This window comes from Uloborus diversus, chromosome 5, assembly GCF_026930045.1.
Source record: "Uloborus diversus isolate 005 chromosome 5, Udiv.v.3.1, whole genome shotgun sequence".
Taxonomy (NCBI): domain Eukaryota; kingdom Metazoa; phylum Arthropoda; class Arachnida; order Araneae; family Uloboridae; genus Uloborus; species Uloborus diversus.
Window position 1 is genome coordinate 110399872 of NC_072735.1, and position 232211 is coordinate 110632082.

Sequence of the window (232211 nt, forward strand, 5' to 3'; positions counted from 1 at the left end):
AACTTTTAGTTTATCAAATACTTCTTCTACTAGTATAATTAAATGCTTGAACACTTATTTTTCATCTTACGGAGTTCCTAGGGTAATTTTGACTGATAATGGTCCTAATTTAATTTCTGATGAGATTGAACAATTTTTTAAGGGATTAAACATTGAGCATAGAAAATCTTCAATATACTATCCTCGTGGGAACTCAACAATTGAAAGAACCCATCGAATTTTAAAAGAATCCGTCGCATCCTTATCTGAGAATACATGTGAATGGTCTCAGAAACTTCAAATTTTTAAACTTCATTATAACGCCAGTAAACATGGTGTTACTGGTTTTTCTCCTGCTGAACTATTTTTGGGTAGAAGCATCAATGTTCCAATGCAAATTTTTTCTGATATTGATTTAGTGTCTCATTATGATGCATATGCTAAGGAAATGGCTAAATGTGCTGATGAAAATAAAAAAGCCGTGGCACAGAACGAAGACAAATATTTTAAACAACACGAAAATCAACTCAAGGGTAGAAAAATACACAAATTCCAAATTAATGATAAAGTATTCATTAAAATTTTAAACAAGCCTGGTGCCTTGATGCCTAAATATAAAGGGCCATTTACCATTGAAAGAATTTTTAGAAATGACAATTATTTATTAAAGCCGCAGGATACAAATGATAAAAGCATTAAATTGCATTGTAGTAAAATTTTTCCTGCAACTTAAATGATTTTTTTTGTTTCGACATTTATATATTGTAGTATGCATTTGTATTGTTTCGTCATAAGATCTATGTAATCACTTTAATGATTAATATCAGATTAGCTACCTGATATATGATTGCAATAATGGTTGATCATTGTCTAAAATTAGCTACTTTGGAGAATGTTGTAACTAACACTGCAATATTTATTGTGAATTATCATGGAAATTTTCAGGAAATGTACAATTGTTGCAATTTGAATGTTGAACAGTTTTCAGTTTCAATATGTTTTCATATGCATTAGGAACCACAAAAAATTTTTTTTCCCTTGATAACTCTTTCATGCTAATCCAGAGTTGTTTTCAATTCCATTGAAACCATTGTGAACTTACCATTTCAAAATTTTTTTTGAAACTATTTCATTGTGATATCATATGTTTTTTTTTCCTTTGGGGGGGAGTAATGTTAAAGAATCAGACTTTAACATTTTTATTTTTTGGGATTTTTACAATATTGGTATTTTGTACTGATAGAGGGCAGCACCAACACGAGCCAAAATTGTTCACCTAAATTTGAAAAAATAAGGGTGGAGTCTTATGCTGTCATTTTTTAAATGCAACAATGTGATTGGATATTGAGACACAGCGTCCTTGTGCCATTTCGTTTTTGTGATTCTGATTTATCTTCAAAAAAGTCCAGTGCAGTACTCCTGGTAAAGCAGCATCATGCGGGTCCGAAATCTGTGTGTATTGTTCCAGCCGCAGAAAAGGAAAAAATACAAGTTTCTTCGATATCTGAAAACATGAGTAAGATATGGACTATAAGTATTTTAATGAATGTTCAAGTATACTAATTAAGAAACTGTGTATTTAGAAGTAAAATTTTTTGATCTTCGTCGCAAATCAACAAGTCAATACCCACTTGATGTTGCTGCAGAAATTATGGAACCTGCCAATTTTTTAATAGTCCAAGGAATTTATTAATTGCAAAACATCTTCAAGTTTTTTTCAAGACGCCAATTACTACTTATAGTCGCAAAAATTAACAAGTTCAATATCACTTGATGTTGTTCCAGAAATAACGAACTTGCCGATTCATCAACATTCCCAGAAATTTATCGAACACTCAACCAAATAGCCTATAAGGGCTTCGACTTAATCCTGTCTTCATCTTCAGTGGATCAACAATAGTTTCTCCAAGCATGTGATCTTCAAAGGTCTCAATAGTGATAAAGCAATACATAGCCAATTCATTCGATAAAAAAAAAAAAACAAAGGAAATAGCCGTTAAATATTGAATGCATTCAAATGAGCAGAGAAATCGTCGCATTTCGATGCTATCCAAAATATCAACTAAGTACATAGTGAATTATCCAATTTTAAGTATGGTTTAAGCATTGATCAAATTGAATATATATATATATATACATATAATATTATTTGATGTGGTTTTTTCATTGTTGGTGATTTGGTTTAATAATTTTGATAAAAACATGATATCAAATTAAAATAAAAAGAATGATGGTAAGTTTTCACAAAAATTGAATTGTTGTTTTTTTTATGAATTTATTGTTGATTTATAATTTTCCACTATACGTAAATATATGGGATTTTTGCATTTATTCTTACACAACGCTTTAAAATATTAGTTTCATCATTAATATAAAAAAAAATGATCCTTTATATTCAGTCTACTATGATCATTTTTATAACCAATTTAACAGTATGTTTATTGTGAAACCCATAAAAATCATATACAGGAACTCGGAAATTAGTTTAAAAAACTGCAAACAGGTGGTGCTGCACAATATAATTGCAATAGAAGTCTCCATAAAGAGTGCTGTGAAGAGGTTTGTTGTTTCAGCAGTAGTTTAGTCTCTCAGATATGCTTACATATACGCTAGAAATTACCGTCCAACCTCTTCGCAGCACTATTCATGGAGACTTTTATTGCAATTACAGCGTGCAGCGCCACCTGTTGGAACTTTTTAAAACTAATTTACAAGTTCCTGTATATGATTTTTTATGGGTTTCACAATAAACATACAGGTTATTTTATTCCAATATCGTCCTTTGTTTTCGCGATATTTAATTTTGAAACCAGGGAGCCCTTTGCTGGACACCCTGTACAAAAACTTAGAAGGCACTTTACTGCACAAAAAATGTATTAATAGACCACCGAATAGTAATAACCGACCTACAAAATATTTAGAACGTAAATAACTCTAACAGAGATACCAAGGCATGTTTAAAACATATTTTAAAACTAGCTGCGTTGCCCGGCGTTGCGAGGTCTACCTCGAAAATATAAGTTGTGTTAAATCATGTGTGTTTAACAACTAGTGTTAAATGAAGGAAAATAAATAATGAAATGTTGCAATAAGTGGAAATAATGGCAACAGTTCCTAAAAATCGCCGTTAATGTTTTAACTTTAGTCTCTAAAAATTCCCATTTGAATGAGATAACTTTGTAAATAAAGTTTGCACTCATCTAAAAATCAAAATAACCGAATGAATAAAGAGAAATATAGATAAAATGATCATTAGAATAAAGGCAACAGTCCCATAATAGCGTCAACAGACCCTTTGAATCCTTATTAGTATTAGGGCAATCGTCCTCCAAAATTCCCAGTACATTCTCGACATTAGTCCCTAAAAATCCTTTATTAACTGGGTACAGTAGTCCTTACAAATCTCTATCAGAGTAAGGACAACAGCCCCTAAAGCTCCCAATTATTCCCCCCAAACTCTCCATCAGAAAAAGGAAAACAATCTTTAAAATTTCCTGTTATAATAAGGCATCTATTTCTAAAAATCCGTGTCAGAATAAGGGTACTAGTTTTCAAATAACGTGAACAGTCTCATTAAAAATATTCGGAAAAAGATCAAATAGTTTAGAAACCCCTTTTTAGAATGAGAAAAAAAAATCAAAATAACATCAACATTCTCTTTTTTAATCACCATTAGAAATGGAAAAATAACTTCAAAAAATTTCCCCTTTGCCGAAGTTCTCTAAAAGTCTTCATTAGAATAACGAGTCAAGTCTCGATTATAACAACGAAAAAAGTAAAATTTTCCATTTTTAATGCTATTGAAATTTTTGATTATCCTCTCCGGCAGTACAAAAAAAATTAAGAAACCCCTGAAGAATAAACCAAAAAGGGAAAGCCTCAAAGCAAAAGTAAGAATTTAATTTGAGAAAAAAATAGCTACAGATTTTTGTTGTCAATGATTTTATTCTCGCTAATTAAAACCGAGCTCGCATCGATTCCGTGACCAGATATCGCAGACCAGCGATTCTCAACCGGTGGTCCGGCACTGGTCCAGGGAAAAATTTTGGCAGTCCTCATAGGTTTTTGGTGGTTTACGTCAAAAAAAAATTTCCTTATGAAAGAACCATAATAATAATAAGAATATCTTACGCGACATTTTTATTTTGTAAGGGAATTTCGTGATTTGTTTTCGTAATTTTCTTATTTTCCACTAACATTTATTTGCTTATTTATAATTACTAGTGTTTGCCCAGCGGTCGAAATTCGACCATATTCATTACTGATTATTTGAGAAAATTTATATCAACTTCCCCTGTTTCTCACATTTTAATTTTTACTCTTATACATTCGTTTAGTGTGCATCTGGAAACATATAATTTTTGCATGCATACTCACAATACCAAACAGTAATAACTTATTCCAATTTTTCTTTCTGTATGTCGCGCAACATAGCCTATTAACAACGCTTTTGCACCAAAAAAAAATTAGAACCAAAACTTTTTGCATGTTAATCTCAAGATAAATGAAGGAAAGGGGATATTTCGATTATTGGTCGTCAAAATTTTGGCGTGAATAATTTCATTTTGGATACCATGTTCCCTTGTGTTCCTATGCAAAAATATATTTCTCTACTCTTTGTTTACATATGCAAAGTGAAAACATTTCTTGTGCTGGCATTGGTGCCAAAACATTGAAACCAATGGATAAAGATCGCCAATTTCCCTATTATACAAATCTTCCCAAACGGAATGATACCGCAGAACTCAGTTAATACGTCTGTATAAAAAAACTTCTTATAAAAAGTCGATTATCATTGATTAAGTTACCTTGATCTTTGGCATTTGAGGTATAAAATTTTTAACGGTGAAATGAACCAACCCTACTTGCTGCATTAAAAAATGTCCATTCGAAAACATTGAACGTCGCAATAATAGTACAATTTAAAAAAGTTTGTCTTTGATTTTGTTTATGGTTAAGGGATGTGCATAGCTGATGTCACACTTTTTTTCCGACACATTTGACCTCCTTCCCCCTTTGTCACAAAGTTTCACACTTCACCACTGTATGTCGTTTCTTTCCTCTCCCTTGTTACAAACTCTTGCAATTTCATGAATCTCACCTTAAAGCGTGATATCATTCTTGGTCCTTGTACAAATACGAGTAGATATTTCCCTACTATTTGTTTACGTATGCAAAGGAAACACAACTGTTGCGCTGGCATTGCTGCCAAAAATTTGACGCCAATCTCCCAGAAAAATCGAAATCTTACTGAATGAAATGATACCGCAAAACTCAGATGATACGTAAAAACTCTGCATAAACAAATTTCATTTCTTAACACTCAAGCGAGAAATGGCAATGTTCCTTTTACTATTAGTTTCCGATCATAAAATTTGCACATCAGTCCGACCAAATGCAGTTAAAATTTTTGGGATTTTGCTTTTGTCCTTATAATTTTGGCCACCACTGTAATTTGGGAGACACATTCATACTCTTATTAATTTGGAGTATTTTCATTGATACTGGTTTGAAGAAATCCATTGGCGGTGATTTCTATAAGATTTCATGCTTGCTAGCAAAAGGAAAAAAAAAAGAGAAGTATGATGATGATGATGATGATAGGAGCGTCATAAGAAGAGCGCGTGGGCCAACACAGACTTTGATGCCTAAAACTTGACAGAAAGTCTTACACAAGATTTCTCAAACGCTTCACTTTTGAAAAGATAAACCGAAACACTTCTTTTGTCGAAATATTTTAAATAAAGATTCATCATTGCACTTCAAAGCAGGCGTGAAGTCAATTACGAAGGAATGTAACTGATTACGATTATGATTACGAGCACGAAAAAAATGGGATTACAATTACGATTGTAATTCCATGAAAAAACGCTCTTACGATTACAGCAACGATTCGATTGTGTAGAAAATGTAATAGATTACGATTATAATATGCCGATTATGATTTTGATTACTTTTACGGGCTCATAATATAATGTTTATATATCACTCATTTGCATCAACAGCGTGATAGTTGAAATTTTTGATTTAATATTAAAGAGATAATTGCAACTACCGTGTAGTATTAACTTAAAGATTATTTATTTATTTTGAATTATTGCATTGTGGCAGGAAAGGAGCAACATAAGGAAGGTAAAAAACATCTAGATAATTTAAACTGCGTACATTACACAACGCCACAACGACTGTACATTGTATACAGGTATAGGCAAACTCCTATTCAAATGTATACACAGTGCATATTGTTTATGACTCAGCTGTTTATTATTATTTTGCCGTTGCTGTAGTTCTACCTTAGCCATCTGGCTTAATGGCGATAGCTTATGCTTAACTGCCCAACGTTTTAGAGCTTATAATTTCTGAAAATTTTGTGATGTATTTCAGCATTGTATTCTCAACTCGTTTGTATAACATCAGTTAATTTAACTCGCTGTTACTTAAAAAAAAAGAACCTCGTATGATTCTTTATGCAGAAATACTACAACGTAGTAAAATATGCAGAAAGTGTAAATAAAAGATACGGAATTTAACAGTTGAAAATAAAAAAAAAGGAATAAAATGCATTTAAGTGTAATTAATACTTCAAAAATGTCTGTTTTGTTTCTCATTCTTTGAGAAGTGAAAAAATTTCCAGCAATGCTAAACAATCGCTGAACTGGAGCAGATGACGCATAAATTGAAAAAAACTTCGGTGCTAATAAGCACGAAACTGCAGTCCTCGACTGGAAATGACTGAGCTGGCGGTGTATTTCATGAATTATAAAATCTATCAATGCAACCTTTTTTTCTTTCATGTACTTATTAACTGGAGATAATATCAGTTGTAAACATATAAAACATACATTTAAGATGAAACTATGTTGATGAAACACAATGATAAATTATTTTTAAAACATACAAAAAAAAATATTCACCAGGGTTTAGATTAGATGTCATGTAGTAAAAAATAAAGTCAATACATACGTTAGACATTAGAGTGTTTAAAGAATCACTGAAACACAAATTCTAATTGGGTTTTCTTTTGACAAAATCTTTTCAGTCATTCACCACTTTCGCTTGAAAGTCTAAAAAAACCAAAAGCTTTTTGCTGCGCGAAACTTAGTTGTACTTTTGATATCATTGTACTTTTTCTGCTAAAATACAATTTTGAGGCGGCAGTGTGCTTCGCTTGTTTGCCTAACATTGACAGATGAAAAGGGAAATTGATGATTGACCAGTTGTCAGGATTTGGGAAGACGTTCCCGAGTATCCCTGAGACATTCCTGTCAAACAAAGGCGCCCACAGGATACTAATTGTACTAAACACTTAAGATAGGTCTCCATTTATGACTCTCATTTATAATCAGGGATAAGCACTGAATAGCTTGAAGTCGCGTTTTCATGTTACTATTGAACTACGTTACCTTTCCATACAATAGTACAAGGGCGGCTTAAATTTTTTCATTTTCAGAAAGTCAAGATTACACGATTACAAGGCTAAATTACGATTTATTTTACTAAGATTACAGATACAGTTATGCATGAAAAGCCCTATTATGATTTCGATTACGATTATGGGAGTATCCCAACGGCAGATTACGATTATGATTGCACAAAAACGTAATTGATTATTCAGATTACGATTACGTAATCGGCGATTACTCCAAGCCAAAGTTTTCCAGAATCAAAGTGTATTACAAGAATGAATTCTAAATTTAAGGGGAAAAATCCCCAAAAGGATAAGCAGTGTAAAACGTCTTAAATCTCCAAGATATTAAGCACTGCAATAAAAAATTAATTACTTTGTTTCTCTTTTTATCCTGTTTACTTTTTTTCTGCCTTGTTTTCTTTTTTCTTCTTGCGTTTTGCTTCTTTATTCCATTTTTATCTTCGTGTATGCATAAAGAAACATGTTTCACAACATTTTAATTCAGAGAATGTTTTGAATGAGTTGTTTTTGTGATAAAAAATTCTACAAAGAACATTTAGGAAAATATTTTTTATTTTAAAACAAATATCTTAAAATATTTACAATACAGCTAATACTATGCGTTTCTAAATTATGTATACATATATATATTGAGGAATTCTTGGATGATAATATCAACGGAACCTTCCGTATCAAAAAGTTTGGATCTAAAATAAGTTAGTTGCTTTTCGAAGTTTTTATGTTACTCCTCTTCACTTGTTCATCAATTTTCAAAAACGGAGTTTTATCTCGCTCTGATGCCGTCTTTCCTGATTTCCATCTGAACAGAAACGTTCTTAGGCTGTAGAAGCTGCTGTCCAACATAAAACTCCAGAGGTACCTAAAGGAAAAGAAGAGTTTCCTTAATTGCTTCACCCTCAAAACGTTTTTAGACACAAATTGCAGTTAGTCCTTAAATATAGTGCTTTAAAGTATTTTTGAGCTATTTGGATTGTACCATTTTACACTTTATTAATTTGTTTTAAAAAAAAAACAGTGTAAGGCCCAATGCTTAGCTCTGTCAGCAAAGATATTAGTTTTATACTTTTGAATTCACCAAAAGAGTTAACAACACTGTGAACAGCTAATTGTATGATCATTAATTCTTTAGTTAACGTTTAAAATTTTCTCTTGACAATGCTGATTTAAAGTACAGTGAAACCTCCGAATAGCGGACAGTCAAGGGACTAGAAGTTTTGTCCGTTATTGGGAGGTGTCCGCTATTAGGAGGAACTACTTAGTTTACCTTTTTCAAAATGGGCTGTTGTTCCCTTTGTAGAACACAATCGAAACAATTGCGAAAGGTTTACTACATTTTACGTGAAGCGTAATTAATCTGTTTTTTCCTTATAAAGGTATACTGACAGCACACACTTGTCTTAAAAAGCATTTAATCAATTAATCAATTAAAACAGTTTGACATCTCTTTTTTGCATTACCAACGGCGGCGATTCGGCGGAGCAACCCCCTCCCCCCCACTTTTTATGGTTAATTTATTTATTTTATCTCGAGTATCACTATTGCATGATTGACAGTTGGCAATATGACCTTGAATATGGGCAAATCTTTTTCATGTCTAAAAATTAAACAACCCAACGACCACGGCGCCATAAAGCCGACTGCTACCGGCGCCGGTCTGCTCAATTGCATCTCCCGAGAGCCCCATTTAGAAAAAGCGCCCAGTTTCCTCTTTTTTATCTTAACTTTTGAATAGTTATTGTGTACAAAATTCATTAAAATCTTAAGAAAAACGTGCGTCAATTGTTAGACTGACATCAGTTTTCACTTATCTGCTTCAATACTCTAAAAACTAGCTGTTACAAAATTATGACTTTTATTTTCTTTTTCATTTTTTGCTGCCCGTAAAAAAGTACCATGCCTTTTAGTTCTTTTTTTTTTCTGCCCCCAACTTTTAAGCCCCAATCGCTGCCTCTGCCCATTACCACCCTTTTAATTCCAAGAAACAGTGATAAGGAAATGACGGCGGGGGGGGGGGGGGGGGGTGGAATATCAGTTGTGGAGGATGAAAAGCTTTGTAAGGCAAGCAGTTACTGAGATATTCTGTGAAAAGAAAAAAAAAAACCGGAAGTGCTACGATCGCAAGGGAAGTTTTTTGTGAAATAACTGTCCGTTATTCGGAGTGTCCGTTATTCAGAGTGAATTACATGAAATGGCCTATATTGAGGGACTGGGACTTGCAAAAATGTCCGTTAATTAGAGGTGTCCGTTATTCGGGAGTGTCCGTTAAGGGAGGTTTCACTGTAGTTGTAATCTTTCGTCATACAGTTTCTTATTCCATAAAAAATAACAAACTATAGAAATTTTCTGCTGATATTTAAAGTAAAAATGGTAAATTTTTAAACAGTTAGAAATTTTAGTTTTCTGCTTCAAAGTTGAACTGCTTTATTAAAATAATTTACCTTACATCAGGTGTCTCACATGGTTCAAAGCTACTCTGAGTGGAAAGATATATTTGAACCAGCTTAAGCATTCCTTTTAAATGGTTTTAGCACAATAATTTCCTCATTTTTTATTCATATGCGATACCTTGGGTGACTTCAATGTTTTATGTGAGAAGATATAAAACACATTTTTGTCATCCAAGGATGCAAAATTATTTATTTTGTCGTATTGTCAGAAATTTTTTTTTCGAATGAGGAATTTTTTGGAAGGTCACAGTGACCTAATGTAACCTCCCATCAGGGCGCCTTTAACGATGGCGGTTTTGTTTCTCCAGAATGTGATACAGAGATAAACTTCGCATATGCAATTTGTCCCTGTGTAGCTTGCAAGACCTCTATTTTCGCAACCGTTAGTCCTAGATACATACTCCAGTTGCAAAAATGGTCAAAATAAGGTGCAGAGTTACTATTTGAAAAGTTTGAAGCAATCTAACTTTTTACATGGTCCCCAAGTTCCCCCACATTGCATTTGGGGAAAATCGCAAGCATGAAAAAAAGTTAGAACACAAAAAATTGACATTAGTACGACAACTATTCACCGAAACATGAAACGCAGCGCGCGCGCGTTTTGTGACTTATTCAATTACACATTTTGGGAGAATAAATATAGCGACTAACAAGTGTTTAAACTTTTATGTGTACATAGAGTGTTTTTTTTTTTAAAAACTATACGAGCTTCTTTAGTGTGTTTTTAAGTAACATAGCATAGCATTTGCATTTATTTCTCAATAGCAATGAAAAATGTAAATATTTAGTTTTCTTACTTCGGCAACATGTCATTGTCTGGAAAGGTGGTATGCTTCTAACTCATCGCCGTCAAGGTTACTAATTACTTTGAAATCAAATGTCTCCTTGAATTTTGGTCACAAATGCTTCAAATTGTTTGTGTTGGTATTGTTTTTTAATGAATATTATTTTCCTAAATGTAACTTTAAGGATCTAGCTACCATACAAAAAATGAAATTTCTTACTTTTTTAACTAATTTTGCTTTCCAGCTTTAAACTTTCTATATCTTAACTCTGCATTTATTTTGACCACTTTTGCAATTGGAAGAACGCATCTACGACTAACGGTTCTGAAAATAGAGGTCTTGCACGTTAAAAAGGAACACGCTGTATACCATAGGTTTAGTGATCGGTTATGGCATTTTTTGAATGTTTACAAGAAGTTCATAAAGAACTTAACAAGTCTAATGTTTTCACATACGAAATACAGCTATCCGGATAATTCAGCATTTTGTAAACTCCTAATCCTTTAGGTTTACGTTTCTCGGAGTTTGTGGACCATTGCTCAACAAAATATCTCCGAGGAACGTCAAAGATTCCCAAAATGTTCCTTATTTCGTTTTACTGAAATCGGATAAAATATTTTTATGAAGAACTGGGCACTCTATGTAAAAGTGCTTTTGAGTTCTTAATAAAGTGAAGGACAGCACATGTATTACGAAACTTCGTCTTACCTGAGTTTGGGGACATTTCTTTATTCTGAAGTTGCTGAGGATATACGCGAGGCACACCTTGATTTCCATGAGGGCGAATCGCATGCCGATGCAGTTTCTGGGTCCGGATCCAAAAGGCATGTATGTATACTGGTCTCTCTTGGCTCTTTCCTCAGCACTAAATCTATAAAATATATGTAAAAATACTATTGATTAGTTTTGTAAAACAGATTTTTAGTGAGAGATTCTTAAATGGGCTCAACTCCAACAAGAGTTATGGACAACAAAAACCAACTTGTTTCAACCCAATTTTAACAAATGGAGTTCTTTGAGTTTCCGTCTATCGAAAGTTAATTTATCAGATCTACTTTATACTTACATTGCAGAAAACTTTCTGCACAAAATGTCAAAGCATTGTCTTTTCTTGCATAGAACAAGTGTGGGACATAAACAACTAGTTTCGTTTCTTTTTTGAAAAGTTCCTAGCACCGGTATTAATTCCGATACTCTGGTTAAACATTTAAATAAACGCCAACTACCGTTAGTGTATTTTTTATCCGGTAATGAAATCACTTGTAAGGAATAGCGGACTTATGTGTACAACTTGAATAATTTTGTCAATTTCAATGAAAATTTCTGCGAAACTTATTGTAGATATGCAGTTTTGAAATACACTTTTATGTGCGGTTATCAAGGGACGAGGTAGCGTCTCAACCCTCCAAAAAAGTAAATATTACAATATTACTTTTCACTGCTCGATATTAATTTATATAATTAGGCTTTTTTGTGAAAGAGTGTGTTCATTATATAAGTTTAATTACTAAATTATGCTACTTTAACTTACTACCTGCATTTTGCTTTAAGATTTTTTTTTGTATCATCAAAGCAAAATTGGGACAAAATTATCCGTCCAAAACTTGCAAATTGTACATTTATGTTCAACTTGTAAAAATGAATCGACTGTTAACATTTAGGACTGCAATTCCACAGGACACGGAACATGAGACAACTATAAGAATAATATCATACCAAACACATATTACAGTACAAAACATTTTCCTCGGAACGAGGTACTACACATTCAACAATGAAAACTGCAAAAGCAATTTTCAAATCAAAAATTTTCTAAAATTGTTCAAAAATTTACCTATCAGGATCAAATTTCTCTGGATTAGGAAAAAACTCCGGATCCATGTGCATGGCAGAAATAGGAATGGTGACTATCATATCTTTCGGTATGGTTATTCCTGTATCTCCAAGAACGTAGTCTTGTTCTGCAATTCTTTCCAATCTGAAAAAGACATTTTTTGTAAATTTTCAGATGCTTAAAAAATATTTCTGTTCTCTTCGCCTAGGCTTATTTTTAGTGAAAAAATTACTTTTTATTGCTGAAAATATTCACTTAATATTTGCTTTGTATAAAGTATTGATCAATGTTTCTTTTGTTCTTTTTAACACAAGCCTATTTTATTCATTGGTAATTTACTCAAGGAGTGTAAAGTTCTTAGCCAGTTAGCAGCTTGTCGATTATCGGGTGAGTGCAAATAAATCTTAAGTCTTAATCGTGAGGTCTTTTTACTTCCTTTTACAAAAAAGGAAGTATTGTATTCGCGAAAAAATTTTCACTCAAAAATCGCCCTTAATTTCCATTTTGCTCACCCCCAAATGAATGTTGAGTTTTTTTTTCGATTCGACCACATGCGGAAAAGTGCCTAAGAATGTATAGACACGCGAAATATCCATTTTGACCATCACCGAGGTAATTACAACGACTTTTCTCGTGACGTCTGTATGTATGTGCGTATGTGTGTATGTGCGTATGTGCGTATGTGCGTATGTATCTCGCATAACTCAAAAATGGTATGTCCTAGAAAGTTGAAATTTGGTACATAGACTCGTAGTGGGGTCTAGTTGTGCACCTCCTATTTTGGTTGCATTCGGGTGTTTCTAAAGGGGTCTTTTGCACCTTTTTGGGGGGAAATCATTGTTAATTTCGATGCAAACTGAAGTGGTGTTATAATTTGGCGGTCACTTGGCGATATATCGCCAGTCTTTTGGTTGCCAAGTTTTGTCGCCAACTTGGCGAAAAATTTGGCGATTTTTTTTTCTTTTTAAATCTGGTTTCAATGTGGCCATTGCTAGTGATATTTAAAGAGTTAGAGAGAGAATCCCATTAAAATTGCAATAATAGGGAAATAGCATTAAATTGGTGTAAAAGGAAGTCATGTGATGCACACATCAGCTCGTTTTTTTTTGTACCCCAACGAGCCGTAGGCAGTATATTCAAAAAAATAGGTTTTAGAGGTATTTAAAGAAAAAAAAAAGATTTTGATTTCCCTATCAATAAAACATTAAAATGGGAAGCTAGATCAATGGTTGAAACAAAGGCTTTTCTTTCAACCGAAACCACATGTGTCATTCTCCGGAAAGTGTAACCTTTGAACAAAAATATTTTTCCATTTCGAAACCTTTTGTTTCCTTTTTTTTCATTCTTACTTGAAAGTGCTATCTACTAGAAGTAACCATAAACAATGAGCTGGCTAAATTCCAATTACTGTGCTCATAAATTTAACAAAAATTAAAAAATACCTTGTTCACGGAAATAATAATAATAATAAAAAAACTTTTAGTGTTTGAAAATCGAGACCAATTTAATATCAAAGTAGTAATTTTGTTAATTGGTGCAAACATTGAGCTATTTTAATGATTAGTGTGAATTGAATATTAAGCTCTCTTAATTGAAGTACCGCTTAATTTTTAGATATCCTTTTAGTTCAAATGTGTATTAAAAATAGTATAATATTAATATATTTCCCAAATTAGTAAATTTGAGAATATACTGGCAATTTATGATTTTGGTAGACTGCCTAAAATTAATGTATTTCCCCTCCATCGTTAATTTTCACCTCAGAAATAATGACATTGATAAGGTCTTTCACGGAGGTGAGGAATTTTCAATTAATGTATGCCTAATGGATACATTTTTCAGAGAAATAGTTTTTTTCTTCGTTCCTAAAATTTGCAAAATGTTAAGCATATGAAAACATGTGCACTTTTTTTTTTACATCAATTTACATCCCTGAAATTCGAGTTCACGGAGGTGAGAATTCACAATAACCATACTTTGTTTTTAAAGCAAAATCTCTCTTCTTGTTTTTCAACAAGAATCTCACAACTTCTTTAAGGCTGAAAATGAACAAGGGATTCTATTAAAACAAACTAAAACACAATAGTAAAAAAAAATAAATATACTTAAACAATTAGTATCTGAAACACTTGTGAAAGGAATAATAAATAAATACATGCTTTTCACTAAACAAGTTATTTAGCAACATAAACAGTCACACCAGGTGTGTGACATGCCACAAAGGTAAGAATTCACATGTTGTGAACCAAAAAAATATTAAAATAAAAATTATTATTCAAAAATGGTTGACAGGTTTAAATAGATATATTTTTGATGAAATTAAAAGCATTGTTAAATGAATTGTTCTTTAAAGTTTTTACTGTAAAAGGTGTGTGACAGAAAAGTTACACTTTTTGAAGAATTGCCCATATAAGTTTGTTTGTAAAACAAAGACAAAACAAGATGCATATCGAAAATGCATTTAAAAAAATTTAAAAAAAAGAGAAAAACGAGAATGTCGTAGATATTGTCATTTATGCTCTTAGCGCCATATGACGGTCTAGTTTAACGTTTCACAAAACTACCATCTTGAAACGTCTTTGCAAGCAGTCTGTATATTCAATTTGTAATTAGTTTTAGCAAAGGAAACTAATTTCGCATGGAAAATTTAAGTTAATTTGAAGGCTAAAATGGAAAAACTCCTGGATCCATTGCAGTTGCTGCGTTTCATTTGGAAACTGGACACAATTGTCTTGCTAAGCAACTGAATCGCCATTGCGATATATGATAGTCCCAACTGCACTTTTTGCAACGAAAATATAGAGATAGACAAAGAACATCTGCTCATATGTTTTTCGTTGGACTAAGCAGGGGCGGATTGGGTCCCGCAAAAGGGCCAACCTTGACTTCTTGAGGGCGCAAAAAAAAAAAAAAAGAAGAAAAAAAAAAACAAAAACAAAGGTGTTGAAAGAAAGAAAGAAAGAATGAAAGGAAAAAAAAAACGATGGTAAACAGGTTTACGAGTTTAAAGAAAAGAAAAAAAAAGCGAAGTGAAGCCGCACACAGGTTTGTGAGCGGAAAATAAATAAATAAATAAATAAAATTAATGCATAAATAAGGAAGTGTTGCACTGAAAAAGGTTAAATTAAAAAAAAAAAAAAATAGAAAAGGTGTTCAGGCTTAACCCGGGAGAACTCGCGGTACTTTTCGTCACACGAACGCTCGCGGGGGGCTCCGTAGGCCCGGAGTGGTCATTTCAGTAAATTAAGTTTGCAAAACAGAAAAAAAATGTGTTTTCAACACTGAATTATAAATAGATAAACAGCCTCTAAAATATGTTTTAAAAAGTAAGGTTTAAGAAAGTTTTATGATACATGAAACTAAATCTTCTTCTAAGCATTACTGATGATCGCTTTACTGTTCTGTGTCAACTTCTTCTTCATCGTCTTCATTAAGGGAGTTCTCATCAGTTGAAACCTTAACCAACAAGGTCTGCAACCTCTTCATTTCATCTTTGTAGCTTAAATAGCGATGCATTTCACAACCTCTTCCTTTACATTCACAATCTGAAATGAAAAGCGTGAGCGCTCGCTCCGGTCCTCTGAGGCCCGAACCGGAAATTTCTGGGGGAAAAGGGGTAATGTACATTCCTGAAAAGCATATGGTCAGTATGTAGGTCACCTCGAACGCAGCTACCGTGGACCTCATTCAATTCCGTTGAATGGGTGATTTTGGCTGTGTAATTTTGTAATGACCGGGCCTGAGAGGCCCGATGCGAGTTCTCTCGGATTAAAGGCCAATTCACATGGAGATCGAACCGTCCGTCCGTTCCGATATTTTTGCTGCCAAACTGGTTTTCGGAATCCGTTGCCATGACAGCACGCCGAATTTCTCGGCTCCCGTCACGTTCTGGCGATGCTGGATTTTGACGGCCGTCCGATTCGGGGAGAGAATGTGATAGCCAATCAAAGGAGAGACGCCGTTTTTACTTTTGCGGGAATATTTCTCGTTTTGTTTACTGCTAGTTTCGTACAAAATTTGTGGTTATTTTTCAAAAGACAGTTGATGTTTTTCAAAATGAGAATGCCTAGAAGTTATATGAGGGTTATTGCTCAATTATCTTTATTTTGCGTGGAATGCTTAATTAGATATAATTACGTGAAAATTTAGTTTTGCAATTTGTTTTTTCGTTAAAAAATAATTCCACAGCTCATAGTAACTTGCAAAACCAGCTTCTAACGCTAAACATTGGCAGTGGGACCATTAACGAAACCCATTATTATTATTATTATTTTTAAATTAATCAGTAGAAGTTTTTGAATCTTTGTGAATAGTCATTGTTTCGAAATGTGATGAAGCAAATCATATTTTAACCAAGAAAAAAAATCATACAAGTTAAATCTTTTATGGTTACGTGTTAAAATGTTGTCAGATCCTAATGATATTAAACTGTCTTAAACATTTGCTGGACTTTTCAAACTTTTGAAGAAATAGGCTTTGCCACGAACTTATTCATGAATATAATATGTGCTATTTTGTCAGAAATATCCTCACATTTTCAAAAATTGTCACTTTTTTGGATTTCTGGATAAATATAATAGTCGAATTCTTTTGTAGCTTTTGTCATTTTAAGAGTATGCTTTAGCTCACTTCCCAGGAAAAATTTAGTTACGCAACATATTTAAGAATCCAACAACAAATTGAAGAAGTCAAAGTTTTTTATCGATCATCCTGAATCGTAAAAAGAGGAAATTTGTACCCAAATTTATCTCAATATAAATATTTTAAGAACACTGTTTGTAAATTTAAGAAATAAATAGTAATTCAAGTGAAAATCCATGTTAAAATATAGAGAAAACTCCTTTATTTAAAGAACAATGTTTATATATTTAAGGGGTTTTTTTTGCTATTTTTAACAACATTTTTTCAGTTCTTAAGAGCATTTTTATAGATTTTTTAGGCCATCAAAGTCCGGACCTAATCATATAACGCTCAGTTATTACTAAATGGTTGAAATATTAGACCAAAATTTTTTTTAAATGTTTAAAGAGACGAAGAGTGCTCTAGCTTGAAATTATATGAAATATCAACCCCTATTGTAGTAGCATTGAATCGAAGTTTCATCTGTTGCATGCCTAGATTAATTTCAAACTAAATAGATTTTTTTATGTATAGTTGTCATTAAATTTTTACTTTTTTGCGAAAACTTCAACCAGCAAGTTTTTTCAAAATATTTGAACATTTAATCTTTTTCTCATATATTCTATTGAAGATCAGGGGGGGGAGGAGGGAGGAGTGGAATGTAGTACAGATGCTTTTTTTATGTACAATTCTCATTCAATTTTTACTTTTTTGCTAAAACTTCAACCAACAAGTTTTTCAGAAAAAAGAAGTATAATAATAATAATAATAATAATAATATTTCTCTCTTAAATTCTATTAAATATAAGAGGGTGGGGGAGGTGTGTAGACACGTTTTTGACAGAGATGTTGTAGACAGAAATTTGATAAATTTTCTGTTACACTACTTGCTTACCCTTATCATTCGGCCATTTTAATTTCTACTGCCCCAAATTCTTTTAAACGTTCAGAGTGATCCTACTAACTGCTTGCTTGACGTTCGTGACAAACAATAATGTATTTTTAAAAGGCTTATTGCAATCACAGCAACATCGCTTATAACTTCTTGTTAATTTTATTTTGATTAGGAGAGCGACAAAAGAACGGCATTAGATCCGCGCTCTTCACCCCTAGCGGGTGAACACCTTCACGTGGCTATCGGACGGAGCTTGTATGAATGTCGCAATATTTTCACACCTATCCGTCACGTCCGATAAATCGGAACGGGCGGACGGATCGGTCGCCATGTGAATCGGCCTTAAGGGCGCATAGGCGGGAGGGCGCATCAGCCGGCGGGCCGATGGGCCAGTTCACCCCTGGGACGAAGAAAATCTGTGACTGATATTGACGTGCCATAGAGATGATGATGCTGACATTTAGTGACTGCGTTCTTTTGTATTTCATGTATTTATACGTGATTTTACTCCTTTAAATCTTTGTACATATTTTTATCACATATTTTTATCGTTCTGTTGGTGATAATATTACTGTCTTATGCATTTTTAAATTTGTTATCATAGTTTTCAAATTCAGTTTTTAGCTCCAATCTAATGTATCTGAGATACATGAAAGCCTATGATGTAAAAATATCAAGGACTTTTACAATGAAAAACAACCAAAATGGAAATCTGCAAAATATTCTGCCTTACCTCACAGCTGGTGAATATAGTCTCAAAGTTTCTGAAATCACGTTGTCCAAACATTTCATTTCTTGAATAGATTCATAAGTAATTTCTCCCTAAAATTAAAGTAAACAAATGCACTACAGTATTAAAAAACATATTTTAAATAAACTGCAAGATTTTCCCCCAGGACTAAATTAACCTTTTTTCCTAAGAAGAAAGGTTGATTTAGTCCACCGAGTTTTTAAGATCAGCTATGATTCCGTCAACTGAATTCGCCACAAAGAATTTTTAAAGATATCTTTTAGCAGTTAATCTACCGAGAGTCTGTTTTATTCGAAACAAAAACTATTAGTTAGTGAATAAATGATATCAAATGTATTCTCTTGATCTGTACAACATCATGCTTCGGTAAATTACAATTATTATTAGTTTTATTTAAAAAGATTGTTTTCAATTTTCAACATTTAAGCGTACGATTGTTGGAGAAAAATTACAGAACAGACTTAAAGCAAAAAAAAAAAAAAAAAAAAAAAAAAAATCCGATTGTAGAATTTTAAAATTCTAGAGACAAAAAAAATGACTTGTGCGTATGATTATATTTTTATACACTACTTTAAAGATACACTTGTTTTTAAATAAATAGTATAGAAATTACAAATTTTACTGATTAAGTAAACTACTAGCTGCGTGCCCGGCGTTGCACGGGCTACCTAAAAAATGTAAGAGCAGTCCAGTTGATGCTTTTGTAGTACACTGACACTAGTTTCTAACGCGTTAAGGAATAAATAAATGCGCGTAAAGCAAGGTTTGCAAAACACCAGTAAAACATATTTTTGCCAAAACACCTCATCAACGTTAATAATCGTTATCAATGATACAAGTTATGAGTACATTTTCAGTCAGCACAAAAGGGGAAAATATATGCATTATCAACTATAATCTTTACTCACGTTAAACTGAATTACATCTGATAGACTATATCGGAAATATTTATGCACAATAACAATCCGCTTTTTACATAAAATAGTCTACTACCCGGCGTTGCCCGGGTGTTTATTAATGCAACATACCACTCAGATAAATATTTGGATGGATTCTATCCACATGGTCGTACAAGAATTACATCAATCCGTTTTCCAGGTACAAACCCTCAAAGAACTCAAATAACTTGTAAATCACTCATTTACTTTACGACGTGCACGGTCCTCCTCGAAAATGAAAGTTATGTCATGTGACGCGTATTTAACAATCAGGCTTGAACCAAAAAAAATAAAAAAAGTCACTGAAATTTTTGGGGCAGATTGCGGAAAACCCCAAAAAGTAAACATTTTAAATCCCCTGATTACAGGAAAAGCCTCAAAATAAAAACAAGAATTTTACCTGTTCATATTCGAGAAAAAAAATGGCAACAGATCTTCCGTCTCAATGATTTTCTTCACCCGCTATACATTTTAATAAAAGCATTGTTATGGAAAGTTGAGATGAAGCACTGAATAATAATTTGAATGGAGGAAAGCCTTCGAAAAATAGGGATTTGATTTTGAAATCTAAGAGTCATAATTAATAGTTTTTAATTGATATCTCCGCTAATTATTATCGGAGGATTATGTTAAATAGCCAAACATGAAGACGGGAAGATGACGAATCCATCGATACCTGGTTCGATGGTCAGTTCACTGTCGTTCGGGAGAAGAAGCTTGGACATAGATAGATAGATAGATAGATAGATACTCAGATTTTATATGTATAAGATTGTAACGGATTCGGTGCGACTTCCACTTTCTTGAAATGAAAACACAGTTCTTGATAAAAACACAGGAAATTTATTTACACTATGTACAGGAAAGATCTTCAACAACTGCTAAATTATTCATCAGCAATTAAGCAATTCTCACACAACACCGTAAACTCAACGTTTACACACGTATTTACTTCCAAATACGAAAACAACACAGCGAACTGCCTCGCAATAAACAGAGCAAAAATGCACTCAGTTCGAAATCTCCATCGAAACTAAACTGTTTATCCATCGCTAACGGCTTTTATACACCGAAAAGAATTTTCCACAACATTCTTACCTCTTCGCGAAATGCGTAGACCGTTATCAACGAAAAGAAAGAAAATAGGGGTCGTATACTTTAGCCGAATGAAAAAGGGGTTGTATATTCATTACGGGAAACTATTTACAGGTTACGTTCCTACAATAATTACTATTTACAGAATTTGTAACATTGCCCCCTTCCTAAGGACTGCACGTCCCGGGCAGTACAATCCCCAGAAAGGGTGCCAAACTTCTATCACAAGTTTACAAATATACACATTAATTAATAACTAACAGATACAGAAAACACGATAATAACAAGAAATATTACTAAACATTAAAAGCAAAAATTATCTACAACTTTTATGTTATCAACCATGGTTGCTTACGTAATACTCATGAACTATGGCCATAGTATGGGGCTAACCGATCATAATGTACAACCCTAGGTTTTGCATTAGGTGATTTTTGGATCCTCACTACGACGTCATTCAGTCGGTTAAGGACTTTGTAGGGTCCATCCCAATGCGACTGCAACTTGGGTGAAAGACCTTTCCGTCGGATGGGATTCCATAACCAAACCTTGTCGCCTTCGTTGAATTCATGTCCAGTAGACCTTGTGTCGTATCGGGTCTTCATCTTCTCCGCCGCGATGTTGATTCGCTCTCGTGCGAAGTTATGAACGTCTTCCAACCGGGCCTGGAGATCCTGGATGTACTCCTCAGGCGATGAAGGCGCATCCGGAGGACGACCGAAGACGAGATCACAAGGTAGCCGAAGCTCTCGTCCGAAGAGCATCTGAGATGGGGCATATCCGGTAGTCTCGTGGACAGCACTGCGGTAGGCCAGCAGGAACAAAGGTAGCTTCTTGTCCCAATCCTGTTGATTTCTGGATACCATAAGCGAGAGATTATTTAGGATCGTGCGGTTAAATCTCTCCACCATGCCGTCCGATTGTGGGTGTAGTGGTGTTGTCCTAGTTTTCTCAATTCCGAAAATTTGACATAGGCCCTTAAACACAGCAGAGATGAAATTCCTCCCTTGATCGGAATGAATCTGCAAAGGTGTTCCATATCTCGAGATCCAGTGTTGGACCAGAGTCTCTGCTACGGTGGTAGCCTCTTGATCTGGAATGGGATATGCTTCCGGCCATTTGGTGAAGTAGTCGATGGAAACAAGAATGTATTTGTTCCCATCAGCAGTTCTTGGTAGAGGACCCAGGATGTCAATCCCAATTCGTTCGAAAGGAGCTCCAACGTTGTACAGATGTAGCTTCCCTCTGCTTCTCTTCTTCGGTCCTTTACGAGCAGCACAGGCGTCACAAGAATGGCACCACTTCTCCACGTCATCCTTCGCCTTGCTCCAGAAGAAGCGCTCCCGAACTTTATTGAGGGTTTTCAAGACACCAAAATGTCCTCCAGTCGCACTACTATGTATTTCTTTCAGAACATCTGAAATCCTTGATCGGGGAAGTAGTAACTGCCACCTAGATGTTTTGCCGTCGTCAGATTCCCATTTCCGGTACAGTACGCCGTTCCGTAAATGGAGCGAGTTCCATAAAGCCCAGTATCTTTTTGTTGCATGACTGAAGATGGAAACGTCCTGCCAGCTAGGGCGCCGACTGTCACTTTCCATGAACTCCAAAATTGGTTTTATGTCGGGGTCTTCAAGCTGATCTTTTCGAACTTGGTCGTCACTCCATGGATCAGGTTCTGATGATATTGGAGTCACTGTCACCTGATAGGCGGTAGGGCTAGTCGTTCCATACTGTTTCTCGATTCGGGAACAATAATTGCAGTTCTCAGGACAGGGTCTCCTTGATAAAGCGTCAGCATTACCGTGAGATAACCCTTTTCGATGCTTGATCTCCATGTCATATTCCTGGAGCCGCTGTATCCATCTGGCTATCTGGCCTTCCGGATTTTTGAAGTTCAAAAGTTAATGAGGCATGATCTGTCCGAAGCAGAAATTTTCGGCCGTAGAGGTAATGATGGAAGTGTTCTACAGCTTTCACTATGGCCAGTAACTCCTTTCTGGTGACGCAGTAATTTCGCTCCGACTTTGATAAGCATTTGCTCCAGTAAGCGATGACATGTTCATTTCCGTCAATTTCTTGGGATAAAACAGCTCCGATGCCCTCGTTGCTAGCATCAGTGTCCAGGATGAAGGATTTTTCAGGCTGAGGATAGGCGAGGATAGGCGTTGATGTTAAAGCCTCCTTCAGTCGTAGAAATGCATCTTCGCATTCTTTGGACCATTCGAACTTTTGCTTGCTCTCCGTCAGCTTATGCAAAGGTCGTGCAATGTTGGAAAAACCCTTTACAAACTTCCTGTAGTAGGTGCAGAGCCCCAGGAAAGTTCGCAGCTGATGGATGTTTTCGGGACGACTCCAACTCCTGACCGCAGATACCTTCTCTGGATCGGTTTGTACACCCTCAGAAGAGATGATGTGACCAAGGTAGTTCACTTCCCGGCGGAACAAGTTACATTTGGACGGGCTTAACTTCAGATTGGCTTCCTTAAGCTTTTGCAGCACCTTCCTAAGATTTGCCAGATGTTCTTCGAAGCTGCGTCCCACGATGATGATATCGTCTAAGTAGACCAGACAGGATTCGTAGGAAAGTCCTCTTAACACTGTCTCCATAAGACGTTCGAACGTAGCTGGTGCATTGCAGAGGCCGAAGGGCATCACTTTAAACTGCCATAAGCCTTGTCCAGTTGTAAACGCTGTCTTCTCTCGGTCATCAGGGTGTATCTCAACCTGCCAGTAGCCGCTCTTCAAGTCCAGGGTCGAAAACCACTTGTGTCCGGAAAGAGTGTCTAAGGTGTCGTCTATCCGTGGAAGAGGGTAACTGTCTTTCTTGGTGATTTCATTCAGTCGTCGGTAATCGACACAAAATCTGGTGGAGCCATCTTTCTTTCGGACCAAGACGATGGGAGAGGCCCAAGGACTGGATGACGGTTCGATTACATCATTCTCCTTCATCTCTTTCAGGAGGGTCTCAACCTCTTCCTTCTTGGCGAACGGTAGTCGTCTTGGATGCTGTTTAATAGGGGGGTGTTCTCCAGTGTAGATCCTATGCTGCGTTAAATTCGTCCGGCCCACATCCTCCGATGTAGATGAAAACAGATGCTTGAAGTCGTCCACCAATTGTTCCGCAGCAGTTCTTTGATCCTTCGATAAGGGTGCACTCCCAATTAACTTCGATGTCAAGGACTCAGAAGACACAGTCTCGGGGGAATTGATTCTTCTAATGATGCAGTTTACGGGAGTACAAGTTGCTAACACTTCGCCTTTCCGGATATTCCTTGGCCTTTCACTCATGTTGGCGACTCTCACAGGAATTACATCCTTGGAAAGGTCCACAAGCGTAGATGCCACCAGCACTCCTTTTGGGTTATTGCTTAAGTTGGGGTATTCAATGAGTCCAAATCTAAAACTATTGCTTTCTTCAATGGAGCCGGGTATTAATGATTCTGACCTTGAGGGAATTGATAAATCTGTTTGGGCAATTATTTGATGAGCGGATTTTACATCACTTTCTGCGGGAAAGACTGCTATGTCTTCTCTCGTCGAGTGCAGCTCGTTAGTCTTGAAGTCGAGGTTGAAGTCATACTTCTTTAAAAAGTCCAATCCGAGAATGAAGGGGTCTATGATAGCAGCAACGAATGCGGTATGATGGTAAATGGCATTTCCAAACACAATTTCTAAGTTCACTTTACCTTCAATCTCGATCTTGTCACCTGTCACAGTTTGGAGGGTAACGCAGGGCGGCGTCCACAGAATGTTGAGTCCAAATTGACGAGCCACATCTGTTCTAATGATCGTAACATTGGCTCCAGTGTCAATAATCAGTTCGCAGGGAAACCCGTTTACATATGCGTAAACAAACAGTCCATTACTGCCGCCACTCGTCGATGAAATCTGGAAAACTTTAAGATGGGGCTCATTCCAATTTGGCGACCTCCGCCCCGCGAGATTGCCATGGCTTAGTTTTCCTGGACCTGCGAGGGAGAGGTGCTCTTCCCTCTGGTTTCTTGACGAGCTTCACAGTTTCTTCGTAAGTGACCCTCGCCACCACATTTCCAGCACTTAAGTGATTGTCCATTATGGTCCTTGGGAGCCGAATTCCTTTTGAGGATTCCTGCAATTTCTTTTATTTGCTTTTCCAGATCAGCAAAACGTGACGAAACCGGATCAGGCTCATCAGTTTTCACGCCGCGGATTGAATGGCGATCCTTGCGGGTTGCTTGCTGGGCGGCCTCCAACTTCATTGCATACACAACAGCAGAACTCAGGTCTTTGACATCCGCCATCCGTAGAGCTTTCTGGATTTCCGGATCTCGAACCCCGTCGATGTAGTAGTTGAGTGCCAGGTTGTCTCGAACATCCGCAGGACAGTCACAAAAAGCAAGATGAGACAATCTCTCGACGTCCGCCGCTAGCTCTTGCAGGGTTTCCCCGGTTTTCTGGAAACGGGAATTCAACTGGAGTCGGCTGAAATCTTTCTGGCACTTCTCACCGAAGCGAAGCTCCAACGCAGATGTGAGGGCGGCGAAATCCAGGCGCTGGCTGTCCGGAAGGGTCTGGAGAATGTCCGCTGCGTCACCTCTCAGGGATGCTGCAAGATGACAGGCCTTGGTAGCAGAGTCCCATCCGTTCGCTTCCGCCACTATCATGAATTGAGTTTTGTAAACCTGCCACGAAGTTTTCCCATCAAATGTGGCAAGTTTAATGGACGGTCGAGCAACCGATGTGGGAGCGCCAAACTGTACAGAGCTGCTTTCCGCGGTCGCCAATCTCCTTTCCACGTCCTTAAAGATCTCTTCTTTAAGTAGATGAAATCTTCTATCTTCATCTTCAAATTTATTTTCTACAGCATTGAATCGGCTTTCAACGGTATCAAATTTTTCTTCAATTGCATCAACTCGATGCTCTATGTCATTAAATTTATTTTCCATCACAGTCTTTACCGAAATAAGGTCATTTTTAATTTCTTCTTGGTTAGACGCTAAGTCCTTTTTCAGCACCGTTAAGTCCTTTTTCAGCACCGTTAAATCGCTTTTTTACTGGTCTTGATTTGCCAACATACTTGCAGTCAGATCACTTTTTAATTGTTCTTGATTAGCCGCCATATCATTTTTTAATTGTTCTTGATTTGCAGTAAAACTTGCAGTCAAATCACTTTTTAATTGGTCTTGATTAGCCGCCAATTCATTTTTTAATTGTTCTTGATTAGCTGCCATATCATTTTTTAATTGTTCTTGATTAGCTGTAAAACTTGCAGTCAAGTCACTTTTTAATTGTTCTTGATTAGCCGCCATATCACTCTTCACAGAGTTGATTGCATCAAGCAGTTGTTTTAATTGTTCATCCATTGCGCGAGTAATCACCATACAAATAAAGTCCAAATTTAAAAAGTCTTTATGAAAAAATGTCCAAAGTCACACTTACTGCAAGAAAGTCCTGAAGTAGCCCCACGTTGGGCGCCAAATTGTAACGGATTCGGTGCGACTTCCACTTTCTTGAAATGAAAACACAGTTCTTGATAAAAACACAGGAAATTTATTTACACTATGTACAGGAAAGATCTTCAACAACTGCTAAATTATTCATCAGCAATTAAGCAATTCTCACACAACACCGTAAACTCAACGTTTACACACGTATTTACTTCCAAATACGAAAACAACACAGCGAACTGCCTCGCAATAAACAGAGCAAAAATGCACTCAGTTCGAAATCTCCATCGAAACTAAACTGTTTATCCATCGCTAACGGCTTTTATACACCGAAAAGAATTTTCCACAACATTCTTACCTCTTCGCGAAATGCGTAGACCGTTATCAACGAAAAGAAAGAAAATAGGGGTCGTATACTTTAGCCGAATGAAAAAGGGGTTGTATATTCATTACGGGAAACTATTTACAGGTTACGTTCCTACAATAATTACTATTTACAGAATTTGTAACACTATGTTACTCAATAACCGTTGTTCAAAACAAAAAGAATAATGATGAAATGAAAATTTCTGATTAGTGATGAAAGTAAAACATTCTTTTTTTAGCAATAATTTAAGTCAAAAATCTAACCATTTGCTATTATTTGTTTTATGAAACTTTAAATTTAAAGAATTAATCTCATGAATTAGTTAATGCTAAATGAACAGAGAAATGCAAGTCGGGTTTTTTTCTTAAGACAATTATGATGCATACGTCGCCGTTGCACAAAGTTAAACTTTAACCAAGCGTAACAAATTAGTTAGTATAGCCAGTTAGTATTATTATTTTTTTTACTGCTATTATTTTGAAATGCTTATCTTAAACTACAATATGTTTAACAGTACAATTCTTTTTTCAAATACCCAAAAATTAGCATCTGTTTGGAAAGAAAACTCAAAAATCTGATTTTATACATCTATCCCACCAAAAAGAGATGTGTATATTTCCTTTCTAACTGCATTGCATCAAGTATTCATGCAGATAAAATGATAAAACAATGCGATACAGAACATAAATTTTTAAGCAATTTTATTTATACTCAGGTATTATGGTTCGTACGTACAAGTTAAATTAGATGGTTTATTAAATACTATCGGTACTCGCACGGCGATGCCTGTGCTAAGAATATAAAGGAAGTCCGTTGAATAAAAAAAATCTCCCCCCCCCCCCCTCTTCTGATTTGAAATGATCATTTTTCTTCAACTGAAATGCATACACCTTTTCAAAAAACCTATTAAAGTCTTTCTGCAATTTAAAACTGTTCGTCAAAACACATAAGAAGATTAACAGTAGCTTTAAAACTCAAAATAATCCTTCAACTGTATAGTTCATCGCTTAACGCGCGAAGAAAAAACGCTACCGTTACCCTGCCCTTTACTGAGTGAAGCGGTTTTTTTTTTCTGCAATTTAAAGTGTTTCGCCAAATAAACAATACTATATAAAAACGTTATCAAGTACAATTGCAATTGAATAATACGACAAATCAAATTGTTTAACTTAGATAAGTAACTGTCTTCAACTATAAGAGCAAAAACAAACGTTGAAGAAATAAGGAAAACAAAACCCAATAGAAAAATCTGACACAATCAAATTATGTACCTAAATATCGAAAATAAACGCATTCAAAAATCAGTTCGCTGACCACAACAGCCCCACAATAGCGTAGCCGACCACGCGTCTGACCCGCGCAGCATGGTTTTTCGCAGCTATCGACACTGTTGGCCAGCACTCTCTCGATGAGTTAACTTACCCCGCCATCTATTAGGAATTAACTAAATAATTAATTAAACATTTAATTTGCAATTACAGATATTTCGGCCAATCTGATTTTAAAAAAATAGCCTATAACCTTCCGCAATAAATGGACTATTCAACTCAAAAACATTTTTTTTTTTTCAATTCGAACTAGAAGTTCCTGAGATGGCGCATTCGAGCAAACAAACAAACTCTTCAGATTTATATTATTAGTATAGATAATAGACAAAACCCATTTTTTTTTTTTTAATTTGTATTGCACCTATCCCGAGGTAATTTTTTGGGGGATAACTGCGTCACTTTTGTCAGAAACTTAGTCTTTAGAAACAGTATCAAACTACTTACATTAGAGGCTTTTAATACTTCGTCTATTTCAGCAATTAACCTTTCTTGGGCGTCTGGGTTGATAGCCAGTAAGTAGCTGGCGAAAGACAAAGTAGAGGCCGTGGTGTCATATCCAGCAAGGAAGAAAACTACGCAGTTTGCTATGAGTTCGTCGTAAGAAAGAGCTGCAAATACGCGACAAAAGTTTTATCAGTTTCTGAAGAAAGTATGATTGAAACATGCAATAACTTTCAACAATAATTTAATTTATAACTCTCATTATAAACAATCAATCACTTTATGTTTATTTCAACTTAAAAAATGGATCCCTATATTGCGTTCCAGATTTAAGTCTGTAAGAAAAAGGGTCAAACGTATAATTATTCCTTTTTTTTAACTTTAAATTTCTTATTCATTTTCAATAAATAGTGATTTCAAAATTTTTCCACATTTTAAAGATCACAAAAAAACTTTTCATATTAAATTAAATAAAACACTCTCGAAAATTAATCATATTTTACCTTTTCTGTTAGTATTTGGAGTTTGACAAAATCTCGAATTAGAACTCGAGATCAATTATGACACCAACCTCAAATAAATCATTAGTAGATGAATTTCCTTACGATTTCCATAACTAAAACATCATGGTATGGTTAAAATCAAAATATTTTCACTTGGTAAATGATTGTTTTGTAATCATTTTGTTAAATACATTGTGTGATGTATTTATTAGACACTAACTTCTTTATTTAATTTAATTGTGTGACTTACACTTCTTGGTGACACTCTTAAAAATCTGATGTTGGGTATCATCTTTTCCATAATTTTCTGTCAAATCCTCTTTCTCAACTTCCTGTTTATCTTGTTCCTGTACTTCATCTGCAGTGTCCATCAACAGTTGTAGAAAATCATTCCTTTTCTGCAAAATAAACATAAACCTTTATTTCTGTTACTAACCTTAACTTTTCTGTTATTAAATGTAAATTGCAAAATTTGTAATAATATACTTCTTAAATTTTCTCGAAAGCGCAATTTTCTGTGCTTCAAATTTTAGTCATGGTTTTCGCAAACGTTCATAATTCTTACGCATTTTCGCAATTGCTGAACATATGAAAACTGAAACCTCAAATGAGAGTATCAATTCATTCTCAGAAAAATTTACTCCACTTTTATTGTGTTCTTTCATAAATTGTAAATCCATCGTTCGTCATATGGAGCACAGAGTTTTTCTTGCACTTCTTTCAGAAATGCGAAGAAGATGATTCAAACTTCAAAAGATACCTACTCGTGAAAATATTCGTTTTGTGAGCGGTAAAAGTCGGAAAACTTTCCAAGAAAAATCTTTGCGGAGTTGGAAATCTTATGGGATTTTGCCCTCAATCTCGCGGGATTAATGATATTATATTATATTATTATATTATTAATATTGTGCGGGATTTGGGATTTCAGGATTGGAAACCCTAGTTCATACATCGCTGACTGCAGAGTGGGAGGGAAAATAACAGACTCCGACTCTAGGAATTTTAAAACCTGAGACACTGACTCAATTTCGCCAAAATCAGTTCAACTCCAGTCCTGCTTGTCCTTACATATTCGTCCTCTTTTCCATAACCGTTCTTCAAGTTATGATACGAAGAGAAAATTAGTCTAAACTCCTGTTGCATTCTAAATGCTGCAATCTTGACTTGTAATGAACATATTAAAGTTATTAAGAAGGTAATTTTTTTTATCGCCATTGTGCTAATCAACATCGCAAACGGTGGCCCTGTTTCCCATGATACTCTTCGCAGGATGCTTCCTTTAGGGTCTAATGTCGCATGGTGAAGAACGTCTCCTCCTTTTCCCTCTGTTTATGTAGACTTCTGTTTGAAAAATTGTTCTGGTTAATTATTCATCTTGTGTTTAGTTACGCAAGGCAAGAGTTTCAACGGTCTGTATTGAGTGAAACTTAATTGTTATTTAAGACGTAAAGGTAGGTACTTAAGGCCGTCTCAAGTGAAGTCGTCCAAAGTCAAGTGTCTTGTTATCATAGCCATACTGTAGCCGTAATGCGCTTTAACAATGAAAACGAGACCAAATATGAGGTCTGAAGCACAAATCAACCAAAATGGAGGAACTGCAGTGACAGAAATGTCGGTTTCTAGAACAGTAGGTGTATAAATAATCAAGTTAAAAAATGATATAGGCATCGTAGAAGAATTGTTTAAATGTCCTTCACTTTGGGAGTATTCTTGCATTATATCTTAAGTTAAACATGGAATTTAATGAATAAATGTACACAAAAAGATACCTTTCCAGTTCTCTTCCTCTCCTCTATGATTTGGAGTGTGACATCCTGGAAAAAACGCATTCCTTTGGGTGAGAAAATACTGATACCAAGCCATTTCATCAATTGAGGGAACAAAACTGTAAAGAAACATGTGTGTAAACTAATAATAAATCACTGTACATGGAAATCGCAATTTCCGCACAAAAAGGAGTGAAAGACTTCACATCTATATATATATATAAACTAGCAAAAATACCCGGCGTTGCCTGGGTCAGTAATAATTATTAGAAAAAATCGTTACTTGCTTTTGTTTTCTGTTTTAAGTGAAAGAATTTAAAACACATCTTTTTGACGTGATTAAAAATCGAGTTTCTTCCTTACCCATAAAACTAAAATAGCAATAAGTATAAAGAACAAAGTAGTATTGATTTAGAAACGAAAGCACTATATTTAAGCATATACAAATTTAAAAAACATGAAATTAATCTTCTCATGTTTAAAAAGATTAATCTGTTGATACTTTTTTTTAACATGGAGTCTAAAACCTTCTCTGTATGGCTAATGAAGTACGAAGTGATTAAAAAAAAGTAGCTGCGCTCGTAATCCCCTTATACTTGCTTTAGTTATTTCGGAAAATTTTAATCATTGTGGCTCTTGGTGCGATTTTACCGAATTTGCGAAAGTCGTTTCGGGGTACCTTCGATGATGCTCCCCCATTCTTTCCTTACTTTGTAAAACGATATGATATTAATTTTCGTTACAGAGAGATCGTCGCCAGATGCTGAGATATTTTTGGTCACCATAAAATGGCGCTAAACAGTTTCATCCGAAATGTTACCAAAATAAGTAATAAAATTTGGTGATTGTTTGAAATTGTGCAGAAAGGAAAATTAATGGAAGTTTTTGTGCTGTTTATGGATTTGCCTAATTTAGTTGCTGGATTATTTAACACAGTAAAAAAAGTCTTTTGAAAATTCTTTGATTGGCGATATTTTGTTTACATGGTGAAAGCTGAGAAACATTATGACGTAGTCTTCGGCTTCAAAAACAGCAACGTTGAAAAAACTGCCAAATGCATCAGCTACGGAAATCTTTCTGCAAAAATTTTGGCGATCTGCTGGTTGTTTGGATAATGAGTAAGTGTTCAATCAGCATAAATAATAATAAAAACCATTAATTACATTAAAGTTCCGTTTAAATGGAAAATCATCAGCCAAATCATGTATTAATTGCCAATCTTGTGCAAAAATCTTACTTCAAGATTTGACTTGAGAAAAGCCTTGAACAATCACGAAAAGCAAAGAAAATCAACAATACAACAATTGTCGCTATCGACAGGGAGTTGAGATGATACACTAAATACTGTATTGAGTTGAGGAAAGCCTTCGAACATGGATCTAAAAAGCTCATAACTCGTTTTTTATTCTTCTTAGAAATTTCGAACAGGTGCCATCTTCAGCAGAAAAATCAGAGCTTTCGATGGACATATAATGTAAATATGTGCAAGTATTTTTTCATCCCAATATTAGAGAATTTATACAAAAATTGTGTTTTATTGACCCCTAAGGGGGTTTTGCCCCCCATAACGGGACGAAAACTACCCTATGTGTTATTCTGATGCATAAGCTATATTATTGTAAAGTTTCATCAAAATCCGTTCAGTAGTTTTTGCGTGAAAGAGTAACAAACATCCATACATCCATACATCCATACAGACAAACTTTCGCATATATAATATTAGTAAGATGAATGTTTGTCTGTATGTCATCCATGAACTCAAAAACTACCCGGCAGATTTGGCTGAAACTTTCACCGTTTGTTATTTTTGGTACTGGGAATGTTTATAGACCAGTTCGAAAAAAATCCGATCGATAGTTCCTTTTTTATTCCAATTTAAGTCACAATCCATTGGATAAATACGAATAAAATTATCGGCTGCAGAAATTAATTCGCGTGAAAGATCTCATTGATAAGAAGTTAGCCGTTGCCATTTTTCTTGAGTTTGAACAAATAAATTCTTTCTTTATTGTTTTTTGGCTTTTCATGCAACGGGGGGATTTAAAACTTTTTCTATTTGATATTTTTAGCGATTGATTGATCTTGCAAACTGCGTGAGTACAAAATTTGAGTATAGTCACGGCTTCACTTGATACCTGGACCGATTATTATGAAAATTGCTATATATATGTATTTTTCCACGGAGAAGGTGCATAATATGCTCATTGAAGCCACTCGCCACCAGGTGGCACTGCAGAGTAGCAATTTCTGCCCCGTTCAACCGATTGTCATGAAAATCAGTATAATGATGTTTTTTTTTTTTTTTTTTTTTGTTGGCGTAGCAACGCGGGTCGGGTACAGCTAGTTGTTAGATAAAATGAAATGGTGCCCCAGGAAGTTAAATGAATTTCAGTTGCTTCTTTTATTCACGAGGCACCAAAGGCAATAAAAAAATACCAATATTATTTAGAGCAGCAAATTTGCGCAAACTTATGTATTCATATTCTACGAACCATTTGGGGAGAAATTATAGAATTGAATTTAACTAAAAATGTAAGATTAAAAAAAAAAATCCTATTTTTCTTCCAGTCATTCCTTCCAAATAGAATAATCACGACGCCACTCGTGTTAGCTTGCAACTCCCGTTATTGGTCAATTTTCTTTCGTGCTTTATTTCTTCTTATTTATTTTGTATCAATCGTTTTATTTTTATTCACATAGAGCACTTTAGTAAATTCAAAATATGTAGGTTTTTTATTTCGGGATTTAAAATGTTATAGATAAAAACGAATAAACGAATATATGTTTCATATCCAAGTTAAATGACTGGATTCAGTAGAAGCCACAAAATAAATAAATCTAAATACAGCGCCGTGTCCCCGTTTAATCTGCAAGACCTTTTTTTTTTTTTTTTTGCAACCGTTAGCCCTTAATACATACCGTAAAATGTTCCAACTATGGGCCACTTTTCGATGTTTTCAATGAAAATTCGGTGTATATCTTTGATTTAGAAATTTGAGAACTTTAGCAATGGTAGCTATACATCTCGTCTCTCGAATGAAATGTTTTAAAAAATCTAAGCTGGAAAAAAGAGGAAGAGGAATTTTTCCCCCGTGGCTCATAGTTGTACCCCTTCTGGGTACAACTATGGGCCACCTCATTTTAATCTAGAAAACACCAAAGTGAAAACTTGATCTGGCCTATTGTTGTCTGAGACTACATGTTGTCCTCTTCTTGAAACTGTATAAAGAATTTTTTTATTCCTTTATTTACCTTTTTTTTTTTTTCATTTTTTTTTAGACTTCATCATCACTTGTCGTTTTGAGTGATAAATAAAGTTCAGCATGGTAAACGTAGATAACGTTCATTATTACCTGCCTAGGTTTTGACATAGAAACATTTGAAAACTAGACAAGTCTCACCAACTAAAGGCTAGGTACTTACCTATACATAAGTCTCAGAAAACACGTAGTTCTGACAAATTTCAAATGAGATCAAAAAAGAAAAAAAAAAAAGGAAACTAAAATGCGAAATCACATTTCTTATTTCAAATCTCATCAAAATAAATAATTTTTAAAATTATCTCAGTTTGTATTTGGTCCAGTGTTCAGTCAGCACCTTCTTCAAAAACTCCTAGTACGGACTCATGAGTACGGGCGATAGGGCGACCCCCAAGCCTTCTTCTTTCTTTTCTTGCCATTTAATGGCAAGAAAAATGCCATTTAATGGCGTCATATTTTGTGTTATTTATTGTAAATAATCGGATTATTTACAATAAATAACACAAAATATGACGAAAGCATCCCTGCAGAGGATAAAATGAAGCTCTAAGCCACTAAAAACCGTGAAAAATAGGTGGCCCATTGTTATACCCCAACATTCCCATTTTCGATAAATGTTGAGAGCTTGTGAAAACTAACAAGCGTCTTAATTCATAACTGACAAATTAGTAAAGCAAATCTGAACTCACCAGATCTTGGAAAACAGTTTTAGTGATCTGCCCAAAGGAGACTTCTGGCTCTTCCACGAGTGAGTCGAATCACGCACTAAGAATGACTAAATTATCTGAGGCTTACAAAAACAATGGCAATCTCTGATGAAGCGTCTTTAACTACCTTAATGGTTACACTACCTGGTGATTTTTTTTTTTTTTTTTTTGGAGCTCGTTAGATCGGAAAATAGGCCACTAGAGAGCGAAATCAAAAGCTGTACCGTTTTACGGTACTTCAAACTGAAAAGTGGTCAAAATAAGACGCAGAGTAAAAATATTAAAAGTTTGAAACGAAAAGAGAGAGAGAAGACGAAATCTATTTTTTTATATGGCCCCCAGATGCCTAAAGTTACATGTACAAAAATATCACAAGCATAAAAAAATTTAAAAAAAAAATTACAATAAAACAAAATAGAAACATTTACGACAAAAATTCAAAGCGATATTCGAGTTCAAAGTTCAAAGGGACCGTGCTGAAAATGAGATGGCAATACACATATCGCTTTACCAGAAAACACGGCTTATTGTAAATATTGGAGTAATCATTTAAATTTTGATGTCTTGAATTCAAATTATGTTTTTCGCAATTACGGATTGCGATAGGACCCCACTCGTTGAGTTCCTTGTTTCTACAAAAGGACTGGAATGGAAATGGAGAAGTGATTCGCGCCCGTCATATTATGGCTTGTGAATTTTCTAGATTAGGTAATGCGAGGCATATTCATAAAACGAGAAATGGTCATTAGGACGTTATAATAAAAATCTGGTTATAATGGCAAATGTTCTCTCGTCTACTCATCAAAAATTGAAATTTACAGTGTTTATTTTCATGGTATTTTTATTTCTGATCAATCTTAAATGATATTGTGTGTGTAGTAACCTAGAAATCTTGTATTTAGATGAAATTTAGCGTTTTAAGTTCATCTTTATTGATGTTTTTCCTGAAAAAAAAAAAAAGTTATAAAATCCCTTTTAAAAGTGAGCCTGCTGAAGTCAAGCCTAGAATGAACGCAAATGTGTCCTCATTATAAATATTAAAACAACTCGCTTGTCTTATGCTCTTGTCGTCATGGTAATGTAAAATCAGAAAAACATCACCTTTGATCAAGTGAGGCAATAATAATAATGTAACGGATTCGGTGCGACTTCCACTTTCTTGAAATGAAGACACAGTTCTTGATAAAAGCACAGGAAATTTATTTACACTATGTACAGGAAAGATCGTCAACAACTGCTAAATTATTCATCAGCAATTAAGCAATTATCACACAACACCGTAAACTCAACGTTTACACACGTATTTACTTCCAAATACGAAAACAACCCAGCGAAATGCCTCGCTATAAACAGAGCAAATACACACTCTCAGTTCGAAATCCTCAATCGAAACTAACTGTTTATCCATCGCTAACGGCTTAAATACACCGAAAGAAATCTCTCAAATATTCCACACGCTTCTGGAAAAACATAGACCGTTATCAAATTTTATCAATGAACAAAAAGGAAATAAGGGGGTCATATACTTTAGCCATATGAAAAGGGGGTAGTATATTCATTACGGGAAACTATTTACAGGTTACGTTACTACAATAATTACTATTTACAGGATTTTGTAACAATAATTTATAATAAGCAATCCTGATTACTAGAAAAAAAGTGTATAATTTTATTCATTTCATTGCAATTCTTTTTAAAAATGCAAATGTTGTACTGTCTGCATCGTGAAAACACTACAAAAGCTATTTTAGAGAGAGAGAAAAAAAAAAACATTTAGCTGCTATATGGCCACTGAAAACCAGAAATGTTAAGTTGTATTAAGTCACAGATCGCAGCGTTTCGTATCTCGGTGAATATTAGTCTTATCAATATCGTTTTTTTTTTTTATTATTTTTTTAAATGCTTGTAATTTTCCTAAACAAAATCATGTGGATCCGGGGGCCGTATAAAAAGTTAGATTCCATTTTTTAAAACTTTTTTTAAAAATCACTTCAAACTTTCAATATCTTAACTCTGCATCGCATTTTGATCACGTTTGCAATTGGATGTATGCATCTAGGACTAACGGTTAAGAAAACACAGGTGTTGTGGCTTGGGGACTCGCTGTATGTATAAATGGATACTTATTTATGTGTATGTGTGTGTATATATATGTATGTTCTTCATACAAATCCACACTTTAGGTCGGATCCACGGCAAATTTGGTACATTGGTCATTTGATGCTCAAGAATTCAAACTTGGTTTGTCTTACACAAATTCAGTTTAAGTCGGATTTTTTCCAAATTTGGCCCAGATGTCCTTTTATGCTCAGGAATCACTTGGGGGGGGGGGGGGGAGGGTTCGCCAGAAAATTCGCGAAATGGGATGTTTACGCCTATTGATGATTATGATTGAAGTTTTCGAACTAGAAAAAAAGTCAAAGAGATCAAAATTTAAATTTTTAGCCATAAAATTGCTATTTTCTACACGCAGACGAGAAATTTTACACTTTTTTTTTTAAATTTAAGTCTGGTTGTTGAACATGCATCACTTGGCATAACACACAAAGAAATTAAAAACAATAGCAAAATAAAATTAAAAACTAAAAGAAACCCCGACTGAGTAGCAAATGTAGAATCATGAAGGAAAACTAAAGCCTTTTAAAAGTCTTTTGCTATTAAAAATCAATTACCCTTTTTCATTTTTTAACAAATAGAAACTGGCAACAATGAATTCGGTTACCAATCGCGTGAATAAAGGCTTAGCCGTATTTAAAACCTGCTTTAAAAAAACGTTATAATTCGAATTCTATATGTAACGTGGAAGTTCCAAACGTGTCCTATCAGACGCAGAAAAACAATACTATTTATTTTGGTTCTAAAGTTTTAAATTTTAAAATATTTTTTCCACCTCAAAAATTGCGAAAAACCTTTTAGAGGATTTTAATTAATATCTTCGTCAATTAATGTCATCCGAAGATGCAACCTAGCTAAGAACACTCAAGATCAACTCTTCTTTCGGACAACTTTCTTTTTCAAAATCGGTTCATCCGTATAGGCAGTAGAGTGTCAAACACAGACAGATACACAGACACGTCTAACTTGTAACCTCCTTCCTTTGTGTGTCGGGAGTTTTATAACAACTTACAGAAAAGAACGATTCTCCAGCTAAGGTTCCTAGTAAAAACGTCTCTCGCAGCTTTCACGAATTTGTTTTCCGGATCATTATGGGAATCGAGCTTAGTGGAAAAAGCAGAGCTTGCAATGATGTCCATTGTAAAAGCACCATAAATCCTATAAAAAAGAAAATCTGATGTAGTCGATAATCATTGACTATACGAGTAAATTGCGGAAAATGTAACTTGGGGATGGTTGGGGGTCGTAACGCTGCAATACAGATCTGCGCATCCTTTACAATGCTGCCAGGTTAGGCTTGCCTCAACTACAGTTTTCGTCATATTTTGTAAGTTCATTGTTTGTTTTTTTTTTTTTTTTTTCATAGTTCAAGTCACTGTGCTCAGAAGTAACTTAAACTGACCAAAATATTTAGCGTGCATTTTAATTTTTAGAAAAGTTAAACAATAATTAAAGCAAGTAAAATTTCTCCTCATATGTTTGTGCAGTTTACTCAGTCATCAAGATCAGTGTGGCAATTTGCAGCCCGGTATTTCATTAGAAACTATTGGAACGTTTTCCCTTTTTTTTTAAAAAATGTTTTTAAAAAATGTTGAGACTTATCGACTGCTCTTGAAATTTGAGGTATGTCACGCAACACATTAGACGAACTTAAAGTTCATGAAAGGATTTTTCGAGATTCGATATAATATAGAAAGCGAAAGACTTTCGCAATGAACCACGTACTGTTCGCCTCTGAGAAGTTGAGCTATGCCTTTGAGCAAGTCTATTTCTTTCAAAGGAGAGCTGTCAGTAAGAAGAGGAATTCTTGGCGCAGAGTTGGGCTACCACTGCAACCCTTTCGTTGGCGAGAAAATTCTGTACCGCTTGCTACTTCTTACCTGAATAGTAATATTGTTTGCCAAATGGACAATAACACTACAAACTAAATCCTCAAGTTCTTAAGCCGTTTTCCTCACTCCTATTTCAACTAATGGAATTGTTTAATCGGTCGTGCAGCGGAGCTCAACTTGCCAGAGGTGGACAGTAATCACTCTGTGTCACAACAAACGAAAAGGAAATTTGCATTTAGATACGGGTCGCGCATTGCCTGTTACTCAGTGTTCTCAATTTCCTTACTTGCGCATCCCGAATGATCAGTATTGCCTTTTTCATACAGACGGTGACGGCAACAAATCCTTTGTCACAAATTTTCAGCAAACGTCAGTGGTTTGACGTAATTGCATTAACAATTCTTCGTACCATTTTCTCTCTCATTATTGAGCAATCATGATTGCTTATTGTTCTCACTTGACTATTTTTGACGTTCCTTTGATTTTTCCCATCGCCACCCTCCGCACCATCACCGTCGACGGGCTCCTCACGATGCTGCACCTCTAGCGAAAGCCGTCTCCAGGTTGCTTTCATATCCTACACACACGTGCATACATACACAACTACACACACACACATACATACACCTACACACACGTACACAAACACATACACACACGCATACATACAGACACCCACACATACACACACAAAAACATACACACACACATACTCACAACTACCCACACATTCATGCCTGCACACAGACACAAACGCATATGCCTACACACATACACATACCCCCCCTCCCCACAGACACAAACACACTTGCCTACACACACATACACATAACCCGTACACACAAACACATACCCCCACACACAAACACACACGCCTACATACACACACTCGTGATTGCGAGAAACATAATTTGAATTCAAGATGTCAAATTCAAATTAATTTTTATTTTTTTTCACTCAGAAAGCTATTATTTGTTGCTTAAACTGTGAAGTCTATTTTAACTGACGAATTTTCCTGCCGTCGTAATAATGACAAAACCAGAAAATAACTTTTACAGATGCTAGTAGAGCTATTGTAGAGATCAGGCTTACCTTTCTTACAATTGGAATCCAAAAGACAGCTTTGAATCTACTATTTTTAAAGCATTAGCATTTCAAAATGAGTGATTGCAGTTCTTGTGGTTATAATGTAAAAATAATTAGTATGAAATTGAGTAAGTCTTTTTTTTTTATGGGTAATTTAACAAAATAGTTGCGCTTCCTAACAATACAATACAAAAAAAAAAATAAATAAATAAATAAATAAAACAGCACAGTCTTACTTTTTTAAGTCAACGGGTTTTCCTTGTTCCGCATAAACTTTGTGGTTATTAACACACGTTTGGGCGCATTCCTTGAAAATTTTCACCATCTGAAAATGCATACAGAAAAAAATATAAGAGAACAGCTGAACCAATAAGATTCTGGAATAATTTCTAACCGTAAACTCGATGAAATATAATTAAAAACTGTAAGCCTTATTTTCCGTGATGAAACATTATATTCTCAAATATGGCAACTAGTGCTCCTAACCAAAACTTCACATTTTTGTCAGAACTGATTTCCGTAAGGAAGGGATGGAGTTGAAACATCTCAGCTCCTTTGTTAGTTCTTTCGTTGGTTCTATTGAATTTTTGGGAGCAAGAATCTTAGTAGGCTATACTGCACCAAACGATTGTTAAAAGGTGGAAGAAGATGCCAAAAAGTTCAAATTGTCGCAGGAGTTAAGGACATAAAACTTATAGTATATTGAAAGGTTATGACGAAAATAACTCGTAAACGAAGGTTTAAATTTTGAACAGCAAGCGAAACCCTTTGTTAGAATTATTTCAAAAAAAAAATAAATAAATAAATAATTTTAAAACGAGCTGATGTGTGCATCACATGACTTCCTTTTACTCCAATTTAATGTCATTTCCCCATTATTCGCTATTTTAATGTGATTCAATATTTATTCTCTAAATATCACCAACAATGGCCAAATTGAAACCAAAAAAAAAAAACTCCGCCAAATTTGTCGCCAAGTTGGCGACAAAACTTGGCGACCAAAAGACTGGCGATATATCGCCAAGTGTCCGACAAATTATAACGCCACTTGAGTTTACATCGAAATTAACAATGATTTCCCCCCAAAAAGGTGCAAAAGACCCCCTTAGGAACATCCGAAAGCAACCAAAAGGGGAGGTGCACAACTAGACCCCACTACGAGTCTATGTACCAAATTTCAACTTTCTAGGACATACCATTTTTGAGTTATGCGAGATACATACGCACATACGCACATACATACAGACGTCACGAGAAAAGTCGTTGTAATTACCTCGGTGATGGTCAAAATGGATATTTCGCGTGTCTATACATTCTTAGGCACTTTTCCGCATGTGGTCGAATCGAAAAAAAAACTCAACATTCATTTGGGGGTGAGCAAAATGGAAATTAAGGGCGATTTTTGAGTGAAAATTTTTTCGCGAATACAATACTTCCTTTTTTGTAAAAGGAAGTAAAAATATAAATAAAACACAACTTTATTTATGTCACTTTATTATGTTACTAGTGGCACCCGCACGTTTTTGCCCGTAGTAGAAAATTAAAAGGTCTTTTGGTTTGTCTATTTACAAATAATGTATGATGAATTTCTCGCCAAATGGCTTGCCCACGTTACGGTTCCACTATATGATAACTTGGTAATTTACTCGCCCATCTTATGATAATTTTGCTCGGGAAGATGTTCTTAAAATTGGAATAGAAAAAGAACAAAATCGAATTTTCGAAAAATCACTTCGAGGTGCACACCCCCATGCTACAAACTAATTCTGTGCCGAGTTTCATGAAAATCGGCCGAACGGTCTAAGCGCTATGCTCGCCACAGAGATCCTGACAGACAGAGATCCGGACAGAGAGAGATCCTGACAGACAGAGAGAGATCCGGACAGAGACTTTCAGCTTTATTATTAGTTAAGATTAATGCAGTCATAAACACATAAGATCGTAGTCGTTAATTGCATTTCGTTTAACTCTTCCACTCAAGGCATAAATTGATAAATTAATAATGGTACTTTAATTTTTTTTTTTTTGAAAGTCAAAAGTTTTAAGCTCATAATATATGCAGTTATACTAAAAATACTCTGTTACCCTTTTTATTTTTCCTGTTGTGAATGTAGGAGTAATAACTGTGCGAACTCTTTTCCAATCTTCTCCTTTGAGTATAGAAACCATGCTGTCGAAAAGTTTATCTCCCACCAGGAATCTCTAAAGGAAAGAAAGCGTCTGTTACTTTATTTTTTAAATTGCAAATGAAGGAATAGAAACACACATAAGCACAGCCTAACTTACACAAGGGCACACAGGGAAGCTTCGCAGGTCTTCGCAAAAAGGGGGCCAATGAAGATGTACTTTCAGTATCAGAAATGCCATCAGAATAAATTTTAAAATACACACCCCAACGCAGTATTATATTGATACTAGCATTCCCGTACCCGGCATTGCTTGGGTAATGGAATTAGTAGGGGTTAACAGTGCTTGGTGCACCTAGTTTCGAAAATCCCCTATAATAATTACTTATTACCTATAACTTTTTCTAATTTGGGGAGGATCCCGGGGCCCCTGGACTCCTTACATTATATGCCCTTGTCCTTAACCGATCTTTAACTGTTATTAACCATCCTTTTAAAGTATTGATTATCTTTGCAAATACAGGCCATCCACATTTTATTGATATACCTATGTTTAAGCAATAACTTCTTTGTATACAACATTTTTAGTTTTTTTTTGGTGCTAAAATTATTAAGCTGCTTGATGAACTAACTGACTTTGGAGCAAGCTACATAACATTGGCCGTGTGAAAAAAAGTCTTCTCTTAAATCGGTCCCTGCTACTTTTAATGTCTGTCCTTGTGACTTATTAATGGTTATTGCAAAGCAAACTTTAACAGGAAACTGCACTCTTCTAAATTCAAAAGGATAGTCCGCCTGTGATGATGTTCTTAAAAACTTCGTTTCTAGTTTTGAAAAAATGAAAGCAATAGACACAGCGGCGTACGCAGACAAATCAGTTCGGGGGGGGGGGGGGGGCTGAGCTCGAAAGTCTTTGAGCTGGGGGGGGGGATACTTATGAACTGGTAGCTAAGAAAAGTTCATGTATCGCTTTTCTGATATCAATACGAATGTAAGATTTCAAAAATACATCATAAAAAAAAACTTGTTCTTTATTATAATTTTTATAATTAATTTTGAAAATTTCGGGGGGGGGGCTGTAGCCCTATCAGCCCACCCCCTGGGTACGCCACTGAATAGATAGACAGAAACATTATGATTTGACTTGAGAAAAGCCTCGAAGAACCACGTGAGAAACAAAAACAATATCAAATTTATAGTTCGCTATCGACCAAAAGTTGAGATGAAGTACTGAATAATGATTTGAATGGAGGAAAGCCTTCGAAAATAAGGGATTTGAATTCAATGACAGGTTTTAATTTCGCAGAAATTAAGAGGTTTTAATTAATTTCTCCTGAACTAATTGAGATTTCGAAAAATCCTTTCTTAGTGGTTACTTTCGTAATCATGCGGACATGCCTGCCAAATTTCAAGTCTGAAGCTTCAGCGGTTTCGGCTGTGCGTTGATATATATATATATATATTTATATATATATATATGTTATCTCAGGACATTGATTTTTATATATAAGATTTTAGTAGAGAACAAATGCTTATTTGAATATATTTTGACTTGGGGTTTTTTAACCATTAACCCCTTCAGACCTGGTGTCCGGTATACCGGACATACACTTTAAACAGCTCCTAATCATTTAATAATTGATTTAATTAGTTGATTTTTTTTGTAGTTGACTCTTTACATTCTACTTATTATAATCTGTGAAATAATTTTTCGTTTTGGGATTGACAACACTGACATATAAAGATTGAGAGATAGAGAGTTGCTCATTTTTCCAAACATGGATTTTCATCTGAAAAGCGAGGTTTTTTTCCTGATTTTTTAAAAAGTATATAATCTTTATTTAATTGTTTCAAACGCTTATATTATGATTTATAATTGTTTGTAGAACATTTTATAATGAAGTTTGTTCGGTATTTTATCGTTTTTGTATATGAAATATTGATTTCAAATATATAAGTCCGGAATATTGAACGTGCCATAACTCTTTTAATTTTTCTCCTACAAACTCAAAATTTTGTCTATAAGATACCCTTTTCCATAGTACACTGTGTACCAAATATCAACATTTTTGGTCCAATATTTCATAATTCCGACTGAAGGGGTTAAATGACTAAATTTAGCATCAGTTATATTGCGATAAGACCTGGACTTACTGGAAATAGTCACTGATAAAAATTTTGAAAGTTTTACACACATTGTTTCTTAAGTAAAAAGTTATGAAATGGTTACTTATCAGTCATCTCCTTCTCGCTTCCAAAACGTGTGAAGGAGTACTCCTCTCAAACTTTTCTTTATTTTTAAAGAATAATGTATTAATAGTTTTCTGTGGAATGTGAACTTGAACCTTTCAAACTCCACCATCTCCTCATCTGAACGTCCGTGGTTTGACCTCGATTTCAACAGATCGGATATCTAATATTACGATTTTGTAACTCGTTGTTGTTTTCACGCTATCATGTTGCTAATTTTTGGTAATATTTGTAAACTTGGCGTTTTCCCCGTTCATTTTCAGTTACAACCCCTTCAGTTTTGAAACTTTGCTATGGGAACAGTGTTTTTGAATTACTTTTGTCCACAACATGAGCATGGATCAAATCATAGACCTTTGGGAAAAGAATTTCTATTTCCTTCTCAGTTTTGCAAGTGACCGATAAGTGCTAGATCACGTGACAAGATCGTTTTAGTTTCTAACAATCAGCAAGGAAAAAACACTAAAGATACCAGAGCAATTCCCACTATTTTGAACAACTCAATACAAATGTTGGTTTTTGAAATCTTGCTCTCGTGAGTTATTAGTGCGCTATCGAATCCGCCAGCCTATGGTATCTAGTCCTTTCAGGACTATGGATTAAATAGATACTTACTCTTCGTTGTGAAAACGATGCGAAGTCTTTAACCATTATGTTCCTCAGCAAGGCCGGATCTGCAACTGATATAACAGGTCGAGATCCTTCGAAATGCCTAAGTAAAGGAAACAAATATTTAAAGATATTTTTTTTAAATCACACGTCTTCATCATCATATTGATAGATCCTATACATAGCGAAACGAAAGTTGAAGTAGGAAATAAAAAATATTGCTCTTATTGAAGTTAAAGTTAAAATCCATAAAACATCTGATATTTTGATGAATATTTCCCTAATGTGCAATGACGAGCTCTATGGAGGTGAGGAAACTGGGAAAGTGGTGCTCAAATTGCGTTGTACGAAATATATATAGGGTTGGTTGGGGGAAGTGGGTCACTGGGTTAAGTGGGTCTTTCCCCTAAAACTGAAAAAAAAAGTATTGTTTTACTACTTTTTTACACTGATCGTGTCACATTTCATCAAAGTGATTGGTTTTGCATGTTTTTTGGGTTTCATGAAATTTTTTTCAAGGTCGTAGAATTTAGTCCAAAAAAAAAAAAAAAAATCTGAAAAATATTTTTTTTTCTTTTTTTTTTGAGTTCAAAAACATTTTTTAAAGAAGTGTTTCCAGGTTAGTTTTTATTATTTTTTATGATCATTATACTTTCATGTACAGTTTAACTTAAATTGTATAATGCAAAAAGAATTTTTGTTTAAAATACTATTAATAAGTGTTTAAGAGGAGGGGTCCCACTTACCCCGTACAATTTTGCTGTAAGTGGTATGTGTATCCCCTTTCTATGGTGTAACTGGGTCCCTCTATAATAGGGACAATTTTAAATTCAAGGCAACTCTGATGAAAAAATTTTATTAATGAAATACGAGATAACTACAAACACCTGGTAGGACTCAATAGTTGAACTGCAAAAACTGCTAAAGCTGGTGGTTATGTATTTATGGTTTTCTTTGATGCAAGTTTCATGAAGTATTATGTAGCTCTAATGTTGGAAGTTGGTGATGCAAAAGAAAAACATTTGTTGAATTTGCAAGAACGAATAGTATTATTGACATTTTTTACTGTCCTGATGCAGAGGATGTTGAAATTATTACTGAGAATGAAGTGACAATTGTTCTCCCTTCGCCAACTCTAAGTAGAAGCTCCCATTCAGTGCTTCCGATATCGTTTCAAGCTTATAATTTTGGCAAATTTACCAAAATTGATCTGAATAATCTGTATTACGTTTATTTAACACACTTTATTTCTAAAAGTAAAATATATGCCTACTGAGTTTCAATTAATTTCACAGATGTAATTATTATGCTTTTTGTTTTATAATTACTAGTCATACAGATTTAAACGACAGTAAATATGTCTTAAATTGATGCATTTACAAAAGCTATTTAATACTAAAAATTTACATACTTTATCAAGTAAGACCCTCTTAACCCTTTTTAAGATATGCTTGATTTTCAAACAAAAAGGGAGTGACCCACTTACCCCATCCTATTGAGTAAGTGGGACACACATCTGGTTTTTTAAAAATATATAATCGTTAAGAATATTTAAAGCATTGTTTTAGAAAATAATGATAAACTTTTGCTTATTAATAATGACTAAGATAAAATAAGTCAATAAGTTTTAATTTTTTGTCTCAAAATTTTTGTATAAGGTTTCAAAAACGAACTGTTCTCAAAAGGGGTACCACTTACCCCAACAAATCCTATATTACATATATAAAGAATACTCATATGTATATATAAAGAAGATATCTGAAATGCAACTGTACAATCAGTAAGGTTATAATCCGATAATTTGTTCAGAAAAAACCCGGTATACACTAAGTACCAAAAATTATGAAATGTTAGGCGATACTTATTAGAGCATGATAAAACACTATTTTGTTTCAACCTAATGGTTGTTTCAGTATAACTTTTTGTAATTTTCGTTTTTAAAAGTTCCGATAAAATTAAAAAAAAAAAAACATATTATCGTTCGAATCGAGACGAAATATATATCGAGACGAAAATTAGAAAGTTATTGCGTTCACGTGTTTCGGGGTTACAAAAAACTCCTTTTGTTAATGCAGAAACCTTATGAGCGTCCAACTCTAAGCAACAGTTACCAAAGAAGGTCAACTGAATGCTTCAGTTTTAAACACGACCGTTTCTGTTATGCGTTTATTTATTTTGAAAATCATGCATCTTCTTAAATGACACTAATAACAACCTATTTGAACTCAACTGTGTTTTTAAATAAATAAATTAAAAATTAATAATAACTCTTCGTAATCGTTTTGGTGATATTTAAAATTAAATGTAATATCCATTTAACATATTTTTAAATGTAAAAGGCTTTAACTTATCTACCAAATAAATTAAAGCCTCCATTCGAAAACATTACTGCCACAGTTAGTTAACTCACCCATATATTCTTCCATGTTTCTTATATCTTTCAATTTCAACATCTTGGGCTTGCTGGAAAAAAAAAGTCACGATTGAAAATTTAGTTTTACCTTTGACAAATCTCTCGGCATGCCTTAGTTACATGCCTAAGTGCTGTAGTCGATGGGGAACGCCGTTTTCCGAAATATTTGTCTTATTATAGTAAAAAGGACGCAAATTTGATGTAAATTGAAAAAGCATTTCTTAAAAAAAAAATCTGTTTTTTAAATTGAGGCAGATATAAATATTCCAAGCTGTTTTTTTTTTGTGTGTAATAAAGATCTGTCAACTATGGCATCTACCTTAAAAAAAAAATTTGCGTACGCCATTTTTTTTTCTTCAAGCTGCAGCACTGCTTGTGACGTTTGATGAAGTATTAAGAAAGTTATGACATACTAAAAAAAGAAAAAGAAAAATGACCCTAATCCTCGAGAAAAAACAAACATGATTGCAAGAGTGTGTAGCTATGTAAGTTATATCCACAGAACTCAAGTCCACCTGTAGCACAAGAATTTCCGAGAGGGCCGCGATGACGTCCACGACGAACAGCGCGTCGGACGTCCATCCACCAGTCACAGTCACACGGACCCAAAGGTGCAAAAAGTGCGTGATGTGTTGAACACTGACCGTTTTCTGAGCCTCCGAGCAATCGCAGAAGAGGTCGGGATCGATAAGATGATGGTTCACGGCATTGTTAAGCACAATCTGGGGATGAGGAAGATCTATGCAAAGCTGGTGCCAAAACACCCGACGGACGAGCAAAATGAGCGTCGTGTGCCAGATACGGCACCACCGGACTTCTTCCTATTCCCCAAGGTCAAGAGAGTACTAAAGGGGACGCGGATCGGGATTCTGGAAGGGTTGCCGACTTCCAGGGGGCATTCAGGGACTGGAAAATCCGGTACCAAAGGGTTATCGACTTCCATGGGGACTACTTCGAAAATTTCTAGAGAAAAAGTGTAGAAATTTTGCCAATAAATACATTTTCTAAGCTCAGTCCCGTTACTTTTTATACAAACCCTGTATAGTGGCAAAGTGGAGACCACAGTCAGATTTCTTAAAAGACATCGTTCGAGAAATTAAACACAAAAGCTTCATAACTTATTTTTAAAAATGCAATATAGCTTCAAAAAGAAATAATAATATTAATACACAGTCGTAAGAAATAGAATCTATGCTCCAATATCAGTTAAATAAAGGAAAATCGCGAAAAATGTATTTCTATTGATTCACTATAATGTAAAGTATAAATAAAGAAACAAAATAAGATGGAAAAAAAAAAAAAAAAGAGGAAACGCTTCCTAATAGTGTTCACACAACGCAAAATGAACGAAAACAAATGGGTCTAATTGCGTTATCAAAGGGAAAAAAATGATTGATAATGGTTTAAAATTTCGACATGATGAAATTCTTTTACCTTGGTCCGTATGCTAGTTTCCTTCCCATTGTTTCAGAGCGCACAAATTGGGAAAAGCTTTTACCTCGATACTTTGCAAATGTATAATTGATTAGAAACAAGAAAAGATACTTTCTTTTTTGCTATTTGAATTTCTCGGTCGGTAAATGCATATGTGTTTGATACGCGCGTGCAAGATTGGCAAATACTAAGATTTGTCTCTCCTTCCCACCTAAGTCATTTAAGCTGATGAATATTCAGAGAGAGTCAAGGCAATCTTAGCGAGCTGCTGAACATATGAACTAAAAATTAGGAGTTATTCACGATTAAGCGCATACAACATTTTTGATGTAATAATAACTCTCATAGAAACAAAGATCTCTCTACAACAACTCCCAGATCGCCAAATGAGATGAAATAAGTTTTTATTATTTTTTAACCCCCGACACACTAAGGAAGGGGGTTATAATTTGACGTGTCTGTGTATCTGTGTGTCTGTCTTGGCACTTGAGCGCCTAAACGGAAGGACCGATTTAAAATTAAAAAAAATTGCAAGGAGAATTGATCGAGAGTGTTCTTAGTTAGGTTGCGTCTTTGGATGACATTAATTAACGAAGATATTAATTAAAAACCTCTAAAAGGTTTTTCGTTATTTTTGCAGTAAAAACATATTTAAAAAATTTAAAATTTAATGCCAAAATAAAGAGATTTTTTTTCCGCGACTGATAGAATGTGTTTGGAACTTCCATGTTACATAGAATTCGAATTATAACGATTTTTTAAGCAGATTTTAATAACGGCTAAGCCTTTATTCACACAATTGATCACCGATGTCATTGTTGGCCGACAAGGAAATTAAACGCAAGATTTAAAATTTTTATCTGTTGCCAGTTTCTATTTGTTAGCAAATAAAATAATTGAAATTGATTTTTTGTGAACGACCATAAATTTCATGGCAAGAAAGAGCGAATGCAGAATGGCAATACATCTTCACATTTGGAAAAAGTTGTTTGTATTTATTACGTTTTGACGCGAAACACTTACAATTTTATAGATTTGTTTCCTCGTTTTGAAGTTATAAAATAAATCTTTTAAAAACATATCGATTTGCGTTCAATATCGAAGTATGTGTTTCATAATATTCAGAATTTCAAGTAATTATAACGCACAAAACATGAGGGCAATTCCACAGTCAAGTGCAGGACACTAAGACGCTTAAATTTCATTAGCATTTTGTCATACCTCTTAATATTTTAATTAAACAGGGGTAAGCACACTCCTGACACAATTATATTTCTAATAAACAATTTTGTTGCTTAAAATTTAATTTATTTGTATGCGTGCGGGACATCCAAAGTCAACCTCTTGTAACTTGTTTATGAACTAGTTAATATTTTTGCTCCATTGATATATTAATGTTAAAATGAATTGTAGATTTTGAGAGCAAAAGTTCTAATTTAAAGGAAACATATATCATTTGTCGAGAAACGATAGTTTAAAATTTGAAAAAACGTATGTATTGGACCATTCTACGAAAAAATAGTCAGTTTTCCCGCACGTGACGGTTCATATTATATTTCATTAGAAAGTAATTACGGTCAAGCCCGCTTATTGGAATATCGGTTTAAAGAATGTCCCGCTTAATGTAATACATTTTGAATGTACCAAACCGTTGATGTCTATTATTTTAATCCCGTTTACTGTAATATTCCGCTTATTAGAATACTTTTTCGTGGAAAATTGTCTATTCCATTAAGCGAGCTCAACTGTATTTAAACGAGCTGATGTGTGCGTCACATGACTTCCTTTTACTCCAATTTAATGTAATTTCTCCATTATTGGCATTTTTAATGTGATTCAATTCTCTCGAAATATCACCACCAATGGCCAAATTGAAACCAAATAAAAAAAAAAAAAAAGAAAAAGAAACCGCCAAATTTGTCTCCAAGTTGGTGACAAAACTCCCCCAAATTATAACACCACTTGAGTTTACATAGAAATTAACAATGACTTCCCCTCAAAAAGGGGCAAAAGACCCCTTTAGAAACACCCGACTGCAAACAAAAGGGGAGGTGCACAACTAGGCCCCACTAGGAGTCTACGTACCAAATTTCACCTTTCTAGGACATAACGTTCTTGAGTTATGTGAGATGCATACGCACATACATACGTACATACAGACGTCGTGAGAAAACTCGTTGTAATTAACTCGGGAATTGTCAAAATGAATATTTCGCGTGTCTATACTTTCTTAGGTATTTATACACGTGTGGTCGAGTCGAAAAAAAAAAAAAAAATTCAACATTCATTCTGCGGTGAGTAAAATAAAAATTAAGGTCGATTTTTGAGTGAAAATTTTTTCGCAAATACAATACTTCCTTTTTTGTAAAAGGAAGTAAAAAGCATCGAAGAAATCTTTTGCTCAAGGAATCACACATTCGTTTGTAATTTGTTAAAAAATAAAATTTTGTCTTTACCCCTTTAAATTGTTATTTTTATGAAATATATGAAACGTCACGTGCGGGATAAAATTGCCGTTTTCCGTGGAATAGGCGCGTTGAACCTTCATTTTTATTAAAAATAGTAGTATTTTTCTCTGAAATTTAGTACCATTCTCAACTATAGTTAGTAATTTGACATTTGGTTTTCTAAACTAAAATCCGATGTGCAGTTGATAAAAAGTCAAGACAATTCAAGAGACTGGATATGCCAATTAAACTCCACAGTTAGGTGATTTCTACTATTCATTACGCAAATGTGGCACCTTTTTGAATTTTCTCAGAAAGGCAGTTTTTCACCGAAAAAATGACGAAGTAAACTTTGTTGCGTTTATTATTTAGTCCGGCTCATTTCATAGTCTGACTTTCTAACCACTGAGACTTGACCTGAACATAAACTTGTTCATGGTCAAGCATCAAGTTACTTGAACCACACTATATCCTCTCGTTTTTTTGAGCCATTTAGCACATACAAAGAGCACGTCAGCTCTGGCTTCATCCAAACGATATTCGCTTGGGAAAACCATTGGCTTATTGCCTACCGCTAATATTTGCAAGAAAAGTTTTTCTGGTACCGGGAGAAATTCAAAAAAAAAAAAAAATCAAAAACGGCAGATACCAATGAATACACACAGACATTGATTTGGGTTCTACGAAAAGTCCAAATATGTACACACGAGAACTTTGTGGATCTTATCACATTACTCACCGTGTGTACATATCTTTGCATTTCGCTAACAGCTGTACATTACCAACAAACATGCGTTTTTTTGAAAGAGAAGGTGATTAATCGAATAGTAAATAGAACACAACTTTTTTTTAGTCATTAAATATCTGTTTAATGCTTTATGGGTATGATATCAACACTGAAAAAAAATGTTAGCTTAACATTAACAAATTTAGTTTTTTTTATTTACTAGTTGAGCATTCATAAACAACTGATGGTCAGTCGAGCCCGCTTATTGGAATATCGGATAAAAGAATATCCCGCATAATATAATAAAATTTCAATGTACTACACCGTTGATGCATGTTATTTTTATCCCGGATAATGGAATATCCCGCTTAATAGAATAATTTTTTGTGGCAAATTGCCTGTTCCATTAAGCGGGCTCGACTGTATTTAGTTTTCTCATTTACTGATTGAGTAGTCATAAATAGCTGTTGTATAAGAGTGCAAGTACCTTTGTAAACCCTCGCCAGAGAGATCCAAAGAAAGGGAGAGGCTCATCGTAGACGACTCCTCTTTCTTTCCAATAATTGTGTCTCCTCGTAGTTAGCCTGCAAGGAAAAGTAAAACGTACAATTGACAAAATGGAGAACAGAATTTGTTGACCCCTGATTACGAGACAACACAGAAACACCCATTAAGGTTGAAGAATGATGATTCTTGCAACAAATGTTTGGAAACAACGCAGATCTCTCGGATCGTCCTCTCCATATTAACTAGACTTACTTCCTTCACAAACAGTTTAGCTTCAAAAAGTACCGCAAGTGTGATAATGGAGTTTGGTTTCCAAGGACAACCCGAACTTAAATTTTCGGGGGAGGGGGGCAGAAATTCCCAATTTTTTCCGAATGGAACTCCAAATTTTGCCAAACGATGTTAATTTTGCAGAATCGTCAGACGAAATTTGCCAAATCAGGGTTTTTTTAGGAGGTCACAGTGACCTCCCGTGACCTCCCATCGGGTCGCTCTTGCTGGTTTCATATACTGTACACTTTCGATTATCCGCGGAATTGAGTGACACGGGTACCGCGGATAATGAAAATCGCGGATAACCCGAAAAAGACTTAAAACGTGGTGCAATTAAGAAAAAAATGGTCTTTGCTTGGAAGCTATTGTTTGGTACTTAAAATGTGATACAACGTACAAAAAGTGGAAATGTTTGCAGTACGTTCATTAAAAATTAATTGCATTTATGTACCGCAGCATATAAAAGCAGTAATGAAAGGGAAAGATAACACACAGGTAAGATAATTTATTCGCGAACTATAGGGTCTGGTTAGGTCATAAAATGGTAGGTTTTCAGCTTAGGTGGATAATCAATACAATAAATTCTTTAAACACTTCAACTTTTTTTTTGTAGTTATTTTACATTGCATCATTAAAGAACACGGTACATTGAATTTCAGGGAAAAAAATATTGATTTAAGTAGTTTTATAATTCTTTCATTTCATCTTCCTTTTGTATTTATGACCGCTTTACCCCATGAGGTGGGAGAAAAGTGGTCATGGCGTCGGGTAAAGTGACCATAGTCAAAAATAGCTGCAAAACTGTTACAAATAACCCTAATATTTGTATATTTCGGTTATTTTTATATTTATACGAGTATATGGGGGTATATACGTGTCGTGTAAGCATGAGTAAACACGTTCATATATGAATAGATACATGTATACATTAGATACATGCATGCACTTGCCTACTCAAGTATATACATGCATACACGAGTATATAAGCATAACGTGATTACCTACAGCAGTGTATATGTGTATAAACGAACAACATATGCGTGTTTGCACTTGTATCTCGAGTATATACGTGCATACCTCAGTATATACGTGTATAGTCGACGCATATACGCATATATAAATGTACATACATACATATACGGGTATACACGAGTTAATTCGTGGATATATCCAGTGCGTGTTTGGGGGTACGTGTCCATTCACGTATATAAATATGGAAGCACGAGTATATACATATTTTTCCGTATAAACACGATTACATATTTGTTAGAAGTATATACGTACATTTACGTGCACACCTGTACATGTATCCATGTATATCCCCACGAGTATATCCGCTAATATACATGCATGCTTATGGAGTGAATCCAAGATCTTGGGCCGAATCTAAGTGGTGTGAAAGGGGAGGATAAGAAGCAAAGAATCATAAGGAACTTATGGTCGCTGACGCGCTACATGCACACAAATACAGAAACTGATGGATGCAAAACAATGGATGCAAAAATTTGTTACACAAAGATTATTTTACCCAATATTTTAGCTTTTAAGAAATATTTAGAGCAGTTGTTAAAAGTTACGACCTGTAGTAGCTCTAATACACGCATCGCAACAAAGGCGCAGCGACTGATGAAAGTTTTTCAAATGTCTCGTGATTGCAACAGAGTGATTGCAACGCATGTATTACAGCAGCCGGCCGTAAATTTCACCAATCACTTTAAATCTTTCTTAAGACTTAAAATGTTGTGTGAAATTGTCTTTGTGTAATTAATTTTTTTTACCTGTTTTGCATCCGTCAGTTTCTGGATTTGCGTGCATGTAGCTCGTCAGCGTTGAGTTTGTGACCATATGTATCTTATGATTCTTGCTTCTTACCCGGGTCTAACGCCTTTTAATAATATGCTCAAGAGTTCAGACTCACCCTGTAAACATGTATATCATATGCTTGTACCTAAGTGTCTACTCGAAAACGTACCCGTGCATACGTGTCTACCTGAGTATATAATGTTCGTATATATACGAGCATAAGCGGGTATATACGTGTATACTCGAATGTATATCTGTATAGATAAAAAATACTTGCAGATACCCATATACGTGTTTATTGGTGCATTTATGTGAATACGTAAATATACGTGCCTACACGAGTATATGCGTATGCATACGCATATACTCGTATATTTAACCCTGTTTACTGTAAAAACAGTACATATTAAGTGAAATTAATATTTAACTTATATCTGCTTTGTACTTAAAGATTAAGTGACTTTAGAAGAACAATATTCGTTAAGCCTAATATTATGACCACTTTACCCCATCTTACTTAAATTGTTCTAAAAAAATATTCAAAATAGATTCAACTAACTGCTAATGAGTTAGAGTTCTTGAGACATGTAGGAAGCTTCCTGCGCAGTCAATCTGTTCATAATTCTGACAAACAAAATTTCCCAAGAAAGTTAAAAGAGGTGTTTAGATTTTTAAAAATTTTCATATTTACACAAAATATTTTTTTTACCAAATAAAATTTGGCCAGTTGTAAAATTTTGTATTCAAAATGTATTTTCTAACAGCACTACCCTAAAATAAAATTTTCACATTCATTCGAACATTAATTTTCAAGCTATAGCCATTTATTTGAATTATGACCACTTTACCCCATTGACCACTTTCCCCCACCAGACTCTACCTCACTAGTCTGAAGGACATGAGCAAAAGCAACAAACGTGAAAACTTACGATTTTTTTGAAAAAATCCGCCATTCATTTTATTTTTTTACAGTCGCGGATAGTCGGAAGTTTACTGTACCCCATCTTCCTTATACCTCAACTGACCCTACCTTTCTTATACAGAGCGTCATTAAAAATACGTGCGATTGTACGAAAATTAACGTCATACATATTAAATAGTACACCCATTTAACTAATCAAGCTCTAATTACAAGACATTTATTTCATATATTCCAAGGGTTCTCAAGCGTTTCCGACACGCGGCACCCTTTAAAGAATTGCAATTTTTCACGGCACCCTAGTCTATCCCCATTATATATATATATATATATATATATATATATATATATATATATATATATCGAAACTCTCTCCGGTTTTTCGAAGCCTTATTGTAACATATATTACATTACAGCAAAAATGCCAAATTTGCTAGAGATAGAAACTGTTCAAGTTTCGTTTTCGAAATGTTCAAAATATGGACCTTTCGTATTGCGGCAGATATCAGTCTAAAGTCTAATTCTTATTTCACTCGCTGTAACATGACACAATCAATCTATAAAAAAAGCGATTGTGATATTTTGGTTCAAATCTTGAAAATCACGTGGCCCATGGTGGCAAGAACTCAATATTTTTGATGTAACACCATAAAAAAATCGCTTGGAGATAGATCCGGAGAGCTCGGTGGTCACGGCAGAAAGTGATTGCCGCCAGCAGAATCTCGTCAAATCCAACGACTATGAAGCTGGTTATCGAGGAACGTCTGTCAGATACTGGAGGGGGGGGGGGGGCTCTAGTCGGAAAATTAACGACCATTGATTGTGACATGTTACAGGGAGTGTCACGAAAGGTTCATATATCGATCATAAACAATGTCATTGCAATTTCTTTCTCTATTTAAGTCAGCGGTGCTGCTGTATTGCTAATATATTTCTTTATGAAGTCATAAAACCCGGACACTTCGCGGCACCCGTCGCCCTCTCGTGCGGCATCCAGTTTGAGAGCCCCTGATATATTCAAATATACATACAGTGATCTCTCACTTATACGCGACCAAACGGGACAACGAAATTTTCGCGCATAAGTGAAATTCGCGTATAAGTGAAAACCCCAAAAATTAGCTTAAGGGGGTCCGGGACACATTTTGAAAATTTTTTTATTATGTACTTTAGAGTTTTGAAATTTTTTGAACTGATTCATCATTTATTTAATAAGCAAAATCATAACAATAAAATATGAAAAAAAAATTATTTTTTTATTTAAATTTAATTAGTTTTTTTCAAAAAATGGGGTTGCTTTAAATTGCTATAACTCAAAATATTGTTGGTCAATTTTCAATTTTTTTTCAAAAAAGTATGCACAAATATCTAAGCTTTAATTTTTATTCGGCGATTTTAAAAATATTGATTCAATAAAAAATAAAAAATATTTGAAGAAAAATTTCGAAAAATTCGAAGATACTTTTTTTTTAAAAAATCATAATTTTTGAAGTAAACATTTTTTTCAAATTCGCCGAATAAAAATTAAAGTAAATTGCTTGAAAAAGATATGCTCCAAGTTTCATTACTTTATCTCTATCGGTTCCTGACTTATAAGAGTTTGAATGCAAGAAATCGGGAAAAATTGCATCATGGAGAAAAACGCGTTTAAAGTTTTAAAGTTATGTACACATTCGTTAGATGCATGCAACAAAAATAACTATAACTTTCGTTCTATTTAAGGTAGAAACAAGATTCAAACGTCCTCTTAAGCAGAAAAAAACGGAGCAATTTTTCAAATTATAAAAAAAAATTGCAAAATTTGAGGCTTTTTGTGTCCCGGACCCCCTTAAATGCAATAGGTTAACATCAGTTATAGTAATACTAATAGTATACTACTAAATACTAATGAATAAATTCGCACATAACTTCCATTTATACATTGTGATTTAATAAAAAAGCCAAATTTGAAGTTGTACGATTTGTCGTTTTTACGCACTGTACAGTACGTAAGCGAATTCCCCAAAACCTAAAAAAATGTCGCGTGATCAGTGCTATAGTCTACGAGGATGCAAAAGATTTTCGATAGGCTATGTCAACGCGTTCCGCTTGAGCACGATTTTTTAGTGACGTCAACCTTTTTGTATGTAAACTGTTCTCCCCTCTCGAAGTCAATCACAAGACTAATTCCACCCCCTATTGCACACTTGTGCAAAAAGAAAAAAAAAAAAACACGTTTTTTGAAGAATCCGAACAATGGAATAACGTCGTGTGAATGTATTTCAAGAGAAAAAACAAGAAGGGTACAAATCCTCCGAAAAGCAAAGCGTGAATTAGGCGATTTAACTAAAATTGAAAAAAAATTATCGCGCATAAGTGAAAAGTGCATTTTAGGTTTCGCGTATAAATGAACAAGAGTTAACATTGTTTTCCAATATCGCTGGCCGGGCCCGTGAGAAAAACGCGTATAACAGAGGTCGCGTATAAGCGAGAGATCACTGTACTTCATAGTTGCGACACATAGTGGTTATATCTAGAACCGTGTTGTCAGAGAAATGTGTTTATCCAACTTCAAGCTCAATCGAACGTGAAATATTGAAGAGTTCTTTATGTTGAAGATGTTTTGTTCAGTTTTATAGGAGTTTTTTAAAACTTAGAGGAACTTCTTACTTAAAATCGGGTGTTTGCAGTCCCACGTTATAGCATATTTTAGTGTTTAGTAATCACCAATAACTTTTTTTACCCCAGATACAGATAAATATTTATTTCACACGCACTTTTGGTATGATTAAATATTTAGACATATTTTAAAGGAAGCATGTTTGTTACTGAAAGGAAAAAAGAAAGAAAAGAGATTAAATAAATCTTGAGAAAGAAAGATAGAAAAGAAAACGACTTTTAGAGCTGGATTGAATAGGAATATATCTAAAATAGAGTATTTAAAACAGCAAAAAAAAAAAATAAGTTTTAATGATCAACAAAATAACAAGTATTTAATTTAAAAAATAAACAAAACATTTTCTCACAGATGTTCCTTCTCAGTCATGCACCTATCAGGCTGTTTCATAATACTTTTAATGAAAAAAGAAATATAAAAAAAAAAGTTGAAACATGAAAAGAAAAATAATTATAACTCTAGCTTACCAATAGAGCAAAAATATTGTAGTTAATCCTAAAATAAATGGGGCGAGGATTGGCCCGAGCAAAAGTTGAGTTACTTCCATGTTTCTGACGGCACCAATCCGTTTACTAAGCAAGGAAGAGACGATTAGAAAGCTTTTTAAACAAGTAAAAGTATTTCAAGGGAATATTGACATTTAGGAGAGTTGCTCTTATCATTTGAAAAGATAAACTGCAGCTCAAATTTACAATATTATCTGCAATATCTTTTTTAATAGAGCTTTTAACTGTGTTCGGAGGGGTTAGATAAATATCTCATCTACGCGATAAAAGTGTAAATTGTTTCACAACCTTTTTCAACTGCTGCTTTTAATAACCTGCTTTTTTTTTTTTTTTTAATCTGCGATACGAATCACAGATAAATAATTTATCAAATATTCCAAATTTTTGTTATATCATTTATAAAATTAATGAAAGGAATATTAGTAACTAGTTCGGATAAAAATGTGAGCAATTCAAAACGAAAAAATGTGCTGAAGTCCTATATGTTAGGGTTTGTCTATACAAGTTGATCAAAAAAAAAAGTGTCATCAAAATTTTCAAAGAAATGAGAGAGAACAGTAACAAGCAATAAGCATGCCAGAACCTATGGTCGTAAACGCAATGCTGACGCGCTACATGCACACGACGCGAAACAGGTAGCAAATAGTGATAAGTTATTACACAAAGGCAATTATACAAAATATTTTAGTTTTCAAGAAATATTAAAAGCAGTTGTTGAATTCTGAGCGCAGAGTTACCATCCTCAACTTTAAAGAATAGATTTAAACGTTTCTAAATGTTTCTTACAAAGTTGTATTAAAATTGTCTTTGTGCAATAAATTTGTTTGGTGACGCTAGAACAAATGAAAATAAAAATAATAAAATAAAAGAAAATTGCGTTGTTTCATTGCATCCTTAATTTTATTTATGTTATTTTTTGTACTGTAAAATCCGTGAAATTATTCCTTTGAGTACAGCTAAATTTGTTCCTCCGTGTTTTATTTTATTTTATTCTGCATAATTTGCAAACGTAAATTGTGGGAACAGCTAAAAGTAATTCTCAACTCTCCCGTTCCAACTAATTCAGTTTATGTGTTATGTTTTATTATTTACAAGTGCAGTGAGAAATGCTTCTTGAGCTTTTGTTTGTTTTTTGAGCTGATTCTGATTTATCCTGGTTGTTTAGTCTATTCAATAGATCGCTTTTTAAGACTATTTCTCAGATTATATTCTCGGTCATAATCCCTGCGTTTTGCTTCCGATTTTTAATTGTTGCCAAAAACAATTTAAAAAAATAAATAAATGCATTGTTGACAATATTAACAAAGTAATTTCTAGTCTTAACTTAAGCAAGCATATACTTGTAGGCGTTTTTAAAAGCTTTTTTTTTTTTTTTTCATTATATGTGTTCAATATTGCTTTTTAATTTCGAATCAGCATTGAAAAAAAATAAGAGTAAATATAGGCTATTCGTTTTTCTTTTATTTGCGCAATACATTATATTAAATAGGAAGTCAATGTCTTTTTTTTTATTTATTTATTTTTTATTTTTAAATAAGGGTAGGTAACAGGAAAATTTGTTCTAAATTTCAAAAAGTTTTCCCTCAAATAAATTTCAAAACGAAAAATCTTTAAAATAAAATATAAACGAGGTGATGTGTACATCACATGACTTCCTTTTACGCCAATTTGATGATAATAGTGACTTGGAGTAAGCAAAGAAACTTTAAATATTTTTACCCCAAGTTTGCAGCGAACGTTTTAAGCAAACAAAAAAAAAAAAAAAAAAAAAAAACGTTTTATACAGATTAATTTTTCCAACATAGGACATTTTAATGTGATTCAATGGTTAACTATCTAAATATCGCCAATAGTGGTCAAAATGAAACCAGAAATTTAAAAGAAAAAAAAAAAAAAAAACGCCAAATTTGTCGCCCAGTTGACGAAAAAACTTGGCGACCAAAAGCTTGGCGATATATTGCCAAGTGTTTGGTAAGGAATTGGCGATAAGTTTAAGAGATATCGATAAGTGAACATTATTTTTGGCACCAAATGTCACCAAGCATAGCGACATTTCGCTCGAACATAAACATGTAAATAGTACATATTTCAATGCTGATAATAAACGGATAACCCCTGTAATCTCTAGCACGTATTTATCGTTCTGTAGGGTAGACCAGAGCACGTTTACGCGGATTTTTTTCAATGAATTTTCTAAATTTTATGTTTTAACTTAGAAAATTTTAGATATTGCGGTTTTATGGAGCAGTTAATAAAGTAAAAATTTTTATATTCTGTTGTTGCTCAGTTTGTGTTTTTAACCGTTAAAAAAATATTTTCGAGTCCAAGTCGGTTGCGTAAACTTGCCCCGGACACGGGGCACGTTTACGCATATTTATTTTGACACCCAGCGGGGTTCTGTTGGTGTTTTGAACACAATGTCTTACCATCATTAAAATAAAGCAAATTTATTACAGACTGAATAGTGTATTAAGTAAAAGCTGAACGAGCATGAAGACAGCACTTCATGATTGTAAGCTATAAGATACGAATTTGTAATTCAATTAAAAATTAAATGGTGATTTTCAAAACTAAATGGCCTAAACATACTAAAAAATTTTGCGACAGTTCGAAGCGAAAAAAGCATCAGGGCACATTTAGAAGTAAAACAAAGTAAAAAAGGGCGTAGAGGTGCTCAGACGTCAACGCGTAAACTTGTCCCGTCGCCAAAATTGCAAAGTGCCAAAGAATTTAACAACATTTCAGTTCATACAAATACAATTCTCAAAAAAAAAGGATAAAATTCTGGGGATAAAGGATTTTATATATTTTTTCTTTCTTAACTAACGACCAAACGGCACGACCTTGAGGGTCACGGATTGGAACAAAATTCTAGATATAGGTCCATTGCCAATAGATATGAGGCAAGGTAAAGCGGTTTGACTGCATAGGCCCTAGTTTGGCTGCAATGAGGGTCCAAAGTTGCTAGTTTGGCCATACAAATGCAGTGGTGTTTCCATTGGTATTTTCTTTCGACACTATGTTCGATCTTCCTACATGTTTGCATCTTTTTTTAGTAAAATGAGTGGAAGGGAAAACACCTAGTTATTTAAGTGCGTTATTTAAGTATTAAGTTACTTGAAAAGTCGAAATGATCTTATATTTTTGTTTTTTAATGTGTCATATGCAATAAATTAGAGCTTTTCCATTTCTCCCATTTTTTGCTTATCGTTGTGGAACATGTATGATAGCCGACGATAAATATCCAGTAAATGTTTCAATTAGCAAACGATAAATACTTTTTACTAGCAGACGATTAATATAAAACGAAATAATTAGTTTTCTTTGCTTACGATAAATATCCTGTAACTACGTTATTTCGGCATTCAAAATATTGAACTTAAAAGTAGTATCCAATTTAAATTAAGGAAACACCTTTTAAAAACTAGTATTCAAAGTAATTAATTCAAAGGTAAGTGCATACAAATGGCTCATACTGCAGTAAAATAGCGGAAAAAAGTTGTAAAGATTGTAATTCTGAAGGAAACTCCATTGCATTTCTGCGCCCAAATTACCATCTTTGGACCCCCGTTGCAGCCGAACGAGGGCCTATGCAGTCAAACCGAGTTACCTGGGCTCATACATAGTGGGAATGGACATATATCTAGAATTTTGCCCGAATCCGTGACCCTCAAGTTCGTGCCGTTTGGTAGTAAGTATTATTTATTCACAATCAGCTTCAAAACGTTCAACTCAAAATTTACTTGACTTGGTGGAAAACAGATTATTCTTTCTGCGTGCTAGATGGAAACTCGACAAATGCTCAAAAACTTGTGAGGATATTTGCTAGGGAGCAGCATCAATCTGTTGTGACTGTTGGCTCTCCAGTTATAACTCGTTTTGAAAAAAGGTCACTGCGTAAATGTGCCCCGGTCTACTCTCTATTGAATGATATTTTTCTAGTTGCTATGGATATTTTAGCAATTTTTAACAACGTTATTGTGCATATTTGTCAATAAATTTCCTGGGTTTTCGCAAAATTTGTGCCATCATTTAAAGAATTTTGAAAGGTAAGTTAGACTCGAAATAATATATTTTATATTGTTTTTCGACAGATAAAAAAACCCTTTTTTTTCAATTGAACTTATTAAAAATTGATTGAGCATCAAAAGCATATATCTGTACCTCACAGCCAGAGGAACGCGAGTCACATTATGATAATTTTACAGTTTTAGAGGAACATATTTTTTCTGGCGCATGCAAAGGATGGGACGCACGCTCTTTTTACCCAGGTAAAAAATTTAAAAGGATTTTTTTTTTGAGCAATCACGATTGCTTATTTTTCTCACTTGACTGTTTTGATGTGCTATCATTTTATATTCCCGCCAGCACCCTCTGCAGCATCACCGTCGACCGGCACCTCACGATGCTGCTCCTCCAGCGAAAACCGTCTCCAGGTTGCATCCATATGCTACACACACCCGCATACATACACAACTACACACACACACACGCACACAGAAATACATACACCTACACACACATACACATACACACACAAACACATACACACACTCAAACACATACATACACACACGCATACATACAGTCATCTACACATACATACACACACCTGCACATAAACACACGCCTACACACAACTACCCACACACTCATCACATTCATGCCTACACACAACTACCCACACACTCATGCCTGCACACAGACACAAACACATATACCTACACACACATACACATTCCCCACCACACACAAACACTCATACACACAACTACCCACACACTCATACCTGCACGCAGACACAAACACACATGCCTACACGCACATACACATACCACACACAAACACACCAACCCCCCACACACGCATAAACACACATGCCTACATACACACACTCGTGATTGCGAAAAACATAATTTGAATTCAAGAGGTCAAAATTCAAATTATTATTATTTTTTTTAAATATACTTTCGCATGACTACGGGATAGGCTTCTACGTACAGTGTACTAATAAACAGAAAATCGCAATTTTTGGACTTGCGTTCTTCTGGCTCTGGGGTACAGATATTATACCTGCGTCTATTGTTTCCAGCTATATACAGAGTGACTGGAAAATGTGTGACCAAATATTTTAAAATGGGTTAGGAGGAACGATAATAATTAAGAGTCATACAGCATTGACTCATTTCACAAGCAGCTGACTCCAAATTTCCAGCCTAAAAACTTTCAAGCAACTTTTATTGCAGTTTATATTGTACTTCCAGCCAACCAGATTTTCCCAAATTCTATTTCACTTGATTGCTGTGTTTTTAAATGTTTTATGTTTTTGTTTGTATTTATGTACTTATTATATATTAGTATTAGTGGTACCCGCACGGTTTTGCCCGTAATAGAAAAATTAAAAGGTCTTTTGGTTCGCCTGTATATTTACAAATAATGTATGGTGAATTTTCTCTCCAATTGGCTTGTACCCATGTTACGGTTCCACGTTATGATAATTTCGTATCTCGCCAATTGGCTTGTGCCCATGTTACGCTTCCACGTTATGATAATTTCGTAATTTACTCGTCCATCTTATGATAATTTTGTTCTTAAAATTGGAATAGAAAAAGAACCACATCGAATTTTTGAAAAATCGCTTCGAGGTGAACCCCCCCTCCCCCATGCTACAAACTAACTTTGTGCCAAATTTCATGAAAATCGGCCGAACGGTTTAGGCGCTATGCGCGTCACAGAGATCCTGACAGACAGAGATCCGGACAGAGAGACTTTCAGCTTTATTATTAGTAAAGATAAAGAAGATGTATCAAAATTGTTCAAGAGAGTGCTTGGACGCTCGTTTTACCTGTTCTGTTCCCCTCAATCACCACATCCGGTTAAGCCCTCACCAGGGTTGGTACGGTAGTGATTGGTAGGGTTTAAATAAATAAACTAAATAAATAAAGAGTCATACAGGTACTTGTGCTGGTTAACTGCAGTATCTGCAGAAATGAGTTTTCGAGATATTTGAAAGAAAGGCGTTTTGGATTCCATACGTTGGGAGGAAACGTTGGAATTAGACGGTGTTTTTCGCACCCCTTCCCTTTTTTAGCAGAAACCAAAAAAGGAAGTTTGTACAATAAAGCTAACGTACAATAGATGACAAAAATGCATAAAAATGAAACATTTGCAGTTACTGCCTTTTACCTGCCCACGGCAGAATGGTCGTAAATGCTGAAGCGCTACATGCACACAGGAGCACCCCGGTCCTACATAATTGAGAAGATTGATTTTTTGACTTACCGAAGGAAATTCCGAATTTTACCGAATGATAAAATAGGAGCGAGAGCACTCATACCAAATCTTACCCTAAACATCAAAATCAAGAGAAAAAAGTAAACAAATGGTTCTACACTCAAAACGGATCTTGTGTGATTTTTATTTTTATTCTTATTATTATTATTATTATTATTATTTTGCGATTTTTAATGTGCGGATATTCTTTTTTTTTTTTTCTGTGTGTGGGTCATGAAAATTTTGATCGGGACTCAATTGACGAAATCTTTATCTTTACTAATAATAAAGCTGAAAGTCTCTCTGTCCGGAGGATGTCTGGATGTCTGGATCTCTGTGGCGCGCATAGCACCTAGACCGTTCGGCCGATTTTCATGAAATTTGGCACAAATTTAGTTTGTAGCATGGGGGTGTGTACCTAGAAGCTATTTTTCAAAAGTTCGATGTGGTTCTTTTTCTATTCCAATTTTAAAAACAAAATTATCATAAGATGGACGAGTAAATTACGAAATTATCATAATGTGGAATAGTAACATGGGCACAAGCCAATTGGCGAGATACGAAATTACCATAACGTGGAACCGTAACATGGGTACAAGCCAATTGGCGAGAAAATTCACCATACATTATTTGTAAATATAAAGGCGAACCAAAAGACCTTTTAATTTTTCTATTACGGGCAAAGCCGTGCGGGTACCACTAGTAATTTATAAAACGAGTACTAGGTACTGCGAGACGGAAGTGATTTTGAACCAGTTTACCACTAGATAGTTCACGTATCATCAGACTACGAAGGATAATGGTCACGTTTTGACAATAGTAACGTTTTGAAGCGTTTTGCATGTGTAAAATAAGAGCTCATGCGAATAAAATTTAAAAAATGTTCGAACGCGTACTTTATAAACTAGTTTAAAAAAGATTTGGCGAGATTCCAAGTAGCTGCGGTGTCTTGAATTCGTTTAAAGAAGCAATTCGTATAGTTATATCGTTAATTTTGTGCTATTCTCTACGCGAGACTTTAAAAAATGTTTTTTAACAGCGTTGCGAATTTTTTTTAATAGCTACTCATGAAGTTTTGAATATTTTTTTCATGCGTTTCCTATCTACCGCACAAAAACAGGCTTGAGTGTCTTGCAATGCTGCCACCTTTTGCCAAATCGTCAAACAAAGTTTGACGAATAATGAATTTTATGGGAAGGCTACAGTGACCTCTCATCGGGCTCACCTGCATTGCACACGAAGCCAGCAACTGACGGATGCGAAACAGGTCACAGATTCATTATACACAGACAATGGGGTCGTTTCCAAAATTTGAAAAGTATTTTTTTTCTGAAAGAGCATGCATAAAAACATAGGATTTGACCGTTTTAAAAATAATTTGACAAAGCTTAATGTTAAAAAAGATATATATTGAAAGCGGTGCGCAGATTCACAATTTCCTTTTTTACGCTTCTGCACATGACATCACAAGTGATGATATGCCATTCACTGATGCCATTAGCACAGAGCACAATGTTTAATTCGTTTCTTTCCTCATATGTACCGGCAAAGATAGGGTTGATAGCTAGCGTAGAGCGCAATATTTAATTCGCTTCTGAATTATCATAACCTGGAAAAGTGGTAGACAGCAAGTGCAAACATACAGCGCTTCCGTGGTGTGCGCGACAAAGTTCATTACTTGTGACGTCATAAAGACCACGCCTTATTTTAAAAATCGGACAGGTCAAAAAATTAATTAAAAATTAAACATTTTGGAAATAAAATATTTTTTTCGCTCCATGTTTTTTCTTTTTTTTTTTTTTTGCTCATTCTACCAACTTCCGTGACTAAAATTAGTACTTTTAGTACTAATAGAAACAACCATTTCGTACAACTTTTTGACTTTTAAGAACGGTTTACAGCAGCAGTTGAAATTGGTCACCTGCAGTTCTATTACACGCGCTACAAAAACAACGCAATGACGAGCCATTCTGCTAAGCTTTCACCGATCGCTGCGACTGAGCGACAGGCCGCAAGTTTAAACAATTGCTTTAAACCTTTCTTCAAAATAAAAAGGTTGGGGCCGTGGTAGCCCGATCGGTAGAGTGTCGGATTCGGGGCCGGAGTGTCCTGAGTTCGAACCTCGATGGTCGAAGACCCACCGTCGTCATTAAAGGGGACTGGGCGACGTTAAATATGCTCGTGGTCTCAATGTCCTCCAAGTGAAACTATACCTCTGGGGGTGCTAGCACCAGGTAGCTATTAGCTCCTGGTCTAGTTCTAAATTCTCATTAACTGTTCGATACGGTGATGGTGCTGCCATCTATCGGTATAAAGAATAATGCAGGCAAGGCACTTATTATGCAGTCCTCGACATAAATACAGTTGTAGTCAGTTGTGACTCGGAATCGAAAATTAAAAGGTTGTGTAAAATCACCATAGTGTAGTAAATTTTTTGAATTGTGTCACATCCTTTAGTTTCTGACCTTGCGTGCATGCAGCACGTGAGCATTGCGTTTGCGACCAGGTGTTCCTGAAAGATTCTTGAAAGTCATCGTCCTTTATATCTGCTTTCAAGATTTGGTCACCGTTTTCCATCCACCCTTATTAAGTTTTGAGTGTTAAGAATCATACCCGAAACTCAAAACGAATTTCCTTACTAAACAAATAATTCAGACAGAGCGAAACAAAAAGTTTAATCTTACTACTATTATATATGCGAAAGTTTGTCTGTATGGATGTATGGATGTATGGATGGATGTTTGTTACTCTTTCACGCAAAAACTACTGAACGGATTTTGATGAAACTTTACAATAATATAGCTTATGCATCAGAATAACACATAGGGTAGTTTTCGTCCAGTTATGGGGGTCAAAACCCCCTTAGGAGAGCAATAAAATACAATTTTCGTATAAATTCTCTAATATAGGGGTGAAAAAATACTTGCACATATTTACATTATATGTCCATCGAAAGCTCTGATTTTTCTGCTGAAGATAGCACCTATTCGAAATTTCTAAGTAGAATAAAAAACGAGTTATGAGCTTTTTAGTTCCATGTTCGAAGGCTTTCCTAAACTCAATACAGTATTTAGTGTATCATCTCAACTCCCTGTCGATAGCGACAATTGTTGTATTGTTGACTATCTTTGCTTTTCGTGACTGTTCAAGGCTTTTCTCAAGTCAAATCTTGAAGTAAGATTTTTGCACAAGATTGGCAAATAATATATGATTTGGCTGATCATTCTATTTAAACGGAACTTTAATGTAATTAATGGTTTTTATTATTATTTATGCTGATTGAACACTTACTCATTATCCAATCAACCAGCAGATCGCCAAATTTTTTGCAGAAAGATTTCCGTAGCTGATGCATTTGGCAGTTTTTTTCAACGTCGCTGTTTTTGAAGCCGAAGACTACTTCATAATGTTTCTCAGCTTTCACCATGTAAACAAAATATCGCCAATCAAAGAATCTTTAAAAAACTTTTTTTACTGTGTTAAATAATCCAGCAACTAAATTGGGCAAATCCATAAACAGCACAAAAACTTCCATTAATTTTCCGTTTTGCACAATTTCAAACAATCGCCAAATTTTACTACTTATTTTGGAAACATTTCGGATGAAACTCTTTAGCGCTATTTTATGGTGACCAAAAGTATCTCAGCACCTGGCGATAATATCTTTGTAACGAAAATTAATATCATATCGTTTTACAAAGTAAGGAAAGAAGGAGGGAGCATCATTAAAGTTATCCCAAAACGATTCCCGCAAATTCGGTAAAATCGCACCAAGAGCCCACAATGATTGAAATTTCCCAAAATAACTAAAGCAAGTATAAGGGGATTACGAGCAACTTCAATGCATGGCTTCTCGATATCAATGGAGTCAGTGAAATGAAACGTATCTGTAGATGGTTGCCACTGAATTCCTAAAACCTTAACTCTTGTGTCACAATTGATCTCTACAGAAGTATTATTTTCTCTAAACCTTTCGGGAATGCCCTCTAAAACATTTGGCACGTTTGAAAGCCATTTTCTCAGTGTAAAACCTCCCTTCAACATCATCTCAAACATTTGTTTGGCCACGAGTTTGGCTGTTTCTTCACTTTGGGCTCCTGAAAGAAGGTCATCGACGTAAAAATCACGAATAGCAACGTCAGTCGCTAAGGGAAAGTTGTCCTTTTCATCTAAAGCTAACTGTTTCATTACCCTTGTAGATAAAAATGGGGCGCTCGCAGTTCCATATGTAATCGTTACTAATCTGTAAGATTTTAAAGGTTCATTTGAATTTTCTCGCCACAAAACTCTTTGCCAGTTCCTATCTTCTGGATGCACTCTAATTTGCCGAAACATTTTTTCTACATCTGCGCAAAAGACTACTTTATACGTTCTAAAGCGAAGGAGAATAGGGAAGAGTTCTTGTTGAATTCTTGGCCCTGTCATCAAAAGATCATTCAACGAAAGGCCTGAGGTTGATTTCGCAGAAGCATCAAAAAACGACTCTTAATTTGGTAGTAGAACTCGATTCTTTTACTACACCATGATGGGGTAAATAATAGGATGGATCACTAAACACCTCGTTATTAGGGACCATTTCCATGTGTCCTAAGCTATAGTATTCACTCATAAAGTTCTTGTACTGCTCGTGCACCTCAGGCTTAGATGATAATGATTTCTCCAACGATTTAAATCTGCAAACTGCTGCTTGTCTAGACTCACCAAGCAACTCTGGAGATGAATGGAAGGGTAATTTTACCGTATAAATACCGTTTTTATCTCTCGAAAATGTAGATAAAAAATGATTCTCACAGTCTTGTTCTAGTTTAGTTAAACTAGAAATTTCAGGCACAGAGTCTAATTTCCAAAAGTTAGTTAGCATCTCTTGTGTTTCTAACTGAATATTATTCACTCGAATAGTATGATTCCCCGTCGCAGGAAAGCTAACACTACCTGAAATAATCCACCCTAAATCAGAGCGAGATGCATATGGCATATTTTCGCCTCCCTTGATGGTTTCTCCTCTGAACATTGGCATGGAAATGTCTACTCCTAATAGAATATCTATTGGTCCACTTTTGAAAAATGTTGGATCTGCTAAAGTGAGATCGCTAAATTGTTCAACAAACTCCTTACTCAAAGTTATATGTGGTAATTCTCCAATAATTTTGTTTATCACAAATACGGGAGTGGTGAATGATAACTTATTAGTGAAATGTGGGACAAATTTGATTTCTGAAATTCCATTAGTTTTAGCATCTGATGATCCAAGGCACGATATGAGAAATTTAGCTCTTTTTCTAGATAAGCCTAACCTCTGTAAACAATCCTCAGTTATGAAGCTGGCTTGGCTACCAGGGTCGAGTAACGCTCGACAAAGTTGCAACTCTCCAGAAGAATCTACTACCCTGATGATTGCAGTACACAATAATACCTGCCCATGATAGTTAAAATCAGAAACACAAGAATTTATAGGCGCAGAAATATTTTCATGCATCGATGAATCTCCGATTTTGTTTTGATCAGTGTATGATACAGCTGTTGATTGTGGAGCAAATACCTTAGCACTGGCTGATAATGTATTTGAATTACTCGCACCTTGATAATTAACTTCAGAGTTGTTCTCAGACTGATTATAATGAAGCAAGGTGTGATGATTTTTAGCACATTTTTTTCATTTATAAACACTCTTGCACTGCGATACTCTGTGATTTGAAAGTAAACAATTGAAGCACACATTATTTTTCTTCACAAAATTAACACGGTCTTGAACACTTAAATTCAAAAATTTATTACACTTAATTAAAGAATGCTTAGCCTTGCAATAAACACAAAGTGAATGTTGACACCTTTTGATGAACATTTAGCTTTTTATTGCCCTGTTGTTTACTAGTTTGCAGTGTCCTTGAATGAGATTTTAAAAATTCTAATAATTCATCCAGTTTTGGAATACTATCTCCTTCCATTAAACGTTCCCACCAACCTCTTGTATCTGGGTCTAATTTAAATTGCACGATAAACATTAATAGAGTGTCAGAAAAGCTCTCTATTTTGAACTGTAAAGTCTCGAAAGACCGAATACATTCTCTTACACTATCCACCAAACTTAAAATTTGTGAAGAATTTTCAGATTGAAATGAAGGTAAACACAACAACTTCCTTACTAAAGCACTCATAAGTTCTCTTTTATGCGAAAATCTTTGTGAAAGTAACTCCCACGCTATAGTAAAACTTGCATCAGAAATCGGAAGTGATTGCACAATTTTTAACGCTTCACCTTTTAAAGAACACTTTAAATACTGTAATTTCTGCCCGCCAGATAATTTCTCATTATTCGAAATCGCAGCGTTAAAAAGGTCACTAAATGACAACCATTCTTCAAGATTACCACCAAAACTCGGCAGAGTTAATTTTGGTAGTTTTATATCAGCTGCCTCGGAACATTTACTTTCATTTTTTACAACAACAGAACTGTTCTTAGAAATGGCTCTAGAGACTACAAGAAGTAATTCGTCAATTATATCGCATTGACCTTGTAGCTCAGTAATATAAGAGTCAAGTTCCGATTCTTCAGACAAATCAAAAATATTATTGAACACAGAAGTAATATCTTCACTAGATTTTTGAATTTTTATTTTGAAGAATTCCAATTCTGTGGAATCTGCACAATCAATACTACTGTTAATTTTCTCCCTTAATTTTGTTAAACTGGCTTTAACAGCAGTTTTTCTTTTTTTCAAGGCTTTAAGATCCATTCTCACTCACAAATAAATGGAACAAACTCACCCTCGTTGATGCATAAAATCTCCGGCTCCGTCGGACCAAAAATAAATATGATGAATACGAGTCATAAATGAAGTAAAGAATTCACACAAAAATATGACTTTGTTCAAGGTTCACAAAAATTCGATTTAATAGTGGACTGTAATGAATGAATTCAGAAGAATTCCCACAAAGAAACTCAAAACACAACTCAAGAATAGTTTCACACTCAGACAAGAAAAAGCACCACAACTCGCACACAAAACACAACACATCATTCGAAAATCAATCAAAGTCCAAGTATTTTTTAGACTGTTGCCACAACCTTATAAAGTAAATTATGTAAATTAAATTAGGGACAAAAACCATGGAGGAAAAAGTTTTAGCCCCATATAAAGAATAAATTTCACGGACTTCGCGGTAATTACATTCGGAACTCCAGCGCTCGAATACGCTACCTTGCGGTGATTTACAAAACTGCCGATGGAACTAAAACATTGCCACGTTGCGTTCCACGTGTGTCTGTTGACGTAAACACAGGCAGTTTGTTCTGAGTATTTATTAACGCAATCGATGTGTCTTAGTTTGCTTTCAGCTACAGAAATTAATTCGTCCCTTAGTAGTATTCTCGAGCTTCTCAAAATAATGTTAGTTTTCCTTATTTCTTTCAAAAAAGTATTAAATGGTGGAAGCGTAAACAAGAAAACTCTGGATTAACAAAATTGGATAACGTTATACCAGGTAAAATTTTTTATTGTTTTGTATGAATTTGTAAGAATATGAGTTTTTTTTAATCTTAAATTAATTTAACTAATCATATTTTACAGCAGCATTTAGTTGGAATGGACAGTATGCAAAATATTTTCTTGAATTTACTATCGTAGAACAAAATGAAAAATGTTTAACCGAGAAAGAATTTACTTTATTCCTTTTATTCTCAGCTGAAAGGTTTCGCCAAATTTGTTTAGGGTTGTAGTTTTAGTATTGTGCGAGCAAAGTAGCCTTGGCGAGATTTCGCGTTTTTAGTTAAACCATTTTTAATTTTTATCATGAGTGGAATAAAATGATAGTAAGATTACAGAATTCGATAAGTAAAAAGAAATAATGGTCAATCAACTGAAAAGAAAACTACCACCATATATAAACTGTGAGTACACATTTTATTTATTTTGTTCTGAGTGAATTTGAATAAATATCAGTTTTTCAATTCGATGAAAAAGAAAACGAACTTAACAACATTGACTGGGCACTTTTCCTTAACCTAATTCCACATAAATGATTTAAATAACCTTTACCCTACAGTATCCTACTGAAATAGACAGTATGCAAATAAATTTTCTCGAAAATATTTATCGCAGAATAGATTGAAAAATCCAGAAAGAACGTTTAAGAATTTGAACAATAAAAAATAAAAGTTCGCCAAAGATCTGTTTATAGGGTTATGGTTTTAAAATTGTGTGAAAAAATAATGTATCTTGACAAGATTTCGCATATCAGGTAAATCATTTCCATGACGAATGAATTAAATGCATGATTTCTTTGGATATCCAATCATATAGTAGTCATCGAAATAAATTATCTAGTGTTAAACGTTACTCTTGACAGTCTGCCACGTATGTGCACTATGTGACAAAAATGTCAACAAATGCCGGAAATGTCACGAAACTGAACTTAATATGTACTAATGTATAGAAAAAACGGTACAAAATGAAAATGCCGTTCGAAGCGAACCAAAAATTTATGAATTCCGAATTCAACATCGTGAAAATGGCTGCTTCAGAACAACTTACTGTGTGTTCTGCATTAATTGTTTACTTTCGTAATACTTTTTGGTTTCTAATCTCTTTCTATATGGGTCAGAATAACCAAAAGACTTTGAAAAATCTTTTCAAATGAATAAAGCGAAAAAATCATACATAACAACAAAAATCACAACACTTTTAGCATTTTCTTCGTTACCACATGCGTTTGTTTTAGTTTTTAAGTCGGCCATTAGACAGTGACTGCAGTGCCCCCTATAGTTCGTTGGAGTTGCGAATAGAGAAAAAATGATAATCAGCCGTGAAGCCGAACAGCGCATTTTCTTTTCCTCTTCCCTTTTTTGTTTTGTTCTCGCTGTACCAAACAAAAACATAATGCTATACATAGAGGAAAAGACTATAATTTTAAAACAAATTATTTACAAAATATCTGACAAAATAATTATTATTTTGAAGTGGGATAGAAAATTAATGTTTAAATGCGAGGACTTATTCACAGATGTTACTATCCAGTGGGCAACTTCTGTTCTGTAACCGTTTACCCGCCAATGTTCCAAAAATGGAACATCATATTTAAGTGAAAATTTTCCCAAGAAATAACGTTAAAATAAACAAGTTTTTTTTAACACAGTTTAGTCTTATTTCAAAGTATTTTTTGATTTTCTGCTTGATTGTTTATATGTTTTCAATTATTTATTGCGATTTTTCAAAGATGAGTGTTTTTTTAGCTTTTTGCAACTTTTTCTTATAAAATTTACCAAAAATTGTTTTTTTCAGAAAATGTGATGATATTTATTATAGTTGTGAAAAATACTTCAATGTATGATTTTAAAATGCTTGTAGAAATGTATAATGATATTTCCGAAAGGTGTACCCCTTCAAAATAGCATGTTCCAATTTTGGAACATTGGCGCTTTTAGGGAGTCAAATTTCCAAGAAGTAAATCGTTCGACTTCCAAGGGGAAACTTCATTTTTCGTAATATATGTTTCTTTTTTTTTCTCATTATGAATGTACTCTGATGTAGATGTTGGCAAAACCAAGTAAGTTTATATTTTGAAAGGATATGACGTTTTGTTAGCAAAGAAAATAATAACAGTCTTCTGTTTGACGGACTATATGGCTCCGAATCCACACCTGCTTGGACAGTTGCATTGTCACGTAATAATAAAAAATAATATTAGTGAGAGTTTTATTCTTCATATCTTAAATGCAGTTCAATAATTCGCTAGCTTTGTTTTCGGGCGAAGCGAAATTCTGTTTGACATATACCAACTGTTCATAAATGTTAAAAAATGTCTACAAGATTTCTTACTATAGAACAAGCTGTGGCTTATTTAGAGACATTGTCAGATTCGGATTTGTCAGATGTAGATATATGCCAACTACCCCCTGATGAACTAGGCAATATCACTGAGGAAGAATAGATGTTGACAGAGATGAAATCCTACAATTTTTTGGTTTGTTGCTATTGAGTGGGTACCATTCTGTTCCTTCTGAAGATATGTATTGGAGCAGTGCAGAAGATACATCTGTGCCAATTGTACTAACAGTTATGCCTCAAAATCGTTTTCGAAAAATAAAAAACAACTTTCATTTGATGGACAACCATGAATTAAAACAAAATGACAAACTAAGAAAAGTTTTCCTTATTTACGAAGAATTGTGTAAAAAGCCTCAACAATTTGGTGTATTTCATGAAAAATTAAGCATAGATGAATCTATGGTTCCCTACTACGGTCGGCATTCATGTAAAATGTTTATTAGATGAAAACCAATAAGATTCGGCTTCAAAATTTGGATGCTGTGCTCTTCAAGTGGATACCCACATTCCATGGAGATTTATTCAGGCAAAAAAGAAGGATCCCCTGATGTGCAATTAGGATCCAGAGTTGTAAATGATCTATTATCAGTTTTGACTGACACGTCTAAGCATGAAGTATACTTTGATAACTTTTTTACATCATATGACTTAATTTCTCAGCTATCAAAAAAAAAAAGTGTACGAGCAACAGGAACAATTCGTGAAAACCGAACTGGCCATTGTCCACGGAAATCCAAAAAAGCCCTTTCTAAAGAAGATCGCGGAAATTTTAACTATCGATCTGATGGATCAGTGTACATGTGCAGCTGGAGAGATAATGCAGTGGTTATAGTAGCATCTAATTGTTATACACATGAGCCACTTGCATCTGTAAAATGTTACTCAAATGCGCAGAAATGCAAGATAGATGTGCCACAACCTCATCTTATCAAGAGAAACAATGAAGGAATGGGGGGTGTGGACGTCTTTGATAAACTTTTATGGAGCTACAGACCTCATTTGAGGAGTAAAAAATGGTGGGGGAATCTTTTTAGTAATGCGCTGAATATTTCAGTTGTAGCTATTTGGTTACTTCATTGTGATTTACACGAAGTCAAGATGAAGCATTTAGAGTTCCGAAGAGAAATAACAACTCACCTCCTAAGAAGTACGAGTGGAAAGTCCTCTAGGGCCTCGTTGTCATTTACATAAATGGTCAAGAATGTCTGATGGACATTATATTGTATCTGCATCCCAAGGACGTTGCGCGGTGTGCAAAAAAATACGACTAAGAAATGTTTCCATTGCGACAAACGACTTCACCAGCAATGTTTCCTTTCATATGATGGGCATTAGATATTTCAGTATTGGATTTTCTGAATTCTGATACGTACACAAATGCAATTTAAAATATTATTTTTTCCACAATAAAGTATGCTAAGATAAAAACCGCATTCAAAACCTCTTAGTTTAAAAAAATTCTCTGAAAAAAAAACTTCATGCAAAACGCCAATGTTCCAAAAATGGAACACACTGAAAATCATAGTAAAAAATTTTTTTCTGGAAATTTTATTTTATTTCTGTATTTACTAGACACAAATAGACATAATTTCAAAAAATTACTCAAATTTGATCATCCGTCAATAGTTCGGCGGTTAAACGGGTAAAATTAAATGCATTTAAGTTGACTACTGCCTCAGTCATTTTCTGATTTCCATTTCAACAATAATATTCTTAGGTTGAAGAAGCTGTTGACCAATATAAAACTCCAAAGGAACCTAGAAAAGCAAGCACATATATAAGCCAGTAAATAAAGAACTTATCTGTATATAACGTGTGGGTATAGCAGGGTACCGGATAACAGGATTGTTCATTAATGTTTAGGTTGCAAGAGGAAAAACTCTTAAATTGACTTGAGGATACTAACCGTTATTGGTGCAAAGTTGTTACCCGGCTTTCCTCACAACTATTTTAACAAAAGGAATCATTTTACTCTTCGTCCGTTAGAAGACATATTATCAGGAGCAAATTGCACCAACAGTAAAATTTACAAAATCTTGTTTTTGAAAAAAAAAAAAAAATTCTTCCTGAGTATAAGAAGATACAGGGTGTCCAGCAAAGGACTCCCTGGTTTCAAAATTAAATATCTCGAAAACAAAGGACGATATTGGAATAAAATAAACTGTATGTTTATTGTGAAACCCATAAAAATCATATACAGGAATATGGAAATTAGTTTAAAAAACTGCCAACAGGTGGCGTTGAACAATATAATTGCAATAGAAGTCTGCATAAATAGTGCTGCGAAGAGATTAGTTGTTTCAGCAGTAGTTTAGTCTCTCAGATATGCTTACATATAGGAGACAAATTATCGTCCAACCTCTTCGCAGCACCATTTATGGCGACTTTTTATTGCAATTACAGCGTGCAGCGCCACCTGTTTGAACTTTTTAAAACTAATTTACAAGTTCCCGAACATGATTCTTATGGGTTTCACAATAAACATACCGTTTATTTTATTCCAATATCGTCCTTTGTTTTCGAGATATTTAATTTTGAAACCAGGGACTCCTTTGCTGGACACCCTGTACATATATATTTAGATCTATAGTCACAATTCCCTCTGGGGATGGGGGGCTTATTACAACAAACTAATTACCAATACAGCAATAACTTTGAGTTTACTAGAGAAAGATACTCGAAAAGTTTTGTTTCGCAAATGTTCAGTAAGTGAACAAATCAGAGCCGGATCTACGATTTTTCCAAACCGGGGAAAAAACTTGATACTGCAGCCCTTAACCCATATTCAAGTTTTTATCAAGTTTCAAGGGAAACAAAACAGAAATAGGATAAATTTGCCTCTCACGAAAAGCTACTGCACGGGGCAAGGGCCCGGCTTGCTCTAGATTCGGCACTTTGCTCTAAATTCAGCAGGAATTAGTAAATGGGGGGAGCAAGTCCAATCATTGGTTTAGACTCCAAGTCACGTGACTCAACAGCGGCGAATAGTTGACACGTTTTGCGTGAAATTGGAGAAAGAAACCTGATTTCTTCCAATGCTTTGCTTCAAAATCTACCACGTGACTTGAGGTCTGTGGTTCACGAAAGAAAGTCTTCACTCCCTCCAATTTATCTCTTCTCAATAATCCGGCACTGGAACAAAATCTCGCTGTATCGAACAGGATCTGGAATTTTTCACGCACCTTTTAAATATTAGAACTACACTGGTGTGCAAAAATTAAGGACGAAGTCGAAAAATTAGCATATCAGCTGAACGAAGAGGCAGAGCGGACAGAAAGACCAATCAGGAGATTAAGTAAGGTGATGTACGGTAGCACATGCGCAGATATGCAGGCAGACGTAATGGGGGAGTGTCTGAGTAGTATGAAGCATATTGTCGGTGTAAGATCAGTATTTCTGGCAAAGAGATTGCATGCCGTATAGCAGTTAAAATCACACCGAGTTGCTGCCTCGGCGAGAAATGGTGAATAATCAATCTGTTAGACAACATCTGGATGCTTTTACCCGAGGTCGAATCATTGGGAAGTTGGAGGAAGGCCGCAGTGTGACAAGTGTGGCTGCAGAGTTCGGAATTGCTCACAGCATCGTTTCACGACTTTGGAGACAATTTCAAACTACAGGAACAGCTATCCGGGGGTTCAGTAGTGGTCTTCCACGAGGAACCACACCCTCAGATGACCGGTATATTGTCTTACAGGCCAGAAGAAACAGACGAGAGAAATCGCTAGAAACACGACACAGGCGACTGGACGACCGATATCGTGTTTTACCGTGGCCAGAAGACTGCACGGTGGTGGTCCGTTTGCACGACGCCCTCTACGGTGTGTACCTCTAACGCCTGCCCATCGGAGACGGCGTTCTCTGTGGTGCCGGGAACACCGGAATTGGAGAGACAATGAATGCAGACGAGTACTCTTTACAGATGAGAGCAGATTCAGTCTGAGTAGCGATTCTCATCGCATACTCATCTGGAGAGAGCGGGGAAGCCACAATCATCCCTCGAACATCATTGAAAGGAACAGGTATGGAGGTCGCGGTGTTCTCGTTTGGGGAGGCATCATGCTTGGTAGTCGTACAGACCTTCACATCTTCGACGCAGGTTCAGTCAACGGGACCCGTTATTGTAACGAGATTCTTCTTCCATATGTGCGTCTTTTTATAGGCGCTATGGGTCCGCAGTTCCTTTTCATGGACGACAATGCACCATGTCATCGCACAGTAACTGCCGAGCAGCTCTTAGAGAGTGAGGATATTGAACGTATGGATTGGCCGGCACGATCTCTGGATCTCAATCCCATCGAGTATGTATGGGATTTTCTAGGCAGACGCTTGGCAGCTCGTACCTTACCACCAGTAACGATTCGGGAGCTTCGATTGGCGCTGCAAGACGAATGGGCAGCAATGCCTCAACAACTCATTGACACCCTCATTCTCAGCATGGGCAGTAGGGTGGAACGAAAAAAACAAAGTTTTTACTTTCGAATCGTAATAGTGCGGAAAAGTTGCGATAGGTGAAGACTTACAAAACAAAACAAAAATTTTTAAAATCGGATAATATCTTCCGATCCCGCAACGAGCCTGAATATTTGAAAAAATGGAAAATTTAGTGTTTTCTTAGTGATTTTTCAAAAATTTTGTTTTAATGTTTCTTTTTAAAGCTCTGAGACGGAAATGTTATGATTGGTAAAGCCTTCAGAAATAAAAAAACAAATTGAAATCGAATAATACCTTCTGATCCAGAAACAAGCCTGAAAAATCCGAAGAAGTTGAGAATTTCAGGTTTTTTTCCGAATTTTTAACATTTTTGGTTCAATGTACTTTTTCAGGCTACAGAACGGAGAAGTTACGTTTAGTGAAGACTTCAAAGCAAAAAAAAAAAAAAATCTTTTTGAAATAAAACAATATCTTCCGATCGCGCAACGAACCTACATATTTAAAAAATGTAAACTTTAAGCCCTTTTTCAGCTTTTTTTTTTCTTTTAGTTTAACGATCCTCATAAGTTCGGTATGAAATACTAATGAAAGAACGTTTGTTTATAAAATAAATGTGATATTTTAGTACTAGCCTGTCTTGAAATTGTCCACATGGCCCTTTAATCCCGCGTGACTCATATTTGCTTATGCCGCTCAGTACAGTGCATGCATCTAATAGGCCCCATTAGCGCCTCACGATCTTGAATTTATGAGCTTTTTCGTTGGTTTGTGTCTATAGGTATCTTACTTAAATGAATAAAGCAGTCGTGCTGGCATCAGTATTTCTCAATGTTTCTAATGCGCTTGTGATGTCTATTTGCTCTGTTTAACGTGTTTTAAACATGAATCCACCTTTGCAGAAAATAATTACGAGAAAGTCCCTTGAGTGCCCTATATTTGGCCACCCGAGAGATTTGCCAACAAATAAGCTCCTTACTTATGAAAATGTACTTCAAAGTTGCTTTCAAGAGAGATTTGAGTTACCTAGAAAAGTCAATAACACGAAAGTGAGTTTTTCCATTGTTAAGGACATAGTGGCGCAAAAAGTTAAATGTATCTTTGATAAGGCCTCGATTCCTACATTTTCCCTGAAAAGAATTGCTCAGTTTATTGATATGTTCTACAAAAAATATCTCAATTTCATGAGATCTTACAACCGAGACAAGGATAAACCAAAGTTTAAAGAAAGAATTGATGAATTTAAAAGTGAAGCAAGGAAACTCTTTGACGTCTCTGCCTGTAAGTGCGTAAAGAATGTTATTTGCACTTGTAAAAAGACCCTGACATTTGTGAATGTCCAATTTACATGAAATGTACGTGTGAAAAATCTGAAAAGATACCGATCTCTGAACAAAGATTTCTCTATCTTCAGAGGAAACATGGCATAGGAAAAATTGGAACTTTGGACCAAATGATTTGTCAAATCGTGACCCCGGCCCACTCTCACATTCCAGATGGCTCACTTGTGCAAATAGAGTTCTTAGACTGTACGTAAGTGTATCGATCCTATCAGGTGAGTTAAAACACATAGTGACTTTTTATTTTGCGATGTTACATGTCGGTCTGGTTTGAAATAAAGAACCGCAAAAATTTCACAGACGGTGCCATTCATGTTTACAGAACAATTCAAACCTGTCGATACTTACCTGACAATCTAATTAATGGCAATGGTGTTTGATGAAAGGAGGCACATAAGAGAACTAGCGTTTAAAAGTGTGTTAAAAGCCAGAGAGTTTCTTTCTAAAAGCAAAAGCATTAGAAACTTTGTCATTCCATCTCTAAATTTCGAAGCAGAAGATTACACAGAGATTATTAATTGGAACACGACAAAGCTATCTTCTCCACATTTTCTTCGAAACGGTCATAACAAAGACATTGAAAAATTTATTGTAACAGGCACTATACCCGACTGGGATATAAAACTATTCCCCTGCCATACGTAAGCTGTCAAAAGATGTGTGAAGTTAGTGACGGAGGCTTCACTCAAAGTGTGTGGATTTAAATCAAGAGATGGCTACATAAAAGCAACATTGAAGTCCAGATCAATTATGCCCGAACTTTCCAAAAAATCTGATTATAAATTAGCTTCCACAAGAAACACTTAAAACAATAAGACTTGTATACTGGATTGTAAATTTGGTAAATATTTTATAACTTTTTATTATTTGAAAATATTTCATTATTGTAAAGAATGGTAGTTTTGCATGTTTAGAAGATACCTTAAAAGTCAAGAAATAAATTAATGTTTAGGGTTTTTTAAAAGGCTTTTCCCTGTAACACCGGGGGGAAAAACAGCAAGAACAATTTTATTTTTAATCACTAAGAAAAGATGAAATTCTCCCTTTTTTTTACTTTTCATTCTTGTTCCTGGATCAGAAGGTATTATTCGATTTCAACATGTTTTTTTTTTTTTTAATTTCTGAAGGCTTCACCAATCGTAACTTTTCCGTCTTAGAGTATTAAAAAGAAACGTTGGAGCAAAATTTTTAAAAAAAATCGCTAAAAACATGAAATTTTCCATTTTTTTCAAATTTTTAGGCTCGTTGCGGGATCGGAAGATATTATCCGATTTTAAAAATTTTTGTTTTGTTTTGTAAGTCTTCACCATTCGCAACTTTTCTGCACTATTACGATTCGAAAGTAAAAACGTTGTTTTTTTCGTTCCACCCTAATGGGCAGACGCTGTGAAACCTGCCTAGCAGTCGGGGGAGATCATATCCCCTACTAAAGACCGGATGTTTCTAGCTGGACACCCATCACAGGGATGTTTCGGCCTTCAGTCGCATTGCGCTCCATGCTACTTTTTCAATAAAGCTTCTTTTTATCCCTCTGATTTCTCTTTTAGTAAGTGTTGCTTACATTACACATGTCCTTACGTATTGGGGATCTTACGGTATTAAATGTGTTGATTTGGAAAGCTTTTGTACAAAGTTATATTGAAAAAACCGTCTTGTCCTTAATTTTTGCACACCAGTGTAAATTGATACTACTTCATACATGGACACCGAATTTAATATGAGAATTGAAAATTAATACGCTATTAAAGAGGGTGATTGGCTAATGACTACTTATATTTGTCTCATAATCGTTGCAAAGTTAACTGCCGAGACTTTCACCATTGGAATAAATATTATAAGCTACAATCGCGTAGGTCTCGAAAACGGGAAAACTTTGCAAAAATTAGACCCTCACAATTAGATTCAGCTAGCTCGATATATAACCTCGTCAAACCTGGTATCCGGCAAGGACGGATCCAGAAATTGTTCATGGAGGGAGCGGTTGATTTTTTAACTTACCTCTACTACGTATCTAGTTTACACATTTTAGGGGGTGGGGAGACACACACCATTTTTATCTGACACAACTCAATTGTTTAGATTCATTCAAGGAGGTCCCCGAACCTATTCCTTTGTTTTTCCGTTGAAAAAGTTATTCTAAAATTGTGCTTTAGATCTTAAATTCCGCAATAATTCCGGGGCAATGTTTCAAAACTCCCCTCCCTCTAACATAATTGTCTAAAATTGCCCTTTTTTGGAACTTCAGTTTCAAAAAAATTCTACTGAAAAGCCACGGAACCCATTTCTTAAACTAACACTACCTGAAATGTTTACAGTCGGGATAATTAACATTTAAATTTTGCAAAAATACCCGGGGGAAGTCCTCCAAACTCGTCCTTATATCATAATCAAAGACCGTCTGGAATAGCCCTCTTAAAAAGTCAATTCTTAAAAGCTTCCGGAAGAGAGTTTCGAACCCCATTCCTTTAATAAAGGTCGTCTAAGACGACCTGCACTTGCAATTTAGTGCTTCAATTTTGAAAAATTGCCGATGCATAATCCCCCAAGGGAGAGGCGATCAACCCTCCTTTGTATCCGTCCTTGGTATCCGCTGTATCAGACTTGAGCGACATGAGCTTTAAGCAGCTGCTAATCATTTAATAATTTATTAAACTACATGTTTTTTTTTTTTTTGCAGTTGACTCTTTACATTCTGCTACTTATTATATGTGCAGGAATTTTTCGCTTCGGGACAGCACTAACGAATAAGGTGAACACACCCAGTAATGGCCAGTGCTTCCGTAGTGGCCACTTCAAGATTTAAATTTGCAAAAATAGAATTCCAGGTCTCCCAATGGATTGGGTGAGACTAAAAAAAAAGAGGATTTTAAACTTGAACTTTTCATTTCAAATTCTCTGATGCATGAATTTTTTAAAACACAATACGCAAATGTTTCATTAAATTTAAGCATATGCACAATGCACTGCACAAGTCTTCATCATTGTAAAAAGAAAATACTTTTATTTCTTTACCTGCGTTTGAGGACATTTTTTGATTCTAAAGTTGCTGAGAATGTGAGCAAGGCAAACTTTAATTTGAATGAGTGCAAATCGCATGCCTATACAATATCTAGGACCTGCTCCAAAAGGCATATAGGAATACTGACTCCGCTTTGCTCGCTCCTCAGAACTGAATCTAAAGAATGAAAGGTATTTAAAACCATGTATCATATAAGACTTTACAATGACATAAAAATATATACGGCATAAATTCTTAATCCAATATTTATTGTAAAATGAATTAAAAGTAGGATGCACCAAACATTCGATTGGGGGGTATTAGGTTTACTGCCTTTTCGGCAGGCAAACAGAGTATTCAGTTCGGCCGAGTACTTAAATGTTCAGCAACCGAATAGCAAACAAATTTAAATATTCGACAAATTATAAACTAGTAGGGGAAATGTGGGACTCTGCTTTTTGCGCCACCTTTCTAGTAATATTTTAACTATGTAGTTACTTATATAGTCTATTCCAGTCAAGAAAAAATTACCTCTGAAAACCAAAGAATATGATAATACAAGCAATTTTCAAAAATTGATACGCATGTTGAAAAATTTTGTTGTTAAGTCAAAAAGCATTTTTGGTATTATTAAATGATAAAGTTCTTTGAAATATTACTAGAGACCTACTAAGATTCGGTGAAATATTTATTTGCTTAAAATTAAGCCTATTTTTGTTGTAAATGCTTTGTACAATTTGGCATGTCCATGCGGGGCAAAGTGAAATAGTGCTTTTCATTTACTTATTCAGTCTTTTATAAAATCACTTACATATTCATTTTTTAGTTCATTTACATTCCTTCATTTAATAATTCCCTTACTTAATCATTCATTCTCAACTCACTTATTTTCTTAATAATTCATTACTTTATACATTCATTTATTTATTTTTTAGTTCATATTCTTTCATTTCCTCTTCATTTATTCATTCATTCTTTCATTTACCTATTTATTTGATAAAAAATATCTTTAATGATCGAATAGAAAACATTTCATTAGAAAAATATTATATTTTTCACTTTGCCCCATTGAAAAAAAAAAGGTGAAAAATTTAAACCTATATTTCTTGAGGTACAAACTTACTACCAAATTAAAAAATAATGTTTAAATGCAAGTTTTATTGTAAAATATATTCTTCTTTCTTTATGTATCGTAATTTTCAGACCAAATTTCCAATTTGTTCGTTTTGAAAAAAGTAAGTTACTTAATTATTTCACTTTGCCCCACACTCCCCTACATAATTTTTTATTAAACGAATGAAAGTGACAGTAGAATTGCACAAAATTCAAATTGTTACTTACTAATATCACCACATTCAAATGAATTTTGATGTAAGAGAAAACACTCAGATTTTTAATTCTGTTGCTTTTCAAGTTTTCTTTAATCTTAAGACACATTATATTAAATTTACGATTACTAACTCATTTAAAAGCAGTTACTAGAAAACTAAACCCTCCTAATATTAAGTATTCGTTAATATGTTGAGCTAATCATATGCTCCCTATCATTTAATTAAATATACAGACAAGAAAAGGAAAAAAAAAAAACAATCATCATTTCGAATATTTAAAAAGATTATTAGGACGTTTTAAAGGTAACACTTGCACCTCAAATTTTTCAGTATTTTAATAGCTGAAGTTTTGCACCATATGAAACATTAAATATTGTTAGAAACATTAATTAATTTATTCACAGTGATCAAAGTTTAGGAACAGTAAATTATAATGTTGGAACATTAAGTTGTTTGCATTTTCTCGTTGCAGCCTATTACGTTTTATTTCATAAAAATTCCCTGCTTCTAAAAATAGACGTTCACAATCTTTTTTTTTAGTTAAAATTTCTTCCAAATATTCGGAAAAATTATGTATTCAGTGCATCCAGGGTGAATACAGGGGGAGGGTCATGGGGGCAATGATATCACAAAACTGTCGTTACTATTCTCCATCCACATTGTGTTCAAACTACTTATGAATAAAATGTAAACAATTTCCGGCTTTTTTCAATTCATTAATTATTTTTGAAAGTAAATATTTGAGAGAGAAATACTAATTCTTTTCATCTTTACTAATAATAAAGCTGAAAGTCTGGATGTCTGTCTCTCTGGATCTCTGTCTGGATGTCTGTTACGCACATAGCTCCAAGACCGTTCAGCCGATTTTAATTAAACTTAACACAAAATTAGTTCGTAGGATAAAGCTGAGCAACTCGAAACGATTTTTCGAAAATTCGATTTTGTTCTTTTTCTATTCCAATTTTAATAAATTTTATCGAGCAAATAATCTTAACGTGGTCGAGTAAATTATCATAACGTGTGCGAGCAAATTACTATAACATGGTTGATGAACATAGCAAATTGGCGAGAAATTCATCATCCATTATTTGTAAATATACAGGCGAACCGAATGACCTTTTAATTTTGTACTACGGGCAAAGCCGTGCGGGTACCGCTAGTTGCTTATAAAACTAATTAATATTGTTTTTGCCCTGTAGGTGCATTATTCCTGGCCAACTTTGTGCTTTTTATTGACACCCAAGCAGTTCAAGAAATTTTTCGCACCCGAAACAGTAGGTTCTTTTGTTTTGGAGGAGAGAGAGAGAGAGAGAGTGATTTCTCAGCTTGACCACCCCCCTCCCCCTCTCCTGAAATGGTCAGCCCCTGAGTGCATATCTACGTGAAAAGTATATCTTTGTGTTTTGAATCAGTCACAACGGTTATTTTTACAACAACATCAAATGCTAATACATTTTTAATTGTTGTAAAAGTTCTATGTTCTGAAAAAAAAAAATGCTGTAAGCAGAAAAAGAGAGAGAAAATAGAAGTCACAGGAAACGAGACCATGATTTTGCTAAGGCGAGAGACGGCTTCTGCGAAATTATGCCTCAGAAAAAAGTTTTTTCTAAACATGATGTTCGAACAATTACGACTCTATTAATACCTGGTTCGATTGTCAATCCTCTCGCGTTCGGGCTACGTTAGGATGACCTAGATAAATAGATAGACACATACATAGATACACTCGGATTTAATAGTAAGAGATAATCTTCTGAATGTTTTCTAACTGAAATCATTAAACAGATTTTAAATTTTTATAGTGCCTGTGAGAAGAAAGGCATATATTGATATGCCTTAACATACGTTAAGTGGTAGTAATTATTTGCTTTTCTTCGAGTAGAGTTTGATGTGCTATGATAATGAACTTTTCAAATATTAAAGCTTTCCCTGCTTCAGACAAAAGTGTCATTACTGCTCTTTTATTCCAGTAGTTAGGAAAGCTGCTTTGTCCAAGGTTGTTGGGGAAATTCCAGAAATTGTTAGGAGAGATCAAGTAAATTGCTCAACTGATGCGTCTCTCTTATACCTTCTCCAATTTCTCACGAAGTTTCAACTCTGTCAATCAACAGGTAAGATTATATCACACCTTTTCGATTTTACTAAAAAAAAAAAAAAAAAAAGCGCCTGCAACTGTTTTTCTTCTGTACGTTGCAGTTTGTATTATTTGTTATACAGTCGGACCCTGATTTAGCGAATTCATCGGGACCGAAACCTTTATACGTTAAATCGGAGTTATTCGTAATATCGGGTTGTGAAAAAAATGCACTCATAAAAGCCCTAATAGGCAACTGCGCATAAATATCCAAAAGAAGAAAGTTTACACTTTTTGTTCAGCATTCCACGAATTATTACACACTATTAAATTTGAAATTTTAAAGTACTGAGTAACAGATGTTTGACAATTTCCTTGATACTTGGCACGAAATAGTTCTCTTTCAACTTTATGGAGAAAAGAAGATACTGTGTCATTTACAGACTGCTGCATGAAGCATGAGATATGTTTTTAGTTTCCAGGCCATGTAAGACATTTGAAAAACTAACAGCTTTAATGGGAGTTTCATTATCACTTTCTGCATCAGAATCGCTATTCATTGGTTGCCCCTCGTCCTTCAAAAATTTCAACGCCTGCGTTCTTTTTCTGCTTCGGACAATATGGATATGTCATTTGGAAAACAATCCAGCATTTCCTAACTCAAATTAACAAAAAAAAAAAAATAATAATAATAATAATAATAATTTATTAATTTGAATTTTGACATCTTGAATTCAAATTATGTTTTTCGCAATCACGAGTGTGTGTATGTGGGCATGTGTGCTTGTGTGTAGGGGGTATGTGTGTGTAGGGGTATGTGTATGTGTGTGTAGGCATGTGTGTTTGTGTCTGTGTGCGGGCATAAGTGTGTGGGTAGTTGTGTGTATGAATGTGTGTGAGGGGGGGGCGGTATGTGTATATGTGTGTAGGCATATGTGTTTGTGTCTGTGTGCAGGCATGAATGTGTGGATAGTTGTGTGTTTGTGTGTGTAGGTGTCTGTATGTATGCGTGTGTGTATGTGTTTGTGTATGTGTGTAGGTGTGTGTGTGTGTGTGTGCGTGTGTGTGTACGTGTATGTATGCGTGTATGTAAGCGTGTAAGTGTAGGATATGGATGCAACCTGGAGACTGTTTTCGCTATAAGAGCAGCATTGTGAGGAGCCGGTAGACGGTGATGGGGCGGAGGTTGTTGGTGGGAAAATAAAATGATAGCACGCCAAAAAAAGTCAAGTGAGAACAATAAGCAATCGTGATTCCTCAAAAAAAATTCGGATGTTCAAATAATTCGTTAGATCGGGGTTTATTAATCGTTCAATAGGCGTTTTTGCCTTCATTTTAGTCGGGGAAAAATAAAAATTCGCTAAATCACGAAATTCGTTTAATAGAGGTCCGTTAAATCGGGGTCGGACTGTAGTTGTAGGTATCATGTTGCCTTATGTATTGAAACTGCTGTATCTGATTTTTACTTTCTTCTACTGTTTGACCACGGATTGTATGTAATCTGGCAATCTGCCAAGTAAAGACGATTCCATCTGAATGAATCTAGCAGGGATGATGGGAAAATAGCGATGGGATATTGATGCACGCGTTTTATAATGTCACTAGTGCCTTATTTATTTATTGCATTCTCAGAAATAAAATAAGAGGAAACAAAAGTAGTTACCATGGAAACAACAAAAAGAAAAGAAAATATTTTCATTTCGTTCAGGAACGTAAAAGCAAAATGGTAAGCTCAAAACTTTGTTGTGAATAAATAAATTAATTAATTTTTCGACGTGAGAATATAGATCGAATATACTTTAGATTTAAAAAATGTTGCTGTGAGCAAATTTTCATTTTTACAAAACTAAGTTAAATAATAGAGATGCAAAAGTGCACTTCTAAAACAAACCAATTAACACCCCTATAAACTAATAGATACGTCCATTTCCACCTATAAACCGGATATTAGCCTTTCTATGTAATCGATGGTCAGACAGTATATCTAATATATAGAAGAAAGTATAGGATTCGTGCAAATTTTCGAATTTCGAATTTTGACGGATTCGAACGTTTTGTGGTGTGGTGAGTCCATTTTGACCATTTTTGGAAAATGTCTGTCTGTCTGTGTGTGTGTCCGTGTGTGTGTTTCACGTATGTGTGTGAACAGTTTTTTATGGCCGCTCTACAGCAAAAACTACCGCACGAAATCGAACGAAATTTGGTACACATATGTGTCCCTATGTGAACTAATGCCCATTGGTTTTTGGCGCGAATTCCTGCAAGGGGGGCGGAGCAATGAGACGTTTCCTGAGTTATGCGTGCTTGCTATTACCCAGGAAGTAACTGGCGGAATCAAACAAAATTAGGTCCATATGTTGCCCCTAACAAGTACAGGTGCTGATTCAATTTTGGTGTCAATAGCTCAAACGGGGGTTGAGCTATGGAACGTCTTTTGTCGGAAATTGTGACTACTGTATCTCAAGAAATAATGAACGGAATCAAACAAAAATTTATCGACAAGTAGCCCTTAGAGGGTGATTCTATTTTGGCGTCAATAGCTGAAAAGGGGGTGGCGCAATCGAACGTTCTTTGTTTTCCATTGTGAGTGCCAATCTCAAGAAGTAATGCTACGTTCTGGATAAAATTTGGAATAAATGTTAATCCATATGTAAACAGGCGTTGGTTCAATTTTGGCGCCAATCGCTCCATGGGGGGGGGGGCTGTTTCTTTTTTGGCTGAATAAAACTAGTTTTATAATTGCAACAATAAGAAAGATAAATCGTAATAAACTTTCATCTGCGTAATTCGCGTGATTTTAATCGTTGAAAAATGACAAGAAAATCGCGATGATTTAAACTTTTTAACTGTTACCATCTTGTGTTTGTTAACAAATAAATGTTTGTAATTATTTTAAACAAGGCTTTTAAAATAATTTTCAATTTTCATTCTTTGCTTTTCTTTTGAGATAAATCGGGAATTGGGTTGGTCGTTAAGTTTTGGCGTATGTAATTTTGTTTTTGGTGGGAATATAGCTTCCTCGTCAAGCATGGGGAGGGATCAGAATTATAAGAAAGATATAGAAGAAAGTTTCGTGATGGCCACAACATACTATACTAGTTAATGTCTTGAAACTGCTCTTGTCGATGTGACAAGTTTGAAAAACCGAATGGGTATTTTTTCTTTTTTTGAGGGAGGCCTTTGTTCCCAATAACACATAAGCCGGTGTACCTAACGGACGGCTAAATTTTAGTGCTCTCGGGTACATTGCCAGCAAATTGTATTTAATTTTTATTTTAAATATGGTCATGTATTTATTACTTTGTTTGTTCAATTCTAGAAGCAAATCGATTACATATTAGGAATAATCAATTATTATTATTAGGAAGCCTCTTGAACTCCGAAGCTCGTAGTCTTATTTACCTAAGCGGATTTCGTCCATGAGTCCTAATAAAACTTTTGTTGGGTTAATCTAGTCTGAGTCAGGGGATTAGCCTTTTTTGCAATGGGTAAATTTTTTTAACGGTTGCAAGTTTCAAATAAATTTTAATCATTATTTACATAGAGAGCCATACTGGTCATGTATCTAGTTTTAATTTTTTCATAAAACCTTATTAGGCTCCATTAAGAGTAATAATTGTTTTTTAAGAGTATACTGAAGTTTAAAAATAATGTTGGGGAAAAATTCGTTTTTGAAGTTCAACCCTGGTTGTATTTTTTGTTTGCAGTAAAATAAAGTACTTTCGATCTATTTTTTTAGCATGTCCTTCGGTATAAGGCCAATGTTCATGGAGTGAACAGGGTGGTGTTCCCACAGAAAAAAATGTTTTGAAAAACGATTTTTTTATATTTAAAACTTTGAAATCTTCAACTGACAAAAAATGATAAATTAGATAATAAGTTGTAATTTCTAACGGAAAAATTTCCCTACCGATTTTCCTTTCAAAAAGACCAACAAAAATGGAAAAAGTATCATTTTTTACCGCATTATTATTATTACTATTATTATTATTACAGTACCCGCCACTAATAAAATCACTGAATTATAAAATCAGCCGCTTTTTAAAATCAAATCTGGAAGAACAGAATCATTGCAATATAAAAACATGTTTAAACCATCCTTTAATCAAATCACTATCGCCGTTTTATAAAATCAAAATTTTGGACATCGTACGCAAAAAGTTGATAAAGAAGCTCCAAAAGTGAAGGAATTGGTCTCAGAAGATGAGAAAATCTCAGCGCCAAATTTTCCTCTTCAATGGAAGTGAGAAAAGCACTTGATAATATACGGATGCTCTTTAGAGCAAAGAAGAAAATACAGTGTTGTACGTTACAAAACATTTAGTAAATCCTCAAACGATATTGAATCTGTACTCTCCAATTGTGTTAACCAAACTACAATACGCCAATGTTTTAAGACCCTTGTTTAAAAAAAAAACCCTCATGTTTAGTTAAAATACAACTGTATTTTGAAATACTTAAAACAAAAACAAATGACGTAATTCATTTCGTTTTTTAAAGTATTTAAACTTCAAAACGTTTCATTTTTTTAAATGTAGGTGTGCCGGTTTATAAAATCAGCCGCTTTATAAAATCAAATGTCCTGAGAACAAATGTGATTTTAATAAGTGGTGGTCACTGTATTATTATTATTATTATTATTATTTTTATTATTAATATTATTATTTGCAATACTTATCGGTTAGTACTTAAACTGATTGAGATCATTATACTTTCATGTTAGCAATTCAATCGATACATTTCCACCGTAAAGGGGGGGGGGAATTCTTTGCATTTACATTCTATGACTTCGTGTTCTCGTTCCCGGTTTTAAGATGTTACCTTATTTTTAACATTTTTTCCTGCTGAGCTGTTACTATTGGTTTGATACTGATATATTTTTTGAATGTTGGGGCTGACTGCTTTTCCAAGCACAATCAATCAGTCTTCACTGCACTTCTTTTTCAATTTACTTTAGTAACATGAGTACATTAAAATATTTGAGGCTTTTTTATACATTAAAATAATTAATCGACAATAATGATGAGAAAGTGTTACTGAATTTTATTGTTGTAGTATGAGTAAACAACTAAACTTTATTATTCCTATTCGTAATTTTCCTGCAGAAACAGGGTTGCCAACTGCTCCGCAAAAATGGCGAAACTCCGCGGCTCCGCAAAGAAGTTATTTTGCTCTGCATTTCCCGGCCGTACGTTTTCAAGCTTATGTTTAGCTATTATCATGTCAAAAATGAAAATATAGGAACTTAAAGATACTTATACTCAATGATTGAAAAAATGTTTGAAGCTTTGAAGCTGTTTTATAAATAATTGATTTTATAATAGTGCTTAAAATGATTAATAAAGCTCTAAAACATTTTAGTTATTTTTATTGATTTTTATACAAAATACCAAACTGCTCCGCAAATTTTCAAATTGCTCCTCAAATTCACCACACATGCTCCTCAAATTGTTCCTCCAAGGTTGGCAACCCTGCAGAAATCATATGTCAAGTAAAACCAAGCAGGAGATATTGGCATTTTCAGAAAAACGGAAAATTGAGACTTAGTCTAGTTCCCAATTAGTTAAACGCCTTCTTTTTACTTCCTTTTACAAACTAGTATGTTGTGGCCATCACGAAACTTTCTTCTATATTTTTCTTTTTTTTTCTGATCCCTCCCCATGCTTGACAATATGCAATATTCCCAACAAAAACAAAATTACACATGCAAAAACTAGACGACCATCCCAATGTCTGAATTATTGCAAAAGCAAAGCAAAGAGCGAAAATTGAAAGTTATTTTAAAAGCTTTGCTTGAATTAATTATAAATATTTTATTTGTTAACAAACATAAGATGGCAACAGTTAAAAATTTTAAATCATTGATATAATATTTCCGATCATTTCCATACAATCAAAATCACGAGAAATACGCAGACGACAATCTATTACGATTTATCTTTCTTATTGTTGCATGAATAAAGCTATTTTTATTCGCAAAAAAAAAAAAAAAAAAAAAAATTTGAATTTTGACCTTTTGAATTCAAATTATGTTTTTCGCAATCACGAGTGTGAGTGCGTATGGAGGTGGTGTGTGTGGGGAGCGGGATATGTGTGTTTGTGTGTAGGGGGTATGTGTATGTGTGTGTGTAGGGGGTATGTGTATGTGTGTGTAGGCATGTGTGGGTAGTTGTGTGGGTAGTTGTGTGTGTATGTGTAGGTGTCTATACGTATGCGTGTGTGTGTATGTTTGAGTGTGTGTATGTGTTTGTGTATGTGTGTGTAGGCGTATGTATGTGTGTGTGTACGTGCGTGTATGTGTAAGTGTAGGATATTGACGCAACCTGGAGACGGTTTTCGCTATAGGAGCAGCATCGTGAGGCGGCCGGTCGACGGTGATGCTGCAGAGGGTGCTGGCGGGAAAATAAAATGATAGGACATCAAAACAGTCAAATGAAAGCAATAAGCAATCGTGATTGCTCAAAAAAAAAAAAAAAAAATTAACACCTCTTGGAGCGATTGGCGTCAAAATTGAAGCAAAGCCTGTTTACATATGGATTAACATATATTCCAAATTTCAACCAGAACGTAGTATTACTTCTTGAGATAGGGCACTCACAATGGAAAAAAAGAACGGGCCGATTGCGCTACTCCCTTTCTAGCTGTTGACACCAAAATAAAATCAGCTCTTATACCCACTAAGGGCTACTTGCCGATAAATTTTTCTTTCATTCCGTTCATTATTTCTTGAGATACAGCAGTCACAATTGACGACAAAAAACGTTCTATAGCTCAACCCCCGTTTGAGTTATTGACACCAAAATTGAATCAGCACCTGTTCCTGTTGATGGCAACATATGGACCAAATTTTGTTTAATTCCGCCTGTTACTTCCTGAGGAATAGCAAGCACGCGTAACTCAAAAAACGTCCCATTGCTCCACCCCCCTTTGAGGAATTCGTGCCAAAAACCAATGGGCACAAGTTCACATAAGGGCTCATATGTGTACCAAATTTCGTTCGATTTCATGCGGTAGTTTTTGCTGTAGAGCGGCCACAAAAAACTGGCCACACACAGACGTGACACACACATACACACAGACAGACAGACATTTTCCAAAAATAGTCGAAATGGACTCAGCACACCTCAAAAACGTTCGAATCCGTCAAAAATCGAAATTCGAAAATTTGCACGAATCCAATACTTTCTTCTATATATTAGATATAGAAGAAAGTAAAAAGGAAGTATTGTATTCGCGAAAAAAATTTCACTCAAAAACCGGCCTTAATTTCCAATTTTCTCACCCCCGAATGAATGTTGAGTTTTTTTTTCGACCCGACCACACGTGGATATATGCCTAGGAACCTACAGACATCCGAAATATCCATTTTGACGACCCCTGAGTTAATTACAACGAATTTTCTCGTGACCTCCGTATGTACGTATGTATGTGCGTATGTGTGTATGTGTGTATGTATCTCGCATAACTCAAAAACGGTATGTCCTAGAAAGTTGAAATTTGGTACGTAGACTCTTAGTGGGAACTACTTGTGCACTTTCAATTTTGGTTGCATTCGCATGTTTCTAAGGGGGTCTTTTGCCCCTTTTTGGGGAAAATCATTGTTAATTTCGAGGTAAATTCAAATGGTGTTATAATTTGTCGGACACTTGGCGATGTATCGCCAGTCTTTAGGTCGCCAAATTTTGTCGCCAACTTTGCGAAAAATTTGACCATTTTTTTAAATTATAAATTTGATTTTAATTTGGCCACTGTTGGTGATATTTAGAGAGTAAACAATTGAATCACATTAAAATTGCCAATGATGGGGAAATGACATTAAATTGGAGTAAAAGGAAGTCATGTGATGCACACATCAGCTCGTTTTGTTTTGTCTTACCTTTCGGGATCAAATTTTTCTGGATTAGGAAAAACTGCGGGATCTCTGTGCATAGCATAAATAGGAATTATTACAGTCATGTCCTTTGGAATGGTTATTCCCGTGTCTCCTAAAAGGTAATCTTCAGTTGCCAATCTTTCAAACCTAAATTAAAATGTAAATGTATGTTATTATCTGTACCTCAGAGCCAGACTAACGTAAATCCAAAAATTGCGATTTTTTGTTTATTAGTGCATGTATGCAGAATCCTATTCCGCATCGAGCCATATGAAGGTAATCCGAAAAGAAAAAAAAAAAAAAAAAACTTTTTCCCGCTCTCCTGTAAAGTAGCGATTACCTGACATACAATAGTCTGGCTCTGAGGTGCAGATATTTGCATTGAATATCCAAAGACTGTTTTGCTTCAGAAATTACAGTTAGTTGCTTTTTACTTAACACTAGGATTACGGAAGGAGTCATTTTGATTCCAAGCACACTTTTTTACTTCTTTTTACGAAAAAGGAAGTATTGTATTCGCAAAAAAATTTTCACCCAAAAATCGGCCTTAATTTCCATTTTGCTCACCCCCAAATGGATGTTGAGTTTTTTTTTTTCAACCCAACCACACGTGGATACATGCCTCGGAACGCACAGACACCCGAAATATCCATTTTGACGATCCCCGAGTTAATTACAACGCGTTTTCTCGTGACGTCTGTATGTACGTATGTATGTGCGTTTGTGTGTATGTGTGTCGCATAACTCAAGAACGAAATGGCCTAGAAAGTTGAAATTTGGTACGTAGACTTCTAGTGTGGTCTAGTTGTGCACCTTCTTTTTTGGTTGCATTCGTTATGCTCCAAATGGTGTTATAATTTGGCGGACACTTGGCGATATATCGCCAGTCTTTTGATCGCCAAGTTTTGTCGCCAACTTGGCGACAAATTTGGCGATTTAAAAAAAAAAATTAATTTGGTTTCAATTTGGCCACTGTTGGTAATATTTAAAGAGTAAACTGTTGAATCATATTAAAACTGCCAGTAATGGGGAAAATGACATTAAATTGGAGTAAAAGGAAGTCATGTGATGCACACATCAGCTCATTTTTTGCTACCTGCTCCTCGGTATATTCATAAAAAGCTTAATCCTTCCTTGACTTTTCCTAAATCACCGTGCCAAGCAACAACACAAAGGTTTCAGAAAAAAATTATTATTTTTTTTTTCTTTTCTTTTTTTTTTTTTTTTTTTTGAAATCCGAACTATAAGCGTGGGAGGTGTCATTTTTACCCTTTGGAGAAAAAAAGAAATCTAAATACATCTACAGGTGCTAAAACAGAGCAAAAACTCAAAAATGCTTCTTGGAACATATCATTGCAAGAACTAGAAGCATTCATAATGTTTTTGTACATAAAAGGGAGCATTAGCAGCTACTTTCTGAAATGCAACTGAAACAGCGTTGGTTATTTTAAGGGCATTTTAAACTATTTTTAAATACCTCAGTATACATAAATGAAATGTAAATATTCTTTGAATAAACTGTATATGTTATGATTATTATTTTAAACTAATTTTTAAAAATGTTTAACACTATTCAGGGAACTATCCAGATTTCTTCTCAGAGGGCCTAAATGACCTTCGCCGTATTTCAAAGTATACGAAGACTGTCGTAATTCTAGTGTAAACAAATATGTGATCCGAAGAAATATACATAAAAAAATATATTGCAATTTGTGTAATAACTTTATCAGCAATTTACAACTTAGTAAGAAATATTTAAAACAAAAACACAAAATAAAGTCTGGAGGGATTTAAATGCACTTATCACTCTACTGCATGCGTCATGCATGAACAACATATTTAGGGAAAGCAACACAAAACAGAATGATCAAATAATACAAGAAACAGCAATATTCCCATATCGCTCGTTTGGAAAAAGAAAGCCACAATACGAAATTTTTAATTTTCTTTTTTTTTTTTTTTTCGCTTAAGGGGGTCCGGGACACAAAATCCTCAAATTTTGCAATTTTTTTTTTATAATTTGAAAAATTGCTCCGTTTTTTTCTGCTTAAGAGGACGTTTGAATCTTGTTTCTACCTTAAATATAACGAAAGTTATAGTTATTTTTGTTGCATGCATCTAACGAATGTGTACATAAGTTTAAAACTTTAAACGCGTTTTTCTCCATGATGCAATTTTTCCCGATTTCTTGCATTCAAACTCTTATAAGTCAGGAACCGATAGAGATAAAGTAATGAAACTTGGAGCATATCTTTTTCAAGCAATTTACTTTAACTTTTATTCGGCGAATTTGAAAAAAACGTTTACTTCAAAAATTATGATTTTTTTAAAAAAAAGTATCTTCGAATTTTTCGAAATTTTTCTTCAAATATTTTTTATTTTTTATTGAATCAATATTTTTAAAATCGCCGAATAAAAATTAAAGCTTAGATATATGTGCATACTTTTTTGAAAAAAAATTGAAAATTGACTAACAATATTTTGAGTTATAGCAATTTAAAGCAACCCCATTTTTTTGAAAAAAACTAATTAAATTTAAAGAAAAAAATAATTTTTTTTCATATTTATGTTATGATTTTGTTTATTAAATAAATGATGAATCAGTTCAAAAAATTTCAAAACTCTAAAGTACATAATAAAAAAATTTTCAAAATGTGTCCCGGACCCCCTTAAAGGCCTTCAAAGGACGTTATTTTCTTTGGAAAATAATGACAGATTTTTTTGTTCTAATGTTAACCACTGGAGAGCACAGCAAATTTACTTTTCTTAATGCAAATTGCCTGAAGAGTTCAACTTCAAACGCTTCTCCTGTAAAATTTCATTTCTTCGTATTGTGGCACTCTTCCAAATGAGCGATATAATGTACAGGGTGTCCAGCAAAGGACACCCTGGTTTCAAAATTAAATATCACGGAAACAAAGGACGATATTGGAATAAAATAAACGGTATGTTTACTGTGAAACATATAAAAATCATATACAGGAACTAGGAAATTAGTTTTAAAAACTGCGAACAGGTGGCGCTGCACAATGTAATTGCAATAGGAGTGTCTATAAATAGTGCTGCGAAGAGGTTAGTTGTTTCAGCAGTTGTTTAGTCTCTCAGATATGCTTACATATACGCTAGAAATTATCGTCCAACCTCTTCGCAGCACTATTTATGGAGACTTCTATTGCAATTACAGCGTGCAGCGCCACCTGTTGGCACTTTTTTAAACTAATTTACAAGTTCCTGTATATGATTTTTATGGGTTTCACAATAAACATACCGTTTATTTATACTCCAATATCGGCCTTTGTTTTCGAGATATTTAATTTTGAAACCAGGGAGTCCTTTGCTGGACACCCTGTATATCACCCGCTTTTGTTAAATACAACAGTCCCAAAGGAAACTCTTTACCACCATTTCATTAGTAAAGTGCCATCTGTACTGGGGAATTTAATGGGCTACAAAACAGGTTTTAGTGTATCTTATACTAATTTTTGCCTCTGAAGTGCGCCCATATATCCTCAAGACGTTTCACTTGTTCGAAGATTACACACCATTTACGGCTTCCTGCTAAGTTTTTCTTTGTCTGCATAAGAATATATGTTTGAAAATGAATAGTCCTCCATTTTTTCTTTTAAGCTAATTTCTTCATAAAACGATGTACAGGGTGTCTAGCAAAGGACTCCCTGGTTTCAAAATGAAATATCTCGGAAACAAAGGACGATATTGGAATAAAATAAACGGTATGTTTATTGTGACACCCATAAAAATCATGTACTTAAACTAGGAAATTAGTTTAAAAAGTGCCAACAGGTGGCGCTGCACGCTGTAATTACAATAGAAGTCTCCATAAATAGTGCTGCGAAGAGGTTGGACGATAATTTCTAGCGTGTCTTTAAGCATATCTGAGAGACTAAGCAACTGCTGAAACAACTAACCTCTTCGCAGCACTATTTATAGACTCCTACTGCAATTACATTGTGCAGCGCCACCTGTTGGCAGTTTTTAAAACTAATTTACAAGTTCCTGTATATGATTTTTATGGGTTTCACAGTAAACATACTGTTTATTTTATTCCAATATGGTCCTTTGTTTCCGAGATATTTAATTTTGAAACCAGGGAGTCCTTTGCTTTGAAAAATGAGAAATTTGATAGTGCCTCGCTCTCTTTTATTCAACTGACTTAAAGATCCATATAAGTCCCTCCTGGTTAAGTGCGCCAGCCTGATGAAAATACAGACGTACCAATGTGCCATTCCACGTAAAACGGCACTTTTGTCCCGCACGTATCGCCTCATATATTTCATTGAAAATTGACAATTTGAAAGGGTAATGATAAACATTCCATTGCTTAACAAATTACAAACAAATGTGTGATTCCTTAAGCAAAATATTTCGTCATTACTTTTTTAAATAATTACTTTTTAATGAAATATATGAACCGTCACGTGCGGGGCAAATTGACTACTTTTTCGTGAAATGTCCTAGTACATTTTTTTTTTTCAACGGTTTAAACTATTGCTTTTCAACAAATGAGATGCATTTTCTTTACATTGGAACCTTTGTAATATTAAACTTAATCCTTATACATAAAGGTCTAATCTCTGTCCGGATGTCCGGGGTAAACTTCAAAACTACTGGACGGATTTTAACCATTTTTTCACCATAGATAGCTGCGCAATCGGGGAACAACTTAGGCTACAATTTGTTCCTTAAAAACTTAGTTTTCAAAAGTTATGGTGGAAAACAGCAAATTTCTGTAATTTCCCAATTGAATGATTAAATATAAAATCCATTGTTAGGAAAACTCGTTGCCTAACAACAGCAATATTAAAAGTAATCATAATGTAAATTTTGAATCAAGGCCTCTCTGGAGCAAGCAAGATATTTATTGCTTTCTTAGGAGTTGCATCCTTATCTTTATACATAAAGGTCTAATCTCTGTCCGGATGTCCGGGATAAACGTCAAAACTACTGGAGGGATTTTAACCATTTTTTCACCATAGATAGTTACATCACCATATGTAGAGTAAAGAAATATAAATAGAGAGGCCCCGTCTATGGTAAAAAGGAGATGAAATTGAAGCCGGAATTGTGGGGTACAGCGGTGCAATGATTAGCGGGGTTATGATAACGTGATCGCTTCGCGAGTATAGTTTCCACCAATCTCACAAAGAGACCGTATAAAGTAGCTGGCGGATTGGTTTGCATTTTGATTCATGTATTAATGCAATTTCAAAAACGTGCTCCATAAACTTGCAACAATATCTAAGTTTAAATTAACAATCAATTGAGATTCAGTAATGGAATGTTTTGAATCAAGATGTATCATAAAATACTTAGCAAGAAGCTAAGGATCTTTGGATACAGCGGTGCAACTTCCGGCTTCAATTTCTTAGTATAGCAGGGCCTCTCTATTTAATTTAGTTACTCTATGTGATTAAACATAAAAGTCATTGTTACAAAAATTTGTTGCCTAACAACAGCAATATTAAAAGTAATCATAATGAAAATTTTGAATCAAGGCTTCTCCGGAGCAAACATGATTTTAAAGTCATTTAAACATTTGGAAACTCTACTTTTCGCACCCTGAGGGTAGGAGAGCTTTAGTTCAGAGTTAAAGCTTATAGTAGAGAGCTTTTTTTTTCTTTTGTGTGCGTGTGTGTACTATTTAATTAAATGAAGCACGCGCACGGTTTTTTTAGTGATCTTTGTTTTTGTTAGTTCATATTTTGGAAATTCTTCAAAATTTTAATATGCTTAAATTCGTGCTTTCGCTTCTAAATGAATATTTGTTGGTTCTTTACACTTATTGCTATTTTACTTTTATGGGTAAGGAAGAAGCTCGATTTTTAATCACGTCAAAGCGGTGTGTTTTGAGTTCTTTCAGTTAAAACAGAAAACGAAAGAAAGTAGCGATTGTTTCTTACAGTTATTACTGACCCAGGCAACGCCGGGTACATTTGCTAGTATACTAATAAAGCAAAAGTATTAACTAATTCATAAGCAAGTTACAAAAGTACGTGAAATACACCGCCAGCTCAGTCATTTCCAGCCGAGGACAAAAGTTTCGTGCTTATTAGCACTCATCAGCCCGGCATAGGAAAGTGACTGAGCTGGAGATGGAAAACCTCTTAAAGAAGCAAAGAGTGCGAGACAAACTGGTAGCTAATATAGAATTAGCAGACCAGACGAGTGACCGAAGCAATGGTTCGGTTCAACTCGAAGATTGAACGCGAGGCAAGGTATATTCAGTAAATTACCGCCCATTAGCTAGGGCTAAAGCAAAAATACGTGAAATACATATTGAGTGCTAATAAGCACGAAACTGCAGTCCTCGGCTGGAAATGACTGAGCTGGCGGTGTATTTCACGTATTTTTGCTTTAGCCCTGGCTAATGGGCGGTAATTTACTGAAGTTACAAAAGGTTGACTTTGGATGTCCCCCGCACATGACGCATGCAAATAAGTTAAATTTCAATTTACAAAATTATTCAATAAAAATGTAGCTGTGTCTGGAGTATCTTTATATTAAATGTAAAGATTAAGAAAATTGCTTATCCCTGTTTAATTAAAATGATAAGAGATAAGAAAAAATGATAATGAAATTTAAGCATCTCTTTGTGCCGCTCGTGACGGTGGAATGGAGCCAATGGTCAAAGATGATATCCATTACTCAGATTTAAGAAGTCTATCCCAACCTTCAAACTATCTGTCAAGAAGTAGTGCTCTATCTATTTGTACGAATGGGACATTTTACTTCCTTTTACAAAAAATGAAGCATTGTATTCACGAAAAAATTTTCCCCCAAAAATCGGCCTTAATTTCCATTTTGCTCACCCCCGATTGAATGTTGAGTTTTTTTTTTTTTCAACCCGACCACACGTGGAGATGTGCCTAGGAACGTACAGACACCCGAAATATCCATTTTGACGATCCCCGAGTTAATTACAGCGAGTTTTCTCGTGACGTCGTATGTGCGTATGTGTGTATGTATGTCGCATAACTCAAGAACGGAATGTCCTAGAAAGTTGAAATTTAGTACGTAGACTTCTAGTGGGGTCTAGTTGTGCACCTTCCTTTTTGGTTGCATTCGTATGCTCCAAAAGGGGTCTTTTGCTCCTTTTTGGAGGGAAATCATTGTTAATTTTGATGTAAACTCAAGTGGTGTTATAACTTGGCGGACACTTGGCGATATATCGCCAGTTTTTTGGTCGCAAAGTTTTTTTTGCCGATTTGAGGACAAATTTGGCGATTAAAAAAAAATAAGTCTGGTTTCAATTTGGCCATTGTTGGTGATATTTAGAGAACAAAGTATTGAATCGTATTAAAACTGCCAATAATGAGAAAATGACATTAAATTGGAGTAAAAGGAAGTCATGTGATGCACACATCACCTCGTTTACTTATGTATTTTGCACTTATTTTGCACCGGAATTTTAAACTTTGACTTTCACTTTTCCCATATTTGAATGTACGAAACCTTTATGTATCCTGCCCCAAAGTACCAATTTTCTGAAGAACAAAAAGAAAAATTTTGTACTTAAAAATATTGTAGATGTGACTAGTCTCACCCACTATACGTACTAATCATAATTTTGTAAGCGCAAACTTTTATTTTGAAGTTGTTACTTCGGGCTGTGATAAGTGCTGTTTCTTTGTACTCAGATATCGAATTAAAAACCAAAGTTTATATTTCCTGGAATTAAGTTCAAATACATCCGTAACGAGCTGATGTGTGCATCACATGACTTCCTTTTACTCAAATTTAATGTCATTTAGCCATTATTGGCAATTTTAATGTGATTCAATTGTTTGCTCTCTAATTATCACCAACAGCGGCCAAATTGAAACCAAATTTAAAATTAAAAAAAAAATCGTCAAATTTGTCGCCAAGTTGGCGAAAAAACTTGGCGACCAAAAAACTGGCGATATAACGAAAAGTGTCCGACATATTATAACACCACTTGAGTTTACATCGAAATTAACAATGATTTCCCCCCCAAAAAAGGCAAAAGACCCCCTTAAGAACATCCGAATGCAACCAAAAACGAAGGTGCACAACTAGACCCCACTAGGAGTCTACGTACCAAATTTCAACTTTCTAGGACATACCGTTTTTGAGTTATGCGAGATACATACACACATACAGACATACGCATATACGCACATACATACAGACGTCAAGAGAAAGTTCGTTGTAATTAACTCGGGGGTCGTCAAAACGGATATTTTGGGTGTCTGTAGGTTCCTAGGCATATATCCAGGTGTGGTCGGGTCGAAAAAAAAAAACTCAACATTCATTCGGGGGTGAGAAAAATTGAAATTAAGGCCGATTTTTGAGTGAAATTTTTTTCGCGAATACAATACTTCCTTTTTTGTAAAAGGAAGTAAAAATGCCTCAACCGAGCAAATAGATTGACTGATTGAAAAAACTAGTTATGATAGATTCTAGCGGGTTTCAAAAAACCATTTGTTAGATTTTAGGACACTTACACTTTAGTAACCTTCTGCGTGAATTTGTGCCTTATTTGCTTTAAAATCAATGAACTGCAAGCGATGCTGTTACAAAATAAGCTACTGAGATTAATTACGCATAACATTTTGAACGAATTTGTCAGCCCAACGTGAAACTTCTACACATTCTTAGTCGTTTTACATAAATCTAATTAAAGTCTCAGGAATTAGTTGAGAATGTGTGAATTTTTTTATGAATCAGCAACCCTGCTTAAAATGTTTTTAATAAACTAATAAGCTGAAAATTTTGAATGTATTCAATCAATGGCAGCTTCGTTTCGAATCATTTTTGATTTGCCGTTATTTGCAAAAATTTGCAAAATATTCATGTGTAGTCATTTCAGAAGAGGAAAATAGTTATAAATTTTACTGAACCTTATTACTGGTGAGTACAGACGCAAGGTCTCGGAAATAACGTTGTCCAAATATCTCATATCCTGGATGGCTTCATACGTAATTTCTCCCTAAAAGGAAAAAGTCAATATTCTGATAAAAATGCGTATTTTTCTGCAGAAATAAAGTAACATAATATGAGTTCAGGCAGCGAGAAGCAAAGGGATGTAAGTAGATTTTTTAAAGGTTTGAGTAAAACGTGTTTAAAGTTCAGATCCAAAAGGTAGACTTTCGTTGAATATTTTTTTTTCTTTTTTTATCTTTGCTGGCAGCACCTACCTGAACCACTAGTGCCATCTCATGCCCCATTACAGAGAAGAGGTTCTCCTAACATTTGCACTAGAATTTTGAAATTTTTAGTTTTGGTACTTACACCCCTTTGCTTCTCACAGACTAAATTATTAGTGAATTGCATATCTTTAACGGCAGTCAAACTAATAATTGACCAAGGAACTAAATTTTACGATGAATTGTAGAGAAATTATTTTTCAGAATCTTTTTTTCCCTTTTGCAAAAGCATTATGACTCCAAGAAAACAAGAATTTCCGTCCAGAACTAAACGACCCTACTTTCCCGTATACCAATATCGACTTTTTAGTATCAATATTCTCAAAATTAGCTAAAATTGCGAATTATTTCAAACGTAATTTTCTAACATTTTAAACTGATTTTTAGAAATGAAATATGCCTCGCTTATCTAAAGAAATAGATGCGTAAAAAATTAAAATAAAAGAAAAAATAAAGTAGTAGCTCCTTTTAAATAAAGCAGCTAATATATATATTTTTTTCCATTCAAAAAATTCTTTAATCGCATTCAAAAAGGAAAAAAAGTAAAAATGATAACCTCATTAAGATAAATACAAAATAAATAAAAAAATAAAAAATGTTTCTTTTCCACCGTTGCCAAAATAAATAAGTAAACCAATCGATAAACAATGAATAAATGTCAACTTAAAGAAATTATTTTCATATCCAAAAAAAAAAAAAAAAAAAAATCGTCTGCTCATATCTTTTTGTAGAAACATAAAAAAAATTTCGAATGTCTTCGCCAAAAACTGAATACATAAATTAAAACTTTAGTGTGAAAATAAAAAAAATCTTACCAGCAATAATTACACTGGTGTGCAAAAATTAAGGACGAAGTCGAAAAATTAGCATATCAGCTGAACGAAGAGGCAGAGCGGACAGAAAGACCAATCAGGAGATTAAGTACGGTGATGTACGGTAGCACATGCGCAGATATGCAGGCAGACGTAATGGGGGAGTGTCTGAGTAGTATGAAGCATGTTGTCGGTGTAAGATCAGTATTTCTGGCAAAGAGATTGCATGCCGTATAGCAGTTAAAATCACACCGAGTTGCTGCCTCGGCGAGAAATGGTGAATAATCAATCTGTTAGACGACATCTGGATGCTTTTACCCGAGGTCGAATCATTGGGAAGTTGGAGGAAGGCCGCAGTGTGACCAGTGTGGCTGCAGAGTTCGGAATTGCTCACAGCATCGTTTCACGACTTTGGAGACAATTTCAAACTACAGGAACAGCTATCCGGGGGTTCAGTAGTGGTCGTTCGCGAGGAACCACACCCGCAGATGACCGGTATATTGTCTTACAGGCCAGAAGAAACAGGCGGCAGACAGCGGGAGAAATCGCTAGACACACCACACAGGCGACTGGACGACCGATATCGTGTTTTACCGTGGCCAGAAGACTGCACGGTGGTGGTCCGTTTGCACGACGCCCTCTACGGTGTGTACCTCTAACGCCTGCCCATCGGAGACGGCGTTCTCTGTGGTGCCGGGAACACCGGAATTGGAGAGACAATGAATGGGGACGAGTACTCTTTACAGATGAGAGCAGATTCAGTCTGAGTAGCGATTCTCATCGCATACACATCTGGAGAGAGCGGGGAAGCCGCAATCATCCCTCGAACATCATTGAAAGGGACTGGTATGGAGGTCGCGGTGTTCTCGTTTGGGGAGGCATCATGCTTGGTAGTCGTACAGACCTTCACATCTTCGACGCAGGTTCAGTCAACGGGACCCGTTATTGTAACGAGATTCTTCTTCCATATGTGCGTCTTTTTATAGGCGCTATGGGTCCGCAGTTCCTTTTCATGGACGACAATGCACCATGTCATCGCACAGTAGCTGCCGAACAGCTCTCAGAGAGTGAGGATATTGAACGTATGCATTGGCCGGCACGATCTCCGGATTTCAATCCCATCGAGCATGTATGGGATTTTCTAGGCAGACGCTTGGCAGCTTGGACCTTACCACCAGTAACGATCCGGGAACTTCGATTGGCGCTGCAAGACGAATGGGCAGCAATGCCTCAACAACTCATTGACACCCTCATTCTCAGCATGGGCAGATGCTGTGAAACCTGCCTAGCAGTCGGGGGAGATCATATCCCCTTCTAAAGACCGGATGTTTCTTGCTGGACACCCATCACAGGGATGTTTCGGCCTTCAGTCGCATTGCGCTCCATGCTACTTTTTCAATAAAGCTTCTTTCTATCCCTCTGATTTCTCTTTTAGTAAGTGTTGCTAACATTACACATGTACTTACGTATTGGGGATCTTACGGTATTAAATGTGTTGATTTGGAAAGCTTTTGTACAAAGTTATATTGAAAAAACCGTCTTGTCCTTAATTTTTGCACACCAGTGTATTTCACCGTAAAAACCATGGCTGCGGAGTCGGAGTCGAATTCAATCACATTTTAGGGTAAAAGTGTCAGAGTCGGAAGTCGAAGGTTTTTTAATTTAAATACTCGGAGTCGGAATCGGACATTTTCCCTCAATGTCCGTAACTCTGAAAATGTTTGGGGAGTCAGAGTCTACTTCTTTTGGGATAAAGGAGTCAGGGTTGTGGAGTCGATGAGTTTAAAATTCCAAGAGTCGGAGTCAGTCATTTTCCCTTCGAGTCTAAATTTTTGCCAAAGCTACGGAGTCGGAGTCGAGGAGTCAGAGTCTGATTAATTTTCGGGTACAGGAGTCGGAGTCAATTGCCTTAGAATTCTAAGGGTCAGAGTCGGGAGTTGGTCATCAAGAGCTATTTCCAACAAAGTTTGTTTAAAGTAAAGTACCTTTAAGTGCGATCTATATTGACTTTTAATTTCTCCGTAGGCACTAATGCTTAGTTTTTTTTAACTGTTCAAAATTGAGCGAAAAATTGTTCAAATCAGAAAGTAAAATATGGAAATAAAGTGTCCTCGCCGAAAACTTTCGTACAAAAAAAAAAAAAAAATGTTCGAATTGGACTATTCACTCAAAAATTATTAGAGGAGGAAGGGGGGGGGGGGCGAGGACAGACAAATAGACCGACAGAGATATTTTCCCTATCTCTATATACTTACATCCAATTTTTAAATTTTCGACACTTGTTAAATCATTTTGTTTATTTTTGTCTCTTTTTTTTGCGATATTTTAAAGATACATTAAAGGGGTGTAGTTTCAAAAAAGTGATTTTTTTCTTTTTTGTTTCATCTTGTAGTTAAACATTTCGAAAATATATTACGAAAATTTCAAGTCACTTCGAGCAAAATTCTCAAAGTTATCAAGTATTCAGTCTCCGCTCCTTCAAACTGTAGCTCCGATAACTGCCAAAGAATGCAACTGTTCTGATAGCTACGGACGCTCAGAATGTCAGTGCTGCTTGCTTGGGGTTAGTAAAATACAATATAAATAAATAATGAAAATAGAAAAGGCTGAGGAAATCGAAGCTGCTACAGGGACTGTCTTCTATGGAGCTGGAATTGATGCCTTTTAGCTTCTAAAACTTCAAACGAGTTTTTCTCAAAACCACTTTTTCAAAGTCGGTGTTCACCCCTATTTTAAAACCAATTGACCTATCCATTTCAAATTTTGTACACACATTCTGTATTACAAAAAATCTCCCCCCTACGTTGAGTTTGATTTTTTTTTTTTTTAATGCGTTTTTTACTAACAAAGTAGCGAAATGTTTCGCGAAAAAAAGCGCTTTTAACCAGGGCTTTAGAATCGATGTCGAAGTCGGACTAATTTTGAAATAAAGGAGTCGGAGTCGTTCGAAAACAAGCCGACTCCGGGCTTTTTTTTCTTTAATTTTCCCCGACTCTCCTTGCATTTTTTTTAAAAAAATGACTACTGAGTTTGATTGCGTGTATAAAGGCCTACTAATAAGAAAATAACTGTGGCAACCAGCTGGCTTGATTGTTTATTGAACATTCTGCAACAGCTACTGACGCTGTCACCAAGTTTGCTTGTTTTTTAACTTTATTTAACTGGATAATAACTGTCAGCAAATAGTTTTGCTGCCTAACCTTTTATGAGTAATCACTTTCAAATAAAAAAATATATATTATTTTTACCTCGATCTCAGTTATAAAATAGTAAAAGGAATGTATGCATTGCTTGAGCAAGTCGGGAAATTCTCTGAAGGTGCTTGGTAAATGTAAATAAGTGTTGGTACGAAAGTGCGAATCCAAAAGATCCGATAAAATATAACTGTTATTTTTCTTTTAAATCTAAAGACTGTATCTATAAGCTTGATTCTCACTAAAAAGTACAAAATAAAATCAGTATATGATTAATCGGTTACAACACTCTATAATTGCAGTTAATCTTAAAATCTTCATATATTAGGATTAATTCAAAAGCTGCTAATAAAACTAAAATTAAAAATTGAGACAAGAAATGTAGGCTTACGTAGTAAAAGCTATTCGTACAAAGCTGTATACCGTCGCATTTTGTGTAAAATTTGCTCCAGACGTACATGTACTCGACCTCTACCCTCAATATAGTGCAATATTTGCGTTGAAATTTTTTAAATGAAATTTAAGATTGAAAATTCAGGAAATGTTTTAGCATTAAAGTATTTATATTTTTATAAACTCTGAAACTTTAATTTGAGGTGTCACCCACCAGATGGTTGTCACCCGGGAGGGGAGGCGGGTAGACAGCCTCCTCTCAAGAAAAGTTTTTTGATATCAAAAAAAAAAATTTTTTCGCTCAAGTTACAGCTTTAAAAAGATTAGATCAACATCTATTTGTTAATCATTAAAGGGGAGCAAAGTCCTTTTCATTTTCTTAAAAAATGGGATTTTTTAAAAAAAATCTCACTTTTAAAATCGCAACTATTGGATAATTTGATTTTCAAATTGAATTTCTAACTTTAGGTTTACAATAAAATGCAACGCAAAAATTTTATAAAAAGGAGGGGAGGGGATTTGAAAATAAATAAATAAAAACGTCGGAGTCGGACGTTTAAAAATCCAGGAGTCGGAGTCAGAGTCGGCCATTTTTCTTCCGAATCCGCAGCCCTGCTTTTAACTTCAAATGACCACCAAAAATTCTGAAGTCAAACAAAAAAAGATCTGAGAACGTGGGGGGGGGGAGGATTAATTAATAATTCGACTAAGTTCAAATAGAATTTGATTTCAGATAAATGTCAGCTGAGATACAGTAAACGCCGCAAATCATCTTTCTCAAAATATTCTCTGGAAAAAGCTCTGTCACCGGCTTGTCTTTGGATATTTTTTGATCACAAATTTTAAAATATTCTTAAAGCCATACACAATAAGGCACAAAAGGTTTTAATAACTTAATCAAACCATTTTCTAAAAAAAATTTAAAAAAAAAAAACAACGGTTTTGAGTTAATTCAGAATTTTGCAAACGCTACAGTAATGAGTGTTTCGGTGGGATTTTCCTAAACTTGACAGCTATGAGCATTTCCAACTCAAATGTTCTGAGCATCTTGGTATTTCTATTTCCCATTTCTAATTGTAATAAAATTTTTACTTTATATGAAAGTTTTATGTTTGTATTCAAACATTAATTGTAGAAAAAAGTATGTATTATTTGATAATATTCGTTTTTCTCATTAAAAGATACCCGGAGCAAATTTTCATTTAGGTTGGATTTTGTAGTTTAATTCTTCTTCCGACTCCCTTTTTCTCTCATTTCGCACATGAACACTACACCATTCAATGATACGCGATTTTAATATTGTGTGTGATTTGAATTGAAAACTTTTATAAGTCCTGACCAAATTGGCTGGTTACTATTAACCTCGAGCTTATTTTTCACGGGTATTGTTTGTGGATACGCCATAATTTCCTTAGTATACTTCATCAAGCTTCATACATAAGTAGTCATTTTAAAGATTGTTTCACTGAAGCAAGCTGAAAATAAACAAGTCACAGTTTGTTTGCTATACAAAAAATTATGCTTAAAATTCTGTATTTTTGAATTCGCGCAGTCAAAAGCAAATGATTCGCACGGGTCAGCTGCTTATTACTTGACAGCTGTAGTATATTCAGCTGTATGGGAGATCCGTGGAATGTCTCCCCCCCCCCCAAAAAAAAACCGTGTCTGTAATTTTATTGCTCATTTGTGTGTTTCATTGCACTGGTTTTCTTTTCCTAATTCCAATTTAACACGGAAAAATTAATAGTTTTCCTTATCAATGAACTTGTTATAAAGGCCATTGAAACCTAATTTATTAAACCAAATCAGTGAGTTCCAAAGGGGAAAAATGTCAAAAGTGGCAAATGCATTTAAAATGTATTTTTAAGGGTAATTGTATCTAAGGGAAATGTATTTCTAAGGGTAAGTATAATCCGTGAAGCACAAATAATATAAATGATTTTCCATGTGATTTAGCATTTTTCTCCGCTATGTTGTTCGAGGCCGTGGTGACCTGGTCAGTAAGATGTCCGACTAGTAACCTAAGGGTCCCGGGTTCGATGCCTGCCGGTCGAAGATGCCCTGTGTTCGTTAATGGTGGCAGGAGCACGTTTAATATGTCGTGGTCACAAAGTCCTTCAAGCGAAGCAATACCTCTGTGGATACTGGACGAGGGATTTCTGGGCTTCTGATCTGGATTAAAAAACAGAGCTGTCATCAGGGCCCTATCCAACAGGTAAAACCACAAATAGGGGTACACTGTTAAAAAATGTTCCTGAAATTTAACGGTAAAAGTTACTGGCAACTATGTTGCCAGTACTTTTTGTCGTAAAATACTACTATACTGTAAGATTTTACGGTAGAAAAAACAAGAACGCTGTGGCTAGTTGTACTGAGTAAAGCCCTGGTTTCCTAGGAGCGAATCGCCCTTCTTCGGCGTCGCTCTTCGCCGAAAGGAAAACTTGATTCTTCTGCGCATGCGCGCCCGAGCTAAATCGACGTCGTGAATGGCCACGCCGGAATCACTTGGCTTTAAATTCAGTCACGCCGAGGAGCGACGCCGACGATCGGCGTGTTCGCTCCTAGGAAACCAAGGCTTAAGAAAAACGAGACGCGCGTAATCGGGTCTGAACCTACGCCCGCCGACGAACCGTGATTCGAGAGCGCTTCGCTATCCACCACACATGTTAGACGCGGAAGGTGAACGGAGATGGAGAAATATATACCTCGCACTATAAGTCACGTGGTGTACAAATTGGCGCTGCTATCGCTTGCTTTTTCCCGTAAATTCAACGATAAAACTTTTCTGTACTTCAAACACTCCGTTTTACCGTAATAGTTACTTGAAATTTTTTTTGAATTTTTACTTTCTTCTATATTTAATATATAGAAGAAAGTATTGGATTTGTGCAAATTTTCGAATTTTGACGGATTCGATCGTTTTGAGGTGTGCTGAGTCCGTTTCGACTATTTTTGGAAAATGTCTGTCTGTCTGTGTGTATGTGTGTGTGTGTGTGTGTCACGTCTGTGTGTGACCAGTTTTTTGTGGCCGCTCTACAGCAAAAACTACCGCATGAAATCGAACGAAATTTCGTACACATATGTGCCCCTATGTGAACTTGTGCCCATTGGTTTTTGGCGCGAATTCCTCCAAGGGGGGTGGAGCAGTGGGACGTTTTTTGAGTTACGCGTGCTTGCTATTCCTCAGGAAGTAACTGGCGGAATCAACCAAAATTTGATCCATATGTTGCTATTAACAGGAACGGGTGCTGATTCAATTTTGGTGTCATTAACTCAAACAGGGGTTGAGCTATAGAACGTTTTTTGTCGTCAATTGTGACTGCTGTATCTCAAGAAATAATGAACGGAATCAAAGAAAAATTTATCGACAAGTAGCCCCTAGAGGGTATAAGTGCTGACTCTATTTTGGTGTCAATAGCTGAAAAGGGGGTGGCGCAATCGAACGTTCTTTTTTTTTTTCTGATTGTGAGTTCCGTATCTCAAGAAGTAATGCTACCTTCTGGATGAAATTTGGAATAAATGTGAATCCATATATAAACAGGCGTTGGTTCAATTTTGGCGCCAATTGCTCCATGGGGGGCTTTTTTTTTTGTGTGAATAAAAATAGCTTTATAAATGCAACAATAAGAAAGATAAATTGTAATAGACTGTCGTCTGCGTATTTCGCGTGATTTTAACTGTTGGAAAATAACCAGAAAATCGCGATGATTTAAAATTTTTAACTGTTGCCATCTTGCGTTTCTTAACGAATAAAATATTTGTAATTAATTCAAGCAAGGCTTTTAAAATAACTTTCAATTTTCGCTCTTTGCTTTGCTTTTGTAATAATTCAGACATTGGGATGGTCGTCAAGTTTTTGCATGTGTAATTTTGTTTTTGTTGGGAATAATTCTTCCTCGTCAAGCATGGGGAGGGATCAGAAAAAAAAAGAAAAATATAGAAGAAAGCTTCGTGATGGCCACAACATACTAGTTAACAGCGTATTTGCTGGACACTAGAACGAGATATGTCTTTATTCTTCCAAGCCTTTAATTTAAAATCATAGTTATGAATAATAACTCATTATTTAAAATCTCTTGAATATGGTTCCACAAATGAGAATTGCATATCACATTGCTATTTGAAGTCACATTATCAGGATTTGATCAAGTTGGTTTTTAAATTTCTTAAATATGAAACCTCACACGTTCTAATAAATATGCTGAATACTTACGTGAGTGTTTTTGAGTACTTCGTCTATCTCAGCAATTAGTTTCTCCTGTACATCCGAATTGAGAGCCAACAAATAGGTAACAAAAGAAATAGTTGACGCTGTGGTGTCGTATCCAGCAAGAAAGAAAATAATGCACTGCGCAACGAGTTCGTCGTGAGAAAGAGCTAAAAGAGTGACAGTAGAAAATACAAAGTTGATTAAGCACGAATTGGTTTGAGTAGAATTGCGACAGCGTGTATACTTTTACAAATAAAAACAATTAAAAAGAGTTAAAAATAAAAATAAATTAATTTGAATTTTGACATCTTGAATTCAAATTATGTTTTTCGCAATCACGTGTTTTTTTGCTTGTGTGCAAGCATGTGTGTATGAAGGCGTGTGTGTTTGTGTCTGTGTGCAGACATGTGTGTGCGTATATGTGGGTATGTGTATGTGTGTGTGTATATGTGGGTATGTGTATGTGTATATATATGTGTATGTGTGTGTGTATTTGTGAGTATGTGGATATATGCTGGTATGTGTGTGTGTATATATGTGTATGTGTGTGTGTGTGTGTATTTGTGAGTATGTGTGTGTGTGTGGGTATGTGTGTGTGTGTGTATGTGTGTGTGTGTGTGGGTATGTGTGTGTATGTGTGTGTGTATTTGTGAGTATGTGGATATATGTGTGTGTGTATGTGTGTGTGTATTTGTGAGTATGTGTGTGTGTGTGTGTGGGTATGTGTGTGTGTGGGTATGTGTGTGTGTGTGTGTGGGTATGTGTGTGTATGTGTGTGTGTGTGTGTATTTGTGAGTATGTGGATATATGTGTGTGGGGGTATGTGTGTGTGTGTGTGTATTTGTGAGTATGTGGATATATGTGTGTGGGGGTATGTGTGTGTGTGTGTAGGCATGCGTGTGTGTATGTATGCGTATAGGATATGGACGCAATCTGGAGAAGGTTTTCGCTAGAGCAGCAGCATCGTGAGACCGGTCGACGGTGGTGCTGCAGAAATTGCTGGCGGGAAAATAAAATGATAGCACCTCAAAAACAGTCAAGTGAGAACAATAAGCAATCGTGATTGCTCAAAAAAAAAAAAAAAAAAAAAAAACTCTGCTAACAGCTGCTTCGACTTTATAAAAGCAAACCTCTTCATCAGTGCAAAGAAAAATAAATCGCTAAGTCCAACTATACGGACCCATGCAGGATATACAGGGTGTATCAGTACAGCGTTTACAGACTTTCAGGGCAGATAGAGTACACCAAGACGATGGGAAACCACATAGCAATGCATGGTCGCTTTCCTGAGGCGACACAAATCACCAAAAAGACAAGACACGAACAAGAGAAGAAAACATGCTTAGTACAGCAAAAAACTAAAAAAAAAAAAAAAACATGAAGGACCGAACGATCGTCATCAAAGTAGGTGTTCGAAATTACGACCCCGGGTCGTGATGCATACCTCATCGTATTGAAGATCGAACGTCAAAGCGAGCGGCAACTAACACCGCGTTTGCGCATGCACCGTCATCTGATGCTTCGGTTTACGTAAGGACATCTATTGTGTACACCAGACAAAAAATTACTAGCAGTTTTGCTGTATTAAAAATAATATACATATTTTCTCCTCTTATTCGTGTCTTGTCTTTCTTGTGGTCACTATCGCGTCAGGAAAGCTTTTCCGACCATTCATTGCTATGTGATTTCCCATCGTCTAGGTGTACTCTATCTGCCCTGAAAATCTGTAAACGCTGTACTGATACACCGTGTATAGCAATTTGAATTCTTGTCCGTCTTTTTCAATCACCCTGTATTTCATTGTGCTTCGTTCAAAGATTTCCTCACATTTTCCGGAAATATTTATATGAAAATGAAAAACATCATACCTTTTTTACTAACATTCCTAAACGCTGTAACATTTCCCCCTTCTTTTGCATAATTAGCAGTCAAGCTCTCGTTGGCTGGATTTTCTTCTTGCTCTTGAACTTCTTTTGAAGTATCCATCAAGAGTTGCAAAAGATCATTTTTAGTCTAGAAGATTTGAATGGTTTATTATTAGCAACTCTGATCGTGCTTGCTACTAGCCAAATTAATATTCAAAATAAAGAAATTTATTTTAGGAACCAGTGGCGTCAGTACGGGGGACGGTCCGACTTCGGCGCCACCCGTCTGGGGGGAGAGGGGACTCCCTAAGTGGAATTGCAAGTTTTTGAAAAATATGAAGCTAAAATGCATTTTTAAGACTACAAATTTGAATATTTTCCGGGGGGGTAAACCCCCGGCTCCCCCTCCCATTTTTATTTGTTTTTTGTACATAAGCCGATTAAAAATTTCGTTATAACACAAATGTAGTTCAGTAAATTACCGCCCATTAGCCAGGGCTAAAGCAGAAATACATGAAATACACCGTCAGCTCAGTCATTTCCAGCCGAGGACTGCTCGAACTGGAAATGACTGAGCTAGCGGTGTATTTCATGTATTTCTGCTTTAGCCCTGGCTAATGGGCGGTAATTTACTGAATATACTATACCTTGCCTTCAATCTTCGAGTTGAACCGAACCATTGCTTCGGTCACTCGTCTGGTCTGCGCTAATTCTATATTAGCTACCAGTTTGTTTGGCACTCTTGGCTCCCTTAAGAGGTTTTCCATCTCCAGCTCAGTCACTTTCCAATGCCGGTCTGATGAGTGCTAATAGGCACGAAACTGCAGTCCTCGGCTGGAAATGACTGAGCTGGCGGTGTATTTCATGTACAAATGTAGTTGTTTCTCAATTGCATTAATTTCATGGTTTCATGTTCACATATTTTTTTCTTTTGCGTCTGTAGAGGGGGGGGGGGGCACCACAAATTACTGCCCCGGGTGTCACCCATGCTAGGTACGCCACTGTAGGAACGAAAGCATTTTATGCACATCTAAATTAATATTGGAAACGTTTTCCTTCAAACAATTTATATTTTATATCGAAGGAAAAAAATGTACCGTTTCAATTTTTGTATTACATTCCGAAAAGATGAAAATAAGTTGATTGCGCAGAATTTATGGATTTTAACAACTGCCGCTGATTACTTATTCTCTTTAAAAACTGTTTTCGAATGCTAAGGTTTTTTTTCACTCTAAAAGCATAACACTTAGTCTAAGTGTGAGAGATCATTTACTAAAAGTAGGAAAGCGATCCTTTTTGAAAAATTTTATAGTCAAAATTTCATTATGCACTATTATTCTTGAAAAATCAACATACAGGGTGTCCAGCAAAGGACTCCCTGGTTTCAAAATTAAATACAGTACCCGCCACTAATAAAATCACTGGATTATAAAATCAGCCGCTTTTTAAAATCAAATCTGGAAGAACAGAATCATTGCAATATAAAAACATGTTTAAACCAACCTTCAATCAAATCACTATCGCCGTTTTATAAAATCAAAATTTTGGACATCGTACGCAAAACGTTGATAAAGTAGCTTCAAAAGTGAAGGAATTGGTCTCAGAAGATGAGAAAATCTCAGCGCCAAATTTTCCTCTTCAATGAAAGTGAGAAAAGCACTTGATAATATACGGATGCTCTTTAGAGCAAAGAAGAAAATACAGTGTTGTACGTTACAAAACATTTAGTAAATCCTCAAACGATATTGAATCTGTACTCTCCAATTGTGTTAACTAAACTACAATACGCCAATGTTTTAAGACCCTTGTTTAAAAAAAAAAACCCTCATGTTTAGTTAAAATACAACTGTATTTTGAAATACTTAAAACAAAAACAAATGACGTAATTCATTTCGTTTTTTAAAGTATTTAAACTTCAAAACGTTTCATTTTTTTAAATGTAGGTATGCCGGTTTATAAAATCAGCCGCTTTATAAAATCAAATGTCCTGAGAACGAATGTGATTTTAATAAGCGGCGGTCACTGTATCTCGAAAACAAAGGACGATATTGGAATAAAATAAACGGTATGTTTATTGGGAAACCCATAAAAATCATATACAGGAATAAGGAAATTAGTTTTAAAAACTGCCAACAGGTGGCGCTGCACAATATAATTGCAATAGCAGTCTCCATGAATAGTGCTGCGAAGAGGTTTGTTGTTTCAGCAGTAGTTTAGTCTCTCAGATACGCTTACATATACGCTAAAAATTATCGTCCAACCTCTTCGCAGCACTATTTATGGAGACTTCTATTGCAATTACAGCGTGCAGCGCCACCTGTTGGCACTTTTCAAAACTAATTTACAAGTTCCTGTACATGATTTTTATGGGTTTCACAATAAACATACCGTTTGTTTTATTCCAATATCGTCCTTTGTTTTTGAGATATTTAATTTTGAAACCAGGGAGTCCTTTGCTGGACACACTGTATGAGGCAGTGACCTTTGCAGTGCTTTGGCAGAGAAGCTTTGCTTCTCACTGCCTCGTATGTCCTGTGCATCTGGTGTAGCTGGTGTTCAAATAAGGAATGCTGCCCCCTTCCCTTTTTATGACTATCACAATGAAAGCGACAATTCCGGAATGAAAGAGCATTTAATAGCATTATCGTCTGATACATTCCCAGAGATCAGCAGGCCCGACAAGAGGCCATGTCAGCCTAGTCGGAAACTTGGGTCCCGGATTTTGAGGGGGCCCAGCGACACTAAAGCAAAAAAAAGGGAAAGAAAAGAAGGAAAGAAAAAAGAAATAAAAAGAAAGGAAAAAAAGAAAAAAGAAGGGGGGGGGGCTCCAAATAAGAGAGTAAAATTTACTTTTAGTATATACTGCTGTTGCACTTAAACTATAGGTAGTTGTTTTCTAGTAAGCAGCTTTGATTTTTTTTCCTTTTTTCCCCTTTTTAGCCTACTTTCCCAGTAAAAGTCAGAAAAAGAAGAAAAAAGCATGAAAGAAGGCTTAATGCATCTTAAAAATATCGCGGAAAACAAAAAAAAAGTCAAAAATAAATAAAATAATTAAATAAATATCGAAAAATTAAAAATTGGAAAGTAGGGTATTGAGATGGGAAAAAATGTCTGTCGGTCCGTCGTCGGTCTGTCTGTCTGTCCCCCCCCCCTAATAACTTTTGAATGAATTGTCCGATTCGAACAAACTTTTTTTTGTTCGAAAGATCTCGGCAAGGACACCTCTTTCCCTTATTTCACTTTTTGATTTGAACTATTTTTTGTTCGATTTTGAACAGCTCAATAAAACTTAACATAGGAAATTCAAGGCAATTCCGAACTGTGAGGCGAATTTGCTTCAAACAAACTTTGTAGGAAAAAGTTTTTGATGAAAAACTTGTATTTAAAATATCTTTTTAATTTGAATAATTTTCCGTTCAATTTCGAACAGTTCAAATCCCTCAACATTAGCGCCTACGGGGAAACTGAAAGTCAATGTATAGATTCCGTACTTAAGGCGAATGTTTTTCAAACAAATTTTGTTGGAAATAGCTCTTGACGCCAAACTCCAGACTCCGACTCCGAGAATTTAGGGGCACCTGACTCCGAATCCGACTCCTGTGCCTGACAATTAATCAAACTCCGACTCCCGACTCCGACTCTGACTTCGTAGCTTTGGCAAAAATTTATACACGGAGGACAAATAACAGACTCCGATTCTTGGATATTCGTCTCCGACTCCTTTATCCCAAAATGAGATTGATTCCGACTCCGACTCCGCAGCTATGGTTTTAACTGTGAAAAAATTATTGTTGATATGACTTGTTTTTATTTTCACGCTAAAGTTTTAATTTAGGTATTCAGTTTTCGGCGAATAAACTCGAAGTCATTTATGCTTCTACATAAAGATATGCGCAGACGATTTTTTTTTTCTGACAATGAAAATCATTTCTTTAAGTTGACATTTTATTGGAACTTCGAAAATCATTAGCATTCAGACTAAGTGAACGAAAAGAGAAAAACATTTTTTTCACACTAATAATTCAATCCTCATATTCAACTCTTTGTTTAAAGAAGTGTAGTGCATGAGCGATAAACAAATATAAAAAGAAACAATGGGTGTACATTGTAATAAGGTTTTAATTACTGAAAAAAAATGAAAAAGTTTTATAAATCTATACACATTTCTTTGAAGTCATTGATTAACAATACACTGATTTAAAACATCAAACTATTGATAACAGTACACATACAGCTTCAGGACTAAAAGGGTAAATCAATTAAAGAGAGTTGGAAGGATGAGATAAGCGATCTGGAAAATATATCTTAAAAAAAAAAGCCCAGAAAGGAAGCTTGCTATTGAGAATAAAACTGTGAATAGACTGTTGTGAACATTTAACTTACCTTTCCTGTCTGCTTTCTTTCCTTGATCATTTCCAGAGAAGCATCTCTAAAAAATTTAATTCCACTGGGTGGGAAAAGACATATCTTGAAAAATCTCATCAACTGCGGCAACATAACTGAAAAATATCAAATGCATTTACATTTTTTTTCCTTTTTTTATTGTTTTTAAAAGTCATTTTTATCTTATTAGTTTCAAGTTATTAAAGAAATTATTTTTTTTCCATATATGAAACATATGTTTTATCATCGTGCACTGTTAAAGCATTTCAGTTCGCAAATATACATCCGTAATTGCATTAAATGACACTTAAAATTGCAGGCTAAGAGTATATTTAGAGCTGTTATCGTCGCCGGCGTCTGAAATTAAAACCTTGGCAAAAATGCAAGCAATTGGAAATCCTTTTTGCTTCTCTGCAAAAACCAAAACAAAGTCCTTACTTTTTGACTTCACAGTATCAATATAGTTCTTCCATGGCAGAGAACAAAAGTTGTCCGAAACTCAAGTTTTTAGATTCTTGAGTTAAATGTTGAATTTAGCTGATAGAAGTTCCCGAAGGAAGAAACAACTATGATTTCACACTACAATAATTTTTGAATGAAATGTTGATTTCTGTATCTCAGAGCCAGACTAACGTAAGTCACATTGTTGCTACTTTTCAGGAGAGCGAAAAAACTATCGCCTGGTGCATGCAAAAGATGAGGCGAGCGGTTTTTTTTTTTTTTTTTTTTTTTTTGAGCAATCACATTGCTTATTGTTCTCATTTTACTGTTTTGATGTCCTATCATTTTATTTTCCCGCCAGCACCCTCTGCAGCGTCACCGTCGACCGGCCGCCTTACGATGCTGCTCCTCTTGCGAAAACAGTGTCCAGGTTGCGTCACTATCCTACACTTACACGCATACATGCACGCACGTACAAACAAACACATACACACACATACATACACCTACACACATACACAAACACATACACACACGCATACACCTACACACATACACAAACACATACACAAACACACATGCCTACACAAACATATACATACCCCTACACACAAACACACATACCCCCACACACATAAAAACATACGCCTACATACACACACACACACACACACACTTGTGATTGCGAAAAACATAATTTGAATTCAAGAGGTCAAAATTCAAATTATTATTATTATTATTGTTTTTTTTTTATCCTGGTAAATAAATATAACGTATTTGTAAGAATGAAGGCTTTCACGGACGGTGTCAATAATGTTGTAAAATTTCGGGCTGTTGTGCCGTGGACAACACTCAGACCACGGAACAACAGCCCGAAATCTTACAACATTATTATAAAGGATTTATTTTTTTATAGAATTACGTTGTGATGACTCGATGCTAAGATTCTGTACATAAATGCATAAGAACAGAAAAAATGCCATTTTTTGACTTACGTTAGTCTAACTCTGAGATAGATTTTTCTTAATAAATATTTATGAGAAAACTTTCAATATTGACTTCAAAGTTATAAAAAAATAGATTTCGGGCTTAACTTCTTCGCTGATTATGGAGGATATATGAGATATATATGTATGGGAGATTGTACCTGATTTCATTCTCATCGAGATCAAAGTTATAGACTCCAATTCTTAACTATATAATTAACTGTACTGAAATAATTATATTTATGCTGGTGTTGATGCATTTCTAGCGTCAAAAACAACTGCTTTTGCCTGGTGTTTAGACCGACAAAGTTTCAATTTTTATATCTAAAAAAAAAACGAGCTGATGTGTGCATCACACGACTTCCTTTTACTCCAATTTAATGTCATTTCCCCATTACTGGCAATTTTAATGTGATTCAATAGTTTACTCTCTAAATATCACCAACAGTAGCCAAATTGAAACCACATTTAAAATTAAAAAAATCCCTCAAATTTGTAGCCAAGTTGGCGACAAAACTTGGCGAAAAAAACACTGTCGATATATCGCCAAGTGTCCGCCCAATCATAACCCCACTTGAGTTTACATCGAAACTAACAATGATTTCCCCACAAAAAGGGGCAAAAGACCCCTTTAGAATCACCCGAATGCAACCAGAAGAGGAGGTGCACAACTAGAACCTACTAGGAGTCTACGTACCAAATTTCAACTTTCTAGGACATACCGTTCTTGAGTTATGCGACATACATACACACATATACACATACGCACCACGCACATACATACGTACATACAGACGTCACGAGAAAACTCGTTGTAATTAACTCGGGGAAACGTCAAAATGGATATTTCGGGCGTCTATACGTTTTTAGGTACATATGTATGCGTGGTCGGGTCGAAAAAAAAACTCAACATTCATTTGGGGGTGAGCAAAATGGAAATGAAGGCCGATTTTTTAATGAAATTTTTTTTCGCGAATACAATACTTCCTTTTTTTGTAAAAGGAAGTAAAAAAAATCGATCATTGTTCCAGACATTTTTCTCCCTTCAATTTACAAATTATTATTTTTTAAATTTTGATATCTTTGACTCACATAAGTTCCAAATACATTATTCCTAATGTATAGAAAATCCTTACGAAAAATCACGATTCTCCAGCTGAGTTTTGTAGTCAGAACATCTCGTGCTGCTTTCACAAATTTGTTTTCCGGATCGTTGTGGGAGTCAAGTTTGATGGAGAAAGCCGAGCTTGAAATAACGTCCATTGCAAAAGCACTGTAAAATCTAGGAAAGGAAGAAATAATAAGTTTTGCAATTCAACTTTTAAGCAGGTTCGAATTTGAAATACCATTTCTTGAGTCATAGTAGGTATCATTCATGATAGGTTTGCTTTCATTGCCTAGATCGATTCCCTTAAATCAGTGGGAGAGTTTGTTCTAAAATCATTTGACATTTTCATATTAACATATCTCTCAAATATTAATAACTACAGCCAATGAATGAGCTGAAGATTGGATGAAATACGTTTGTGGAGTGGTAACACATGCACTGAAGTTAAAACCTAACTTCACGCAAAAATTTTAATTGACAAGTAAAGCGCCGAGTATCAAAACCAGCTTTCGTACTGAGTTTTTAAAATTGTTTTTGCTTCGTAATTTTATACTTCTGGCTCGATACTATAGTCTACGTAACGAGAATTGGCATGTCAAGGCCAAATAACTTTCTCGCTCTCCATCTTTTTCTCCTTCTGGTTGTCATGGTTATGGCACCTTTTTCCCCATGTTGCTTCTGCAGATGTTATGTCTTGCAGAAGCAACATGGCAGAAAAGTTAATAAGTACTGTAACCATGACAACTTGAAGAGGAGAAGGGTATAGAGTGGGAAAGTTATTTGACCATGATATGCCGATTCTTGTTTTGTAGGTTGGTAATACCACGTTATAAAGCGATTTTAAAAAAATTCTTCTTACTTGGGTCGAAAAACGCTGCAAATATATATATATATATATATATATATATATATATATATATATATATATATATGTGTGTGTGTGTGTGTGTGTGTGTGTGTGTGTGTGTAAATACATAAAAACGATTTCCAAACTAGCTCAACACATGCTTCTACTGAACGGTCCCCTTGAAAATGCACCTGAGTAACATCAATATCATTTTAATGCATTGTTTAATCACGTCAAATCGCCTAATACCATGTGCCGTCATGTCTCCGATTTTTTCCATTATTTTTCTACGAATAGATGTCTATGAGAAAAGCCCAAATTATTTTTTTTAGATTTTTTGAATAAAAATTACGCTTTGGAGAATTTTTTCAAAAATTCGATTTTTGATCATTTTTCAGAGTTACCGTTTTGGCATGAATTCAGAAAATCTCTCTAATTGCTTTATTTTTCAACCAATTAAGCTGAATTTAGTATCAATTTCAAGCTAATATTTTTTCTTTTTCAGTGTGAACGACAGAAAGTATTCTATGAACAGTTGGGTGTTGCCACTCTTTATCTAAAGTCAATTTTTATGTTTTTTCAATTGGGAGATTAAATACACTGTTAAAACTACAGGTTGCGTTTGGCACCTTTCAGTGGTGAAACGCTTGTTCACCAGCGGCACCCGATAGAGAGCCGAAATTGCACCCTTAGCAAGGGTGAAAAACTGGCTCCCTTCACCCAACGTGCACCGTAGGTGAAAGATGGTACCCTAGGTGAGAAAAATGGCAACTTTATTGCTTCCTAGAGAGATCCCCCCCCCCCCGTGTTGTTTGCGTTTTTGAATACAATTGTGTTTTATTTATTTTGATTTATATATACGAAGGCATTTGATCACATTTCAGCTTTCGAACATAGTTTAGAAGTGTTCATGACTTTAATTTGTCTGTTCGTGCACTAACTTTCTTATATTCACACTTGGATTGCTCAGTAATGAATATGTTGTTGACAACTTATACTGCATGATCCGCACTGAAAATGAATAGGGAAGGTAGTTATCAATCATTTGCCGGAACAACCAGAAATATTAAGTAACATTAGATTAGAATCATGGGAAAATAAAAGCGTTCATAAACGTTTAAAATTTTAATCGAGCGTAACATATCAATACTTAGTATAAGATTCGATATTTGAGTATCCTTATGCGTACAAGATAAATACTGATTTAAAAGCCCTTCTTCCCAATGTCAAGTTTTCCGTCAGATTAAAAATAAAAACGAGTAGATAACTACATTCTCTTCATGCAATAACGCTTAAGAAAGATACGTTAACCAAAACACGATGTGAAACTCATGAGTCAAACGCTGAGTGAGAAAGATTTCTTTTCAGGTAGTCCCCCCCCCCCCCCCCCCCGCCTTTGCTGCTTTGTTCGTTTCCACTACGTAGTTATTTCATTTGAGAAGAAATAGATATTGGTATATAGGCTGCTCACGTCGATGCATTTTTATTCCGGAATAAGCAATTCAATTATCAGCTGATTTAAACGTTTTTATTTTTAATGTTGTTGTTGTTCAAGATAGTACTGATAGATAGTTTTAGGTAACAGTTTTGCACGATATAAATAGCAAGATATTAAATATTTAATAAGGTAAACGGAACAATAAGCAGTTTTCAACATACTTTAAACATTTTAAATATGTTCGAAAGCTCTAAGTGCTACAATATGATCAAATGCCTTTACTTACGCGAGATTTCGAAGATTAATCCACGAAATTTTCTGTTTTGTACTTCATTCAATGTGAAAGCAAATTTCGTTGCAACTTCCTTCGTTCGCCATTCAAACTGAAGTTGTCGTTGGACGATAAGTTAGAGCGCATGCGCAATGAGTCGCTCTCCTATTGAATCACTTTTGTTAACGTCGTTCACCCACTGAGGAACCAAAAGCACCTTGACGACACTTCCTAGCCTCCGTTTCACCCTGCGGCACTGTTTTTTCACCCTAGGGTGAAATTCTTTACCCCTGTGGCACTCCTGGTTTTAACAGTGTAAGTTATATCTCCGGAGAACCTACTACGATCTGCATCAATTTTTTTTTGTAGTATATTAAAATCATTCTCTTGCTATGTAGTAAAAAGTAAAAGGGTGTTTTTTGTTGTTTTGAAATAAAAAAAATAAAGTTTGTTTTGCAGAAAATACAAGTTTTCTATTACTTTAAATCCCTTTTAAGCTTAAAAAAGGCCAAAAACTTTTCAGAACAATTGATATTGGACTTTCAAAGGATTTGTATCAATAGTTAATCGCTAAAAAGTTGTTTACTTTTGAAAAGAATTGTGCAAAAACCTCCATTTCAGACTTCGCAAAAATAAATAAAAAACCACTTTTGATTGAAAGTGTACTAAATATTAAGAATAATAATTTGAAGAACAGTATAAAAATATTTTTTAATGGAATTATTTTGCTTTTTTTTTTCACAGTAAAGGAGGGAAAAAAAAAAATACTGTTGAAAACTTTTCTTAGCATAATCTTGTTTGGATTACGTTACACCTGGCAATGAACTTCCACACTTACAGTAAGTACTCCACAACTCTAGATTTCTCTGAAGAAGATTATTTTTGCTGATTGAAGTATATTTTAAAACCTCTGAAATTATTACTAGAAATTCTGACTTTTTCATCTTCTGATACAAAGGAAATAGTAATTTTTTTAAAAAATGCCGTCCGCACAAGCATGCCTTTCATTTTATATTTTATAATAGACGAAAGCTATGTGTCGATTAACTTTCAAAGCGAAAGAAGAATGATGCGTATTGCATGAGTATTGTAAGAGTGGAAGATCATTGTCAGGTGTTACGTAATCCAAACAAATTTAGGCTATGAAAACGTTTCAATAGTAATTATTCCCCCCCCCCCCCCAATCTTTTATTGTCAAAAAAAAAAAGCTAAATAATGCCATTATAAATATTTTTATAAATATTTTTTATACTATTCTTCAAATTATTATTCTTAATATTTAGTACACTTTCAATCAAAAGTGTTTTTTATTTATTTATTTCTTTATTTTTGCGAAGTCTGAAACGGAGGTTTTTGCACAATTCTTTTCACAAGTAAACAACTTTTTAGCGATTAACTATTGATACAAATCCTTCGGGAGTCCAGTATTAAGTGTTCTGGAAATTTTTTGTCCTTTTTTAAGCTTAAAAAGGGATTTAAAGTAATGGAAAACTTGTATTTTCTGCAAAACAAACTTTATTTTTTTTTTTTCAAAACAACAAAAAACACCCTTCTACTTTTCTCTACATAGCAAGAGAATGATTTTAATATGCTACAAAAAATAATTTGATGCAGATCGTAGTAGGTACTCCGGAGATATAACTTATTTAATCTCCCAATTGAAAAAACATAAAAACTGACTTTAGATAAAGAGTGGCAATGGCAACACCCAACTGTTCATAGAATACTTTCTGTCGTTCACACTGAAAGAGAAAAATATTAACTTGAAATTGATACCGAATTCAGCTTAACTGGTTGAAAAATAAAGAAATTAGAGAGATTTTTCTGAATTCATGCCAAAACGGTGACTCCGAAAAATTATCAAAAATCGAATTTTTGAAAAAATTCTCCAAAGCGTAATTTTCATTCAAAAAATCTAAAAAAATAATTTGGGCTTTTCTCATTGATATCTATTTGTAAAAAAAAATAATGGACAAAATCTGAGACATGACGGCACATGGCATTTACGTGAAATGACCCACAGTGTTTCTAACTAAAGAAATACAAGACGGAAGTCACATATCAAAGATAATTCAAACGAAAAATAAGGGAACTTTTTTTTAAAAATAGATTGAGCAAATTTTTATGCAAAACACCTCAAGTAAAACAACGCATACCCTTGTAGATGATGTAATTTCCCACAAATTGAAGTATTAAAGTTGCTACACGCTTACCATTTCTAATAATATTCATGATATTAAATTTTTTCAAGCCATAATTTCAAATTGAGAACAAATTCGCGATTTTACGGGGTAATGATTTTTTTTTTAAATGAAAACTCTAAACTTCTTAAAAACTGTTTCAATATTCGTAACGTGCATTACAAACCATGCGTCATTCCCCATTATTTCGATCGGCATAAGCTGCATTAAGTTTTCTTCCCGTATCTGTTATGAAGGAAAACATATACTTAAGCAGCTGAAATCTTAGAAGGGGGAGGGACTAACAGTATTTTTTAGCACCTTTTGACTGTGGCCCTGTTTCGCCTAAATTCTATGTACATATAACACTTTAAAGGTCTTGGGACCTAATACATATTCTCTCCAGGAGTAGCCCAGAATGTTTATGGGTGGATGTTGAATACAAGTTGCTTTTCATCAAAAAATGCTATATCACATTGCTAGTTTGTTTAATTATATGAATCTTATCAATATGTGGCTTTTTCTTTAGCGTGCTGCCAATTTCATATCCTCAAATAATGTAAAAAAACTGGAACGTCAACCTGTTTCTCATAAATCGTATATTTTTTAAAAGGTAATAGTAATAACTAGTACAGGAAATAGCATCACTGCTCGGAAAAACTAAAATCGTTTTTTGTATCTGATGCTGATCATGGCAAAATTAAGCAATCAAATTTGACTTTTAAACTTTTGTAGAATATTTTGATTAATCTGCTTTATAGAGTGGTCTGGGAGGGAGCATATCTCCCCCCCCCACCCCATAATCTCAACATTATATTAATTGTGAGTGAATATTTGTTATACACAGGTACTAAGTCTTAAGAGCTTTAAACATTTTCATAAACATCACCCATTTCGTAACATAGATAAATTATGCGCAATGATGTCTTGCGGAAACGCTCCAGAAGATACAGATTGATTCTCTTCCAATCACCCGGCCAGGGCAGTCATTCCAAGCTCGTTAGCTTGCGAGATCGAGATTATCGCTCACGTGATCGGTTGTGACGTAGAAATGTCGCAAAGTAGTTTTTTAATCTACTCAAACCTAGCCGCAAGCTAAGTTCGAGTAGATTAGAATACTACTTTGCGACATTTTTACATCACAACCAATCACGTGAGTGAGAATCTTGATCTCGCAAGCTGACGAGCTTAGAATGACCGCCCAGGGAAGGTATTTTTCACGCACACGGTGAACCGCGAGGAGCACTGGTGCTCCATCCGATTGTAAGACAACAGTGTCATCGATGCAATTTTCAACACAATTTCCTTCACCATCTTTTCTTTATCTTTACTAATAATAAAGCTGAATGTCCCTCTGTCTGTCCGGATCTCTGTCTCTCAGGATCTCTGTCTGTCAGGATCTCTGTGACGCGCATAGCGCCTAGACCGTTCGGCCGATTTTCATGATATTTGGCACAAAGTTAGTTTGTAGCATGGGGGTGTGCACCTTGAAGCGATTTTTCGAAAATTCGATGTGGTTCTTTTTCTATTCCAATTTTAAGAACAAAAATATCATACGATGGACGAGTAAATTACGAAATTATCATAACGTGGAACCGTAGCATGGGCACAAGCCAATTGGCGAGAAAATTCACCATACATTATTTGTAAATATACAGGCGAACCAAAAGACCTTTTAATTTTCTGTTACGGGAAAAGCCGTACGGGTACCACTAGTCAAATATAAAGAAATAAGGGGCATGCCAACTTCCGGACCACTCTACGGTAAGTCATTTGTACAAAATATGATATCATGTGCCCCCATTTAATCTGCAAGACCTTTATTTTCTTTACCGTTCGTACTAGATGCTTAATTCCTATTGGAAAAATGGGCAAAATGAGACGCTTAGTTAAGATATTAAAATTTTGAAGCGAAACAGTGAGAGTGAAAAAATACGAAATCCAATTATTTTTATGGTTCCTAAGCGCCTTGAATTGCACATAAAGAAGCCAAAGCATAAAAAAGCAATTCTAACACAAGAAATTTGACCTTAGTACAAACAATAATGGGGTTGTTTCCTTCAGTCAAAAGTAGTACTTTTTGTCACTGAAATTGATAGAATAAGCAAAAAAAAAATAATAATATGGACTCAGAAAATATTTTCATTATCCCAACAGTTATTTTTAATTAATTTTTTAAAATGTCCGATTCTTCAAACAAGGCGTGGTCTTTATGACGTCACAAATGATGCACTATGGCGCATCTTTCTGCCGCATTTCCACGTTATGATAATCAAGAAGCGAACTGCAATTGCGCTCTACGCTTGCTATCAACCATATCGTTGTCAATATACATGAGTAAAGATGCGAATTAAATATTTTGGACCGCGAATGGCAACACTGAATGGCATTTCATCATTTTAGATGCACCGATTTAAGTATTTTTTTTAAAAATATTAAACAAAGAAATTACTTAAAAAATGATCAGATTTTATATTTTTAAGCATGCTCTTTCAGAAAAAAATACTTTTAAAATTTTGGAAACGACTCCCGCAGCGTGTTTTGTGTCTTATACCACTTTACACTCGCAGTCAGTTACAACTTTTTGGTAGTGTAGAGGACTTATTATTTTTGCATATTCAGTCGAATTTGCATGTAATTTTACTTTATCCTGGAAAGATTAGCCACCGAGTGAGTGGCAACAGCAAAAACATTTATTTATAAGCGAATCGCTTATTTGCTAGATTCTGTCTCCTACTTGCATGCCTGCTAGTGGCAGGATGTACGACGTCTATGTTTTTTAATTGTAAATAAAAGAGTTTTATTTTATACTCAAGTATTTTTCATATGTTCGCGGCCAATCGACCTCGCGACAGTGGTGACCTATTATAGGACTGAATGCGGACAACCAACGTGAGTGATTTTACATTTTGTTTGTCTTGGTTACTAGTAGTAAAATGACTGAATCCAAAGTAGAGACTAGCGTTGATAGGATTGGTATGAAAATGCCGATTTTTTCGCCTTTAAATGTCAAACTGTATTTTGCTCAATTAGAAGCAAATTTTTCGATAGCAAATATAACGATTGAGCAAACGAAATATAGCCATTTAATTGCTTCCATTGATTCCGAGTATTTAACTTACTAGGGGGCTATCGCCCCCTGCTCGCTATCGCTCGCCAACCCCCGGAACTGCTTACGCAGTTCCCTGTGGATCGCTTCGCGATCCATGCTCGCTTCGCTCGCTCGCTGTATGCCAATACATTAGCCTAGCTAAAATTTTCCGTAAAAATTAAAGTTGGTAATTGCATTTAGGTCACCATCCATTTAACCAATATGAAAATTACGTTCATAATGTTAATTTGTCTGCTTTAGCCAGATTTTCGACAGTTTAACTTTGCTGTATGTAAGATGACTGCCTTGGCAATGTGCACAACTTTACCATTATAGATACAAAAGTGTCTGTCATTGCTTTGGAGAGATTGCACTTCTACCTGTTGGTCCGCGGAAGGTATTTTATTTCCCTTCTACCACCCATTGGAAAACCAATGAAGGCATTCCCCTATCCGCCACCTGGGGACGCGCCCTCTAGGGGTTACAGGCTCCCCCGAGGGATGTATTTACATTATTTACACTCTTATATATTTACATATTTACACTCTTATATATTCTAATCTGAGAAAACTTCCTCATATACACAATTAAAAATGTCCCGTTTGGGAGCCACAACTGACACTGCTTCAAAAGATCTTGTTCTTGATAATGCCACATAGAGCTGGCCATGACTAAAAACAGGCTCAGAGAGCACCAAACATATTTTCTCAAACGTTTGTCCTTCTTGTTGTTATTCTGAATCCTTGCCACGTCACGAACAAAAAATGGTTTAACTAAAAACGCGAAAACTCGCCAAGGCTACTTTGCTTGCACAATACTAAAACTACTATAACCCTAAACAAATTTGGCGAAACCTTTCAGCTGAGAATAAAAGGAATAAAGTAAATTCTTTCTCGGTTATTCATTTTGAACTGAACTGTCGTACTGAAGCAGAGAATAGACGACGCTCAAAGCGCCTACGCGTTCAAAACAACATTGCCGATGAACATGATTGTGGAGCAATGTGTGAAGAATGCGAATTTTGTGGTGCTCTTTATTGGCAGAAAGAGCGTAATACTGCAAATAAATATACTAAATGTTGCCATGACGGAAAGGTGCGGTTACCGGCATTGTGTGACGCACCTGATCTGTTGAAGGAACTGCTGACTGAAAATTCCCCAGCCGCTAAAAATTATCGGCAGCGAATCAGAGAATACAACTCTGGAAATGGCTCGTCTTAAATTGGATTCAAGAACGGTTTCCTGCCTTCTTTGAGCTTTTCTTTGCTGATTAAGGTTGAAATGGGCCACAGCCCGACTCAAACTCATCTCAAAAAAAAAAAAAGTTCGTTGAGTATTCTGTGATTCAAGATTTCAAAACAACGTAGAAGTTTGTTTACATGATTTATCGGCGAAGTGTTGCCAACAGAGGTTTAGAAATTCACCCCTTCATTTGCCGGCACGTAAGAGAATTATATATATAGATGTTTCGGAAATAGTTTATTCGCCGCCTGCGGAAAATCCGTATACTAAGTTAAAAGAAAAATTAATTGAACAGTTTGAGCATTCTGAAAATAAGAAAATTAAAACCTTGTTACAAGACTTAACTCTAGGGGATAAAAAACCTTCACAGCTTTTGCATGATATGCGGGAATTAAGTAACCATAAACTAGATGATAGTTTTTTGAAAAATTTATGGTTAAGCCACCTTTCTTCAAATATGCAGGCTATTCTCGCAATTAGTGCTGAAAGTTTATCGCAGTTAGCTCTTATGGCTGATAAAATTTCTGAGGTAGTGACTCTTCCGTCAGTATCGGTAGTGAGTTCTCCTTTCTCACAAGCTGAAAATTCTAGAATTTCTCGTTTGGAAAACCTAATTGAGGGTTTAACTGAGCAGGTTCAGAAATTATCTGTTCGCAGATCCCGGAGCCAAATTTAGAGGTTTTCTAAATCGCGGTCAAGAAGTAAAAGTTTTAATCGTAACTCAGGTAGTTATAAAAATTGTTGCTGGTACCATAAGACCTTTTCGGAGAATGCAACAAAAAGTAGACCCCCTTGTAGTTATAACCAGAAAAAAAACGAGTAAAGCTGTCAGTTGATGCGGCGTCAACCGTACAGAAATATTTAAATCGCCGACTTTTCATTAATGACGTAAATACAGGTTCAAGTTTTCTGGTTGATACAGGTAGTGATGTTAGCTGCGTGCCTAGATTTCATTTTAAAAGTCATAAAGTAAGCAATCTTGTTCTATCTGCTGCGAATAACACAAATATTAAGACTTATGGCGCAAAATTGCTAGCGGTAGATTTTGGGTTACGAAGGAAATTCACATGGCATTTTATAGTTGCAGATGTCAGTAAACCAATAATTGGTGCTGATTTTTTAGAAAACTATGGCCTAATTGTTGACATTAAACGAAAATCTCTTATTGACCCACTTACATCGCTAACCTCAAATGGTCGTACTTTAAAATCTTCGATACCGGCAATAAAAAGTATTTCTGGAAGTTCTAAATTTCATAAATTGTTGTATGAATTTAAAATTATTACTCAGCCCGCTGCAGGGTTGCAAAGTGAAATAAAGCATAATACATTGCATTATATTCAAACAACTGGTCCCCCGGTGCAAGCGCGAGCACGCCGTTTACATCCAGCTCAACTTAAAATTACGAAAAAGGAATTTGAGTATATGTTAGAGCGTGGCATTTGCAGACCTTCTCGAAGCAATTGGTAAAGCCCTCTACATATGGTTCCAAAAAAGTCCGGGGACTGGCGTCCAACTGGGGATTACAGGTTGTTGAATGAATTAACGCGTCAGGATAGATACCCTGTTCCGTATTTAAAAGATTTTGCACAGCAACTTCATGGTGCAAAAATATTTTCTAAACTTGATTTGTTAAAAGCGTACCACCATATCCCGGTAAATCCGGAAGATGTATGCAAAACTGCTATTATAACTCCGTTCGGATTATTCGAATTTCCGTTCATGAATTTCGGGTTATCGGGGGCCAGTCAGACATTCATGCGATTTATGCACGAAGTGGTGCGTGGCCTTAATTTCTGCTTTGTATATTTGAATGATGTTTTGGTGGCTAGTGCAGATCAAAAAGAACATGAAAAACACCTCAGAATTCTTTTTCAACGTTTCAAAGATTACGGGATAAAAATTAATGTTGCAAAATGCGTATTTGGGGTATCACAGGTAGATCTTCTTGGGCATTCAATAAATGAATCTGGTTTCAAACCTTTACCGGATCGCGTCAAAGCAATTTCAGAGTTTAAACTGCCAAAAACAGTAAAGAGTTTGCGAGCTTTTCTTGGAATGTTGAATTTTTATCATAGTTTCTTGCCAAAAGTCGCAGGGATACAAATTCCTTTAAATGAATATTTAAAAGGGAAAAATAAGAAAGCTAAAACTGAAATTAGTTTATCAGAAGAAGCGATTGCGGCTTTTAACAAATGTAAGGAGTTGTTGGCTAGTGCTACGCTTTTACATTACCCGTCAATGGATGCAAAATTAGCATTAATAACAGATTGTAGCAATTTTGCAATGGGTGCAGCTCTGCATGAGGTAACTCCCCAAGGTCTCAAACCGTTAGGTTTCTTTTCGCGTAAAATAACTTCAACGCAACAAAAGTATTCAACCTATGATCGAGAACTATTAGCGTTATATTGTGCAATAATACATTTCAGATATATGTTAGAAGCGCGCCCATTTGTGATCTATACAGATCACAAGCCTCTCACTTTTGCGTTTAGTCAGAAAAAACGATGCAAAAGCTTCCCCCCTGCGTTTACGCCAACTTGATTTCATTCGTTTTATCGAGGGAAAAGAAAATATCGTGGCAGATACGCTTTCACGAATCGAAGAAATTTCCATCCCCTCTACTGTTGATATGGAATCGTTGGCGAACGCGCAGTTTGAAGATTCGGAGCTTTTAAAAAAATTGAATGACGCAAGTGAAAGCCTATCGCTGCAAATTAAAAAATTTCCGGTTCCGAATTCGGATAAATTTTTACTTTGTGATATTTCAACTTCAAACATTAGACCTATTGTTCCTGACTCTTTTCGTAAAAAAGTATTTGATTCGTATCATAATTTGTCCCACCCTGGTATACGCGCTACGACAAAATTAATAGCTGCAAAATATGTTTGGCTAGGTATGAAAGCAGAAATAAAATTATATTGTCAGGCTTGTTTAGTATGTCAGCGAACTAAGGTTCACCGGCATACGAAATCCCCATATGGTAACTTCCCGCTTCCTGACGGAAGATTCAAACATATTCATGTCGATTTGATAGGGCCGTTATCAATTTGTCGGTGTTATACTTATTGCGTGACAATTGTTGATCGCTTTACGCGTTGGCCGGAGGTTACTCCGATAACTGATATATCCGCAGAAACTATAGCTAAAGCTTTATATTTTTCTTGGATTGCTCGTTTCGGTGTTCCTTCAGTCATTTCTAGTGACCAGGGCAGACAATTTGAATCCTCGCTATTTAAATCATTTGCAAATTTGTTCGAAATTAAACTAAGTAGAACGTCAGGTTATAATCCGAAATGTAATGGCATGGTCGAAAGACTGCACCGTCCATTAAAACAGGCTATTAGTTGTGTTTCAAGTGCGGCATGGGTAGATGCCCTACCTAGGCTGTGGGACGAAGGCATAAAAGATGCTTAAAAACATGGTTTCGTTTGCCAACTTCGGGAACTACGAAAAGTGATATTTTTCTGAATCCTTAGTGTCTACAGATGAAAAAACCTAATGTTCACAAAAAAATAGTGTCCCATTATTTTTTTACAGACCATTAAAGATACATGAAAAGGAGTGAAACTGACAAGCAAGAAGCAGACAAATTTTAAATACTTAAAAAATATTATACATTTAAAATATTATGCATGTACGTTAAAAACATTATGTATATACATCAAAAAATAGTTTTTTTCAAGAAGCAAACTCTTCATTCTGAAATATCATCGTCAGAATCACTGAATTCATTCATTCTGTTTTTGCGTATGGAGTTATTTTCCTCCTGAGAAATTATACAGCTACAGTCACTAGAGGAAAATTATGTGCATGGACAATTTTACGTCTTGCATGTACTACATCTCTTCGAAGAACACAGAGTTTTCGGGCATGTACATTAGACTAGTTCTTGAACATTATCTGATGCAATGGAAATAGTGCTAAATTGTATTTCAATACTGCCCGCATTTATAGTCCATCCAATGTTCTGATGAACTGGGAGCATTGATTAAATCAGTGGTGCTCAACCTACAGCCCGAGGATCAAATGATGACCCATGTGCCCCGTCGTTGTATTTAGTGTTAAAAACCGAAAAATATATTCTAAAACCTTCCAAAAATACTAGTAATCTTTTTTCGGTGTTATGAATTTTGAAGTCAAGTAGTCATAAATTGATTTCTGAAACACAGATGCAATAAAATAAGCATGTAGTAATTTAAACAGCAATTTTGGTTTGTTATTGTCTTTTGTTTCCCTTGTTTTCCCATGTTATTTAAAAAAACTTAAATCATATAAATAAATTTGATATTTGTTCTGGTCCACGAGATTCCTATTAATGTGAGTTGTCGCCAGCAGGTAAAAAAAAAGGCTATTCACCACTGGATTAAATTATTCAAGCATCAGCAATGAATATTTGCTTGATAGTTAGAGGACAAACGAGGGGATAGGGTAAGAGTCACAGTTCGGAATTGGTTCTTTTTCACTCCAGCTTCGCAGCCCTGGTAAAAACATTTGCGCTTTAAATTCATTTCATTATGATTCAGTCATATTAATCTCTGACTTTCATCAATGTTAAGTCTACGAGATATGATATTTCTACATTTATTAATAACTTTCATTTTTATTTCTTGTCACCAAAAATTGAGAATGTATTCAGAATCTACTCCATTTTGGTGACATAAAATAATTTTTCGCGTTGTCGTTAATGTTAAAAAAAAAATTTAACTGTCGAAAATTGCCCTTAAATGACTAATTAAAAAAAATTTTGTAAAAATATTCTCATCAAGAGCTTTTTCCAACAAAGTTTTTCTTAAACAAATCCGTCTTTAGGTTCGCATTTTATATTTGCCTTAAATTTTTCCCGCAAGCGCTAATATAAAGTGCTTTGAACTGTTCAAAATTGAACGAAAAAATATTCAAATCAAAAAATGAAATACTGGCATGAGGTGTCATCGGGAAGATCTAAAAAAAAAAAAAAACCACGACTTCCTTTTACTCCAATTTAATGTTATTTTCCCATTATTGGCAATTTTAATGTGATTCAGTAGTTTACTCTCTGATAATCACCAACAGTGGCGAAAGAAACCAGATTAAAAAAAAAATCGCCAAATTTGTAAACTTGGCGACCAAAAGACTGGCGATATATTGCCAAGTGTCCTCCAAATTGTAACACCACTTGAGTTTACATCGAAATTAACAATGATTTCCTCCAAAAAAGTGGCAAAAGACCCCTTTAGAAACACCCGAATGCAACCAAAAGGGAAGGTGCACAACTAGACCTCACTAGGAGTCTACGTACCAAAGTTCAACTTTCTAGGACATACCGTTCTTGAGTTATGCGACATACATACGCACATCCGCACATACATACGTACATACGGACGTCACGAGAAAACTCGCTGTAATTAACTCGGGAATCGTCAAAATGGATATTTCGTGTATCTAGGCACTTATCCACGTGAGGTCGAGTCGAGAAAAAAAAACTCAACATTCATTCGGGGCTGAGCAAAATGGAAATTGAGGTAATTTTTGAGTGAAATTTTTTTTCGCGAATACAATACTTCCTTTTTTGTAAAAGGAAGTAAAAAAGTTTGTTTGAATCGAACGATTTGTTAATTTTTTTTCTTTGGGGGGGGGGGGGGGAGCACATAGGTCGACCGACAGACACATATTTTCCCCATCTCAAACCCCTACTTTTGAATTTGATATTTATTTAATTATTTTATCTATTTTTTTTTACTTATCTTTTGTACTAAGCAATATTTTTACGATACATTAACCTTAGCACAGTAAACCACCTTTTATGTCCTTTTTTTACTTTCTTCTATATCTAATATATAGAAGAAAGTATTGGATTCGTGCAAATTTTCGAATTTCGAATTTTGACGGATTCGAACGTTTTGAGGTGTGCTGAGTCCATTTCGACCATTTTTGGAAAATGTCTGTCTGTCTGTATGTGTGTGTGTATGTGTGTGTGTATGTGTGTGTGTATGTGTGTCACGTCTGTGTGTGACCAGTTTTTTGTGGCCGCTCTACAACAAAAACTACCGCATGAAATCGAACGAAATTTGGTACACATATGTGCCCCTATGTGAACTTGTGCCCATTAGTTTTTGGCGCGAATTCCTCCAAGGGGGGTGGAGCAATGGGACGTTTTTCGAGTTACGCGTGCTTGCTATTACTCAGGAAGTAACTGGCGGAATCAAACAAAATTTGGTCCATATGTTGGTATTAACAGGAACAGGTGCTGATTCAATTTTGGTGTCAATAACGCAAACGGGGGTTGAGCTATGGAACGTTTTTTGTCGTCAATTGTGACTGCTGTATCTCAAGAAATAATGAACGGAATGAAAGAAAAATTTATCGGCAAGTAGCCCTTAGTGGGTATAAGAACTGATTTTATTTTTGTGTCAACAGCTAAAAAGGGGGTAGCGCAATCACTCGTTCTTTTTTTCCATTTTGAGTGTCCTATCTCAAGAAGTAATGCTACGTTCTGGTTGAAATTTGGAATATATGTGAATCCATGTGTAAACAGGCTTTGGTTCAATTTTGACGCCGATCGCTCCAAGAGGTGTTGATTTTTTTTTTTTTTTTTTTTTTTGCGAATAAAAATATTTTTATTAATGCAACAATAAGAAAGATAAATCGTAATAGATTGTCGTCTGCGTATTTCTCGTGATTTTAATTGTATGGAAATGATAGGAAATATTATCTCAATGATTTAAAATTTTTAACTGTTGCCATCTTATGTTTGTTAACAAATAAAATATTTGTAATTAATTCAAGCAAGGCTTTTAAAAAAACTTTCAATTTTCGCTCTTTGCTTTGCTTTTGCAATAATTCAGACATTGGGATAGTCGTCAAGTTTTTGCATGTGTAATTTTGTTTTTGTTGGGAATATTGCTTCCTCGTCAAGCATGGGGTGGGATCAGAAAAAAAAAAAGAAAAATATAGAAGAAAGTTTCGTGATGGCCACAACATACTAGTTTTATTTTATATTACCTTGACGAGAAAGTAGGCTAAAATGAGCTCAAAATATCGTCTGTAATCAAAAAGAAATATTATTAAAAAAGGAAAAGATAAAACATCGTGATGTGAAATACACTTTTTAGTTTTCAATTTATCGTCTGCTAATGTTTAATTTTATAATATTTTTTAAACATCGATGGCATCTGTTAGAGTTGTTTATGTTCTTAAGATTTTGTAGGTCAATTATTGCTATTCGGTGATTCATTAATATCTTTTTTGTGAAGTAAAGTGCCTTCTAATGTTTTGTACTTAACAATGTCTATGTGCGCTGGCTCTAGTGTAATAAACGAAATCTTGAGATGAAGATCATTCACAGCTGCGGATTGATACAATTTTTGATTTCCTTTTAGTTACAAAATCACTAAGCGAAAGTAAGTTATTTAAAACGTAGTAATATATTTTGCAACGAAAAATTGAGCAAAACAGTAAAATTTCGGGTGGAAAACTGTTTATTAAATTTTTAGATTATAAATATTGTGTTTACTAGCGCCATCTAGAGACAATTTTTTTTGTGTAAGTGCTAACAGTCCACGAAACATAGTTCCTATTTCAATTACTAATTAAAACTTAATGAGACAATTCCAGTTTGTGAACATTGTATTTTTCTATTGAGTTCATCATTTATAATAGATTTCAAGCAAGTTCACGTAGTCCCTAAGATTGGTAAACGAACTTGAACGATATTTGCACTCGGCCCATAGACTAACCCTCAGTGCTTCTCGGATTGAGAGCAGTCTACAGGGAAGATTTATTAGCGTCTTCAGTCGCCGAGCTCGTCTACGGTGAGACACTTCGTTTGCCTGGAGATTTCGTCATGGAATCGAAACTGCCGGTTCTGAGTCCGACTTTTCTGCAGCATCTGCAAGGGATAATTGGATCGCTTCGTCCGACCCCAGCGTCACGACATGGTATTCCTAGAGTTTTCATCCCCAAGGATTTGGACTCGTGTACCCACGTCTTTTTGCGACATGACGCGGTGCGACGACCTCTTCAGCCGCAGTATGACGAACCCTTCCCTGTGGTGAAACGGATGGTCAAGGACTTTGTAATATCCGTGAAAGGTTTGGATAAGACTGTTTCTATCGACAGGTTAAAGCCGGCATATTTACTTAACCAGGATTTGTGCCCGGATATTTCAACTCCGACTCCTGTTCCAGTGACGACGCGTTCTGGACGACAAGTTCGCTTTCCAGATTCGTCTCTCCCTAACTGTTCGAGACTCAGAGGGGAGTATTGTAGAGGACTTATTATTTTTGCATATTCAGTCGAATTTGCATGTAATTTTACTTTATCCTGGAAAGATTAGCCACCGAGTGAGTGGCAACAGCAAAAACATTTATTGATAAGCGAATCGCTTATTTGCTAGATTCTGTCTCCTACTTGCATGCCTGCTAGTGGCAGGATGTACGACGTCTATGTTTTTAAATTGTAAATAAAATAGTTTTATTTTATACTCAAGTATTTTTCATATGTTCGCGGCCAATCGACCTCGCGACAGTAGAAATATAGCGACTAACAAGGGTTTTAAAGTTTCATGTGTGCATAGAGTGTGGTTTTTCAAATTGCACGAGTTTTTCTAGTGCGTTTTTACGTATTACAGCAAGCCATTTTCATTTAATTTTCAATAACAATGAAAAATATCAATATTTTTTCTTTTACTTGGCCAACATATCATTCTTCTGAGAGGGCGATGTGTTCTAATCAACTTTTCTGCACGACCCCACTAATTTTAAACTCGAATATATCCCTATAATCTGGTTGAAAAGGTTTTAATATTTTGTGTTAGTATTGGTTTTTCACAGGAGATTATTTCTCTTAACGCAATGCAGGATACTTGGGGTCCATATTAAAAAATAGGTTTCTCGTGTTTTCTCTATCCCCCTCCCCCCCCAAACTTTCAATGTCTTAACTCTGCATCTTATTTTAACCTTTTTGCAATTGGAAGTATGTATCTAGAACTAACGGGTGTAAAAATAGTGGCCTTGCAGATTAAACGAGAGCACGCTGTACATTACACTGTAACATGTAAAATAAAATTATTAAATACATACAGGGCGGTTATAAAATAACGTGAGGTGCTCAGAGCCCTCTAGCAAGTGAAATATTGGACGAAACATTGCCAAATTTCATGGGCGTACATAGCAGACCATGGGATTTCGATTTCTGCAGTTTAAAAAGAAAGTACTAAAAGTCGCCACCAGGGGGAATTTTGGCGCTGCAAAAGTGGATTACTTGCAAATATTAAAGAATTAAATTCCAAAAAATGCAGCACACATCAAGTTTTTCGCTACAAATAATTGTTGCTTACAAATGAGGTTCAATAAGACCAACAAGAAATTTCAATTTGTAACAAGAGAAGAATTTTACAAAAGTCGTCAGGAAGAAATTTCGGCGGGGTAGCAAGGATTTCTTTTTGAATAATATTCATGTAAGATGGTGCACCACCTCATGTTGGGCTTTAGGTACTGAGCGTATGGCGGCAACATTTCCTTGATAGCAGTTTTATTAGTCATGCATTTCCTACGTTATGGAGACCGTGGTCACCCAATCTTTCACCTAGTGATTTTTAACCATGGGGATTTCGTAACGGTGTTGCGTATCTGCGACATGTTCCCGATATCTCAACTTTCAAACTAGAAAAATGTTATAGGTAAGCGAAATTAATCCCCCCCCCCCCTCCCATAGAGGTGTGGAAAATATTGTGCATTGTATGCAGTACCTGGAAAATCTCGATGTTGGTCATATTAAACCTCATTTGTTGGTAAAAATCATATTTTGTGAATAAAATTGATGCATATTTTATCAGTTAGCATTTAATCCTTCAATAGCCACAGTAATACACCTTTTCAACGCCAAAATTTCCCCAGGTGGCTATTTTTGGTACTAATTTTTTTATTTCAGAAATCGAAATTCCATGGCCTACTGTGTATGCCCATGAAATTTGGCAATGTTTCGTCCAATACTTCACTCGCTAGAGGGCTCTGAACATGTTACGTTATTTTTCAACTCTTTTCGTTCTTACTTTTTAACGTCGACAGACGCCCCGTCTTTTGCTAACTCTTTAAAGTTATTCACACAGGTCTTCGAGCAATCCTTGAAAATATCTACCATCTGAAAATACATGTAACAGTTATTTGGCACAAGAAAATCAGTAATACTACTCTTTTTCTATCTTGTGTGAAAGCTGTTTTTCTCAACTGATTTGATTTACTGTTTACTATTAAAGGCGCCCCGAACTTAAAATTTTTGGATGGGCGAAAATATACAATTTGCCAAATGAAACTCTAAATTTTTGCCGAATGATGATGGTTTTTTTCAAATAGAACTCCAAAATTTGTGAAATGATGATAATTTTGCCGAATCGTCAGACAAAATTTGCGGGAAAAGGAAATTTTTGGAAGGTTACAGTGACCTTAGGTGACCTCTCATCAGGGCACCAATTTTAGAAAGGCATTTTTTGAAAATAGTTAAATAATCAAAATCAATGCTCTATTGATAACATGTACACATTTTATTAAATGCCTGGAATGCCTAGTCTTGAAGTATCACTAAATTAATTAATCTATTCAGCACTTTTTAAATCAAAAATATATGTAATACAAAACTACGAATGAATTGTATATTTAGAGCAATTTCACACTTAAATAGAAGTTCTATTGAACCATGTACCATTTCTTGATATGCTAGGAAACCTGTGGCATTAGGAAATCTACGCAATGTATTTTCTAATGATTTTATAGCCAATATTGCTTACAATTGTTTTTACTATTTAGTAGTCTCATAAGACTCATAGCTTTTTGATGGAAGAATTTATGTTTTAAACTATACTACAAGACTCACTTAACACATGAAGTGTAAATTGCTTTATATGCGTCTTTTATTCACAAATTCATTTTTCTTTTTTACTCATGTCTTCATTCGTGGGAAACACTTGGTTAAACTTGATCGAATGTAAAAATGATCTTGAATGTCGTTTCATTTTGATTGTAGTTTAACTTTAAGAGACGCGATTAATAAAACGAAAAATCTAGATGTTTTATCCCTATCAAATAATGTTACTAAAATTTATAGACTATATTTATTCTAAACGTTTCTACTAAACCGTTTTAATTAAAAACAAAGATGATGGTTTACCTTTTTAATTTTCCCAGTAGAAAAAGTGGGGGAGATAATAGTCCGAATGCGCTTCCAATCTTCACCTTTCAAAAGGGAAACCATTTTATCTACAATTGGATTTCCAGTTTCGAAGTTCTAGGGGGAGAAAATATAGTATTCAATAATATTTCTCTTAAAATCAGTTCATGATGTTCTTGTCTTAAATTAAAGAAAAATCTAGTATAATTACTATATTATGTCTCCAAAATTTTTTTAGTCTAAGACTTGGGGGGGGGGGGGGTACTCCCCACCCCCGTTCGCTATTACTTACCAACCCCTGGGAGCTCAAGCAGTTGCGTTCGGATCACGTCTAGCAATCCGAACTTGCCGTTCTTAATCACCATATAACTAACAACATCATTATAATCCAGCAGATGCGATCTCAATGCAGTAATATAGTATTCTCATAACTGCAACATATTCTTGGCATTAAACTTTTTGTCCCTGCATATGTTAAAAGAGTGAAACGATTTGGCCCAAAATTTTGGCGATTAAGCTAAAATTTCAAGTTTTAAAATATTCCTCACCGTACTGAATGGTTCAATTTCAAATAATTTTATTGAATAAGGATGGGTTTCGAAAAAAACTAAACCCAGAAAAAAATGTAAAATAAAGGTTTTTTAAAAAATCTATAAAAAATACAAAAATTGCTCTATCTTCAAAATTTTTTCATTCATCATATTTAAAATTAAATTTCCTACACAATAGTGCAAAAAATATCCGTCTGGCGCGATTGGTTCGGGATCTGTGAGGTCAAAAGTACTAAAAAGTGCTAAAAATAACATAAAGCAATCAATAACTTTTTTCTAATTAAAATATCAAAAATCGAAACCCGAGGTGCACATTTTCAGCAAAAACTGCACCTGTGTACCAAATTTCATCTTTCTAGGCCTTACCGTTTTCCCAAGATACGCGCCACAAACACACACACACAAACATCTTGTTTTATTATATGTATAGAAGTGCATAAATAGTATGCACAAATTTAGTTAAACAGCATCACTGCTACTTCAGTGTTATTTTAATCTAATCATAATCATAGCATTTAATCTCTTGCATTCTTTGCCTGAAATTTGAAACCTTTGGTATGACATTCAGCTCGACTTCTATACGTCATAACGTTTCATCAGTTTCGGTTAATAAAAGTATGGATCTCATTCCTCGTGATTTTGTTGTCGGCTTTGACTTTACGATTATTTCCCAATGAATGAAATCCTGATTCCATTCCCCCCCCCCCCTCACTGTGTTGCCATTTACCCCCAAAATTAGGGATAAATGAATACAGAGATCTCCTTCCTCTTGAGGTTGTTGTAGGCTTTGACTTTATAACTATTTCTTAGCGAATGAAATCTTGTTTCCATTTCCGTCACTGTGTTTCCATTTATCCCAAAAATTAGGGGTAAATGAAAGCAAAGATCTCTTTCCCCATGAAGTTGTTGTAGGATTTGACTTTATGATTACATTTTAGTGAATGAAATCCTGTTCCCATTTCCCTAGTGTGTTTCCATTTACTCCTTCAATTAGAAAGTAAATGAAAACAGGGATCCTCCCCCATAAGGTTGTTGTAGGCCGATATCCGTGGTCTACATAATCAGTTTAGAGTTAAACTCGTCATTCTCCCTACTTTTTGGAGGATTACATTTTAATGTAAATTGTACTTTTGCGTGTATCTTTTGTGTGATTTTACTTTTAAAATGATTTCAGATTACATTTAGAGGATTCAGCGCGTCGCATGCAATCTATCGGCCGTTGATTGAGTATTGTTGCTTTAAAGTTACTCAAGCCTGTAAACTGATTTTGAAGATGACTGTTATCGGCCTACAACAACCTCATTGGATATATATATATATATATATATATATATATATATATATATATATATATATATATATATATATATATATATATATATATATATATATATATATATATATATAGGAGATCACTGCTTTCATTTATCCCCTAATTTTTGGAGTAAATGGAAACACACTTAGGGAAATTGACATAGGATTTCATTCTCTAAGAAATAGTCATAAAGTGAAAGCCTGCAACAACCTCATGGGAGAAAGAGATCTTTGTTTTTTATCTATACCGTAACTTTTGGGGTAAATGGAAACACACTGGGGCAAATGGAAACGGGATTTCATTCTCTAAGAAATAGTCATGAAGTTAAAGCCTACAACAACCTCATGGGGAAGGAGATGCTTGAGTTAATTTAGCCCCTAATTTTTGTGATAAATGGAAACACACTGGGAGAATAGAAATAAGATTTCATTCTCTAAGAAATTGTCATGAAGTCAAAACGTACAACCAGGTATGTCTCAAACTAGTTTTAGATGTAATGAAGAAAATTTTACCTTTCAAGCAACCAAAAGTAAGAGATCTAAATTTAAAACATTAAAATTGTTTTCATTTACCCCAACTTTGTACTTAGTTTTACTTCCCGGTAAACAACATTCATATTGGAAGTATGATGCTGTACACATGGGAAATGTGCGTAATGTTTAATTACTCACCCTTCGTCCTGTAAAAGCGTGGAAATCCTTCACCAATATGTCCTTCAATAATCCTGGATCTCCTACTGATATAACTGGGATATTCCCTTCGTAATGCCTAAAATTGTTTGTAGAAAAATGTAACTGTTGAATGGATATTCAAAAAGTAAAGTATTTTATCAAGAGAAATTGTTTTATATTTTAACTTTACTGTTTATATCGTTGGCACCATGTTAAACTAACAAATGCGAAAATCACTAAATATATATATATATTTAGTGTTTTGACTCAGTGGCGTAGCTAGACCCGACTTTCGGGGGGGGGGTTACTTTTATATATATATATATATGTATATATATATATATATATATATATATATATATATATATATATATATATATATATGTATGTATATATATAGATATATATATATATGTATATATATGTATATATATATATATGTATATATATATATATATATATATATATATATATATATATCTATATATATAATTCTCTTACGTGCCGGCAAATGAAGGGGTGAATTTCTAAACCTCTGTTGGCAACACTTCGCCGATAAATCATGTAAACAAACTTCTACGTTGTTTTGAAATCTTGAATCACAGAATACTCAACGAACTTTTTTTTTTTTGAGATGAGTTTGAGTCGGGCTGTGGCCCATTTCAACCTTAATCAGCAAAGAAAAGCTCAAAGAAGGCAGGAAACCGTTCTTGAATCCAATTTAAGACGAGCCATTTCCAGAGTTGTATTCTCTGATTCGCTGCCGATAATTTTTAGCGGCTGGGGAATTTTCAGTCAGCAGTTCCTTCAACAGATCAGGTGCGTCACACAATGCCGGTAACCGCACCTTTCCGTCATGGCAACATTTAGTATATTTATTTGCAGTATTACGCTCTTTCTGCCAATAAAGAGCACCACAAAATTCGCATTCTTCACACATTGCTCCACAATCATGTTCATCGGCAATGTTGTTTTGAACGCGTAGGCGCTTTGAGCGTCGTCTATTCTCTGCTTCAGTACGACAGTTCAGTTCAAAATGAATAACCGAGAAAGAATTTACTTTATTCCTTTTATTCTCAGCTGAAAGGTTTCGCCAAATTTGTTTAGGGTTATAGTAGTTTTAGTATTGTGCAAGCAAAGTAGCCTTGGCGAGTTGTCGCGTTTTTAGTTAAACCATTTTTTGTTCGTGACGTGGCAAGGATTCAGAATAACAACAAGAAGGACAAACGTTTGAGAAAATATGTTTGGTGCTCTCTGAGCCTGTTTTTAGTCATGGCCAGCTCTATGTGGCATTATCAAGAACAAGATCTTTTGAAGCAGTGTCAGTTGTGGCTCCCAAACGGGACATTTTTAATTGTGTATATGAGGAAGTTTTCTCAGATTAGAATATATAAGAGTGTAAATATGTAAATATATAAGAGTGTAAATAATGTAAATACATCCCTCGGGGGAGCCTGTAACCCCTAGAGGGCGCGTCCCCAGGTGGCGGATAGGGGAATGCCTTCATTGGTTTTCCAATGGGTGGTAGAAGGGAAATAAAATACCTTCCGCGGACCAACAGGTAGAAGTGCAATCTCTCCAAAGCAATGACAGACACTTTTGTATCTATAATGGTAAAGTTGTGCACATTGCCAAGGCAGTCATCTTACATACAGCAAAGTTAAACTGTCGAAAATCTGGCTAAAGCAGACAAATTAACATTATGAACGTAATTTTCATATTGGTTAAATGGATGGTGACCTAAATGCAATTACCAACTTTAATTTTTACGGAAAATTTTAGCTAGGCTAATGTATTGGCATACAGCGAGCGAGCGAAGCGAGCATGGATCGCGAAGCGATCCACAGGGAACTGCGTAAGCAGTTCCGGGGGTTGGCGAGCGATAGCGAGCAGGGGGCGATAGCCCCCTAGTATATATATATATATATATATGTATATATATATATATATATATATATATATATGTATGTATATATATATATATATATATATATATATATATATATATATATATATATATATATATATATATATATATATGTATGTATAATCGCTTGGAATTTTTTCCTTTTCTTCTTTTTTTTTCTTTCTCTTCTCTCTTCTTTTTCTCTTTTTTTTTTGAGACTAACTTTTCGGGGGGGGTTTTGTCCCCAAAACCCCCCCCTTAGCTACGCCCCTGTTTTGACTCTCCTGGTGAAAATCACCAGGAGAAAATCACCAGGAGAGTCAAAACACTAAATGCAATTTTTTTCCATCTGACGCGATAAGTTATTTTCAATGTTTTAACCTTTATAGATAACTTCAAGTGTAAAACTATTGTTGGAAGAAGTTGTAACCAGTAGGTAGCTCTTTTAGAGTACGGCGAACCATCGAATTTGAAAGATGCGATTTTTCACATTCGTTAGTTTATCATGGTGCCGGTGATAAAGCTATTTTTAAATTCAATAAGCTGTCAAAAAACATGAAGTTTCGGTGAAATTTTCGAATGCTAATTTCTAAAGTTTTAAAACCCAGTTATTGTAAAGAACAACTAAAAATAACACCAGCATAAAGTTAAAATTGGCTGAATTTATTTAGGTACGTTCATTTAATGCGTTATAATTGGTATGTTAATCACTATGATCACATTTCTGAATTATTAATTTATATAGTTTTAGCTGCATTCAATTTCAGTAGTATTAATATTGTAATTAGGAGAAAATATTTTTTTTTCATTGAGAAACAGATAACTGCAACGTAAATCATGCTTAGTTTAAAAATCCTTACTTTTACTGTAGAAAATGTAAGATTTTATGTATGATGATCAAAAAACAATGTATGACCTATGTTTCTATTTTAAATAAAATAGAAATGATAATAAATGTAATGTTAGTAAGTTGAAATTGTTCCGGCCGGTGATTTACCGATATTTTTAAACAAAATTTTATGTTTTCTAAACAACGAAATTGAAATAATGACTTTCAAACGCAAGAAATTACACAATTTTATTTAGTCAGTTTGTATTAATTATGGCATAATTGAAAAACTTACCCGTAAAGTTTACCATATTTTTCGTATCTTTCAAGTTCCACATCATGGGCAGGCTGTAAAAATTAATGTTTTGATTAACTCATGAAGTTAAAAAAAGCAATTTTTGCTCAATTTTCTAAATTAAAATGAAAACTAAAAACGCGTAAAAAAGGGCATATACAGTCAAACTCACTCATAGCGAGGCCTGATTTAACGAGAACCCAGACTTGGTGAGGAAATTCGGAAGATTTGGTTGGTACTATGTTAAGTCTATAGTAGCATACCTAAGTCTATGGGAACCAGCGAAATCCGAAAAGACGGGTTTACGACCCCTCAGAGCAAGAATTGCACTGCGCAAATCATAAGTTATGAAGAGTAATATTTCTGTAAATATCTTCAGACATCATTGTCTATGGTCCACAACACAAGATCAATAATTTGAATATTGAGACTGTGAAAGCCATATTTTTTTCATCATGAATTAACTCACTCTCATTCTCTCGAGTTTTCTCGAAAATTTCTAATAGTTTTCAATTATAATTTATCGCAATATACCAGACAGCCCGGTTATAGCATCCAGAGACTGCAGTTTTGTTCTAATTAGAACTCCTCAGTCTGGACTAGTGACTAGCCGGGCTGAAGGCATAAGTCATCTCATTGAAGCTGAGAGCGCTAACAACCACGTACAGGGTGTCCAGCAAAGGACTTCCTGATTTCAAAATTAGATATCTCGAAAACAAAGGAGGATATTGGAATAAAATAAACGGTATGTTTATTGTGAAACCCATAAAAATCATATACAGGAACTCGAAAATTAATTTGAAAAATTGCCAACAGGTGGCGCTGCACAATGCAATTGCAATAGAAGTCTCCATAAATAGTGCTGCGAAGAGGTTAGTTGTTTCAGCACACTGTAAAAAAAATCCGGAAACGTTTCTGAGTATATCGTGCAGCTGTGGTTCATGAAAGTTTCAAAAACGTTTCTGAGTATTTCGGAATCCTCTTTCTGTAATGTCCAGAAACGTGTCTGAGTATTTCGGAATCCTCTTTCTGTAATGTCCAGAAACGTGTCTGAGTGTTTCGGAATCCTCTTTCTGTAATTTTCAGAAACGTTTCTGAGTATTTCGGAATCCTCTTTCCGTAATTTCCAGAAATGTTTCTGAGTATTCTGTGCAGCTGTGGTTCATGAAAGTTTCGAAAACGTTTCCGAGTATTTCGGAATTCTCCAAACAATTTTCAAAAACGTTTCCGAGAATTTCGGAATCCTTTTTCCGTGATTTTTTCTAAAACATAATTCTTTATTATAGTATTGCATACCATATCAGTTTCAATTCTTTCATATCTAAGAGCAATAATACAAGCAATTTTAGAATTATTCGTGGATTTTTTTTTTTTTTTTTGGAATTTCTAATGACAAATAGCATGGTTAACAGCATAACATATGCACAGTTATAAATTTTTGAAAAATTATGAAATAATCTAGTAGTTTCATTCCTAATCACAAAATCGTCGGGGAATTGGAGTGGGGGTACCTTCTGAAAAGTGGGGATTGTTTGTTAAACAATCTTAAACTTCAGTTTTTCTCTCAATATTTTCAAGACAAAACTATCAACATATTGTATTTTTAATGCAGAACTTAAAAACATATCTTGTATCAAACTTGATAGCTTTTATCTTCGGATAAAATTTGACAGGACTTACCTACCCTTCGCGTTCCGGAATTCGTTCACCTCAAGTCAATTTCTCTGACGAACAAAGTGTACCGAAAAGTACCAACAGAGAAATTGATGAATTTAAATATGACACCAAGTCCCCCTGCTGGAACCATTCGGGTTGATTCTTCCGTTCTTGCCCTTTTCCAGCTCATCACAAATATAAATACTTATTCAAAATAGGTTACTGATTTTATTTTTACAGTGTGCGCAAAATGCATTATATATTTTATTTATTAAAACATTGAACTCTATTACATGATTATTCCATTTCATATATACGAGAATAACCCCTCCCCCACCATAAAAGTGATGGTGCACCCATAAAATGCTATGAAGCGCCCCCCCCCCCCCCTTGAAAAAGCAACATCATATACATTATAAATCAAAGTATCACATACATTATAAATCAAAGTATCATATAAATTATAAGTCAAATACTTTAATATGGTGTAAAAGTACAAAATTATTTTATTAAGTCTTTTTTTTTTCTTTTTTTTTTTTTTTTTTTGCTTTTGGTAAAATTGAGGCTCGTAAAACGAAAAAAAAATGAAGACACTTTTAAATACATATATGTATCTATTTGTTAAATAAATTAATACACATTTAACTAATTTAAAGCGTTTCGCTAATGCAAATATTTAAAGAGATATCGTCATTGAGATAATACTGAAGCACTATGTTCCTAATTACAAGAGATAGTTTTTTTTTTTTTTACTTCATACAATCTAGCTACACTGTTTACAAGAGAATGAAAACATGCAACCTTAAAGACGAACTATCAAACCTGACAATTTGCATATTATAACATTTAATTCATAATGCTTGATACATAGCCAAATATTAACTGAGATTGACACATAAAAACAAAGTACACAATAACACATATTTAAATTTTTTTATAATCTTCAATTCATAAATTTTACAGAATAAAACTAGACACACTTGCACTTTAAATATGTGTTCTATGTAATGTAAAATATTTTCAAATTGCAATAGTTCACAACGAAAAAATAATACTGAAGAAAACAGTTTTTTTTTAACCAGATTTATATGAACTAAATCTCTTTAAAGTAATCGAGTTGCAAAGCGACTTACCTATTCGTCGGTGGTGGTCTTTTGCAGGCTTTGGTCACCAAAAAGGTGATTTTTATGACAGAATAAAATTCTGCCAACAAAAATTACCCATTTGGTAGAAAGAAGAAAAGTATCCAAGAAAAAAGTAAATTACCTACACAAGTTATGCGACGCAATGAATTTACATGGCGTCCTCTCGGTAGTTATTTGGTTTTCAATTTCAGTTTGTATTCCTTCCGCGAGCATGCGTCGAGAATTTGCACTTCGTACTTAAAAATAAGTGACATAGCTTCAAATTCAATCTTATGACGATACATATGCAAGAAAATATAAGACTTTAGAATTATCTTCAGTGAATTCATGCGAGGAACAAAACTTCTACTAATCCCCTTGATGAGTGTTACTTCGCATACATGAGTCAGCACTTGTTTTCATTGCGTGCTTTCGAAAGTTTCAGTTTAGATTTGCTGCTGGACTATAAAATTGTGAGCTGCGCATGCGTCGACTCTTACTTTCTTGCTATACGGGAAGCGTTTTTGATTATAGCAGAAAACTGCGGAGGGCGTACGAATCTGTGTATTACGGAAAACTTTTTTATATATTCAGAGAGTTTTCCGAGATTTTTTACAGTGCAGTTGTTTAGTCTCTCAGATATGCTTAAATATACGCTAGAAATTATCGTCCAACCTCTTCGCAGCACTATTTATGGAGACTTCTATTGCAATTACAGTGTGCAGCGCCACCTGTTGGCACTTTTTAAAACTAATTTACAAGTTCCTGTATATGATTTTTGTGGGTTTCACAATAAAAATACCGTTTATTTTATTCCAATATCGTCCTTTGTTTTCGAGATATTTAATTTCGAAACCAGGGATTCCTTTGCTGGACACCCTGTAGATAAAGTAAATTTATCTCACCAGCGAGTGTCCGCAGTATGGGTGCGGTTCGACTCGTGAATTGAAAGCAAAGCTTGGGTATTAAGCAATAAGTTGCCGCCCCTAAGCCAGGGCTAAGGCAAAACTATATCTACTATACCAGAAGGCACGATTATCTGGACCTGCCTTCAGCCCGGCTGTTGACTAATCCTGACTGATTAATTCTAACAAGAACGAAACTGCAGTCTCAGGATGTGATAGCTGAGCTAACTAGAATATTGCATGTACTTCTACCTTATCCCTGGCTTAGAGGTGGTAATTTACTGCAAAATACCCAAGCTTTGCTTTCAATTCACTCACAAGTCGAACAGCACCATACTGCGGACACTCGCTGGTGAGATAAATTTCCTTTATCTATCAGTTTGTTGGTGCTCTCAGCTTCAATGAGATGACTTATGTCCCCCTGTCCGGTTATTCACTAATCCAGACTGATGAGCTGTAATAAGAACGAAACTGCAGTCTCTGGATGTTAGAACCGGTCTGTCTGGTAAAGTGCATGCAGTTCTGCCTTGGTCCTAGCATCGAAATATTTCATTATTAATTTTTAGTATGATCCCGTCGCTGTCCCTTTCTGAAATTTTTGCCGCATGTTGTTGTTGTTGCTTATCTTTACTGTCTGACGGAGTCACATGTAGACCACATTAGTAAGCAAACAGAATTTTTTTTTTATATTTTTTTTCAGTTTATTAAAAAAAAAATCTACTTTTTCAAACATTCAAGGTCAAAGAATGCTTTTTATGACCTTGAAATATTAATTTCACATAACCTTGTCAAGTGACATATCATGAGAAAGCCTACTACAAGAGCTTTAAAATGACACCTAGTACGACACTCTAGTCCTATAGAAGCTGAGTAAAAGGAATTTTTGTAGGTACCGAAATGTCAATTTTTGCCATTTTTCGAGAACTTTGGGGTGCCTCACACAAAACTAACGATAAAAGCAACCTAAAAAAATTACTTTTTTTAATCATCATGTAGGTAGATTCATACCTGTAAATTTTAGTAGAATTATTTGACATGAATATTAAAAGTGGGGGGGTGGGAGGGTTTCGTTGATTTCACATGGAATGACCCTATAAATAAATATAGCAACTTGAATATTTAAGGGATATTACTAACTGACAAACTTTCAATGTAAATGCAAGAAATAATCCAATGCATTCGCAGATAAATAAATGTTCGATTTTATTTTTATTTTACCACGTCAAAAATATTCTACTTGCATTGAAATTATGTTGTACATAGAAATAATGCTAAATGCTTTTTAGGGTCACAATGTTATTTATGATGCAATTTATTGTTTAAGGTTTATTTTATTTACTGAATCAATTTACCGAACTCCGTCACCGTCAATTTAGCCATCTGATCGAAGTATTTAAAATCGAATAAAACATTTCAGACACACAATACTAATAAGCAGTAGCATGTTTTTAAAATCAGCAAAAAATTATAAATAATTTCTCTAAGTTTCATGAAGATTCAAAGATCCACACAGTCTCAGAATTTCTTACAGATTGTCTGTAAAATTTATGAGTGTGAGTTTTTAATAGCTATCAAATTACATGTGGGTGTTAAAAGGAAAAACATTGCGCGAATGCACTACATAACTATAAGTAAAGAAAAGCTATCAAAGAAAAAACTAGACCTCAATTTCTACTATTTGCAGAGCGATAAAATTGCTAGTTAAATTATAAATGCATGAACTGTTTGTTTCCTACGCCCCATATTTTTCCTTTTTATTCACAAGTATTTTGATAGCTATTAAAAGCTTACAATCACAAATTTTGCAGGCAATCTGTCAGAGATTCTGAAACACTATGGGGCTTTAAATCTCTATAAATCTTTTTAGAGAGATTATTTATACTTTACAGTTGATTTTAAAAACATAGTTCATTAAAACTTTTTATTTCATTAATTTTTATTTTGTCTTAAATGCTCAGAGCCGCCACCCCCCCCCCCCCAATTGACTTCACGAATCTATTGCCCCTTTGAAGAGCCAAATCACCCCCTCGTTGGGAACCACTGCTTTAGACGTGTTGTAGAAATCTAACGCGCATGCGTGAATTTTTGCTTTCACATTCATTCCGTTTGCCGGTCAACCCAAAGTAGTTTTGGTTGTAAAGTGCAAACAAATGCATGTGAGTGTGTTGATACGGTTTTTTTTTTAGTAAATTCACGTAATTAATGTTTCAGAATCTGGCTGTCCTGCTGTCAGAGACTATCAAGAAGACGTAGGTGCCTCTTTGAAATTAAAGCATTAGTTCGCGAGAGTCAAAATGACCTTGGGATTCAAAAATCGCATAACTTCAACGTTCGAATATGGTTAAACCTTTCAAACACAAGATGAATTTAAACTACCCTGAGCAGGAACAAAAGTTTCAAATTGTGAAATCTGTAAGTTTGTGATTATAATGAAACTTTTACGCGGTTCTGGGTTATTAAGATTCGGTGACGATCACAGATGCACTTGTACCTGTATGCAGAACCTGACGAAGATTCCCTCTAATGGTCGGATGTCGTATAGTTTTCGAAATGAAATGGTTCTACAGATTGCTTTGACAACGGAATGCGATTTGACAGTGTTAATAATTAAGTTTTGAGTCAAAGGTGTAAGGATGAAACATTTTCAGGAGAATACGACGCAACATTTATGACTGATGACAGAATTTAACTTTGAAACAAATTTTCATCTTCTCAAGTGTGTGATTTGAACGTGTCCCATGGTTCAAAGACGACAGAATTTTTAACAGCATAAGGAGGTAAGTGGACATTTTTCCTACTGAATGGTAGTCCGTTGTTTTTTGATCGCATTTCGTATTTTAATTATGAATGTAGACGTAATTAATCGTACACCTCGTTTCTGTTGCGATTCTGTATCATTGTGTTTATTTTCTGAAAAGATAGAACATAATTGAAATAACGAGGGAAATTTTTAACTATTCAATGCTTTTAGAAGTGTTTAAAAATACTATTTGGACAAAAATTGTTTTGCTCGTAAGTGATAATTTTTGCCCTACCTTAAAACATGTAAAATTGGACACGAAAGCCAGGATTTATGTCGTCAGAACAAGGCAGGATAAGCGGACTGTAACTGCAAATTTAGAAGTAATAGTATGCTCCACTTTCACTCAAAATCTTTGTTCTTAAAAAGACCTAAATACTTCGAATTGAATACAACTTAGAACACCGATGGGAAGTTACCCTGACCTCCCAAAATGTGTTCTTATTCGCAAATATTGACTGATGATTCGGAAAATTGAAAGACAGTATTGCAATATTGCAGTTTTTTAGCCTAATGTATTTTCTCATTAAATGTTGGTATGTATGGCACGTCCATTTATAGGGTGCGATTATTCATTTCTGAGCAATTTTTACGATAAGTGAGCTATTTTAATAATTTTATATAACTGGAATTGCGTATTTTATTTTCAAATTAACTATCTCTCTAAGTACATGGGAGCAGTTTATTCGTAAATTTCATTTAACTTCTGAAGGACTTTTTGATTTGTTTTGATAATATAGGTTTGCTTAATTAGATACAGTTAAAAAAAATAATAAATGAACCAGTTATGGTCCAACGTTTTCAGTTGCAGCTTATTTTACACTATTTTACACTCCAGTAAAGATTTAAATATAATTGTTGTAAAATGTTCGTGTGATATGAAATTTTGGATATAATACTCAATGTAATATGACTTTTGTTAAGAATTGCGAGGTCTTAATTTGTTGCGTATTATACTACGCGAAATCGAAATGTGATTAGGTAATGCTAATTTTTCATTCATTGAAATTGAGTATTATTTCAAAGTATGGTATGTAGCAAAATTCATAATGTTAATGAATATGAATGGAATTGTTTAAAATACATGTTCTCAGTTATTATAGTTTGTTCCGATCTTTTAGAAAAGCTTATTAGAGCGCAAAAAAAAAGTTATGATGAAAACAAATTAGGCGATCTAAAATCGGCATGTTACAACTTCAAAAGCAGAAAGTAAACGTGTTATACATGGATGTAGGAATAACCTACTTCTACCTCCTTGGTGTTATACGTTGTAACTTGCATTGTGGCAGAGTTAAGCAACTGCTGATGCTGATACCAACGATTATCTATTTTCTTTGATGATGCTATCAGGGGATGGTTATTTGAGTCAAGAGCTCCCCCTAAACCATCGACGCTATTATCCGTCCTCATTGTGTTTAAACAGTTTACTAATACAATGCAAACGATTTCAGTTATCATTCCAATTTATTAATTATTTTTAAAAATAAATATTTCAAAAATTACTTTTTCTTATTGCTTATGAAATTAATTAGTAACGTTTATGCTCTACTAAGTTCCTTTTCCTCGCAATTTTGGTGCTTTTATTGAAACGCAATCAGTATCAGAAATGTATTGTACCCAAAACCGTAGGTTCGTTCATGTGGAGAGGAGGTCATTCATCAGCATCCCCTCTCCCACCTAAAATGTTAGTTTGTATCCGCCCCTGATTTCTACTACTAAGTTTTAAGTATGAGTAGTGCTTCTACTTTTACTTGAGAGTATGATCTTGTTTGAATTAAAACATCAATACTCAAATATAAAAAAAAATGCTTTCTATTCTTCTCAGATGTTGTTTTTATGCGTTAGAGTACTGTAAATTCCCGATTATCGGCGGTCGGATTATGCGCGGGTCTTTTCACATTTTCGTCAACGACGACAATTGGGTCGATTCCGAAATTTTAAAAGTATTTTTTTCCGAAAGAGCATGCTTAAAAACATAGGATCTGACCACAATCGTGGACATACGACGTGACATCACAAATCCGATTCCGATTCCGAGTCATAACTGACTACAACTGTATTATGTCGAGGGATCTGCATACTAAGTGCCTTGCCTCCATTATTTTTTATACCGATAGATGGCAGCACCACCACCGGATCCAACAGTTAATGAGAATTTTGAACTAATCCAGGAGCTAATAGCTACCTGAAATTAGCACCCCCAGAGGTATCGTTTCACTTGGAGGACATTGAGACCACGAGCATATTTAACGTCGCCCAGTCCCCTTTAATGACGACGGTGGGTCTTCGACCATCGAGGTTCGAACCCGAGGCCCTCCGGCTCCGAATCCGACACTCTACCGATCGGGCTACCACGGCCCCGACATCACAAATGATAAAATGCAATTCATTAATGCCATTCACAGAGTGTAATATTTAATTCGTATCTTTACTCACATGTGTTGGCAACGATATGGTTGATAGCAAGTGTAGAGCGCAATTTTTTAATTCGCTTCTTGATTATCATAACGTGGAAACGCGGTAGACAGATGCGCCAAAGCACATCATTTGTGACGTCATAAAGACCACGCCTTGTTTTAAAAATCGGACATTTCAAAAAATTAATTAAAAATTAAGTGTTGGGGAAATAAAAGTTTTTTCTCGCTCCATGTTTTTTTTTTTTTTTTTTTTTGCTTATTCTACTAATTTCAGTGACTAATAGTAGAACTTTTGACTGAAGGAAACGACCCCATTTCGTCATAACGTCAATCCGAAGTGCAGTTCTATCGATTTTCGGTTAAAATAAGGGTCTTAATCAGTGTCAGTTAAACTGTTAGTCTGACTTGCTCGACTTTGCATGTAAACTGTTTGCAGTAATAAGCTTTAGCTTTTACATGATTTTTTTACATTCTGTGGTTATTGTTTTTTGCTATAATTTAAATGTATGTATGAGTGTTATTCATATTTTTTAGCTATTGCATACACTAGTATCGTTTTTTACCTATTATTCGGATCATCCGCGGCTTCCGCTTAATCGCGGTTACCGTGCCAGCCCAATTCCGCGAATAATCGGGAGCTTACTGCATTTTGTATAACTGCAGAAAAAGACATATCTCAGAAGAAATTTAAATACCAAAAATTACCATGCTTTCACTTCACCTACGAAAAGCGAGGGTGTCATGCTTTGTAAATTGCATTGCTGCATGTTTGATCACCTACACACCAGTGGTGTCCCAAGCAAGGGGTGGTAATTTGTGTGTCAGCCAACCCTCCCCCCCCCCCCCCCCCGCAGTACAAAAAGCGTTTTATGCAAAGCTCCTCTAATTTTCACAATTTTCCCTCCTTTATTTAGTATAATGAAAGTTTAAGCTAGCGAAAGATTGAAGGATTTATCAGGGTGGGGGGGGGGGGGGACAACTAAAAAGAACACTTCTCTTTTTGTTTACAATCTGCTGCACGTCTGTATGTACGTATATATTTTTGCTTGTACCTTGAGAAACTCAAAAACGGTTTGTCGTGTAATGCTAAAATTTTGTATTTAGTACTTTATGAAAAATAGCTATGCAGCTTTTTTTACGTTTTTATACAAAGTAAAGAAATTGAAATAATTAAAAATTTCCGACTCAAATTTTAACAGAAATTTTCTTTTTTTCTCCCCTCTTTCTTCACGACTGTAGAAAGGAACGTATCGGCAACCGATTGTTTATCTATTTCGACCATCTACTAGTAACTTTGCTTGTTTGTTTCATTGAGGAGAATCTATTTTAATTTCAAGTCGTATTCCGCAAAATGCGAACTGAAGTAACGTTTTAAATTAGAGACACATCTTCAAATTTTCGGCATATTTCTCATCAAAATTGACATGCCGAATCCAGAGTTAATTTTTTGATGTAGCCGATATTTAGCACAATACTCGTAGAACCAATGTTAAACACTGCCGAAATTTCTACTACGAATTTTTCAAATACTGTCTCTCTCTTTTTTTTAAAGGTTACATTTAACAAGTAGAGAGAGTATGAATTAAAAAAAAAAAATTGATAACTCTGGGGCCTTTTCTTGTTGCATTTTTGTGCTTTTTACAAGTCCTATGTAGTTTTCGATATGCGATTTCAGATTTCAGACTCTAACAAAAGCATCAAAGATTTTTTTTATTCGAAGTTTGACGCTGCACTTATCTATTTTTACCATGCTTTAACCCTCTTATGAAAATGTCTTACAAATTCATAAAAAAGCAAATATTTCATTAAAAAACGTACTAATTTAGAATAGCTTTCAATGCTCGTTTTTGCACTGAAAAAGGTGTTTCCTCGTTACATTGAAACACGTGTCTGCAGTAATTTGTAATTTTGTGCAACGTTGGTTAATTGATTCGTTTAATTTTCAAGTACAAAGGTATTCGTTAAAAAGTCATACATACTTTTAACATTTAAAGCTGAGTTCTTGAAGCAAAATCTCATCTGATGAAATAAATACGTAAAAAGTAAATGAACGAACAAATAAAGTAGTAGCACCTTTTTAACAATGCAACTATTATATTTTTTCCATTAAAAAAAAAAAAAAAACAAATCCTTAATCGCTTTTCAAAAGAATTATATTTTATCAAAAAAAAAAAAAAAAGGAAAGAAAAAGAAAACTTTAAGCTCTTTTTTCCGGGTAAAAATAAAGCGCCTCGTATTTTATTTTTCCTCTTTTGCCAAAAAAAAAAATTAAAAAAATTAATTTCAAATAATAAATAAAAAATAATAGATTGTCCACTAAAATAAATAATTTTAATCATCAAGAAAGAAAAATCTTCTACACAGCTCTTTATGTGAAAACATAAAGGATTAAGAATTTTGCTTTATTTGTCGTTGCAAAAAATAGATTTCATAAATTAAAATTTTAGAGTGAAAGTGAAAAGAAATCAAATCAACAATTATTATTTCGCAGTGAAAACCAGGGTTGCGGAGTCATAGTCAGAATCGATCTCATTTTGGGGTAGAAGTTTAGAGTCGAAGTCGGGAGTCGAAGGTTTCAGGTTCCAAGAGTCGGAGTCGGTCATTTTCCCTCAAGTCCGCAACTCTGCAGGAGTCTGGTCTGACAGATTACGAAATAGAGGAGTCAGACCTTGGAGCAGGAATAAAAATGGAGGGAGCAAGTCCAATCATTAGCTTAGCAAACGCTAACCAAAGACTCCAAGCAGGGCCGTCCCGAAGGGGGGGGGGGGCGGGGCAATCGCCCCGGGCGCCATGAAATGAGGGGGCACCGCAAGGCGCCCCTCGTTTCGACGGAACACGACGACATTCACACGAAATGAGGGGCGCCTTGCGGTGCCTCTCTCGTATAAAATGCCCCGATTGTATAAAATAAGGGGCGGCTTGCGGCGCCCCCTCATTTCACGTATCATAGATACGCAGCCATAGACACACAAAATAGAGAATCATTGCACTGGTTCTCTATTTTGTTCTACGGCACTAAAATATTCCTGTCTCTCAGTCTGTAAAGCGTTCGTTTCCTTTGTATCATTGAAACATATACAATTTCTGAGACTATAACTGTTTAAAATCCAAGGGCGGATACAAGGGGGGGGGCGATGGGGGCGATCGCCCCCCCCCCCTTGAGCCAAGAGATGATTAACTGGGCACCTATCGAAATTAACCAAAAAAAAAAAAAAAAAAAACTAAAGAATATTTGCGAAATAAAATCTTCTTCAGAAGCAAAAGAACATTCTTTCTTGCCTTTATAGGAATAAGAATTTATAACATTTTTTTCTTCTTTGTTGGGATTGAATTTTGGCTTGAAAGTATGATGAAACAGAAACCTTAAGATCTTTTAACCGAGAAAGAAAAAGTCTAACGGGCTAAAATGCAAATCATAAAGGGGAAAGGGGGAAACATAACCTTCGCAATCAGACATTCAGAGCGCCGCCGATTTTTTGATGACGCCAGTCATTCTGTATAGCATCACTCTAGGAAACCGCGGGAAATGTTCAGTCATTGTCTCTCTTGAATACATCTAACTTCCAAAGACTATGTCCAAAAGAAAACAAAGCAATTTATTTGGATTTTTCAAGAAGAAAGAAGACCAAGAAAAAACCCATGAAACTAGTGAGCTACCAGATGTTGTTAGACAAGGTACGTTTATTCGTACCTAAGGGAAAGCTTCTGGCCTTTGCTTGCATTCCTATTGGTTCCTTATCGGTTTATAACTTTGTCATTGGTGTTTGGCTAATCCGCTGTTTTTATCTTTTAAGCTGCATGCTTATCTGCTCTTGGCTTTTGTCGGATGTCTTTTCATCCATAAGCTCATTATTTTTGCATTGAAAAAGGCGTTCCCTGTAACGCCGAAACACGTGTCTGCGGTAATTTACAAATTTGTGCTTCTACTTACGTTGTTTGTTCTGACTTTACTATTCAGCACAAAGGTATTTATTTATTTTATCTTAAGGTACGTTTATGTATTTTGTATTTTCTTTTCGTTTTTTCTTTTTCTGATTCGACAAGTTTTGGTCTGTATGTGAGTGTGCATGCATAGATATTTTAACGCCTCATAAACACATGCATTAAAAATCGAAAAGACGGCTCAAAAATATTGTGAACTGTAATTGACGGTTTGTGTTTTAAGCCTTTGAAAACACAAAACCTAAGTAAAGTGCCGAGATGATAATACTTGTCAAAAATTTATTAAATTAGAAAAAACAAAATTGCATAAATTGACTAGGGCCATTCTAGCTGGGGCAGTTTTATATTTTCTCTATGTATTAAAAAAAAGTAAGGTCAAAGAAATAATGAAAGGAAGTCTGTGGCGGGCTTGCGTCCAGGAGACCCCATAGCACCTACAACCTTGAATATTTGTACAAAATTACTTCGAGACCCCTCGAAATTAATTTTTAAGACAGGAATTTTACATTAATTGCCTATTATCGGGATGAAAGATTTCCCATACCCCCGAGTATTCGATGTCGTTCGAAAGACATTTTTTTTTCTGAATCAGATGCAGCTTGTTCCAATTTTATCAATAAATTAAAACAACTCAATCAATTTTTATCTAGGGAACCATACGATCTTGGGTTGGATTTGGCTTACTATTTAATTTTAATGATTTAGAAAGAAAGGTTTTTCAAACAATCGGCATATTTTACTTCTAAATGCGTAAAAATTTTATTTTTTACAGCATATTTATTTTCCTCTTGCCTTTTGTACCAAAATAATGTAATGTGCACATGAGTTCACCTTTTTGATACCGATCATATTGCATCTCCAAAGTTTATTTTAAGTATTAAGTATTATTGTATTAACTTGTGCTTAATTATATATTTGAACACCACACACACACACACACACACACATATATATATATATATATATATATATATATATATATATATATATATTTATATATATATATATATATATATATATATGGGTAAATAATAAAAATCTATCGCCCCCCCCCCCCTTGAGAAGTTTCTGGATCCGCCCTTGTTAAAATCAAACAAAAGGCACTTCTCTTTTGTCTAGTTCTCACCAAACTTGCTTGAGTTCTGCCCCTGCATGCAGTGACGTAACGAGAAAAAAATTTTAAGGGGTCACTTTGAAAAAAAAAATGTTTTCTTTTTTTTTTGATCGAATAGGAAAAAATGTCAAAAGGTGTCCGGTCAAAATTTTGAAACTTTTAGTTTTAAAAACGCAATTTTAGCCAAAACGCGATTATAGGCCATGTTTAAATCAATTCCTTCTCCCCCTGAAGTTTTCGAAATTGAAGTTTCAAAAACGCAGCTTTAGACAAACTTTGAAGATTTGATGGATAGGAGGATCTGGAGCATCTCCCGGGAAAATTGTTCAAAATTATGGTCAAAAAATTTAAGCAGTGTTTTACTTTCAGGAGCTATCCCACTTAAATTTTTTGTAAGTGTCGTTTGAAAAACCCATTGCTTATGATATTAAAGAAAGACGGCAATGGGGCGAATGTTTTCTTAAACTCAATTCTTAAAAGCAATTTGTAAGGCCATATTTTGTAATATCAGGGCCATTGATGCTTCGAAATTAGAGCTCCAAAAACGCAATTCTGAGCGATTTTCGGTGTTGTTGAGTATTTGTGGGCTTCTCCCTAAAACTTACAAATATTTGATGCAAAAGAATAACATCTTCGTTTATAACATATAAGAAAGCTGATATTAATAAATTGGTAGCTACAAGTAAAACCCAAAAACTCTTGAAAAGAATCATTGGATGAGTTCAGATCGAAATTTAATTTTGATGTAATTTACTTCGATAAATACATTTTCTCTTTATAATCTGCAAAATATATTCGTGTTCTTAGTTTGATCAATATGAATAACCAATTCAGTTTTAATTGTTTGTTTTTTATCTAGTGGGATAACATTTTACTAGATAAATATTTGGATTTTTAACATTTCCGTTTTTCGAAAAGTTTTTGGGACATTAATGTTTCAAAAATTATCAAAAACAGATTCATTGCTTGTGTTTTAATTTGTATTATGCATAGCCCTTTGATTGTTCTGTTTATCAAAATGAAAATATTCAAGTATGTACTATGCACTGATGTTATAACTAACTTGATTTTTCTGTGTGTATGGGGGGGGGGGGCGCCAGGAAACTTTCGCTCCGGGTGCCGTCAGCTCTTCGGACGGCCCTGACTCCAAGTCACGTGACAAAACAACGACGAATGGTTGGCAAGTTTCGCGTGAAACAAGCGAAAGAAACCTGATTCCTTCCAATGCTTTGCTTTAAAATCTACCACGTGACTTGGGGTCTTGGTTTCATGAATTAAAGTCTTCACTCCTTCCATTGTATCTCTTTTCAATGGGTCGGACCCAGTCGAGAGTTGAGGACTTTCAAATTCCAACAGTCGAAGTCAGTCATTTTCCCTCCGAGTCTGAATTTCTGCCAAAAGTGGCGGAGTCAGAATCGAAGTCGGGAAGTCAGAGTCCGACTAATTTTGGGGTACGGAGTCGACGGTCCTAAAATTCTAGGAGTCGGTGTCGGGAGTTGCTCATTGTTTCCCCACCAATTCTACAGCTCTGATAAAAACATTTGCTCTTTGAGTTCATTTTATTTTAAATCAATCATATTTATCTCTAATTCGCGTTAATTTTAAGTCTACAGAATATTGTATTTTGAATTTCAGTGATTACTTTTTTTCCATTTTTTGAAACCAAAATATAAGAATCTATTCTGAATCAGCAGAATATTTTTGAGTTTTCGGTGCCAAATATATATATATATATATATATATATATATATATATATATATATATATATATATATATATATATATATATATATATATATATATATATATATATATATATATATATATATATATATATATGTGTGTGTGTATTTTTTGCATTGTCACCAGTGTTTAAAAATTTTGAACTGTTCAAAAAATACCCTTAAAATGGCAAGATTAAAAAAAAATCTGCTCTATATTTCTTCATCAAGCACTATTTCCAACAAAGTTTGTTTGAAGCTAATCAGTCAAAATTTGGAATCTATATTGACTTTTATATGAGAGCCCAGGTGCCTCCATCTGGTGGAAACTGGGCGTCAAAAACACTGTCATGCATCAGCGCCTTAATGGTGACACACGAAAGACTGATGCATTGTTGGGGAGCGCACTAGGTCTGGTTATGGCCCAGACGCCTCTTGAGGTGGATCTCTTATACAGCCCCATTGGAGAGGAAAAAAAATATATTGACTTTTATTTTCCCGTAGGCGCGAATGTTAAGGGGTTTTGAACGGTTCAAAACTAAGCGAAAAATTGTTCAAATCAAGAAGATCTTTTCTATATACAGTAGATCCTCGTTTTACGCGGGTTTATTTTACGCGGTTTCTATTATACGCGGTTTAAGATTTGACACCTTTATTTTATTTTACGCGGATGAGTTTCGGTTTTACGCGGATGCGACAAAGCAAACAGATAAAATTTTCCCCTCTTTCAAAATCCTAACTCCTAAAGATTGCAGATTACGCATAATCAACTGTAGTTTGGGGTGCTAATAATCGAGCTTGGACCTCTGGAGACATTTTATGAGATTGGTTCCAGAGCTCTTTCCAGAAGTAAAGTTATTAAACTCACGCAGTTCGGAGCTCACTGGAAGAAGAGCTTTTAGGAGTGAAAAAAGAAGCCAAAACCAACGAGGATACCGACGTCGGTGACGTACAACCAAAAACGTTCGCATTGAAAATTTTGAGCCATTCCTAGACAAAAGAAATGATTTCTCTGATTTGTTAGTAAAGGAAGATTCTATCAAGGAAATGACGCAACTGATCATGGATGTTTTAATGCTCTGCAAAGAATTACAGAGAAAAATTCTTAATGACTGCCAAAAGACTATCATAGCCAGCTCCTCTTAATAAACAGAACACGAAATTAATTTATGTTTTCTTTATGCATGTTGTGCATAAAAGTCGATATAAGTACACATTAAACTTATTATACCATTAGTCACTACTAGAATGAAGTATTTTTTATCTACGGAACCAAACCAATATTTTAACACTAGTATTAGGTCTCAATTTAAGTGATTTCGATTTACGCGGCATTTCCGTGGAACGTAACCTCCGCGTAAAACAAGGGTCTACTGTACATGTACTCCATCAAGAGTTTTTTCGAATATAGTTTCAGGCAAATTTGCCGTTAAGTTTGGAACTTATATCTGTCTTAAATTTCCCCGTAGGGGCTAATTTTAAGTTTTTTTTGAACTGTTCATAATTGAACAAAAAATTGATCAAAACAGAAAGTGAATTTTAGGAACGCGGTGTCCTTGTCGAGATCTTTTGAACAAAAAGTTTGTTAAAATTGAACTATTCACTTAAAATTTATTAGGAGGGATAGACACACATATCTCAAAACACAACTTTTCAATTTTTGATTTTTCAATCTTTATTTAATCATTTTATTTATTTTTGACTTTTTTTAGCGATATTTTAAAGATGAATTATGCCTTCTTTAATGCTTTTTGTTTCTTGATTCTTTTACTTTTGCAATTAATGAGGCTAACGAGACACTTCACTAGTTTTTATATCAAGCGTTTTTCGTATTTTCCACAACGGTGTCATTCAATCCACCGCCAACAGCCAAATGAATAAACTTTAAGAACCTTGGCTAGCGTCTGCGACACACACCTACAGTAGATACATTTTTATCACTTTATTGTAAGCGTCAAAAACGTTTTCTAATCATATTTTTTGATATTTTCAATGTAATTTTGTTAATGAAAAATGATAAATCATTCTATAGATATAAAAGAAAGCCCTGTAATGATTACACCAGATTTCTTTCATTCGAACGCAAGGTAAGAGTTATATTAAGATAACCATGTAGTTTCTCCTCAATTTAGGTCAAACAAATAGTAAAACTTTAAAATTTCAACGAAAACGCTTAATATGAAATGGGTTATAAGTAATTTAACTTTTTTCGATGGAGGTTCGCATGTGCTTTAATGTGGTAATGTTCAAAACTTATACTTGTGCTGTAAGTTACAATCAATTTCCTCCATCCTTTTATAAGCCGTTTCAGAATAAGAAGAAAACATTTTGTACTGCTACCATTTGGAAAAGAAACGAGCTGATGTGTTCATCAAATGACTTCCTTTTAATCCAATTTTAATGTCATTTTCCCATTATTAACAATTTTAATGTGATTCAATAGTTTACTCTCTAAATATCACCAACAATGGCCAAATTAAAACCAGATTTTTTAAAAAAATCGCCAAATTTGTCGCCAACTTGGTGACCAAAAGATTGGTGATATATCGCCAAGTGTCCGCCAAGTTATAACACCACTTGAGTATACATCGAAATTAACAACGATTTCTCCCCAAAAAGCGGCAAAAGACCCCTTTAGAAACACCAGAATGCAACCAAAAGGGAAGGTGCATAACTAGACCCCACTAGGAGTCTACGTACCAAGTTTCAATTTTCTAGGACATACTGTTCTTGAGTTATGCGACATACATCCGCACATACACATATCCGCACATACATACGTACATACGGACGTCACGAGAAAAGTCGTTGTAATTAACTCGGGAAATATCAAAATGGATATTTCGGGTGCCTATACATTCTTAGGCACTTATCCGCGTGTGGTCGGGTTGAAAAAAAACTCAACATTAATTCGGGGGTGAGCAAAATGGAAATTAAGGCCGAATTTTGAGTGAATTTTTTCGCGAATACAATACTTCCTTTTTTGTAAAAGGAAGTAAAAAAATAATGAAAAAGTATTTCCCAAAGAATTCATACCATCGTACGTGGAAAGTTAATTGCGCAATATTTTCACATTTATATTTACACCTGGTTCAAAGAAGCACTTGAGCTGAGCACCCTGCACCAAAATCGGCAGTTCAAATGTATTTCTGACCATGGCCCCACTTAATTCTCATAGGTCGTGACAATCGCTGAAAGTTATGGCAACAAAGAGGGCGCTACAGGGAACCCCTGTTTCCATTATGTTGCCATTGATTGGTGGATGCAGGGGTTCCTATCAGCGCCTCTTGCGGTCAAAATGGGTGACGTCCAATCAAAAATAAGCAAACTTTGCAACATTGACATTGATTGGTGGATGCATGAGCGGATCGTAGTTGCATCAGTTTAATACAGAAAAGTCAGAAATTGTCAAGGCTCGTTAAGCGTCAGCGCCATCTAGTTGGGCCACGTTCTGACTTAACCCTCAAAGTGTTAACACGTACTGTCGACGAATCATTCCTCAAAGAGTACACCCTATTTAGAAACGATAGCTCCACTCCAACTTTCAACGTTTTGTCTTTTGATTGAGAACAATACCGATTTTATTACTTTCTTCTATATCTAATATATAGAAGAAAGTATTGGATTCGTGCAAATTTTCGAATTTCGAATTTTGACGGATTCGAACGTTTTGAGGTGTGCGGAGTCGATTTCGACCATTTTTGGAAAATGTCTGTGTGTCTGTGTGTGTGTATGTGTGTGTGTATGTATGTGTGTCACGTCTGTGTGTGACCAGTTTTTTGTGGCCGCTCTACAACAAAAACTACCGCATGAAACCGAACGAAATTTAATACACATATGTGCCCCTATGTGGACTTGTGCCCATTAGTTTTTGGCGCGAATTCCTCCAAGGGGGGTGGAGCAATGGGACGTTTTTCGAGTTACGCGTGCTTGCTATTCCTCAGGAAGTTACTGGCGGAATCAAACAAAATTTGGTCCATATGTTGGTATTAACAGGAACAGGTGCTGATTCAATTTTGGTGTCAATAACTCAAACGGGGGTTGAGCTATAGAACGTTTTTTGTCGTCAATTGGGACTGCTGTATCTCAAGAAATAATGAACGGAATGAAAGAAAAATTTATCGGCAAGTAGCCCTTAGTGGGTATAAGAACTGATTTTATTTTTGTGTCAACAGCTAAAAAGGGGGGGTAGCGCAATCACCCGTTCTTTTTTTCCATTTTGAGTGCCCTATCTCAAGAAGTAATGCTACGTTCTGGTTGAAATTTGGAATATATGTGAATCCATATGTAAACAAGCTTTGGTTCTATTTTGACGCCGATCGCTCCAAGAGGTGTTTATTTATTTTATTTTTTTTTTTTTTTGCGAATAAAAATATTTTTATTAATGCAACAATAAGAAAGATAAATCGTAATAGATTGTCGTCTGCGTATTTCTCGTGATTTTAATTGTATGGAAATGATAGGAAATATTATCTCAATGATTTAAAATTTTTAATTGTTGCCATCTTATGTTTGTTAACGAATAAAATATTTGTAATTAATTCAAGCAAGGCTTTTAAAATAACTTTCAATTTTCGCTCTTTGCTTTGCTTTTGCAATAATTCAGACATTGGGTCAAGTTTTTGCATGTGTAATTTTGTTTTTGTTGGGAATATTGCTTCCTCGTCAAGCATGGGGAGGGATCAGAAAAAAAAAAAAAGAAAAAGAAAAATATAGAAGAAAGTTTCGTGATGGCCACAACATACTAGTTTTTACTTCCTTTTACAAAAAAGGAAGTATTGTATTCGCGAAAACATTTTCACTCAAAAATCGGCCTTAATTTCTATTTTGCTCACCCCCGAATGAATGTTGGTTTTTTTTTTTCGACTCGACCACACATGGATATATGCCTAGGAACGTACAGACACCCGAAATATCCACTTTGACGATCCCCGAGTTAATTACAACGAGTTTTCTCGTGGCGTCTGTATGTACGTATGTATGTGCCTAAGTGCGTATGTGTGTATGTATCTCGCATAACTCAGAAACGGTATGTCCTAGAAAGTTTAAATTTGGTACGTGGACTCCTAGTGGGATCTAGTTGTGCACCTTCCCTTTTGGTTGCATTCGGATTTTCCTAAGGGGGTCTTTTGCCCCTTTTTGGAGGGAAATCATTGTTAATTTCGATGTAAACTCAAGTGGTGTTATAATTTGGCGGACACTTCTCGATATATCGCCAGTCTTTTGGTCGCCAAGTTTTGTCACCAACGTGGCGACAAATTTGGCGATTTTTTTTTTGAAATCTGGTTTCGATTTGGCCACTGTTGGTGATATTTAGAGAGTAAACTATTGAATCACATTAAAATTGCCAATAATGGGAAAATGACATTAAATTGGAGTAAAAGGAAGTCGTGTGATGCGCACATCAGCTCGTTTAAAGAATGGTTTAAATAGAACGGAATGGAAATAAAATGCAGTATACTTCTCAAACACAGGTTGCATCTCTCTTTCGCTGATCAGAAATTTTTCCTATGAATTCTACGTGTTGAGTCTCATGATTAAAAGCTTTGAATTCGGGATAGGTGATATATGTTCCCTCATTTAAAAAGAAAATCAAGGAAAGAAAAGATTAGGTTACGTAAAATGTGTGCATCATATTCTGTATGCAGTAAAACCTGTCTACAACGATACTGTTGGAACCTAAAAAAAATATCGTAATAGACAGGTTATCGTTATTGACAGTTTGATTATTCATGCTGACATTTTGCTGGGGCCAAAAAAAAAAAAAAAAATGTTACAGACAGGTTATCGTTATAGACCATATCGCTATACACAGGTTTCACTGTAGTAGGGTTTTTTTGCTATAAAGATTATGATGCACACATTTCCAGTCGGACTGCCAGTCGAAATTCTTGAGTTTTGTCACTGACAGTTGTATGGAAAAAATCATCAAAATTCTAACGGGTGAGTACACACATAATAATAATCCAGTAATTCGCCGATATTCCAAATATTTATGCCCTCCTGATGTTAGCAGTTTTGGTTTGAAAATAAACACATCGTTACCATCCGGAACAAAAAGAAACCTGTACTTCCTTTGCAAAACATTTAAAGGGTTTATTTAAGATGACTTTCATGTGACTAGTGATTGTTTACCTCAAGGTTTAATAATGTAAGTGAAACAACCTCAAACTCCACGCTGGTTGCCCAAAAATAATTACGAAATTAAGTCAAATTTTGCATCGTTGGGGTGTTTAACCCCCCCCCCCCCTCCCGCCCTCACAAAACGTCGTCAGCGCCGCCTATTTAAATGCTACGGAGCACCCATAAATGAATGCGCATAACATTTTAACCATTTTACTGGCTGCTGCGACACATCGTTAGATTTTTTTGATGAAACAATATTTAATGGATTAGAAAATCATCCATCAAGGGAAAACGATTGAAATTTGCTTCTACATTTGAACGAAGCCATTGCCTGTTTGGTGATGTTTTGATAGTTGAAACTGAAACCCTAAATCCATTAGATTAACCCTAAACTCCAGTAGATAGAGTTCATTATTAAACATTTTTTCGTTTCTTCATTCCCTTGAAATGACACAGTCTTATCAGAAAAACAGTTAAGTTACGGGATCGAGTTCAGCCTTGTCACAATAAATTCTTTCCCTGCACGTAAAACATTACCAAATTATCATGCCGTGGCGTGAGTTTCATTGTTGAAACTCTAGTATTATTTATTTTGTGGAAACATTTCGATAGTTGGGATTTTCCCACCTGTTGGCAATTTGTGAAGCCAAAAACTAAGTTCTAAGGCATTTGAGCCGTGCTGATACTACCAGAAAAAACTAAAATACCGTATTTAGAGGATAATGTTTATTTTAAATAGCCGCCAAGTTGAGAAGAAGGAAGCGAATAAAAGCACAGCTGTTCCATTCTTTTCTCGAATACACTTGGGGTACGTTTAATTTCCCTCTTTCTGTAACCACGCTGTGGATCAAGCTACAAACCTCAATTTATCAGTGACTAAGAGGACATACTACAAGTTTCTATAGCAACTTGTAGTATATAGAGAGTGTATATACGCTCAACGTATCTATTATTTATATATGATACGGCAGTGCCCACTTCAAGTCGAGCAAAAGCAAGCGAAATTGAGTCAAACAAACGCACAGTCGAATCATTTTCTTTTTTCGAAACAACTCTGACCCACTGTAACTTGTATGGATAAAACTATAAGCCTGAAATTTTAGTAACGAAGAGAACATGCGACAGCGAGTTATATTTTTCTCTCCATTTAATAAAAATAATTTACGTATTATTGCAAGCTGAATTTCTTGAATTTTATCATTGACAGACGATTTCTCTGACAGGATCATCAAAAAATCTAAGGCTGGAGCAGACAAACTTGGAATTTTTAATACAGTTAAGCATTTAGCATTTAAAAAAAGGAAAAATTTAGACGTTCCAAAATTTTAGTCACGTAATGTTTTCCAGCTGCTTTCCATCATAACTATCAACAAATTATCCGACAGATGGTGTTCTCTCGCTATAGTGTGGGAAATTCTTCGGAACTTGGCATTGTACAACCAATAACAAGTGCAAGATGTACAGTAAATAGCGATGCCGTAAAATTTTACGAAAGCACCGATTTTTAAACTGTCGCGATAAACTGTTTTGAAGTTATTTTGGCTTTCCCAAGGTGCTCTCAATTAGCAAATAAAAAATGAAAACGATGAGGTTGTATAACACATGTGTATTCTAACCTGCATAGTAAGGTGTTTGCATAAATATTTATTATTCGTTTGTTTTTTCTAATGAATATTTGTTTTCCTACCGACAGTCATGTGTTATTCCGAATTCTGCAGCTTCAAAATTTCGAGAATTTGCTGGTTCTGTTGCACTTTTTGATAGTTCATGGTTTCGTGGAATATCAATTAAGTAATATACACTAGCAGAGTTTAAAGTAGGGAATCCTATTAAAATAAAAACATTTCTCAAAGTTCACGACTTGCTCATGGAAACCAATTACTCTCTAACCGAAAATGTTTTGAAATACGAAAAACAATCGCCAATTTCTTTTTTTCTCAATTTTAAATATTTTTACTTAAAAAAAACATTGCTGCAAAAACAACAAACACAATAAACAGCACTGCAGGTTATTGCTCGTCTAATATAAGACAAGTTAAAAATATTACATTCTAAAAGAGATTTCAAAAAATGAAATTAATATATTCCTAAGGATGAAAGGAGAAGTTTAAAGGAATGTAGCCTTTAAACAGAGATTACATGTCTTCAGTTGGGAACAGGAAACTTGCCTAGCAATCCCTAGTGAGACGTCTTACTACGTTAAGCGTGGAACTTGGGATAGGTAATGTCTGTTCTCTAACTTAGCTTATAAAAAATGAAAATGATGAGTTTGCATAACACATGTGTATTCTAACCAGTATACGTAGTAAGGTGTTTGCATAATTATATTATTCGTTTGTTTTTTCTAATGAATATTTGTTTTCTTGCCGGCTGTCATGTGTTATTCCAAATTCTGCAGCTTCAAAATTTCGAGAATTTGCTGGTTCAGTTACACTTATTGATAGTTCACGCTTTCGTGACACATAAATTAAGTAATATACGCTAGTAGAGTTTTAAGTAGGGAATCCTATTAAAATAAAAACATTTCTCAAAATTTACGACGGCTTATGGAAACCAATTATTTTCTTACCGAGAATTTAAATATTCTTCCAAAACAAATGTTTTGAAATACGAAAAACAATCGCCAATTTCTTTTTTTTTTTTTTTTTTTCAATTTTAAATATTCTTACTTAAAAAAAGCGCTGCAGGTTATTGCTCAGCTAATATAAGAAAAGTTCAAAATATTACATTCTAAAAGAGATTTTAAAAAAATGAAATGAATATATTGCTAAGGATAAAAGGAGAAGTTTAAAGGAGTGTAGCTTTTAAACAGAGATTACATGTCTTCTTTCGGGAACAGGAAACTTGCCTAGCAATCCCTAGTGAGACGTCTGACTGCGTTAAGCGTGGAACTTGGGATAGGCAATGTCTGTTCTCTCACTTAGCAGATAAAAAATGAAAATGATGAGGTTGCATAACACACGTTTATTCTAACTTGTATAGTAAGATGTTTGTATAATTATATTATTCGTTTGTTTTTTGTAATGAATTTTTCTTTTTCCTGCCGGCAGTCATGTGTTATTCCAAATTCTGCAGCTTCAAAATTTCGAGGATTTGCTGGTTCTGTTACATTTATTGATAGTTCATAGTTTCGTGAAATGTCAATTAAGTAATATACAACAGCAGAGTTTTTAGTAGGGAATCAAATCAAAATAAAAACATTTCTCAAAATCTACGACTGGCTCATGAAAACCAATTATTCTCTTACCGAGTAAACTAAAATTCTTCCAAAACAAATGTTTTGAAATACGAAAAACAATTGCCATTTTCTTTACTTTTTTTTTTCAATTTTAAATATTCTTACTTTAAAAAAGCACTGCTCTTTATTGATCGTCTAATAAAAGAAAAGTTAAAAATATTACATTGTAAAAGAGATTTTTTAAAAAATGAAATGAATATATTGCTAAGGATGAAAGAAGAAGTTTAAAGGAATGTTGCCTTGAAACAGAGATTACATGTCTTCAGTTTGGAACAGGAAACTTGACTAGCAATCCCTAGTGAGACGTCTTACTGCGCTAAGCGTGGAACTTGGAATAGGTAATGTCTGTTCTCTAACTTAGCTTATAAAAAATGAAAATTATGAGGTTGCATAACACATGTGTATTTTAACCTGTATACGTAGTAAGGTGTTTGCATAATTATATTCTTCGTTTGTTTTTTCTAATGAATATTTGTTTTAATGCCGGCTGTCATTTGTTATTCCAAATTCTGCAGCATCAAAATTTCGAGAATTTGCTGGTTCTGTTACATTTATTGGTAGTTCATGGTTTCGTGAAATATCAATTAAGTAATATACACTAGCAGAGTTTTTAGTAGGGAATCCTTTTAAAATAAAACATTTCTCAAAGTTTACGACGGCTTATGGAAACCAATTGTTTTCTTACCGAGTAACTAAGTTTTCTTACAAAACAAATGTTTTGAAATAGGAAAAACAATCGTCAATTTCTTTTTTTTTTCCTGGTTGTGTTACATTTATTGATAGTTCATGGTTTCGTGAAATATTAATTAAGTAATATACACTAGCAGAGTTTTAAGTAGGGAATCCTATTAAAATAAAAACATTTCTCAAAGTTTACGACTGGTTTATGGAAACCAATTGTTCTCTTAACGAGTAACTAAAATTCTTTCAAAACAAATGTTTTGAAATACGAAAAACAATTGCCAATTTTTTTTTTCAATTCTAAATATTTTTACTTAAAAAACACTGCAGGTTTTTGCTCGTCTAATATAAGAAAAGTTAAAAATATTACATTGTAAAAGAGATTTTTAAAAAAATGAAATGAATATATTGCTAAGGATGAAAGAAGAAGTTTAAAGGAATGTTGCCTTGAAACAGAGATTACATGTCTTCAGTTTGGAACAGGAAACTTGCCTAGCAATCCCTAGTGAGACGTCTTCCTGCGTTAAGCGTGGAACTTGGGATAGATAATGTCTGTTCTCTCACTTAGCAGATAAAAAATGAAAATGATCAGTTTGAATAACACATGTGTATTCTAACCTGTATACGTAGTAAGGTGTCTGCATAATTATATTATTCGTTTGTTTTTTCTAATGAATATTTGTTTTCCTGCCGACTGTCATGTGTTATTCCAAATTCTGCAGCTTCAAAATTTCGAGAATTTACTGGTTCTGTTACATTTATTGATAGTTCATGGTTTCGTGAAATATCAATTAAGTAATATACACTAGCAGAGTTTTAAGTAGGGAATCCTATCAAAATAAAAATATTTCTCAAAGTTGACGACTGGCTTATGGAAACCAGTTATTCTCTTACCGAGTAACTAAATAATCTTCCAAAACAAATGTTTTGAAATACGAAAAACAATTGCCAATTTCTTTCCTTTTTTTTCCAATTTTAAATATTCTTACTTTAAAAAAGCACTGCTCTTTATTGATCGTCTAATATGAGAAAAGTTAAAAATATTACATTCTAAAAGAGATTTTAAAAAAATTAAATGAATATATTCCTAAGGATGAAAGGAGAAGTTTAAATTAATGTAGCCTTTAAACAGAGATTACATGTCTTCAGTTATTAACAGGAAACTTGCCTAGCAATCCAGGGTTGGCAAAAACCCGGGTTTTTTTTAAAAAAGCCCATGGACCCAGGGTTTTTTGGGTTTTTTTAAATAAAACCCAAAAAAACCCAACTAAAGCTGGGTTTTTTAAAAGAAATGTGGGTTTTTTTGTCTTTTTTTAGGGAAAATGTAGGGTACTTGTAGCATATTGTAGCGTAAGTATATGAACAAAGCACAAGAATTGTCTTGGGGTAAAAAAAGCTGGAAAACTAGTTAAAATTCAGCGTTTTCTGAAGAAGAGTATGAAAGACGACGAAACCCAAGAATGGTGAAGTTTCAGATTTTTTAGTTTCCATTATTACCAACAGTTAAGGCAAAATTACTTCTTGAGTGATAAAATCTATTGTTCGTTTTTAATTACTACTATTTTTTTTTTGCATTTTACTTTATTGTATTTTATTTTTTTATGCAAAACTACTGTAGAACCTCAAGTAGTTTAAATCCCTATTTACTGAATTCCAGCTTAATCAAGACATTTCTTTGAATTTTATGTTGCCTGTTTTTCTATTTCTGTGTACAGATTAAGAAATATTAAACTTTTTTGTAAGATAATGAAAATACTGTACATCCTATTCTGTTTTCTGTCCGACCATTTGTAAAACCTGTTAATTTCTAAAAAAATATAACTTGTTAATTCGAAATTTGTGACGTGTTGGGTTGCAGAAAATAATTCACATGAAAGCCTTTTAGCTAGAGTAGTTTCCTCTGTACAATCTACAAATATTGAGAATACCAGACGTGACAGGACTTAGTCAAGATAATTTGAGTTATTTATTGACCAGTTAAAGATAAAAGTTAAATATATATTTTTTAAATCTTTGAAGTATTTTTAATGCCGTTAAGAGTTAAAAAATACTATTAAAGTTCAAAATTAATTTTTTATGTCCATAGTCTGTGGTGAAGAACAAATAAAATAGAAGTTTAAATTGTAAAAGTATTTAAATTAATTACTTTTTTAAAAAATTTCTCAAAAAATTAAAAAAAACCCAAAAGTGGGCTAAATAATGGGTTTTTTTAAATGGGTTTTTTCAAAAAAACCCATTGGGTCCAACCCAATTGGGTCCAATGCGGCCAACCCTGTAGCAATCCCTAGTGAGACGTCTTACTGCGTTAAGCGTTGAACTTGGGATAGATAATATCTGTTCTCTAACTTAGCTTATAAAAAATGAAATGATGAGTTTGCATAACACATATGTATTCTAACCTGTGTACGTAGTAAGGTGTTTGCATAATTATATTATTCGTTTGTTTTTTCTAATGAATATTTGTTTTCCTGCCGGCTGTCATGTGTTATTCCAAATTCTGCAGTTTCAAAATTTCGAGAATTTGCTGGTTCTGTTACATTAATTGATAGTTCAGGGTTTCGTGACACATCAATAAAGTAATATACGCTAGCAGAGTTTTAAGTAGGGGATCCTATTAAAATAAAAACATTTCTCAAAATTTAAGACGGCTTATGGAAAGCAATTATTTTCTTACCGAGAATTTAAATATTCTTCCAAAACAAATGTTTTGAAATACGAAAAACAATCGTCAATTTCTTTTTTTTTTTTTCTGGTTGTGTTACATTTATTGATAGTTCATGGTTTCGTGAAATATTAATTAAGTAATATACACTAGCAGAGTTTTAAGTAGGGAATCCTATTAAAGTAAAAACATTTCTCAAAGTTTAAGACTGGCTCATGGAAAACAATTATTCTCTTACCGAGTAACTAAATATTCTTCCAAAACAAATGTTTTGAAATACGAAAAAATATCGCCAATTTCTTTCTTTTTTTTTCAATTTTAAATATTCCTACTTAAAAAAAGCACTGCAGGTATTGCTCGTCTAATATAAGTAAAGTTAAAAATATTACACTCTAAAAGAGATTTAAAAAAAAATGAAATGAATATATTGCTAAGGATGAAAAGAGAAGTTTAAAGGAATGTAGCCTTTAAACGGAGGTTACATGTCTTCGGTTTGGAACAGGAAACTTGCCTAGCAATCCCTAGTGAGACGTCTTTCTGCGCTAAGCGTGGAACTTGGAATAGGTAATGTCTGTTCTCTAACTTAGCTTATAAAAAATGAAAATGATGAGGTTGCATAACACATGTGTATTCTAACCTGTATACGTAGTAAGGTGTTTGCATAATTATATTATTCGTTGGTTTTTTGTAATGAATATTTGTTTTCCTGCCGGCTGTCATTTGTTATTCCAAATTCTGCAGCATCAAAATTTCGGGAATTTGCTGGTTCTGTTACATTTATTGATAGTTCATGGTTTCGTGAAATATCAATTAAGTAATATACACTAGCAGAGATTTTCGTAGGGAATCCTTTTAAAATAAAACATTTCTCAAAGTTTACGACGGCTTATGGAAACCAATTGTTTTCTTACCGAGTAACTAAGTTTTCTTCCAAAACAAATGTTTTGAAATAGGAAAAACAATCGTCAATTTCTTTTTTTTTTTCTTTCTGGTTGTGTTACATTTATTGATAGTTCATGGTTTCGTGAAATATTAATTAAGTAATATACACTAGCAGAGTTTTAAGTAGGGAATCCTATTAAAATAAAAACATTTCTCAAAGTTTACGACTGGTTTATGGAAACCAATTGTTCTCTTAACGAGTAACTAAAATTCTTTCAAAACAAATGTTTTGAAATACGAAAAACAATTGCCAATTTTTTTTTTCAATTCTAAATATTTTTACTTAAAAAACACTGCAGGTTTTTGCTCGTCTAATATAAGAAAAGTTAAAAATATTACATTGTAAAAGAGATTTTTAAAAAAATGAAATGAATATATTGCTAAGGATGAAAGAAGAAGTTTAAAGGAATGTTGCCTTGAAACAGAGATTACATGTCTTTAGTTTGGAACAGGTAACTTGCCTAGCAATCATTAGTGAGACGTCTTCCTGCATTAAGCGTGGAACTTGGGATAGATAATGTCTGTTCTCTCACTCAGCAGATAAAAAATGAAAATGATGAGTTTGAATAACACATGTGTATTCTAACCTGTATACGTAGTAAGGTGTCTGCATAATTATATTATTCGTTTGTTTTTTCTAATGAATATTTGTTTTCCTGCCGACTGTCATGTGTTATTCCAAATTCTGCAGCTTCAAAATTTCGAGAATTTACTGGTTCTGTTTCATTTATTGATAGTTCATGGTTTCGTGAAATATCAATTAAGTAATATACACTAGCAGAGTTTTAAGTAGGGAATCCTATTAAAATAAAAACATTTCTCAAAGTTTACGACTGGTTCATGGAAAACAATTGTTCTCTTACCGAGTAACTAAAATTCTTTCAAAACAAATGTTTTGAAATACGAAAAACAATTGCCAATTTTTTTTTCAATTCTAAATATTTTTACTTAAAAAAAAACTGCAGGTTTTTGCTCGTCTAATATAAGAAAAGTTAAATCTCTTTTAGAATGTAATATATTTAAAAAAAATAAAATAAATATATTCCTAAGAATGAAAGAAGAAGTTTAAATTAATGTAGCCTTTAAACAGAGATTACATGTCTTCTTTCGGGAACAGGAAACTTGCCTAGCAATCCCTAGTGAGACGTCTTACTGCGTTAAGCGTTGAACTTGGGATAGATAATATCTGTTCTCTCACTTAGCACATAAAAAATGAAAATGATGAGGTTGCATAACACATGTGTATTCTAACCTGTATACGTAGTAAGGTGTTTGCATAATTATATTTTTCGTTTGTTTTTTCTAATGAATATTTCTTTTCCGGCCGGCTGTCATGTGTTATTCCAAATTCTGCAGCTTCAAAATTTCGAGAATTTGCTGTTTCTGTTACATTTATTGATAGTTCATGGTTTCGTGAAATATCAATTAAATAATATACACTAGCAGAGTTTTAAGTAGCGAATCCTATTAAAATAAAAACATTTCTCAAAGTTTACGACTGGTTCATGGAAACCAATTGTTCTCTTACCGAGTAACTAAAATTCTTTCAAAACAAATGTTTTGAAATACGAAAAACAATTGCCAATTTTTTTTTCAATTCTAAATATTTTTACTTAAAAAACACTGCAGGTTTTTGCTCGTCTAATATAAGAAAAGTTAAAAATATTACATTCTAAAAGAGATTTAAAAAAAATGAAATGAATATATTGCTAAGGATGAATGGAGAAGTTTAAAGGATTGTAGCCTTTAAACAGAGATTACATGTCTTCTTTCGGGAACAGGAAATTTGCCTAGCAATCCCTAGTGAGACGTCTTAATGCGGTAAGCGTGGAACTTGAGATAGGTGATGTCTCTTCTCTCACTTAGCATATAAAAAATGAAAATGATGAGGTTGCATAACAAATGTGTATTCTAACTTGTATAGTAAGGTGTTTGCATAATTATATTATTCGTTTGTTTTTTCTAATGAATATTTGGTTTCTTGCCGGCTATCATCTTTCATTCTGCAGCTTCTAAATTTCGAGAATTTGCTGTTTCTGTTACATTTATTGATAGTTCATGGTTTCGTGAAATATCAATTAAATAATATACACTAGCAGAGTTTTGAGAAGGGAATCCTATTAAAATAAAAACATTTCTCAAAGTTTACGACTGGCTTATGGAAACCATTTATTCTCTTACCGAGTAACTAAATATTCTTCCAAATTAAATGTTTTGAAATACGAAAAACAATTGCCAATTTCTTTCCTTTTTTTTTCCATCTTTAAATATTCTTACTTTAAAAAAGCACTGCTCTTTATTGATCGTCTAATATGAGAAAAGTTAAAAATATTACATTTTAAAAGAGATTTAAAAAAAATTAAATGAATATATTAATAAGAATGAAAGGAGAAGTTTAAATTAATGTAGCCTTTAAACAGAGATTACATGTCTTCAGTTTGGAACAGGAAACTTGCCTAGCAATCCCTAGTGAGACGTCTTACTGCGTTAAGCGTTGTGGGATAGATAATATCTGTTCTCTAACTTAGCTTATAAAAAATGAAAATGATGAGTTTGCATAACACATTTGTATCCTAACCTGTATACGTAGTAAGGTGTTTGCATAATTATTTTATTCGTTTGTTTTTCTAATGAATATTTGTTTTCTTGCCGGCTGTCATGTGTTATTCCAAATTCTGCAGCTTCAAAATTTCGAGAATTTGCTGGTTCTGTTACATTTATTGATAGTTCATGGTTTCGTGAAATATCAATTAAGTAATTTACACTAGCAGAGTTTTAAGTAGGGAATCCTATTAAAATAAAAACATTTCTCAAAGTTTACGATTGGCTCATGGAAACCAATTATTCTTTTACCGAGTAATTAAATATTCTTCCAAAACAAATGTTTTGAATTACGAAAAACAATCGCCAATTTCTTTTTAATTCTTACTTAAAAAAAGCGCTGCAGGTAATTGCTCGTCTAATATAAGAAAAGTTAAATATATTACATTGTAAAAGAGATTTTTAAAAAAATGAAATGAATATATTGCTAAGGATGAAAGGAGAAGTTTAAAGGAATGTATCCTTTAAACAGATATTACATGTCTTCAGTTGGGAACAGGAAAGTTGCCTAGCAATCAGGTCCGAACTGGCTCCTTTTGGGGTGGTCGGCTAGGTACTGGAAAGGGGCCCCCTGATGTGGGGGTTCTGGGTGCCCTTCCCTCGAAAATGTAAGAAAATTATTGTTTCGAAAACTGCTTTTTGCTTTTTCTTTTTGATACGTTAAGTAATAAAACTAAAGTTAAATTTATGTATTTTCCCATTTATTTGCTGATTTAAGCCAAAGGAGATGGAGTACTAAAGCAATCTACATGAATTCATTGGGTCTTGAACAAGTCATTAAGTTTGATTACTCCAATTTTTATTACACCTGCATTTCTCTTGTGTTCCAGTTTTTTTCACACGGCCATTTATACCCATATTCCACAAGTCTTGTCTTATCTCATCTTATTGATTCTACAAAAACTTGGAGAAACGCACTTAGCGGCCTGATTGTTGGTTAAAATTTTATTTGTTAGAATCTCGAAAAGAGAACTTTTTTCAACTATTGAAGTTTTAAAAAGGTGACTATAAGGCATCCTTAAATTGCTTTTTGTAACTTTAATTGTTTTGACGAAAAGAGAACTTTTTTCTTACATATTTTCAACTTTAAGATTTCTCCGGGGCAATTCAGAACCTCGGGGCCAATAGGCAACTGCCTACTTTGCCTATTTAGTAATCCGGCCCTGATATAACTGGAGGGCCAACAGTCATAACAGATTGATGCTGCTCCCTAACAAATATCCTCACAAGGTTTTGTGAATCAGTCGAGCTTCGGTCTAGCATGCAGAAAGAATTATCGGTTTTCTACCAAGTCGAGAAAATTTTGAGTTGAACGTTTTGAAACTTATTGAATAAATAATATTTAGTTAAGAAAGAACAAATATATAAAAATTAGCAGAATTTTATCCTTTTTTGAGAATTGTATTTGTACGAACTGAAATGTTATTAACTTTTTTTGCACGTTAAAAATAAATCCAAGCTTGGCAACGGAGCAAGTTTACGCGTTGACGTCTGAGCACCTTTACACACGTTCTTAAACTGTGGCTTGCTTCTAAACGTGCCCTGATGCTTCTTTCGCTCCAAACTGTCTCAAAACTTTTTAGCATCATCAGGCTATTTAGTTTTGTAAATAACTATTTTAATTTTTAATTGAGTTACAAATTCGTATCTTATAGCTTACAATCATGTAGTGCTGTCTTCATGCCCGTTCAGTTTTTACTTTATACACTATTCAGTCTGTAATATAAAAAAATATATGTACGGAAAGCATGAAACATCCGCAAAGTTTTAAAATTTCTCTTCAGGGGTGCCCACCTGGGGGGGGGGGGTCATGGCACAGACTGCGCCACTAAAAGTTTTTTTTTGGGGGGGGGTTGAGAGGTATTTTTTACTGTTCTGGGAGTGGGTCTTGCTTTGGGGGGGGGGTCTTCGTGATATTTAGGGAGGTGCGCCCTTGCTCTTAGGGGGGTTGGGCACTCCTGAATCTCTTAATGATAGTCTCATCAGTTCTATAGGGGTGAAAACAAAAATTTAACTTGATCAAAAGATTGATGTTAATGTTTTGTGTCTCAACTTATATAAAAGGCACATAACATCTCTAATCCCGGTTAATAGAGGAATAAAATGAACCTTTATGTATTCCTTCTGAAATTCCACACTTTAAAATAGATCTTTGTTAATACAGTTGAACTCGGTTAATACGAAATGTCAAAAATTCACGAATTTGTTCGTATTAACCGTTATTCGTAACAACCGTGAATAAGTGATACTGAAAAAACGAAGAAATGCTTAACGGCTTCAAAGCATTCAAAAATAAACTGAAAATGCCTTGAAAACTGGTCGAAGTATTTTCACGAAAAAATGTTTTGACCAGTTCAGGTTAACAAAAATTCTGTGAATTTCGGTTCACTACAGAACATAACTTTAAATACCGCCAACATCAACATAAATGAATTAATGAGACAAAAATGAATTCAACGAAAATTTCAAGCAGACAATAGAAAATAAAATATTTGAAAGAAAACCCTCAAATCGAAAAAACATGTCTCAAACTTTTAAGAAATACAGAACGAAAAGCGAAATTATTTACCATTCCATACAACGTGAATACTTTTTTCAAAACCAAGATTTACAGAGGAGAACAGTTATTATTAGAATACTATTAAGTCATAAGAAACTTATTTACTTGCTTATATAACTTATAAATAAAATGATCATTCAAAAAATCAGGATTTAAAGTCCCACATAACTATTCAAAACCTTAAAATAATAATAAACTTGTAAAAATATTTAAATAAATGAGTTCAAAATTTAGGTAGAAATATTGAAGCATACAAAAACAAACAACATCCACTCGTTTAACTTTTTTTGAGAGGGGGCGGGGGAAGGGAGGGCAATTCAGTGGGCGGTTAGGGGCCCTGATGATTTTTTGCAGGGAGGTTGAACATTTTCTGTTGGAGCCCGAAGGCGATTCCTAAATTAAAGCCCTAGGGGTCCTTAACCTAAAATTAATGTTTACCCCGGGGCCCTACCTGGCTTTAATTAGGCCCAATGTGCTATTTGTATAAAACTAGAAAGAGTGATCAAAAGCATCCCGGACAGGACCTGATTAAGATATAAGAAGGTTCTAAGCAAAGATTTTTTGGGGCCACTATGCAGTCAAATCTTACTTTTAGTCATTAGCTAAGACAACTTTAGCCACTGGGGGGGGGGGGGGCCTAAAAGGCAAGGGCCCTATACCACAGCCTAGTTGGTCTATTCAGCATTCAGGCCCTGATCCTGGCAAAACGTATAAGGAAACAGATTGAAATAGTTACAAGGAAATCAAATAATTGTAAAATAACTTTTTGCTACAGATTTTTTTTTCGCTTCATTTGGGGGCCCTCGGCGATCGCCGACTAGCCGATCTGGCCAGCCCGGGCCTGCTAGCAGTCCCAATCTCTAGTGAGATGTCTTACTGCGTTAAGCATAGAACTTGGGATAGGTAACGTCTGTTCTCTCAATTAGCTGATAAAAAATGAAAATGATGAGGTTGCATAACACATTTGTATTCTAACCTATATAGTAAGGGTGTTTGCATAATTATTTATTATTCGCTTGTTTTTTCTAATGAATATTTGCTTTCCTACCGACAGTCATGTGTTATTCCAAATTCTGCAGCCTCAAAATTTCTAGAATTCTCTGGTTCTGTTGCAATTGATAGTTCATGGTTTCCGAAATATCATTTAAGTAACATACACTAGCAGAGTTTTTAGTAGGGAATCTTATTAAAATAAGAAACATTTTTTGAAGTTCGCGATCGCTGATGGAAGAGAATTGTTTTCTTTTTGGTTAACTTAACTTTTCTGTAATGGAAATGAAGAACGAAGAAACTGTTTATGTTTTGTCTTTTAAATATCTTTTCCCTAAAAAAAAAATTAGTAGTAAAGTTCAGCTATTCCTTGTGTGATGTAAGACTAGTTAAGGAGTGTGTTGTGTGTTGTGTTTAGAATAGTTTTAAAAGAATAGAAATGCCACTATTGCAATGCATGTAGCGCTTCAACAATAATTACTGTTCTACAATGTGTTGCTGTGAATGTGTTGCTACAATGCTTACTGTACCGAAAGAAACTTGATTTCTTTTTTGGCCTTATACACTACTAGAATTTTTTCGTAGCGATTTCTAGTAAAATAAATTTACTAATTGTGATCGAAACGTTTCCGTAACTTGTTAAAGCTAAAATCGGTTCATACTAACTTGAAAACAGTCTATTTCCATAATTTCTAAATTGGTGCATTCGAGAAATTTGCGGCATCACCATTTTTTGAATATCTTGTTTTTGGTATTAAAAGTAACAATGACGACTTACTTATGAGGTATATCCTGTTTGATAGAGAAGTATATTTGAGAGAGCGCCATCTGTTGGGCCGACTAAATATAACGATAATGGAAAGTAGCTCTTAATTTACATAACATGAGTTCAGCTTTGGAATGTGTCAATTTTCCCTTCCATTAAATGCTAAATACTAACTGTAGCGAAAATTTCCCCTTCTGTGTTTGCTAGAAGTGCCTTTAATTTTTGATGATTCTATCTGTGACAAAGTTAAAGAACTTCGAAAGCAATGATTCGTATACTATTAGCGATGAAACGAAATTTTCTAATATAGCTTGCTATTGGATGTTCTCTTAGTCACTAAAAGTTCAGACTTCTAGCTTTTTTCACAACAAAGTTACAGGGGCTTCAAAGTGCCGTGAGTTTCTTCTAGAGAAGAATGATGCGGCTGTGCTTTTGTTTGATTATTGTAATCGCTCGACTTGACAGGAAGCGCAGCCATGCCCACAGATAAAAGCATTAACGCACACGGATGATTCCCCCAAAACCTGACATTTTCCGATCACAAATATTTTTAAAATAAAAATACTTCAAAAAATCTGAAAAAAAAAAATATACTTTTTGTTAGAACTTATTAAAAGAAAAATGGAGGGGACTCACTTTAACTATGCTACACCCCTCAAAACAGAGGATCAAATTTTCACACACCAGGAGAGTGATAAGTAGTAAGTTTCAACGAAGGTTATTAAAAAATAATTATCATAGTGAAATATCCAGGGTTCGTACGGGTCATGGAAATCCTGGAAAGTCATGGAAAAAAAATAAGCGAATTTCAGACCTGGAAAAGTCATGGAAAATTGAAATTTCCATTGAAAGTCATGAAAATTTATTTCAAGTCATGGAAAAATGTCTTGGACAGAGATAAAGTAACAGTAACTAAAAGAGCATTAGAAATCTTGAGTGATTTAACAGTATAGCACATAAAAGCTATTAAAAGTGGCAAATTGAAAGATCCCCAAAATCAAATCTGAATTTTGAAAAATCATTGTATCCACTTCTGTCGCAGCCGCTTGCCTTTTTTTGGGATGTGATTTTACTATTTGGACATCTCATATTTTGAATTACTGTTATTTTCAACATTTCTGATGTTTCATATTCTGTAGTAGCGAACTTGCTCGTTTTTGGTTTTGCCGCGCCCACTCAAAAAAAAAAAAAAAAAAAAAAAAGGAATTCAATTGCATTCAAGTTCGATTCCATCACTCGTAAGAACTTTATTTTTAAATTTATCAGAGTTTATCTTAATTTTGAAGGTTTTTAGAAAATAAAGATCTTTATTCAGGAATACAGAAAAATAGGAATTCTAATACTCTAAAATAGTAGTGCCTAACATATGGCCTGAACAACGAATCCATGCGACCCACTGCTACGTTCAATGTCAGGAATCAAACATGTTCTGGAATTTCTGAACCTATTAATTTATATACATTTGAAAATGTACAAATAAGTGAACAAAACAAGTATACTTTTGAATTAGAAGATTGATTCATTACTGAATGGTTTTTTTCAAAAAAGGTCTGGTTGGAAACAAAAAACTAAACTATGTGGCTTTACTTTAAAGAATACTGTTGAGTTACGTGGATGATTAAATGCACTGTTGACACTAAAAGGCAACTTTTGAAGCAAATTTATTGAAACTTAGTGATGACTCATTCAACCTTTGTCCCATTCATTATCATTCTGCCTGTTTATAAAAAAAATAGACATTTAAGAATCATAATTTTTGTTTCACTGCTTTTTTACCTTACTTAAATTTAAATGATGAAGGACAAGTAAGAATAGTTTAGGTTTTTTAAGTGTACACTTATATTTTTTACATTACGAGTAAGTGCTTCAATGAGGCTGCGGCATTCATGTAGACGTTTTGATAAAGCTCATTTCCAAAAATTAGCAAATTTGAGATTAAATAGTGCTATTCTCTTCGTGAACAAGGTCATGAAAATTTTTATTGAAGTCATGAAAAAGTCTTGGAAAAGTCATGGAATTTTTTCATTCAAATAGAGTATGAACCCTGAATATCTGTAACCTAAACAAAAAAGTATGTTATTGAATGAATAAATACAATCTATGTGAAACCTCTCTTAACGGACACTCCCTAATAACGAACATTTCTTCGAGTTCCGGTCCATTTATATACGTTTTTCCATATTATTCACTCTGAATATCTTACACTCCGAATAATAGAGAGTTATTTTAACAAATATATATATATATATATATATATATATATATATATATATATATATATATATATATATATATATATATATATATATATATATATATATATATATAATATATATACATTTTTTTTAATTGCTAGAATAACATTCTAAGCCAGCAAATAAGCAACAATTTTCCCATTAAGTTCTAGTTTTTGTTATTTCCCATTCTGTAGTTCAAAAAAGTATTTACCTAATTCTAGAAAATTGTGCTTAAATTTATGTAAGTCAAATATTTAAAGCAACTTCATTTACCTATTCGAGCAACATTAAAATTTAACAAAATGTATAACCAAGAAATCTCTTTTTGGAAGATTCGTCTGAACAAGATAAAAGGAAAGAAAAAAAATAAATAAATAGAATTTCTCCACTGCTACATGTTTTATTTATCGTTTGCTAAATTCAGTTTTTTTTTAAAAATTATAATCTTATTTTCTAAATAATGTTTTGGAAATAAATTCTATTCTACTTAATGCATTGGGTTATAAATAATGCTAAGAGAGTGACTTATATTGCCCCAGGAGTAAGGCATTTTTTTGGGGGGAGGGACAGGGGAATGACATTTTCTTTGTAATTTGCTTGTTGCGTAAGCCCAGGACTATAATTAAGGCAACTAATGGTTTTTTTTCGATTCAAACCTCTTAATTCAACTACACACTATGAACATAATTATTATTTTTCTTTTTTTTACACAGAAACTTGTCCAGGAGAATGACAGCAAAAATGTTACATACCAATTTCTGAAATTCAAAGTTTTAGTAAGAACAACAGACAAATCATATTAACTTAATACTCAAGGAATCTAACAAAATGATGACAATAAACAGTGTTGTAGCACAGCAAATCCAAAATTAAATTTTTTTATCTAAAGGGTGTCCCAAAATTAACGCAAGATTTGATTTTGTTGCCATTTGTGCAAAATAGTGTTGGCATCTCTGAAAAAAAAAAAAAAACAATTGATAGCTGAGAGGTCAGGGTTTAAAAAAATGGAGCGTTATACGATACAATAACGTGCTTTCATTATTGAACAATTGTTTCAAAAATAATGAAAGTTGAGGCTGGTCAAGCAGTTACTGTTATTGGCGCTCGGTATCGCAACACGGTAATGCACGGGTGGTTGTGGGCTTGTTGACATAGACCTTTGAATTCAAATAATCCCATAAGAAGAAATTTAATAATGTTAAATCACACGATCTAGGGTGCCAGTTCTGATCACCGAAATGAGAAAGTACGCGACCAGGAAATGCCTTATGCAGTAATTGAAATGTTTCACTCTCTCTAGCTGTATGGTACAATAACACCCCATTTTTACTAACCCTAAACTCTCAACTGTCAAATTGTTCTTTTTTCATGGCTGCCAACAATTTATGGAAAAAATGGTGGCAAATTCAAATCTTGCGTTACTTTTGGGACACCCTTTATAATAGTTGAAATCATACTTAGGACAGAAGAATGACATGAAACCTGGGGACAAACTTAAAAATGATGTACCTTGATTATTTAAATGATTAAATTTATTTAAAGGATGTCATTTTACACCTTTAAGTATGCGTAATTTAGTTCTACAATATAAATTAGTGGAATGTTAACATAAAAGTTTAAAAAAAAATTAATTATATTTGAGAAACGAATGGGGACACGTCAAAAGACTGACTTCCTGGTTATTCAACAATTTTTGTAGGAAAAAATAAATGAGTTATTGTTTTAATAAGAATGGAATAACATCAGAATACATGAAATACACCGCCAGCTCAGTCATTTCCAGTCGAGGACTGCAGTTTTGTGCTTATTAGCACTCATCAGCCCGGCATAGGAAAGTGATTGAGCTGGAGATGGAAAACCTCTTAAGGAAGATATTAGCTACCAGTTTGTTTGGCACTCTTGGCTTCCTTAAGAGGTTTTCCATCTCCAGCTCAGTCACTTTCCTATGCCGGGCTGATGAGTGCTAATAAGCACGAAACTGCAGTCCTCGGCTGGAAATGACTGAGCTGGCGGTGTATTTCATGTATTTCCTGCTTTAGCTCTGACTATTGGGCGGTAATTTACTGGAAACATCAGAATAGTTATTTCTAACTATTGAAAAAAAAAAAAAAAATCCGAGTCAAAAAATTCTTGTATTAGGCTCCTGGGACATAATATTGTTCGGATTTTGGTGGTTATCTGTCCCCTCTGCTGCAGCAGACAGTAGCAGACTGTCATATCTCGTTTTCGAAGTGGTCATCTGAAATCCATGACATGTAAAGACAAAGTTAAAATGTATTCCACGTGTCCAAAGTGTACTTACTGCTTACCAGGCTACACCGGATCATGTCTTCGATCGCCCTGGGTCTACATGTGGATCCAGTCTACGTGCTCAATATGCTCAAAATCACTAGAGCTTTGGTTTAGCTTTGCGACTTAATGAGAACTAGCAACAACAACAACTTAACTAAATGTTGAGGTAAACAAATGACAATTCACATGAAAATATTCTTAAATTGGCAAAGGAAGTAAAGACGACTTTCTCCTTTTTTTCGGATGGCAACGATACGTTTATTTTAAAATCGAAACTGCTAATATCTTTAGAGCATCAAAATTTGGAATAGTTACGAGTTATTCGATGACTATAATTTATATACACACATTTATTATTATTTTTTCGAAGCTACAGGACAGAACAACATTCGAAAAATTTCTTGAGAGGACATTATTCAGTGGACGTCAATTTTAGTTGAAGCAAATAAGGGGATATTCCGATCATTGGGAATTTGGCTCGATCCCTAACTTTTAGGCAATAATCGTTTTATTATGATTCTGTCGATAAAACGCAGGTCGGTCAAAATACATTAGCAGTTGATCTTTGGAAGTCAAGAAAACTGGTGGTAAGAAGGAAAATTGCGAAGAATCCCAGTTATTGAAATCCAATCATACAAGAGTAGGAGAACTAAAATATCTTCATACTAACTTCAAACTCAAACTTTAGGCGAATTTGCTTCAAACAAGCTTTGTTGAAAAAAATTCTTGACAAAGAACAAGAAGAAAATAACTTTTTGATTTGAACAATTTTCCGTTCCGTTTTCAACAGTTCAAAAAAAAAAAAAAAAAAAAATTAACATTAGTGCCTACGCAGAAATGTAAGGCAAATATAGATCCCAACTTTAAAGACGGATTTGCTTTAAACAAACTATGTTGGAAAAAGCACTTGATGAAGAACATGCAAAGAAAATATCTTTTTCATTGAACTATTTTTCGTTCAGTTTTGAACCCTTAACATTAGCGCTGACGGGGTCAGCGTAAAAGTCAATTTATGTAGATTCCGACCTTAAAGGCGGATTTGCTTCAGATATACTTTGTTGGAAATAGCTCTTGGTGAAAAATATGTATAGGGTGGATTTCTTTGGTTAGTATTTTTAAGGATATTTTTGAGCAGTTCAAATTTTTTATCCCTAACGACAATGAGAAAAACTATTATTTGGCACAAAAATAGCAATAGAAAATATTATGGAGGTTCTGAATATATTCTCAATTTTTAGCCTATATACTTTCCCGAAAAAGAAAGAAGAAAACTAAATGGTTTAACAACATCGACTTTCTAGTATCTAATCAATATCCTCTAAATTAGCTAAAACTGCAAATTATGTCAACCATGCCTTTTTAACTTTTTAAGCTGAATTCTAGATTACCCTGAGAATAGCTAAATAAAAAATTCTGCTCTTCATGTTCTTCATCAAGAGCTTTTTACAACAAAGTTTGTTTGAAGCAAATCCGCCTTGAAGTACGGGATCTGTATTAACCTTAGTTTTCCTGATAGGAGCTAATGTTGGGGGGTTTTGAACAGTTCAAGGGGGGAACGAAAATGTGTTAAAATCAAAAGCATCTTTTCTATACATAAATCAAAAACGTCTTTTATCAAGAGCTTTTTCCAACATAGTTCGCTTGAGGCAAATCCGTCTTTTAAGTTCGGGTCTATATTTGCCTTAAATTTTACCATTGGGGCTAATGTTTTTTTTTTCCAACTGTTCAAAACTGAACAAAAAATTTTTCAACCCCAAAAATGAAATATGGGAATGAGGTGTCCTTGCCGTGCTCTTTCAAACAAATTATCGGCCGACAGACACATTTTCCCCCGTCTCAATACCCTACTTTCCAATTTTAAATTTTTCAATATTTATTAATTTATTTCGTTAATTTTTGACTGTTTTGTTTTTAACGGTATGTTTAAGATGCATTATGCCTTCTTTCTCTTATTTTAAGGAAAAGTAGGCTAAAAATTTATGAAAGAAGGCTTAATGCATCTATTAAATATCGCTGAAAGCGAAAAATCTAAAATAAATAATATAATTAAATAAAAAAGAAAAAACTAAAAATTGGAAAGTAGTGCTTTGAAATGGGGAAAATGTGTGTGTCTTTTGCCCCTCCCCACCCCCCCCCCCCCCCAATAACATTTGAGTGAATAGCCCGATTCGAACTAACGTTTTTTTGATCGAAAGACATCGGCGAGGACACCTTATTCCCATATTTCACTTTTCGATTTGAACAATTTTTCGTCCAATTTTAAGCAGTTTAGAGATATGGGGAAATTTAAGGAATTATTAAAAATATATTAAGTCCCGAACAAAAAGGTAAATTTTCTTCAAACAAACTTTGTTCCTAAAAGCTCTTGATGGAGACCATAAATCGATTTTTTTTTTTTTTTTGAACAATTTCCCAATCAATTTGGAACAGTTTAAGAAACTTAACATTAGCTATTTCAGTTAAATTTAAGACAAGTATGTATCCTGAACTTCGTGGCGAATTCACCTCAAACTTTGCTGAAAAAAGCTTTTGATGGAGAACCATGTACTGAAAATATCTTTTTGATTTGAACTATTTTTCGTTCAGTTTTGAATAGTTCAAATACACTTAACATTAGCGCCTACGGGGAAACTAAATATAGATCCCTAACTTAAAGGCAGATTTGCTTCAAACAAACTTTGTTAGAAAAAGCTCTTGATGAGGAACATGTATAGAGCAGTTTTTTTTTTCTTGATTTTGCTTTTTAAGGGTATTTTTTGAACAATTCAATTTTTTTTAACACTAACGACAATGCCAAGAATTATTTTTTGTACCTATAAGTTGAAAACATTGTGCAGATTCTAAATACATTCTCAATGTTTGGTTTCAGGAAAAGCAAAAAAAAAAAAAAAAGTAATGAGTAAAAATTAAAGTCTAATGAACTTAACATTTACAATAAGTGAGAGGTAAATATAACTGAATTAAAATACAGTGAAACCTGTGTAAGTTGACCACTCGCGGTGCAGTACTTTGGCGGTCAACTTAGACAGGTGGTCAACTTATAAAGGGCGGTAGTGTTTTTTTTTTTTTTTGTCATTTCTTGCAGCATGTTATTCATTTTTTTGAGGAATTCATCCTTACTCTTTCTGTTCAACTCCACTTTCATTGTTTAATATTATTGTAAGTGAAACAATAATTAAAAATACTATTCAAATACTTTTGTTGTTTTTCCCTTGTTTTTAACTATATTAGACATTGTAGTTTTAGAAATTCCATATATGCCAGCTAATTTTCTCTGGCTTTCTCCATTTTCAATTACTTTTAATATTTTATACTTTTTATTAATCTCAAGTTCTACAAACTTTTACCACAGAAAATGTAACAGATTTTTATCATTACCTATTACTGCGACTGGTCTGGAGCTATTCTGGCATGTTTTTATTGCAATTGGGGAGCAAATTACTACATTGGCTGCCCTATCCACTTGTACAACAGTCATTCCTTCTAATCGGAAGTATTCCATCATAATTTGAATTAATCTTGATTTGTTCTCAGAATTCCGCAAAAAGTTAGTCTATATAGTCGTTCCCACTACATTTTCTTCAAAAAGCAGTAGTCTCAGATATTTTCGACATCGCTCTTATTTGTTTCTTCCCAATGTTGGTTGGCAATGCATCAGCATATCCATTAAAAACCACTGCTTCACGTACAATTTTTCTGAAGACACCTGAAATATTTGAGGCACATGTCTTTTTATTATGTGTCTGACTCGTCCCATGCCAATGCGTGCATAAGAAATACTTCATCTTTGATGGACAAAGAGATTGGGGGTGGGTGGCTTAATAAAAGGCTCTACTGATTCAATGATAGCTGCCACGCTTGTGTTTTTATCCCTTCTCTGGGAAACCCAACCAAAAAACGAGGGTAGTTGAGGGGCTAATTTGAGATGTCTCATAAATTATCGTTTGATTTGAAAACAGCAGCATCCTGGTCAAAAACTGGAAGACTGAACAGAACGTTCACTTCTTAATAAAAACCCCTTTTTTCTTCTGAAGTTTAACTTCCCCAAAAGAACTACCTAAAATTGAAGGTAGTGATCTTTCACCGACATTTTTTTCCATTGTCACATAATTATATGGAAACATAATTTTTTAAAAATCGTTCTTGAGTAACTATTTGCTACCTAAAATGCACAAAAAATATCATTTTGAGACAAAAAATGATCTTTTTATTAAAAAAAATTTAGAACGATTTTTGACGAATTTCTATTGTTACTGTGAGTGTTTTTTTTTTCTTTTTTTTTAAATTCACTTAATATTACAAAAGGAATTTGGAGCCTTTTTACGATTTATGGTACTTTCAAACAGCTAAACAGATCAGCATTGAATTTTCACACGGAAAATTTTGCATTTCAGATAAAAAAAACACAATTTGTAGATCATATATGTTCATAGCTTTTTATGGGGAAATGTTTGTTCAACACAAGCACCAATTCAAACATGCATAGCATTTTTTAAACTGAAAAATAGTTACTATTGACTAACATATGAGGGAAAATATTTAAAAAAAATACCCCAAAAGATGTAAAAAAAAATACTTATTTTAGTTGCTTATGTGATCTGTTGCATGTTACATAGAACACAGAAGTTTCAGTTTTTGGTGTCAAAACAAATGTTAGAATTTTTTTATTAGTTATTTTAAGTTATGTATCGAAACAATATTACTTCTAGAGCCTACAGTTTTATTTAGAACTGAAAAATTTTCATTTTTAACCGAGTTATAAGGAAAACAAAATGTACTAGGCGGCCATCTTTCTTGATCCGCCATTTTGGATAGAAGCTCACATGTTAACTTAGGGGACTTTTCAGTATTCGTTCTACACATGTTCAGGAACTAGTCCTGAAAAATTCAGTTAATTATAAATTTGTGAGGCATCGACCCTATTTTTGGCTTAAATTTACTGGGCTTAAATTTACTTTGGCCTAAATTTATACGTCAGTGAATCCTAACCAATAAAATTAGTGCAGGAAATATTAGAGGTTTTTTTTTCTGCTTTTGTGTGTTGGGTTTCATCATATGAAATCATATGAAACTTCTTTTACAATTGTATTAACATAAAAGGTAAATTATAAGAGGGTGCGCGACTTGAAAAATCGACTTTCATTTTTTGGGGGTTTACCTAATACTCACACCAAGAGTTTTAAATGTTTTAATGTAGCCTGGAAGTGAGTTTTGAAACTTAGGTTTTAAAGGAATTGCGTGGAAATATACTCGAATCAACGTTATTAATGGTGGCCTACACATGAAGATCTAGGACTGCAATTTCGAAAAGCTCCCAAAAGAGTGCTCACATCGTAATCCCAGAGCAATGCCTTCCGATCCTCATTGTTCAAGATCGAATAAATTTTGTCTTTTGGACTAATTTTCAAAAAAATTCTGGAGGTCCCCCGAACCACTCCTCCACCTATTATTACCGAAGATCCTCTTCAACTTCATCGTTAGTTCTTCAATGCCGAAAACCTTACGAGGGAAATTCCCCAAACCCCCTTCCCTCTAACATTATTGAAGATCACCTACGATTGCGTTAAAGGAATTTCAATTCTGTTTCCTGGAGAAGACTCCGAACTCAACTCTCATTAACGTTTCCAAAATCTTCTAAAACAGCGTTTCCTACTACATCGAAATTTTTTTCAGGAGAATACTCTCTCACCAACATCATCAAAAAACGTCTTTAATCTCGCTTTCAGTACTTCAATTACGAAACATTTCTGTGCGCAAGCCCCTTGAAAATTCCTCACCCTGTCATCGAAGGTTGGCTTAAATTACGTTTTCGGAGCATTAACTTCCAAGAAACTAACGGTGAACTAATTTTTAACAAAGGAAGCCTACAATCGCGTTATTAAGGCTTCAATTTCAAAAAATTTCTAGGGATAGCCTCCGAATCCTTTTTTCCCTTTCCGTCACTACAGATCGTGTAAAACTGTATTTTTCGAACTAAAATATAAAAGATTTCCGGGGAGAGCCGCCCCCCCCCCCCCCTTTTCTTGTCACGATCGGAAATACTTCAGAATTGCGTACTACGTACTTGGAGTTGAAGTTTTGAAAAACTCCGGATCGCTTCCTTCATTAATATCACAACAAATCACCTAAAACTGTTTTTCGAATTACAATCTTGAAAATTTTCCCCGGCTGCCCACTCCTGGACATAATTGAATACAACATACAGTTGTGTTTGTTTGTACTAAAGTGAAGTAATATCACTCCCTGCTAAACCAGAAGCTCTTTCTCCTCTCTCTCTCTCCCTCTCTCTCTGCATATTGAAACATGCGTTTGAAACAATTAACGAGCCGAAAAATGCATACCCCCCCCCCCTCTGCCCAGTTTTTTGACGCAGCGACGGCCTTGTGCACCCCTTCAAATGCTATGGAGTAACCCACAAGAAAGAGTCCCCAGAAGAAGGTAACAATCCCTGTAGAATTAACTCCCCTGAAAATTTCAACAGTTTCATGGCTGTGCCATGAACCCCCCGCAGGCACCCCTCTGAATTCTAGCAATCCCTTTTCAATAACTACTTGTATTCCTTATTCAATATACGCTGTGATTTTGAGGATGGCCTTTCCCTTGCAGCGAAAAAGCAATTACGGTATATCTCCGTTTTAACAAAAAAGTGGTTCATAATAAAATTTTTAGTAAAAATTAAATTTTAACAAACTATATCGCATTTTACAGTTTATTAAAAACAGGAAATGCAACTTGATAGAAAAATTTAAAGCAAGATGGATGTGTGTGCCTTAGACCATTGAGAGAATCATCTAAGGTGTGTGCTGGGGAGGGGGGCGGCATTTTGAAGTTTCGCCCCACCTCGTAGAATTCCTAGATCCGGCACTCTGATCACAAATACACACTCGGAGGGCGAATAACCGATTCGGATTCCTTTATTGTAAAACCAGTCCGACTCCAATTCCAGATGGCCGACTCTGCCCCCCTGATTCCGACTCCAGGAATTTTGTGACCTCCGACTATGACTCCACAGTCCACAAGTACTGGAAGAGTCTTCAAGGAAAAATTATCAACTCGAAATCCGCGGTCCTGTTTTTTTACTATGAAATAATGATTGCTGATATGATTTGTTTTTATTTTCATTCCGAAGTTTTAATTTATTTATTCTACTTTTGGATACGAGAAATAGAGGAAAATTCGGAGTTCTTTATGTTTTTAGAGAAAAAGCTGTGCAGATTTTTTTTTCTTCGATGATAGAAATTATTAAGGTGGAAATTTTATTATTTTTCATTTATTTTCTAAAGTATATTTATTTATTTCGTCCTCATGGTTACAAATCGTCTACGTTCAATCAAAGTTCAGCTTAAGCAGATTTTACATTAAACGAGTTGATGTGTGCATCACATGACTTCCTTTTACTTAAATTTAATGTCATTTCCCCATTATTGCCAATTTTAATGTGATTCAATTGTTTACTCTCTAAATATCACCAATAGTGGCCAAATTGAAACCAAATTTTAAATTAAAAAAAAATCGCCAAGTTGGCGACAAAACTTGGCGACCAAAAGACTGGCGATATATTGCCAAGTGTCCGACAAATTATAACACCACTTGAGTTTAAATCGAAATTAACAATGATTTCCCCCTAAAAAGGGGCAAAAGACCCCCTTAGGAGCATCCAAATGCAACCAAAAGAGAAGGTGCACAACTAAGCCCCACTAGGAGTCTTCGTACCAAATTTCAACTTTCTAGGACATACCGTTTTTGAGTTATGCGAAATACATACATACGTACATACAGACGTCACGAGAAAATTCGTTGTAATTAACTCGGGGGTCGTCAAAATGGTTGTTTCAGGTGTCTGTAGGTTCCTAGGCAGATATCCACGTGTGGTCGGGTCGAAAAAAAAACTCAACATTCATTCGGGGGTGAGAAAAATGGAAATTAAAGCCGATATTTGAGTGAAAATTTTTTCGCGAATACAATACTTCCTTTTTTGTAAAAGGAAGTAAAAACGGGTTTTCTTGTGCAAAATCAAGTTTTTCTCAGGGAAAACACTTTTACAGATAAACTTTATAGCAACACTTCATCCAAATACAAAATTTCTAGATTACTAATTCGAACCATTGAAGATTGATAAAAAGTTAAAATACCATTATGGTATACATCAAAATATAATTTTTATGATAAGTGTACGGGTAGAAATTGGCCATAATAATCACGGCATCTTTATTACCGCATCTTAATTACCATTCCTTTTAAAATAGATATGCCTTGTATTACTTAATCTAGAAAACTTCCAGTCATAATATGACGGGTGCTAAGTTATTTTCCATTCCATTACATTTGAGGCAGTGAAAAGCAAAGGGATGAAAGTGGACATTTTCAAGTGTAGAGTAAAATGCGTTTGAAATACCGTTCCTAGGTTGGCGGCTTTCGTTCAAATGTTTTTTCTAAATCATGCTGTATAGCAGCACCTACCAGGGCTACTAGTACTATCTCTTATCTTAAGGGAGAGGAGAGTTTCACCTACCATTTGTACTGGTTATTTCCAAATTTTTAATTTTGGGACTTAATTCCTTTGCTTCTCACTATCTCATTTGTAGAAACAAGGAACACAATAAGTTGAGGTAATATTTCAATTCGTGATTGCGGGGAACATAATTTGAATACAAGACATTAAATTTTAAACGAATGCCTGACTGGATGCTGAATGTTTTTTTTTATGAGCTTGTTATTGTTAATTCTTTTCTTTTTGGAAACTAAAATAGATTTTGTACGAAAAAATATACATTAGAGCTGCATTGTAAGGTGCTACTAATTTAAATTTTCGTTCATTCATTTTGTACGTCTTTTTCATTAGACTAGCAAGGAATTTTTTTTTAGAAATCAGCATATTTTTATAAAAAGGTATTGTTATAATTTGCAATATTAGATAATTTAGGGAATATTGATTAGATAATGTTGTCATAAATCGTGCAGTAAGCGAGTGCGCGGTTGGCGAAATGGCTAGAGCGCTGGACTGGGAATCCGAAGATTGTGAGTTCGGGCCTCAGGTGTGACTTTCTCGTTCATTCCTCTTTTACTTTCCTCCCTTTCTCTAAGTTTGTAGAAGTATGTAAATGTGTGTAAATAGCTTTAATTTGCATTTTTCTCGAATGTTCTTAAGTTTCTGTATAGAAACCTTCTCTCGAGCTGAGAGTTGGCAGTTGCGACCTTCATCTCTGTACACTGTAGTGTGTACTCAATCTACGTGACAATATAAAGTCGATTATATGCTATACGGGAAAGTTGGTTCGTTTAGTTCAGGACGGAACTTCGTTTATGAATGCGTCCTGTTTGCTTACAAAAATTCATAAAATAAATTATGTATGATTAGATACTCTTTTAATTTGGCACTAGTGGTACCCGCACGGCTTTGCCCGTAGTAGAAAATGAAAAGGTCATTTGGTTCGTCTGTATATTAATGGATGATGAATTTCTCGAAAATTTGCTATGTTAATTTGCCCGCCCATGTTATGGACGCACGTTATGATAATTTACTCGTTCATGTTATGATAATCTAATCTTCCATGTTATAATATTTCGCTCGGTAAAATGTTCTTAAAATAGAAAAAAAAATGAATAAAATTTTCGAAAAATCGCTTCGAGGTGCTCCCCCCTTATGCTACGAACTAATTTTGCGCCAAATTACATGAAAATGGGCCGAACGGTCTAAGCACTATACGTGTAACAGACAGATCCAGACATACAGACTTTCAGCTTTATTATTAGTAAAGATAAAGATAAAATAAAGATATTTGTGAAACATTCTTCACCCATCTGGCGATATCTTTTTCATGGGAAAACATGCATTTTGGAAATGTCTTAGATAGCTCAGATCCAGACATACATACTTTCAGCTTTATAATTAGTAAAGATAAAGATAAAATAAAGATATTTGTGAAACATTCTTCACCCATCTGGCGATATCTTTTTCATGGGAAAACATGCATTTTGGAAATGTCTTAGATAGCTCAGATCCAGACACACAGACTTTCAGCTTTATTATTAGTGTTGTTTTGTTGCAAATCTCCGGTGTTTAGCAGCGCTAAACCAGGTCTATGAAATTCGTCACTCTCAAAAAATCCAAACCAACATTGGATCCGCCAAAAGATCCAACCTTGAAAGTCCCAGACAATTCAGTATATGTTTGGGGGTGGCCTGATGATCGGCACATTTCACACAGGTTGGAAAAGTCTTTTTTCCATTGCAATAAGTCAATGATTTTAGATGTCCACTAATGAGCCTAGTGATGGTCGTCTGATCTCGCCTACCACACTTGAGAGATAATGCACCTCCCGGGCACTTCGCCTGGTACCAATTATGGGTAGGAGGGACAGTCCAGGAGGACTTTGCATCTCTTTTAGCCTTAGAAAATAGCTCCAAGTAAGTCAAAGAATCAGGTGTATATAATGGCTCACCAGTCCCTTTTTTAGCCAAGATATCGGCCATCTCGTTACCGTGAACATCAACGTGAGATGGAATCCACTGAAAATGCACCTCTCGAAAAGAAGAAATATGCTCCAGTTTGTTAATAATAGAAACACCAGTACCATCACCCACTTTATGCCAATTAGAGAGGTATTGGATGGAACTTCGGCTATCTGACAGAATCCAAACGGCTGAAGAGCCGGGAGAAGACAAAATTGAACCGAGCCCCTCATCGATAGCAATAAGCTCGCTTCTAAACACTGAGCAACAGTCTGCTGGATTTCTTCTGCTTAATTTTGTTGCACACCCTTGGAATAAAATATAAACACCACTACCAGAGCAGTTACGTTCATCCTTACTACCATCCGTATACATTATAATAGAGTCCTCAGGGATATTGTTTATCACTTCCAAAGCCAATTGTTTCAAATAAGCCGGTGCATCTGATTTCTTGTTCACCTGGAAAGGAAGATCCGTGTGGAAGTAGACTCTGTTTAAACCAATTGAGGGATTAATGCTCTGTTTCAAACTATGCTGAATTACATTTTTTGGGATCAAGTTGTCTGAGTCAGCCAAGCTTAAGGGGCTATTTTTCTTTAATCTTTTATTGTTGGTCCACACCAACAAGAACTCAGACGTTCGATTCTGGGTCCCATAACTGGTGAGCTTTGAGAAATATTTCTCCAAATTAGTTTTTCTCCTAAGGCTGAGAGGTTGCAGATCGGCCTCATATAGTACTATCTCATTTGGGCAACTATTACGAAGTCCTGTAATAATACGAGCCGCACTAAGCTGTACCCTTTCAAGCTTTTGTAAGTTGGTGTTTGAGGCACAGATGTAGACTGGATAGCCGTATTCTAGAATAGGCCTTATTAGGGCCATGTAAGTAGTTCTGAGAGTTTTAGAGTCGGCACCCCAGTCGCGCCCTGAAATATATTTTAAGATCATTAAGCGTTTTTTGCTTTTTTGAATTAAGTGATCGATATGTCTATTGCAAGTAACTTCGCTGTCCAGAACAAAGCCCAAGTATTTAGGGTGCTTTTCCACCGCAAGCGGATGAGCATTCATATAGATTTTTGGCTGATAGTTAAAAAGTCTCCTATTTGTTGTAAAGAAACTAACTGTAGATTTGGAAGGGTTAAAACACAATTTGTGACCCTATGCGAAACCACACACTTCATTGAGTGTAGAGTTGATGCAATGTTCCAGTTTATTGATGTCAGGGCCAGAGTCCCATAGCACTAAATCGTCTGCGAACAACCCCACTTCGCATCTTTTCGAAACCTCCCTCTCAAGTCCAGCTATAAATAATGAGAATAGGGTTGGACTCAGAACAGATCCCTGAGGAACACCTTGAGAAAGCCCAAAGCTCTCCGACAAAGTGTTGTTGAATTTTACCCGGATGAATCTGTTTCTCAAAAAGTCGTAAATCCAGGCCAAGGCCCTCCCATGGATTCCAAAGGACTCAAAGAGTTTAGTTATGAGCTTTTGCTTCCATACCCTATCAAAGGCCTTAGTCAGGTCCAGGAAGGCAGCCACAGTATGATTAGTGGGGGTTTTATTATGGGCATCTCTAATCTTTTGACAGAGATAAAGCACTTGATCTGAGGTGCTATGTCCTGCTCTAAAACCATATTGTTCCTTCGGAAGAAGGTCGTGAGTATTCAGATAAAAATTTAGTCTCTTTAAAATCATTTTTTCCATTACTTTGCAGGTAATACATGTCAAGGAAATGGGCCTATAACTTTCAGGTGAAGAGGCTTCTTTATTAGATTTTCTAATAGGGATAATAATTGCCCTTTTCCAATCTCGGGGGAGCCGCCCCCGACTCCAAGATTCATTCATGATATCCAAAAGTCTTCGTTTCCCCTCATTTCCCAGGTGGATTAACATCTGGCCGTGAATTCCATCAGGTCCAGGCGATTTATCCGCTTCAAGATCTCCAAGCGCCATCTCTAATTCATGTAAAATAAATTCTTTCCTAAAGATTGGATTTCCGAGTTGAGAAGAGCGACAACCATGTACGATTTTGCTAGCCCTTTTCTTTACCGACTTTTCTTCATTTGAAAACTTCAAGATACTCATCTGTTGATAATGGGAGCCTAGCAGATTAGCCGCATGTTTATCATCCTGAGCAATATGTCCATCTTTATCCCTTATCGTATTGCACTTCTCAACCTGTGGCTGTTCTTTACTAATGTTTTTTACTAGTTTCCACAGTTTTGTAACAGGTGATCTTGAATCAAGTTCTGTGCATAAGTCGCTCCATTTTTGTCTCTTAATGAGAACATACGCACACTTAATCTCTGCGTTTACTTTATTTAGATTAGTTCTGGTTAAACTATTGTTGGAATTGACTAAATCGTTATGTAGCTGTTTTCTTTTTTCCAACAGTGGCTGTAATATAGAACAATCGTGAGTGAAGTAGCGCCTAAAGTTCTTAATTTTTCCCTTGTGGATAGATCTCCTAGCAGATTTAGCGATTACTTTTTTCAAGTGATCGCTAGGTTTTCAAGTTTAGTGATCCAATCACTATCGACATTGTTACACAGGGGCTTTGACTTTAGCTCATTGTCAATCAAATTAGCAAAAGAGTCCCAGTCTGCCTTTTTAAAGTTCCAGTGTTTTTGTAAGTTAGTAGTAACAAATGATTTACTGTTAATTTCAATCAGGACAGGGAGATGGTCACTTCCTATACTCTCCAAGACAGTCCACTTGCTTCCAGGATACAGGATAGGACTAATAACAGAAATGTCAAGAGCTTCCAAAGAGTTATAACTATAGGAAGTATGAGTTGTAGAGCCATCATTTAAACAAATAAAGCCACTGTCATCGATCATGTTAATTAATTCTACACCTCTCCGGTTTTGGTCAGTACATCCCCACTCTGGATGTTTAGCGTTGAGGTCTCCAACAAGTATTGAATTCTCATCAAAGAGATTATGTAGATCTGGAGTCAAAGCTTCATTATTTGGTGGATGGTATGCATTATATATGTTGAGAGGTTTACCCCTCCATATAATCCTGATTCCCTGAACTTCCAAGTCAGAGCCATTTGTAATAACCCTACTGACATCGATACTTTGATAAGGGATGTTCCTGACAAGAAAAACTAGGCCTCCACCACCCTTGTCTTTTCTATCATTGCGGTAGATATTATAACCCTTAACCTTGATAGAAGCACTAACATTTAGTTTAGACTCCTGAATGGCAATTATTTGGGCACCGTGAACTTCGGCCAAGCTAAGCACTTGATCCAATTTGGTCCTCGAGGCAGGAGTTGATATGCCATTTATATTTATCTGTATAATTTTTAGAGACGTACATTTCTTTGGAGACTGTAACACACTATTCAATCGAGATCCTCTACCTAAATCTCGATCGCGACCCTTTTTTGACTGCGCGACTTATTATTAGTAAAGATAAAGATAAAATAAAGATATTTGTGAAACATTCTTCACCCATCTGGCGATATCTTTTTCATGGGAAAACATGCATTTTGGAAATGTCTTAGATAGCGCAGATCCAGACATACAGACTTTCAGCTTTATTATTAGTTAAGATAAAGATAAAATAAAGATATTTGTGAAACATTCTTCACCCATCTGACGATATCTTTTTCGTGGGAAAACATGCATTTTGGAAATGTCTTAGATAGCTCAGATCCAGACACACAGTCTTTCAGCTTTATTATTAGTAAAGATAAAGATAAAATAAAGATATTTGAAACATTCTTCACTCATCTGGCGATATCTTTTTCATGGGAAAACATGCATTTTGGAAATGTCTTAGATAGCTTCTAAACGAATCTAGAGGAAAACGGGTGTTTCTCATGTGTTCAAATCGTTTGATTGAAAATATTTTTATCAGAAACATATTGAATCTTTACTAATAATAAAGCTGAAAGTCTCTCTGTCTGGATCTCTGTCTGTCAGGATCTCTGTGACGCGCATAGCGCCAAGATCGTTCAGCCGATTTTCATGAAATTTGGCACAAAGTTAGTTTGTAGCATGAAAGTGTGCACCTCGAAGCGATTTTTCAAAAATTCGATGTGGTTATTTTTTTATTCCAATTTTAATATCAAAATTATCATAAGATGAACGAGTAAATTACGAAATTATCATAACGTGGAACCGTAGCATGGGCACAAGTCAATTGGCGAGATACGAAATTATCATAACGTGGAACCATAACATGGGTACAAGCCAATTGGCGAGAAAATTCTCCATACATTATTTGTATGGTATAAATATACAGGCGAACCGAATGACCTTTTAATTTTCAACTACGGACAAAGCCGTGCGGATACCACTAGTACTGAATAAAATAATATACCCGTGAGCGAGAGAGGTGGGTAAACTTGTTCCATGCCAGTTTTATCAATTCTGTGACACAAGAAAATACGTTACGAAAGAAAAACCCATTCTTGGTATTGTCCGTTTCTCAGCGGTTGAGACTTGGCCACGCCCCCAACACGTGGCATCGGAAGATTCTATATGCGTTTTTTGGGGATGAGGCTTCAGACCAACACTGAGAAAGGTTGCCAGTTGGCCATCGTTATCGCGCTGGAATAAAACGATTGTTCTATAATTTTCTAAGAAATCACCTCCCACCTTCTCTCTCGAAAAAAAAGGTGTGCTACAAAGACAATTGTTCAACTTAAAAGTATTTTAAGATTTGCAGTGTATTTCTATACGTTTCGGGTTAATTTATCATTGATTTTGCGAAGGAAATCCTAAACTTTCTGCTTTTCACGCTAGGTAAACATTTTCTGAAAACACGGTGAACAGCAGGTGAAACTGCTTTTGCAATATTTCGAACTGTTTTACTTCGAATATAATGAAGAATTAATACATTTTCTAATTGTGTTTGTTATTACTTTGCGAATACGAGCCATTTTTAAAATAATGCGTAGATTTGTGAAGTGAACAAGCAAAAATTAATGCCAAAAGATTTTTTAACTATCACCGCATTGAAAAAATAATAATTAAAAAAAAAAAGGGAAAACGACAGACGATCACTTTAATTTCGAATTTTTCTGAAAATATTTCTCTGTCACCTCATTTTTGGCCCATTTCAAACAGTCAATATTTTGGAAAAAATGTTGGGTTGATGTAATCATGTAGAGACAGTATGAAAACCTATTGAACTACTATTTCAATTCCTAGGCACTTCATTTTTAACCACACACATTTAAAGCGTACGAACAATTTTGGAAGCCTGAGTAGGTAAGTTGCACTCTGTGTGACACATTTCAATACTTTAATACTATTTCTTTTTTTTTTTTTCAATATGGCTTTTATTCTTCAGAAATGAAAAAAGGAACAAAACAAAAATGAAAGCTTTTCACATGCCTATATGGTTATCTACAGAATAATTGAATAAGTGCCTGAAGCAACGTTTTATGTTACTCTTTCAACCTATTTATTTTTGTAAATACGAAAAAATATATATATGTTTTTTTTTTTTCAAGTTTTTTCGATTACTCTAAAAGTAATTCAGTTCTTCCATTACTTTTACGGAACAGCGTTACGTGTGGGGATCATAAAATAGGCAAAAATTCGTCTCCCATATTCTAATACAGCTCCGAAGAAGGGCGGATACAAGGGAAGGGCGATGGGGGCGATCGCCCCCTCCCTTAGTCGAGATGCAGAACACTTCCACGGCATATTTTTGACACTGAAGTTGAAAACTGTTTTAGCCTATCTTCAATAGTTTGATGAAGCTCTTGCTGTCTGGAAAATGAAATTGTAGCACATATCTTAACACTTTAGTGATAGGGATTCGAACTTTGTATAGGAAGTATTTTAAAGTTCCAAAAACTCAATTTTAGACGATTTTAGATGATATTGAATAGGGTTATAGGGTTTAAGTTCACTTCTCAGGGAAAGTTTCGGAAATTGAAGTCCCACCGCCCAAAAAAAGAGAAACTATTTTGGTACACTCCTCCGCAATTTTGTAGAAAAGGAAGTCCCCCCCCCCTCCCAAATTAAATAAAATGAGACGATCTTTCATGGTGTTTGGAAGGGGGGGGCGGAGGTTTGCGAATTTATAAAAGGGTAAGGGTGTGAAATCAATCGCCCCCTCCTTGAATAGTTTCTGGATCCATCCTTGGCTCTGAATGTAAAATGCGCAATTTTTAGCCAGAAACGTTGCTATAATCAACCTATTCAGTTGTCCAACATATCGCACATTGGCAAAGAAACTGACTCAACCAAAAAAAAAAAAAAACAGCAATGGAGAATATTAAGGTTTGACGCAATAGTAGTTGTAAGCGATTTAGTCTCAAATATTATAATATGCGCAATCCACTTATTATATGATGTTTATTAATTAGTTTTTGAAGTATAGATACATAATGCATACTTTAAGCTCGAAAAATATTCTTCCAAATTATGAAATTTTAATGATGTGTCATTATTGGTGAAATCGTTTCTACGCCCCTTCCCCCGCACCATTCAGGTGAGCTAACTTTGCGGTTTTTGTGTCGAGAAAGAGCATTAAATTTAGATTTTAAATCAATAGCCGGTACGGTTTTCCCAGATTTTGAATTGTTTCACTTTCCTTGCCGGGGTGTTATATGATTCTTTGTTAAAAACATACATGACATTAAAAAAAAATTGTGATTAGCGCTATCCAAGGGGAGGAGGCGAGCTGGTCTTTTCCCTTAAAACAATTGTTAGTGCGATTTTGGTGACTTAGAGCAAACCTAAGGAGTCGTTCACAAATGATGTCACGCTTGAAAGGGGTAGGGAGGGAGGGTTCGGAGTTCATGAACTTCTGACAGTTAGTCTCAAGGGGTAAGGAGGGGATTACAGAAATGTGACTTCACGTATTTTAGTCCAAATAAAAGCGTTCGTTATAGCAATATGTTCATTGAACATTGCGTGAGATGTGACGAGGGGAGAGGGTAAGGTGAAGTGTAATATCCTTTATGGACAATCCGTGTGGACGTTATAACTAAGTGTTATAACTAACTTCGTTTCTGATCCCCCCCACCCCCAGAAACGAAGTTGGTTACCTCCCCACACCCCCCGCGGTGGAAAATATTCGCCCTGGGGATAGTCGTCATCTCCCGATGAACCTATAATTTTAAAACAGTATTCCAACCAAAGTCACTTTTTATAACGCACCGAAAATTATTATAACTATATTTCCAAACATAACCATATTTCTAAACATTAACATCCATCCAATACTTAGAGAAATAACCTTGATTTTAATAGTCAATTGTATTAATATATTTCAGATTGATTTTTTATTGTTTTCTCATTTACTTTTATTTCTCACATATAAATCCTTTCTGGAACAATTGGCCAGTCCCCGCCTTTGGTTCAACCATGTTTTTTTAGGGGGGAGGGGGGGGGGCAACTTTTGTTCAAATTATGTTTTCAGCATTTTTTAAAAATAACTGCTACTGTAGATCTACTGACTGTATATCCACTCTATATGATCTGAAATTTTGTACAATCCATACTGGGGCATCAAAGACCAAACCCCTAAGAGCTGCTGAGTCACCTCCCCCCCTGAATAAAAGAGAGAGGGAGTAGGAGAGAGATACTAAGTCTTCAAAAAGAACCTAATCCTTAAGCATTTCAATGCCACAGTCTGTGTGGCAATGAAATTTTCCTGCCCCCCTCCCCCTTTTTTTTCATCAGCGCACTTGCAATTTCGAATATAGGACGTTAGTGCTTAAAAGAATACTGTTCAAAATTCAGAAAGTCTATCCTTAATAGAAATGTTTCATTCGGAAAACAAAATAGCTCACTTTTTTTTTTGTAAATACAATATTCATAGTTCTGAAATTTTCAGTTTAAAAAGTACAGATTCCCCGTAGACAACAATTACGCGAAGCTAGAAAAGAAAGGAAAGAACACAAAGACATTTTCGCAAATTTAAATGCCCGCCAAAGTTAGGGTTGTCTCAATTGCAAGCGGTAGCGATCACCCCCGCGTTAAAATTAGCTCTGCTTTCGGGAAGGCGTTTCGAAGTGTCTTCTCCTCATGAATGCACAATATTCATGAACTTTTCTTATTTTTCTATTCATTTCTTATTTCAATTTTGTTTTAAGCAGGGCCGACGAGAGATCATGTCAGCCTAGTTAGAAACTAGGGGCTCTGAGTTGGAACCTTAGAGCAGGAATTAGTGTATGGAGGAAGTGAATCCCATCCTTTGCTTAGCAAAAGCTGAGACTAAACATCCCAAGTCATGTGAATCAACAACGACGAATAATTGGCACGTTTTGCGAGAGACTAGCGAAAGAAGCCCGATTTCTTCCAATGCCTTGCTTTAAAAGCTATCACGTGACTTGGGATCTTCGCTTCACGAATGAAAGTCTTCACTCCCTCCTTTTTATCTCTTCACAATGGTTGGGACAGTAAAAGTCTTGTTTTATTAGGGCGGCGTTTCTTAATTTCTTTGATCTGTGGAATCCTTTTTTAACCCATTTTTTTCACGGAACCTCTAGTGTATCTTCAGTAGCACACTAATTTAAATGCAGCATTAAACGAGCTGATGTGTGCATCATATGACTTTCTTTTACTCCAATTTAGTGTCATTTCCCCATCGATGGCAATTTTAATGTGATTCAATTGTTTTCTCTCTAAATATCACCAACAGTGGACAAATTGAAACCAAAATTTAAAAAAAAAATCGCCAAATTTGTCGCGACCAAAAGACTGGCGATATATCGCCTAGTGTCCGACAAATAATAACACAGCTTCAGTTTACATCGAAATTAACAATGATTTCCCCATACAAAGAGGCAAGAAAACCCCTTAGAAACATCCGAAGGCAATCAAAACGGAAGGTGCACAACTAGACCCCACTAGGAGTCTACGTACCAAATTTCAACTTTCTAGGACATACTGATTTTGAGTTATGCGAGATACATACACACATACGCACTACGCGCATACATACATGCATACGGACGTCACGAGAAAATTCGTTGTTATTAACTCGGGGGTCGTCAAAATCGATATTTCGGTTGTCTGTACGTTCCTAGGCATATATCCACGTGTGATCGGGTGGAAAAAAACTCAACATTCATTCGGGGGTGAGAAAAATTGAAATTAAGAACGATTTTTGAGTGAAAATTTTTTCGCTAATACAATACTTCCTTTTTTGTAAAAGGAAGTAAAAACGGCTTACTTGCAATAAGAACGAAAAATATTCCAAATAATGCTTATTGCAAAATTTTAATAACACAATTTCTAAAATTTTTTAATTAAATGTCATTTTGATAAAAAAATATCGTTTTCTTGCACCTGTACTAAACATAGTCATAGGTCACGACAGTCACATCGACAATGCAATTGAGTTTGTAATGTAAAAATTCATTTTGTTGCTTTCTCTGCTGCTTATTCGGAAAATACCGATTTGATTCTTCACTCAGAACTGATTTCAATCAAATTTTTAACCGACTTCAAAAAGGAGGCGGTTATCAGTTCATACCGTATGTAGGTTTTTTTTTTTTTTTTTTTTTTTTTTTTTTGTCCACTCATGGCGTCTCACCTAGTGAACCGATTTTGATGATTCTTTTTTTAATGGATAGGGAATGGCTCAACTTAGGTCCCATTACTTTGTTTGACCATATTTGTTCTTTAGAAAAAAAGTTATGGGCAAAAAACAGTAAATTTTATGCAATTAAAATGATATTGTAGCGAAGTTCGCACTATTCATCCGTGGATAACGGTGGCTCAGTGGTAGAATTCTCGCTTCCCACATGAGCGACCCGGGTTCAAATCCCGACTAGGACAAAGTGAATTTTACTAAAATTTCGTTTCTACTGTTTCCCGTATTTTCTCGAATGTTCTATTAATTTCTGTATCTTTCCAAGTCTGGAAAGTTCCAGCACTTTCTCAAGTATTCGCTTCATTTGGCTTTCACATTGTCTTCGCTATCTTCATCTACGCGACAATATGAAACTCATTGTTATAAAAGTTTGGTGCCATATAACAGTAACATTAATAGTAATTGTAATGATAATTTTGAAAAAAGGCTTTTCTAAAGCAATACAGTGATATAGAACCGAACTTCTTACTAAGTAACTTCTTACTTTTACTGAAATATCTACATTTACACTAAAAAGAATGAAATAAAAAAATTTTGAAAAAAAAAAAATAGAACCGACTTCAAAATTGCTCTAAAAAGTGAAAAATAATTTTATTCTTTAAACACCATCGATAATACTTTTAAACATAATTTTTGAAGTTGGCGCAAAAACAAAACGTAAAATCCATTGTAACCATGCTTCGTTCATATTTTTATCAAAAAATCATCCAAAGTTAGGAACGAAACATTTATATCGCTACTTAAATATGCTGTCATCAATGCGTAATGCATGTGGTAGTGAAGAAACTGGACCTGGTAAAATTTATACTTGTAGTTGAGTTATGGCTGTGAATGATTTTATCGATCATTTTTGCGCCAACTTCAAAAATTATGTTTAAAAGTATTATCGATGGTGTTTAAGGAATAAAATTATTTTTCACTTTTTAGAGCAATTTTGAAGTCGGTTCTATTTTTTTTTTTTTTCAAAATTTTTTTATTAAGTGAGCATTTTTATTTAGAAAACCTTAGAGTGATCGTCGTGGGACCCTGGGGTTCCGCGGAACGCAATTTAAGAAACGCTGTATTAGGGGGATGAGTCCTCCTGACGACAAAATAAACAAGGGGCGCGTCTTGACCCTCGACGGCCCTAGTCAGAAAAGAATTTTAAAAAAAGTTTTACTTTTGTAAACAGCGGCAGTAGAGATCCCAGTAGTGGAAGAGGCGTGTCACAAATAAGTCCCTTTTCTTTCCAATATTTATGTCTTCTTATCGAGTTCCTGGGTTAAATAAATAAAAAAAAAACTGCTTAGAATACAAAGAAAAACTATTCACAAAATAATCCTTTTGCTTGAATAAACAAAATTATTTTCCAAGAATTTTTATCTACCTAAATAACTAGTGCTGAGTAAATTTTACCACGCATTTATGGTAATTATTTTACGGCATTATGTTTTGTCGCTTTATCTTTCGTTACTTCTTACATTAAAACACTTTTGCAAAAGTTGAGGCGAGAACTTCTCTAATAATCAAAATTTGGTTTTTAATGCAAAAATTTAATTTCAATGATGCGCATTTTTTAAAAACCTACCTAATACTTGTTCTAGAAATTCAGCTGAAGACTTCGCGAGTATCTTAATAATTATTTGGAATGCTAATTAAGACTAGTATTTTCTTATTCTTAGACGGGAATTTAATAACTTTTTTTTAACAGAAAATAGAGAAAATAATCATTAAACGTAGACAAATTACGATTTAGATCGATTCACAAAATATTTTAGATTTAACTACGCCTTGATTTTCAATCTTCTTCTTAAAATAATTGAAGTATAAATCTACACTTTTTGCCCCTAACTTCAACAGCAATCTTTTTTTTAAATTTCTCTTTTTTAAAATGTTTTATATCCTACTCAATCTTGACCTTATAAATTAGTTCTTTGTTTATTCATCAAGGTTTATTGCTCAACTTCAATAAAAGTTACTTAAATGTACTGGTTTTTAGTTGTTTAATGTACGGCAAAAAAAAGGGAAAATATTTTCTCTGAAAATAGGATAGCACACTTCTTGATATAACGAACTATCTTACGGCAAACATATGCCAAGAATGTTTTAAAATTTGTGCAGGGAAAAGAAACAAAATAATGAAGTTAATGGTAACAGTTTTATTCTTATTTGTCGACTACATTTTGAATTATTTGTTGTATTTCTTTTAGTAAGAATAATTACATTTCCAGCTCACACAAGTTTTTTTTTTTTAATTTATTTCAATTAACTGAAATGTTTTCTTACCTTTTACAAAATAAGTTATTAAGTAAAATAAAAAAGAACAACGTTTAAAAGCACAAAACTGCAGACTACTGCATGCAAGCATTTGTACATTTGGTGCATACATTTTGTTTTTGTCGGCTGTCTTTTCATGCCGTAGCTCACCTATAATGCATTGATAAGGGGACTCCTTGTAACCCCAAAACAAGTATGCGCAACAAATCTGCGATTTTGCGCAATTAAACGTCAATATTTCTTATTTTACTTTCCAAGCAAAGATGTATTAATACAACTTTAAGTTATTCAGTATTACGCATTGAAATTATGCAAGATCAAAACAGCTAAAGTGAGAAAAAGTAAAAAATTAAAAAAAAAAACTGCTTACCAACAAAGAAAGAACAACGTGCTGACTATAAAGGAGAAAGATACCGTTAAAATTTTCAAGACAAGTTCAACTTCCATTTGTCTATTGGTTAAAAACTACAATAGCAACTAAATAAATTCGTGATCGAAGAAAAAAGCGCAAGAGCTGCCTCCAGGAAATAATTATTTTCCACTTTATAATTCACTTGATATAAGCACGTAACAGAAGGTCGTAAAATGTGAATGCAAATGGTTACTTCATTGCCAACAATTTTCTTGAAATAATTCGGTACTTTAGAATTATATCCGTTTCAATGGATTGTGGAGGGCAGTGAGGAAAAGTATGATACTCGTGTTTAAAACATGTGCAGTGGAAGCTCATGAAGCTGGATCATATACGTAAAAATATCGAGAGAAAATATTTAAAAAGTTGAATTTGTTCATCGCAATCGAGGATTTTAGTTTTGATATATATATATATATATATATATATATATATATATATATATATATATATTTTTACTATTCACCTTTTTTTATCCTCATTTTGAATTTTTTATGCTCTATAGCTGCGGTTGTCTGCCATCGATCCTCGGAAAACTTCCACCGGCCATCAGATTTTTACCTGTTGGCGCAAAAATAAATAGCATTCCAGCACACAACATCCAGCATCCATTCATTTGAATTTTGACATCTTGAATTCAAATTATGGTTGCGATAGATCTGAAGTTTCAAACTGATTTTAATATTTTATTTTTGTTATCCACAACTTTAGGATCTAAAATTCATTTTTTATTTTTTAAGGTTTGCGACGCTGAATGTCAGGCAATTTTTGAAACTAGATTGAATTTTAAATTATTTTTATGTTATTCCGCGAGGGTTTTTTTTTTTCATAGTTTTATTTATAAAGATAAAAGAAAAATAATTGCTTTCCTTTACCTATACATTAGGGTGGAGTGCAAAAAATGAAATGGAGAAATATGTAACGCTTATAGGTGGGAAAGTTGTCTCTTACGAAGCCTTTTTATCATTCATAATTTCAGCTAAATAAAACAATGCCTTAAACTGTCCATTTGAATTTCAATTTTAAGTATTTTGCCTGGTTTTTCACCAAACTGGCGAAAATGAAATGATACAATATAATTACCTCTCATTTCAAACAATGAATGGTTGAAATTAAACTCTAGAGAAATAAATACTTAATATATGGTTACACGAAATACACCGCCATCTCAGTCATTCCAGCCGAGGACTGCAGTTTCGTGCTTATTAGCACTCATCAGCCCGGCACAGGAAGTGACTGAGTTGGATGTGGAAAACCTCTTAAGGAAGCCAAAAGTGCCAAACAAACTGGTAGCTAATATATAATTAGTACTGACCAGACGAGTGACCGACGCAATTGCTCGGTTCAACTCGAAGATTGAATGCAAGGCGTGGTATTTTCACTATCCTCAAGAGGTTTTCCACCTCCAGCTCCGTCACTTCCTATGCCGGGCTGATGAGTGCTAATAAGCACGAAACTGCAGTCCTCGGCTGGAATGATTGAGCTGGCGGTGTATTTCATGTATTTCTGCCTTAGCCCTGGCTATAGGGCGGTAACTTACTGAAAATAATGTATAGTTAGTTGAATAACCTAGGCAATTGCGAATTGGCCTTCAACTGTGCATTAAGCGTGCACATCGCGCATTCTCTACCGTTCTGACTTATCCTTTCTTTGCGTTCACTGTTTTCAACTGCGTTCTTTGTTTTAGTTGCCTCTCTGTCTTTTTTAAAGTATCCTATTTAGTTCGAATTATTTCAAACTATTGAATTATAACTTCAAATTTAAATGAAAACCCTGTTTTTACGTATTAACAACTTGAAAGGGGGAAAAAAGCAATTATAAGTGAAGAATTTTTTTCATAATGAGATCATCGTCAATTTTCATAAAGGCAACTGATTTCCAGTCAAATACACTGGTGGACAAAATTAAGAGATGAAAGACAATTTCCCAAATATATCTCAAGAAATACTGGATAAAAATGAATGAAATTTGATATGGATATAACTTACAGTATGACAATAATGTATGCAGAGCAAAAATTAAAATCCCATTCATTGGCAGCAGTTATTGCCTACAGTCCAATGTGGACTAATCTTCATGATAAAAGATGGCAACGAAGTGAGGCTCGTATGGTGTGTAGCCGCCTCTAGTATGGTGTGTGGTCACCTCTGACAGATAGACAGCACGCACAACGAGTATGCATGCTGTTAATAAAAGAGTTAAGGAGTGCTTGTGAAATACTCTCCCACTCTTCCGCCAAAGTAGTTTTTTACTCCGAATTGGTTCTGAGCGGGGGTTGGCGTATCGCAGTAGTCCTCCCAGGAGTATCCCAAGCATGTTCAATGGGTTTAAGGGCAGGAGATTTGACTGGTCAATCCATTCTTGGAATATCTTCTCTTTCCAGATACTCCTCAAACAAAACAGCTCTATGTGGTCAGCATTGTCGTCCATTAAAACGAGTTCAGGGCCAACAGCACCCCTGAAAAGATCCACATAGGGTTGCAGGATCTCCTACCTGTACCTCTGGGCATTAACGTAACAAGTGTCAAACACATGGAGTGGTGTGCGGATCTTGCATGATCCCTGCACAAACCATCACTTCTCCACCAGCATAATGGTCCTTTTCCATGATGCTACTGGGATGGTATCGAGTCTCAGGTTCCCTCCACGTGAATATTCGCCGATAATCAGGTTGTAGACTGAATCTGGACTCATCTGTGAAAGGAACATTATTCCATTGGAGCTGTATCCAGTGTTGGTGCTGCCTGCATCACTATACACGCTCTCTTTTCTGGGAGTGAGTGAGTGGGATGCAAATGGCGGGCTTCCTGGCAGGTAACCCTCTTTCTCCGAGCCTTCTGGCAACTGTCTTCATTGAAACTGATGCTCCTGTGGTAGTAGCGACTTCCCCAGACAGTTGTGTCGCTGTATACGTCCTCTAGCGCTTGGTTGTAAGAAACAAATACTGGTCTTCATTGGGCGTTGTTGCTCTTGGACGACCTTGTCCTGGTCTTCTGAACAATGTCCCACTGTTTTTAAACTGACTGCACAAAGTCGAAACAACGCTTGGAGTTAGGTTACTTTGGCACCCAATGCCAAAGTAACCTGAGCTTGGAACTGTCCTGCCTCAAGTCTACCCACAATTCTCCACCTCATACCTTCGTCTAAACGATGATGTTTACTCATTTCACCTAAAAATTAACAAAAAACAACAAGATTATTCAAGAAACACAATACACATCGCTACTGTGTTGTCGAGTGGAAGGAGCTGAGCAGCCGGCTGCAGACTTTTATAGTTCCTGCTGCCTTAGCAACGCCCACAAGAAGACGAAAACTCATCTCAGCGACACCAGGACCATAGTGCCATTATATGGCAACCAACTGTCTAGGTTTTATGTGATAGTTTCCTAATGTGTGAAAATGCCTTCCATCTCTTAATTTTGTCTACCATACTGCATTCAAAGTTCCTGCAGAAACCTTGAATTCTTGAACATAGTTATCAAGTTTAGCTATTTTTTCTCTTTTAAAGCTCTTGAAATGATGAGGCTTTTGTTAGTCAGCAATGACAATAGAAGATTTTCTTGATATGACTACATTTTATTATACTGTAAAAATATTCACTTCCAATCCGACGTGATGTGTAGATTTGAATATGATATAGTATATTACGTATTATGTATTATTAGAGTACATATTCTGTTGAAAAGTTTACGTTCTCTGATGGCAGGGTTGTTTGGTTTAAACCACGTTGGTTTAAACCCCGGTTGAAACAAAGTTGTTTTTTTTAATGAAAAACCGTGTAGTTTATTTATCTATTTCTTGAAAAACTTTTCCCCCAAATGTTTTCATAAATTTTACATGTTACTGCAAAGAGTAAAATCTAATCAATGACAAGTAACCATCAAAGTCTTAGCGATAAATTACAGATTTATAAATTTAGAAACTTGAAAAGAGGCAACTTTTCCCCATAGACCATACATATTTCTCAACTTCGATTTTTTTCAACTGTAAATAAATGATTGAGAAAATTTCACAACTAAATTAGTTAGTCGTCTTTTTAATATGAACTAGTTTTCTCTATACATTAAAAAAATTAGCGTCAAAGAAATTGTAAAATTCTCTCAGTGGCCTGCGCCTAGAAGACCATATAGCAACTAGAGCCTTATTGAAATTTCGTACAAAATTATTTGGAACCCCGGGGGTTTACACCTGGTTAATTTTAAACCTCAAATTAGTTTTTTTTTTAAATTATTTTAAGCTAAAGTTTCACATAAATTGCTTATTGAAGGGATGAAAAATTTCCCACACCCATCAACATCCCAACCCATCCTATGTGGCTCGAAAGAGCTTTTTTTGGATCAAATTCGCAACTCCAGCGCTAGAATACGCTACCTTGCGGTGATTTAGAAAACTGCCGAAAAAACTAAAACATTGCCACATTGTGTTCCACGTGTGTCTGTTGACGTAAACACAGGCAGTTTGTTCTGAGTATTTATTAACGCAATCTATGTATCTTAGATTGCTACAGAAATTGTTCCGTCCCTTAGTAGTATTCTCGAGCTTCTCAAAATAATGTTAGTTTTCCTTATTTCCTTCTAAAACGTGAGTTGATTGAGAAATGGTGAAAGCGTTCACAAGAAACTCTGGATTAACAAACTTGGATAACGTTATATCAGGTAAAATTTTTTATTGTTTTGTGTGAATTTGTAAGAGTATGGGTTTTTTTTTTATCTTAAATTAATTTAACTAACCATATTTTACAGCAGCATTTAGTTGGAATGGACAGTATGCAAAATATTTTCTTGAATGTATTATCGTAGAACAAAATGAAAAATGTTCAACCGAGAAAGAATTTATTTTATTGCTTTTATTCTCAGCTGAAAGGTTTCGCCAAATTTGTTTAGGGTTATAGTTTTAGTATTGTGAGAGATAAGTAACCTTGGCGAGATTCCGCATTTTAGTTAAACCATTTTTATTTTTTATCATGAGTGGAATAAAATGGTAGAAAGATTACAGAATTCGATAAATAAAAAGAAATAATGGTAGATCAATTAAAAAGAAAACTACCACCATATATCCGTGAGAATTTTGTTGATGATTTGCATAGCATGACAGAATTAAATCATAATTCAGAAATTAGAATTATACGAAACAGAAGAATTTTTAATTAACCGATTTGGCAATTTGAGAAAAATAACTCAGCTACAAATGCAAAACAATTAGCGCTAGCCAAGCAAGGCAAAGAATTATCATCTTCTTCTTTTGATAATAATTCGTAATGTCATATAATTAAATTATCTAGCATTAATTGTTATTCTTGTCAGTCTTATGGCCACAATAAAAATGTATTTCCATCAAAAATTGATAAATATCGAATTCAACATCGTGGAAATGGCTGCTTAGAACTACGAACTGCATAATTTGCTTTAATATTTGACGTTTAGTAATGCTTCTTGAATTCTCATTTCTTTCTACGTGAGCCAGAATATCAACAAGACTTTGAAAATTAATTTAAAAAGAATAAAGCGAAAAAATCATGCATACGAACAAAATTTACTAGGCTTATTAGCATTTTCTTCGTTACCATGTGCGTTTGTTTTACCTTTTTCGTCCGCCATTAGAAAGTGGCTACAGTGCCCCCTATAGTTCGTTGGAGTTGCGAATATAATTTATTACAAGTTTCTCAATTAATTTGAACAGCAGATATAAGAATTTCTACTTTAGCAGAAGTCCTAGGCTCAACTATATTCAAGCCCGGAGCTATAGAGTAAAATATCACTAGTGACTACGAATTTGAAAAAGATTTTTGAAGTGTACAAAACGGCCGTTCAGGAGACCCTTTAGCTGTGAAATTTGGTACAACTTAGTTTAGATCCTGGGGAATTGTGCTCTTTGAAGCGTTTCTTAAAAAAAAAAAAAAAAAAAGATTACTTATTTTTATCAAGTTCTTTTTTCGGAATTAAATGAACCCTTTACTGAAACTCGATTTTCTATGGGAAAGGGAGCGCGATTTTTATTTTGTTCGAATCAAAACTTAAAGTGTATTTTAATTTGATTCTTCTTTACAGGCGTTTTAAATCTTCGCGAATCAAATAAGATTGTGAAGCAATCCTTGGGGGTTGGTGAGTGGCAGCGGGTGGGGGACGTCTCCTAATTGTTAAAAAGAAAACCACCGGTCGCAAAATGTTTTCACTAATTTTAATGGTCCGTGAGTCTAAAAATATTGAGAAAAGTTGAGCTGGCAAGTTTTGTTAATTACTCCACCTTTCTAAAAATTAGTTTTGCTTAAATCTCGGATTTTATTTTTAAATTTTATTCGCACGAAATGTTATACGAAGGAACAACAACAATAAATCGGAATACTTTAAAACTTTTCACATAAAACTCAACTGTTCGTCAAAAAATAACTTACCTACAGTGTTGGAAAATTATACAACAGTAATGCTAAATGAAACATACAGAACATGCAAAATATGTATGTACAAAAATTTAAAGTCATTAATGAATGGACAAAAAACAGCGCCTTTGTTTGACCGTCAGTTGTATCATGGCATGGAAGTAATTGAACGTTTTCTTTGCTAAGCGTAACTGCTGTATCTCAAGAAATAATGCCAGGATTCAGACAAAAAAATATTCATAGTGAGGCCTCAGGTGGTCCCAAGCAATCCCAGATATGCTCGGTTCGTGACAAATCAGAGGATCGAAAGCTGCTGATTCGAAATTGGCGACAATAGCTCTAATACATCTCATGAATCGAACTTTTTTTTCATCGCGTTTTTTTGAGACATTTATTTATATCTCAAGTAGTGATTTAGATGAAATCTAGCGGACTTCAGAGAGGTCATACATGCACAGATTCATTTTTGGTGCCAATGCTTTATGCAGAGATTGGCGCAGTCCTGCTTTCTTTCCAAATACACGTCAAGTAGAACTGGAATATTAATATCTTTAGTAAGTAAATTTAAAATACACTGCACCTAGAAGCCACGTGTTGTAAATTACAAAATGAAAATTTGAAGATAATTAATTTGAATAACAGAAAAAATATCAATCTGTTTCGTGGAAAATGTTAGTGGGCGATTGTCGAAAAAATATCCCGTGCGTAAAGCTAAGTTTTTTATTTTCTTCAAGTAACTAATTATTAAATATGGGATTAACTGTTATGCTTTAATAGTATGTTAAAGCATGTGTTATTTCCCAACAGCATTATTTTTTGAAGGCTTTGGTTAGCTGGAGAAAATAAAAAAACTTAGCGTTAACGCACGGGATATTTTTTCGAGAATCGCCCTAGTGGTGTCCCCAACAGATGCTGTTATCCAGCGGGATTTGAAAATCATCCATTTTATTTTAAACCACGTTTTACTAAAAACACAAAATACTTATTTTGTAACTTACGCTCTTTTTTTCTTCGTGATAAGTCAAATATCGACACAAAATGTCACTGCATCATCAATTTTAGATTTAATAAATAATTACAGGATGTTTTGGTAGACTATAAGGAAATCTTGAAAAAACATAGCTTAATATCTCAAAATCGTAAGTTAAATATCCCAAAATGTAGCATTAAACTAACAGTGCATTGTTTTGAAAAAAATGACAATAATAGTGATTTCATTTCTTCCCTAAAATGAGGAACTGCATATCGCTAACGGGCAGCAATAAAGGCACGTGGCAAACAAAAGAAGAAATTATTGTAGAAAATCATAGTTTTATCTAATGCTATTTTTACCTGATTTGTCCTCAAATCCAACAATATCTACAAATACTACCATATCCCCAAAACATTTATGACCTTATGTTTGCAGGTTGGTTTTTTTTAGTCTGAATTAATAGTGCATATTAAACATTTGAAAATTGTCTGCTAAATTTAGAAAATTCAATGATATACCAGCGTTGATTATTTCGTTTATACGTCACCACGCGTCAGTTGTGTAAAACAACGTTTGCCAGTATGACGGCTGGGAAAAAAAGTATTAAAAATTAATATTTAAAATCAATAATTGTTCCGCTGTTCAAAATTTTTCAGATATACCATTATTGACGCCAATGAGAGATAGAAGCTGGAAAAATTATCAAAGCATTTTATAACATGATTTTGATAAGCCCAAAACTATTTTCATTGTTAAAAACATTAGGAAAGCCGGTTTGCTTTGCCAATGATATGCTGCAAAAGTCACTGGCCTTGAGGGAACATAATAATTTAAATTTTTCTACCTAAGCATAAATAAACTCTCTTAAGATCAAGCGATTTGTTAGGAGAGCCATACTATTGTATTCCTTAATCCACAAGCTACAGAATAGTAGCAAAATACAAGCAGTCATCCGACATGCCTGCTCAAACGGTACTACTAGAGCCGCCCCACTAAAAAAGATCTCAAAATTTTCTCTAGAAAGTGCCGCTTTCTTGAGAAATTCTGCAGAAATCTGAAGATATTTTTAAAATTTTGTTTTGCCTCAAAAATATCTCAAGAATTTTTTGAAGCATTTTAGAGTCATTCACAGCTTGCTAAATTTGTCTCAAGAATTTCTACACAAATTTAAAAACAATTTGGCGCTAAAGTAAAATCTGAGAAAATCTGCAGATACCATTAACATCGAACGAACAATGATTTTTGCGATTTACTTTTTCGAAGGTTTAAAGTTGTTTTTTTTTTTTTTTTTTTTGAAAATTCATTTTATAAATGTTGTGCGAAGGTCCTTTGATGCTCAAGAATTCACAGAGGGGGATTCCTCTCATCCCTATGGTGAGGAGGGAGTGTCGATTATCTCCCCCCCCCCCCCCATTGGAAAAGGTTTTTCTTATTCAAATTCAGTTTTTGTCGGATCTTAAGTGATTTTGCCACCAAGGTCCTTTGATCAGGAGGAGCTCATATAGGTGTTTTTGCTCCCTGTAGGGAGTCGACCCCCATGGGGGGGGGGTTTTATAAAAATTCAGTTTACATCGGACGGATCTTTGCTAAATTTGAACAGAGGTCGTTCAATGCTCAGAAATTTACGCAAGGGGAATCTCGACTTGTGTGGGCAGGGGGGACCCTCCCAATGAAGGGGCGACCCCCCCCCCTCCTCATAGGGATGTCTTCTTTATACGATATGTTTTCGTCGGATGTTTCCCAAATTTGGCACATTTGATCAGTCGGTATCGACGCATCAGCTTATGTTTAGCCATTTTGGATCAGATTTTTCATTGTTGTGGAGCTAGGGTTACCAGAGCAAAGTTTTGGGTTTTGCGAATTGGCCAAAAATAATATTTTACGTAATTAACAATTCACGTGCCGCTAATAATTGCTCACAGTGAAAAAGCACCAAACGCGATAACTTGCCGGAAAAGACAACCACTCAAACACGCGCATGCTTCGACTCGTATATATAGGGGTCTTAGGTACTACGATTGATTACTATTCAGTAGTATAATAAGTACAGTGGAATCCCGAAAACGCGGCCTAACGTGTACCGAAAAGTGGCAGGGTTTTTAAAGGCCTGGTGGTAAGAGGGCAAGATATTTTTCATCTGCTTCGTTTTTATTTTATCACTAGTGGTACCCGCACGGCTTTGCCCGTAGTTGAAAATTAAAAGGTCATTCGGTTCACCTGTATATTTCCAAATAATGGATGACAAATTGCTCGCCAATTGGCTATGTTCATTTGCTCGCCAATGTTACGGTTTCACTTTATGATAATTTCGTAATTAACTCTTCCACGTTGTGATAATTCGTTCGGTAAAATGTTCCTAAAATTGGAATAGAAAAAGGACAAAATCGAATCTTCGGAAAATCGCTTCAAGGTGCACACCCCCATGCTACTAACTAACTTTGTGCCAAATTTCATGAAAATTGGCCGAACGGTCTAGGCGCTACGCTCGTCACAGTGATCCAGACAGACAGACATCCAGATATCCAGACAGAGAGCATTGCAGCTTTATTATTATAGTGAAGATTTATTCATATACACTTCTCGACATTGAAAATGCAACACCAAGAAGGAGTGTTCAGAAATTTATGCAAATTTTAGAGTAGACGTACATTACTGAGTTATGTAAATGATGTGGAATGCGCAGCTCTCCGACACACGTGAAGTAGGATATAAGTGAAGGAACTTGCAGAATGGGCAATATTCGTGTCGTTATTTCTGACTGGAGAATTATCGAATAAATTTTGTTTTTGTCTTGGAGGATACGTGTAACACGAGAGAATGCCAGGCCGCCGTCAACGAAGGCACTTCCAGCAGATTGACGATTTTACGAGGGGTATGGTGATCGGACTGAGAAGGGGAGGTTGGTCTGTACGTCAAATCGCACCTGATACCCACATGGACGCGAGCACGGTGCATCGGCTGTGCCGAAGATGGTTGGAACAACGAAATCTGGTAAGATTAAGGGGTGCAGGGGCAGCCAGAATGACGACAGAACGCGTGGATTGACGCATTCACCGACAAGCTGTAGCCAGACTCACAAGTCACTTGTTCCTCGATTCTGCAGCAGGTGCAAGATACCCTGAATGTTCCCATGTCAACAAGAACCATTTCCCGTCATTTGGTCGCACGTGGTCTGCAATCACGGCGTCCGCTAAGAAGACTGCCATTGACCCCACAACATAGACAGCAACGTTTAATATGGTGCCGGACTAGAGCGACGTGGATGACAGAATGGCGAAACGTCGTGTTCTCAGATGAATCCCGCTTTTGTTTATCCAGTGATAGTTGCCGCATACGTGAGTGGCATCGACGTGGAGACAGATCTAATTCGGCAGTAACCGTGAAACGTCCCACCGCACGACAACGTGGCATAATGGTTTGGGGCGCAATTGTGTACAATTCCATATCACTTCTATTTCTTATTCAGGGCACTATGACGGCCCAACGATACTTGGATAATGTGCTGCGGTCGGTGGCAATCCCTTACCTTCAAGGGCTACCTAATGCAATTTTTCAGCAGGATAACGGCCGACCACACAGTGCTAGCATCTGCCAACATACTCTCCAAGGCACACAGATGCTTCCCTGACCATCATACTCCCTTGACCTGTCACCACTCGAACATGTGTGGGACGTGATTGGACGCCGTTTGCAGACTCTGTCCCTGCCTCGGTCAGAAGACTAACTGTGGCAAATGGTTGGCCCATAGTCCTCTATACGTATCACTTCCGAAAATCGTCTAAAATTGAAGTCGTTTTTGGAATTTTCTAAAAACTGACATGGCAGAGTCTCCGAACTCTATCTTTTTGTCTCAAAAGATGGTCTACAATCGCTATAACATTTCAAAATGATTCCCAGGAGAATCTCCAAACTCCCCCTCCCAACATCATGAAAGTTCTTCTAAAAATATTTTAGAAGTTCAGTTTTGGAAAACTGCTGCCGAAGAGTCTCCGCCCCCTCCCCTTCCACTAATATCTCCGAAAACCGTCAAAAATTGTGAAGCTTCCATTTTGAAAAATTGCCATGGAGAGTCATTGCACCCAATCCCTTCTTTTAACGTTACCACAATTGCTTACAATCGCATTTTAATCCAGTCAATGAACACATTGTAGCATGCATGGAATATGCGATAATTTTTGACTTTAGAATATTGTTAGGGGTAGTTAGTAAGTAAACATACTAAAAGGCCCCGACCCTGGGGGTGAGCTAAAGGTGAGAGGGAGGGGGGAAGAAAATTTTGGGTTTTTCGAGAAAATGTCGGAAACGGTGGAAAAAATGCGTTTAAAATAAAAATTCAAGCGAAATAAACTCATTATAAAACTGTTTCTACAAATATTTGACAAATTTCCAATAATTTTCCCAGTATATGTTATGAAAAACCGATGATTTTTGGAAAAATTCTCTCTTTTTGTCAAACATTTGCTCCTAGTGCCTCCCAGGATCAGTATTCATGAAAATTGTCTATGATAAAGTTGTAGAGCTTTAAATTTCCTTCAATTTGATATGCTATTTTGCTAAAATTTTATTCAACCAATCAAAAGTTACAGAATTTCAAACACGCACTTTCATGGCGAAAAATGGAACACTTGCGAATCACAAATTTCAAACCGACTCGAAAGGATCGCGCACTTCCTCTTTCATCAATGAATTCGACAATTCTGATGGACAATAAAGAAGTATTTGTGGATTACTACGACTCAAATGATGTTTAAGGGCTGTGGGGGGGGGGGTCGTAAAATTGTGACTTTGTGACACGGGAGAGGAAAAGAGTGAGAAGTGTGACATCAAGCATTTTTTAATACGTATATGTTTATGAAAAGTAGCTTGTAAAACGAACTTTGTGACAAAGGGAAGGGTGGGGGGTGGGTAGAGGGTTAAAAATGTTGAAAAAAAGTTTGACATTATTTTTATGGACAGCCCTTTACCAAGGAATCGGACGAAGATTTGCAAGATTACGTATATGCAGTATGAATTGGTGGACTGAGAACGTGCAGAAAGTCAGCACTATACATACTGTTTAAAGAAATTGATAACAACATTGATTTAATTAAATTTGAATTTGTTGTTATTGAGGATACCTAGTCTACAAAACTGTTAGGCAAAAAGAGACGACTGAATAAACCATATGGACATTAACGTCAGTCAGAAAATTGAAATGGCGGTCAAACAAGAAGGTTTCTCTCCAACTTTGATAATAAGTCAACTGACAAATCCGCTAATGATGAAGCTGCTGAAAAACGAGACAAATACGCTCCGAGCTTTAGGTAATGTAGACGTTGATATTGCGAAGACGGCTATCATCAGATGGCAAAATTCTTCGGTAGCTAACATTTGAGAGGAAGTCCTCCTGGTTGTCCTCTTGATAGCCAAATCCTCAACTGATCACAACATTCTGCCAGAAATCTAAAGTCATACAACATGTATCTAAGGTATATATCAACAGTTCTTCCCCTGAATCCATTGAGGCTGCTGTGGTCATATCTATCTCTCATGGTATGGTGCCCTCGCCACAGAAAAGTCCCTCAACGAGTTCCGTTACAGATGATTTATCAAAGTAGCTGCAAACATCAAGACTGATCTCTAACTCTGCCGTACTACCAAGTTAACCTGTAGTTAGGAACTTAATGATGAAGTATCGGATTGGGGGTTTGGGAAAGGAGGAATGACTAACTCGTGCTGAAACTTTCGGAATCGGATGTTGCTCCTGACGGAATTTGGAAGATGATTTTGACAGATTGCTTTTCTACAAGTGACCAGGAGGTCACTTGTAGAAAATTATCGTTAGACTACTCTGTCGCAAGCTTGCATTGCAAGGGCAGTTGCAACTACGGTATCAAAATATTTATAAAGGACGAAGGGGACGACGATGACATCAATACATTACCAATTTCCAAGAACAACTCACTGCTGGTGACATGACCCTTCCGCCTTAGAATAGAACCAAGATGTCACCTTATTAAAAGATGATATTTTCATTTTCTAATTACTGTCAGTCCATAATCCATATAAACACTTTCAAAATATGATTAATAATAATGTAATAAAAATTATGATTACAAAAAGGTGCTGCCGGTCAGCTACATTTACCTTATTTCTATTGTTAAAATTTTCATTATCCTGCTGTAGCGTCACATATTCATTTCAATTAGAGTAACGAAATTGAATACATGCTAGAACTTCATAGTTTTTGATTGCTTGTGAGCTGGGTGTCGCTGTGATTGGGCATAGGCTTCGTATTTCTTTGGTATTAGGTTTAAATCTGCAATTCAAGTGTTCAGCCAGTGGATTTTCAAGACACAGAAAACCGTCAGGGTCCTTGTCACATGATTGCTTCCCTGCTCAAGATCCCTTGAGCGCCTACTTGGCACAAACACTCTGAGACAAAAAGAACGAGATAATTTTTTTTTTCGTAAAGTATTGGTTTTCAAGAACGCGTACCTAAAATAACGCTGAAAATGTGACATATATGTATAAAAACAATTTCACAATAAATTTAGTTAAATTTTACTTTTATTCGGAACACATTTTCCTGCATTTCAACGTAGTTCTGCATATCTTCGTCCGATTTCTTGGTCAGGGGCTGTTTATAAATGACAACATTTTGATCCCCTCCCCATTTGTCACAAAGTACTTTTCATCAGGGCCGCGTCGTTCCTATGTGCAAGGTCGTGCGGGGCACGACGGCGCCAGAGTCAAAAAAGGCGCCGAGCTCTACCAATCAAAAATGTTCCAATAAGGGAAAAAAGTTCCAACCAAAGAAAAAAAAATTTTGAACTTTTCATTTTTCTATAAAAGTAGCGGTGAAATTATACTGCTCATCAAAACAAGCAGTCCTCCTTGCTGCATATCCATAAGAAAAAAATATTGCCTTGTGTCTAAATATGCTATTCAAAAGGGAAATCTTTTACACTAAAACACATGATGCTAATTAATGCCTATATTAGCATTTTTCTTCATATGTGGAGCCATGAATGTTGTTTCAGTACATCTATAATTTCACAAGGTTGAGCATACGAGGAGCAAGAAACTTGCTTATGCTTTCCATTTTGGTTCCTGCGATGAATATGCTATATTATAATTCGTGCAATATGTATTAATCAGTACCCTCCTGTTTCGTGGCGCAACCACAGGAGGTAGAGGTCCACAGGGCACCCCTCTGGTTCCACCGCCCCGTGCCCCCTTCCCTTCAGAATGCTTAGTTAAATATTTTTCAAAAATATTTACTATTGAGGGAATGGTGGCGCGTCTTTGGAAAAAAAAAAGATTTTAATCGGAAGAAAAATTATGAGATGTTGGTGTAAAACTTTAATTTCTTTTAAAAAGAAATCTGAGTTAAAAATTCTCATTAGTTTCAGCTAATTGTTCAGCTACTCCCCCTCAGTCCTATTTTATCTTTTCTTTATTATTTTTCTTTTTTTCTCATTCGCCTGAAAATAAAGTTTTCAAATTGCTACTCCTCCGAATTCCCCCCCCCCCCCCGCCAAAAGCATTACGGAGCATCTCAAACTTTGTTTCCAAATCTTGAATTTCGCAAGATTTTGCGAAAACTTCCCAAAAATGAAACAGCGTTCGAAAATCACTTAAAATTGCGCTTTTAGAGCTTCAATTTCGAAAGATTGCTGGCCCTAATGTTACCAAATATGGTTTTACAATCACGTTTTTAAGACTTCAATTTCAGAAAATATTCGGGCAACGGCCTCCGACCCTTCTGTCTTCAATATCATCAAAAATTAGGTTTTTCAATAAAAATCTTCAAAGTTGTCCACAATTGCGTTTTTCGAAGTGCAATTTCGAAAAATAGGAGGAGAAAAAAAGGGAATTGATTTTTATCTATTTTTCAAAGATATAAAAACCGATCGGGTAAAATCCAGAGTTCCTTTTTTCTAACATCAATAAATATGGATAATAATCACGTTTTAAGGCTTTAACTTCTATAAATTTCCGTGGAACCCCTTGTAACTTTTTCCCCCATAACACCACCAAAGACCGTCTAAAATTGCGTCTTTCAAACTACGAGTTTCAAAAATTTCCTGGGAAGAACTCGAAGAACTCATGGACCCTTCTTATTAAAAGATATATATTTTTTCAATTCATGCCCCCCTAAAACTATTTTCTAGTTGTACCACTGCTCCTGTTGTCATGTTTTGACAGGCATAAACGTTTCATTAATTGTTCATCACTTAGAGATTAGATAGATATTCAAAGTGGCTTTAACTTAGATATTAAACTATCTTCTTCTTCCAAAACGCATTATTAGCATATCAAAGGTGCATACTCGGAATAATTTCGAGATGTGAAGTAAAATATTGAGAAATCATATTGCGAAATTAAATATTCACACATTATTTTTTGTATAAAATAAATGCCAAAAGTATTTTTTTCTATTTTATACAAAACCTCCCTTCAGATATTAACTATATTTTCTTCGAACGCCAGAGAATAAAGGCGCTCAAAAGACATTTGCACGACGGCGCCGATTAGGCTTGGCGCGGCCCTGCTTTTCATAAACTAATTTTTATAAACATATTCGTATTAAAAAATGCTTGATGTCCCACTTCTCACTCTTTCCCTCCCACGTTTCACAAAGTCACAATTTTACGACCCCGACCCCCCCACACAATCCTTAAACATCATTTGAGTCGTAGTAATCCACAAATACTTCTTTATTGTCCATCAGGATTGTCGAATTCATTGAAGAAAGAGGAAGTGCGCGATCCTTTCGAGTCAGTTTGAAATTTGTGATTCGCAAGTGTTCCATTTTTTGCCATGAAAGTGCGTCTTTGAAATTCTGTAACTTTTCATTGGTTGAATAAAATATAACAATGTAGCATATCAAATTGGAGGAAATTCAAAGCTCTACAACTTTGTCATTGACACTTTTCATGAATACTGATCCTGGAAAGCACTAAGAGCAAATGTATGACAAAAAGAGAGAATTTTTCCGAAAATCATTGATTTTTCATAACGTATACCAGGAAAATTATTGGAAATTTGGCACATATGTGTAGAAACAGTTCCATAGTAAATTTATTTAGCTTGAATTTTTATTTTAAACGCATTTTTTCTACCGTTTCCGGCATTTTTTCGAAAAATCCAAAATTTTCTTCCCCCCTCCCTCCCACCTTTAGCTCACACCCCAGGGTCGGGGACTTTTAGTATGTTTACTTACTAACTACCCCTAACAATATTCTGAAGTCAGAAATTATCGCATATTCCATGCACGCTACACCCCTGATTTGAGCACTGGACTATTTTCAAGACTTCTGTTTCGAAAAACTCCCTGCGCCCTACTAACATCTTCGAAGAACCTCTAAAAATGCGTTTATAGAACTTCAATTTCCAAAAATTGCTGCGAACGAGACCGTGATCCCCACTCTTCTGCTTTCGCTACTGATTCTGGGACTTAAAATCGTATATTTAAGACGATTTCGGAGGCTTTTTGGGGTGGGGCACCTCCTGAATTTCTTCCACCACCAACGCTACTGAAGGGCTTCGTAAGCTTTTTTTTAGGACTTAAATTTTTCAAAATCTCAGTTGAATGGGCTCTTAACTCCTCCCTCCTAACATCATCAAATGTTGCGTAAAATTGCGTTTTTTGACATTTATTTTCGAAAAATTTGCTGCAAAAAAGTCTCTAAACCTTATTTCTCCTCCTAACGCTACCAAAGATGGTTTGCAATCGTGTTCTTAAGACAAACTTGATAATAGAAATAAATCAAAGGTTTAAAGAATATATTAACTTATGAATATCTCTGTAACACATTACAGCACAAAGACCAGTTCTATGTACACACTTGAATGCAATAACTTTTGATGAGCGTTAATTTTTTTTACTTGTGCTCTGGATTCGTTCATTTGAAAAAAGTTGCGAGTGATGTGTCTGCGAGAGTAACTCCCTGTAAGTTCATACTATCACAAATATTCTTGTAAAGAAAACAAGGTAAAATTAGCTAACAGAAAGAAAATGTGCCACTAAAAAGTTTATTAAAAAATGTTTCATGTGGGTTTAGATGTATAAAGCAACTACAATTCATTTTGTAACATATTTATCGATAGTCGAGTGGTGAGGTATCTGTTTTTCCTTTCCAAAAGTCGTACATTGATTCCTGATTGGTACAAATTTAAATAAATAAATTTTATCATTTAAAAGAAAAATAAATAAATAAAATTCACGTGGCGTCAGAAAGTTAGCAAAATTGATTTTTTAAAAAGTTAACCTAATACCGTACTCTGAAACAGCGTTTTTCAACCTTTTTGTTTCCGGCGAATCGGGAAAAAACTTTTGAAACATGTTCTCAAACCGGTGAGTTTTTTTTTCCTTTTTACTTTCTACTCATTCACCATGAAAAATTTAATAATTTTTTTCCTTTTTTTTCGTTTCTTAGCAAAAAAAAAACTTGCATACCATTAAAAACAGGTCAAAAAGTATTTTGGGCCGGTGAGGTTTTTTAAACAAAAATAAATGAATAAATAAATAAATAAAACTTTGCGTGGTGAAAGAGACAATACGTGTTTAGATAAGCAATTTGCAACAACTAGGGGGCACCGCCCTTTGCTCTCTGCTGCTCACAAGCCCTCAAAGATTTCTTCGCAATCTTATTTGGGTCGTGAAGATTTAAAGCGCCAGTGAAGAAGAGTCTGATTAAAATGTACGTTAGTTATCTGAAAGATATAATTGACTTGAAAGAGTAATAGCATTTATGTAATTTTTTGAATCTATATTATATATATTAATAGGCAAACCGTTTTCTTTCGGTACCGATTTCTCCGTTGTTTGTGAACCGATTTCCTTAATTCCTTTTTTGTTCAGTAGCTATTGCCGAGTTTTAGTGTCATCAACAAAAATTTTTGAAATCGAACGCTAATTAACGGAGATATTAATTAAAAAAGCGTTTTCGTCCTAAAGGGATCTTTCTACTCGAACGGATGGTCCATTTTTTCAAATTTGATATGGTTGGAAAGGTCTTTAAAAAATACTCCTAACGAAGAAATTGTCAGGGCGCCCAAGGTCCAATACCCTAAATCCACTAAAAATAAGTTATAAGTGTTTTTTAGCTAGCGAAACTCAAAAGATTCAATTTTATCTCTTTTCCATTGTTGAAATTCATTGTTGGAAGCGTGAAACATTAAGTTTTAATTCATTTTTTAAACCGCTTTTTCTACACGAAAAATGCATTTTAATGCTTCGCGCTTGAAAGCTCGTGAAAAATACTTTGAAACACGTTCCACCCGGTTTTACCGTGCGAAAACGCCAATTCGCTAGAAGCGCTAGAAAAAACTCTAGAAGCAATTAAAAATTGGTGGGAATTCATTTTTATTTGCTTTTTCACGCGACATAGTTAGCGTGAAGAAACTGCTGGAAAATATTACGTTTTACCATTTCTTGCTTGAGTATTAAGAAATGAAATTTGAAATTCGTACAAAGGTTTCACGCATAAACTGAGTTTTGCGTTATCATTTCAATTCAGTAAGATTCTGGTTTTTCTGGGAATTCGGCGATCTTTATTCATTGGCGCCAAAATTTTGGCAGCAATGCCAGCGCGACAATTGTTTTTCCTTTGCATATGCAAACAAATAGTAGGGAAATATCTATTTGCACAGGTTTTTCGCAAAGCACTCTGCTGTTCAAGAATGAAGTCAGGCTTTAAGGTGGGATTCATTAAATTGTAAGTTTGTGACAAGGGGGAGGGGAGAGAGGGGGGGGATCATGTGACATCACAAGTTTTGTTTAATGAAAATGGCATTTGTCATGCTGTTTTTCATAAGCAAAGAGAGGAAGGGTGTGGTGAAGTGTGAAACTGTGTGACAAAGGGGGAAGGGTGTCAAATATGTCGGGAAAAAAGTGTGACATTAGCTATGCACAGCCCTTAACCATAAAAAAATCACTAAGACAAACTTTTTTAAATTGTACTATTGTTGCGATGTCCAGTGTTTTCGAATTTACAATTTTTAATGCAGCAAGTAAAGTTGGTTCATAATGCCAAAGATCAAGGTATTTTAATCAATGATAGTCAACTTTTTATAAGAAGTTTTTTATACAGAAGTTTTACGTATAAACTGAGTTTTACCGTAACATTTCATGCGAGAAGATTTCGATAATTGGGAAATTGGCTATCTTAATCCGTTTCCAGAGCGAGAAATGTTTTCCTTTCGCACACGTAAACAAAGAATAGAGAAATATATATTTGCTTACTGTTATCACAAGGAAACATATGTTGTCCGAAATGAAATTATTCACGCCAAGAATTTTTTTTTTTTTTTTTTTGAGCAAAAGCGTTATTAATAGGCTATGCTACACCACATACAGAAAGTAAAATCGGAATAAATTACTACTGTTTGGTATTGTGAGTCCATGCAAAAATTAGGTTTCCAGATGTAAACTAAACAAGTGTATAAGAGTAAAAATAAAACTGTTAGTTAGTCTTCAATTAAGGGCCAGATTATAAGTCAGAATATGAGGGTATTTATATCTTTAGTGTTAAGTTAACAAAGTTAAAAATTGGAAAAAATAACGAGATTTTCGATTTTTTTTTCTTGAAGAAAACATTTCGGAAATTTTACTCCTCAGTATAGGGTGACCTTCCGAATTTGAACCTCGTTTTTAAAAAAAAAAAAAAAAAAAATACTCGATTAACACGTTAATATATGCGGTAATTATTTCAATTCAAGAGCGTAAAATTCCGAAAACTCTCAACAAAGTGCTTGTTTGATAAGTGTCTGGCATACGTTTTTGGGGAAATTTCGGTAGTGACTCAAAATTCGCTATGCTCCGAAATCCAAAATTGGTGTTGGTCCCGTTGCTGCATGACTTCGGGTCCTTTGCTGTAGGGGAGAGTGTTGTACCTTTTGGGACACTTTTCATATTTTAATTTTTAACGTGAATTATTTGAATCCAATTTAAAACGTAAAAGTCATATTGAAATACCCCAACATTTTTATATGCAATATATTTTTTAAAATTCAGACAGTTAGAAAATAAAATATTGCCTGTCATTTAAAGTAAGAGTTCCAAGCTGTCTCAAGGTACAATATCCTATTGTACCTTGGAACACATCCGGTTTTACGGGAAAGTCCTCATGATTCAGGAAACAGACATTCTTAAACCAATTTTACACCAAAAAAAAAAAAATCGTGGTAGCGAATTAAATCATGAATAATTAAACATGAATTATGAATAATGAATTAATGAATTATTATCTAAGAGTAAATGTGTTTAAAAGATTGCATAAGATTGGAACACTGTTCCATGTTCCTAAACATATTTCAATTATTAAGAACCATGCATATGTTGCACCTTGGAACATGTCCCAAGGTACAATATGTTTGGCTGTCCCAAGATACAATCACGAAGTGGTTTAAGAAAAACTAAAATGGTGGTCAATATAGATGCACTATCATTGTTTTCGCATAACCGAAATATTTAAAGTACTTCTTTTTTTATGACAAAATAAAATTCAGTCGATTAGATTTGCAAATATAAAGACAAAAATTTTCTTCATTTTTATTTAACTTTCTACTTTGGAGTTCTAAAAGTTTCTTTCTCTCACAAAATCGTCAATTTTACTCATTTGATGCTGTTTTTTGCTATGGAATCATTTAGTGGTGAAGATTATTTTTGAGATTACAAAAACATGTCTGCTGAAAATATATTCTTAGAAATTAGCAGGGTTCCCCAAGGTACAACACTCTCTCCTACTTACTTTTAATTATGCAGTAAAAATTAAATAGATGAAAGTTACGTGCTTTCCCCTTTTCCGAAAAACATCGGCCATACATCGGCATTTAGATGTTTTTTTGTTGCCGATGGGCTAATGTTTTCTCCATGTTAGCTCCGATGCCGATGTCGATGGCTAAATTTTTGGACCATCGGCGCCGATGTATCGGTCGAGTCCTAGTTTTTATCAAGATGTGGAAGAGCAATCTAATCCTAAAAGCTAAGAGGTGGGGTATTCAGAAAGTTACCGCCCTATAGCCAGGGCTAAGGCAGAAATACATGAAATACACCGCCAGTTCAGTCAATTCCAGCCGAGGACTGCAGTTTCGTGCTTATTAGCACTCATCAGCCCGGCATAGGAGTGACTGAGCTGGAGGTGGAAAACCTTTTAAGGAAGTCTAGAGTGACAAACAAACTGTTAGCTAATACAGATTAGCACTGACCAGACGAGTGACCGAAACAATGTTTCGGTTCAACTCGAAGCACAAAATTAAGCACGAAACTGCAGTCCTCGGCTGGAATTGACTGAGCTGACGGTGTATTTCATGCATTTCTTCCTTAGCCCTGGCTATAGGGCGGTTAACTTACTGAATATACCTGCCTTGCCTTAAATATTTGACTTGAAAGGAACCATTGTTTCGGTCACTCGTCTGGTCAGTGCTAATTTTGTATTAGCTACCAGTTTGTTTGGCACTCTAGGCTTCCTTAAGAGGTTTTCAATCTCCAGCTCAGTCACTCCTATGCCGGGCTGATGAGTGCTAATAAGCACGAAACTGCAGTCCTCGGCTGGAATTGACTGAACTGGCGGTGTATTTCATGTAAGAGGTGGGGTGTTGTAGAGAAACAATGTGACCGAGTTT

At 34.9% G+C, this 232211-nt stretch overlaps 2 protein-coding genes across 2 annotated transcripts; both read right to left on the bottom strand.

Moving 5' to 3' along the window:
* Positions 1–7954: 7954 nt before the first annotated feature.
* Positions 7955–58360, bottom strand: LOC129223382 (cytochrome P450 3A2-like). The gene is made up of 14 exons (XM_054857963.1): positions 58239–58360; positions 52101–52197; positions 47003–47055; positions 44599–44695; positions 41693–41809; positions 39844–39932; positions 37702–37847; positions 30611–30726; positions 29092–29239; positions 28342–28505; positions 18723–18811; positions 12475–12618; positions 11349–11511; positions 7955–8267 (listed from the first exon to the last, which is right to left on the bottom strand). The coding sequence occupies exons 1-14, from the start codon at positions 58316–58318 to the stop codon at positions 8172–8174; spliced, it is 1599 nt and encodes a 532-aa protein (XP_054713938.1). The 5' UTR covers positions 58319–58360; the 3' UTR covers positions 7955–8171.
* Positions 58361–72254: 13894 nt separating this feature from the next.
* On the bottom strand, positions 72255–210298 carry LOC129223416 (cytochrome P450 3A8-like). The gene is made up of 15 exons (XM_054858014.1): positions 210208–210298; positions 208741–208837; positions 146780–146832; positions 143750–143846; positions 141213–141329; positions 140101–140189; positions 121027–121172; positions 118464–118579; positions 114084–114228; positions 112219–112382; positions 103301–103389; positions 94425–94568; positions 83158–83320; positions 76017–76131; positions 72255–73581 (listed from the first exon to the last, which is right to left on the bottom strand). Exons 1-14 carry the CDS (start codon positions 210282–210284, stop codon positions 76054–76056), a joined length of 1575 nt encoding a protein of 524 aa, XP_054713989.1. The 5' UTR covers positions 210285–210298; the 3' UTR covers positions 72255–73581; positions 76017–76053.
* Between the last annotated feature and the right edge of the window lie 21913 nt (positions 210299–232211).

What these genes read in the sequence shown, in the direction of transcription:
- LOC129223382 (XM_054857963.1), bottom strand. Translation starts at nt 58,318, where the DNA reads ATGGAAGTAACTCAACTTTTGCTCGGGCCAATCCTCGCCCCATTTATT. An exon ending in AGAGGAAGAGAACTGGAAAG is followed by an intron (nt 29,240 to 30,610) that starts GTATCTTTTTGT and finishes TTTATTTTGCAG; the next exon opens with AAAAGGAATGATTTTCTACA. An exon ending in GAGAAATTTGATCCTGATAG is followed by an intron (nt 11,512 to 12,474) that starts GTAAATTTTTGA and finishes TATATTTTATAG; the next exon opens with ATTTAGTGCTGAGGAAAGAG.
- LOC129223416 (XM_054858014.1), bottom strand. Translation starts at nt 210,284, where the DNA reads ATGGAAGTTGAACTTGTCTTGAAAATTTTAACGGTATCTTTCTCCTTT. An exon ending in GCGTCTGTCGACGTTAAAAA is followed by an intron (nt 121,173 to 140,100) that starts GTAAGAACGAAA and finishes TTCCTTTCCTAG; the next exon opens with ATTTTACAGTGCTTTTGCAA. An exon ending in AAAGAAAGCAGACAGGAAAG is followed by an intron (nt 114,229 to 118,463) that starts GTAAGTTAAATG and finishes CAAATCTTCTAG; the next exon opens with ACTAAAAATGATCTTTTGCA.